The sequence below is a fragment of the Macaca fascicularis genome, chromosome 7 (genome assembly GCF_037993035.2).
Source record: "Macaca fascicularis isolate 582-1 chromosome 7, T2T-MFA8v1.1".
Taxonomy (NCBI): Eukaryota; Metazoa; Chordata; class Mammalia; order Primates; family Cercopithecidae; genus Macaca; species Macaca fascicularis.
The window spans coordinates 119,687,300-119,975,657 of NC_088381.1; the positions used below are offsets into that span (position 1 = coordinate 119,687,300).

Sequence of the window (288,358 nt, forward strand, 5' to 3'; positions counted from 1 at the left end):
GGTTTGATAAAGCAACCAGAGATAACGAGACAAGGATATTTAAATGGCAACATGCCAGCAATTATTGTTAGTTAATTGAAAGCTTTTATGATTTTGGCCTGGGGCCAATGCTTTTCCCCTCCGCTGGGCTATAATGTGGGTAAGGGAGAGGAAAAGCTTTGTTTTACTTTTAAAATAAAAGTATTAAGTAACTTTGACATTTTTATAAAATTAAAAGATAGTAAAAACAACTATTCTAACAGAACTAAAAACCTGTTATGCTTCAGTTGAAAGATTATTCAAGATAAGTCCATTTGAAATTGGGAGAAAATTTCTACTGCAAAGTTTGTCGGTGATAGCTATGCACTTCTGACAAAATACGAAATGGGGGGTATGGGCGTGTCATATCATCATGGTGCAGGTACGCGGACGTGTGCTTCCAAACGATGGTAACCTAACTCGCTGTGCTGGAACCATACAAAATACCCGAGACTACTCAAAAAGAAGGTGAAAATTGTATGCAAAAATATATTTGAAAAATATTGAGCTAATATAACATGAATGTGGAATTATAAGTGAGGTATTGTAACTCACCTACAGATGTGTTTTTTGTGATCAGTATTTAGGGACTCAGACTACACTGTAAAAGCTTACATAGAAATCATTTTATATAAACTTTCCAAGTATGAAAGCAACCTTATATGCATTTTATTCCATCTTTATGTGAATTTAAATCACATTTCTAAGTGCCTTACAGTAATCAAATCAAGGTTAATTTGTCATAAGGAAGATGCAAATTAAAACCACATTGTAATATCACTACACACCTACTAGTATAGTTAAAAAGAAAAAAAAAACAGAACATATCAAGTATTGGTGACAATGTGGTGTAAATAGAACTCTTTTTCAATAATGGTGGGTATGTAAAGTGGCACAAACACTTTGGAAACCTGTTTGGCATTATACTGTACTAAACCTGAACACATGCATTGTTTATGACCCAGGAATTCCACTCCTGGGAGCCAACAACAATGCATGTATGTGTTGTATATGTTCACCAAAAGACATTCACAAGAATGTTGATAGCAGCACTATTTGAAATCGCCCCCAAGTGGAAACTGCACAAATGTTTAACAGTAGGATGGATAAAGTATGGTATGTTTATGCAATATAATATTATACAGAAAGGAGAGTGAGGGATCTACAAACTAATATGCAACTGTACAAATGAATCTCACAAATATAATGTTGGGTGCCGGAAACCCAACATTACAACCCAACATCACAAATATAATGTTGGGTGCCAGAATTCAGTTGTACCTGCAAATGAATATGTGCTGTATGATTTCATTCTTTTAAATTAAAAAAATTAGTTACATGAAGTTTTGCTATTAGAAGAGGGTGATTTGGTTGGAAGCAGGGGTAGTAACAGGAAGGGAGTTCAAGGAGATTTCTCGTTGTTAGTTATGTTCAGTGTATCCATCTAGGTGCTAAACAGGTGCAATCAAAATTTTAGAATTCATCAATTTGCACGCTTATGACACATGCACTTTCCTGTATGTGTATTTCAATAAAATGTTTTGAAAAGTAAAATAACAAAAAGACACTACTAACAAAAATGACACTATTACATTAACTGTTATATTAAGGAAAACCTAAAAATGAGTTTTATAACAGGGGCTCTGCAGGTCATGCCGTCATGCTAAGAACCATATGTGCTCAAGATTCTCATGACCTTTTGGAAGGAGGTTGGGCTTGCTTGCTCTTTCTCTCTTTCTTTCTCTTTCTTTCTTTCTTTTTCTCTTTTCTTTCTTTCTTTTTCTTTTCTTTCTCTTTCTTTCTTCTTTTTCTTTTCTTTTTTCTCTCTTTTCTTTTCCTCTCTCTCTCTTTTCCTTCCTTCCTTCCTTCCTTCCTTCCTTCCTTCCTTCCTTCCTTCCTTCCTTCCTTCCTTCCTTCCTTCCTTCCTTCCTTCCTTCCTTTCTTCCTTTCTTTCTTTCTTTCTTTCTTTCTTTCTTTCTTTCTTTTCTTTTCTTTCACAGGGACTCACTGTCTCCCACACTGGACTGCAGTGGTGCAGTCATGGCTCACTGCAGCCTCAAACTTCTAGGCTCAAGTGATCCTCCTGCCTCAACCTCCCGAGTAGCTGGGACTACAGGGGTGCACCACCACTAGTGGCCTTGTTTTTCTTTTCTGACAGCTGGTGCTACTCTCCGATAGTACCAACCAATATATCATAGACATCTGCACTATTTGGATTTTATTCCAGGACACCTGAACTGAGGGTAGAGAAGGAAGGAAGAAAGAAAGAAGAAAAAAGAAAAGCATGACTACCACAATCTCCTGTGAAAGTTCTATCTAATGGATATATTGTTTATAAATCATGTAAATCAGCCTATAACCTAGAATGAAGCCACCAGTGCACCACAAATGCTCTTTTATGGGGTGGGGTTAATGTCTGCAGTTCTGGGCAGCATTGTAGTTTGAATACAGGATTTGGTGTGATAATATGTAACAGCAAATGTCAAATTAGGTAGGGGTGTATACACTCTATTTCTATATATATATATCAGTATGTATGAAAGAGCTGGAAACTTACCTATGTAACAAAATATTTTACAAACAGAGGAAGGACCCAGAGCAGATGGTTGAAAGCACCAACATAAGCTAATGCTCCATGAAACGTGCTCCATTGCTCACAGACACATTTCTCAACATCACTTATCCATTCAGAGATGAATAATTCTTTGTGGTAGGGACAGTTCTGTATATTCCTCTATCCACTAGATGCCAGGCATGCAACCCCCTGTTCAGGTTATTTTAGAGTATGTGTATGAAAGGACAGCTGTTAAGGAAGCAGGCCCAATTCCACAGCTTCAGAAAGTGGATGCCTAAACCTACAGAATGGGAAAAAATTTTTGCAATCTACCCATCTGACAAAGGGCTAATATCCAGAATCTACAAAGAACTCAAACAAATTTACAAGAAAAAAATCAAACAACCCCATCAAAAAGTGGGCAAAGGATATGAAAAGACACTTCTCAAGAGAAGACATTTATGCAGCCAACAGACACATGAAAAAATGCTCATCATCACTCGCCATCAGAGAAATGCAAATCAAAACCACAATGAGATACCATCTCACGCCAATTAGAATGGTGATCATTAAAAAGTCAGGAAACAACAAATGCTGGAGAGGATATGGAGAAATAGGAACACTTTTACACTGTTGGTGGGAGTGTAAATTGGTTCAACCATTGTGAAAGACAGTGTGGCGATTCCTCAAGAATCTAGAAACAGAATTACCATTTGACCCAGCCATCCCATTACTGGGTATATACCCAAAGGATTATAAATCATGCTGCTATAAAGACACATGCACATGTATGTTTATTGTGGCACTATTCACAATAGCAAAGACTTGAAACCAACCCAAATGTCCATCAATGATAGACCAGATTAAGAAAATGTGGCACATATACACCATGAAATACTATGCAGCCATAAAAAGGATGAGTTCATGTCCTTTGTAGGGACATGGATGAAGCTGGAAACCATCATTCTCACCAAACTATCACAAGGACAGAAAACAAAACACCACATGCTCTCACTCATAGGTGGGAATTGAACAATGAGATCACTTGGACACAGGGCAGGGAACATCACACACCAGGGCCAATCAGGGGGTGGGGGGTTGGGGGAGGGATAGCATTAGGAGACATACCTAATGTAAATGATGAGTTGATAGGTGCAGCAAACCAACATGGCACATGTATACCTATGTATAGCTCATCAAACCTGCACGTTGTGCACATGTACACTAGAACTTAAAGTATAATAATAATAATAATGAGAGTGGATGCCTATTAATCAAGAACTAACTACAATTTAGCAAATTTATTTCTAGGCTGGGGGAATGAAGCTGGAGAGTTGGACACAAGAGTCAGTACTCAGCTCTGAGAACATCTCAAAACTAACCCTCCTTCACCTCCAAAATACCTTCTAGCTTCTGTCCTCAAAAATATCCTCTATTTCTCGACTGTTGAGATAAGGGGAAAGAAGACAATAAAACGAACATCTTGACAACTTTGTGGGGCTTAGCCCAAACTCCCTAGAGAAACTCTCTTGACCAGAAGGTTGTAAATTGCTTTCCAAAATGGGTTTTTGATGACTACAGAGTGTACTGTCACATAGTAAATGTGGACATTATTTATGTCCCTGGACAGCAGCCATTTTGATTTTCCTTTGGGAAATTCATCCACACGTTTTGGTCACATATTTTGGTTAAATGACCTAGTCTTCAGCTCTAAGGGATTGCCTTAAGTCAGTCAGCACCTTCCATCTTCTCTGGCCACAGTGATTAGTTCAGAGATGAGTGTGTTGCCCAGTGCAAACCCATGAGACAGAGTAAATACTAGGAAATGTTGAGAAGATGAGGATTGGTCAGAATGTGGTAGCCACCTAGGTGTTGCTGAGTGAAATTCTGAGGTTAAGAACTGTGGCAGCCATGTTGCTGCCATGAAGGGAATGGGCCTGATGGAAAGAAAGTGCTAAGAGTTATGACCAAGACTTACCATTTGATTCCTGGATCAAACTGTACCTGGAGTCAGGGCTCAATCTGGACTACTCAGTTATATAAACCAATTCTTATAATGTTTTATTTTTAAAATTTAACCCAGGATATAAATTTTCTATCACTTGCAACATAAAGCGTCATAAGAAATACTGTATAGGCAGATTCTCTGGGAAAACCTCTCCTGGAGGATCTGACTTGGCAGGTCTGAAGAGAACCCAAGAACCTGGCGGTTTTGAAGTTCTCTAGCTGATTCCAATAACTAGCCAATTTAGTACATCTTTCTATGGCATGATTCTCAACCCTGGCTGCATGTTAGCATTGCTTGGGAAAGCAAAGATACTCGCAGAGCTTCCAAAAATAGATCCTGCCCCAGAAGAATTGCATAAGACTTCAAAGAGTAATGTCTTACCAAAGCTTTGCAGGTTAACATTTTAAAAATTGGATAATACCAACTGTTGGAGAAGTTGCATGAGAGCAACTGGAACTCTCCTACATAGCAGATAGAAATAGAAATTGATATAGACATTTTAGAAACCTTTGGCACTATTTACTGAAGCTAAACATATGCTTTCCTTATGGCCCAGCAGTTCCACTCCTAGAATTCAGTGGATATGATATGTGCAAGATTGTTCACAGCAACTTTATTCACAATAACCAAAAAATGGGAAAATCCAGATGTCCATCAATAGTAGAATGAACAAACTGTTGTTGTGTATGCATTCAGTAAAATACTACACAGTATTATATATGTTACATTTAATATAAAAGTACAAACGGCATCAATGACTCACACAGACATATTCAGCTAAGACACAGATGTATAGGAATATAGATTGTATGATCTTATCCATATGAAGTTCGAGTGTAAGCACAACCAGGCCATGGTGACTGAAGTCAGAACAGGGGTTACCTGCAAGGAGGGCTTCTGGGGAGCTAGAAATGTTCTATATCTTGGTCTGTTGGTGTATCCAAGTAGGTGTAAAAATTCCTCAAACTTTGATGTAAAAATTGTCAAAAATCCTTGTAAAAATTCGTCAAGCTTTACACATAAGACTAGTGCACTTTACCAGGTATGTCATATCTCAATAAAAAGTAAAAAGCAAATAGGAAAAAAATATGACATGAATGTGCAGCCAGAGTTGAAAAGCCTTGTTCTAGAACCTCCAGCCTCAAAAGGGCATTTAACAGTAGGTCACACTCTGCTTGGTTTCTAGAACGTACCTTGTCCCTCTTATTTCTCTGAAGTCCTTTTTGCAATGGGCCGCCATGAAGAGTGGCCTTCCTGTGTCATTCATGCCCCCTGGCCTGTGGGCAATGGGAAGGAGTGAATTAAATGCTCTAAATATTAAACTACTTGTAAACTTCCATTTTTACTTATAAGAATTTCTTATGCAATGATACCACTGGAAAATATAAATCCAAAATTTATCTGTGTATCTTCCTTTCCTGTGATATTTTCTAAACTGTAATATGGATGATATGTTGCTTTTTTTTCATATTGTACAATGAAGAAGTTTCTTGGCATCCTAGGCTGAAAGTGAAATTCATTTTAAAATATCTCTTCCTGCCTTCAAATGATGGTCACAGCTATCTGACTGGGAAGCCGATTACATTACAGCCCCTGCTCCAGTACATCTTAATAGAGTCCTTTACCTCAGCAGGCAACCAAAGTGCAGCTGCCACTCCTGGCCCAAGGCTGGCAGAGGCTTCTCAGCCCTGCCCAATGCCAGTACCTGAAACAAAAACGAGTAGTTAAATCTTCCCTTCAGATTGAAGATTCCCATCCAGTTCCTAGAATGAATTAAAATCCCATTCAAGATTGAGATTATACAATTCTTAAGGTTTCCACTATTTATGGTTGGAGGCTTCTTTTTCAAGTAGTGGGTTTATCTCTAACCCTAGAAAATACCCTTCTCTTTATTTTGACAATAATCATCACAAGCTACTCTGTGCAAAGCAAGATTTCAAAGCAAGTTAAGGTCCAGCTTTTATCCTAATGAGATTTATCAGGGACGCATGACATCTGCAAAAGGAAACATATTATGGTATAAACTATATCAAGAGTTTTTTTTTTTTTAAAGGGAGTTCAAACAAAGTGGCCTGAGGGTTCAGAGTGGTTGAGATCACTTCCGATTAGGAGGAAATAACCAGAACCCCCCTTGCCCAGTCTCTGCCCATATGCCATATTTACATAAAGAGCAGTGAGAGGGCAAGAATGATGGAAAAGCAATTGAAACCCTACTGGATCCTCTGGGAGAATGTCAAAGGAAATACAAGAGATTGGCTGCAGCAAATCCCATCCTCCTCCATTTCTCTCTATCTCCCACACACTCTGGATAGAGAGTGGGAGAGGCTGCGACGACCCTAGGCTAATTACTTTTGTCCTGTAACAGATGACTTAGATCAGCCTCTACTGTAAACCTTTGATGTTGTTCCTCCCCATTTCTCTCCATTCACCAAAACAATAAAAACTCTAAGATCTGGAGCTTAGAGTCTACTGATGATGTCATTAGTCTAAGTATTTTATCTTCATTTAATTTTCATCACCACCCTCTGAGTTGGATTTAACTCATGTACAAGTTACAGATGAAGGAACCAAAGCACAGAGGAGTCAAGTAGCTTGCCAGATTCTCACAGCTGGTATATGGTAGACCCAGAACCTTATGCTGGACTCCAAGCCCATTCTGAGATTGTTAAGTGTGAGCTCCATGGAACCTTTCTCCAGAAACAGAGCTCTGGACAACAAAAACAGCCCTCCAGACTGTAGCTGTCCAGGGCGCTGAGGCTGAAGAAAGATTTCCATGACCACAGGAGCTCACACTTACAATCCATACTCTCACTTAGCCTCAAAGTATTTGATGGTAGTATGTTGTCTTCTATTTTTATTTATATCTATTCGTGTCTATGTGCCTGCCATCCCCGCACCCCTATCATAAGAGTTATTGAGGACAGAGACTGTGACTTCCAGGACCCACTAGGAATCTGATACTGTCAGGCTGCCTTGACCAGAGTATGGGTTCAATAAACACCTGATTCCCTTTCCTATATTCCCTTTTGCACCCAGTGCCTAGCACAGTGCTATACACATACTTGGTACTCCAAAAATATTACATGAATCAAAGGCAGTAAGGACACAAATTTATTTCAGAATTTTAGGCCTAAGTTCTACATACCACTTTCATTTCTCTATATTTTGCATATTTTGTGCTGCAAAACAAATAATAAATAATGGCAGTGAGGCTTATTACAGAACTTTCAGATGAATTATGGCAGACTAATAGCAATCTTGCCCCAAAGCATCATCTGATCTAATGCATTAGTATGATTACTCTCAGCCTTTGAGTGAATTTAAATCATGCTTTTCTTTCTCTCAGTAAGAGCAATGATTAACCTGTTCATGAAACAAGACAAATGGAACTGGAAAAATAAGACTCACAAGCCACAGAATATGACTCATGATCAGAGGGGGAGAGACTAGCAATACCCGCAGAGGTCTGCCCTCAGCTCACAATTCATTCCCTTAGCTCATCCCCACTTGCCCTCACTACATGGTCTGTGTGCTTGAGGATCGGTGCTCTGTCACATGTAGCAGGAGTTGCTGGGTCTCCTGCCCAGACTCTGCTGCTGTAAATCATTGCTCCTCAGAGCTGAGTGTTGTATGCCAAGATTGGAATTGCCAGTATCCCAAATCCTGCAGACAAGCCTCTGCCGTAGACTTCTCCTTTGGATCTGAAAAGTGCCCTTGTAAAAAGGGTATTTCGGTATTGGGAGTCCAAGGCTTGATAAGATGAGGGTTGCAACATGACTAGGTAAATGGAACCTCAGATGACTGTGAGATTACCTTACAGGGCATGGGATGTGGGTTCCCACCTTACAGAAACAGGGGTTCTATAATAGGAGGAGCACTTCAGAAGCTGAAGAAGCACTTAGACACCCTCCCCTGAAATATTCCTCATTAATCAATTAAATCAAGGCATTTTGGTGCAACGGTGACTCCTTAGGGATTTTATATATTATTTCTCCTAGTTTCCCCTGCCCTGGAGCCTAAACCCTAGGCCTCACCTGACTTCTTTGTGTTTTGCACCAAACTAAGAGCTAGATCCACCAAATACTACTACTAGTTAACATTTATGAAGCACTTACTAAAGCCAGGCACTGTTCCAGCTCTTTGTATTAACTTATTTAATTCTCACAACAACTCTCTAAGGTAGGATTTATATTTCCCTCTAATTTATGGTTGAACAAATGGAAGCACAGAGAAGTCTGGTAACTTGCTCAAGCTCAAAGAGTAGGTAAGAGTTGAGATTCAAACCTAGATAAGGGTAGCCCTGGAGCCCACTCCTTAAACCCTGTAATATAGCTATGCTGAGAAAGAACAGTAGGTAGAGATGTGAGCAGAAGAGTCAAAGGCAGAGATATGTAGAGAGAGAGGGAGAAGATAGCCACAGCTTCCAGTTGCCACTCCTCGCTTCCGAAGATGGAGTCCATATGGGCTGGCTCCGTGACTTGCTTTGACCAATAGAATGTGGCAGAAGTGACACTGCATATGTCAGAGGCCTAAGCTTTAAGAAGTACAATAGCTTCTGCTTTTTCCCTTTTAGAAACCAAGGATAAGAATGTTTAGGTTATTCTGCTGGAGAGAGAGAGCATGCCGAGGAGCCCTGGAAAACGAGACAGCTCACAGAGCAAGAGGCCATGTGGAGAAGGCCTGGAGGTAAAAATGCCTCATGGAACAAGAGGCCACATGCAGAAAGCCTGGAGGATGAGCTGCCCTGTGAAGTGAGAGGCCACGTGGAGAAGGCCTAGAGGAGGAGAAGCCTTCTGGAGCAAGAGGCCAAATGGAGAAGCCCTGGAGGGTTGGACACCTTGTGGAGAAGGAGGCCACGTGTAGAAGTCGTGGAAGTGAGAGGCCTCGTGAAGCCAGATGCCTTGTGGAGTGAGAGGCCGTGTGGAAGAACCCTGGGACTCAGCGGCTGATAGCACAGAGATCCTGTTGTGTGAGAGAGGCCTTCATGAACTTCCTGTCCAGCCCAGCTAGAGCCAGATGGAGTCATATGTGTGACCAACAAAAGAATGACCCAGTGACCCTGAGAATTGTTAGAAATGCAAGGCACTAAGTTTTGGGGTAGTTTGTTACATAGCAATAGATAACTGATACAGATGGTTTGAATTACTTGACCTTAAAGTTTCTTCTTACCCCGAAAATTCATGGCTCAGTAAACTGAATTAAGCACATTTGACTGAAACAGAGAGATGGTGTAGGAAAAGACCAGAAGGTAAGGGTAGGGCAAAGTGAGGAGGGCTTTCCGTGCCACAATAAGGAATTTGAACTTTAACTGGTAGGTTCTGAAGCTGTCCGAGGAGGAAGTAACATGAGAAGATAGGTTTTTAGGAAGACCCACATAGGAGCAGCATGTAGATCAGACATGTGGGCACACAGAGCAGATGTGAGAGAGAAGGAGGCATGGAGACCTGATTGCTGAGCCAAAAGGATGCAGCTGAAAATTATGGAGCAAGCTACTGAATGCAGAATTAAACATTTAGTCTTCAAGATACAGATGTAAGCTGCTTTAACTACAGACTTCTCTGTATCAACTCTTCATTTTTTCCAACTATGATGTTTTTACTTTCAAAAATCCATGGGAGAATACACGGTCTGTGGTTAAGAGCCTGGGATTTGAAATAAGAAAGACTTAGCTTTAAACCCCTTCTCTCACCTTCTAGCTGTGTAACTCTGGACAAGTTACTGAACCTTGCTGTATCCCAGCTTCTTCATTTGTAAAATGGATATAGTGATACTTGCCTCGCAGGAGTAATGCAAAGATAAAAAGAGATTATGTCTAATGCATTTAGCATTGATAAATGGCTAAATGCTCAAGCAACATAAATACTCAATGATTATTTCTCTTTCGTGTAACAGTCCAGGTTGGGAGTGTCAGGTTGAGGGGGTGGCTCTTTTTCACATCTTCTTGAAAGAATTCATGGTAAAGGCTGTCTTCAGTTTATGCCTTCCATGGTTATTCTGGCCATCGCCATTCCAGAAAGAAGAGAAGAGAGCATAAAGGAGCCCGCCTAAAATGTTTTATGGGGTGGTCTCAGAAATGGCACACACTTCTACTTGCATTCCATTAGCAAGAACACATGGCTCACTGGCTGCCCACAGGGCTAGGGAACCCCAGCTAGAATCCTGTCCAATAGAAGACAGAGGGGAGAGAAGAGTGGGGTATTGGAGAGCGTCACAGAATTGCTAAACCAACCCGATTGCACATATCTACCACCAGACTGCACACCATTCCAGTTCAGTCATCATCCCTTGGGATGCAGCCTGGGCATTACAATTTTTTAAATCTCCTGAAGCGACTCTAATGTGCAGCAAAGTTTAAGAACCACTGGCTTAGGCCACCATTACTTGGTTTTTCTATTGCTTGCAGCTGAAATCATTTTTAACGTATAGGTTTTCAGGGGCGGTGCTTCTCAGCCTTGTCTGAACATTAGAATCATCTGGAAAGGTTTAAGAACATTTCAAGCCTGGGCAACAGGGTGAAACCACATCTCTACAAAAAATTTAAAAATTAGCCTGGTGTGGTGGTATGCCTGTAGTCCTAGCTACTTGGGAGGCTAAGGGGAGAGGATTGTTGAGACCAGGAGGTTGAGGCTGCAGTGAGCCGTGATCATGCTACTACAGTCCAGCCTGGGGGACAGAGCAAAGTTTTTTTGTTTTTTGTGTTGTTTTTTCTTGCCTCAAAACAAAAAGCACAAAACATTTTAGTGGCAGGCCACGCATAGTGAGCCAGTAATGTTGGTATTACTGCTATAATCCCAGCACTTTGGGAGGCTAAGGCGGGAGGATTGGTTGAGACCAAGAGTTCAAGACCAGCCTGGGGAACATAGTGAGACCCCCATCTCTTCAAAAAAATTTTTTTAATTAGCAGACATAATATTTGGGAGGCTGATACAGGAGAATCAGCCAGAAGGTTGAGGCTGCAGTAAGCCATGATCATACCATTGTACTCCAGCCTGGGCAACAGAGCAAGACCCAATCCCTAAACAAACAAACAAATGAACGAACAAATTTCAGTGCCCAGGCTGCACTCCATACCAATCATATCAGAGTTTCTAGGGGTGGGACTCAAGCATCTGTAGTTTTTAAAGCTTTTCAGGTGATTCTGATGTGCAGGCAAGTTTAGGAACCGCTGTGCTCAAAAAATGGTTAAATTGTTGAGACTTACTTCCTGTACACCTCTCTGTCTTATGGGTTAAGACTACACTTCTCAACCTGGCACAGTGGCTTATGCCTGTAATCCCAACACTTTGGGGGACCAAGGCAAGGGGATTCCTTGTGTTTCAGAATTCGAGACTGGCCTGGACAACATATTCAGACCTCATCTCTACTAAAAATTTTAAAAATTAGCCAGGTGTGTTGGCACACACCTATAGTCCCAGCTACTCAGGAGGCTCAGGCAGGAGGATTTCTTGAGCCTGGGAGATAGAGGCTGCAGTGAGTCATGACCTCATAACAGAGCAAGACCCTGTCAAAAAAAAAAAAAAAAAAAAAGACTTCACTTCTCAAACTGCAATGAGTACAGGAATTTTCTGGGGTCCTTGTTAAAATGCAGACTGTGATTCAGTAGGTCGAGGGTGGCACCTGACATTCTGCATTTCTAACAAGCTCCTGGGGAGGCTGGCCTACTAGTACACGCTCCACACTTTGAGTAGCAAGGGGTTAAGCAACCATAAGGAGTTATGTAACTCTAAGTTACAATTTAGCAGTTAGTTACATGAATAAAAATGTTTGAAAATCAGTGAGGAATATACTTTCTTGTTCCTTCCTTCAAGGGAACTATCATCCCATAAAAATGTAATAAATACTTGCATATTTCAAGCCGTCAAGAGGGCTGTTTCAAATTACCCCATGAGACATCTCAAAAAAGAAATAATCCTCTCTCAGTACCCAAGGGGAATTGGTTCCAGGACCTCCATGGATACCAAAATCCGCAGATGCTCAAGTCCTGGATATAAAATGGTGTAATATTTGCATATAATCTATACATATCGTCCTGTATACTTTAAATCATCTCTAGATTACTTAAAATACCTAATACAATGTAAGTGCTATATAAATGGTCGTTACGCTGTATTTTGTTTGTATTATTTTTTATTGTTGTATTAATATTTTTTATTAATTTTTCCCAAATATTTTTGATCTGCAGTTGATTGACTCTACAAATGTGAAACTGATGGAAACAGGGCCAGCTGTATTCGACAGATATACTGTCTTTGAGGAAAAATGGCTTGATCTTTTGTCCAAGGAAGTTAGAAAACTGTAGGCAGAGAAAGTCTGTGTCATCATTTTTTTAAATTTTAAACTAAATTTTTTTACTTTAACAAATTCATCTGTCGTTAAACTAATAGCAAAGCACTGACAATAACTTCCAGAAGAAAATGCAGGAATGCTTTCTTAAAGAGGACACAAAATGAGGACAAACCACAAAGGAAATGGATACACTTCACTATCCTGGAATTAAAACATCCGTGCATCTAAAGCTCGTCAAAACTGAAAACATAAACAATATCAATTTTCTCTTATCCCATTCTTTCTTGAATTTCCTCCAAGCTTGCGCTTACCAAGGTCTGATGACCTGCCCTTTGAGAAACCCAGTGTTCAATGCCAGGCCTCCGCTAACTTTACCTTATTCTCCAAAAGCTGTGTTCTCTTGATTTACAGAATACCTCTCACTTGCTCTTTTCTTATTACCTTTTTAAAAAGAAATACTATATGCACATACTTAAAATTGATTTGTATTTAGACTTATAAATGAAAAAAAACCAAAGCTCATTTTCCCCTCCTTACCTCTCCTGATGCCTGTTCCCCAATGACAACCGCTTTCCACTGTTTAACCTTTTCTTCCAATATTTAAGTGAATAATACCTTTTTATTTTTTGACTGGGGTGTGGTGGCTTATGCCAATAATTCCAGCACTTTGGGAGGCCATGGCAGGAGGATCACTTGAACCCAGGAGTTAGAGACCAGCCTGGACAACACGGGGAAACCTCACCTCTACAAAAGATACAAAAATTAGGCGTGTATGGTTGTGCATGCCTGTAGTTCCAGCTCCTTGGTAGGCTGAGGTGGGAGGATCGATTGAGCCCGGCAGGTTGAGGCTACAGTGAGCCTTGATCACACCACTGCACTCCAGCCTGGGTGACAGAGTGAGACCCTGTCTCAGAGTAAAAAAATATATATTTTTTTATTTATCACTTTTAGATATCTGGCAAAGATAGGATCTGCCACATCTCTTCCTTGTTATAGAAAAGCCTTTCTCTTTGCAATAAATAAATATTCTGCACAATAATATTATCTGGTCCCTCTGCAGCCTGTTACCTGGTAAGCAGTTTTATTGATGGCATTCATTGATCCCTTCTTGCCTTAATCAGTTATTACATTGGGGTTGCAAATGGTTATTTTTCTATCTAAGTTCACATTTCTTATCTGGCATGTTTTCGTTCTTTTCTTTTTTTATATTATGTCAATATGTTGGCATTAGTTATACTAATTGTTATTTTTGATGCTTTAATTGTTCCAAATTTGTCTAACGGGAGTCCTTCAAGTTGCTTCCTGTAACTTTTTGACATGATCCCATTAGTTCTTATTTCCTTAATTTCTGGAACAACAAGATGTCAAGGTTCACCTGTACTCTACCTGCAATAGACTTGAACCTAGCCATTTCCGCCAAAGAGCCTTAATACCTTTTAGTGGAGAATGCTTTTTTGGTTTTCTTATTATAAAAGTAATACAGGCCTATTGTAGAAAAAATAGAAAATAAAGGAAAATATAAAGAAGAAAATAAAAACCATATATTTCTCTAGCATCTAGAGTTAACCTCTCTTAATTTAATGTACTTCTGTCCAGGATTTTTTCTATTAAAAAAAATAGAAATTTCTCCTCTTCTACTTCTTCCTTGCTAGGTGAGCATGGGAATGTTATTTAACTGCTCATAACTTACTTTTCTCAATTATAAGATGAGATTAATAGCAGTTCTTCTATATAGCATTGTTTTGGCAATTAAATTAAGTAATAAGGTGTTTATTACAGAGTCTATCACACAGTAAGGGCTCAATTATACTATTAGAATTATCATTTCAGGCCAGAATGGTGAGTAGGATTTGAGCTAACATTAATGGGAGAGGAGGATTTAGGCTTATGGTGGTGAGATAGAGGGGCATTCTGAGAGAAAGAAAAAATCATAGCACAAGGTCTATTGAGCAAACCTGTTGAGGCAGAGTTATGAAGATTAAATAAAATTGCTGTCATGGCTGGGTAAGGTGACTCATGCCTATAATCCTAGGATTTTGGGAGGCTGAGGTGGGAGGATCACTTGAGCCCAGGAGGTCAAGGCTGCAGTGAGCCATGATCACGCCACTGCACTCTAGTCTGGGTGACAGAGCAAGACGTCTCAAAAAAAAAAAAAAAAAAATTGCTCTTGGCCAGGCATGGTGGCTTACACTTGAGGCAAGGAGTTCAATACCAGCCTAGCCAACATGGCAAAACTCCATTTCTACTAAAAATACAAAAATTAGCCAGGTGTGGATGGCACGCGCCTATAGTCTCAGCTACTTGGGAGGTTGAGGTGGGAGGATTGCATCTACCTGGTTTCAAACTCTCCCTACTCTGTGTCCTCTTTCAGATCTGATAAATTTAGTTTTTATTTTATGGATTGATTTATTCTCAGAGCCAGGGTCCACTGTGTCTCCCAGACTGGAGTGCAGTAGTGACATCATAGCTCACTGCAGCCTTGACCTCCCGGGCTCAAGTGATCTTCCTGCCTCAGCCTTCCAAGTAGCTGGGACTATGGGTGTGACCCACCATACCTGGCTAATTTTTTCTTTTTTGTAGAGATTGGGGTCTTGCTATGTTGCCAAGGCTGGTCTCAAACTCCTGAGCTTAAGTGATCCTCCCATCTCAGCCTCCAAAGTGCTGGGTTTACAGGCATAAACCACTGTGCCTGAACCAGATCTGATAAATTTCTTAAAGGTACCCTGGGCACACTAAGATGGTTATATAGTGTTAAGCATGTATATACGCCACTTCTAGCTGTGTGACGACAGAAAAATTACTTTACTTCCTTCATTATTTAGAATGAGATTTACGAATATATATATAGTATAAGGTCATTGTAAGAACAAACGCAATGTCATATATGTAGCACCTAACACCATGCCAGCCAGTCCTATATGTAGGACAAACAACAAACAATAATGTTTATTTATGATGATACAGTTGAGACTGAAAATCTTTCTAGTTTCAGCGTTCAGAACCCCCCACCACCCATCATTATGTTGTTTCTTATTAAATTTGTAAGCTAGAATCCCCATCAGATACATTGCCTTAAATGTGCAGATCATACATATTAAAAAAGACTCTCTTGTCTATTCCCACCACAGGTATCCACACAATTCATCCATTCATTCCTCAAGCATGTGTTGAGCGTTTGGCGATGCTTCATGGTGTTGGACTCTGGGCATTCACAGATGAACACATCTCACAAAAGGTGAAAATGTTTAAATCACGTGGGATAGAGAACATTCAGGGTTGAAAGTCAGAATACATGTTTGGTTATAATACTGCTTATTAAGCAAGTAGAAAATTAGAGTAAATATCAGAATTCAGCCCTTTAAGAAGACATACCTTCCAGAGAGCCTCAAAGGCAAGGTGGGCATTTGATGGCTTTATCTGGGTACATACACTGCAGGTTCACCGTGAGCAGGTGAGAGACACGGTTATACCTCTGAAATGCTGCAAGTTCATTTTTGAAGGATTTGTCATAGTGAAACAGGAAAAGTTCCCTTATCCCCCTTGTGGGGCGTGACGGGGGAGTGGCTCGCTTCTTCCCTTCCCTGCAGCCTAAACCCCTAGGGAGAGCATGCAGCCGGGCAGGTAGTGGGGAGCGTGGGCTCCACCCCTACCGCAGCGTCTCGGGTTGAGTGTTTACAGTTCCCGAAGTCCCGGTGAGCGGTGTGTTGCAGTGTGCTTTTTCAGCTTAGCCATCCGCAGGCGACTTGTGTTAATCAGCTCAATTAGACCCTCTGCCTTACGGCAAGGACAGAGGGCTTTTGGTATCCTGGGGTTCTTGCCTAGTGTACTGGAAAAATCTGATCATACATGGGCTTGGAGAATGAGTGCAAGGTTTTACTGAGTGGTGGAAGTAGCTCTCAGCAGATGGAGGGGGAGCCAGAAGAGGGATGGAGTGGGAAGGGGTCTTCTCCTGGAGTCAGGCCGCTCAGCGGCTGGGTTCTCCTCTGACTGCCCTCTGCCAAATTTCCCTCAGCGTCTGCGTAGTTCCACCGTCCATGGCCTGTCAGTGTTTTTCTGCCAGTGTGTTCCTCTTGACGCCCAGCTGCTTGCGCATGTGCCCCCTAGGGTCTCTCGGGTTTTTATGGGCACAGGATGGCGGGGGTGGGGGCTCAGGTGGCAGGCCAGGGTGGTCTTGGAAAATGCAACATTTGGGCATGAAAGCAGGAGAGCCTGTCCTCACTTAGGTCCGTGGCCACAGGCCTGAGGGTGGAGCTCTCGCCAGAGACCCCGTCCTTCTCTACCCGGCACCTTCCTGCCCCCTCCCATATCAACAGCAATGATGAAAGACTCAGGCAGCCATCTTTTCAGGAGCATGTGACAGCCTCCATGACTGGAGCCAATGGTGAGTGTTTAAATTCTGGGTCCCCAAGAAATATTTTGGGAAGGGTCCTCCTCTATCCCACAGCTTTTAAAAATGTGCTGTGCTTATGGTATTGGCTCAGGTTTTGAGGATGTGTTTCTGGGATAATTCATGACCTCAGACAGGCTACTCCAAGTCTCCCTGGACCACCTGCATGGTTCAACCATATTCAACAATGAGCACTAAGATAAGAAAAAGAGGACAATTTATTGGCTATAACTGGGGAGGGAGGACAGAAGAGATAGAAATGGTGCTTAGTCATCTCTAAGCCAATGGGTTAAGCCACTTTCTAAGCGCCCCGCCCCCCTCCCCGCCCCCCTTATCCATTCAACACATAGTTTTGAGTCCTTTTTACAGCTAAATAAACCTGCCACATCTCAAGGCATTCCCCTACTTGGGACAAAGTTATTCAGAGACACAGAAATAATGGCTCCTGCCAACCGCAGACCATGCACTGGGGTCTTCACCTTTATGGTCCCAGAAGGGACTGGGAGAGGGTTTGAGGGCATAGAGAGTATCAGCCTATGAAATACCAACTGCAGCAGCCCCAGTTCCTATTATGAAATAATCCACTGTTCTCTCTTCCTCAAGTCTTATCAGAAGCGAGAATATTATTTTTCATTGACTCATTTACCCTAAGATCCCACGAGAGGGAAGATAATCTGTGATTATTGGCTTGATTTCTGTACCCTACTTAGAAACACAAGTTTAATAAATCAGAGCATTCTTCTAGTTGGGTCAGATTGGCCAAGGTAAAATGAACAGTTACTTCAGGACATATTTTAGGCTAAACCATTCTCTGTGTCTTCATTTTCTGTAAATATACTTTCAGGGGTGAGTAACAAAAACTTCAACTCAAACTGGATTAAAAAATAAAGAATTTGGCGGGGTGTGGTGGCTCATGCTTGTAATCCCAGCACTTTGGGAGGCCAAGGTGGGAGGACTGCTTGAGCCTAGGAGTTGCTTGAGCCTAGGAGTTCGGGACCAACCTGGGCAACATAGGGAGACCACCATCCCTGCAAAAAAATTGAAAAATTATCTGTGTGTGGTGGTGCACACCTGTGATCCCAGCTACTTGGGAGAGTGAGGTGGGAGTTTCGGTGGAGCCCAAGAGGTTGACACTGCGGTGAGCTCTTATCATACTACTGCACTCCAGGCAGAGTAAGACCCTGTCTCAAAAATAAATAAAAATAAATTTACCTTGTTGCTGAACAGGACACGCAGGGGCTAGACAGGCATCAAGGCTGGCTGATTCCACAGAGTAAGAATGTCAACAAGGATCCAGCTTATTTTTACCTCTTCACCCCACCATGTCTTGTGCCAGCCTCATCCTCAGGGAAGTAGGATGCAACAGTTCCAGGTATCAAACCTGGACACAATATCCACAGGAAGGACAGAGAGACTCTTATTGTTGCTGTATCATGGGAACCTTGTCCCCGATGCCCATCAGGTTTCATCCTCCCTCCATGCTTCATTGATTCCTTAATTCAATACTGGCAAGGAAAATGAAATTAAATTACCCTTGGCCATCAATGCCACCCCCAACCTAGAGATGGGGTCAGTGTCACCTGAGGCACCTAGCTGAGTGAGGAAGGCATGGAGCGCTGAACAAACTGGGGTTCTCGTAGTGTGGAAGTCAGGAGAGTGGATGCTGGCTGGGTAGATTACATTTAGTTGCAGGAAACAGAAAACCTGACTTACAAGTGGCTTAAGCCAAAGAATTATTTCTCTCTCACAATATAAATTATTGCCTTAGCTGGCTGCTGGCACAGTTTCAGTGGCTTGATGATGTCATGGTCAGCAATCTGGTGAGGCTCTTGACCTTTCCCTCATGCTTGTGACCTTGTGGTTCCAAGGTGGGCTTCAAGTTTCATACATCATGTCTGGATTCAAAGCAGGAAAAAGGGGATAAGGGGTATGGGCTGTATAAAACACTATGTAAAATGTGCTGGAATCTGAGGGGCACATGCAAAAGTAGATTTAATTTCTCCTCCTTATAAGGGTCAACTATGTATATGGGAAGGAAAAACACACCGGGCAACTACAACCCGATGTCAGTACCAAGAATAGTATGCAAATGACTATTACGGGCGCTCAGAAGCTTCACAATGGAATGGAAGTTGCAGCTGCCTATACCCGCACCCACATCTGGTCTACCTGCCTGCTGTGTCACAGCCTGGCTGCATTACTGGGCTCACTTCAGCTCCAAGAAAGCTTCCAGAAATCATGGCAGGCACACCTGCAGTGAGCAGATCTGTGTCTACTTGTCCTTTATGTGGACACCACTTTTCTGTTGGGAGCACTGATCAATGTGTCAGACAGAGCTCGCGGATGACAATGTGGTCCTGGCAGCGATCCAGGGTGGCTGGGGATAGAGAGCATTAAATGAGTCTGGCGCAGAACAGTTGAGGTGTGACTGGATGTGACAGAGGATGGCACCTCTTTGACAATGACATTATGTGAGCTTGGGTGGGCTCTCGGCTCAGGTTTCAGGTGGCCAGGTATCTGTTGCTGGCCGCCCTTCTGCTGACATTTTACATTTTGTGACCATAGATTAACTTTGGAAGAAGTTGATAGAAAAGTAGGTCATTATTTGGGTGTTCCTGTATTTCTCATAACATTTTAAATTCAGTCAGGGCAGAAAATATATATGTCTTTCCTTTATACCATTACCCTAACCCCTGGCACATGGTGGGTTTCCTCTTGACTTTAGTGGAACATGCCTGGACCTTAACAATCCCAACACCCCACCATCCCTGCAACCCTGTCTTCTTCCCCATCTCTCCAACTGGCTTCCTGCCTTGCTTTCTCCTCACACAGATTTAATAGATGCTCTGAGCCCTGCAATGCGCTTCAGTTCTATTCTCTGAACTTGCCGTGGCACTTGGCACCATTAACTGCAGTTCTCTCTGCCTTGACTTCTGCACCCTACTCTCCCCTGTGTGGTTTTTTTTGGGGGGGTTTCTTATCAGGCACCTCTTCTTTAAATGCTTGTTTTCCTTTGAGCCCCGTCCAAAGCTCTAGGTTCCATTTTCCCTTTACATTCTACCTGGTCCTTCATTCAAATTCACAGCTCAAATCTCTGCTTTTGCCTCCAGCCTAGATCTCAATCTCTCTCTCTCTCTCTCTCAAACTCTACACAACTTGAGACATCTCCACTCACATATCCCACAGGTACACCGAACTCAACATGGTCAAAATGGGAGACAGTCTCTCACTCCAAAATGGAATTTCTCTCTTTTTAAAGGACACCAGCATTTGTAAGCCAGAAGCCAGTGAGTCATCCCAGAATCTGCCATGTATAGATTTCATGTATCAGTCATACAGCAATTATTCTTATTATTAATTATTATTATTAGTTTGAGACAGGATCTTGCTCTGTTGGCCAGGCTGGAATAATGCAGTGACAAAATCATTACAGCCACAAACTTCTAGCCTCTAGCAATCCTCCTGCCTTAGTTTCCCAAAGTGCTGGGGTTCCAGGCAGGAGCCACCGTGCCTGGTCTACACTTATTTTGAATCCTGCTTTTCTACTAAGAATATCATAATCTTTTTATATTGTTAAATATTTATTGTATTATTATGAAAAAATGTTTTTGTTCCTTCTTACAAAACAGATGGCTATGGATGGAAGATAATTTGATAAATACAGAAAGCATAAAGAATAAATAACAGCTATAATCCCACTCCTCAGAAGTACAGTTATTAATATTTTACAAGTTTATTATACTCTCTAAAATGCATTTTCCATAACTGAACTACATTTTATACTGCTGCAGATTCCTTCAGGCATTATGAAATTAGAAACACTTTCTCGTGCTATTTAAAATATTTCCCAAATAATTTTTACTAATGGAGTAACAGCCCATTTTACGGTTGTTCCATAGTCTATTCAACTGCTCCTCAAATGTTGGACTTTCAGGCTGTTTGCACTTTGTTATAAGTTGTAAATAACATCCTTACATATACTTGTCTGTGTTTCATAATGTAAATTTCTGGTAGTGGAATTAATCTGTCAAACTATGTGAATATTTAAAAGGCACTTGATGTATATTGTCAAAATGCCTTCCAGAAAGCTTTTATCAGTTTGTCCTCTCACCAAATAGGAGAAGGTATTTCTCACTGAACTCTCCCCCAACACTAGGAAAATTACTAGCTGACTTACAAATCTTTTAAAAAAAACACACACACACACATCTGACCATTGCTTTAATTTTTATTTTTCACTTAAAATGAAATTGAAGACTTCAGCATTTTTAAATTGTCATTTATAAATTGGCTTTATATAATAAATTGTTTATGCCCTTTGGGATATTACTTTTTATAGAAATGTTACCATTTTAATGATTTATATAAGTTCTCAATATCAGAACATTAACTTTTATTGATATTTTTCGTAAATATGTTTTCTTAGCTTAGTGTTTACTCTTTAATTTTCTTAATGACTATCTTTATATATAGGAGATTTTACTGTTTATGTAGTCAACCCAATATTTTCCTTTATGGTTTCTTCTATTGATTTTAACCTTAGAAAGTGCCTGTCTATCCATAAATCTCTTCTATTGATTTTAACCTTAGAAAAGGCCTCTCTATCCATAAATCAAATATTTAGCTACCTTTCCTTCTACTATTTTTATGTTTTGTTGTACTTTTACATTTAAAGCTTTTATCCACTTGAGTTTATTTTGGCATGTCATATGAAAAAAAGACCTAACTTAATTTTTTTTTTTTTTCCTGAGAGTTAAGCAGTCGGGTAAGCATCATTTTTATAACATTACAATATTTTGCATTGACTTGCATTTCAAGACAAGATTGCTAAAAGGAAGCCACAATAATGTTTCTGATGAAGTAAACCTTATAACGTAATTTAGAACATGAGTGAAAGCTATGACATCCCAGGAGGTGGGGAGAGGGTGGGCCAAGTATGAGTTAGGCCTTGGTGGCAGGAATGAGTCCTATTTCTGGAAATATGTTTGGCTGGTGCAGGTGCAAATAGAAAAAGCAGGAGTGTGGTTATGGAACCTCTCAGGCCCAGGAGCATTCACACGTACGAAAGATTGATTTAGCAATGCCTAGATATGATGTTGCCACTTACATTTCTTTGGAGGTCTATAAATACAATGAGATGGGAATAAGAGAGAGCAGATGGGGAAGATGTAATTTTAATTTGCATCATTTCATACCCAGACCTCAATCCTGACCCTATGTTAAACAATGACTCATTTCTCTGCAAATTGCTAAATGTTTTAAAGAATATAAAACTTCTATATAAACGGAATGCAAATGTGTCTGCAAAATTCTAGGCTGCCTTATTAATGTATGCAGTTCATACGTTTACTCAAAAGTCAGGGGTGACTTTTCAATAGGAGAGGAATCACTAATGAGGTCATTCCCTTCACCATGGGTGTGGACCAAGAGCGTCAGGACATGTGACGTTTGTCTGCCTTTGGTTAACAGATCTGGATTTTGTCTGGAAACTCAAGTGTAAGACCTAGCACCACCTGGCAAGGACCTCTGCTTTGCCTCGGTAGGCCAAGGTAAGCTACTGTATGCACGGTCCTGGGAAATTTACGTTGTTCTCTTTTTAGTTATAATATAATGACTTTATTTCTCATAATATCAGCATTGCCATGCAGAACTGAGGGCATACGAGAACAAAAGAAAAGAGACAGGGAGACGGAACATACTGCAGCTGCACACACACACACACACACACACACACTTGGCTCAGCTTTACTGATGAGATCTTGACTTAGAAATGAAACAATCTTGTAATTCATGCAATTTATGAAACAGACCAAAAAGCATCACTAAATAAGTAGTTGTCACAGAAACATAACAAATCCTTAAGTTACCCAGCCACAGCCTATGTGGCTATGTAGGCTATGTGGGCTACATAGCCTATACAAAAACCAAGATTTTTCTCCAAAAAAATGGTAGAATATTCAAGCTGGAAGCAACTCAAACCATATTGTAGTGCAACTCCTTTCTGTTACATTTTGAGGTTTTCAACTTGATTTTACAACATTTTCTTATCATTTACCAGTTGTTTCCTAATGACCATTTCTCAACTTGCTTTTCCAGCCAGGTTACAAATTCCTTGAGCACAGAGGCTGCGTCACCTCCTCACGCCCACAAGCCTGGCTCATTGCCTTGCACATGAGAGGTGCACATGCAGAGGATGGTACTGGTGCTGCACACACACCTTTCAGTACAATCCCTGACAAGAAAATACTGCCACCGCATTCATTCTGTGTGGTCTGATGGCCCTTAAGGATGAACGAGGCAAGCTTGAATTATAATCATATATGATGCTGGCAAAATTAACTGGCACCAGGCAAAACATGAGTTAGCTGCCTTGTTTTTCAAGAATGTTGTTCTGATTTATGGCTTGTCCAGGTCCCTGGCTTTTGTCACCTTGGAAAGAAGTGAGAACAGAGAAATGCAGACCTCTCAGTCTGGGTGTTAATGCCAGTTTCTTGTAGCAGTCTGGTCAAGCACAGGTTGACCGCTGGCATGAACTACTCAGAGCCTCTTCTCTCAGAGTGTTGTCTTTACCCATGTTTTTAAAATAGTGATTACAAATGGAAATTTCGTTCACTAGTAATTTAAAGAACTATGAGCTGTTAGCTTTTTAAAATAGTTTTTGTTGAGGTATAAATAAAATGATCCACCTTTAGAGCATTTCTGTCACCTCGAAATGTATCCTCATGCCTGTCTGTAGTAAATCCTGGCTCCTACCCCCAGCCCTAGGCAAACGCTGACCTGTTTCTGTCCCTACAAATTGCCTTTCCTGAACACTTCATGTAAGTGAAATCATACATATGATAGGCTGTTTTGTATATCCGGCCTCCTTCACGTAGCATAATGTTTTTGACATTCACCTCTGTTGTGGTCTGAATCTGTAGTTTTTTCATTTCAATTGTTGAATATTATTCTGCTGCATGGATTTACCACATTTTGTTGGTCAATTCTTCAGCTGATGGATATCTGGAAAGTTTCCAGTTTGGTCTATGCGGAATCATCCTCCCATGAACATTCACATCTGTGTCTTTCTATTGTACATGAGTTTTTTCTCTCTTGTAAAAATTCCTAGGAGTGGAATTGTCATACAATAAGTTTGTTTAACTTTTTAAGAAACCACCAGGCCAGGTGTGGTAGCTCACGCCTATAATCCCAGCACTTTGGGAGGCTGAGGCAGGCAGATCATGAGATCAGGAGTTCAAGACCAGCCTGGCCAATATGGCGAAACCCTGTCTCTACTAAAAATACAAAAATTAGCCAGGCATGGTGGTGTGCACCTGTAGTCCCAGCTGCTCAAGAGGCTGAGGCAGAAGAATCACTTGAACCCAGGAGGCAGAAGTTACAGTGAGCTGAGATCATGCCATTGCACTCCAGCCTGGGCGACAGAGCAAGACTCTGTCTCAAAAAAGAAAAAAAAAGAAAAAGAAAAAGAAAAAGAAAAAGAAAAAAACCCACCAAACTGTTTTTCAAAGAAGCTGTATCATTTTACATTCCTACCAGCAATGCACAAAGCGTCCAGTTCCTCCACCTCCTCACTAACATGTGATATTGTCTGTCTTTTTGATTATGGCCATTCTACTGGGTGTGGAATGGCATCTCATTGTGGCTTTTATTTGCTTTATCCTAATGGCTGATGATATTGAACATATTTTCATGCTCTTCCATTCCTATATCTTTTTTGATGAAATGTCTGTTTATAGCTTTTGCCCACTTAAAAAAAAGTTTTTTTAAATTATTGAGTTGTAAGAGTTTTTTTTATATATCCTGAATACAAGTTCTTTATCAGATTATGATTTGAAAATGTTTTCTCTCAGTCTATGGTTCATCTTTTCATTTTCTTGATGGTGTCCTTTGAAGCACAAGTCTTTTATCTTTGATAAGGTCCAATTTATTATTTCTTTTATGCATCATGCTTTTGATACTGTTTATGTAATGTCAAGATAAGAAATTTTATATAAATACCATACTTAATATATGTATAATATATAATTTTATATGAATATATTTTCTATTAAATATGCTATGAGGAAAATTAATACCAAAGCTTTCTCAATTATTCCTCCTGACCTACTTTGTATTTTGTTTTTGTTTTTTGAGACAGGGTCTGGCTCTGTTACCCAGCTTAGATTGCAGTGGTGCAATTTCAGTTCCTGTAACCTTCACCTCCTGGGCTCAACCCATCCTCTGGCATCAGCCTCCTGAGGAGCTGGGACTACAGGTGTGTGCCACCACACAGAGCAATTTTTCTTCTTTTTTTGTATTTTTGGTAGAGACGGGGTTTAATCATGTTGGCCAGGCTGGTCTCTAACTCCTGGGCTCAAGCGACCCACCCATCTCAGCCTCCCAAAGTGCTGGGATTATAGGCGTGAGCCACCGCACAGAGCCCTACTTTGTATTTTGAATAGAAGCAACAGTGGTGATGAGATTCATACTCCAAACCTCAGCATCACACAACATTCCCCTGCAGCAAATCTGCAAATGTATCCTCTATATCTAAAATAAAAGTTGAAATGTTTTTAAAAAGAAGCAATGGTAGCACTCTGTTTTAAACTAATGTTAACGTTTTCAAAGCCACAGTGAAAGAAATCCACTACACATCACCTAGAACTGGAGATCTAATCTGCCAGGTGGGCCACAGTACTAATAATGCAAGCATGATTCCTATACAAAATTTTATTAAACTGTGTTAGTTGCATAAACAAAACTATGCAGACACTCTTCTGTCTGTCTTGTTCCTTCTTGTACTCGGTTTCCTGTTTGTGTTTTTGTCATTTTCCTTTATGTGTGTATGTGTGATTTTCTTTCCTGCCTTTGCTAGAGTTGTCACCATGTGGATAGGAGACCCTCAAATCCTCAGACAACTGGTTTCTCAAAGGGTTGCTGGATTTGTTGCTTTTTCATTGTGCCAGCAAGAGCTAAGTGCCTGCCTTTGTTGAGTGGTAAATACGTGTTGGAAGCAAAAGCATCCTAATATAATGCTTTATGCTGCTAGGGCAGCTTTCTCATTAGTGCCCAGCATACTGAGCAAAGAAGCCGGGTTCCAGAAATAAATAGAAGCGTGCTGTTGACAGCATGAGCAGAGTCCCCTTTTTACATGGCAAGAAAGAGAGAAAGATCTTAATTCTGAATACCAAATTAAAAAGCCTTTAAAAGAGGCATCTGGAAGGATTTACTCCTCCTTCTGAATCAGCCATCAGTGGGCAGCAAGAGCTGAGAAATGATGCTGTCATGCATATGAGAGAGTGATAGGAAAAGGGGGAGAGTTAAAGTCTAGTGAGGCTGAGGGTTGCAGGAGAGCGTGCAGAGCCAGCAAGAGTGGATGGCTGAAGGTACCACGGCCCTTCCTATCTGCAGGTTCCCAGACAGGGATCAAAAATAGATATTAAATAAATAAATAACGACAACAATTTAAAAAATGCAAATTTTGAAAAGAAAATATAACAACTATTTACATAAGATTCACTTTGCATTAGGTATTATAAGTAATCTAGAGATTATTTAAAGTAATTGGAGGATGTGTATAGATTATATGCAAATTTTAAGTCAGTTTCCATGAGGGACTTGAGCATCTGCAGATTTTGGTGTTGGTGGTTGGGAGGCAGGGGTGGTCTCCAGAACCAATCCCCCACCTCGTGAATACTGAGGAACAACTGTACACATGCCATTAATCATGCTGAGTGCAGTGATGCGGGTGGCAGAATGGAGGCATTGACCTGAAACAGGGACACCTCATCCTCTGAGATGAAGGGATAAGAGGGAAGAAAGGGTGTGGCTACAGATAAGCTAGTTATTTGGATGGAGTAAAATATAGAAAGAAATCACACCTGATGGGACCAATTGTACTTGCTGAAGTAGGAGATGAGGTCACCTGAATTGTTCAAAAGGATGAATTAGAATGGTGAAGTTTTGGAATGATCAGTGAAGGAGAGACACGAGAAACCAAGGATAAGTTAAAAGACCCATAAATAAGCACAGCTGGGATTAGGCACAGAATGAGATGGCTCTGAGGTTTTCTCCAGCCATGCTTGATGGCTAGTACTTAGGAGCACTGAGAAGATGAGTTGACACAGATCCGAGGTTTCCTAGGGGAAGGAGTGAGGCTGACACAAGGATGCAGGTGGGAGGTGTAGTTCAGGTAATTCACCACACCCTCCAAGGTGGGCAGGAAAGGAAGGGAGGCTAGACGGTGATAGCAGCAGTTCCCAAACTTATCTGTATGTAGAATCATCTGGGGATCTTTAAAAAGTTCCACAGCCCAAGCCACATCCCAGGTGAATTAAATCACAATCCCTAGGAGTAGGGCACGGGCACAGATGTCAATACTCTTTAAAGCCCTCCAGGTAATTCTAACATGAAGACAAGTTTGAAAAATATTGGGCACATACACTAGAACAGTGCTTCTCGAAGTGTAGTCCCCAAACTAGCAGTATCAAAATCACCTGGGAACTTGTTAGAACTGCAAACACTTGAGCTCTACTCTAGACTTATCAAACCAGAAATTGTGGGAGCAGGGACTCAGCAATCTGCCTTAACAAGCCTTCCAGGTGATCCTGATACCTGCTAAAGTTGGACAATCACTGAATTAGCAGGAAAAGAAGGAATCATGGTCACGGTGATCCCTCTGAGAACAGATGTAGTGAGAAAGCTAGAACTGGTATTTTTTGATGTCATACAGTTCCAGACTATAACTAGCTCAGCTTTGAGCCTTGAGGTCAAAGAATTAAAGCGTTGATTAGTGTGTTGGATGTTCATCCATGCATGTGTTACATATCCCAGAATTACACACAATGGAAAAGCAGCGCCGTGGAGCTGGATGAATCCTGAGCCCAACCTGTGCCTCCGGTCTTGGGGCGTGCGGGGGAAACAGCAGCCTCCAATGGAGAGGGAAGCAAGAGATGGTGCACCTTCAGGGGAAGGTAGGCTTCAATGAATGGTGGTGGAAGGATACTGCAAAGAGGAAAACCTTGACGTGTTTATTCTCTGAGGGAATGGTGGAAAGGTTAAGAGCTTGGAGAGAGAGTCTGAGAGCGGGAGGACCCAGGAGGGAGTATAAAGCTGCGGAAGATGAGAGAATAACCCGGGATAGATGTTTGGGTTGTAGAAGGTCGGGGGAAGGCAAGCACCATATGCCTTGGGGGCAGTGGCCGTGCATTCTTGGGATGAGAGGGCTTGGTAGAACCGACTAGCTTCCTTGACGTGAGTTATTTGGTGCCACTATGGCCGATTGTGCCAGACAGTCCTGCCACCATCCCCAGGGGAGCTGAGTCACTGTGTGGTGAAAGCCACAGTCTCCGGCAAGGCTGCTTTGTCCTGGGCAGGGAAGCTGCAAGGACTGGGGAAGCCGCCTCAAGGTGAACAGGAGGTGGTGGAGCCTGGTCTGCGGTGAGTGCTTTCACACAGGCGGTTTTCCTACTTCCCTGAGCTCCGGATTGTTTCCCCCAGCAGGGAGCTGTGCCTGTCTGAAAATGGTTCCAGGGCATAATTGTTATCATAAAGGAAAGCAGGACCAGAAGAACCTTGACAGCTTTTTGATATTGCTTATCCTAGCTCTGACTGATAAGGAGGCAGGAGGAAAAAAGGAGGAAGGAAAAAATCAAGGAGATAATCACAAAACAACAAGGAGATAATCACAAAAGCAGAAGAAAACATGTTGTTTTCACTGGGCTGAATGGTTGGCTTATGATATCTGTCTGAACCATGGCCACACTGAGGATTCTGGAATGCATTCTACCAGTATGAATTAGGCATCCAAACAGCCACAAGATGTAGCTTAGTTTACAGACCCATGAAACTGCTTGGGTTGGTCTAAGGCCGGACTGTGAAGCTGGAGAAATTTGTTTCTGACTCTACTATTTTCAGGCCTCTTCTCCTCCCCAGGAACCCTTCTTCTTGGTTTTTCCTGCCCCTATAGCCCTGCCCTCACCCTTCAGGAACACCCCAGGGGCACAGGGCTGGGGACAGCAGAGGCTTACCCCCTCTATATCCCCGCTGCCTGGCAATTTGACGTGCAGACATTACAGGCCCTCTCTGTCTGAAGATATTAGCTCTCTTCTACCGTCACACTCCCCAAACACTCTTGTCACCATTCTTGGGAATGCCAAGGTCCACAGTGATGATGCTTTGGATTCCTTGTTGCTCAGGAATAATATACACAATATATAACAAGTGGGCAAAGGCACTGATCGGTAGAACAGACACCAGCTGTGAACACCTCAGTAAGGCAGCAAGGCACATGCTGGCCGAATAGCTGCATCCTCCTACCCACCTAGCCTTTCAGTCCTCCAATGACCTGGTCCTCCTGTGCCTCAGCTGTCCACTCCCAGGGGTATAGCCTAGTCTTGTTACCATCCATGGCAGCCCCTTCTCAGTCATCATCTGCTGCCTTTCCATCTTGTCTCCCCAACTCCAAAAGTTCTTTAAATCCAACAGTTCTTGGACATGCCTGCAAGTTATTGATCATACCACCTTTTCACTATCCCTTACAAGGCCCCCAAACCCTTATTCCCTCCTTACCTAGCTCAGATTCCAGAGCTCATCATCATTATGTCCTCATCTTACATGTCTTTCTTTCGCTCCAGGGTACTCATGTGTCAACCCCCATTCTGGCTAAACCCAACTCATCACCTACTATAGACCTGAATTTGCGTAACTGCTATTTCCTACCATCCTTATAAATAAAAAACCCTATCTTGATCCCATATTGCCCTCCACTGACCCGTTCCCCTGCTCTCTTTTAGAGTAAATCCCTTAAAAAGAAGTATCAACCTACACTGTCTCCAATTCCTTCCATCTCATTCTCCATTAAACTCATTCCTGTCAGGATTTCACCTCCACCACTCCAACTCTGCTCTCATCAAGACCACCAGACACATCCACTGCTAAACCTAATGGCCAGTTCTCAGTGTTTATCATATTTGACCTATGCTCCTAGTTGATCACTCCCTACTTCTTTTTTTTTTTTTGAGATGGACTCTTGCCCAGGCTGGAGTGCAGTGACACGATCTCAGCTCACTGCAACCTTTGCCTCCTGGATTCAAACAATTGATTCTTCTGCCTCAGCCTCCTGAGTAGCTGGGACTACAGGCGTGCACCACCACGCCTGGCTAATTTTTTTATTTTTAGTAAAGATGGGGTTTCACTCTATTGGCCAGGCTGATCTTGAACTCCTGACCTCATGATCCGCCCACCTCAGCTTCCCAAAGTGTTGGGATAACAGGCGTGAGCTACCGTTGCCCGGTCCACTCCCTACTTCTTGAAGCGCTTGGTTCTTTTGACTTCCAGGAGTCCCCACTCTCCTGGGTTTCCTTCTCTACAATTAGCTATTCCTTTGTAGAGTTTTTTCTGGTTCTTTTTCGTCTTACTGATTTCAAAATACTGGAGTGCTTCAGAACTTAGTCTTTGGACCTCTTCTCTATCTATACCCCCTTATTGAGTTCATCTCCTCTCATGGCTATTAATACCATCTTTGTCCTCATGACTCCAAAGATTATATTTTTAGCAAAGACCCTGCACCTGGACTCGTCTCAAATTTCAGTTGCCTATTGGGACATCTCCACTGGATGGTTCATATTTAACCTGTCCAAAGTGGAACTCCTGATCTTACCTTCAGTCTGTTCCTCCTGCATCTCTCCTGGCTCAGCAAATAACAACGCTACATATCCTTCCAATTACTCAAGCCAAAAAGCAGAGTCCATTCATGTCTTCTTTCCACTCGCAGACTCTACATCGAATCCATAGCAAACTTTGCTGGCTCAACTTTCAATATATATTCAGCCGCTAACCATTTCTCATCACTACTTCTACTGTGGTCCAAGCTGCCAATGTTTCTCACCTGAATTACCAAAATAGCTTCTTAATAAGCCTCCTTGCTTTCATCATTGTCCCGCCTCCAGTCAACTCTCATTATCACAGCAAAAGTGCACCTTTTCAAACATAAGATTATGTAGTTCCTCCTCTAAAATCCTCCAAAAGTTGTCCATTTCACTCAAAATTTCAGTTCAGAAGCTAAATAGTTAAAATGGCTGACAAGGCCAGACAGCACCAGCTGTTTCTCAGCCCTATTTGTCTCCACCCTTGTGTCCTGCCTCTCTCTCCTTTGCTCATGCCACAAGATGGCCTCCTTGCTAGCCCACAAATGCACCAGGCATGCTCTAGCCTCAAGTCCTTTGTATACTTGCCATGTTCTCTGCCTGAAATGCTCCTCCTCCAGATCTCTGCTTTGCTAGTTCCCCAACTCCAAAAATTATTTAACTCCAACAGTTTTAATGTCACATTCCCAGAGGCCCCTGCATTTAATATTCCTATAAACCTCCTCCTCCTTTGTGTTAGCACATTCTAGCCACCTCTTTAAAAACATTTTTTGCCAACACCTAATTATTATCTAACATACTGTATTTATTTGTTTATTACATGTCTCCCCAGTAGAATATAATCTGCAGGAGGATGGGACAGGAATTATTGCCTGTGTAGATCACTGCATAGTCCCCAGTACTAAGAACAATGTCTGGCACATGTCCCATGCTCAAAACATATTTTTCAAATAAAAGGATGATATAAACGAAAAGGACAGCAAGGAGGACAGCCTTGATCCATAAAAATCTGGACTATCAGTATCAGAAACCACAAGCAATAGGGAGAACTATGGTAATAAAAAGGGGTCATGAAAGCGCTATATGTTGTTTGAGCAACCAATTCTGAGAGAAGGAAGGGAAAAGCTCATTTCTTTGTAGTAGTTAGAAATTATCTGGCACTTTTTCCTTCTCATCTCATGGTCTGTAAGGAAGTGGACTTCAAAACAAAATTCACATTTGATATCACTAGAGAAGCCCTGCTATAATTGAATTACTTCATGACCAATGCCAGCATACTGTTATTTTCAAAAATAAATCACAGTCTAACATCTAAAAAGTAATCTAAAATCTTTGATGAAGTCTCATAAAGTGAAACCAAAGTGAAATACATTATACAATATGCAACATAATTCCTAAAGATTCTCTTCTCACTGTCAAAAGTATTGTTTGCAAAATCTAAAAAAGAGAATTCCTATACAAATACATAGTGAGCATGTGTCAAAGTTTTAACTCATTACAATGATGGGGAGGCTGGGCATGGCAGCTTATACCTGTAATCTCAGCACTTTGAGAGGCCAAGATGGGAGGATCGCTTGAGCCCAGGAGTTTGAGACCAGCTTGGACAACATGGCAAGACCCTGTCTGTACAAAAAATACAAAAATTAGTCAGGCATGGTGGCACACACCTGTGGTTTCAGCTACTTGGGGGGCTGTAGTGGGAGGATCACTTGAGCCCTCAAGTTCAAGGCTGCAGTAAGTCATGACTGTGCCACTGACACTCCAGCCTGGGCAACAGTGAGACTCCGTTTCAGGAAAAGAAACAAATAAAAAATTTAAAAAATGGTGAAGCTACTTCAAATGATGATAAGAGAATATAATGTGTATATATAGTCAATGAAAGCAAACATAAATGGAGAAATATGATTGTTAATTAGATGCAAAACTATTACAGGGCAATAAACAACTATCTTTGGGGTTATCTTTTCTACTTTAGAAATAATTTGCATCTCTATAGAGTAAAAATTATTCTCAGTGTCTTAGCTGGACTTTCATAACAAAATATTATAGACTGGGTTGCTTAAACAATAGAAATTTATTCTCTCACAGTTCTGAAGGTTGAGAGGTCCAAGGTCAAGGTGCCAACATGATCAGTTTCCATTGAGGGTTCTCTTTCTGGATTTCGGATGGCTGCCTTCTCCCTGTGTCCTCACAAGGCAGGCAGGGAAAGCAAGCTCTCTAGTGTCTCTTCTTATAAGGGCAGTAATTCCATTATAAGGGCCCCACCCTCACAACCTCACATAAATTTAATTACCTCTGAAAGATTCCATCTCCAGTTACCATCACATTGAAGATGAGGGCTTCAATATATAAAGTAAGGGGTTTTAGACACAGAGCATAGCAATAGGCAAAAATGGTCTAAAAAATACCTGTTAGTAAGTCAGACAATTTTACACACTTCTGAATTCAGATGACCCTTAGGCCTACTAGACAGCATCTTCGCATAACAAGGAAGGTACACAATCATCTATTTTGCCTTTCAGAGGTTGGAAAAATTTTCTCAACCTTACAACTTATTTCTCTATAGACTCAATCAAGATTAAAGCTTATGGGGCCTAAAGTTTATATAATTTGGGGGGTGGGGCACGGGTGCTCTGAAAATAAGAAAGATATATAATGAATATGTAAAGACATTATTCAGGCCTGAAGGACTTGGAGGGGGTCAGTACCAGTGAGAATTTCATGGAAAATCTACCTCTGGTACCTCTTCATAGCAATTTTCACACTACCCCCAAATCTCTCTTCTAAACATTCTACGAAAATCTTTACCTTTAATGGGCTCTTTCCTTTTTCAACTTTTTTCCAGTCCCTCTTTGTTCATGAATTTCTTCTAATGTAAATCACTTTGCCCTCTCTAGGTGTCTGCTAGTTCATCTAGTTCTTGGCAACTCATTATCTTTTCAGGAGGAGGCAAACAGTCCTCCTTAGAACCTGGAGTAGGGTAAGATTGTGAATACAAATATATAATAATAACATTTGCTCCATTACACTAACTCTTTAGGAGAAGTCCAAATGCCTCTTCAACAGGTGGAGATGCCAGATAAAGCTAAATGTGGACCATCCTAAGGAATTTTTAACAGTGCTCAAGAAGTCTTAAAGGGATGAAAGTTATAATTTGTGGAGTAACAGACAGATATAATAGAAGGATGTGATTGCTTGAGGGGCATAGAAATGGTAATACTGATTTTTAGAAAAGCTTCTGGGAACCCACATTCTACAGACTATCACTCACCTGTCACTATAACCAGTTCGTCACAGCAGTATTGCTATGTACCATCTGCTGTGATGATGAATGAAATTACTTTCACATAAGAACCACCAACTTTCCCTGCTACTTGCTTTCTCCTTTACAATGATGTGGCCATATCAGTGGTAGGGGTCATACAGTGTTTCCATAGCTTACAGTAGGTGTCTTGAGATCCATTCAACAATAGCATCAGACTGCCCTTGAGACAGCCTCATCATGCAATACCAACTGAGTTAGTAAACATGGCCCCTGCTCTCTCGACAATTTCTAGAAAAGACCAAAAAACAAAGGCAGACAAAATGATTGGTGGGATGTTGCCTTCATTCAGTAACTGCCTTTGAAATATATAACACATTGAAGCTTTTGGAGATGGGGGAAGACGGGCATTTTAAAGGCTGGCAGGAGAAGACGACCTGGAATTGTCTCAGAGGATTCCTGTCTATTAACTAGTGCGATGCAAATGCCTCCTTATCTATACATTAACGTTCCCCCAGAACACCCCAAGGCATTCAGCACTTGGCCCCCCGAGCTGTGGTGGCTGGATACCAGCACTGCAATGGCTTCCATCCCTGCACTTGCCTGGCTTCTGCCTGCCACAGACTCCCCTGCCGAGGTCAGAGCCACATGGAAATGAGGCCTTCCTTGGTGACTGAAAACAGAGCTTGTCGACCAGCTGGGAGACAAGTGTCAAGTGCTGGGTACAGGTGGCAGATGAAAGGCTGGCGAGGTGCTAATGTTATTCCCTCCAGAGGGTGACAATTCAGAAGACAGCTGCCTCTGTCTTATGCTCCTATGTTCCGTGGATCCCAATGCCACTGGGTCCTGGGTAAGGACAGGCACTCGCCCTCTCAATACTGAGGTTGCTAAAGCCATTTTTACTTTCCAGGAGGATCCTTTCCATGGGTAAGAGGGAAAGCACTGGAGATGTCACCTAAGTGAATTTGGGAAGACATCTAGTGCTATAATGTATGCAAAGTTGTTGAGTACCTGACCTGAAGTTAATAGAATGTAAATATTCTGGAAATAGATTTTCTTTTCCATTCCCTTCAGGGCATTTGATTTATTTGTGCTACGTCCTACTCTGAGTTAGAATACTTTATTATATACCTGGTTTAAAGATATCCTAAATGTCTACCCCGCCTCTATATAAATGTATAAGGACAAAACTCTGTGCTAAAAGAGTTGAGGGCTCTGAAGGTCGGCTCCTTTCATGTCCTCTCTGAGGAACTAGCAAAAGAGGAGACAAGAGAAAGCTTCTAGGTTAACCTGATGTTTATGAATGGCCCCCAGCTCAGTTGAGGTGAAAGTGAAACTGAGAGTCAATAATTACTGTAAGAAGCAAGAAGCAGCAGTGAACTAATCGAATCACAGAAGAGGCATAAAGGGCCAGAAAGTAGGAGATGAAGAGAAAGACTGGGCATCTAGGCTTTTGACTCTTTTAGCATCTAAACCTACGTTCTTACTCCATTTCTTTCATCTTGAGAAGGAGAAACATTACTATTTATATGCAGACCTCAGTTCTCCCAGCTGTCTTTAGCTATAATATTTCAGAGGTCCAAGGCTATACAGGTAAATAAGATAGTTGTTTTCAAACTGTCCTCCCCAGTTGCCTCTCCCCACCTCTCAACTTCAGCAAAAACCCACACCACCCCCTACCTTTGATTTGAGATATGCTGACCTAGCACGTCGAAGTCTAATCCACTCCTGAATCCCATGTTCTGTGTGCCTCTGCAAACAGTCAAACAGATGCATCTAGAAAACCATTTTAAGGTAAATTTACAGGATCATCCACTGCTCCCCTGACCTACAACTTCTCAATACAGAAAAGACCCAAATTTTTGAAGCTCCCAAAGTATCTTCCTTTTAGAATTGAGAATAAATGTAAACATTTAACAAAGTAGAAAACTTTAGCAAAAACTATATTTTTCTTTTTCTTCTCTATTGTAAATATTAGTCTCATTACTAATTTTCAGGTCTTTTGCTGGGAGGGACTTTAAGGAAGCTTTAAATGTCCAGTCTTAGAAGTTTCAGGATAAGGGCTTTACAGGGAAACTTATATTACAAATAGATTTGGTAGGTGTCTTAGTTCAGGATGCTATTCAGAACACTATAGACTGGGTGACTTAAGCAATAGAAATTTATTTCTCACAGTTTTGAAGGCTGAGATGTCTAATATCATGGCGCTGGCAGATCTAGTGTCTGGTCTGGGTTCTCTTCCTGGTTTGCGGAAGGCTGTCTTCTTACTGCACCTTCATTTGGCAGAGGAGAGATCATGATCATCTCTCTCCTGTCTCTTACAAGGGCATGAATCCCATTCAGGAAGGGTCCACCCTCATGACCTGATTATCTCGCAAAGACTTCACCTCCAAATGCCATCACACTGGGGGTTTAGGCTTCAACATATGAGTTAGTGGGGGAATGAAAACACCCAATGCATAGCAGTAGCTAGGGTGGTGGTCATGCAGTATCACAGGGCAAGCACTAGATTTGGAAGTGGTCCCTGTTCTATAAAAGTCGCTAATTCGTTGATTGACCTTGAGCTCTTTGCGCCAGTATTCTATATGCAACAGAAGAGTCTATTTTATGATGTTGCTTTGAGGGTTAAATAAGGTAAAGTATATGAAAATGCTTTTAAAAATATAAAAAGTCACACAAAGTTTTATTGCTAATTTTTAATATACCACCTGCCTCGTTAGTGTCCTCTCCCCTTGCCACAACTTTAGCAAGCACCAGTATGCCATTTACCACTGGCTTTGCATAACCTAACCAAAATCTATTAAATCTAATGTACTTCTTCCCCTACTCCATTCTCCTCTACACACCCTTAAACAAATGCGCCTGGAAAAAAAAAATCATAAAGCAAATTTATAGGATTCTCTATTCCTGCTCCTTACAACTTCCCAATTAAAAAAAAACCTTAATGCTAACCTATCATGAAAAGTTTGTTTTTATAAATGCAATAAAATATTTTCAATATTATGATTTTAAATGATCTCATCTTTTTTTTTTTTTCTGAGACAGTTTTCCTTTGTTGCCCAGGCTGGAGTGCAGGGGCACCATCTCGGCTCATTGCAACCTCTGCCTCCCAGGTTCAAGCGATTCTCCTGCCTCAGCCTCCCAAGTAGCTAGGATTACAGCAGCCTGCCACCACACCTGGCTAATTTTTGTAGTTTTTAGCGGAGATGGGGTTTCACCATGTTGGCCAGGCTGGTCTCGAACTCCAACCCCAGGTTAGTTGCCCACCTTGGTCTCCCAAAGTGCTGGGATTACAGGCATGAGCCACCATGCCTTGCCTGATCTCATCTTAATGTTGATGAAATAAAACAAAAATAAATTGAAAAATCAGTTGTGAAAGAAACATACCTCATTTAATATTATTTCCCATACCTAGATATAGGGAGAAAAAAGTTGGGATGAGAATAAAAGCTAAAATTTATCAAACACTTATTATGAGCAAAGCACTTTGTTAATTATTGCCAGATACAAAGTTAAAAGTATAACTCAGCCAGGGGTGGCTCATGCCTGTAATCCCAGCACTTTGGGAGGCTGAGGTGGGCGGATCACCTGAGGTCAGGAGTTGGAGATCAGTCTGGCCAACATGGTGAAACCCTGTCTCTATTAAAAATACAAAAAAAATTAGCCGGGTGTGGTGTCGCATGCCTGTAGTCTCAGCTACTTGGGAGGCTGAGGCACGAGAATCTCTTGAACCCAGGACGCAGAGGGTGCAGTGGGCTGAGATTGCGCCACTGCACGCCAGCCTGGGTGACCGGGCGAGACTCTGTTTCAAAAAAAAAAAAAAAAGTATGACTCATTCAAATATAAAGGGAGCACAAGTCAAAGGTTTTTTAACTTGTTAATGAAGGAACCAGCAGGCAGCTGAAATAGGAAAAACAAGTATTTATAGAGGCTGAAAAACAAAGAAGAATGTTTGAATAAGATTCATAATTTAGATAAAGATTGGTTCATGTCCAGAGGGCAAATAATAGTGTAACCTTGGAGTGATATTTCCAACCAAGATATTTTTATCCCTCTGCATTGCTCTTTGACGAGAATTATTTGCATTGCTAACGGTTTCCTATGAATTAACTTTTATACTTAGAGTTGTAAAATATCCTCATCAGTAGTAAATAGCAAGTCAAACAAAAGTACCCACCTGGAGAATTAGATAATCACCCACTCAGGTCTATACATAAGCCCCACTGACACTGAAAAGACTTGCTAATTTCCATGTCTTGGATAATTGTTAGCAGTACTTTATGCATATTATATGGGAGAATTTAATATTCATTATTTTATGAGAGCTACACAATTCTGAAAAGTGTTTATTAACACCTGTAATCCCAGCACTTTGGGAGGCTGAGGTGGGCAGATCACCTGAGGTCAGGAGTTCAAGACCAGCCTGGCCAACAAGGTGAAACCCCCAACTCTACTAAAAATACAAAAATTAGCCAGGCATGGTGGCGTGCACCTGCAATCACAGCTACTCAGGAGGCTGAGGCAGGAGAATCGCTTGAACCCAGGAGGAAAAGTTTGCAGTGAGCCGAGATTGTGCCACTGACTCCAGCCTGGGCAACAGAGCGAGACTCTGTCTCAAAAAAAAAAAAAAAAAAAGTGGTTATTAATCCCATTTACACAGATAAACTGAAAATCAAGGAGATCAAGAAATGTGTCCAAATCTGACATAACAAATGATTACCCAGATCTGTTTACTTAGGAACTCCTTGTTCCACTTGCTACAAATTATATATTGACAAAAAGAAAAGTGTTTTAAATTTTTTATTGAGATACAGCATTCATATGGTAAAGTGCAATACTCCCTAATAAACTCACGTTTATATATACATCTATCCTATTAGTTCTATCCCTCTAGAGAACCCTAGCTAATACAGACCCCATCTCTACAAAGAATATAAAAAAACTAGCCGGTTTGGTGGTACACACCTTTAGTCCCAGATACTCAGGAGGCTAAGGTGAGAGGATTGGTTGAGACTGGGAGATCGAGGCTGCAGTGAGCTGTCATTGTGTCACCACTGCACTGCAGCCTGGGCAACAGAGTAAGACCCTGACTCAAAAAAAAAAAAAAAGCAAGACACTCAGCAATAAGTGACCCACTGGCATGTACACCCCATGGATGAATCTCCATTACAGCGTGCCAAGTCAAATAACTCAAGTCCAAAAGGCCACCTATTGTAATGATTCCATATATTTGACATTCTGGAAAAAGCAAAACTATACAGATTGTGAACCCCAAGTATCCGAGACAGGTCTCAGTCAATTTAGGAAGTTTATTTTGCTTAAGAACACACCTGTGACACAGCCTGAGGAGGCCCTGATGACATGTGCCCAAGGTGGTTGGGGCATAGCTTGGTTTTATACATTTTAGGGAGACAGGAGACATCAATCAATATATATAAGATGAACATTGGTTCAGTCTGGAAAGGTGGGACAACTCGAAAGAGGGAGGGGGCTTCCAGGTCATAGGCAGCTAAGAGACAAACGGTTGCATTCTTTTGAGTTTCTGATTAGCCTTTCCGAAATGAGCAGAGGGGTGACTTTGAGTTCTGTCTGTCCTTTGTCCTCAAGGAAATTCCTTGTGAGGGAGGTATGTAGCTTTTTAATCTTAGTAGCTATCTTTTTAGGAATAGAATGTGAGGTAGCTTTGCCCTACACAGTTCCCAGCTTGACTTTTCCCTTTGGCTTAGTGACTTTGGTGTCCCAAGACTTATTTTCCTTTCACAAGATAAAAACATCAATGGTTGTCAGATGCCAGGGGTTGGAGGAGTTAACTACAAAGGAGTATGACAGAATTTTAGGGGTGATGCAGCTGTTCTATATCTTGATCGTGGCAGTGGTTACATGATTGTGTGTGTTTGTCAAACTCACATAACTACTTTAAAAAGGGTAAATCTTGCTATATGCAAATTATGCTTTAATTTTTTTAAATGGAAAAAGAGCAAGATGTACCATAACACTTTTAATTTTTTAAACAGATTTCCTTTTAGTCATTCAGTATAAATATGGAGTCCTGGAATATGTGCAGAACCATGTCTATCTTCATGTTATTACCGTTCTGGGGTAGGTCTCCAACAGTCTTGCAACTTCAACGAGTTGTAGGATGCTCCTGGGGAGTTGGTCTTTGATTAACTGTCTTGCAATAAGCATTAGAAATGTGTTGTAGTTTTGAATCAGTTACTTGCATCTGGCAACCAGGATACTGTGAAGGACTCCAGAAGGTATGAAAGTACCTGTAAGAATGGGCAGAGGTGAGTTTCTCATGCCTAGTGAAATCACTGCTCCACCTGGGCAGCTCCATCAATAGCTAGATGTCATTGTCGGAGCTGGGAATATGGAAGCCTGCACCTCGGTCTGGGAGCATGACACTTTATCTTCTCCTTTACTCCCAGAACTTTTTCTTTCTTTCTTTCTTTTTTTTTTTTTTTTTTTTTTTTTTTTTTTTTTTTTTTTTGAGACAGAGTCTCGCTGTGTCACCCAGGCTGGAGTGCAGTGGCGGAATCTCAGCTCACTGCAAGGTCCGCCTCCCGGGTTCACGCCATTCTCCTGCCTCAACCTCCTGAGTAGCTGGGACTACAGGTGCCTGCCACCGCGCCTAGCTAATTTTTTGTGTTTTTAGTAGAGACGGGGTTTCACCGTGTCAGCCAGGATGGTCTTGATCTCCAGACCTCGTGATCCGCCCGCCTCGGCCTCCCAAAGTGCTGGGATTACAGGCGTGAGCCACCGCGCCCAGCCAACCCAGAACTTTCTTTATCCCTTATTTTATGACTAAAAAACTTTATGTTCCTGTACAGTGTCTGTTGCATCTTTCCATCAATCATGTCCCCTGTGACATCTATAAAATGTTCCACACAAAATCTACTTCCCACAGAGAATCCAAAGTAGCTCCTTGAGCCCATTTGTCCTCCTCCCTCTTTACTGGGCACAGTCTTAGTTCTCCACCCTGGATGCAGTCCCCACAGTTGCCCAGTTCCCAGTTTACTGAGAGACTTCTCTCCTCTGTAAACACCTCACTTCTGTTCTCCCTCTTCCACTGGTGCCCCAATCTCAATCTCTCTGCACCTTAAATTTTGCTTCTCAGCCTTGTGCCTGGATTGTCACTCATTCTGTTGCCTCAGAATATTTCCTGAGGTAGAGCGTAAGGTGGTTTTGGACTCAGGGAATGGATAAAGAGAGAAATAATCTATTTCCATCAATCTGCCCATAGGTCAACCAACCAGGAGAGTAGCCTGACCTTTCAGAGCCCTGTAAGTGACTGCCTTTTAGCACATCTGCTATGATTATATGGCAGAAGACAATCCCCTCCTTTCTTTTATATCAGTTAGTTATGTTAGATAAGCAAATCCCTGAAGCTTCTCCTACCTTACAATATGCTGATCCCTAAAGCTAGGTTCAGTCCCTCATGTATAATGCTACAACAATGTACTATCTTTCACCACAGCAAATCTAGATGAATTGGAGCCTTCATGTATCTGGTAATTTTTTTCCAAGAGTAGAAGTCACAATCATACCATGAGGAGTGACCACAAATGCATAATATGAAACCCAAGATCAACAAAATACTATGGTTGGTCAGTTTAGCAAGTAAGAAAATGGGTAGTTATACAAAGGTCCATAACTAGCAGGCAAAGAAAACCCCAGACTTACAAATGGAGGAAAATGCAAGAAAATAGGAGGGAAAAACAAGGACAGCACCACAGGAGACCCCCACATTTTAAGTAATGGTTCCCAAATGTTACTCCATGAATCAGCTGCAACAGGCCCCTCTCCAGACTGACTGAGTCAGAATCTATGGCAGGGGACCCAGGAACGTAGACTTTAAAATTTCTCCCCAGGTGATTCTGATATTTGACCAGGTTTGGGAACCCTATGTTTAGAGTCTCCACCAAAAAAAAAAAAAAAAAAAAAAAGCCTGGCACTGTTTGTTCTATATGAAATTCATATAATCCTCACCATAATCCTCTAAGGTAGATACTATTTTTCTCTCCATTTTACAGACAAGAATCCCAGAGCATAGAAAAGTCACACAGCTAATTAAGTACTGGAGCCTGGATTTGAACCCAGGTAATCTGGTTTTGAAGTCCACAATAATATTTCAACAGAACCATTAAAAGGAAAGAAAACAAGCAAGCAAAACATTAAGGCACATGAAAAGGGAAGAGAAGGAAGAGATGAAAGGCAGATGAGAAAAATTACTTTGTAGGAAACAGGAAATTATTGTGAAATAGACAAGACTTCCAGCATATAGAGGTAGGTATAGATACAAGGAAATGCTTTTCTTTGGGGCCATACAATGACAACTGTGATCTTAATGACAGTTCCAGGCAATGCAGACTCCTTCAAGAAAGAAGAATAAATTGTGTCCAATAGACTATGCATGAAAATTATATTATTAATATATTTAAGAAAGATGTTTAATATAAGTTAACTGTTTACACACAGCTACCCAGAAAATCCCATCAAGGAAAACAGGCTGATCTCTGAACATTCTAATGAAGTTTCTAATTCACTGTATGTTATTTTCCTGTTGTCAAGAGGGCCTCCTTTTTAGCTCTCCTGGATGGTTACTATGATGTCATGCTTATTTGCCCTCTCCTGACCTAAACCATAATAAAATTGAGGTCCTTGAAAAATCCTCCTATTCAGAGCCAGCACACTAAAAGCTTATTCAGATATGAGACTATTGTCCTGATAATATCTGGTCTAGACATAGGGATTCATGCAAGAAGGTACAATTAGAATCTTTTAGTCTGGCGTTGGTGTCTTGAAATACATTTTCTAAAAATTTGATTTTAATACATGTTATTTTGTAGAGAGAACAAGGAATCATCTTCCCCAGGTCTATACCAGAACAGTTCATTTGTTTCTTCCTTCTGCATCCTCTAGAGCTGTCCAAGTTGTGCCCAGCAATAATGGAACCTATGACGGCAGGCAGAATTTCTTTTGCAGCAGCCACAGGGCTCCGCACGCACAAATGGAAGTGCTCAGAAGCTGGGACACCTACTGTCCCAGTTCCAGAGTAGCTTTTCCTGAGGTCCCACCCCAATGGTCACAGACCTACTCAGGGCCCAAAATTTATTTAACAAGATGGTTGGTTGGCCTATGTTACCACAAATGGCCTGTGTGTGAACCTTTTTCAGAGTACAGTTATTTGCCAGAATTTTTTTTTTTTTTTTTTTGAGACAGCATCTCACTCTGTTGCCCAGGCTGGAGTGTAGTGGCACAATCTCAGCTCATTGCAACCTCTGCCTCCTGGATTCAGGTGATTCTCATGCCTCAGCCTCCCCAGAAGCTGGGAGTACAGGCACACACCACCACACTCAGCTAATTTTTGTTTTTTTAGTAGAGATAGGGTTTTGCCATGTTGTCTAGGCTGGTCTCGAACTCCTGACCCCAAGTGATCTGCCTGCCTCAGTTTCCAGAGGTACTGGGATTACAGGCATGAGTCACCACACCTGGCCTATTTGCCAGACTTGAAGAAAAATCTTCTTCTCCCTCTGGAGAACTCTGCTGTTAATCTTGTTGCCACTAAGGTAGCAGGCTGAGATGTTGCAGCTAAAGACTGCAGAAGAGACTAACAACCCAATTAAGTTATAATTAGCTGAACTATTTCAGGTGTTTTTAATCAATGCCCTCCTCACCGTAAATCATAGGCAAGGTCTTCAGGGGAGAGGGAAGAAATGACGCTTCTATATTAATGCAAATGTATACTTGTTGAAGGGCTGGATGAAGGCACAGACATCTACTTGGTTGTCTCACTCTTGGAATTAATGCTGACCTCCTCTTTCTTGCTCTTCTCTCCCTCTTACCTCCTCACAGACATACCCAGACACCTGACTGCCAACTGCTATAGAAACCCCTCAAATAGAACAATGAGAACACACGGACACAGGGATGGGAACATCACACATTGGGGCCTGTCGGGGAGTCAGGGGCAAGGGGAGGGAGAGCATTAGGGCAAATACCTAATGCATGCAGGGCTTAAAACCTGGATGACAGGTTGACGGGTGCAGCAAACTACCATGGCATATGTATACCTATGTGACCTGCACGATCTGCACATGCATCCCAGAACTTAAAGTTAAAAAATAAAACCCTCAAATATTTTGAGTGTGTGTACTCTGCTCCTGCCTTCTTTCAATGCCTATCCCACACTGTCACGGGGCAGTCTTTCCAACATGCAAACCCGGTCACATCAGTCCCCTTGACTAACATTTTTAATGGTTCCTTATGTTTCCATTTTGATCGAATTGCCATGGAAGGTACTTCCTCAGTTAACCCCAGCCCACCTCTTCAGTCCACCATACCCACATACCCTGGCCTTTTGGTCCCACTATGCCAAGCTATTCATGGCTCACAGGATAAGCCATGCTCTGGCCCAACTCATGCTTCTGAGCAGCCAGTTGCCTCAGTCTGCAAGGCCCCCTTTCTCTTCCCCAGCCCTTGGCCGCCACCTTGGTTTCCACCGCTGCTCTCAAGACTTTCCTGGTGACTCAGGCAAAGGAAATGTGTCTCCTTTCTGTGCCTCTCCCAGCTGTGTGTTCTCTTCTCAGTTCACTCTGCTCCTTTCTGCTTTGTTCATGGGGCTTTCCCAGATACTCAACTAGTTTGATTGAAGACATTCAATTTGTTGAGGCAGAAACACGGAGCAGTTTTATCTTGCAAATGGCTGCTACCAGCTGTACGTTCCTGTTATTGACTGTCCTTTCCCTCTAGGGACCCAGTCCCCTTACCATTTGATTCTATGTCATAACTCATAAGTCATCACTTGTGTTTATTAAAACAATCTGGTCTGGTTTCCCATCTCATATTTGGTTCAAACTCTCTTTCCCCAGGGTAGGCTGGACTAGGCTGGGTAGGGGGCAGATCTTATGTCTGAGACTCTCCCCTTGTTACTCATGATGTCGCAGAGGAGAGGAAGAGGAGGAGGAGTTTCTCTAAGTCATTGTTTTCTTCGTTGGCTTCAGTGGTGCTGAAGCTGCTGGTGACTCTGCTGTTGTTGCCAGCTCTGTGTGTGTGTGTGTGTGTGTGGGTGGAGAGGAGTGTTGTATAAAGAGTTAGTATGCTCAGATGGAAGCCCCAAAACCTCCGCGGAAGAGGACTCAGTTCCAAGAAAGTCCCCTGAGCACTGGTGGTTCCTTCCCAGGAGAACCTACCATAGCTTCTGGCTGACCGCCCCTGGAGGCGCCACACCATGGCCCTCGGTATCTGTTCCTCTTCACCTCCTGCCACAATTTTTTTTCTTTTTTTGAGACGGAGTCTCGCACTATCGCCCAGGCTGTAGTACAAAGTGCAATGGCACAATCTTGGCTCACTGCAACCCCCGCCTCCCAGGTTCAAGCAATTCTTCTGCCTCAGCCTCCCGAGTAGCTGGGATTATAGGTGCAAGCCACCACGCTGGCTAATTTTTTGTATTGTTGGTAAGAATGGGGTTTCACCATGTTGGGCAGGCTGGTCTCAAACTCCTGACCTTGTGATCCTTCTGCCTTGGCCTCCCAAAGTGCTGCGATTACAGGCATGGGCCACTGTGCCCGGCCCTCCTGCCACAATTTTTATTGAAACAACTTGGTGCTCTTGCTTTGATTTAAAATAGATAAAAGACACCGAATTTATTGTGAATTCTTTTTTTTCTCTTGCCTCTCTTAAAAATCTGTTTCTCTATGGGCTAAATTAGTGTATCATATCAGCCAAATCACTTTTTAAAAATACGTAATTTTCAATCATTAATAACGGCTGGTGCAGTGGCTCATGCCAGCACTTTGGGAGATCGAGGCGGGTGGATTGCTTGAGCCCAGGAGTTTGAGACCAACCTGGGCAATATGGTGAAGCTCTATGTCTACAAAAAAAATACTAAAATTAGTCGGGTATGGTGGTGCGCATCTGTGTGGTCCCAGCTACTCAGGAGGCTGAGGTGGGAGGATTGACTGAGCCCAGGAGGTCGAGGCTGCAGTGAGCTGAGATCATGCCACTGCACTCCAACCTGGGTGACAGTGAGACCTGTCTCAATAAATACATAAGTATCCATGGATCTTTAAACTATACTTAGATCTTAGAGACAATCTTGCCCAGCATTTCTCAAAGGATGCTCTGAAGAACTACGATGATTCTGTGAAAGCAGTACTCAGTGGCCAAATACGTTTGGGAAACGCCACATTCTTATTCTGTAGAATTCCCTCTCAGAGAGTCATCCCAGATATCAGAATATCAAAAGCCCTGAGAAGTCCCATGGTTAATAAACCTGGTCTTTGTTCTTGAACCTAAGATTTTGAAAATGAGTTGAGCTCTGATTTCCCTATCTGTACTTTTTACCCTGTGTGCCACCTATTGATCCAGTTTGGGACATGCTGGTCTGAGTGACGAGGCAGTGGTACATGCTGGAAATAATATTAAAAAATGGTAGTTACAGGGCTGGATCCATCCTCTTTGTGCTCTGTAGTCCCCTAGGCACAGAGCTTTGTCTGTCGACGTCACTGCTCCAGCATTTATAAAACGTGGGACACTCTAGTTCATTGCAGCTTCCACCTTTGACAAGATAGGTATCACAAAATGACCTCGTGATTCAGCAGCCAAAAATTAACAGTAAAGCACCCGTAACTCTGTGTGAATCCTACCCAATTCAGTTTTTTAAATGTATAAACCATTTGTCAAAAGGTAGAAAGGTGGATATTGGAAAAGGAAAAACAGATTAATTTTAAACTACTTGACTCAGATATAATCATGAAAAATCAAGGAGATGTGTTATCAACCATTTTAGTTTTTGTATATATTTGGAGTAATATAGAATATTTTTTACATACAATTTTTTTCACACACGAGTGCTCTTCATATATATTACTAAAGATAGATATTACCCAGGCTATGAAAACTATAGAAACCTGGATTAACCAACTTTTGTTATGTGGTTTTATCAGGCTGTTACAAATCAATTTTAAAAAGACAGGAAACCATTTAAATTTGTTGTTAATTCTCTGAAGTTGTTGAATAGAAGTAAAAATTCAACTTCAACCCCATATTAAATTTGAGCGTTTGGAATCTTAATGCTAAAATTTAGAACTATAAAAAGAAGAACATTCTAAAAAAATGTCTGTGAGACCTGTTTTTTGCTTTGTTTTCTACCTAATTCTGCCACCCAGTTGAATATTTCAGGTTTCCTTGGTGGAACACAGGCTGAGTGCTGAAGGGCTCTAGCCACCTGAGAGTGGCATCTGCCTTCCCGTCACCATGCCAACACTCCTGGCTACAAAAAGAGGGATTTCCCCTTTTTCCAGTCTTCCCTCCCATGTGGGACAGGTGCATGCACCTCTACTCCAGGAAGGGCACCATTCGTAATTACAATTGCTTCCTTCCCTCCACTTTTGTGTGAGAGAAGAAAGCTTGAGATGCAATCCTTTGTCTTTTCAAATGTGATTTTTTTGGTTTTGTTTTTTGTTTTCTTGCTATTCTTACTGACGTCTTTGTGTGGTGCAGCGGCTGGGATCCCACTGCATCTACATGGCAACCAGGAAATCAGTCATTCAGAGTTGCCATGGTAACCAGAGGGGGGGAGGGGAGAAGTCCATTTTATCATGGTAGGCTGTGTCCCTTCCTGAAAGCCTACAGAATTTTTAGACAGAGGTCATTATGAAATCAACAACAACAAACGCCCGTTGGCATCAAGACAGGCCTGTGAACTGGCATCCCCGGGCAAGATGCAGACTGGGAGGGTGGGAGTGAGCATGCAGCCGACCCCACCATGAGGCACAGGGCGTCGCCTTCTCCCCTCAGCACAGATGAGAGGTGACGAATGCCACTTGGTCTCTGCAGCGTCTGTAGAGGGAAGTCTGTAAGCGGGAGTGCCAACCCCAATTGGCAGATTCTCTGACACTTCAAGTCTGCAAAGGAAAGCAGGTAACCAACGTTGTATAAGAAGTGAGCCTCTTGGTTTGGGTGGGGGCACAGCTCTACTTTTATGGTAAGAGGAGCCCTGACTGCGGAAGTGGGCTGAGGCGTGCTGTCCCAAGAAAAACGGAAGTATCTGTTAAGTCTTGTTTCCTGTCACATCCTGGAGCTGAAGGTAGTCACATTTCAAATTTAAAAAAAGAAAGTCATGGGAAGTTAACCAGTGAGATTATCTTTTACAGGCAGGATAATTAGAATCCTCAGTGGTGTAAAATCTTCCACCTGTAGGCGGGTTGAGTTTTATCACAGACAAGAGGGGCCCTGGGCCCTCAGAAGGCCTTAGCTCCTGGATTTATTTAGTCTGATCTTTGGAGAGCAAATTACCAAGAGTTGATCACACTTCCAAGTAAAACTGAGAATGTGCTCCTTGATTTTAAAAAGTCTTCTAATGGCGATATTCTAATAGGCCAGGACATAGTGATGTTACTCTATGAATACAGGTCCGTTTTTTTTTTTTTTGTTGTTGTTGTTGTTTGTAAAATGAAAAATGACTTCTCATCTTCCTTTTTAACAGTAGAAGGTTACGCTTTTCCTCTTTTGAAGTTAAGATGAACAAATTCTTGATTTCCTCCCCTCTTCCCTCCACACTGCCCCCTCCACTCTCTTGATTCCATCCTAGTAAATAGCTCCACCAGTCACCCTTCACTTTGGAGTCTTCCTCCCCCTTACTCTCCTTCCCTCACATCCAAGTCAGCAGCAAATTCTTATAGCCCTAGTTTCAAAATAGAGCCTGAATCCAGTCTCTCCCCATCGCCTTTACTATTCGTCATCCTAAGCCAAGCCAACATCATCTTTCTAAATTTCAAAAGGCCCTTCTCATTGTTCTGGTGTCCATTTTGGCTACCTTCGTTCTGGTCTCACAATGCAAGTCAGATCGTGCCATGCCCTCGTTCAGACCATTTCCCACCCCATGGCTGTACATCACACTCAGAATACAACCATGACCCACAAAACTCGATTAAGTGTAGCCCTCGACTACTGCCCCATCCTTATACCCTATGTGTGCATTCTGCTCTATCCATGCTGACCCCTCCTTGCTGCTTCTGAACACGCCCAACTTCCGCAGTCTCGGGAGGGTGTTGTGCACTTGTTGAAATAATCTTCCCTAGATGTTAGGAGGCCTCCTCTCACTTCCTTCAGGTCTCTGTCTAAATGTCTTCTCCTGCAGGAGGACGTTTGTATCAGCCTGGGTATTTTAGGAAATAGAAGGCGCACCATTTTTAGGAGAATGAAGGGAGTGTTTACCGAGGTATGTGTGGGGATCAGGAAACCAACAGCAAGATCTGATGCCACATCTAGGCTTGAAGGGGCTAGTGTTGTAGGAATGCAGAGAGTTGCAGTCCTGGACACCTGTGGGGCTGCCCAGAAGAAGCTGTGGTTCTTGAGGAAGGAAACCAGGACCAGAGAACAATGCTGAGGAATGGACACACTGACCTCACTTTCTACCCACTGGTCTAACACAGATGGAAATCAGAGACTAAGGGAGTTGGAGTAATGAAGTACTGGGTACTATACAAGTTATCTACTGTTGCATAACAAATGATCCCCAAAACACAGAGGTTTCATACAATATATACTTTTTTTCTCTTATAGTTTCTGTGGATCAGGAATTTGGGAGCAGCTTATCTTGGTATTTCTGGCCCTCAGTCTCACTTGAGGTTACAGTTAAAATGTCAGCTGTTTGAAGCCTTGTCTGGGGTGGAGGATCCATTTCCAAGGTGGCTTGCTTACATGGCTGGCAAGTTGGTGCTGGTTGTTGACAGGAGACCTAAGATCCTCCCCATGTGGGCCTCTCCACAGGGCAGCTTGAGTGACCTCACAACATGGCACCTGGTTTCCCCCAGAGCAAATGATCAAGGAGGCCAAGGTGGAAGCTACAGGGCCTGTTACAACCTAACCTTGAAAATCACACATTGTCATCTCAGTCACATTCTATTAGTCACACAGATTGGTTCTGAGTCAGTGTGGGAAGAGACTATACTAGAGTACGAACAGTAGAAGCCCAGAATAATTAAGGGCCATCTTGGAGAGCAAAGCAAAGAAAAATGGAGAATGAATAGAAAATGGTGAGGGAGGAGATGGCAATCAGAGAATAACCAGCACCCTTCCTTGATCATCCAATTTAAAATGTTGTGTGCATTCCTGCTGCTCTGTTCCCCTTCACTGCTTTATTTTTCCTCTCCAAATTTAATGCTACCTAACATATTTATCTATTAATGATTTTATTTTTGGATTCCCTCACTATCATATAAAATCCATGAGATCAGAAACACTGTTTTGTTTCCTTCTGGCACCTAGTAAACTTCCAGTAAATATTTGTATATTCAAATGTATGAATTATACCCAATTTTAGATACAAAGCAAATGGGTTATTTTTTGTTGTTGTTTGTTTGTTTTTGAGACAGGGTTTCACTGTGTTGCCCATGATGGAGTGCAGTGCCATGATCATTGCAACTCATTGCAGCCTCTATCTTTTGGGCTCAGGTGATCCTCCAACTTTAGCCTCCCAAGTAAGTTGGAACTATAGGCGGGTACCACCATTCCTGGCTAATAAAAAGTTAATACTTTTATATGGCCAATTCCAGTAATATCCCCATCCTTTTTAAACTAAAAAGTTGTTCCTCCCAACCCAACTCCATCCCTAAAAAGACTAATTACTAATCACGGAATTATAACTTTGTTTCTGCGAGTTTTGGAAGCAGCATAGTTGCCTCTTGGTCCTTTCTCTTTCTTTGGCTTCTGTTGTTTTCATTTGGCTGTTCCTTGGAGATTTTTATTTTTGTTTTTTGTACTTCCGCCCCTTAATTTTAGAAGTAAGTTTTCATATTTCTCCCTCTTAAAGTAAGTTGCCTCTCATGTGGCTGTTAAAATTGCCTGTTTATGTGGCTCCCATTTGAGTTCTCTTTGCAGCAATCTTATTTAAAAAATAGCTCTCATGAAAAGAATAAACCCCTCCCTCCTAATCTTCTCCCTTATTCTCTTTCTTCTGTTTATTCCTGAAATCTACCAAACGTACCAGTGAAAATTTCTTGTCTTCTGTGGCACATATGAGGCTAAAAAGATTGCTGACCTATGGTTACTGATGGTCGGAGGAAAAGAACAGATTACAAGCAGAAAAACCTTTCTTCTGGGCACTGGGGAACATGTAGAGTCCATTGTATTAGGCTGTTCTTGCATTGCTGTAAAGAAATATCTGAGACTGGATAATGTATAAAGAAAAGAGGTTTAATTGGCTCACCATTCTGCAGGCTGAACAGGAAGCATGGTGCTGACATCTCCTCAGCTTCTGGGGAGGCCTGAGGAAGCTTACATTCATGGCAGAAGGTGAAGAGGGTTCAGGCACATCACATGGCAAAAGCAGAAACAAGAGATAGAGAGTGGGAGCGGGGTGCCACCTATTTTTAAGTCATCAGATCTCCTGTGAACTCAGAGTGAGAGCTCACTTATCACCAAGGGAATGGCCCAAGCCATTCATGAGGGATCCACCCCCATGACCCAAATACCTCCCACCAGGCCCCACCTCCAACACTGGGAATTACAGTTCAACATGAGATTTGGGTGGGGACAAATATGCTAAGTATATCAACTGCATATGCAATGCCAACCCACCGTGGAGCTTATGTACACAATGTTATCCCAATCAATTGATTATAAGAAGAAGAAGGCAGCCTCAGGAACATTTGCACCCAAATCTAGAGAGGGTGGAAGGATGATTTTTGTCCTCCATTGGCCCTAGAAACCGATGATAAATTAACACCTTTCCAGATACCAAGTGGGAGAAACCAGCCCCTTAGGTTATAAAGCAGGTTCCCTTGGAGCAGGGGAGATAATCTGGTTGTCAAAATACATAACTTGGCTCCCCATATGCTTACTCATCATTGTACACAAAATCTACACAGGAGTCTTCATCATAAACCCTTTGATCATAAGATGCCCTTCATATCACCATCAGCTTTTGACCCAATGGTACTAGAGCAGCAGTTTTGACTCTCATACTAAGAGTATATACTAACCTTGTCATTTACTTATATCATAAATGGGAATAGTGAGTTTCCATTGTTCCTGTGGAGTTCATTTACTCATTTGACAAAGATTTAGTGAGCACTTACTGTGTATCAGGCACCATCAAGACCCTGCCTAATCAAGCACACAGTTGTTGTCTTCCTACAGACTTAAGGGTAGAAAGATGTTTTTATTTTCCCATCTGATGATTGTCATAGATGGTGAGTCTTTGAAGAGTTTCCTTAGACTGTTATTCCATAATAAAATGGGAGTCTGTCTCACTAATAAATAGATTAAGCAAATGTATCCATTCTGAACACTTTAATTTATTCCTTAAAATCTTATCTTTTTTCTGGTGGTGTCTTCTCAGCTGTGGGGCATGAACAACTTTTTTCTCTCTTGTCTATGTTATTTGTGGTTATTGCTGTCATGTCTTTCAGATATAAAAGCATTGATATATGTAATCCTTAAATAAGGGTGCCTGTAATGTCATTTTTCCACTTTTATATCAGCTCTGCACCAAGTGTGTTGACAGGATTTTGGCAGGATTTACTTAAGTCATATTATGCTGTTAATTTTCAGTTTATGCAAATCTACTTTCTAGATGTAAAAATTTAGCAGTGAGGGATGTACATAAATATTTTAATAGTAAATAAATGACTTGGCTGTGGTCTGGGTAAATTTCAATATTCTGAACTAGGAAGAAACCAATGACCATAACTGATCTTGAACATGTAACTCACTCTTTTCTTTGGAAAATAAAATCATAAACAATAAGGTATAATGAACAAACTTGCGATACTAACAGATACTATAGGACTTTGTTAATATTTTAAAAATAAAAACAGCCCTACAGAAAATTGACTTATCTCCCTCCTCCTAAAATGAATATCTGGACCTTACTTGTCATGCTCTTGCCTTTATTCATATATGCAAATAAGATTTATTGCACACCTACTGTGTCCTATGCACTGAGCACTGTACAAGGCACTAGAGATACAAGACTGAGTAAGACATTACCTGTGAGTTCTAGGATTTCACATGTGGTTGAAGATAGAGGTAAACATGTAATGATAATACAATGTGATAAGAGTTATAACCAAGTTATAACCAAGATAAAGAAGTGGTAATTTGTCGGGGCAAGGGAGGGGAGTTATAAAACTGCACAAAAATAGTAATTTGCTAAGGAATCTTAATTATAGATTATTTTTGCCAAGTCAATAATTTGAGACTTCCAATTTTACTCTATACTACATAATTCTTCTCTGTTGAAATTTCCCTGTGTAATCATACAAGTAATACTTAAAGAATGCTGAATAACTTCTTACTAAAGTAATGGAAATCATTTTAGCAACATTTCGTGAGCAGTGTTTTGCATTACTGCAAATGCACCTTCAGAGTTCACAGATTTGCCGGAAGAGCAATCAATTGACAACACTTTGCTTCATAAGAGTTTTCTACATATAGTGGGATTTACTATCATCTGAGTAAAGACAGATTTTTTTTTTTCCTGCTGGTTTAATGTTATTACTTGGTCGGTAACTTCACGGTCTTTCCTTTTTCAAAATCACTATCACATTTACCCCCTTGCTACTCTTCTCATTTTTTTGATTTCTGGGGACATTTTTGGTAATATTTTAAGCAGTCTTAGTAGTTATTCACTCATTCTCTTAGATTTTTAGCTGATTTTATAAAATGTTCTGGTATTTTCAAAATGGTCAGTAGTGGTCATAACTTTCTTCCACAGGATCTAATTGTTTATATTCAGTTAAAGTTAACAAACAAATACTGAGTGCATGCAATGTGCCAAGTGCTGTTCAAGGTGGGTGCTGAAGATGCAGAGATGTGAGACCCAGCCCTTGCCCTCAGGGAGTGGCAGGTCTAGTGATCCCACTCTAGTGGACTCTGATGGAAGGGATACATTCACAAGCCATAGTTCCCTCCACTGCTATGGTTCTGTTCGTGAAATTCTGTCATAGAAAATTCAAAATGAGAACCTGAAAACTTAGGTACAGAATAGAGGCAGGGGAGCCAAGGAAGGTCACAAGTAAATTTATGAAAACCCCTTCCAGTAGAGAAATCAACAAAGACACAAAGAAAAATACCTTTAAACAGCTCCTTTAATTCCCTATCCTCTCTTGCCAACCTATTTACTGACAAAATAGATCACGCTGTCTAGTCTACATTTTTGGCACAGAAAAACTAAGTCTTGCCTTTCTGCCTTGCCTATAAATTATTGGAGTTATTATTGTATAGCTTTTCTTTCAAGATACTTCAAAATGATTTACATGTGTGATATTAATCTTGCAGATTTGTATCCTTTAATTCTGACATTCCTTTTAAAGGGCTATTTTTCCAAGGCTTTGTGCGTGCACAGTGTTCTCTAACCTCTGTCACACTTCACTGCAGACTCCCTCTTCTTGATCTTCTTGCTTGTTTCCTGTTGTCCCTGAATTTCTTTTTCTTCTCTATTTATTTTTATTTTTTTTGGGGACAGAGTCTCACTCTGTTACCCAGGCTGGAGTGCAGTGGCACTATCTTGGCTTACTGCAACCTCTGCCTCCCAGGCTCAAGTGATTCTCCTGCCCCAGCCTCCCGAGTAGGCGTGCACCACCATGCCTGGCTAATTTTTGTATTTTGGGTAGAGATGGGGTTTCATCGTGTTGGCCAGGCTGGTCTCAAACTCCTGACCTCGGGTGATCCGCCTGCCTTGGCCTCCCAAAGTGCTGGGATTACAGACATGAGCCACCATGCCCGTCCTGTCCCTGAATATCTATATTGATCTTCAGGGACTTTTTGGAAGCAACAAGTTTTACTTCGCAGAATCACTGTTTCTGTTTTTATGGTAGTAACACATTTGGTTTAAATTATTTCACCTGACCCCAATCAATAGCCCAGCTCCAACTTTTGCTGGGGTTTGGAACAGTTTCTGCTTATGGGAAGACCAGAACTTCAGAAACATATAAGGCAGCCCTGGTTTGGGGAGTGTGGAGCCCTTGTTCCTAGTAGCCTGGTCAAACTTTCTCTGGGCACAACCGTTTGTATCCACAGCAAGGCCTCCATGACTCTTTTAAAAATTTCTTATTTGTTTGTATTTATTTTTTTTTTAGGTGGAGTCTTGCTTTGTTGCCCAGGTTGGAGTACAGTGGCGCTATTTCGGCTCACGGCAGGGTTGCAAGCGATTTTTCTGCCTGAGCCTCCCGAGTAGCTGGGATTACAGGCACCTGCCACCACGCCTGGCTAATTTTTGTACTTTTAGTAAAAAATGGGGTTTCGCCATGTTGGCCAGGCTGGTCTTGAACTCCTGAACTCAAGTGATCCTCCTGCCTCGGCCTCCCAAGGTGCTGGGATTACAGGCATGAGCCACCGCACCAGGCCGGCCATGGCTCTTTCTTACCTACTTCCAACTCTACTTCTGCCTCCCTCCTGTCTTTTGCCTTCTCCCTGCCTGTGTCCCTCTGCGCTACTGTCCTCTTCAGTAAGACCTCAGGCTTCATGGTTAGCCCTCCTCCAGCCCCCTTCTTCAACTTCCATCTACTCTTGGCCTCCTTACCCATCCCCTTCCTCTCCTCATCAACATTTGTGTTTGTTTTCTCATGAGGGATTAGGAAAGCAAGCATCTTTAACTCATTCATCACCGATAGCCTCCCCAGGAGTGTATGTATATATTCAACACACACATGTATTATGTGTGTGACATTTCAGGCAATATCAGAGAAGGATCTGGGGGGCTTCACACTACTGGCTGTGCCCAGAGCAAAAGGAGAGAACTCATGGTTCCAACACATTTCTCTCTGATGAAAGAGTTGGCTATTACTCTTCATGTCCCTTGTCCCACTAGCTTTCATGCTGGGCCGTGAGACAGAGACTGACATTTTTCATTAGTGAAGGCCAGCCACTCTCTCTCCAGAAAGATTAGTTCTGCCCACCCACCCCCTGACTCTCTTCAAGCCAAATATGATTCAGTCTTCTTGGCTCCCAACAGCTGGGCTTAGGCTCAGATGTCTGGGGGTAGGGAATGATCCTGTGACACACAGATCAGATCATGATTATATCTTTTTGAAGAACTCTTTAAAGAGGCTTCTGTTCCCTTTAGCTGATCCAAGAAATGCCTGGAATTCTAGCTTTTCTGTGATAAAATAACAGCTCAGTAATTTACTTATTATTGATTACTATTCAGCTGAACAATTAAGTAAGCCATTAAATGTACCATCAATGTAAAAGAGTGGACAAGATTTATGACTGCATGGATTTACCTTTTTGTTCCCATTTACTCTTCCTTCTTCCCTGCAGCCCACACATGCACTCAAGGGGTGGCTTTGCTGGCACAGCTGATGGCTCCTTTCTGATAGGCTCCTTTCTGATTGGAAACAGAGAGAGAGAGAGAGACCGACTGACCTACCTACCTACCAAAGCTGAGACAGGGAAGAAAAAATAGGGTGGGCTCTGCCAGAGAAGGCAAGACAATCAAAAAATAACTAGGCCGGGTGTGGTGGCTCATGCCTGTAATGCCAGCACTTTGGGAGGCTGAGGCAGGTGGATCACCTGATGTCAGGAGTTCGAGACCAGCCTGGGCAACATAGCAAAATGCCATCTCTACAAAAAATACAAAAATTAGCTGGGCATGGTGGCGCACGCCTATAATTCCAGCTACTCAGGAAGCTGAGGCAGGAGAATCCCTTAAACCTGGGAGGTGGAGGTTGCAGTGAGCTGAGATTGTGCCACTGCATTCCACCCTGGGTGACACAGCAAGACTGTCTCAAAAAAAATAAAAAAATAAAGAACTAGCTGGGCATAGCGGGGGAGGAGAGAGAAGGAGGTGTACAGCATTGCAGAGAGATTAGGGAGTTTGGGGATTTGGCATATGAGATGCTCTGGGACAGTTGGGATGTGGCAAAGATTTGAGAGTGCAGAAGGGGATGTGAGAAGTGTTTCTAGCTTATTCATCAGTCTCTTTAAAGTTCCTACAGAGATACAAATAAAGAATAGCTTTCTTTTTAATATTTATTTTCTTTATTGATGTTGTTGTTCAAGGTGGAGTCTTGCTCTGTTGCCCAGGTAGAGTGCAATGGCAAAATCTTGGCTTACTGCAACCTCTGCCTCCTGGGTTCAAGTGATTCTCCTGCCTCAGCCTCCTGAGTAGCTGGGACTACAGGTGTGCACCACCATGCCTGGCTAATTTTTGTATTTTTAGTAGAGATGGGTTTTCACCATGTTGGCCAGGCTGGTCTCGAACTCCTGACCTAGTGATCTGCCTGCCTCAGTCTCCCAAATTGCTGGGATTACAGGCATGAGCCACTGAGCCCAGACTTAATATTTATTTTCTAATTACTTTTTTGTTGCCAGATTATGCTTCTTTATAAGAAGTTCAATGCAGAAATGGAACTAGGAGTTGTCCTAGAATTTTTTAGGCTTGCCCATATAACAAATATTAAGAATTTGTTGTGCATGTGCCATGGATTGCTATAGAAAATTTGCAAAATATATATATAGAGAGAGAGAGGAATTATTGTTTCTTACCCCATGACCAACTTCTCGTTTTTGAGACTTCCTTTTTCTCCCCTCACTCAAAGGAATGGAATTTCTGCCAATGATGCCTTTTCATTATACAAACATCTGTTGACTACCTGCTGTGTGACAAGCAAATGTGGGCTTAACCTTAACGGACCCAAATGCTGAGGGGTGAGATGCACATCTAACAAAACATGAAAATAATGTCCTTAGTGCTGAAATGGAAGTAGAGGCAAGGCACCAGTCGCACTTACAGAAAAGGAAGCACCTGCTTAGTTTCCACGGTCAGGGAAGGCTTCTGAGAAAAGCTGAGTCCTAAAGGATAAGTAGGGGTTTACTAGTAGGCAAAATAGAGGAAGGGATAGGGCATTTCTGGCGACAGAAATAGCATGTGCCAAGATGCAAGGAGAAAACAGCACAGCCCCTTCAGGAACCTGCTGTGAAGGTTGTAGCATATAAGGCTACAACAGGCACTAAGGGAGAATGTGGACAGGTGACATCACAGAAGGCTTTGTATGCCATGCAGAGGAATTAAGGCATACATCCTGTGAGCAACCCAGAGGGGAGATACTGAAGTATTATAGTAGGAAAGTGATTTGATCAACTCTCCATCTCAGCAATGTACTTCTGGTGGGGATGGCTTTGAAGAGAGACTGGAGGTCGGAGGACAAAGTAGAAAGTATTATAATTGCACAGAAAAAAACAAAGCATTTGTGAAATAAGACAGTGGCAAGAGGAAGAGAGAGGAGGAGTTTGGGCAAGGAGATAGTTTGGTGGTGAGAATGAAAGGATGAAGAACTTTAAGTCAGATTGGGATAACAAAGATAAAAGATTTGGTGGTTATTCTTATATTCCTGATGTGGGCAAATGGTTTGTATTCCTCATTAAATGAAATGGAGAATATAGAAAGAGGAACAGGCTTTGGGTGAAGGTATAGTATATAATCTGGGGATTATTAAACATAAGAACTCCAAGGAACATCCAGCTAGAAAGCTCAATAACATAGGAGAGACATCAGGCCAAAATTATGTCCTCTTCATTACCCAACCTCCGCTGCCAGTAGATGTAAGAAATACAAAGTATTAATGCCTGCAAATACGGCCATGCATGAGTGTTAGAGCATTTTATAGACTTTTGTTTTACCCAGTGATAAAATGTACTGGGATAGGCTCATGGTTAGCAATTGATGCATAAACTATTAATGGTGAGATGTCATTTTCCTAAGAAATTAACACTTTGCAAACTTGGTATGCAAACTTGTGTTAAGAGCTCTAAACTGGATTAATCTATCCTGGCCAAGTTATACCCCCACACTTTACTTTTCTCTCCTGAAAAAGAGGCTATTAGGATCAGTTGAAAAGCAATGAGGTATTAATGAGAGAGAGATCTTAAAATCTAGTTTTTAGCTTTGTATAGAGTTTTGTTGGCACCTCCTAAGACTGGCAATTAACCTACTCTGAGTTTTATAAGGGCCAGAGATGGAAGAACTGATTAGAAGGCAGCAGGCAAAATTCCTAGAGATTTTATTGTTTGAAAGAGGTTTTACTATATAGGCTTAAATATAAATACCAGCCACTCTCTGATGGTTGAGAGAGAGAGAGAGTGAGTTAGAAACAAAAAGACACAAAAAATTACTGTACTTGAATCTAGAGTTAATGCCAGAACCTACTGGTCTAAAATTAACCATAGTCTTGTTTCCAACCATTAATAACATGCTTCTCATTTTTCTTAGGCTTTGCATCATGCATGTTTAAATTTACATTTAAAAGCTCCTGGTAACCTTTGGCACCAGGGTTCCTGGTGTGGAGGTAACTCACATGTTGGTGGAGTCATGCCCAATCCTCTCACTACTGCAATTCTATTTGCTGGTGGATCGAAGGTAGTTGCTCATTTTCAATCTTAAATCAATCCATTTTGTGGCTTTCAGGTTTGAGTGAGTTGACATCAGGGTCCTTTTTGATGGAAGATTTCCTTGAAAAAATAAGCAAACTCTGTTCATGGAACATCAAATCGAAACAAAGGGTGTTTTGGGACTGTCTCAGAACATTTCACAGAAATTAAATTCTGTACCTTCTAGGTTAATGTGCTGTGGTCCCCACGGTGTGTTTGGAAGGCTCACCTGGTGAGTTATTCTCCATCAGTCCTAGATTTCTAACATTTCCTGTTAGTTTACTTGCTGGAGGATTAAGGCAAGACTGGATTAAAAAGGAGGAGTTGGGGAATTAACTGTTGCCTGGCAAGATTAGCTTTCCAGGCACTGATTCCTGAGAAAAAGTGATTTTTTGTTGTTGTTTTTAGCTCCATAGTGTTGCCTGGACACTAGAACAGGATTCCCCTTCCCCCATCTCATGTTTAATCTGTAGCTTCCCCAAAGTACCTGGTGTTAGTACTGGGGGGAGAATGACTCACACGTTGAATAAATTGTTATTAAGGCATCCGGGTTCAGTTGCGAACATACTAATAGTGAGGAATCGGAAAACCAAGTACTGGTGAGGGTTTGGCTGCTGACTGCCGAAATCACTTACTGAATGTGAGGCCCAATGTCCTCTAAAAATAATAAGAGTTATTATGTGCCGAATACTCCCTATGTCCCCAGAACTATTAGCATTTTGTATACCATCTCATTTAATCCTCAGGTTTCCACTGTAGAGCATGGCTATCATCAACTACATTTTGCAGATGAGGAAACTGAGGCACATAGACGTTAAATAATTTGCCCAAGTTCATACAGTCAGTAATGGCAACTTGGATTGAAATTCTGGCAGACAAACAGCTTGCAGTCTCTACCCTTGTGTGTTCCACGATATTACCTCCTAAGATGAAGGGAAGGGACTGGAGGATCGCGAGGGTCCTTTCAGCCCTGCTAGTGTGTGGGGGATGGGGAGAGGGATATTCAGTTTCTCTGTTGGGAATGTGTAGCATTCAGCACCACCTCATTCCTTCCCATCTATGAGAATCTTTTGGAAATAGTCCTCACTGTTAGGCCTATAGGTAGCATCGCCAAACTTGGTTTAGTTCCCGTGCCCCATAAGAATACTTATCAGGCCATTCTTTTCTGAGCATGTGGGTTAAGTAAGATCTCAGTGGTAGTGGGACCTTGGAGAAATGAAGCATCTGAAATGTTGGCCACTGAGAAAAATGCTGCAGTGAGAAGCTGCAAGCTGCAAGCTGCAAGCTCCCAGCTAGCTGGCTTGATGGGGACCACAGTAAATCAGGAGGAACAGTGGAGGCTGGTGTGGGATCTTGGGGGCCAGAACCTGACCAGGGGATGTTGACCCAAAAAAGCAGCAGCAGCAGTAGCAACAACAACAGCAAGAACAACAATAGCTACAAGCCAAGTTCAGGCTAAAAAAGCAGGCAGTGTGCCAGGAAGGGGGCCGACTGAGCGGTGTGTGGAAGCTGTCGCGGAGGTGACGGTGGGGCCATGAGAAAAGGGGAAGGAAGGAACAGACAGCACCAGAGGGACTTGAACAAAGGGAGAAGGGGGATTAAAGTCAAATCACTGTCAGCAGCCCAGGAGCAGACAAAACCACCAGAGTAAGCCCTGAAATGGAAATGAGAGGGAAAAGAAGCAAGCCGCTAACAGCTACCAAGAAGAGGAGGAAGTGGGAGATGCGCTGCTTCCTGTAGAGAGAACGTTGATTGAAGACAAAGCTGGGTGGGGACTAGTCCCTGGGCTGCAGCCGCCGCTACACATACTCACAACGCTGCCGCCGCGCTCCGTGGGCAACTCCTACTACTGCTGGGCTGGGCTGGGCTGGGCTGCGCCGGAGCTCGCCTGCACAGATCAGCTCCGGAGACAGGGGAAAACCACACTCCTCTGACCAAGCCTCGGGAGCTAAGGTAAAGGAAACGTTTTCCATGTTGCTCGTTTTTAATTGAGAAAAATGACCGTCGCCTGTGATTTTAAGGTCCGATTTCTAAGGGATGATAAAGACATCGCTTCAGGACTAGGGGAAATGATTAGATTCTTTTGGAAGGGTCTTTGAGAACGACCACATTTATGACACATTTGATTAAAAAAAAACCTCATCATCAGTGCTTAGATTTGATGACTCGACAGGGCAACATGCTAAATACAAGAAGCTGTTTGTATAGTTCTCTCGGAAGAAAACCAGGGCTGAGTCGAAATCCATCTGGGGCTGTGAAGCCGTGGTCTGGTCATCGGAGCCTTGCAGTCCCCTTGTTTTAGGGGAGTAAGTGGTGTAAAATATTAATTGCATTCTCTTTCTTACACATTGCATTGGGATGTCTTCTGATCTGCAAAAATAATGGCTGTGATTTCGCTTTTGGGGGAGTTAAATTCTTTTGTACTTAGATTTTGCCAACAAAGGCTCGAATTGCGTATGTGAGGGGCAGTATTTACCATTAAAAAAACAGTGTCTTCCTCCCTTAGCTTGTGCAGCTGCTTTCAGGATAACCTCAGGCACAGCTATCATTTGCCAGTAGGTCTTATCCTAAAGTTGCATCCTTGTTCAAAGGAGTGTGGCGGGTTTAAGGCCAGTAACTTGTCCAGAATCAGATACTAGTATATGTATGGATTTTATGTTTATATGCGTTTTCTTCACCTCTAGGTCAAGGTGCATGCTAGCCTCGGTGAGGGACAAAATAAAAAAGTGCAGCTGGGTTCTTTCCTTACACGAATATGCTGTAGATAGACGGAAGTAGTAAAACCAGAACATGATTTTTATTCTTTGATTTTCTTGAGCCAAGAATGTTCTTAATGAGAGCTTGGGTCTATGGCTTGTTCATATTTATGAATGATATGTAAAAGTACACTAAATAGGTCTGGCAGATGAGAACTGAGATTGTGAGATTCCTCTGACAGGATATATAGGTGAGTTTAATACCCTGGTGTAGCACGATTTAAAGAATTAAGCTATTTTTTTAATCTTCAACAGAAAGTATAGTTAAGCAGTAAGTAGTTATTGATAAAAGGGTTTTTTTTTCTAGAGTTTCTATAATGAAAGGAGATAATTTTTCAAAAGAAAGAGGAAAAAACTGCTTATATTGGAGTAAAAATAACAAAAATGTCAATATTTTGACACTCACAAATTCTTGAAACATAGGTTCTTAAATACCAAATATGCTAGTTGAGAGGGCATGTATATATGTATCTCCTCGTTTATCATCATTCTCACTTGTGAAGAGCTATAGGGCTGTTTTTAATGCTATCTTTATGAAATCGATATGGCTTCTCAAAATCTGTGGAGTAGCAGCACATTTTGAGAGATGGGAAGCTTTCATAGCTACTAAAGAAAAAAAATGTCTATTTCTCAGAGGTTTTTTGCTCATTAAAGTAAACCTGCACCGTGCCTAAGAGACAAAGTACTGCTGGTATTGAAACCATGGAACTCCTTGAAGGATTTACTGAATTTAATCAAACTTGTGGGCAAAACAAGTCGTGACATGGATTTTGCAGTTCGGCTTCCTATTTGCATCCTAAAGGGAAATATGTAAAGATCATCTTCTTAGAGAGGAGACCTAGGGTAGATCTTAGATCCAGAATGACCCAGTGGAGTTCTAGAATCAAGCTGTACATCATGAAATGAAGTAAAAAGTTGGTAACCTGAGCTGCATGGATGAGGACAGGCTTACCCTTTGATACTTACTCCTCTGCAGGCTGTATTCACTAGATAATGCCAACACCCTGCTTTGTTTGGGGAGGCACAGACAATCTGCATTACTCTTCTGTGTGTGTTTCACACATGAGTAAGAAAATGAAACCTTGCCCAACGGGCATAGTAGAGTCAAGAGGGCCCTGCTATCTTTCTGAAAACAACTAAGAGGTGCCTATTTTCTGCACAGCACAAAACATTTCTTAATTGTTAAATTCCAGCTTGAAGCAGAACATTAGTGAGTAACAGCAGATCAGTAACTATGATGGTAGAATGTTTAGCAAAAAGATGAATATGCTTCTATGCTGTAAAATGAAACTATTTCCACTTATTCTGGCCATATGGAATATTGAAAGACATAATGATTTTTCTTGGGGTATTCACTGGCTGTTGAGGAGTAGACCAACACTGAAATTTTAATTGTACTATTTTTTTTTTTTCTGCCATATGGCCAATGGCTGAATGGAAACATGACTCCATTATTTCATGGCCAGCCTTGGGCCTCATATGGTGGGCATGTAGTGAATATGTTTGGTTGACTGACTTTGTTTAGCCTGCTTCAGAAAGCAAGCCCAACTTTTAAGTCTAAAAGCTGTATAGTCAAAGTAGAAAGCCTGTTCATAAAAGACTTCTGTGGGTAGGAGAAAACACTGTGGAGTGAAAAGAACACAGGCTTTGGAGGCAGATAGATCTGCCTTTGAAACCTATCACTGGTTCTTACTACTTAACTTGGTACATTAACTTAGGAACCTCAGTTTCCTCATTGTAAAGAAGGGCTAATAATACATAATCAAAGTTTTTCTTTTGTTTTGTTTTTGCTTTTGTGTGCGGATAAGTGAGTGCTTTCTACATAGAAGATACTCAAATGTTATTTTTTCTTCCTTGGTGACATAAGGAAAAGTTAGCATATTCTTGGCCTTTACCACTGCCTCACAGGTTTAGGGAGACTTTTTTTATAGTGATAAAATATACATAACATAACATTTCCCATTTTAACTATTTTTTTAAGTATGCAGTTCTGTGGTAGCGAGTATATTGATGTGCTCTCATCACCACCGTCCATCCACAGAACTGTTTTTATCTTGCAAAACTGAAATTCTATACCCCTTTATCAATACCTTCTCTTTCCCTCCTTAGCTCCTGGAAACCCCCATTTTACTTCTGTCTCTATGAATTTGACCAAGTATGCCATATAAGTAGAATCATACAATATTTGTCCTTTTGTGACTGGCTTAATACACTTAGCATAATGTCTTTGAGATTGATCCATGTTGTAGCATGTGCTAGAATTTTCTTCCTCTTTAAGGTTGAATAATATTCCATTGAATGTATAGACAATACTTTGTTTACTCTCTTTTGATGGCCCCAGGGCCACATTTTGGCTATTGTAAATAATACTGCTATGAACACGGGTGTACAAATATCTGTTAGAGTCCCTGCTTTTACTTCTTTTGGGAACCCAGAAGTGAAATTGACATAGTAATTATATATTTAATTTTTTGAGGAACTGCCATACTGTTTTCCATAGCAGCTGCACTATTTTACATTCCCACCAGCAATGAACAAGGATTCCATTTTCTCCACATTCTCATCAATATTTACTTTTTATTTATGTTTTTGATAATAGCCATTATCAAAGAGGTATGAAGTGGTATCTCTTTGTGGTTTTGATTAGCATTTCCCTAATCATTAGTGATGTTGAGCATCTTTTCTTGTGCTTATTGGCCATTTGTGCATCTTCTTAGAAAAATGTCTATTCATATTCCTTGCTGATGTTTTTCCCCAGAAATACTGTGTTGAGAATCTTTGCCAATTTTTAGTCAGATTTTCAAGGAGACATTTTCAAATGGTGGGATCTTTTAACTTAACGTGTCATTAGATCATAATCATAATCTTTGTATTTAACGTCCTTTATACAACAGTATTATCCCTGCCCAGATAAAATACTTCTCTCAAAAGTAACATTTGAAATCAAAAGGAGAGGGTAAGAAAATGTGCCTAGTTTCTGCTAGTTGGTGATGTCCAGAACCTGATAGTGAAATTCAAACCTTTATTGTAGACGGTCACACCAGTGATTCTGCTGGTCAAGTCTTAGACCAGGCTACCACTACGGAGGCACTGGAGAGCTGTTTCTTCAGTGCTTTTCTGGTCCCCTCTCATTCAGCAGAGAAAAATGCTCAATAGGTACATGGTCAGAAAGGGAGGGGAGAAATTAAAGTACTAAATTACTCTCAAATCCTTTATAATGGGGAGCATTAACTTGTGGGGAGGGGCTATGGTAGTTAAACAATACAATGGGTTTCTGAGACAACAAGTTTCTACTAATGAAATGTGATTCTAACCAAAATTTCACTTTTAAAAATAATGAATCCTCTGTTTCCTTTTCCATGACAGATTTTACTCCTTATCCTTAAACTGGTGAGGCAGGGTATGGTGAGGCTGAGGAGAGTTGGGCAGAACAATTAGCAGGGACCCTACTGAATAGCAGCAATATCTTAGCTTTATGGTGTGGGGGCAGATATTGACCTTACACGGTTTGAAGAGCTCCTGAATAATTAATGTTAACTTTCTGTAATGCACTTTGTCCATGTGCTGGGGGTCGGGGTGGGGGAAGTTTGCAAATAATGACCCCTAATTTTATTTAATGTGCACATCTATTCATTCTACAATTACTGGGAGAACCCAGGTGCCTGGCATTACTAGATCTGGGGGGGAGAGGAGAGTTGCAGAGCTGTGTTAAGATTTAGTCTCCACCCTCCCACCCTCACCCCCAAGATGATGACTATGTTAATTAGCCTGATTTGATCATCACAATGTATACGTGTCTCAAAACATCACATTGTACCCCATAAATATACACAATTATTATTTTTCAATTAAAAATATAATGCAAATTTTATGAAGGACTTAGTCCCTGGCCTAGGACATGCTAGAATGGTAGAGCTAAAAATGATCTGGGGCTGACCCAGCCTATATCGACCTCTTCATAAGGGATAATAAAATAGGCCTGGAATTTAGAGTTGCACAGTTCATTAATTCTTTACCTCCCAGTTAAAACTCCATTTCACTTACCTCCATATTAGAGCAAAGTCTTTATACATTATCACATTTAAAATTGTTTGTAAGACTAAAATATTTTGTTTAAAAAAAAAGAGTAGACTGTTTACATTTAGTACCCTATATAAATATGGAGTTTCTGTGTACACACTTGTTCAGGTGTAAAGGCTGCCACTGTGGAATAGAGATTTAAATTTTCAGGTAAGAGTATTAGAGATATCTGTAAATATATGGTTCTTGAAAATTCTTATGTTAAAGACAACAAGTTGTATTTAGTGGGAGTCAATGTTCAGACAGTCTCTAGAGGACTTCATTAAACACTGAAAATAAAAAAGGGAGCTCAATTCTCAAACTTTAGTGATAACACGTTTCTTAGAAGTAGTACCACTGTATACAGAGGCTCAAGATAAGACAAGATCAGCCCCTTTATCTCTTGGCAAATATGTGTAAACAGTCAAGCTGTTAATGAAAAGGCTTTGAAAAACCAGTCTCTTGACCACTTCTTCCCTGTTCCCTGGCCTTCCTTTGCTCCCTGGCCAGCCCGGGTGTGGGGTCAGGCATTCCCCTGATCCTTTTCCCAGAACCCAGCACTCAGAGGTAGAGGAGAGGGGCTGAAAACTGGGCTGACTGGTTCTACTTCAGATTCACTACATCTCCGAGGGCCATTGCTGTTCTTTCAAAATCCTTCCTTCTTCCTTTTGTAGTTCACTTTTCACTCTCTGCTGTGCATTTTCAATGGAAACCATTCAACCAAGTCCCTACTGCCTTTATTCATTAGAAGTGACCTCACCTTTTGTCTTTCTGAGAAGGCACATATTACAGACTTCCTCAACCTCATTCTTACCACCTCAAAATTTCCCCCGTGTTTTCCTTTATTTTAGTTCATTTGAATTGCTGTCACAAATTACCAAAGATAAGGTAACCCAGAAACAATAGAAATCTTTTTTTTTTTTTTTTTTTTTTTTAACACTTCTATGGGCTGGAAAGTCCAAGATCAAGGTGCTGGCAGATTTGATGTCTGGCAAAGGCCATGGACATCACTTTCTGTGTGTCCCCACGTGGCAAAAGGGGCCAGCTGGCTCCCTCCGGTCTCTCTTATAAGGGCACTAATCCCATGCATGGGACTCCATACTCATGACCTAATCACTTCCAAAGGTGGCCTCACGTCCTAATACCATTGCATTGGGGATCAGGTTCCAACATATGAATATGTAGGGGGACAGAAACATCTGCATCATTCACATCATTCATTCTCCTCTTCTTCCTAAGTCAAATTAACACCGTCTTTCCTTCAAGCCAAGAGTAAACCCTCTACTTGGACTCTCTATACCATTCCCTTTTACTTTCTAAGGGATCATGTTGTGACAATAATTCTGTCCTACATATTTAGTTTCTTCTCTTTCTTGGTCCTTTCCTCTTTGCCTGTAAGCATGCTCAGTTTTTCCATACTCACACAGAGTAATTAAGAAGTACATGAAACAAATTTCCTCCTACCTCTCTGAGGGCTCCAACTTCACTAACTTCAGTTCCTGTCCCCAAATATGAGTGTTCTCAAGATACGAGTCTTTGGCCATTTAATTTCTCCCTCTCCCTTAATCAAATTCTGTCCTGTGATTTCAGTCATTGTTTCTGTGTGGGTCAGTCCCAAATCTGATTAAGCATCCTGATCTCTCACCTCCTCTCTCAGCTTGCACAGCAAGCTGCCTGCAAATTCACCAGAACATCCAACCCACAGAAATTGAAACTCACATGTCCAAAACCGTGCTCACCATCACCTTTCCCACTCCTCAAAACCAGCTCCTCACCTGATTTTGTAACTGTTAATGACACCCCATTTCTCATTACCTCAGTTATGATAATTCAACTTCACTATTTTCCTCAGCAAGCACCCCTAGTTGCAGGAAGTTGTATAGCCCTTTGCAATTGTGATTGGGAAAATATCTTCATACTGATTCTTTTCCATGTTTATCGGCAGTGTCTTAGTTCAGGCCCTCCTAACCTCCAGCTGGGCTGACTTGTTTTTTGAGTTCTTTTCTCTCTGCCTGGGATAGGTTAGTTCCTGCTTCCCCTTCCATACTTCTTCCCCACAGTCTTACTTCTCTGAATAACCAAATTCCATCTGTCCTGTAAAGCTCAGTTCAAATGCTGCCTCTTTCATGAAGCCTCCCTTGGTTTCTTCCCTTTTTTCCCCAATAGAAAACAATGCCTCCTCTGAAATCTTTTGTTCTTTCATCACAGCATCTAGCTCATTCTAGTGTGTATAACAGCAATCTGCATTTTTTTTTTTTTTTGACCACACTCCAGTCTCTTTGAGGACAGCGGTCACATTTGGTTTCATCTTTGTCTTCCTTATACCACAAAATGCAGTTTGTTTATCATTCATTTATTTAGTGAACATTCTTGAGTGACTCAGTTTTTGATGCAGAGTGTGTTAGACATAGTACTTGTCCTCTAAGAGCTCACAGACTCATGGGGAAAACAGACAAATACAGAAATATAATTACAATACAATTAGTCAATCTGTTCTAAGTCTTAACGTCTGCAGTGTGCCACGTGCTCTTCAAGATGCCAGGGAGATTAGGATGAACAAAACTGTCCAGTTGTTTTCTTGAAACTTCCATTCGAGAATTGGGAGAGATTCAATAAACACAGAAACCAGTGGTTTTTAAATCTAACTGCATGTTAGAAATCACTGAGTGGGTACTTTGAAAAAAATATCTATGTCCCAACCTCACCACAGAGTAATTAAATCAGAATCAACCAGGATTGGAACCCATTGACAGAAATGACTTACAATAAAATAAAATATCAAGTAGCAGTGAGTGCTTTGATGGATTGAAGTAGAAACAGATTGAACGGTGGGGACTGTGCCTATGCTGGCGGGGGTAATTGGGAGATTACTTCATTGAGTAATCCCTGAAGGGTGTCTCTGAAAAGGTGACATTTGAGTTGAGAACAAAACGATGCTGAGGAGTCAGCCATGTAAAGATATTGGGGTGAAGGGGGCTTGTGGAGAAGGTTTTGAGCAGAAGGTGCAGGTGCCTTTCTGAAATAAGGATCAGTTGAAATTTCAGAGGACATGTGTCCTTCTTCACATGCATGTACTGTAATCTACAAAATATGTCTTTTCCCTACAGAAAGCAGCTTTTCAATAAACTTTGTGGACTCCAAATGCAGAACACTTGGCTGCTGTGTTGATTACTTGATCTGGGTTGGATTTTATTTAGTTCAAATTGATTTACACAGTCAGGAAGACTACTCTGTTTATTACATTTTTTTTGTTGTACACTGCAATCAGCACTACACTACTTGTCTGAATTAAATACTGTTCTTATTGTTTAAAATAACCTTAGGTACCTGATATTATCTTTATCTGAATAAAGAGGAGAAAGCAATCACTTCTGCCCTTAATTCTGTTTTGGGGAACCAGGGAAAACCTCCTAGAGGAGTCATTCAGACCACACAGAGTAAAGAAAGCATTAACTAGTTTGAATAAGTGAAGATGAACATACGTCAAGAATTAAGTTGAGAATGAGCATTTATTAAGCATTCAGTTTGTGCTGGATACTTTATATACATTACTGTTTTAGCTAGTTTTTAAAATAACCCTATGAAATAAGGTCACTATTTTTCTATCAGGATATTTCTGGCTGCTGGTAAAGGAATGCCCTACAAAAATGGTGTAAACAATAGGAAATTGATCCCAAGACCTCTGAAAGGAGGGTAGCTTCAGAGTTACTTATGTGGTAGCTGGATAATGTCTTTAGCAACCTGGATTCTTCCCTTCCTCCTACTGTGACACCTTCAGCAGGTTGATTTCCCGTCACTGTGTGGACATGGCTGCTACAATTTTGGAATTAAAGGCATATTTCATACGTAGAGGCATATCAAGGGGCGGCTGATTTGTTATGTGGCTCTTTTTGGTTTGTTGAGACAGGGTCTCGCTCTGTTGCCCGGGCTGGGGTGCAGTGGCATGATCATGACTCATTGCAGCCTCAGCCTGCAGTGGGAGGGCTGATCCTTTCACCTCAGCCTCCTGAGTAGCTGGGACCACAGGTGCGTGCCACCATGCCCAGCTAATTTTTGTATTTTAGTAGAGATGGGGTTTCACCGTGTTACCCTGACTGGTCTTGAACTCCTGAGCACAACAGATCCACCCACTTCGGCCTCCCAAAGTGCTGGGATTACAGGCCCGAGCTACCTTGCCCTGCCATGGCGCTTCTTAAAGTCACAGAAAATCTGTGTCCAGTGGAATTTCCCCTCACAACTCACATGCTCTATGTATGAGTAAGTAGGCAGACAGAACCACTGTGATTGGCTAATTTAAGAGTTTCCTCCTGAGGCCATGGAGCAGCCCAGCCTCTGAAAAACAAAGTCATCAAACCCCAGCAAAAGAGTCTGGTTCTGTTAGCAAGGAAGAGGGGGTTAGTGGGTAGACAGTCAATAGAGTTGGCCACTATTATTATTCCCATTTTATAAGTGGAGATATCAAGGCTAAAAAGCTTAAATAACTGAGCAATATCATACAACATTGAATTGAACAGAGTTTCCACGCATTTCCTTTTGAGAAAAACATGAACAAAAGCCTTGTTTTTGGCTATATAACAAACCTATACATGTACCCTTGAACCCAAAAGAAAATATATATATTTTTTAAAAACTTGTTTTTGTTTTTAGCAATGATCCAGGTAGGCCAGAGGAAGAATCCTGGCAAAAAACACAGACTGGAGGAAGCTAGGCAAAGTGAAGAATAACCTCCTAAACAAAATATTCCAGAAGGAAATATATCAGGTCCTATAAAGCAATAAGAATGCCATTTAATTTAGACAACCAGCCCTGCATTTCTGCATTATAAAATATATATATATATAATTAAATTGAATTTTCCTGACTGGTCATTTAAATCAATTTGGTCTACGTAAAAATCTACCCTGGGCCAAGTAATGAGCTAGAGACGCCAAGTGTTCTGTGTATAGTATCTGTCAAACTTAAATGAGAACCTTGTTTTCTCTAGAGAGGTAGGTATTTTGTTGACTACAGTACCTGTAAAGAAGAATGGATCATCTCTGGAATTTCTGATTATGAGTTATTTAGAAAATAGTTTCCACTTTCCAGCTCCGGAGGCAGCATATACAGTTCCATTATTGTTACAGTCTCTTTATGGTTGCTACCTCCTACTTTGGCATTATATTTCAGAGGCTATGCATGTGAAGCAGCAATAGTGAAAAAGGGAAATTTCAGTGGAACTGCTGTCATTACAGTGTTTTGACTACTTGTCTCTAAGGTGTATTTCTGTGCATGTTCATCATAACAGACTAAGCATTAATGGTAGGAGTACTTTTTTAAATAAATGATGGAGTGCTTCCTACTCTTAGATTTGCATTTTTAGACAGGAAAGTAAGTTAATTCTAGACTTTGCCAACAGAGCTCTGTTTAAGGAGAGTATTTATCTGATATATATATATCTTATATATTAGAACCATATAAGAAAAATTGTGAAAAAATTTAAACCGAAAAAAAACCCTCACTTTCATTTTCTTTCATTATAGAGGCTTTATTTAGGAAAACTAATTGATCCTTTGCCATTTTTTTAAACCTCATGAATGATGGTTGTGTTTAGGGAACATTGCTGTATATGGGCATTAAGACATTTCACTGACATTTTTATTTTTTCTTTCTTTTTTTTTTTTTTTTTTGAGACGGAGTCTCGCTCTGCCACCCAGGCTGGAGTGCAGTGGCCGGATCTCAGCTCACTGCAAGCTCCGCCTCCCGGGTTCACGCCATTCTCCTGCCTCAGCCTCCCGAGTAGCTGGGACTACAGGCGCCCGCCACCTCGCCCGGCTAGTTTTTTGTAGTTTTTAGTAGAGACGGGGTTTCACAGTGTCAGCCAGGATGGTCTCGATCTCCTGACCTCGTGATCCGCCCGTCTCGGCCTCCCAAAGTGCTGGGATTACAGGCTTGAGCCACCGCGCCCGGCCGACATTTTTATTTTTTTCTTTGGAAAAAAGTTGATATTAAATAGTTTTATGACTTTTAAAATTAAAATAAGAAAAATTTAAGTAGAGGTGAAAAGTCCTAGGCAAAAAAAAAAAAAAAATACATATATATATATGGTCCAACTAGTCTTATTCATCTTAAAATAATCATAAAATACTGAAGTGTGGAAAAGTAACATTCAAAGATAGCACGTAGGAGAGCATAGTAGTTAAAGGATATTGGTTTAGAGTCAGAATTACTTGGGCAAGTTTCCTAAGCTTCCTATGCCTCAGCTTCTTCATCTATAAAATGGGAAATAAGATGATATCTACTTCACAAAACTGTCAGGAGAAAATTACATAATAAATGTGAAATGTTTACTTAGCAAGGTGCCTGAATTGTAACGTCGTTATTCAAAATGAATCTATTATTAGTATAAGTTATTGTTACCACAAGTCTGCAGTAGACTATCTTTTATTCTATCCAAGGGATTTGCACCAAATTCTGCAGAAATGATTGCTATGGCCCAACATTAATCATAGGTGCTCAGACCTTGGAATAAAGCATCCCCGAAGGAAGCCTATTATCATCGGATGTCGTTTTGGCTTCATGAAGTGTTAGTCTGGGTTTGTGCTATTTGTTCAGGAATCCATGTGCTTGGCTATCAATATCTCCAGTTTTCCTTTCCAACTCAGGATAGGCTTCCACTTCCCAGTCTGCTTTGGTTAGGTGTGACCACATGCCTTGCCTTGGCAGGTGCAGTGAACAGAAGCGAGGTGTGTCACTTCCTGGAAGAAGCCATGAGAACCAGCATGTGAGTGCCATGGTTGAAGGATAGAAGTGGTCTCTGCACTCTTAAGCCTGGGTCGAACAGTCAAGACAACACAAAGATCATCTTTGCCAAACCGCAGTAGACATGGAGAGAAAGTGAGAAATAAGCTTTGCTCAAATAAGCCAGAGAGTTTTTGAGTTGTTGCCACAATATAACCTAGCCTATACGGATTCAAACAATCTGGTTTGCCCTTCAAACTCTAGAGAAAAAATATATTATTGGTTACAGTACAGTAGATATTTGAATATAGTAATTTTAAATGACTATTTTGTGTGTGTGTCTGTGTGTGTGGTGTGTGTGTGTGTGTAATGTATTATATGTTAGCATCAAGGGATTTAAGTGAAATAGATTTATATAAATTCCATTTAAATTTCTTTTAAAATAGGGTCTATTTCCACTTCACACAGAAGAAATCAACATATTAAAATTACTAGCATATATATGTTTTGTTTGTTTTGAGGGAGTCCACTGTGATGCCGATGTTAGGACTCTGAACTCCAGGCCTGGTATAATCATTAGGTAATGTTCCCTCTCACTGATAACCTTACCCAGAATGGTGCCTTGTGAAGCAAAGGAGCTCCCTAAGAGAAGATAATGCACTGAGCCATGCCCATGGCCTTTGCCTCCCGTGAGAACATAGTCTTCCCTAAGCCCTATTGTGATGTTCCAGTTATAAACAATGGTGCTTAGTACATAGAGGGTCTAAAATGATATTTATTGAATAGATGAGTGGAAGTAGTCCACAGTTCTCCAAATGTCTGGACTCTTTCATGTTTGCATTTTAAAAATAAATGCTGTTGTTTTATAGATTTGTTTGAAAACGTCTTGGTATTAAGACTGACATCTATTCTTTTATAACACTTTACATGTGGTCATGTACCCATAGATTTAGACTTTTATTTTGTATTTTTCACTAAGTTTATTTCACCTGATTATTTCATTTGGGTCTCTAAAACCACATTATGAAATACTGTAGATTTAGACTGTTTTATTTTATATTTTTCACTAAGTTTATTTCACCTGATTATTTCATTTGGGTCTCTAAAACCACATTATGAAATACCTTAATTATTTAAATTAGGAACAGATTAATTATCTCCAGTGTACAAACTCAAATTAATTTCATTATAAACCTGAGGTTTAAATTGATTAATCTTGGAGTGTTTAAAGAACAAAATGGGTTTTTTCATCCTTAAGGAGAAAGGCATATTTGATGAATCTCTCTTCATCACACCAGTTATGATAATAGGCACAAGATATGTGCAAGAAAACTTCAGATGGATTTTATAAACCAGCCAGAAACCTGTGTGTCTGGGGCTTCTTGGGGAACAATCTGTGAGTCATTTTAAAAAACAAACACACTCATAATCACGGTGCATGTTGTTACCATGGTAATTAGGCCTGTTGAGTTGGCTTGCTTATGTTCCTGCAAAGGCAAGAGGGGGAGAGAAACAGAATTCAGAGCTTTGACTATTAGCTTCAATTTGCCTACTGCAGGAGAGAGTGAAGGGGTTTCTCAAGAATGTACTGGCACAGTCATTCTGAGAGGGAAGTGAAGAAACCCTGGCATCCTGCCTTTGTTATTGAATATAGGTTAGTCATATTAGTGTTGGATATTGTGGTTCACAAGGGAGAAAAGGATCATTTGGCATTCTCTTGGGGAAAATAGTTTCTTTCTCTGATATATGACTTCATGTAAGTCTCTAAGGTCAACCTTGTGGAGTGTCTTGTGTGCCTCTGCACAAGGTTTTAATGATCCTCTAAAAGGCATCAAATGCTGCTGATGAACATTATTGCAAGTTTAAATGATCTCAGCATATTATTCTAATATGGTTAGAGGCTGGTTTTAATGAGGCCATTGTTTCAGATCTGATTCCCAAGTAGGCAAGATATCGTTTCTCTATTTTATGGACTAGGTATGACTCCTTTATCTTGGACAGTCATCTTATAATGCAGACCTGTGGGACACAAAGGAGACCAGGAAGGTTATGTGAGCTCTGCCAAATCTATTACTACTCCAAAGGAAAATAAAATCAAAGCATATACTTGGTTGATGGACAGTCAACCAAATTCATGGGCCAGTGGAATTACTGTAGGAGAAATCCAGTATGATTCCATGTGAAGAACCAACAGCACCCTTAAATTAAAGGTATGAGTGTACACACAAATCTGTTTTGAAGACTATTACTAAATTCACTTCAAGAAGTCTGGGGCCAGGCACTGTGGCTCACGCCTGAAATCCCAGCACTTTGGGAGGCCGAGGTGGGGCGGATCATGAGGTCAGGAGATCGAGACTATCCTGGCTAACACGGTGAAACCCCGTCTCTACTAAAAATACAAAAAATTAGCCTGACGTGGTGGCGAGCGCCTATAGTTCTAGCTACTTGGGAGGCTGAGGCACGAGAATGGCGTGAACCTGGGAGGAGGAGGTTGCAGTGAGCCGAGATTACACCACTGCACTCCAGCCTGGGTGACAGAGCGAAACTTCATCTAAAAAGAAAAAAGAAAAAAATAGTCTGGCTGGGTGTATTGGCTCATGCCTGTAATCTCAGCACTTTGGGAGGCTGAGGCAGGAGGATTGCTTGACTCCTGAGTTTGAGACCAGCTTGGGCAATGTAGAGACACCTGTCTCTATAGAAAATAAAAAAAAAATTAGCTGGACGTTGTGGTGTGCACCTGTGGTCCCAGCTACTACTTGGCAGGCTGATGCAGGAGGGTGGCTTGAGCCCAGGAAGTTGAGGCTTCAGTGAGCCACGTTCACACCACTGCATTCCAGCCTGGGTGACAGAGCAAGACCCTGTCTCAAAAAAAAAAAAAAAAAGTCTGGGTATCCTCTGTAATGAATAATTATAATGCATTGACTAAAGTTTTACTGCTTAGAGTATGCCTCAATCAGATTTTAAAGCAGAACTTTTTAAACTATAGATTTCGTTTTTCCTATCCTATGTGGAAAGAAGGCACATGTTGCCCAAACTTTATACTATGTTTAATTTTCTTAACATTAGTAAACAAAACTTAGTTTTTTTCGGATCAGCAAAGTAATTCATACTGATTATTGAAAAATGTGGAAATTATTGAAAATTTGAAAGAAAAAATAAAAATGGCCCCATCTATTAATTAAATTGTTAGTTGAACTACATGTAACAGAGGCCTGAGTTCACAGTGGCTAACATAAGTTAGAAGTTACTTCTTTTTAATGTGACAATCCAGATGTGGATGGCCCAGGACTGGCAAGGTAGCTATGCTCCACAAGATCATGCAGGAACCCAGCCTCCTTCTATCCTGTTGTTCTATCATTCCTATGAGGTTTCTCTCACTTTCGTCATCTAATGTGGCTTGCCATAAAGGCTCTGCTATAACGGGCAGGATGGAAGAAGTTAGAAGGGGAAGCTCTGACCCAGAAGTTACACATACCACTTTTGATGCTGTACCATTGAATTTTGTCACATGGCCACATACCTAGCAGCAAGGGAGGTTGGGGAAGGTAACTATTATTGATATGTAGGTGCTTAGCTTAGAATTCTATTAAAACCATGGAAGAAGACAAGAGCAGATGTTGGGATATATCTAGCAATTTCTGCCACTTTGGTTATTCTATTGAACAGAGGAAACATATTGTTTATATTTTGATGTATTTTCTTCTAGTCTTTATGTATTATAAAGATACTGTGTATAATTATACTAGAAAATGTGTTATATAATACAACATATGTATGTATGTATATAATATATATGTTAGTACGTATATATTAGAAAAATATATTGACATAGAAAATATATATTTAAAAATATTAATATATGTAAATATGTATATTAGAAAATCGTTGAGTTCACACTATATGTAATATTTTATATTTTTACTTTAAAATTTAAATGACAAAAATGCATTTTATATTCTTTTTACTTTATAATAAAGTAATCTTATTTTAAGTTACTTTCTAAAGTAACAGTATTTATTAATTTTAAAATAAAGTTAAGTAAAAAGAGAATATAAAATGCATTTTTTCATCATTTAAAGCTTTTTTTCTTTTTTGAGACAGCATCTCACTCTGTCACCCAGACTAGAGTACAGTAGCATGATTATGGCTCACTACAGCCTCACTCTCCTGGGCTCAAGCTATCCTCCCACCTCAGCCTTCCAAGTAGCTGGGACCACAGGTGTGCGTCAACATGCCTGGCTAACTTTTGACTTTTTTTGTAGAGAACATGTCTCACTATGTTGCCCAGGCTGGTCTCGAACTCCCAGACACAAGTGTTCGTCCCTCCTTGGCTTCCCAAAGTGCTGGGATTACAGATGTGAGCCACTGCACCTGGCCCATTTAAATTTCTTGTATTCGTTGTTTTAAAATTTTATCATGTGGAATTTTTGTTTTACTTAATAGGTTGAATTATTGATATTTAGGCTATTTCTAACACCTTGATAATTCTTCTTTGTCCACATTTTGGGTTTGTTTTGGTTAAAGTCATGGAGTGGCATCACTAAAACAATGACTGAGAGCATATTTGGGTCTCTTGATAAACAAGACCAGACGGCTTTCGAGAGAAGTTGTGCCAGCTTCCACTATCACCAATAACAAATGAGTGCCGGGTCCAGAACCCCCTTGAACGGGCTTATTTTGCGTGTCGCACCTAGTCTTTGTTACTCTAGGGTTCATTCTCTGAAAATAAGTTGTTTTTAGCCCTTGGCTTTTTTTTTTTTTTTTCTCCTTTTTGCTGTCATTAATCATGAGATAATGATTTTCTAATAACTTTAGCCTATTTAAAAATGTATGGCCCCTATGGTAGTCTGGGAATATAATTGGTTGGGTTGACATTGTAGCACACATGCCAGTCTCAAGTAATGTGAGGCCTCTGGAGATACTGATGTTCATTTGGTCCTAGAACCCCTTGTGAATCTGAGTTCCACCCTCATTCATAATATTCTAGATGTGAGATATCTCTTTGTTCTCAGACACAGCAAAATAGGAATGGGAAAGTGTTCCTTGAGGCTTTAGCAATTCCCTTTGAGCTGAGCGCTCTAGAGCTTTTCAGGAATAAAGAAGCTCATCTACGCAGGAACTTTCTTCCGTAGGAACCACACGCGGCACTGGACAAAAGTAGGCCACCTCTGCTCGATAGCCACAGAGGTCATCAGTGGCTAAGGGCATAGGTGTCTTCTACTTCCAAACAGCCTTTTGAAGCTTTGAGTGCCAAAGATACTCTTATAACCACCAACGTGTCCTCTCCACCCTCCTAAAGGGCCAGATACACACAAACTGTATGCACTCAAACTCTGTTCCTAATACCTGGAACAAGACTGTGTTGGTCTCTGCTGCTTTGGTCCTGCTCGGAGCAAATTAGGTTAGGTCAGAAGGAAAGATGGTTCTTATTCATTCCATTGGTATACAGCCTCTCCCACCAAGAACTCTGCTTCGTCTAGTTTCCTAAGTGGGCGCTTTGTGTTTTCGTGTTTTCTTGCACGCTAGGGGATTTCACAAAGAAAGGGACTCCAATTTCACAAATCTATTTCTTAAAAGGAAAAGAGTTAATAAAAGGTTCATTTCTAGGCTCTGAAACGTAAACCTGTGAGACCTCCTGCCCTTTTAACTATACTGTCATTACCACCCACCCCCGTGTCAGAAACTTCATTCCTTCTGCTCATCCAGCTCTTGTGTATCATGTTATTTTTCCTTTTAAAAAATTCATTTTTCTCTCTGCTTTCTCAACAGCCAGATCTGCCAGTGAGCCTCAGGCTTTAGGAGCTGAAGAGGTAAGAATTCTGACATATTTTCTTCTAGAATCTTGAATTTAACCAGAACTTAAAGAGGAAAAAAAATGTTAAGTGGTCTATAGATGAAAACATGTGATGTTTTATTGAAAGAAACAGTCATAGAGTCCTTATCAATAGTGACACGACTTCAGGATTTAAAGAAATAATATTTAAAATTGATTTTCATCCAGAATTTTTTCATTTTCTTCTAAAAACCTGAGTTGGAGAGCCTTTGAGGCTGCTGCCTTAACAGAATGTATCCCTATGGCACAAACATAATTAATAGGTGGCAGACATTGAGGGCATACCCTGTGCAAGATAAAACCTCAGATAAGGCAGATTAGGTCAGAGAAAAGTAAACCCTGTTCTTAACAGATGTTTGTAAACATTGTAAGGGCTTTTCCAGCAGCAGCAGCAGCAACAACAACAACAAAAGGTCAATCTAATGCTGTAGGGGTTTCATCTTGAAGAAGCTTACTTAGCTTTCGGAACTAGCTATAGCATTTGAATCTTGTTGTAGACTTGAAAGGTAACCATAATCCTAGACGGGTGATAATGTGTTTGCCTACTCCAAGATACACAGTTTCCTGTAGTCAATGACTTAGATTCCCCTCCACATTTTAAAATGTAACTTCATTATGAAAAATGCCAAGCATATACCAAAGTAGAGAGAATAATATAATGAACTCCTACATCTCCATCACCCAATTTCAACAGTTGTCAACTCGTGGCTGGAATTGTTTCATTTATACCTCTACCTACTTCTCTTCTTTCCCCATTGGATTATGGACACTTGTTGAATTGTTAGGCTTTTAATTGTTTATTTCCATAACTGTTTAGGGAATACAGCAAATGCTAATAAAAAATAAAACCTACTCATAACCTGATTTGCTTTACTGGAGCTAATCATCCATCCATTTATGCATTCAGCAGGTATTTATTTCATGTAGACTAGGTATCAGACCTTCCTTAGGATAAGAGGATCAATTTTCCTCAACTCATGTTTATAAGGTTTGCAAATTTGGACTTTGGATATCTCCAAATGAGGTGATCTGTCAGAGATGTACTGACAATGAAACAATGGCCTTCATCATACAACTCTGTCAAATGTAAACATTCAGAATATGCCATAATTTTTGAAACCTGTTTTTGACATTTCTTCACTTTTGAATATACTGGAAACATGCAAGCATAAAACAAAACAAAGCTCCCAATCCTCTGATGGACCTTCCTGTTTCACCACAAACACTCATCCAGCCATCTGCCTCCCTTTCAAGAATACAAGCTCTGCGAGAGCCAGAATAGCAAATAACTTCCTAACCATTTGCCTCCAGCATATAGCAAGGTGTCTGGCACTTGTTATATATTTAATAAAACTGTTGAATGAATGGACAAAAGAATGCATGCCAGATACTGGGAATATGAACATGAAAAATACACAGGCCTTGGCCCAGAGTTGTTCAGTCTCACAGAGGAGAAAAGTGTGTAAAGAAGGAGGTGCTTGTGTCCAGCTTAGTAAGGTGGGAGCAGGGTGTGGTGGATGCTGCTGGAGGAGAGAACCAAGATGGGGAGGGGAAGAAGCTTGAAGGGAAAGGGGTCTTTGAGCTATCCATGAGGTACCTTCAGTCAGAGAAGTAGGGAAGGGCATTCCAAGAATAAGAAATCACGTGTAAGTGTACACAGAGGCCCCAGAGGGCATGACTTATTCCAGGAAGCTTTAGAAATTTAGGGTGGCCAGGGTGTGGCCAGAAAGTAGCCAACTGAGGAGATGAGGCTAGAGAAGAAGGCTGGTGAAGCCTGGGAGGGACCCGAGGGGGCAGGCTCCAGAGTTTGAATTTTCTCTGCTGAGTGGGGAGGCAGAAAAGGGCACACAATCAGAATTTTTTTTTTACAGGATAATTCCTTAGGCAGCAGAGAAGTGGGGAGAGACTAATGGAAGGGAGACGAGTGGAGGTCTTGGGTCTGGAAATGTTGGGCTGGATTTGGGAGAACTGAGGGAATTGTTGATTAAAGGTGAGAAGTAAAGGAGAGGAAGACATCTAGAATAACTCCCAGATTTCTTTTTTTGGAACAATGAATGGGTGGTGATAACTGTACTACAAAACAGGAAGGGAAGAACTGATTCAAATCTGTGGAGCAGCCACATTCACGTGAGTATGTGCAGGAGGCTGCTCCCTACGGACAGAGCAGTGGTTCTCAGTCCTGGCCGCATGTTGGAGCCTCCAGGGGAGCATCTAGAAACCCTAATTCCAGGCCCTACCCAGACCAGCTGAATCAGAATCTCCATGGTTGGGGCCTGAACATCTATAGGTGTTCCTTAAAGCTCCCCAGGTGCAGCCAGGGTTGAGAATCTCTGGTCTAGAGCTGATTGGAAGAAAACCCTTTGTGCATGTGTGCTTTTAAGACCATGTATCGCTTTTGCTGCCCTATAGTCAAGTTCTTTTGGATTTAAGTACCTAATGTATTTTAGGTGAGGGCTGAGACATCCCGTATTCTATCAAATGCTACTAATAATGACTCTTTTATAAGTATCTGATGTTCTTTGAGTTGATTTCTGTCATGCTAATAAGTATGCTTAAATTTTTCAAATCAATCCAAGCAGAGTTTGTCAATGGAGTTTGCTGGCATGTCCAATGGGACAATTCTTCATTATCCTCTTTGGTATCCCTGTCCTTGGTTCACAAAAGGCTGTGGCATCTTCCAGTCATTGTGACATCCAGAGCACTCTAGGGAGACATTGTGAACCTGGTAAACTACCGTGTCTTTGCACACAACTTTAAAGAAGTTATTTGCCATTTTCCACTCAAAAAGCATTTTTCCTTCATACAAAATCAGTGGTTTCAGTTATGCTCAGTAGTTCCTGATGTAAGTAGTCTCTGTGCTAACAAAGGCAAGAAGCTAAACAAAGTAGACAAGTAAAAGGAAGTATCATTCTGTACTGTCAGGGGGATTTTGAGAATATTTGGTCTAGTGCTAAATTTAGTTTTCAAAGTATACACATGGAAGCAAATTAAACATGAGGTAATGGTCAAATATTGAGGTTAGAAGCAAAATACTACCCAGGCATTATTGAACAGCAACTGTGATAAAAGATGTATTAGTTTTCTATGACTGCTGCAACAAATTATTACAAACCTAGTGGCTTAGAACAACACAAATGTATTATCTTACCATTCTGTAGGTTAGATTCTATAGGGATTTCACCAGGCTAAAAGCAAAGTTTCAATAGGACTGTGTTTCTTTCTGAAGGCTCTCTGGGTTGGATTTATTTCCTTGCCTTTTACAGCTTCTAGAGCTTCCTCCATCTTCAAAGCCAGTAGCATTGCCTCTCTCTGTGTCTTTCTACCATAGTCACATCTTCTTAATTTTTAGCCAGGAAAGGTTCTCTGATTTTTTAAGGACGCTTGTGATAAGATTGAACATACCTGGATAAGCCAGGCTAATCTCCTCATCACCGGGGCCTCCATTTAATCACATCTTTGAAGTCCCTTTCTCTGTAAGGATATGTATTTACAGGTTCCTGGGATTAGGACTGAACATATTTGGGACCTATTATTCTGCCTACTACAAGGTCAAAGAGACTAATTCTTCAGCACGGTGGAAATGCTTCAGATAGCAGACCATCTAATGTCTAACTGTTATAGTATTAAAACGTTAACATTTCCAACTTGGATGAAGCCAATTCTCATCTTGACTCTACAGTTCTCACTTTGCAGGTCCAGGTACTGAAGTCTTTTGGTTTTCTTGAAGTATCTGGCATTGGATCAAGGGGACAGGTTGAAGTCCAATGGCTTCTTTCTTGGCCAGACTTTTGGGTACTACAGGTGTGACCCCTTGAGAGTATGCTGCTTTCATCATTTCTCTAACTCTGCAGGGTTTGCCTACGGTGTACAGGTTACAAGGTCTTGAATAGAACCAAAGAAATGTGAGGTTTTTATTTTATGCTGTTATGTCTGCCTGTCATTTTATGTATTATTTATTAGGCTTTCAAATGTGGAAATTGGAGGAAAAAATAACATAATAATACAGAACCTCACTGGAGTGGTATTTATTATAGCCAATTTCTAGGTATGGTATAATTTCCTCCATACATTATGTCATCCCCACAAAGTAAGAAACCATTTCTTGCCTGGTATATGACATCGATCACTGGGTTGTTTTTTTTTTTTTTTAATCATCTTTTGAGTAGAATATGGCTGGAAATTTATGGTGAAGATTTAAAATTTTTCAGCTTTTTTTTTTTTTTTTGTAGCAAGTCCTCTTAAAATCCACTTTTAGACACTTCAGCAATACAGACCTGAAGTCCAAACCTAGAGCTAGCAGCAGGGCAACAAACTGCCCTTACTTGCCAAGACAGGGCTTTCCTGGGACACAGGACTATCGGTGCTAAAACTGGGAGAATCTGGGGCAAATCAGGACAGTTGGTCATTCCAGATGCCTAACAAAATGACTCTAATAGAAAGTAGCTGTCACATTGATGCATTGTTAAAATATAAATTTTGAGTGAACCAAATAATGACCATATCCCATAATATCTGGGTTGAAAACGGGGGTTAATCTAACTCTTTTGGAAAATCTATATCTATATATGCATGTTTGTTCAGGCCAGCTTAAAAAGACCAAAAAAGCCCCTAAGACTCAGAACTGAGAAGCAGCAGCCACGTTTGTAGTCACAAGCCCTCGCTGCCCTTTCAGTTCTCCTGTGTTACCAGCAGGCTTCTGCACGTTGCCTCTGATGATGGAAGCTTTAAAAGCTTTGTTACTGAGGTGACCACAGGACCTCGCCGAATCTTTTTCAGCCTGTCAGCCTGCATGGAAGTTATAAAACCCAAGTTTGCCAATGCAGCACAGAGCTCTCTTAGCTTTAATCTTGCCTTTCATGGAGCAAAGTTGAACTTTTCCCCGCTAAGAGATAGCAGAGACTGTTCAAGAAGAGGTAAGTATTAGGAAGACTATCTTGAATGCCCAGGGGGAGGGGATTGGAGTGGATCATGTCTTGGAGTCTTATTTGATTCTAAGAACATGGCGCTTCCTGACCTCCCAGCAGTGGAGCGTGAGCCACTTACCCCCATGTAAAGTTGGCTGCATCTGGGTAAAGACGCTTGCTGGGCCTTTCCACACTGCTTCTGCGGTACTCTGCCCACATCATCCATAGCAAAGCCACACTGAGAAAGCAGGGAAGCTGAAGGTCCTGGGGCCTCATCCCTTACATTTCTGTGGCTTTTCTTTGGAGAATTTTGTTCTCTAAATCATTAGGACTAAGCAAAGAGAGCTGTAATCGTACTTGAAAGAACAATAAATTAGCTTCCCTAGAATAGGCATCTGAGTTTTAGGAGCTGGAAGACTTTTTTTTTTTTTTTTAATATATTTAATCGTTTCCTGTCTTCCAAAATTTCCTACTTGGTAGATCCAAAGCATATTTCAATTCTTCTTTTTTTTTTTTTTTTCCTTTCCAAAAAAGATTCAGCACTATCAGTCATTGAAGTAGAATCTGGCCTTCTGACAAGGATGGGGCCTGGACAGAATTGTGAATTATTTTGACTTTTTCCTCAATCTCTTTTTGGGTTTCTTCCTTTCAGGACTTTCAATCCTGGTTTCATTTTGCTAAGACTAGCCTCATTTCAGCTTCAAATCTTTACTGATTTTTGTGAATCAACAAGTTTCAGAAGAATTGAAAACACATCAAGTTCTTATGCTGTAATTTAAACTTAGGTTCTTTTATTATTTTTCAAGGAGAAATTAGAGAGTAAATGTAAATAAGGATCAAAATAGCTATTTATCTGGTACAGGGCTTCCTCCTAGGGTGATGGAATGTCTTGGAACTAGACAGCGGTGATAGCTGCACAACACCGTGAATGTACTAACTGCCATTGAATTGTACACTTTACAATGGCTAACAGTTAATTTTATATGTGAATTTTACCTCAATTCAAAACAAAATGCCGACTGAACGTCAAGAGGAAAAAAGAAAAAGACTGTTTCCTCCTACCTTCAAATTCTGGAAGAAGTGTGAATCCGTTTTAATACACTCATATTAAATTTCTATACCAAAGTTGTTCTATTCTGTTCCATTGCTGGGCGCAGATATTTGGATGTTATCGTGTCTGCAAGGTAGAACTAATTAGGAAACCCTTGAGAGGTAAAAGAGGAACATCTCTGAGAGTTAAGATACTAGTTGTTTATTCTTTAGATGTGTAGTTTTTGTTACTATGTTGTAGACTGGCCTATACTTTGCAGAGCTGGTCACAGTAAAAAATTGTTTTTAAGTTTAAAAATTTAAAATACTGGACTTTCTTCCACCTATCGTGGGATAGAATTTGCACCAGCTAGGCTGGAAAGTGTTTTAATAGCCTATAGTAGCAGACTGCAATTCGTAGTGATAAAAGGGAGAGTCCATTTGGGAGGTCGAGGCAGGTAGATCACAAGGTCAGGAGATCGAGACTATCCTGGCTAACACTGTACCAGGCACTATATCTGTACCCGTCTCTACTAAAAATACAAAAAAATTAGACAGACATGGTGGCGCGTGCCTGTAGTCCCAGCTACTCGGGAGGCTGAGGCAGGAGAATGGCGTGAACCCGGGAGGCGGAGCTTGCGGTGAGCCAAGATCGCACCGCTACACTCCAGCCTGGGCTACAGAGTGAGACTCCGTCTCAAAAAAAAAAAAAAAAAAAAAGGAGAGTCCAGATGTAATAACTTTAATGAAATGAGAGCAAGGCAACAAATTTCATATATATAAATGCTTTTGATTTAAAATCTCCTTAAGACATTCCCAAGCACCATTACCTGATGGGGATTTGTGTCAAGGCATGACTGCAGAGGGATGCGCAAGCAATCCTTAGCTTAATCATGAAACTTTAGGACTTTAAATTTCTTTTAGATTTAGAGACAACCATTTTAACCTTTCTACAGAGATGTAACTAGGCAACCAGTATAGCACTTAACCAGTGCATAGCATTCAAACTTCCTAGCCATTTACATCATTTTTTAAAAATACTATTTAAATCTCTCTGTTAGCTTTGGCATATGCTGCCATGTAACCTTTAATTTCTTAGAAATATCATGCAAACCCGCAGCTGTAAAATGGTATGGTTCCTAGAAGCCCAGCATCGTCCAATGTTAATAAGGAAGTCAGCTTATAAGAAGAGCAGTAACAGCGTTGAAAGGTAGCCACATGTACTGTGTTTATAATTGAGAATTTAAAAAGGAGGTTTCATGTTTGGTGTGTGAATTTATGAGTTTAAAATCATATCCGTGGCAGATGGTAATGAGCATTTCTTACAATATGATTCATGGAAAAATATACATTCATAGAAATAAAACTAGATTTTATTTTAGCTGATTAGGTGGTAACTAGGGATATCTAGATCAATAAGCACGAACTTATTGAAAGCTTTTTCTGTACCAGGCACTATATCATTTATATACTATAACTGCTATATACTGTATACTATAACGGGCATATACTATATACTGTATACTGTAACCGGTATATGATCCTTTTTTGTGGCAATTATGATTTTATTTTTAGTTAGGGGTTTTTTTTTATTATGAAAGGAATTCATGCAGGAAAAAAAAGAATATATGTGAAAGATTTTAAAAATTCAAGTAGTAGAGACAGGCATAAATGAAAAATAAAAGTGTTTCTTTCCACCAACTTTTAGCCTCAGTCCCTAGAGGTAACCACTGTTGAGAGTTTCTTGTGTCTCTTACAGAGATTTTTCATCTCCTGGTTAATCTGTATCAAAAAGGTGAGTATAAGTGCCATTGAACCATCTGTTCATAAGCTTTTCTTCTGAGCTAAATTTTACATTTTGAGGCACTATTATGCTTCTTTTTAAAATGTGCCTTTTAAAACTGAAAGAAAAAAAATGTCAGAACCAAAGTGATGCTAACAGAGAGGGCTGGTGGTAGTGAGAACTACAGCTGAAGGATGTTAATGTGTAGTTTTAGCCTCTGTTAACATTTACATGTGGAACTTAAGTAATAAACCTTAATGTAGTTCTTTTATGATTTTCAAAGTCATCTGGGGTATATTATCTCCCTTTATCCTTTAGATGACCCTGCAATGCAGGAACTGTTTATTTTACAAAGGAGGAAGCTGTGGTTCCCAGAGGTTAAGTAATGTGCTTAGGGTCACACAGCTGAAAAGTGACAGAATCAAGACAGAATCGAGTCTTTTCCAACTAGTCTTGACCCAGACCACATGGTAACTGTGAGGAAGAGAGAAGCGCAGTTACACCTCTGTGGCTCCTGCAGGAAAAGGCTGTGAAGTGAAGGAGATGGGTGCAGCCTGAAAATCTGGGCAGTTGTTTTGATTCAGCCCCTGGACAAGTTATTTAAGGCAGTAGAAACAAATTAAGGTGGCTGCCTCTCTCCTCCTAGTCTCCTCAGTGGCCGTTGTGTTCCGATTTTGTTAGGCTGTTTAGGTAACACTGACCACAGGGGAGGAGACTTGACCCATGCTGAGGAAGCCACAGTATTTCATCCCCAGACCACAGTGGTTAGTTCAGAGGGTGGGCCTGCCATCAGCAGGGGCCAGTAGGTTCTTCCTCTAGAATTTTCCAACTCAAGTTGAGAGGAGAGGTCCCATCCTTTCTGGTCCCAAGGCAGTAAGAATCACGTAAAGCTGTGTTTCAGTCTGTGGAGAGAATCAGATCCAGTGCACAGAGGGGAAGCAGAGAGAGTCAGAGAGAAAGAGAGAAAGGAAAGAAGGAGAGAGCTCAGTCATAATTGCAGTCCATGAATCCAGTCCACATGAGCCAATACATTCCCATGTTTTGCCCAAGCTAATTCAAGTTGTGATTAAAAGAGTTTTGACTTATACCTCTAGGCCTTAGTTTCCTCATCTGTAAAATGGAGGTTGTCACATTCACCCTGACTCTACCTGAAATACGTAAATATCAGTTGAGATAATGAATAGGAATACACTGTATAAATTGTAAAATATGACACACATATAAGATGGTATTATTCACTGATATGTCACACTGAGTTAGGAAAAATTGAAAGGGCGAAATTACCACTTATTTGGAAAATAAGTGAGTGCTTTCTAAGAGCCATCTGATGTTATGCAGAGTTAAACGAAAGCTGCCAGGGTCCTCCAGATCTTCTTTTTAGACCTTCTTTCAAGTACTCTTTTAAGTTCTAATCAATACCCATAACGAATACAAAGATAGAGCTTTTACCTTTCTGGCCTAGATTTATTCCATGGGTTTCTCTTTTCTATCCCCCGCCCTATTCTATAACATACACACACACACACACCCACACACACACACACACCCCAAACAAAAAATAAACAAAATGTCATTATTAATATTTCAACATTTTAGCCTTTTTACTTAAAAGACCTTTATAGATTCATGTTAAATGTTAATAACATTTTGGCTTCATTAAAGAAAAATCAAGGAAAATAAATCTTAAAGCAGCTATTTTAGATATACTTCATGGGAATGATATAGTTGAGGTGATTCTGGAGATAGGAAGGTATTTGTTTTGGGCTCAGATAGGATCAAGATCCATCTTTTCCTTAATGGACTTATGTCTTTGCTATAAGCTCTAAGTAATCAAAATCTACTTGAGATTATAACTTATTCATGACACAAAAAGCATCACTTCACTTTTATAGCATTTTTCACTATATATGATAATACCTCTCAATGAGGAAAAACAGATGGTACCTCTCTGAAATCTTAGATTTGCCATTTAGGCAGTTTTTATTGTAGCAAGTGTCTCTTTCTTTATATTTGATAATTACAACCAAAAAATGGCTTAAAGCTTCAATCGAAGTGGAATACCATATGCAAAAAAGGTTGATGTCACCATGGAAATATAATTTATAAGCGTGAAGAAGCATGACATATCAACCCGAAAATGTTTGGCTTTCCTCGCATTTTAAAATCTGTGAAATGTATCTACCACCTTCACTGTTCTCCTAAGTCTATGTGACTATGCTTTCACCTTACACAATTGCCAATGAGCATTGGTGTGAGGCTGAATTGATGCGGTCTGACCACTCTACACCTCATCTAGCCATTGTTTATCTTTGCCTGGGCTGGTTATTAACCCCATGAATGTCAGTGTTTTCATATAAACTGAGAACTTTGAATAAGTTCATATTCTGAATAGGGCATACTCAGCCCTCAGAAAATGTCAGCTGTATTGGAAACAGTTGACATCCTCAAACTGGTTAATTTCAAGAGCACTTAGTAAAAAGAGTATTTCCAAGGATGAGGGCAGAGTATAGGAAAACTGCAAGGGAGAATGCAGTTTCCCAGGGCTCCTGTATTATCCTTTGGCCTGAGGTATGAGGACAGTGAGGAGAGGACCTCCTTAGTGGAGCTGTGGCCTCCAGGAAAGGAATATAGCCAGATTATAATGATCCTGCAGGCAGAGACCCCAGGAAACAAGTAGCCTGAACTGATTCTTCCACTTATTCTGATTGCCTGCTCATGCTCCTCATTGGCCAAACCCAACTGGGAGGCAAAGAGCAAGGAAGCCTACTACTGGCTTCATGCAGTTTAGTTTCCTGGGGCATAAACCAGGTGGATGGAGAATGGGTTTGGAGGGGCAAATGAAAGATACACAACACAGTTAACCTTCATCGTGGAAGTCTTGCATGAAGGAAATGGCAGCATTTCCAAAAAGTGTAGATAACTTAGAAAAAAATTGTTTTAACCAGCTTTCATGTTTTTATTAATTTTACTTAGGCAAGGTCATAGCCCATATCCAAGTGGACCCAGCTACAGTGGTGGCATTTGGACTGAGTTCAGTTGCTTGTGTGGTGAAAGATGATCTGGAGGAGCTACACAGAGAGAAAACCACCCTATGCTTTCCCTATTCACAGATAGGATGGCAACCTCAACTTACAGTTTAAGTTTGCTACAAAAAGTAGCTGGACACCTCAGAGCACCTTTAGATAGCCACCTTCTTGGGCCTCCCAACATCAAAGGAAACGACTGTTATCCCAAAGAAATGCCATGCCTGGCTAGTGGATTGAGTGGTCAGTTTTTAGTGTTGTCCATCTTGCTTTGAATCTCAGATGAATTATTTTCATTTCTTTGAGCCAGGGACCAGGATTACTTGCCTTGATCTAATCTAGATTAACCACTCTGATCCACTGAAAATGAATAAATCCACTGAATCAGATAAATTTGTTGGGGAAGTATTTGTGGCAGCACAAAATGATGGACAAAACAAATGTGGAATGCCATCCTAAAGCACAAACCTCCTCTGTGGATGGGAAAATTCCCTGACTTGGGAAGTGCTGGGAAGGGTTGGGTCTATAATAGGAGCAGTGAGAGGCAGTGTGGTGTAGAGAAAAGAGCTGGGGCAGTGGAATTAAAACTAACTGAAGTTAGCATAGCACTGACTGTGACCACCTTGGCAAGTTACTGAACTTTCTCAACCTTAAGTATCCTAGTATGAAAAATGAGAATAACTTGACTTGCTGTAAAATTAATTGAAATTATATATGCAAAATTAAGGCAGTGTTTTCCACACAGTAGTCATGCAAATACCTCTTTAGGATGTATACACTTGTTGAAAACAACCATTTGGAAGTATAATTGAGATTTTTAAAAACTGCACATATTTGATATATGTAATTTGATGAATATGCCTATGCTCCTTTAAAAAATTATTTCTTAACAGCTTTATTTATGTATAGTTGATATACAATAAATAACACATATTCAAAGGGTATGATTTGATGAATTTTGATTGCCTACACCCATGAGACCATCATCACAAACAAGATGATGAACATATTCATTCAAAAGTTTCCTCATGCTCCATGATCATCTCTCCCTTCTATCTCCCTCTCAGTATAATTACACTGCGATACATCCATGCTGTATGCATCAACTATTTATTCTTTTTATTCTTGGGTAGTATTCTATTGTATTGGTATACCACAATGTTTATCTGCTTACCTATTAGTAGTGATTACTTAATTATGGTTTTGTTTGTTTTTGTTGTTTTGAGACAAGGACTCACTTTGTCACCCAGGCTGGAGTGCAGTGGCATGATCATAGCCTCGACCTCCTGGGCTCCAGCGAACCTGCCACCTCAGCCTCTCCAGTAGCTAGGACCACAGGTGCACACCACCACACCTGGCTAATTTTTAAATGTTTTTGAAGAGATGGGGTCTCGTTATGTTACCTGGACTGGTCTTGAGTTCCTGGGCTCAAGTAATCTTCCTACCTCAGCCTCATTTTTTTAAAATTCCATTTTCTTTCTTCTTTCCTCATTAATAGTATAAAAGAAATTTTTAGAATTCCATGTTACCACAGCTGACATCTCATTGACATCCTCCAGGAGTAGGGCAGTTTGCAAGAACTGGGTATAAATGCAGATATAATAGTAATTGTGTTTGTTAATCCCTGGTTTAGGTTGAGTACACAGCTGGAATCTGGTTCTTTCTGCTTCCTAGGCTTGCTTTTGTTTCTTATCATAAACAAGCAACCTGGAGGAAACACCACAAATGTGGTGTATCCATACAATGGATTATTCAGCCATAAAAAGGAACAAGGTACTGATACATGCTACAGTGTGGATGAACCCTGAAAACACTGTGCTAGGTGAAAGAAACCAGACACAACAGGCTACATATTATATGATCCCAGGCACTGAAATATCCAGAATAGACAAATCCATAGAGATAGGAGGTAGATTAGTGGTTTCAGGCTAGGGGAGAGGGAAGAGGGGAAGGGGAAGTGACTGCTAATGGGTATGGGTTTGCTCTTGTTTTGTTTGGTTTGGTTTGGTTTGGTTTGTTTGTTTGAGACGGAGTCTCGCCCTGTCGCCTAGGCTTGAGTGCATTGGCGCTCCAATGCAACCTCTCTGCTCACTGCAACCTCTGCCTCCCGAATTCAAGCAATTCTCCTGCCTCAGCCTCCCAAGTAGCTGGGACTACAGGTGTGTGCCACCACGCCAGGCTAATTTTTGTATTTTTAGTAGAGACGGGGCTTCACCATGTTGGCCAGGTTGATCTCGAACTCCTGACCTCAGTTGATCTGCCTGCCTTGGCCTCACAAGGTGAGCTACCACACCTAGTCGTTGGGTTTGCTTTTTTGGGGTGATGAAAATATTCTGATATTTGATCGTGGTGTTGGGTACAGAATTCACAGTCTAATCTGTGACTATACTAAAAACACTGAATTGTATACCTTCGAAGTGAACTTTATGGTATTTCATTGTATCTCAATAAAGCTGCTATTTTATAAAGCAGTCTGAAAAACTTTGGGAAAAATAAACATTCAAGGGAAGCCATTAATTTAATCCCCCCCCCCCTTTTTTTTTGTTTGCCAATGGGAAAACTTAAAGCTTTTTAACTCATTGGTTGTACTGCACCTATATTTCCAGGTGTTGAGCACAATGTAGAACTCTCTAGCATTAGAAAATAAAAATGTGACATCTGCAGATAAATTGTGCTTGCAGATACAAGGTAGTTCAGTGCCGTACTGTTTTGGTTTATTGGAGATAATAAAGGCCCTGTACCTACTTTGGCTTTTTTGTCTTTTCCTTTACTTTTTAAAAATAACATGCATTCAGATTGTCTAATCACTCTTTCCTCTAGCCTTACTTAGTTAACTAGATACAGGATATCCTGTCGGTAAAGCATCTTAGCTAAATCAGATTATTTATCAAACTCCTAACCACAGTAGATACAACTGAGTGAGTAAAATAGAAGTCCAAGTACTCAAAATAATCCTTGGAAAGGAAAAGAAGCCGGGAGATCAAAATGAGTAGTGATTTAGTCATGGGTACAACTTTGGTTTCAGGCAGCTGTGGAGGATGGGAATAAGGACAGACTTCCTCCCTTTCTAATTGTCTTCCTTCACCTGGTGAAACACTGCCTTATTTAGAATGCTTTTAGCTGCTCAACTGCTGTGAATCAGGACCAACATTGTAATATCTGGAAATAGAGCTCCACCTGGTCTATTCCCAACAAATCATTGTTTCCTGAGTACATGAGATTTGTGGTTGAGAAAAGGCATTTTTTTCACCTGCCCTCAAAAATCTTACTAGCCAAGGTTGGAGTTTTGGTGTCATTTAGTTTAGATCTTAAAGTGAAAGAAAGGTATTATTAACCCAGGGTAAAAGTAAAACCAATGTAACTCTACTCAGAAATGTTACCTTTGCTTTTTGCTATAACTTGGTAAATTATTTTCCCAAGGTGACTTGGAAACATTTATGTCACAGTGTGTGTTTAGCTTGGGTTTTCTGTTATATTCTTTCCAGCTCTGGCATACAACAAAAAATTCCATAACTTTCCATTTTACTCTGGCACTGGAAGAATATGGCTCCCAGCAATGTTCCTTTGAGTATTACTCTAGAAATATATTCATTCCGTTATGTATTAAGAATCTACAACACAAAGTACACCTGGAAGATGGTTAAGTGGCTTCTTCAATAAGAAGCCCATCTTCAATAAGATAAAATTCAGTAAAGTAAGTTTTTCTTCAATATTTATAGGTTCTTAGTTGGAATGACCCCCTGTAACAAAAGACAGATTAAAAAGCAAAAAACAAACAAGTTTATTAACATGTTTATTTCATATACACATAGTACACATGGGAGACACACAAAGATTGAGTAGTTCCTAAAGAGATGACTTTGAATTCCAGCTTATAGAGCATCTTCAGCAAAGAACAGTACATTCTTTAGAGAAGTGACAAGACGATGGAAAAGAACTTTGAGTCTCTAACTGGGCCAACTGTGGGGAAGGCAAATAAATGGCAGATAAAAGCAAGTTAGTAATCGTTGTTCATGTGGATTCCTCTCATACCATCTCCAGGCCAATAAGCGTCTAAAGTTGTCCCCAGTAATTAGCCTTCATTCTCCCCAGTACAGAAGGAGAGGAGTGCAGGGCGGGATACCTTTTGTCTTTAATAATCTGTGTCCTACTTTAAGGCAAATAGAAGGAGGTAAAGAACTTTCTTGCGTCTACTTCTTGGTAACCTCCAGATGAACATTCCTTCCCATTGGGGGTTGCATATGCTGGTCTTTCGTAGCTTCATAGGCGTGAAGCTATGAAAGTTAGACATAGACCTAAAGGCATTCTTTCTGTGTCTATATGTGTATGTATGTGTGTGTATGTAAAATACATCAAAAGAATGCATATGTGTATATACATATATATATTAAAGACTGTTAGTAAAACAAACCCACATACATTCCCCATCTTTTAAGTACCACCTTTAAAAACTCCTGTATGCTTCTCTCCAATTCCATCCTCCTTTTTCCTCCTTCCCAGAAAGCCATAATCTGGACATTTTATTTATCACTTCCCTGCATATATGGTTTAGTTTGCCTGTTTTAGAACTTTAAATAAATGACATCATGCTTCTTCTTTGGCTTGGATTTTTAACCAACATTATGTTTTAAGTTTCATCTAGGTGGACGTGCATAGCTATAGTTTACCCATTTTTTACTGCTATCTAGCATTAACTAGTGTACCATTCTTCCACTGTGTGAAATACCACACACTTTATTCATTCTACACACGTTGGGCGTTTGGGTTGTGTCCAGCTTTTTGCTCTGATGTGCGACGCTGCTGTGTGCATTCTGTTCGTGTATCCTGGTTCACATCCAGGAGTTTTTCTAGGACATATACGTTGGAGTTCAGTTGCTAAGGCATAGAACATTGCAAATGTTCACTTTATTAGGTTGACCATTAGTGATTATACCAATTTATTCTTCATTAGCAGTATGAGAGTTCTTTTTGCTCCACTTGTCAACAGTTAAGTGTTGGACAGAACAGTCATTCAGTTCTCTGAATTTTAATTTTTGCTAGTTGCAAATATATTCTGGAATTCTATTTTTTTAAATAACAAAGAGTTGTTGTTTAAACAACTCATTTTTAACCATCTTGGTGAAAGAGACAAGGACGTAAATTATTTGTTATTATGTTTGATAAAGTGAGCCATTACCATAGACAAATGTAGATGTGTTTTCAAGCAATATTGAACCTGAGAGTCTTTTTTCTTTCTTTTCCTTTTTTTTGAGATGGAGTCTCACTCTGTCCCCCAGGCTAGAGTGCTGTGGCATGATCTCGGCACACTATAACCTTCGCCTCCTGGGTTCAAGTGATTCTCCTGCCTCTGCTGGGACTGCAGGCATGTGCCACCATGACTGGCTAAGTTTTGTAATTTTTATAGAGACGGTTTCACCATGTTGGCCAGGCTGGTCTCAAACTCCTCACCTCAAGTGATCTTCCAACCTCAGCCTACTCCCAAAGTGTTGGGATTACAGGCATGAGCCAACGTGGCTGGCCTTCTTTATTTTCTTTATCAGATATTTTAAATTTACAAATGTAACATGCTCTTGGTTTTACAAGTAAAAAGCTATAGGAAGAAGCTCATTTCTCCTTTTTCCCTTACTTCCCTCCTCCCCCATGTAACCAATGTTAATGCTTTGGGGTATATCATTCCACATTTTTCTTCATGCTCATGAATGTGTAATAAATATATGTTGGGTTGCAATTTATGAGATTGTTATTTTATTAGGCCATAGTAGTTGAAATCAGCAATTGCATATAGTTCAATCACATGCATGCATATTAGGTAGTTGTATGGAAATTTTTCAAATGTAAGAGTTAATGTGCAACTATCTTTTATGTGACAAATGTCACATAATTCACCTAGCTTGTAGCTGTGGATCTAACAGATTCATGTTAATGATTACATCATCTTTACTCCCCTGTCGCCTGTGGAGCGATGTTAGTTTTGTCTTCTTGGTTGTGGTTGTGTTTCTTCTAACTAACCTGTCATACATCTGTGCTTCATTGTGGTGGAATCCCAAACAGCGGGATTGTTGAGTCAAAGCACTTAGATCTCTTAAATTTTAAAATATATTGCTAGATTTCTTTCTTAAAAGGTTGTAGCAATTTGGATGCCCATTAGTAAGTATGAGCCTGCCTATTTTCTGTCTCCTAGTCATCACTGGAAATTACCACTCTAATGGGTGAGGAATGGTATTCTATTTTAATTTGCATTCCCTTGAATTCTGGTGAAGTTGAGCATATTTTCATATGTTTTCATTGATCTTTTGCATTTTCTTTTCTGCAAATATCGTTTCAAATCCTTTGCCCATGTTTTTGTAAGGTTATTTGGCTCTTCACTCAATTTATACAGAACCCTTAGTTTATTAGTGATAGTAATACTTTATCACTTTACACGCTGAAGTTATTTCTTTCCCAGCCCATCATTTGTCTGTTTTGTGTATAGTATCCTTTGCCATAATTTTTCTTTCTTTTTTTTAAAGTATTCACATATGTCTATGTTTTCCTTTATGGTTTTTTGGCTTCTTGTCTTGCTTAGGCATATTTCCTCTATCTAAGGTAATATAAATATCCTCCTTATTCTTCTTCTAATATTTTAAAAAATATTTCTCCATGTTATATATTAAATCCATCTAGAATATATTTTGTATATGACATGAGCTATAAATATGTTCCTCCAAACAGCCAACTCCATGACACCATTTACTTTAAAAACCCTCTTTTATCTAATGAATTGAAACACGTCTTTAATCATATATTGTTTCCACATATACTTGGATCTGTTTCTGTACTTTGTATTATATTTCCTGAATTTATTTTCTATTCCAATATCAATGATACCATCTTCATTACAATAGTTTGATTTCAGGTTTAAGATCTAGAAAAGTAACTGGGTCTCATTTTATTCTTCTTTTTAAACATTTATTGCTATTATTTGACATTTTTTCCATATAAAATTTAAACTCATTTTGTTATATTGCCAAAAGGGGAAAACAACCATTGGAGATTCTAATTACAACTGCATTAAAATCATGTATTATTGGAAAGGACTTTTTTATATTTTGCTGTTTCCATCTGGAAAACATGCCTCTCAATTCAAATATATTGTAGCTTTATTTTAAAGTGCATTCATCAATATATAAAGGTTTTTGCTTCTTTTGGTGTTGGAAATTTGGTAAAATGGCTGGGTGTATGTTAAATATTAAAATAAATAGCTTTTCTTTTGTTAATGCTAAAACTTGTTCTCAGACTAACATACTGAGGAGTTCCAAATTCAGATCTCCAGGGACAGATGTCATAAGCTTGACTTAAGAAATGAAGAAATGTTAAAGCAGAGCCTCGCACCACTTGACTTAATTCCAACTTTGCTACAATGGATCGTATTATTATGGATTATTATTATAGAGGAAAACAGTACTTTGAGCTCTGTGTGGTTAAGCAGGATGTTTCTTCTTTTAGTTCTAGATCAGCTATGATGTTAAGAGTAAAATTCTAACAGAGGAAACGAATTACCTTCCAGTTTTTTTTAAAGTATAATTTTATCTGTTGGACAGAGGCTCATTTGAAGATAAAACCTCAAGATATAAGCTTATTGGTACATAAAAGTACATGGAGGAGTCTCACTTATTGGAAGAATTTTATCATTAGTTTAACAAAACCTACAGTACTTATGTACTTATTTCTAAAAAGTAGTACTTACAAGTAAAAAGTACTGTTGCTTCTGGGAAATTAATGGCCTAAGTAGCAGTATAGATAGCCTTCTTCATAGTAAACCCATTCAAATGCCAATGACAGTGTCTCAAACAAAAATCTTCAATAACATAACCTCAGTATCCAAAAAACAAAGGAGAACTTTTAAAATAATTCAACTAATTTTTAAAAGTTGTAATTCCAAATTGCAAAACTATAAAAGAATAGGAAAAAAAAAAAACCAATGAAGTTTAAAATTGCCTGATATAACTAAAGTCAGGAAATAAAAAGCCATTTAGTGAAAATTACAGTATTACATGCAATTAAGAATATTTCCAGAACTAGTAAAGAGAAGAGTTTACATGGAGAACTACTAAATAGTTAATTAGGGAAGCATATTTATTAACTACAGAATCAAATAAAAAATTAGATAGCTTAAATAAACATGTATAAATAATGCCAGACCAAAATGATCCACTTCTATAATGGAACACAGTGTTTTAACTTAAAAATAGTAAGTGAAAGTACTTGAACTGATAGACTAAATAAATGTTAATGAATCAACAATTTAAGGTAGACAATATTTCCAGAATTCATTAAGGACGTGGCCTACATATTAGGAAGTTAATCTGGAAATTAACATCCAGAGAAAGATGCCAAGATGTTTACTTATAACATTTTCAAACTTCAGTGAGGAAGAAATCTTAAACATCTGGAAAAAAGGCCAGATAATATTCCAAGTACTGATTTCAGATGTAACTGAAATTAAGACCGCGAACTCCCCAAGGAAATGAAACAACATCTGCAGCTCTTTTTGTGGAAAAAATTATCCAGGCAAGATGTCATTCATTTGGAAAAGCTAGAGAAAGATTTTCACATATCCCACTGATATGGTTTGGCTATGTGTCCCCACCCAAATCTCATCTTGTAACTCCCATAATTCACACATGTTGTGGGCGGGACCCAGTGGGAGATGATTGAATTATGGGGGGCGGGTCTTTCCTGTGCTGTTCTTGTGATAGTGAATGGGTCCCATGAGATCTGATGGTTTTAAAAATGGGAGTTGCCCTGCACACGCTCTCTTTGCCTGCCGCCATCCATGTAAGTAAGATGTGACTTACTCCTCCTTGTCTTCTGCCATGATTGTGAGGCTTCCCCAGCTATGTGGAACCGTAAATCCAATTAAACCTCTTTCTCTTGTAAATTGCCCAGTCTTAGGTATGTCTTGATCAGTAGTGTGAAAACAGACTAATATACCCACTAACCCTAAATAGTCACTGACCTACACTTTGGATTCAGAACAGGAATTTCTTCACACTGTGGCCATCTTATCAAGTCCTGCTCTCAAGATGGGATACCAAAAACATTAACTAGGAGGATCATACATACACATTAACTAGACCATAGACCCATTGCAAAATAAAATTGTGATCTAAAATGTAAAAGGAAGAGAGGAAGGGAACTAATATTTAGAGAACATCTACAATTATCAAGTTTTTTATAACACATTGTTTCATTTAGACTTCAAAAAACCCTGCTGGTATTGTCCTCTTGTTTCAGATGAGAAAATAGTCTCAAAGAGGTTCAGTAACTTGCTTTGTTAAGTTGTAGAGTCAGGATTTGAATATGTGTCTTTCTGACTCCCAAGAAAAGTATAACTTTCCGAATAACAATCTAAAAATTGAGAATGAGATAAGAGGAGGAAGGACTAAAACCAATAGCCTAAATGTTCTTTTTTACCCATAGAAAGAAGCCTAAGAGCTTTGGGTTTTACTATTGCTGTAACTAGAAATCACCAAAAAGTGACTTTGATAATTTTAGTGACTTGTGTGTGTATGTGTTTGTGTGCAGATTTGATTTACATAGAAATAATTTACTTGAAAGAAGGTAGCATATTTAAGGTGCTTAATTAATAACTACAGCATTTATAAAGTAAAAATAAGCAATAGCAAAAATAAGAAAAAAAGAGATAGATGGCCAAAATATAACAATCATTATAGCTATAAACTTTAAAATGCCACATAAAAGATATGCACTTTAAACAAAAAGTCATACCTTAGAATACAAGGCAGGATTATAATACATGAACTAAAATCATAAGGAAATAGAATAATGTGTCATTATTGAACATAACATAAAGCCAAAAAAGATGAATATGTGAATTATGTAATGATGACCACTATCACAAATAATAAAGTGACTAAAGGAGGAATAGTGTTGAAACAAAAGGAACAAGCAAATAATGCTACCATGCAGTAGAATGATATTAGAATAGATGCCAGTCTCTTTGGGTGGCGTCCTTTTTGCCACAATCCAGGAGTGAATGTTGACTTACCATGGGGTATATTCCAAGAGCCTTCAGGGCTAAAGAAGAACTTTGGCCTTTGGAAATTTAGGAATATATGTTGTATACTGCCTGCTTTGTTAGCACTAACTAGAGTTGGACAGTTTGGGTCAATCTGAGCTGAATACAGTAGAGTCAAGTCATTTACTTACAGTTAGGAAATGTATGAGTTTCCTTAGCTTGATCATCTAGGCAAGGAAGGAGACTTTGTAATGTCAGGCAGCTGTAGAAGTGATGGCCCCCCTAACTAAGGAGGCAGGTTGTCATCTTGTACAACTCTGGGGTGGTGGCATCATGGGAGTAAACCTGTGATGTAAAAAGGATAATGTTAAAATTAAGAGGTATCACTTGGTGGACCCACAGATGGAACCAAATTTCCAGTTGAACTAGTATTCTAGCAGTAACTTCAAAAAAGGAGAGATAAGTTGAGAAGTTTGATGAAAAAGTTATTAAATGGGTGAATCCATGATCAAATTTGCTTTCCGGGGACATAAGCCCATGTTTAATGTTGCCTTCATTTCCTAGTAGATTACCAAATAGTGTAGGGTCCCTTCTCACCTGGTTCTGGGAGGGCAAGGAACTTATGTGATGGGAGGCTAGATGGAACTGAACATGGCCAAGTAGACAGACTGTCCTTGGCTCTGCCATGTTGAAGCCAGGGTCCCACAGGGGCGTAACAGCTGTGTGCCCCACAATGTTTTGAAGGAATAATGTTTTAAAGCAAGTTAGTGGGAAATATCTGCATAGTACTAACATTCCTTTCAAGTTCTGCCTTAAAATGAGATGGCTGGGAGGCCTGCTAGTATGAAAGGGGCTCTATCAGCAGAGAAACCCTCTGGCTATGTATTTAACACTCCCTAACTGTTCTCTAGAGGGTTCATGCTCTCTGGGTATTGTTTCCCATTTATTTTACTTTCCATGTATGGCCTGGGCTTCTCAAGTGAATTGCCTGTGTCCTGTGGTTACATATGTTAGAGAACATGAATACTAGTTTACAGATCTCATTTTCTAAAAATTTTGGAGTGGCATTATTCCAACCATGTCCCCAAGTTGCCTTTGAGGCTAATATTATTGCTTAAAAATGATTATGAAGTATTCAAATTATACAGGAAAGGACAGAGAATTATTATTTTTTCCTTAGTGGTTCTTTTGAATGACTTGCAAGAACAATTTTAGGGGTAGAAGTAGCCCCTGCATTTAGATTTTGCTGGGTCTGACATATGAGTCTGATGAGCATTGGAATGGATGTAGGAAGGCACACCACAGACCTGGCCAGGAGAAAAGTTGGGATGGTTCTCTGAGCTCTTCCCTTGCTTCCTCATCCCTGTTTAATAAAAAGTGAAAGATACAAGCAAGTAACATGAAACAAAGCTAAAAAAGATCACTTATTAAAGAAAGAAAGAGGAAACTGTTAAATAACAGCTCCAGCAAAAGCCCAATGGAACAAACAACCAGCCACAAAGGACCAGGGAAAGCTCTTTGTCTGAATTAAAAATAACTAAAAATGGTACAATGTGCACTGAATGCAAATGTGCAATTCATTGCAGAGCCATCGAACTCTGTAACATTGCAACCTCTGAGATGAGGAATGTCTCTGCCACCCATAGGGAAGAGCTTCCCGGCCAACTGCTCCTGGGACCAAGGCACTGTCCCCTTTCTTTGACAGCCAGCTACAGCACTTGGGTATTGTCAGTTCTCCCTTCAGTGCTCCTACTGCAATACCATGAGGATTTGGTGGAAACCAAATGGTAAGGTAATCCAGAACACTCATTAATAAAGACCAGAAGATTCTGGTTTATTTCCCTTCAGCAGCAATGAGGAAAGATGGTAAAAGTGGAAAGAAAGAGCAGCTGTGGGAAGATTTCTGTATCTAATGGTGCCTTATTGAGCTTTCTGGGACCCCCATCTCTACTCTGGAATTGACCTGATCTTCAAGGACCTATGTCCCGATGTATGATACTCTCCCTTTTAACACTACCCTGTCTCTACAGCATATTTCTTGTCCTGACCCCTTTCTGACAAATAGTTTGCTCTAAGGCTTGTTAGAGGAACTTGATCCTTTCCCCTCTCCCTGCCTATTTCAGCCCCCAACCCTACCCCCATCAGCTCTTAACTGGCTTTGCCTCCACCAGGTTCCAGCCATTCTCTAACTGATGCCACAGTCTCTGAGCCAGCCCTACTCCCTTGGGGGTTAGGCCATCCCTAGCTCAGGCATTAGTTGGAACTGAAGTATGAATGGTTCTGACATTAAACAGAATTAGGGCTTATGTTCAAAATTGAGGATAGAAAAAGGAAAATAAACTTTTAAAAGTATGGTAAAATACCCATAGCATAAAAGTTACCATCATAACCATTTTTAAGAGCACAGTTCAGTGGCATTAAATGCATTCACATTGTTGTTCAACCATAATCACCATCCATCTACAGAGCTCTTCATCTGGCAACGCTGAAAATCCAACATAGTGAGACCCCTCATCTCTATAAAAAATTTTTTAAAAATTTAAAAACTGAAACTCTGTTTTAAATAAACAATAATTCCCTATTCTGCCCTCCCGCCAGTCCCTGGCAATCAGCATTCGGCTTTCTGTCTCTGTGAATTTGACTACTCTACATACATATAAGTGGAATCACACAGTATTTGTACTTTTATGACTGGCTTATTTCACTTAGCATAACGTCTTTAAAGTTCATCCACATGGTAGCATGTGTCAGAATTTCCATTCTTTTCACGGCGGAATCATATTCCACTGGAAGTGTTCGTCATGCTTTGTTTCCCCAGTCACCCATCAATGGACACTCGGGTTGCTTCCACCTTTTACCTACGGTAAATAATGCTGCTATGAACGTGAGTGTACAAATATATCTTCAAGGCCCTGATTTTCTTTCTTTCAGATATACACTCAGAAATGAAATTGCTGGATCATATGATAGTTCTATTTTTAATTTTTTAAGGAAGCATCATACTGTTTTCCATGGCAGCTAAACCATTTTACATTCCCCCCAACAGTACCCAAGGACTCCAATTTCTCCATATCCTCACCAGTACTTGTTATTTTCTGTTTTTTAAATTCTAATTCTGAAAGGTATGAGGTGATATCTCATTGCCATTTTTATTTGCATTTCCCTAATGATTAGTGACTTTGAGCATTTTCATATACTTATTGAAAAAGTTAAGAACATGAACTCTCATACAAATATGTAACAAGCACATGTAAAAGATCTGATTAACTCATTGAAGGAAACACTGAGTGAAAAAACCTGGTTTCAAGAATACAAGAGACTGAATTATATACAATCAATGAAAGAAAAAATGCTGAAATGAGATTGCCAAGTTATATTCAAAACTGGTTAATGTCCCACAGGGCAATAAAACCATAAGCTTTGGGGTTATTTTTTCATTCAAATAAGTGTCCTTCTACAGTGTCAGATGAATGTAGGATCTAGTATGACATTGAAGGGGACACAACAATCTTTCTACCTTCTTTCTGAGCTTTGGAACCTTTTCCTTAACAGACTCAATACTTTTACTCCCAGAAACCAGTTCTGTTTCTTCTTTCCATGTTCTCTGCAAGAGGGTAGAAATGGGCCTGGGACAGAGCAGAGAGAAACTTTTGCTTTCCTAAAGTTCTTTCCAACTGGCCTTAGTGGGATTTTGGATCTATTGGTAGTCCAATTGCCAGAAAGAGTAGCTCAACAGTTAGGATTGAATAAAAGCGATGGTGCAAATGTATTCATCCTTTATATCCTTTCATCAGTTGACTTTGGGTTTTGTTTATTTAGGTTAGATATTCAGTCTGTGCATGCAAAGCTCAAATGTGGAGCATTTAAGGATGATACCAGCGTGTTCCCACATCCTGCCATATTGACCATCTAAAATATTTGAGAATGCTTAGGATTTGCTATCTAAGTAAGTGTTAAGTCTGCCAAAATTATGTTTCTGAATTATCATTTTATATAAAGCATTTGTTGTTGTGTGATATCCAGAGTTGGCATGCACCATTAGAGCTATATTGGGTGTTAACATACTGAAATGTTTTCATACCAGTTGGTAAAGATAAAGTATCTTTTTTTTGTTTGTTTTCTTTTTTTTGGAGACAAAAAAGTTGCCTAGGCTGGAGTGCAGTGTGATTACGGTTTACTGGAGCCTCAACCTCCCAGGCTCAAGCAATCCTCCCAGCTCGGCCTCCCAAGTAGCTGGGACCACAGGTGTGCGCCACCATGCCCACCTAATTTTGTTTTTCTATTTTTTTGTAGTGAAGCAGTCTCACTTTGTTGTCCAGACTGATCTCAAACTCCTGTACTCAAGCAATCAGCCTGCCTAGGCCTCCCAAAGTGCTGAGATTACAGATGTGAGCCACCACACCCAGCTGAGAAAGTGTCTCTTTATTGAGATTATAAGGCATCTAATCATGCCACCCATCAGTGGCCATGGCAGGGTAGTGGACCTGGGAGGACGGCCAGCATAGATACTGACAGCCCCAATAGCCACTGAGTGGTCAGTGGAGGTGTGCACAGTGCCCTCCCTCGGCCCTAGAGTTGTCAGGGATGACAAAGCAGGCAGTGGAGCAGGTGGCATTGGTGGCAGTGTTTTGGAAGTGGGGGTTGGGGAGAATGGGGGTGCAGGGGTAGAGTCAGTTGGAGCATAGACCCTCTGGGAGGCACTAGCATCCAGGTATATAATAACCCAGGAGTGCAGAGCCTGTGGTGTGCCCAGGAGCAGACTGTCAGTATGACAGCTACATCAACTAAGATCACAATAACAATCTGTAAAAAAAAAAAAAAAAAAAAAAGACCAATGATGTGGAAATTTCTAGAATATTTTGGTGAATTATTTTCTCCATAATATAGCATGTATATTTTATGATATAGTTAATTCAGCAAACAAAAGAAATTTTAAATAGATTTTGATTAAATCTTTTTGATTTTTTTATATCACATACTGATATTTTATCTTTCTAATAAACATTTTCATTTTGAGTATGACTGTTATTTCTGGCTATATAAAAATTAAAGTTATTTAACCAAACCATCAAAACTAAGAAAAGAGGAAATTGGGAAGATACTGGCAATAAAATAGGTACATATTTGTTTTCCAAAATTACATAAAGTGCTTATTCAAGCTAAAAAGATGGCACAAGACTCCTATAAGCAGACAGTTGAATTTTAATAGACAGTTTGTATAAAAGTAAAGACAGGTGGAGGAGAGGTTCCCCAAAGGCAAGGACAGCGTCTGACACAGGCCTGGTGTCCTGGTCTGCGTAGTAGGAGCTTGATAAATGTTAATTAATTGAATGAATAACTGAGTCAATGTATGAACAACTCTTCAACCTCACCAGTAATTAAGTAAATGCAAATGAAAACAAAAATGAGATATAATGTCATATCTATTAATTTATTAAAATTAAAGAAATAGGCTGGGCATGGTGGTTCATGCCTGTAATCCTAGCACTTTGGGAGGCCAAGATGGGAGGATTGCTTGAATCCAAGAGCTTGAGACCATTCTGGGCAACATAGAAAGACACTGTACAAAAAAAAGTTTAAAAATTAGCCGGGCAGTGCACACCCGTAGTCTCAGCTACTCTGGAGGCTGAGGTGGGAGGATCATTTGAGCCTGGCAGGTCGAGGCTGCAGTGAGCAATGATTGCACTACTGTACTCCAACCTGGGTAACAGAGGGAGACTTCATCTCAAAAAGAAAGAAAATAAATTAAAATCCAACGCAAGAGAAAAATTCAATGCAGGAGAACCATTGTGGAAACAGGAAAGCTTGTCATCACTTTCTGAAAGGACCTATTTAGTTTATTATGAGCAATCAGGGATACTTTCTTCAACCTGTTTGGGGTATTTATCCTCAGGAAATGATGGTAAAGAAAATGAAAACTTTCTTTAAAATTGTTTACAATAGAGCTAAAAGCAAAAACTATAAGCAATTTACATACCCAATAGTTCAGTGAAATATAATGCTTTATATTTGAAATAATATATTTCAAATATAATCAAGTGATTATATTCACCTCCAGTTTAATGTTAATGAATCAACAATAGATATTAAATGTCTTTTAAACAAAAACACACAGAAAACAAGGTTATATGTTGATTGGTTGACCAAAATGTATAACAGAGGCTCCCAGCAACCTAACTCCATATTTTTGTTAGATGCAATGTTCTGTGTTTTTGGCAATTTATAGAACATAACTACCATGAATAATAAAAATTGATTAATATGTGGTTTGAGCAAGGGCGTGGACTTACGTGCTTACAGCTGCTCAAATATTGTTGATGATATTCAAAATCTTGGGTAAGGCAGAAATCTGTTTTTAGGTTATTGTATTTTTTAAAAAAAATATGTTTTCCCTATGGCAGTTCTGGCAGAACATACACAGTTCCAGACCTCTATGATTTTCAGTCTTTTCTGGAATTTTTCAACTCTCTTATTCTTTTTTTCCCCTAAGGTCAAGAAGAATATCATTATTTGAGTAGCATAGACCTGTACAATAAATCCTTACAAGATGGCAGGGACTTTCACAGATGTACTCAATATTTTCCCTTGTGTCCCTGCAAGGTCAGAAAATGAAAACCACCACCAATTCTATGGTTTGGGAAGAACTCAGATAGTGGCAGGGTAGCTGTGACCCAAACCCTAATCAAATAACTTTGCTACAAATAACAAGGACTCCAACCTCAGAGAATTTTGTTCTGTTCCCAAGCTGTATCCACCACGGGCATTCTTAGTTAAAAGCAGTAGTCAGCAGCTTTGGTGAACTTTACCATAGAAGGAATTTCTCAAAAGCCATGCAATGCTCAGAGAATCTTGGGAGAGCTAGAGAATCTTCAGACATGCAGGATGGGTAGACAGAGTAACACTCAAATCACACCACAGACCTGATCCTAACAAGGTGCCCCACCTACCTCTATTGAATGCAAACACCACAGCTCACACAGCCAACACCTGACCCTGGGTGCTCAACAACTGCCACTGGGATTGCTGCCACAGCTGTCCCTGAAAGTCCAAAGTGGCTGCCATCACCCCCACATCTACCATCACTGATTCTCCACATTACCAGCTTCCAGTTAAGGGTCTGGCAGGAGCCTGAGTGTGTACCTGTACCTTAGCTGCAAGGGAGCCTGGGAAATGAATTTTAGCCTCTGCTTCAAAACCTAGGAAGAGAGGGAAAGGAGGGGAAAAGAAGAGTAAAAGTGCCTTACCACCTTGCACAGGCTGTGTTAGAATTCTTTACAGAGAGGGATTCATTTGTGGTTACTCAGAGCACCATAGGGAGAGGTTGTTGGGATGAACTGCCCTGGCCCACCCACTCCAAACTAAGGCAGTTGGAGCATGATTCGTGCAGGGGCCTGGGCTTCCCAGACTGATGTAACTGCTCTGTATATATCCCCCTTTCACTCTAGTGTTGAGAAAGAGAGAAACTAGATACAGTGATTAAAAAATTTTTAATACCAAACTTCAAGCTTTTTGACTCACTCATGCTCCAAAAACAAGCGCAACATCAAGACTCTAAAGATGTTTGTATCCACGCCCATTGTGAGATTCAAGTCGAGTTTTCGGTGTCATATTTGTGGCTTAGCAAGTTGTTGATCAGCTTCATTTCTTTAAAAAATTATTCTTCTGAAGGCACTTTGTGCTCATTGATATATGAGACCTCTTCAAACAGTTGCTACGTCTGCCTGATTGCCCAGCCAACTGGGGACACACAGAACACTATGGTTTGGATATGTAGGTTTTGACAGATCTTGACAGATAAATGTAGATGGAAATATAGCTACACTTAAACATATTTTTTCCTTGGGCTGTAACTTGAGGAGGGGAGAGGAAGGGCAGTATGTGTCCAAAGAATGAGATCAGGAATAGAGGAGTTGTGGAGTAGAGGGAACGGGGAAATAATAGGAAAAATGGGAAATGACCCAGGGTTAAGAGAACTTGATCACTGAAACAATTTTCATCTTTTGTTTCTGTAGTTTTCTATGGTTCTTGTACTTATTGGGGACTACAATTAGCAAGATAGACGCATTATCTTGAGCAGGATTCTGTCTTGTGTATATCTTTATATCCCTCACAGTGTCTAGTGTAGTGCTGGGCACATGGTTCTTAATAAAAGTCTGAATGAATGACCCCCAAAAATTTTTTTCTTTTGCCATTGTATTTAATATTTTTCAGTGTCAACTTCCTGTTATGTGAGTGTGAGGGGTTGTGGGAGGTAGAGGAGTTTGTATTCTCTTCAACTTCTGACTCGGTTGGCTCGCTGCATCCATGCTGCTGAATCACCCCATCACCCAGGGACTGGAAATGGTTGGTCCCAAGTAACTATTTACCTTTCACTGTGACCCCAATATGGAGAAAAGTCTATTCTTGTTTCCTAGACACTTAAGATTCAATAACATTTGAAAGAATTATTTACAGAAGTATATTTGTTTTACATTTTTATTGTGAGATAGCTGTGGTTTTCAATCTTTGAGGCGGTTTATATTTTCTGTTTACCATATAAATGAAAACTACAGTAGATAAGTACCTTGAAAATAAAAATGATTAGGACCTGTGTTAAAACTGCAATACAATTTTCATCCTAAATACCTCACTACATAGTTTGGCTGAACTTTTTCTGACCATACCTTTAGATTAACAGTGAAAAAATAAAAATAAATGTAGGGACATTAGATCCACCTTGGTTACCTTTACTCTTTAGTCTGAATGACAAGACAAGTTTCAAAGGAGTGGAAACTGAATGTGCCATAGACGTCAACCATGGCAACAGAGGGGATATTCTTTGGCAGGGCAATATGGTTTGGTTGTGTCCCCACCCAAATCTCATCTTGAATTGTAGTTCCCATAATCCCTGTGTGTTGTGGGAGGGACCAGGTGGAAATAATTGAATCGTTGGGATGGTTTCCCCCATCCTGTTCTCATGAAAGCTAGTGAGTTCTCACAAGATCTGATGGTTTTATAAGGGGCTTTCCCCACTTTTGCTCGGCACTTTTCCTTGCTACTGCCATGTGAAGAAGGATATGTTTGCTTCCCCTTATGCCAAGATTGTAAGTTTCCTGAGGCCCCCCCAGCCACGCAGAACTGTGAGTCATATTCTTTATAAATTACCCAGTCTTGGGAATGTCTTTATTAGCAGCGTGAGAACAGACTAATACATTGGGTACCATTCGGTTCAACAGAGAACTAAAACAGATAGCATTTTCCTTCTTTACCCTTCTCAGCCAGTAAACTCAGAGGAGACTCTTGCTATCACTTTAATTCACAGAAGTTGCTAGAATCTGGGCTCTCCACATGAGGCAAAAGTTTTTACTCTCTGCCTTTCCTACCACCTGAGCCTCAGGGGCCCTGCCCCTTTCCTCCTGCTTCTTTGTTTTACTATTTCATATTAAGCTTTGCTTTTTTAAAAACCTACTAGGAATGAAGACATTGTGATACATTTTATGTACCATACTTACTGATACATAATGAACCTATTCTCTTTTTTTGTTTAAAATTAGTATTCTATAAATGTAAATTTATGCCAGAAGCATAATTTGGTTTAATCAATTTACTGAGTTTTTACTTTTACAGAGTGGTAAAACTGGATTAGAATGCCATTATATCTTAGTGAAGAACAAGAATTTTTTAACCTCGCAGTGTCATCTCTAGAACAATAATTCCCCGCACTTTGAATTGGAAAAGATTTCTTTTTAAATAACATTTTATAAATCTCAATATATTATAGGATAGGAGATGTACTTTTAATATCCACTGGTTGAGAAAGCTATTAATCGTAAAGTATTTTTAAAGGAATTTGCATTTGATCTATCACACTGCCATCTCCCTATAATCGTGAAAATAGAACATATGTGTGTAGAATATATTTTGCATGCAGCCTGCTGGAGAATCTTTTACAGGGACTCCGTGACTTTATCATTAAGCCATGCTGGAGGCATAGGCATGACAGCTCCTGGATTTTATTCAGGCTGACAGCCACTGCCAAGTCTCCTTGGACCAAGCTAGCAATGAATTGATGGTGCTATGGGAGAAATTGGTTCCTTCCAGACATGCTGGCCATGCTCCTCTGACCTGTCATTGATTTTTGAAGTGCTGATTCATTCAGACGTTTTTTTAATTATATAAAAATACATGTACGAACCATTTTAAACAGAAAATAAATCATCCTACAACTATTTGAACACATATTTATGGCTAGATTCAAAAGCGTTGAAATTAAGGGTCTTGAGTAGAAATATAGTAACAATAATAGCAGAAGAATTTCTGCAGTGAGAATTCATTTCCCTCTCTGCATTTGGTGCTCAGCAAAACTAAACCTTTATTGGAAAGGAGTCCATTCCTCTTTCATCAGAGATTGCATTTAGCAAGGAAACAATGGACAGCTTTACCCAGTGTTCTGTCCTTTTCTCATTGTCAGGGTGTTCTTCTGTGACATTTAATTTGAACCACTGCCTGACTCAATACGTAACAATTTGATTGGGTCAGATAGAAAAGGTAGAAGTCTTTTTTAAAGCAAAGGATTTTCATTTGAAGGTTTGATAACCAAATTGATTCCTGGCTCCTGTGATCCTGGTGATGTCCCCTGGATTCAGTCCCCCTCTCCTCATCATTAGTGGTATCCTCCTGAGGAGAGAACAGAATACCCTACACTAACTTTAGTTGCTGGTCTTTACCAGTTTGAGGTTGGTATAAAGACAGAACCAATGTGAGACTAGGCTTAGAGTATAAAGTTGGTATGTGCAGGTTGGGAAATAGGCACTAAAAATTATAGAGTTGACTGGGTCATGTATTAGTTATCTACAGCTACATAACACATTAACCCAAATTTAGTGTCTTAAAACAATAAACATCTATCGTCTAATAGTTTTGTGGGTCTGGAATCCAGGGTGGTTCCGGCTCAGGCGCCCTCACGAAGATAGAGTTAAGGTGTTAGCCGGGGTGGCTGTCATCTGAGGCTTAAGTGGGTCTGGAGGATCTGGTTTTAAGCTCATTCATATGGCTGTAGGCAGGAGGCCTCAGTTTCTCTTGGCCGGGGCCTCTCCATAGACTGCTCATGACCTGGCTTTTCCCAGAGCAAGCGATCCAAGAAAGAGGGCCCAAGACGGAAGCCACGGTCTTTTGTAATGTAATTTTAGAAGTAACATATCATCATTTCTACAATATTCTGTTGGTCACACAGGATGTGAATACCAGGGCAGGGCTTACTGCAGGTCATCTTGGAGCCTGGCTACCACAGGCCCAAATGCCTAGTTTTTCTAGAAATCATGGAGAGCTGCATTCTTTTAAGTCTGGTGCTATGTCTAAGGACAGACTCTTGGTCAAGTTAATAAAAATGATCTGTCATATTTTATTTATTTATTTATTTATTTATTTATTTATTTATTTATTTAAGACAGAGTCTCTGTCGCCCAGGCTGGAGTGCAGTGGTGCGATCTCAGCTCACTGCAAGCTCCGCCTCCCGGGTTCACGCCATTCTCCTGCCTCAGCCTCCCAAGTAGCTTGGACTACAGGTGCCCTCCACCACGCCTGGCTAATGTTTTTGTAGTTTTAGTAGAGATGGGGTTTCACCGTGTTAGCCAGGATGGTCTCGATCTCCTGACCTCATGATCCGCCTGCCTTGGCCTCCCAAAGTGCTGGGATTACAGGCATGAGCTACCGTGCCCGGCCCATATTTTAAAGTTATATATATATATATATATATATATATATATATATATATATTTAAAAAAAAAAGATACACGGGGTGGGGGGGAGAGAGAGAGTGAGAGAGTGAGTCTTGCTCTGTCACCCAGGCTAGAATGCAATGACGCGATCTCGGCTCACTGCAGCCTCCACCTCCTGGGTTCAAGCAGTTCTCCTGCCTCAGTTTCCTAAGTGGCTAGGATTACAGGCATGTGCCACCACGCCCAGCTATTTTTTTTTTATTTTTTTTTATTTTTAGTAGAGATGGGGTTTCACCATGTTGGCCAGGCTGGCCTCAAACTCCTGACCCAGTGATCCACCCACCTCAGCCTCCCAAAGTGCTGGGATTACAGGCATGAGCCACCACACCCATCTAAAGAAAATTTTTATACCTTTGCTTTTATAATGTAAATTTGATTGTTATATTTAAGTAAAATACACTTATAAAGTGTAAATAATACTAGGGTACAATATAGAAATCAAAATTTTCATGTAAACTTCTTATATAACCATAGTTATTAATAGATATTTACATATCACTATAGAATAAAGAACTGCACTATTCTGAATCTTTTTTTTTCACTTAACAGTATATTATGTATATCTTTCAAGGTCAGTATATAAAATTCATTCTGTTTTTTGACTACATAATATTCCATTGAATGACTCTGGCAAATAGAATAACGTTACCAGAATTATCTAACCAGTCTCTACTGTTGGACAATTGAGCTTTTTCCTTCAGCTGTTAATAAAATATGAATCGTGTTTGTACATAAATCTTTTTGATCTTTTTGTGCTGTGCGAGAATTCTTCAGGGCAAATCTTCAGAAGGTGAATTTTCAAGTGAAAGGGTATAGACATTAAAAATTCAACAGATATTGCTGAAGTATCTGCTAAAAATGTTGTACCTAATTACACTCTTTACAATGGTGACAAAACTGGCAATAACATCTTCCTTCTAAAATGAGCCTCACTCGACTTCGATATACCTTACGATGATTTTGAGGAAGGCATGGTGTCGTACTTGGCAGAGGAGTTTAAGGCCAAAAAGGAAAATAAAGGGCCTGCTGTAAGATCATAGCAACCATCAGGGATTGCATAAAGGACCCAGTGAGTGGCTGATTCGTAGGCAGAAGCAGCCCTTCAGAGCTGCATGTAGCTCCAGGGCCCAAATTTGACTTCTCCCCCTTGAGTAGGAACACTGAGGATGTTTACATACCTCATTTGTTAATGAGCTAAACTCTGACATCTTCTGGCATCTGTCTGCACATTGATGAAGGCACTAATAGCCAGAAATGAAGAGAAATGGATTATGGAAAGCTGGCTTCTTGCAGTTCTTCCCAACAGCCTACAACCATTTCTTTTTGAAAATCCCACTGTTGCTTTGGTTGATACCTCAGACTCAAGATCCTTTAAGCAGCATACAAATAGAGAAAAGAAATGCATTGAGAGACCAGGACTCTGAAAGAATAGAATTGATCCATTCATTCATGGATTCATTCAACAATGAATAAATATAGTTCCCAGCATGGTGAGGAAGCTAAAATAAGCCATATGTATGTAATTGTGAAATAAGACAGGCACCAGCATGGAGGTTCCTGTCTAGTGGGGAAGATGTACAATAATCACAAATATATATTTTGAAACTGTATTTATGTCTAGAAATTAGTATTCCAGGAAGCCAGGAAAATGGAGATCTACAGGATGAATTTGAGGTCACTAAGAGAGCTGCTGGTAGAGTCATGACAGGCAGAAAACAAACGAACAAATGGTTTGTGTGCAAAGGCCCTGAGGCAGGAAAGAGGGGGGTTAGCTAAGGAACTGAAAAAGGCCAATGTGGTCAGAGGGAATCACAGCAAGAAATGAGGCTGAAGAAGGAGCTGGGAGCCAAATCATAAAGGACCGATACATTTTCCTGGAAGCATTTTGAGAAAAAGAATTCAGGATATGGAAGTGTTCAAAAGCCCAGGGATAGAAGGAAGGGGGAAAGTGACAGCCACTGGGCAGGAAGCGAGAGATCTCAGCTGGGGCAGGAGATCTCAAGGCTCTATTAGCCATGTACCTTTTACCCCTCATTGTCTACCTGGGCGTCATGGGCAAACACTGCTGTGCCCCATCTTTGCACATGGCACACACTTCGGAAGCTGAACAGCCTTGCCTGAGCCTACTTTTACCATCATGGACTTAAAAGTCTGTGCCCCACTTTGCCTTTCATCCACCTGGGAGGATTTCAACAAAAGTCCATGCCTTGTTCTATTAATTGAATTACAGAGGAAAGGCCCTGGTGCATTCAGCAAACCTTAATCCATCTCCCCATTACCCTAAAATGTTCAATGTTGTAAAAAGCCCATGGCAGCATGCCTCTAGAACAGCACTTAATTGACATAATATGGGTCACCTGTCTACATGGAATTAGCTGGCAGAGCTTCCAGAACAACCTACTTTCCTCCCTTCTGTCTTTAGTTTTTGAACTTCTGAAATGCATCACTGCTACTCACGTCAGTTTTGAGCCATTATTTAACAAAGAGGTGTACAGTTGGGAACTGTGCTTCTAGCTCAGAATTTGTCTAGTGGTGCAATTGGGGGGTGAGAAGGGAATGTGGTCAGGGCCCTGGAAGCTGGGGCAGGGGCTTCTCAGTACCATTGGTCAGCTTCGGCATGTGCAGCAACGAAAACAGAAAGTGTAATGTGGCTTGGTGTCATGCTTTAATGGAATAAGCCTTATAAAAATCCTATGTACATGTGGATGTATGTGTGTGCTTGGGATGGGAAAATATGAATAAATTCTGTTATGGAGTAGGGAAGGGAATGGTTATCAAGGCCTATGAGAATGAAGTAGTCCCTAACCAGTAACTTGGTGGTTCTTGTGTCCTGACTTGGGAAGTCACAGAGCTGAATGGCCAAAGATGTGACCTTAGAGACCTATTGCCCGAGTTCAAATTGTGGCCCCACCACTTACTGACTGGGAAATCTTGGAAATTTAGTGAACTTGATCTGAACTTAATTTTCTTCATCTGTGGAATGAGAGTAATGATAGCTTTTTTTTTTTTTTTTTTTTTAAAGAGACAAGGTCTTGCTCTATTGCCCAGGCTGGGTTACAGTGGTGCTATCATAGCTCACTATAACCTCTAACTCCTGGGCTCATGTAATCCTCCCACCTCAGCATCCTGGGTTGCTAGGACTACAAGTGTATGCCACCAAGCCTGGCTAATTAAAACAAAACAAAACAGAACAAAAAACATTTATAGAGACAGGGTCTCACTGTATTTCCCAGACTGGTCTCAAAACTCCTGGCCTCCAATGATCCGCCTACTTCAGCCTCCCAAAGCACCGGGATTACAGGCGTGAGCCACCATGCCCGTCCTGATAGCCTTTTCTTATGTTTTTTTGTTGTTGTTGTTGGTAGATTAAAGGAGTTGAAGCATGAAAAGGGCTTTATATAAAGTAAATGCTTAGTAAATGAAAAAATATAGCTAACAGTATCAGGCACTGTTCTAGGCAATTTACATATATTAACTTATTTAATCTTCCCAAGCTCCCAGGAAATATGCGGTAGTGTTACCATCCCCACTTTCAAGATGAGGAAATGGAGGCACACAGGTTAAGTAACTTGCCCAACATCACATATTGAGTAAATGGCAGAACTGAGACTCAGACTTGGGCGGTGTGGCCCAGAGCCCAAGCTCTTGACCACTTTCCTGCACTGCCTCTCAGTCATACATAAATGTTAGCTTTCATTATTCTTGGGAGATGGGGAAGAAAGAATGGGGGATATAGTAGGAATGGCCAGAAAAGGAAGAGAGCACTAAGATTCCCTTGTACTTTAGGCAGGACTGTGAGCTGCTCCCATCTTCCACCCCCACACCCTAATCCCCAAAATCCCTTAATTCCAGTGGCTCAGCCTAAATACTGAGTGTATGCTGATAATGTTACCCCCTCCCTGACTCCAGTTACGTGAGGGAAAGACCGTTGCTTCCTGCTGTTGCTAAGGCTGCCCTGGTTGGTGAAGGTTGAGCAGAGGTCTTTCCAGAGATGCCTGACCCCTTTTCCAGGACAAAACTCCCCTTGTGGGTGGAATCCTGTCGACTTTCATTACTGCTGGGCTTCTTCAGACAAACCAGTGCCCAGGGGTAAAATTCCCAAAACAATTGCATAATTGACCAAGTCTGACATTCTCAGAGAGCTATTCCCTACAGGGTTACCAGCCTGGATGCTTTCTTCTAAGATGTCAATGATTCTAATAGGAGGCCAAAGGCACCACACAGGTGAACAACATCGTGTGGGCAGTCCTTACAAAAACGTTACATCAGATATTATGCTGCAACCTGTATTTCAGCTACTGGCTTGGTTTTGGGGGTGGGGATGTGTGTGTATGTGTGTGTTTTGTTTCTTTGAGGTGGAAGATAGCCCAAGAAAAATGAAAACAAATGTTTAAGTAAAACTGCTGAAGCTCACTAAATCTGCTAGAAATTAATTAATTGAACCCGTAAGCTTATGTTTCTGCTTTCAAAGGGATGATACTGTGAAGTGTTCGGGAATGAAGTCTCAAGAAATTGTTTACCTAGTTTCAAATGGTAGGAGAAACAGAGGGACAGGGGAAGCAAAAGTGACCATTGTTAACTCTAGGTGGTTGGTATGTGGGTGTTCCTTGTTTTATTCTTTCCCCTGTAATGTATGTTTATATTTTTAAAAAGTTAATAAGTTGGAGGATGATAGAAGCATTAAAAAGTAGGCCAGGTGTGGTAGCTCATGCCTGTAATACCAACACTTTGGGAAACTGAGGCAGTAAGATCTCTTGAGGCCAAGAGTTTGAGACCAGCATGGGCAACATGGCAAGACCTCGTTTCTCAAAAATGTTTAAACAAGAAAATTAGCCAGTGTGTGGCTTGTGCCTGTAGTCCCAACTGCTTGGGAGGATGAGGCAGGAAGATTGATTGAGCCTGGGAGACAGAGGTTACAGTGAGTTAAGGTTGCATCACTGCACTCCAGTCTGGGTGACAGAGTGAGACCCTGTCTCTAAAAATAAACAAATAAGTTTATGGGGGAGAGCAGAAAGAACAGGTGCTATGGGATCGGTAGGATGAGAGGACAGTACAGGATGAATGGTCCTTTCCCCCATGTCATCATCTTTGGGATCAGGGAAGAAGGAGAGACGTAGGGAGGAGGTCTAGAGGTTGTATGGAGCAGCAACAGATCAAAAAGCAGTGCTCTTGATAAAGGAATAAGCACAGAGCTCTTAGTACTGCTGTAAAACTAGAAGTTACTGTGGGAGTGGAGGTGACTTCCTTTAAGGTACATTTATAAGTTCTATTATTAGGATCAAAGTACTCTATATTCTCCCTTAAAACTGACCACCAACAATGAAAATGTTGCATGTATATAATTTATGCATATGTTGCATATATAATATATGCATATATGTTACATATATCCAAATATTTTTATACATATGTTTCATTTCATATATATGAAAAACAATGGGAAGAATATCACTAAAATTTTATCTGTAGGTAAGAATTTCCTTGTGTGCTTAAAACTGGGAGTCACTCTATCCAATACAAGGTTAAAGGTCTTTTGTTTGCATGCTTGCCTTTTTATCTACTTTTGCAGAAGATATTGAAATTGCAATCAGCTTGTTTTCGGGGGAATGGAGTCATTCCATATTGGCTCTTGAGTATGTCTGCCACCACTCTGATTCTAGCTGGAGGCTGCCAGAAATGACTGTGCCATTGAATGGAGTTATTAGACAACATAAAACAGATGAGTCAGACCAAGGTAGAATGGAAAAGGACTGCCGTCTTAGGCCATTTCGCTATGTCTGAAAGAAAAACTGATGAAGAAACACAGGCCACAGTAACCATAGCTCCTGCTTTAATCCTTTCTCCCTGAATCTTCTTGAAGGATCCTTGTGCTAAGGGTTCCCAAGGTGTGGGAGGGATTAGAATAAATGCTGTTTTGGCAAGAGGTTTGGTAAATCATCTCGGGTGTTAAGTCCCGTGTAAAATTATCTAATAGTAATGAGGTGTCAGCAGTTTTTTTTATCTATTTAAAGCTTTAACTAGACCACATGAGTAATGTGCTTTCAGGTGCTTATCTCTAATTAATTAATTCATTTGTAAGTGAAATACCTAATTAAAGCAGTCTAAGGGAGCTCCTTTGCGGCCTGGATCTGCTAGATCCAGTAACAAAGAGAGGTCTTTGCTGATGCAACTTGTTGAACTGATCCTCATGGGCTTTTAGCTTTAGCAGATTTCATTTGAAGAGTTCTTCATGGTTTTTGTGTTTTCAAGTGTAATACAGACCAAATACTGGTCTTTGATACTGACCAAAGTCACTCATTTATGCGTAACTGTGGAAGAAACCTGAAGATGGTATGATTAGGGTCTTAATAAAATGGGGGAAATGGACAAAGACAATACATGCCCTGCCATCATGCCTTTCTGTCATGTACACTGTGATCAGGCAAGGCCAAAGAGCCTGTCACTCCATGACTGCTTGCTTGAGTTTAAAAGTTCAGAGTCCTTTCTTTCTACTTAGGAGTATGCTTTGCCTTTACTTTGTCAGAAAACTATGTAACCCAAAGTATTTACCATTTCACTTCGGCTACTAAGAGATATTGGCCATGTTTAGAGCTTAAGTGTATGAATCAATTCAGTTTTCTCTTCCCTGTACTACCACTCACCTTCTTTGTTCTTTTCTTAGAATAAAGGCATCATCCTTAAAGAAAAAGAGCCAATGCCTTCTGTGAAGGGCAGTTCACTGGCTCACAGATAAGCATGGCAGCTTTGGATTGAGAAAATTCTGTTTTGTCATATTACACCTCTGCTCCATTATGAGGGAGAGGATGCATTTGAGTGTAATAATTATGACTAACTTACAATGTGTTTTGCTTCTTGTAAACTGTTACTGCCCTAAATATGACAAATGGAGCAAAGAGCTTAAATGAATTCACAAAAGACACCTAAGCTGCTCTGAGGATATGGGAGGGGCTTAAAGAGGCAACAAGAAAAAAAATTGAATTTGGGGTAAATGGAAAATTAGGGAGGGGAAATGGGTAAATATGATACATTAGAAACCATCTGTTCTCTTTTATAAAGTGACCTTTTTAAAAAAAAAAAAAAAAAAGAAAGAAAGAAACAAAAGTCTTCCTCTGAAATTTTAGCCCAGCCCTTAAACGATTTCTCCTCAACAGAAAGTTGATATTTTTCTAAAATGTTTTGTGACTAAATGCTATTTGGGGGAAAAAAAAGAAGTGGTATTTGCCTAAATCAGTGCTTTGAAAGGAACACATACTTAGCCTGAATCACTTTTGCCTACATATGTGAATTACGGGTCCTGTGTTTAGAACTTAGGAAACAGCTACTGTCCTGTGTTCCCAGACAAAGACACACCGCAGAACGCTACATCCAGGTTTTTGGGTTCTCCTGAGACTGTGGTAGTAGGTTACAGGTAACAATATTTGTTGTGAGTTAAACCTGTCCTAACTGTCATTTTCAGGGCAGGAGGCATTACAGTTATATAGTAAAACTATAAAAAAAAATTAAAAAGTCAACCTCAAAGATAAACTTCTTGAGAACAGGGGCCTATTCCTGTTTGTTTCTTTATCCCTTACTGTACAACATACTACATATAGTAGGCACCAAAAGAATAAAGAATTATTGATTGAGTAAATGACATCACGCATCATTCTACCTATGTAATCATTTTATTTCTGTGTAAAATTTTCTGTGTTGAGTGGTAGCTGATAGTGTCTAACCAGAGGCTAATTTTAGACAGAGAGCCATATTTTACATCTATTATTATTTCAGCTAGACGCAAACACCGAAATTGAGTGGGTGCTGGAACACATCCATTATTTGCCCCCTAGAGATAAATGGAGTAGTTGAGAATAGTGCACCGTTGGCAGAGATGGTGGGAAAATGTGCACATTGGCTTCCCACGAGGACCTATTTTGTGCTAAGTTATTTCATATTTCGGTCTCTAGGATGCCAGTATTATAACATCTCAAAATGCTAAAAATTTTCCACTAAAATAATCCCGGAAAAAAAAAAGAGACGGAAATTAATCCAATTAAACTTCTCTCCTGGGAGAGCGGATTTGTAGCTGGCGCAGCTTCAACAGTAGCCATTGCGGGGGAGGAAGCCAGGAGTAGACGACCCAGGTGCTGGGAGGCCTACCTGCCTGCGGTGTGGTGGAGCAGTGCCAGGCTGCTGTGGACCACACCCAGGTTGGTGTAGGTATCCCAAGGGTGCAGTGTGATGGACAGGGTATGTCAGGTAGTAGATAGTGTCAGGGTTCCAGGGCCATCTGCCTGCTTTGAAGTGGCCTCCCATGTAATAGCATTTATTAAAATTCAGGGAAGAAGGTCTGGCCACTGGAGACTGAGGCCTGGCAGAAGACCCAGCCAAAACAGTGGGATGAAGGGAGCATTATCTGGGTGACCAGGTGTTTCTTAGGTCCCTGGCTATGAGGCTTAAGGAAGCAAAATCTGTTTCAGACCTCACCCATTGATGGAGATCTGATTTTTATCTACACTGCCAGGCATGTTCAGGGCTGGCTTGGGCATTGGTGGGCAGAGCCCAGTGAAAGCAAGGCTGTGGCTAGAGGGGAGGATGTAGGAGTTAGGAAAAACATGATCTGATGGACTTTCCCAAACCTTTGGTAGCCCTTAGGCATGTAAGTACATCCTAAGCTAATCCTTACTCTTTCAAAATGATATCTCATTTCTGAAATTTCTTCCATCATAGTGAAAAGTCCCCAAATGCTCTGGAGCCAAAATATCCACCAGTCAGCACGCTTCCCAGTGAATCCCAGCCGCTGCTGCGAAGAAGGATAAGGAAGAAACAATTTTTCTGTAGCTGTACTTACTGGGCCCCAGGTGTAAAGCACAAGAAAATTGCATCCCATTTGTCAGACAGCAACAACATGGCTGGTTGCCTTCATACTGCAATCGCCTCTGTAATCTTCCTGTGAGACATAACATCCTCCAGGGAGAGAGTTGGAACCTTAGCCTAGTGCAGAGTTTATTAAAACCATGTCTTTTTTTAAATCACTTCACTTCCAGCAAACAGTATAAATCTTGCACACACTGAATTACCTCTGATTAAAGGTATTTAGGATTAATCAAGGGAGATTTCTTGTTCCCTGAAAGTAAAAATCAGACTTTTTTTAAAAATCATACCTTTGAGATATTTGGTCATGATTATTTTAATCACAAAGGAAAATCTGAACTTTGGATTATTTTCTTATTAAGCATCAGAAACACCATATTAAAAACTGATAAATGGCCGGGTGTGGTGGCTCACACCTGTAATCCCAGAACCTTGGCAAGCCGAGGTGGGCGGATCACCTGAGGGGTTTGAGACAAGCCTGGCCAACACGTTGAAGCCTTGCCTCTACTAAAAATACAAAAATTAGCTGGGCATGGTGGCAGGCGCCTGTAGTCCCAGCTACTTGGGAGGCTGAGGCAGGAGAATTGCTTGAACTTGGGAGGTGGAGGTTGCAGTGAGCCGAGATCGTGTCACTGCACTCTAGTCTGGGCAACAGAGAGAGACTCCATCTCAAAAAACAAACAAACAAACAAACAAAAACTGATAAACCAAGCCTCACTACATCCCTCAAAAGTGAATACAAAAGCTACAGGATAATAAACCAGAAACGATAGGGGCAAAACAGTGGGCTGAAAGCCATCCCAAAAGCATTTTTATTAGACAGTGTCAAAACCACCTGCTGACGTGGTGACCTAACAAGCTTTGGCCATGTCGCCAAGCTGTCTTCATGCTCGTGGTAAAGAGATGCACCATCTCCACTCTGCAAAGAGCTGCTTTTGGCCAATTTTGCTTCTTAGTTGTCCTTATGTAGACATGAGTCCCAGCTGAGAGCATTTTTCCAAAAAATAAAGTCAACTTTTACCTCCTTCATTAAAAACAAAAAGCAGATTTTGCAGTTGTGTCTTGATAAAATGAGGCAAAGGGTTGAATCCACATTTTAAAATTATCTATCCCAACGTACACGAAGATATTTTCTAAAAATAAAAGAACAGTTGTTCATCTGTGGTGTGACCTCCATGAGAGAATACTTGCCTTGTATTTGCAGGCTCTCTTTCCAATAATTTATGCTTGTGAAAATAAGTAAAAAATAAATACATTAATTTATATAACACAAAAATAAGACAATTTATACTTGGAGATCAGCTACAGAATAGAAACTAAAGCAGATTTGTTACTTAGGCACAAAATAAACTACGAACTTGCGTCTGTTTTCTTATTGCCTTCATTGTAAAAGGGTTTATAAAAACAAGTTTTTAGAGAAATTTTTGGAGAAATTCTTGTGTATCATTATCAAGGAAACAGAATTTAGAACATTTTGTTTTGTTCTGGTTTTAGTTTTGGTTTTGGTTTTGGTTTTTGAGACCGAGTTTTGCTCTTGTTGCCCAGGCTGGAGTGTGGGTGGCATGATCTCGGCTCACCATAACCTCCGCCTCCTGGGTTCAAGCGATTCTCCTGCCTCAGCCTTCCTGAGTAGCTGGGATTACAGGCATGCACCACCAGGCCCAGCTAAGTTTGTATTTTTAGTGGAGATGGGGTTTCTCCATGTTGGTCAGGCTGGTCTCAAACTCCTGACCTCAGATAATCCACCCACCTTGGCCTCCCAAAGTGATGGGATTACAGGTGTGAGCCACCACGCCCGGCCTAGAAAACTTTTAATGATTTTACTCTAAATTTTATAATTTTACTCTAAATTTTATAACTTAAGAGTCTTCATTAATTTAAATTCTATTGATTCACAATTTGCTTTATTTCAGAAGTGATTGGAGTGGTGTTTAATATTACTCAAAAAATCTTTTCTTTGTAGATAAAAATGGAAGTGTTTAATGCAATAATGTGAAAACAAGATTGTAAGAATAATGCTTAAAATGTTAAAAGAATAATTTGTTTTTGAATATCTTTAAAGTCTTTAAAGATAGCTCTTTACATATAAATTTGCACATGCCAAACAAAAATTGTTTTATCTAGCCTTTCAAGCAGGTCCCCAGAAGAAGTATTTTATAGCGAATCCAGCTCACATACTATGAGTTAGCCTCAGAACTTAAAAGTAATACATGTATCCCCAATTTGGATGTTTTAGACTGGTCTTTTTCCTTAGTTTGATGACTGAGGTTTGACAACATAACCAGTCCCAGCTAGTGGGTTCCTGGACCCTGAATGAAAGGTAGATTTGTAAGGCAGCTGAGCTTTGGCTGACTGAGACTCGTTTGTTTGAACACGTTCCGCCCTAGTCATGGATACGGTCCAGTAACTGGATAAAGGTAATAAGCACTGAACAGCAGATGTTTATCAGACAAAACAGAGATCATCTTTTAACACTCTGTTGCTGAGGCTTTGGTATAAGTTTATTTAACAAATTTTAACCAAACACCTGTTTATGTACCAGATTCTAGGTATTTATAGTCAAATAAAAATAGATATGCCCCCTGTCATGGAGTGTACAGTCTATCTGGGGAGAGGAAATAAACACACACACAATTAGATATAAACCGTTCTCACTTTGTATCTGTTGGGGATTGATTCCAGGAACCCCCTTGGAGACCAAAATCCACAGATACTCAAGTCTCTTGTATAAAATGATATTGTAGAGTTGGCCCTTTGTATCTGGGGGTTCTGCATCTGAGAATTCAACCAACCTTGGATCAAAAATATGGTATTTGTGGGATGTAGAACCTGCAGATACTAAGGACCATGTTTGCAACTAACGCAGGACTGACTGCAAGACTTGAGCATCCTCAGATTTTGGTATCCACAGGGGTCCTGAAACCAGTCCCCTGAAGATATCAAGGGACAACTGTATTTGCATGTAACTTATACAAACCCTCCCCTATACTTTAAATCATCTGTAGATTACTCATAATATCTAATACAATATAATAATTATAATACTTATAATACCTAATACAATATAAGTAAATAGTTGTTATACTATAGTTTTAGAAAATAATTACAAGAAAAAACAGTCTGTACATATTCAGTACAGATATAACCACCCATTTTTTCCAAATATTTTCAATCTATGGTTGGTTGACTTTATAGATACAGAAGGCAGAATATAATTACAAATTATGATACAGAAGTACTCTGAACAATAGGAACAGAAAGCCATGAAACATGAGATACAATTGGAAAGACTGACTTTGGAGAGAATTTATAAATGGAAAGGTCCAGGTAAGCATCAGAGATTTTGAGCTCTTAGAATAATGTTCCTTGAATGGTTCTTATTCCCTCTTTCTGTTTCATACTATGTAGGCAGTGGAAGATGCCTTCACCATGAATTTTACCTGTGTTACTGCCAGTATAGGTGTCAATCTTTCTCAACCAAGACATCGTAAATTTCCATAGCCCCGATAAATTGCAACTGTTGGGGCCATGGAAACATAGGAGCTGGGCTGCTTAGGAGAACCTGAGTTCTTTGGGTGGGGTGAAGGGTGTGGTATCTATACATTTCATTAGGATTAGAGAGATATTGGTTCTGCTGCAAACATTGCCAAGAAGTCACCATATTCCTCTGAATAAGTCACTTAACTTCATTGAATCTCATTCTTTCTCCTATAAAATTAGAGAATTCAGATGAGGTCATCTCTGAGGTCCTTTTATATTCAGTGTCCTAAAAGGCTGTATCGTATAGTGAAAAAATGTACAGACTCAGGAACCAGATTGTGAGGGGTGAAATCCCAGCTCTGTCATCTGCCAGCGATGTAACTAAGTACATTTCTTAACTTCCCTGTGCATCCTGTTCCAAAACTGTAAGATGGGAGATAAAATAGTTTGCACCTCATAGTGTTGCGAGAATTCAGTGAATTAATCTAGTAAAGTACTTAGTGCCTGCCTCATAGTATGTAAGAAGTGTTAACTGCTATTACTATTCCCTGAAAGAAGGTCACTTCTTCTAAGGACTGGACTCCTGTAGAGGCAGAATACTCAAGACCCTGCAGTGAACATATAAACAAAATATTGTATGGGAACCAATAACTGACATTTCCACAATTCTTACCAAACCTCACTTTGTGTTAGGCATGTTTTAAAGCACAACTTTTTATTGTTGGAAGAAGGCTCAAACCACAGAATGCTTTATTTCATGCCCACTTCTTCCTTAGCACACAGGCAGGTAATTAAGCCCCTGAGGATGGGGTGCACACAGGATACTGAACTAGTGGTTTCTTCATAATGCTTTCACACCTGTGGCCAGGACAACAAAGCAGGAGAAATCGATGCCATTATTTCAGAGGCCGAGAGGTAGATTCTCTTATGCCAATGGGTTTTTGCTCTGCTTAAGCAACATGAGACCTCATAAATTAAACTTGAAAAGGATTTTTCAAATTATGAAAAAATTCATTAAAAATGTATAAGCATTAACTTCAGTTGACTTACTGTATCATAGAGATTCTGTTTTAATTAAACCCATACAGATTTGCAATAAACAGCATCATTTTCTCTTCATTTCTTAACACACCCAATCTCTGAAACTCTATCATTTTGTTCCTTCACACCATTTTCTTTAGCATTTTCTTCATAAATGATACTGCCTGGACTCAGTTATATTATGATAAATGGTTATTAAATGTTTAATGAAGAATGAATTAGTAAGACTTTTACATTTCTTCCATGTTCTGTGTGTATATACATGTTTGTGTAATCCTCTGACAGCTAAAACTCTGACAATTCAGACCACTGTGATTTGGGGATGGTTGAAATAATGGAGATTACACTTTCTTATAAAAGAGAAGAAACTACTTTTTCTGTGAGAAACTAGGATACTATCATGAGAAAGAAATTGCTTGTGGATCTTATAAAACAGAAAATGTACCTTTTTAGATAAAAGGAAAAGGAGAAGAGAAAGACAAGAAATTAAGTTTCCTTAGCAAAAATCTAGTTTCCTGAAACTTTTCTGGAGACCAGAGCACTAGAGTCTCTCAGTGTTTTTCGCTATGGATGACTCCCTCTTTTGGGGATGGTGGTAGTTGGCGAGGGGGAAGACTCCAAGGGATAGCAGCAGCCAGCTCTTCTCTCAGCCCTGACAACCACACCCTGGCCTCTACGCCTATCAGCGGCCATCCAACACTGTCGCTTTTGCCTTAGAAAAGTAGAGTTCAACCTTTCTGACAATTTCCACTGCCCCTCCTTTGTCCTTAGCCTCCTGTCTTCCTCCCTTGAGCCATCTCCCTGTCTTGGGTTTCTCCTCCCTCTCCAAAGACTTTTCAGAAGGAGCTCAGTTTTTCCTAAAGAGTAAGAAACAAAAGAGTCTTTCTGTGGGAGTCTGTTTAAGACATAACGGACTCCTAGTTATAAAAGGCCCTTTCATTCTGTTTGCTGGTATGTGTTTCCTGAGCAGCCGGGGGTGGAAAGTCTCAATAGAGTCCAGTCAAAGATTGCAACTGCAAATTTCCAAGGCTGCAGGGTGGGGGCAGAGAAGAAGGGAAAGCCTTGTGTATAATGCCATGCAGACACTTTCAGCAAGACTTACTCAAGGCAGCCCCAGGAGCTCTGTCTTTAAACATGCCAACATATGTTTTGTTAGCAAGGCAGTTCTTTCTGGCAAATAACTTTCTTTATGGTTTCCCATGTACAGGGTGGTTTTGTTTTTCATAAAATACCCTTATTTAAAAATGACAACTGAGCAGAGAAAATAATAGGCATTAAGCAGGAAATGCTTGGAGCCTGTCTAAAGCTTTTTTCTCTTGTGGGCTGGCGAATTGCTGCCATGGGAAGCTGATGTGTTGATGTGTTGCCGTTTCGTTGGAACCTTCAAGATGGTGCCCAGAGTGAGAGGGAGCATTTCAAAGAGGATTCCTTTTTGCTCTTAGGTCTTAAGTTAGAATTACGTAGGGGTAAGCAAATTCAAATCAGAAAGTTTGAGATTTGGATTTGAACTGTGGAGGTTAAGAGAGGGTTGGTGTAGAGATTCACGTTCTTTGAAACTGTGAAATTGGACGGTTAGTGTTCACTTTTCCCCATACATACACAAATATATGTATACATGTTTACATTTTTATATTCTGTATTGGTAAATATGTGTGTGTATATATATATATACACACGCATATGTTCTTGATTTTGATTTAAGTAAATAAATATTTGTTTGGCAGACCTTAAATGGATTTCATACTATCTTAGCACTTTCTTAAATAGAGAAATTGCCACCATGTGCCAAGATAATTATGGTAAAAGTTTCACTTTATTTAAAAAATATGTATATAGACATGGAATGGAATATAAAATGTATATGAATTTAAGATAAAATGGAATGCAACCCTTGCTTGGACAGGAAAGGATCCCAGATTCTCTGGGTTAGGGGTGGACTCTTCTCTCAGCTTCAACAGGCTCTGGGACGCCTCTGCCTAGGGCTGATCATGCCCTAGGAACGGGCAACAAAAATCAGAAAGATTCTCTGCTCAGAGATACTGGAATTCCTACTTCCCACCCAGCCTTCATTCTGTAGTTATAAAATTATGATCCTTTCCAGGTCTCTTTTTAAATGTGCATATTTCTTCATAGGCTTAAGCTATTGGTCATTCATACCTTATGAATTACTTTAAGCAACTAACATCATATTGAGATTGGCTTCATAGACCACAGAAGCACCTTTGGGTCCCTAACTGAGGTCCCTAGGTCCCTTAACAGTTTCGTAGACTAGAGCAAGCCAGTTAATTCACTTGAGCCCCAGTTTCTTAATCTGAAAATAGGAATGATGACACCCACCTAGATATCACATAATAGCTATGAAGTCAAAATGGCAAACTATACATGGAAGACCCCTATTAAATTATGAAGTACTATTTATATATCAGTCATCACTACCAATCATTTTACTTGAAATTAGTAGTACATCATCAGGCTTATTCATTTGAGTTGAGGTTAGTTAATAGAGAAGAATGGGATGGGAGAGGTAATTTTGAAATATAAAACATTTAGGAAGATTGGGCCTATATGTGAGAGTCTTTGGGCCAAAGTGAGAGTCTTTGCTGTCTGAAGGTATAATACTGCAGGTCAGAGGCAAACAGGAAGAGGAAGAGAGTCAATGCCACAACAAACTTCTGCTCTGTGATTCAGCAGAGGAACTTTGAGGAAGAAACAGCCCCTGACAACCTAAGTTGCTCTAAGGAGAAAAGTCCATGATGAGATTCATCTTAAATTGTTAGGCAAGCCGCAATACATAGACTGAGATGCAGTACTACTATACTACGGTTCTGCGCATGGCATTTTCCAAAGCCAGGATCTACCGAAAGTGTGAATAATTGGAGGTAAACACCGGTCTCACTTAGCATCTAGAAAATATCCTGTTCTCGAGCACGTCTGACAATGCTGCCTGTCATTTCTGCTCTTGTGTTCATCATCCTAATAACACACAGCAGTTGTTAAGCTTGCATTGTGTACAGGTCACTATTCTAAGCACTGGACATGAACCATCTTCTTTTATCCCCACAGTAACCCTAAGAAGTATATTCTTTAACTCTCATTTTATAAAGGATTCAAAATCACAGCTAGATAGGAGAGATAAGTTCAAGTGTTCCATAGCACTGTAGGGTAACTAAAGTTCACAATGATTGATTTTGTATTTTCAAATAGGTACAAGAGAGGATTTTTGAATGTTCACAATGCAAATAAGTGATAAATGTTTGAGCTGATGAATATGCTCATTACCCTGATTTGATCATTGAATGTTGTATACATGTATGAAAATATCACTGTGTACCCCATGAATTATTATATCCAATTATATTATGTAATTAATATAATACAATACAATTAACATATACAATATAACATATAATGCAATATAACATATAATACATGTCAGTTAAAAATTTTTCAAAAATGCTCCCATTTTACAGTTGAAAACCTGAGACTGGATGTTTAAGTAACTTGACCAGTTAGTATATGGCAGAGGATCCAGGTGACAATAGACCTGAATAGATTCTGGGCCTCTTTGAGGCTAACCTCTTCCCAACTTATGGTATAGCCATTGTAGGTAAAGATAATTAAAATGTGTACAAGATAGGAAGCGCTCAGAATCTGCTCCTCTGAAAATCAGAGGACGATGCCTTCTTGGGGGCCTGCTGCTCAAATTCTCTTATGCAAGACTTGACATTGAAGTCCTTCATTTTATTTTATTTTTTGAGACAGGGTCTCACTCCATCACCCAGGCTGGAATGCAGTGGCATGATCTCAGCTTACTGCAACCTCCACCTCCCAAGTTCAAGTGACTCTTGTGCCTCAGCCTCCTGAGCAACTGGGATTATAGGCATGCACCACTATGCCCGGCTAATTTTTGTAATTTTTTTTTTAGTAGAGATGGGGTTTCTGGTCTCAAACTCCTGGCCTCAAGTGATTCATCCACCTCTGCCTCTCTAAGTGCTGGGATTACAAGTTTGAGCCGCCACACCTGGCCTGAAGTCTTAAATATACTTGGAGAAGTGAGGATGAAGTAGGGCCAAAGAGAAAAAGGCTCCAAGGAAGTGATCAGTTGTTTTTGTGTTTAATTTTTTTTTTTTAAGCTGAATAGATGACTGAGAAAACAGAGGTCTAGGGACATTGAGAAGGCAAAGTGTCCATTTTTTTTTAAAAGAGTCCACTTTTTTTTAAAGAAACATTATTTAATGAGTTCTCAATCTGATGATGTCATTTTTCTGTCTTCTGAAGTCTCCTGAAATCATCAGTTTGACTTTATGTTTGCTTCTAACACCAAGCTTCACCAAGGAACATTTAAGCTTATTTAGGGGAAAAAAAAGTCATGAAGAACAAAGCAAAAAGCAGATTTTAGATCTTAACTTTCACAAATATTCCATCTCTTCCCTTCTAAACAAGTCATAGAAACTATGGACAAAAGTAGACTCCTGTGTAATTAAAAAAAAAAAAAAAAAAAAAAAAGCGAGAGTTTATATCTGACTGTGGAATGAGTTTTGGACTAATTTTTTTCAGGAGTCAGAGTAGGATGGCCAGGAACAGAAGCCACCTGTTTGGTGCTCAGCACGCCGTGAGAAACCCAAAATGACCTTGATACTTGCCCTTGCCTTCTCAGGTTGAGACAGCCAAGCGTAAAGACGTTCCCCTAGAAACCCCGACCAGCCTGCGCACTGGGCCGCTTGCACGCTGGGGTGGAGCCTCAGGAAGTTGGCGCCATTTTGCTGGGGGGAGGAACCTGGTCTGTCCTGTTGTGGGTGGAACCTGGGATTTGGTCTCTGAGCGTGAAAGCCTCCTAGCAGGACTATGGCTTTGCTAAGAGTCTCTCTTTCCCTTTTTTTTCTTTTCACCCAACACACCCTGTCTTTCTCACCCTTCAAAGTATCCGCAAGCCTAATTTTTCATGGTTGTGTGACAAGGACCCTGTTTTTAGTTGAACTAAGGAGAAAGCCCTACAACAATGTTTTGTCTTTCCCCGCCGTTAGCAGTTCCATTTGGTCAGATAATTTCATTTAAGTGGACAGTCAGTCCAGCAACATGATAAATAATTTTGTCTAGGATCAAATTTCTATTACTTATCCGAAGCTGATGTCATTTTGAATTACAGTCATCACACTTCTTTACTCTGATCCCATTCTCTCATTTAGTAGTATTAAAATTCTTCCAATTCACGTTTTATTTTGTAAGTCAGGGTCTCATGTTATTTACTCAAAAGTCAGGTCTTTTGAAGTCTCATGTTATTTACTGTTATTCACTCAGTGGGTCTACTTCAATTAAGATCCATTGGGTGAATAACAGTAAAAACGTGAGACCTCAAAAGTCAGACAGGTCTGATTCTTGATTTCATTGCTTCAAATTCTGATTCCAGTTTATCTCCATCAGATAGCCAAGGATCCAAAATGAATTTATATCACTTCCTTGCTAACTGAGGGAGTGCACTGAGCTCTGTATTTATTAGCTAGAGAAAAATTCTTATTCAATATAACAGATTGCTGTATTTCACATAAGTACTATCAACTAAAATTTTCTTTCGGTCTGGAAAAAAAAATGCCTCTTCTAGGTGTTTCCACCATACCCTGGGGCCTGCCTTAGTACAAATCACACCATGTTGAAATTCTGTATTTATGGGTCTGTCTTTACTTTTAGAGTGTAAGCTTCCTAAAAATAGGGACTGTGCCTGGTTCCCTGTTTTATCCCCAGCTCCAAGCACTGCCTGGTACATTAAATAGGCAAGCCTGAAATCTCTTGATGACACTGAGATTTGAAAGGAAAGTAGGCCCAGAGGGCTGGCAGGGTTTCTGTTCAATTGCCCAGTTAGATTAAATAAGGCCACCTAGATGTTTAGAAAGTGATCTGTTATGTAAAGGAAGGCTGAAAGTTTTTAAAATAAAGTCTTCTGGTGGTTTGTTGTTTTGTTTTTTTTTGCAAACGAGAAGAAAACATGAGCTGATCCCCTTGTGTAATTAGAATCCTGAGGTTTTCATCATGACTCCAAAACATTTCCTAGAAATACCAAGTCTCCTCTGAAGTCTCTGTTGGGTGTTTGCCTTTCTCTCTCTCTCTCTCTCTTTTTTTTTTTTTTTTTTTTTGGAGATGGAGTCTCGCTCCATCCTCCAGGCTTGACTGCAGTGGCCAGATCATGGCTCACTGCAACCTCTGCCTCCTGGGTTCAAGCAATTCTCCTGCCTCAGCCTCCCAATAGCTGGGATTACAGGCGCACACTACCACGCCAGCTAATTTTTTTGTGTATTTTTAGTAGAGACGGGGTTTCTCCATGCTGGCCAGGCTGGTCTTGAACTCCTGAACACACCACCATGCCAGCTAATTTTTTTTTTTGTATTTTTAGTAGAGACGGGGTTTCTCCATGCTGGCCAGGCTGGTCTTGAACTCCTGATCTTGTGATCTGCCTGCCTGGACTCCCAAAGTGCTGGAAATTACAGGCACAGTGGCTCACACCTGTAATTTCTAGAAATAGATGTTTTTATTACCAGTGAACTTAAAATTAAGGTGATATATTTTTTTCTGGCTGACAAGAACAGATAATATCATCCTAGCAAATAGTTTTCTAGAGGCACTGAGTCTCCTATAAACATTTTCATTTATCTGTCTAACTGGCATCAGAGCAGCCCGCGCCACAACTGTTGCCAGCCTCTTCTCTCGACGCCAGCCTCATATCGTCCTTGTGTGTTCCACCCTACCAAGGGTAGAGGGATCAAGGAAGCTCCTGTGGCAAACGGATTCCGTTTTATCTCATCCTAAAAAAATACTGTAATGTCATGAAAAATCAAGCCAAAACTGAGGAGGAAGGAGAGATAGACATGACTTTTAGTTTTACCACTTGTCTATTCATTAACCTCACCCACATCCAATCACTTTTGGCTTCAGGTACATACGGCTTATATTTATGACTAATGCCTGGTATTCTTTCTTTACCTTGGGCCTTGCTTGGAGGAGCAAATACTGCTGGAGCTGCTAGAGGGTTCTGTGATTTACAGGCATGAGCCACCGCGCCTGGCTGGGTGTTTGCCTTTTTCTAGCCTCCATACCATCACAATAACTAGTGAGAACTAAGCCATAGTCTATAATAAATGATGTGCTTTCTTTGTTCTCACTGAACTCTAACATTAGGCATTTTTAAAGACTTTTATTAAAGATTCTGTTCTGTTGTTTATCTATGTGTGAAGCTCAGGAATAAGAAGTATTTCCCAAGCAACTGAGATTACTGACCTTAGGATTTGTAGGACCAATCCTGGGAATTTGAAGTGACTCTGTAATGGTAAAGTATTAGACCTCTGTAAAATGAATCAGACTTGTTTACTTAATCAGGAGTTACCTCAGTTAAAGGGCCAGCCAGCAAGTAACCTGGCTTAGATACAGGGCTGCTTGTTGTTTCCTTTCCAGCTATTTTAAATAGCTGCTGAAATGGGGCCACGGACCATTTCTGTTCCTCCCATTCCTATCTACCCCCAGTGGTGGATGCAGTTCATATCTGCGTGACTCATCTAACATTTGCTGCAGAAGTGAAAAGAATGGGAGGATGCTGAGAATCAAGAAGCACTAAGCAACCTTTCAGGACACACAGGGTTTCTGAAATGGATATCCATAAATCACAGAACCCTCTAGCAGCTCCAGCAGTATTTGCTCCTCCAAGCAAGGCCCAAGGTAAAGAAAGAATACCAGGCATTAGTCATAAATATAAGCCGTATGTACCTGAAGCCAAAAGTGATTGGACGTGGGTGGGGTTAATGAATAGACAAGTGGTAAAACTAAAAGTCATGTCTATCTCTCCTTCCTCCTCAGTTTTGGCTTGATTTTTCATGATATTACAGTATTTTTTTAGGATGAGATAAAACGGAATCCGTTTGCCACAGGAGCTTCCTTGATCCCTCTACCCTTGGTAGGGTGGAACACACAAGGACGATATGAGGCTGGCGTCGAGAGAAGAGGCTGGCAACAGTTGTGGTGCAGGCTGCTCTGATGCCAGTTAGACAGATAAATGAAAATGTTTATAGGAGACTCAGTGCCTCTAGAAAACTATTTGCTAGGATGATAGTATCTGTTCTCGTCAGCCAGAAGAAAATATATCACCTGAATTTTAAGTTCACTGGTAATAAAAACATCTCTCTCTAGAAATTCCATAGTGTTTCCATGCAGAGTACCAATCACCACTCCCTCTCTGTAAGGTGGCCTGTTCATGTTAGCCTCAAGCCATGTGACACTGAATAACTCTCAGCCAAGCAAATGATGCCCTAACCAGGCATGAGCTGGTCTTCCGATTCCTTTGTGTGTGCTGCTTTTGGCATATTTGGTTAATACACTGTACAAATATAGTCAGAACATGCTAATTTCTCCTACCAGCGTCAGCTTTGCTTTATTCCAGTGACAAAAAAGCCTTGTCCGGCCCATCCACATTTCTTAGTGAGGAGGACACAGTAACCAGCAGCCTGACCAATCCATACCCACTATCAAAGCAAAATGATTTCAGATGAGAGCTCTCTCCTTGGCCCTACTTTATAGAGGAAACTAGTCATTTTCACAGGAAATAATTAGTGTGAAAAAGGACTTTGTTTCCTAGGGTTTCTTAGCGCAAGCTCTTGTTCTCAGAGACACAAAACTCGGCTTCTGGTCACCATCCTTGACCTTGGTCATGTCACCTGATCTCTCTGTTGTCTCTTCATCTGCAAAATCGGTTTCTGGTTGGCCTCAGAAGTGTTTCCCCAAAACAGGAAGATACAATATAAGTCCTTGAAGGCTACCTTTCACTATCAAATGTATCACTTGTGTTAGTCCATTCTTGCCTTGCTATAAAGAAGTACATGAGTGGGGGTAATTTATACAGAAAAGAGGTTTAATTGGCTCATGCTTCTGCAGGCGGTAAGGAAGCATGGTGCCAGTATCTGCTTCTTGTGAGGGGCTCAGGAAGCTTCAAATCATGGTGGAAGGTGAAGGGGGAGCAGGCACATCAGAGAGAAAGGGAGAGAGAGAAAGAGAGTGAGGGAGAGGGAGGAAGAGGGAGGGGGTGAAGAGAGAGAGAGAGAGACCCACCCACACTCTTTTACACAACCAGATCTCACCTGAATTCAGAGTGAGAACTTATTACTGTGAGGATGGCACCAACACATGGTGGTGGCATGCACCTATAGTCCCAGCTGCTGGGGAGGCTGAGGTGGGAGGATTGCTTGAGCCCAGGAGCCCAGGAGACTTCAGTGAGCCGAGATCATGCCATTGCACTCCAACCTGGGTGACAGAGCAAGACTCTGTCTCAAAAACAAAACAAAACAAAAAAAAAGGAAAGAAAGAGAAAAGAAATACAGAAATACAGGTAGCCAGGCTAGTGTGATAGCAGTAGAACAAGGATAAGGGGTTGGATTCTGATTATATTTTGAAGAAAGAGTCCAGGGGTTTGCTGGTAGGTTGGAGGTGAGATGTGAAGCAAAAGGAAGCAGTAAGAAGACTCAAAGTATTTAATCTGAGCAACCAGAAAAAATTGAGCTGCTGTTGACTGCTGTATGGGAAAGACTATGGAGGAGCAGGTTTGGAAAAGAAGAGTTTGGTTTGGGACATGTCAAGTGAAAGGGGCTTATTCACATACAGAGGGTGAGTAGGCAGTGGATATATGGGCCTAGAGGTGAGAGCCAAGATTTGTAACTAAGATACAAAATCGGGAGATGTAAGCAAAGAGAAAGTGTTTACAGCCACGAGAGTGAATGAGATCACTGAGGGGAGTAAGTGTCAACATACACGAATAAAGTACAAACACTCTGAGACCTGGGGATCAAGGAGATGAATCAAACCAAGAAGGGATACTGAGAAAGAAGTGACAGGAAAGCAATACAAGAATCCAAAAAGAAAAAAAAAAAAGAAAGAAAAAGAAAAAAGTGTTGGTGAGGATGCAGATAAATTGGAACTGCTGGTGAGAACGTAAAATGGTTCAACTGCTTTGGAAAACAGTACAGAGTTTTAAAATAAAGTTAAAAATAGAACTAACATATGATTCGGCAATGCCTCTTCTGGGTATATATCAAAAGAATTGAAAGCAGGATCTCAAAGAGATAGTTGCACAGCCATGTTCATGGCACCACTATTCACAATAGCCAGGAGGTGGAAGCAACCCAGATGGCCATCAGTGGATGAATAAAGAAAATGTGGTATATATACACAATGGATTATTAGCCCTCAAAAGAAGGAAATCCTCTTACATGCTACAGCATGGGTGAACCTTGAAGACATTATGCTAAGTGAAATAAGCCAGTCAGAAAAAGATAAATACTGTATGATTCCACTTTTATGAGGTATCTAAAATAGTCAAACAACTCATAGAAACAGGAAATAGAATTGTGGCTGGGCTGGGTATAGTGGCTTTCACCTGTGGTCCCAGCTACTTGGGAGACGGGAGGATCACTTGAGCCCAGTAGGTCAAGGCTACAGTTAGCCATAATCGCACCACTGCACTCCAGCCTGGGGGACAGAGGGAGACTCTGTCTCTAAAATAAATTAATAAAATAAAAATAATTGTGATTGGTAAAAGAATCAAGAAAGTACAGATCACTGAAGTCAAGTGAAAAAATTGTTTAAGAAAAAGGAAACCATCGACTGTGTTAAATCCTGCTGGGAGGTTGTAGTAGCCTGAATAAATGGTCTCTAAAGTATCGGGTCCTAATCCTTAGAATCCATGAATGTTAACTATAAGGAAAAAGGATGTTTGCAGATGTGATTAAGTTAAAGCTCTGGACATGGAACAGTTATTCTAGATTATCCTGGGGCAGGGGAGATGGTGGGGGGCACCTAAATCCAGTCCTAAGTATCCTTATAAGAGAGGACAGAGATGACAAACAGACAAGGAAAAGGTCACGTGACCACCAAAGCAGCGATTGGAGCAAATTGGCCACAAGTCAAAGAATGTCAGTAGCCATCAGAAGCTGGAAAAGGCAAGAGATGGACTCTTCCCCAGAGCCTCTGGCAGGAGCATGGCTCTGCTGGCACCTTGATTTTGGCTCAGTGAAGCTGATTTCAAACTCTAGCTTCTCTGTTGTAGAATAAACTTACATTGTTTGAAGCCATCAGCTTGTGGGAATTTGTTACAGCAGCCACAGCCAACCAAGACAGGGGTCAAATAGGATTAGGACTGAGAAGTGATCATTGGATTTGGCCAACTGGAAGTTGGATTTGCTGGTGACTTGAACAAATGTCATTTCAGGAAAGGCACTGGGGGAAACTATTTATAGTGGATATAAGAAATAATTGAAGAAGAGGAAGTGGACACAGTAAGGATAGCAACTCTTTCAAGTTGTCTATAAAGGAAAGCAGAAAAATAGGATACTGGCTGGGACGGGAAAGCAGAATCAAGGGACAGGTTTTATTTGTGTTGTTGCTTTTATTTTTTTAAGATGGGAGATATTTTAGATGTTTACATGCCAATGGCATTGCTTCAATAAGGTGGAGAGGAAAATTAATGATGCCAGAAAGGACCAGGAAAAAACTACAAGAATCAAGTCCTTTAGTGAGCAAAAGAAAATGAGAGCCACTGCTTGAGTGAAGGGGCTGCCCTGAGACAGGGGCAGGAGTGTTCATTCACCACAAAAGAAGAAAAGGCAGAGCTTATGCAGACAGAAGTGCAGATGCAGGTAAGTTGGTCATGGGAGAATATGGGCGTTCTCTTCTTGTTGCTGCCATTTTCTTAGTGAAAGAAGCAGCGAGTTCACCAGCTGAGAATGAGGATGAGGAGAGAGGAGGTATCAAAGGTCTGAGGAGAGAAGGGAAGGTGTGAAAATCATGAGGTGACTCAGGAAATGTGAAAGGAAAGCTGGATAGCACTGAGGATCCACTTGAAGTTAATATCTGTGAATTTTAAATGAGACCAGCTCTCATGATGTGTGTTTATTTTGCACTCTAGTTGCTCTGGAATAGGTTTAGAGTTGAATCCAACCAGGACTGGGGATTTTATCAGCCAGTATGATGGAAAAAGAAAGAGGCAGGATTGCTGAGTAAAAAGGAAGTGGTTCCATGACAGGCCCCGGACTCGAGGCCTGGTAAAGCAGCATGTGAGGGCATGAGGGTTTTGAGGGCCGGAGGAAAGGCATTAGGCTCAGTGGATGGAAGTCCTGCTAGAGTCAAAGAATCACTAGTGTCAGGGCACAGTGGGAGTGATCCTGAAAGCCAGGAAATGGACACCCAAGAATGAAAAGCTTAAAATCCCCTTTCCAACCAACTGGGATCCTATAGGTCTTCGGGCTTTTCTGCATATTCATCCACTTTCCTTGTACATTCCATTTTGGAGTATGGACTGAAACTTCACTATACTGAGAGAGTCCCAGAGCTGTCTGACTCACTGATGCAGTGATAGGAATAAAACTACAATCGACCTCTTGAACTGGCGCAAAGAACTAGAAAGGAATCAAGCAGTTGTTTACCTCAGCACTCTCACTTTACAGAGGGGGAAACTGAGGCCCGGGGGGGAATCACTCATCCATGATCACTCAGCAAAGTTGAAAGTCAAAGCCAGACCCTCAGCCTCAGCATTCAGTACCCTCCATGTCACCCACACTGGCTCCCACATCCTCTGTGAACATCGGTTCAGACCTCGGGGTGCCAGGACTGTCAGCTCATTAAGCATCTTCATGTCTCTGCTACTTCCATGACCCTCTGTCTTTCCCTTCACATTTTCATCACAAGATACCACATTTATAAAAAAGAGCTGTCCTCTAAAAGCTCCCTGGAGATCCACACAATTATCTGTTTCTCCCTTTGTACAACATTAAACCTATTTTATTAAAGTGCAGAGACCTGCTTAGCAAATACTATTCACACACTAATCAGGGAGCCTTTGTAGTCAAATTTGCAGGCTTTTTAGTCTTTGTAAAACAGTGTACAAAAATAACAACTAAGGTGGAAATTCCAGCCCAGTTTCTTTAAGCCTAATACATCAGAATGCCTCACTATTGAGTAGTGATCACCATAGGGAAGGGAGGGGTCAACAGGGACAGTAGGATATTATTTTTATTTCACACACTCCCACTCATCCATTCTCCTAACAGGGTTTCTCCAGTAGTGACCCTACATTTGGAAGAGAAGAAAGGCAACTTAGCGAGAAACCTAAACCTGAATGATGCTCCCAATTTGGGGGGATGGCAAAATGTTAGAAACATTCAAGACAGTAAAAAGTGTATCTAACCAGGTGTCTTAAACCTGGATTTAAGTCCTTTCTTCTGACACTGTGTTATGGCTATGTTTTCTTTCTCTTTTCTTTTCTTTTTCTTTCCTTTCTTTGAGGTTTAATTGACTCACAGGCCATGTAGGAAGCCTGGCGCCGGCATCTGCTTGGCTTCTGGGGAAGCTGCAGGGAGCTTTTACTCATAGCAGAAGGTGAGGTGGGAGCAGGCAAGTCACATGGCCGGAGAGAGAGCAGGAGAGAGATAGCTGTGTTTTCTGAGGCAATTCATATAATCACTCGGTCCCTTAAGTTTTTTATTTGCAAAATCAGAGTCGAGGTTCAGTGGGTTTTTAAATGCCTCATATTTAATCTCTCTTTAAGGCTTCGTGGCATAAATTTGCAGAGGAGCCATTTTTCTAGCTTGCTAATTCCTAGAAAAATCCTCAAGCCCCATCCTGGAGAGTCTTTCCTCTCATGAGTCTCCAGGGGCTGCCAGAACTGGACCAAACTTGTTAAATAAAACACAGTGCCACTCCGGGCTCCATGCTTTGGGAGGAATTTTCTAAACCTGTATCACAAGTGATTAAAGTGTATTAAAGGGACTTCTGTTTTGGATAGATGGTTCTGCAAGATACGTCTGGGTCCTGCTAAACACTTAGATTTAAGAACTCTGTACTCCATGGTATATGTTAAGTAAGGTCAGTCAAGTTCACAGCCTTTGCTTTCTTGGAAGTGCTCTTGGTACCTGGGGACTGGTCTCAAAAATGTTCATTCTATGAGGGTAGGCTAGAAAAGGAAGAAGGTGAGCAGCAGAGGTGGCTAAATAGCTTCTTAAAATAGCTTCTGCAATCATGGTAGCTTAGGAACTATATATACACAATTGTCGACCCCTTCCATTGGCACACTAACTTTTTTTTTTACTCCACTGATTTTTTTTACTTCGTATTCTTTTAGAGATAGTGTCTTACTCTGTGGCCCAGGTTGGAGCACAGTGACATGATCATAGCTCATTGCAGCCTCAAACTTCTGGCTCCAGCAATCCTTCTGTCTCAGCCTCTGGAGTAGCTGGGGCTATAGGGTGCATGCCACCATGCCTGGCTAATTTTTTTTTGTAGAGACAGGTTGGTCTTTTGGCCCAGGCTGGTCTTGAACACCTGGCTACAAGGGATCCTCTCACCTCAGCCTCCCAAAGTGCTGGGATTATAGATGTGAGTCACCACACCCAGCTATGAATTTTAATGTATATAAATTATATCTTGATAAAACTGACTTTAAAAAATAATATCTGTAAGATAAATGCTGGTCATCAAGTCAACTTTTCAAACAAGCTCCTTTCACCCTTTGGAGATGGCAAATAAACAGTCATTCTGTAAAAAGGGCCCTTTTCTTGGTTCTCCTCCCCACAACCCAGGGTATTTCTCTACCGGCATGGGCAATAGCTGTCTATGCCCTTGGTGAGCAAGTAAAAGGAAAGGTTGCTTGTCCCTTCATCTTTAATTTCTTACATTTTCCCTCTACTCCTTATTAGCAAAGGGATATTGGCATAGCAGTTTATTTTAGGTAGCTAGGGAAGTCATTTTAAAAACAGTATTGATTGAAAGACTAAAAAGTGGCTCTGTACTATACATTATCAGAGATGTATAATAACCTTAAAAGATGGAAAATAAAGTTTGACACTTGAGTAATGGGGAAAAATTAAAATAACTTCATTCTCTAAAGGAAATGGAGCAGGGTGGTAAATCCTGCAGTGTAGATAATGAGAAATCTTCCCAAAAGGTCAACATTTATGCAGGCCCCACAAATGACTATGTATATTAGTTAATATTTCCTTCCCTGCATGATATTAGACACAAAAATGTAAACACTCCAAGGTGGGGAAAAGCACTTGAAAAATTACTGCAAAGATTAAATTGGTTGTCTATAGGTGCTAGGGTTGTAGAAGATTTTTACTTTCTGAATCTCTAAGCTTTTCAGTTTTCCAAAAATGGCTATGTATTTATTTATAAAAAGAAGTACATAATTTTAAAAAGTGAGTTGGGAAATAGTATTTTTAAAAGCGAATTGGGAAACAAGTGTGTTACCAGCCCTCCCTGTACTAAGCTGATAAAAGGAGACAGGTGCCCTGGTGAGCCTTTGTATAAAAGATATAGGCCTGAAGGGGAGAAGGGAGCAGTCAATTATGGAAGCCTCAGGTGCTAGGCTTGCAGGTTTATTCTGTGGCCACAGGAAACCTTAACAAACAATGAAAGTGTCTTCCAGAATTAGTGAGGTAACCCACAGGCTCTCACGTTCATTCAGTGGCTGGTTTCTTTAGAAACATAGCATAATGTGTGCATGTGCTTCTGGGTCACACACGTTAAGCACGCAGTAAATCCTTGTAAATGAGTTTTAAACCGCAACTTAAAATAGTCACCATCTCTTTAATAGGTTGTTCATGAAAATTAGAAATTTCAAAAAAGGATTTACCAACCCTCCCTCAAAAAATTTACCCCCCTTAGGATTTCTCATTAAGTTTTTGCTTAATAGAGTCATAGTTGGTTGTATCCAGAGATTTTTCCCTTTGCCATTCTTATTTCATGAGTCTTTCTTCATGTTCTTTGTTATGAGGAATGGAGATTATGCATGTAATGTTTGAGGTCACAGTGCTTAATAGTTGCTCAATAAACAGTGGTGGTCATTGTTTTCTGTTCATTCCCACTCCTTGTATAGCACTCCTTAATTTACAACGTGCTGTCACAAACATTAGGCATGCATGTACAATCCAGGAGTTGTTATCCCCACTTTATGGCTGAGCAACTGAGGCCCAAAAAGATTAAATCATTTTCTCTAAAATGGCTGGGAGTTTCAGAGTGGACTAGAATCCAGCTCTTCTGTCTCCTGGCACATGTTTTCTCACTATTATACCTAGTGTCAGTTGTACCACTAGAAATATCCCCAGATAACACAGTGATGGCAAACAAAGTGAATTTTACACAAGGGAGTGGAAGAGGTCCAGTTCCTATTTGGGGAGCTCAGCATCCTTTGTTCACCAAAGGATTTCTCATGTTATGATTTTGGAAGCCTAAGAGACCATCTGAGCAATGGCAAGGAAGCTCCACCAGGGTAGTCTCCCTGAACTACAGGGGTTGCCTGAGGTTCGAGAGACACTGAGGATTTAGGATGGAAGAAGTGTGAGTGTTTTTTTAAAATAAAGAAATTAATTAACCAATAGATAATTTCCTGCAAGGAGGCAGAAGGCTGCTGCCTGTCAGATCCCCCTTGCCTGCTGTTGCAGAGTATTAGGCATCCATAGGTTAACAGAGCCATTTTTATGGAAACTAGTTCCTTATTTCTCTTTTGTTGGAACCCTACTGGTTCATGGTCTGGGCTTCCATATTAAAAAAAAAAAAAATCCAACATACACAGTTCAAAGTACTAATCTTTTTTCCTTGGAGTGAACAAAGCCCACCTAGCGTCTAAGAATGCCAGCTCCCATTTATAGATACAAGCCATTTCCTTATCCAAATCTCAGATGAAAACTAAAAGCTTACATGTCATTTTAAAGTTGCAACATGGCCTATTCATTTCATTTTACAAAATTCGTGAAATCCATGACTTTGAAATCATTTTTCAAGGACTCTGTTTTTTGTCAAGGTTGTTAGAAACAGCTAACCAATGACCCTCTTTCCAAGAGGAAGGCTGCATCTTGTAAGGTTAATGTTTTCAAAACCAGCCGTTTACTGGAAAGCAGAGAGCTGTCATTTCAAATGATGGCTTCTGGCACCTGCGTGAGACAGGGAAGCCGTGTTGTGTCTTACTCTCCACCCACACAGCAAAGATGGCTCCCATGCTGATTTGAGGGAAGAAATACATGGTTTTGTCTCTCTCCCACTTGGTAAGTGGCAACTTCCCAGCGAAACCTCATGGAAATAGTCCAGAGTGAATTTTAGGTTGCTCTGTCGATATTTTGCTCCCTTGAGTCATTTTCTTCCTTCTTGACCCCCACAGCAGGTTTGGTTTGATGGGGTTTCCACACTGGTCCTCATTTGCATTTGCTCTCCCCGTGGCCATACAGGCCATAAAATTGCTGTTACGGATGTGAAAATGGCCAAATATACCATAGACCCCAGATTAGGATCAGTCTGGTGCCTCTGAAAATGTGAGTTGAGAAGAACTGAAAGAAAATCTTTCCCTGGGGAGACTGCTTCCGAAACACCCTTCTGACGAATGTGCTGACCTAATCTAAGCCTCAATTTCCTTCAACAAGGGATGCAGCGCTCACTTCCCTTGAGTTGTGAGAATGAAACAAGATAATGCGGAAAGCCCTTGGCCCAGTTCCTGGCAAGTGGCGAGCTCTTGGTCCATAAGCAAATCTTCGTATTAGTGTGAGTTCCTGGTCCTCCATGAAAGAACAAAGCTTTCGGCCTGTAAAATCAAATCTCCGGAAATAAGAAGCACTAAAAAGATGAGGAGTGGGGACAGAGGGAGTGGGGAGGCACTTGGAAGGCTCCTGTTTTGTTTCGTTTTGTTTTGTTTACAAATCCATTCTTCATCTTAGCCAGCACCATGGAGTGAGTCCAGCTCTCTGCATCTGGCCCCGCTGTGAACCCCCTGAGGCTATCCACAGTTGGATATCTTCCTGTTCTTTCCCTGCCCTTCCCTCTTCAAATGCAAACTTGGGGGGGCTCAAGATTATTCCATACCCTTTATCTCCAAGCTAGTCCATGCCTGTTGATATAGACATCTACCCTACACACACCTGCCCCCACCCTCTCTATTCTCATCTCCTTTTTTGTTCATCTCAAACCTCCACACTGCTGCTCAAAAATGAACAAAGGTGAGTGAGGAAACCAGGACATCATGACACCTAAAAGATCTTTGTGACTTCCCGATTGTTGAAAGACATGATTGGGAAAGAGTGACTGAGTGTTCAAGGTGGATTCCAACCCAGATCCTCTGGGGCTTGTAAGAGTTGAGAGAAAAGCAGTAAGTGTCCCAATAAATCTTTATTGATTTAAAATCTCCTTAGTGACTGAGAAACCAAAAGAAATTAGTGTTTGCTGATTAGTAGAGATTGAAATGTGCTCTTTTAGTATTTTTAGGTCAAAGTGATGAACTGGCAGTAGAAAAAGGTGACTGACAAACAATGACCCTAAAACCTGGCAAGCCGATATTTTGCAATTATTACTTGTTCACAATTCACATTGCAGCCACTATTGATAAGTTCACTAGAGTTCTGTTTGTGAAAACCGTTTGGAGGAATGGATATTAACAGTATTCTAGTATATATCTAATAGTAGTATATATACCAATCTAATTAGTGTATATAAATATGATCAATTTTATGTTGTGTGTATATATACATCATTTAGTAGCATATAATATAGCATATGTTAGTATATATAATATCAATTTGATGATGGTTTACTTACTTGCTGCAGAATAAATTAGAGTAGGGATCAAAAAAAGTGAGCGGCAAAAATGACCAAACTAAACATGGGTTATGGTATGAGCAATTAACAAAGACATTTATTCAGATGACTAATTGCAGAATCTCTGACAAATTCTAAATTGGAACATCTTGAAATTAGTCTACTAATTCAAAAGCAACTTACAATCACCAAAGATGTGGCTGACTGACACACAAGAATAATAAAACTATTATCAAGTGCCTAAGAGACTATAAACCCCCAATTTGTATTCTAGACACAAAAATCGTTTTTTTTTGTTTTGTTTTGTTTTTTTGCCTATGTAATCCTAACTTGTAAATACACAAAACAAAATATCTCAGCACCTACTGCAAATACCAAAACACAGTCTTGAGAAACACACAGATGTAATTGAAATTACAGGCCCTAGGGAAGTCTGTCTGGATGCCACCATTGAAAAACATCATTAAAGTATGAAAAGGATGGAATCCTCCGCAATTAACCTACGCTCTCTCCACCCATTAACAAAACATTTATTTATCTTCGTGCCACAGAAATAAGGGGTTGTGTGTTTATTAGTAAGCCTAAGTGACAAGAAAATGTGTGGTTTCTTAACAGAAAAGTTCCTTCTGAAAGAAGTTAAAGTGCTACATGTATTTTTAGAAAATGAAATCTGCTCTAATGGTTATTCTATAACAGGCCTATTTTTCATGTTTCTTGTTGGATGGGTGGGATGGGGACTATACTCGTCTCATCAGTTGAAAAGAATAAAATTCCTTCTGTATTATTCTTCAGTATGGAATTCAGGTGGGATAATTAGGGCATTCCTGCAGAATTCTATCAATCTCTTATACACATTTCCTATAATTGTTCCAGAGATTTTTGCTATTTGTATCTTTTTTGCTTACTGGCAAATATAACCCGGAATAATCTCATTCTGTAAGTACATTGCATAAGAGACTCTGTTCTGTTTTAGATGAGCAGGGACGAGATCTCCACAAAGCACAATGTTACTGAGAATTAGGAATACTTAACACTTATTCATCATCACTGAGAAAATAATAGGGATTATAAGACATAAGATTATAAAAATCTAGTGAGTTGAAAGTTTGCACATGGAGTGCTTTCTTTGAGTAGATTTTTCATGCATAGTTTTATGGCTATTTTTTCAGTATCCTTTCATATTTCTCATTGAGGGTATTATGGGCCTTTGAGCAGCACAATTCATTGTTGACTGGCATACTACAAGGCATCAGAGTCTCCACTTTTGCACACTAAATGCCAGTAGCACCCCCAGTTATTGTCATAGCCCTAACCAACCCTACGCATTTCCAAATGCCTCGTAAGAGGCAGTACCTTCCTGGTTGGTTACCACTGCCAGTAAGTCTAGTATGGGACCTTGAGAAAGGATTGAGTCCCATTAGAATTTCCGGATAGTAGATTATTAGAATTTTATTTATTTTTTCTTTTTCGATTTTTTTTTTTTTTTTTTTTTTTTTTTTTTTAGAGACAGGGACTCACTGTGTTGCCCAAGCTGGATTCAAACTTCTGGACTCAAGCAATCCTCCCTTCTCAGCACCCCCAAGTAGCTGGGATACAGGCATGTGCCACCAGACCTGGTTAGATTATTAGAAATTTTAAAAGACATTTTGGCTGTAGAATTCTTAAAGGATCAACCTGTGGTGTGAAGCTTTTCTCATTCAAATTTAAAGAAGTGTAACCACATGTATTCCATGCTATACCATGGTTGCCATATGATCCAGTACTTGGCAGGTGCTGGCAACTACTGGGCTCACAACAGCTTGTTGGACCAAAGAATGTCACTCTAGCATTATCCAACCTTTGGTCATCACCCCAGCTGATTTCCAGAAATGTTCTGAGATCCCAGAAGTGATTTCAGGAACTCAGATTTTCCCCAAGAGAACCTACCCTGACTCCATTTACCACTGCCCCATCAACTCCTAGAAAAGGTGAAGTCCACTGCTGGGCATGCCTCTGGGGTGGTCCTCTGGTGGCCCCAAAGCCAGGGTGGGCCCTACAAAGGGAAATTCCAGGGCATCACAAGTCGCAGGGCATCACCAAAGACTAGGCTGATGGGGTGAGGGGGACGAGTCTGTAGAAATGAATCACCCTCTTTTTTAACTAAAACGTTTTGTTTTTTTGTCATTTATCTTTAAGAGGTATATATGTTTTGAAGCTTTGTCTACATGATCTTCTCAGCACATTTATTTTAAAGCCATTTCAGGGGTTAATGTATTCAAACCTTTATTGTCTCTTTAAAAAAAACTTCTGCACAGTTTGGATTACACGTAAAATGAAAAAGGGACACTTGCAAAGCATATATGATGTGTGTCTGTGCTTCCCTGTTGAAACTGCCTAAGCCTCTAATGGGACTCTGTCAACCCTTTTTATTGACCCCACTATATTCACAAGGTGCAACACCCTTTCCTCAAGAAGACTTCTTATTATATGCAATTACTTTAAAACTCATGTGAAGGTAGAAGACAAAAGCGTTCTTCTCCATTAAGAATCAGTGAATGTATGCACTTACTCCAAAATTGACCCCATAGTTGGAAGTAATGCACCCCTCAGCAAATGTAAAAGAACAGAAATTATAACAAACTGTCTCTCAGACCACAGTGCAATCAAACTAGAACTCAGGACTCAGAAACTCAATCAAAACTGCTCAACTACATGGAAACTGAACAACCTGCTCCTGAGTGACTACTGGGTACATAATAAAATGAAGGCAGAAATAAAGATGTTCTTTGAAACCAATGAGAACAAAGACATAACATACCAGAATCTCTGGGACACATTTAAAGCAGTGTGTAGAGGGAAATTTATAGCACTAAATGCCCACAAGAGAAAGCAGGGAAGATCTAAAACTGACACCCTAACATGACAATTAAAAGAACTGGAGAAGCAAGAGCAAACACATTCAAAAGCTAGCAGAAGGCAAGAAATGACTAAGATCAGAGCAGAACTGAAGGAGATAGAGACACAAAAAACCCTTCAAAAAATCAATGAATCCAGGAGCTGGTTTTTTGTAAAGATCAACAAAATTGATAGACTACTAGCAAGGCTAATAAAGAAGAAAAGAGAGAAGAATCAAATGGACGCAATAAAAAATGATAAAGGGGATATCACCACCGACCTCACAGAAATACAAACTACCATCAGAGAATACTATAAACACCTCTACGCAAATAAACTAGAAAATCTAGGAGAAATGGTTAAATTCCTGGACACATACACTCTCCCAAGACTAAACCAGGAAGAAGTTGAATCCCTGAATAGACCAATAACAGGTTCTGAAATTGAGACAATAATTAATAGCCTACCAACAAAAAAAAGTCCAGGACCAGACGAATTCACAGTCGAATTCTACCAGAGGTATAAGGAGGAACTGGTACCATTCCTTCTGAAACTATTCCAATCAATAGAAAAAGAGGGAATCCTCCCTAACTCATTTTATGAGGCCAACATCACCTGATACCAAGGCCTGGCAGAGACCCAACAAAAAAAGAGAATATTAGACCAACATCCCTGATGAACATCGATGCAGAAATCCTCAATAAAATACTGGCAAACTGAATCCAGCAGCACATCAAAAAGTTTATCCACCATAATCAAGTGGGCTTCATCCCTGGGATGCAAGGCTGGTTCAACCTACGCAAATCAATAAACTTAATCCAGCATATAAACAGAACCAAAGACAAAAACCACATGATTATCTCAATAGATGCAGAAAAGGCCTTTGACAAAATTCAATAGCCGTTCATGCTAAAAACTCAATAAATTCGGTATTGACGGAACGTATCTCAAAATAATAAGAGCTATTTATGACAAACCCACAGCCAATATCATACTGAATGGGCAAAAACTGGAAGTATTCCCTTTGAAAACTGGCACAAGACAGGGATGCCCTCTCTCACCACTCCTATTCAACATAGTGTTGGAAGTTCTGGCCAGGGCAATCAGGCAAGAGAAAGAAATAAAGGGTATTCAATTAGGAAAAGAAGAAGTCAAATTGTCCCTGTTTGCAGATGACATGATAGTATATTTAGAAAACCCCATTGTCTCAGCCCAAAATCTCCTTAAGCTGATAAGCAACTTCAACAAAGTCTCAGGATACAAAATCAATGTGCAAAAATCACAAGCATTTTTATACACCAATAACAGACAAACAGAGAGCCAAATCATGAATGAACTTCCATTCACAATGGCTTCAAAGAGAATAAAATACCTAGGAATCCAACTTACAAGGGATGTGAAGGACCTCTTCAAGGAGAAGTACAAACCACTGCTCAATGAAATAAAAGAGGACACAAACAAATGGAAGAACATTCCATGCTCATGGATAGGAAGAATCAATATCATGAAAATGGCCATACTGCCCAAGGTAATTTATAGATTCAATGCCATCCCCATTAAGCTACCAATGACTTTTTTCACAGAATTGGAAAAAACTCCTTTAAAGTTCATATGGAACCAAAAAAGAGCCCACATTGCCAAGACAATCCTAAGCCAAAAGAACAAAGCTGGAGGCATCATGCTACCTGACTTCAAACTATACTACAAGGCTACAGTAACCAAAACAGCATGGTACTGGTACCAAAACAGAGATACAGACCAATGGAACAGAACAGAGCCCTCAGAAATAATACCACACATCTACAACCATCTGATCTTTGACAAACCTGACAAAAACAAGAAATGGGGAAAGGATTCCCTATTTAATAAATGGTGCTGGGAAAACTAGCTAGCCATAAGTAGAAAGCTGAAACTGGATCCCTTCCTTACTCCTTATACAAAAATTAATTCCAGATGGATTAGAGACTTAAATGTTAGACCTAAAACCATAAAAAACCTAGAAGAAAACCTAGGTAATACCATTCAGGACATAGGCATGGGCAAGGAATTCATGTCCAAAACACCAAAAGCAGTGGCAACCAAAGCCAAAATTGACAAATGGGATCTAATTAAACTAAAGAGCTTCTGCACAGCAAAAGAAACTACCATCAGAGTGAACAGGCAACCTACAGAATGGGAGAAAATTTTTGCAATCTACTCATCTGACAAAGGATTACAAATTTCCAGACCCTACAAAGAACTCAAACAAATTTACAAGAAAAAAACAATCCCATCAAAAAGTGGGCAAAGGATATGAACAGACACTTCTCAAAAGAAGACATTTATGTAACCAACAGACACATGAAAAAATGCTCATCATCACTCGCCATCAGAGAAATGCAAATCAAAACCACAATGAGATACCATCTCACACCAGTCTCACAACCACAATGAGATACCATCTCACACCAGTTTCTGGAGTGAGATGTGGAGAAATAGAAACACTTTAACACTGTTGTTGGGACTGTAAACTAGTTCAACCATTGTGGAAAACAGTGTGGCGATTCCTCAAGGATCTCGAACTAGAAATACCATTTGACCCACCCATCCCATTACTGGGTATATAGCCAAAGGATTATAAATCATGCTGCTATAAAAACATATGCACATGTATGTTTATTGCGGCACTATTCACGATAGCAAAGACTTGGAATCAACCCAAATGTCCATCAATGACAGACTGGATTAAGAAAATGTGGCACATATACACCATGCAATACTATGCAGCCATAAAAAAGGATGAGTTCATGTCCTTTGTAGGGACATGGATGCAGCTGGAAACCATCATTCTCAGCAAACTATAGCAAGAACAGAAAACCAAACACTGCATGTTCTCACTCATAGGTAGGAATTGAACAACGAGATCACTTGGACACAGGAAGGGGAACATCACACACTGGGGCCTATTGTGGGGTGGGGCGTTGAGGAAGGATAGCATTAGGATATATACCTAATGTGAATGACGAGTTAATGGGTGCAGCACACCAACATGGCACATGTATACATATGTAACAAACCTGCACGTTGTGCACATGTACCCTAGAACATAAAGTATAATAATAAAAAGAATCAGTGAATGTAGTATCTTTATTCACTAACAATAAGTAATGTGAAAAGGAAATTTAGAAACAAATTCCGTTTACAGTAGCACCAAAAAGAATAAAATACTTAAGAATTAACTTAACCAGGAAGGTAAAAGACTTATTCAACAAACATTTTTTTAAAAATTACTGAAAGAACACATAAATAAATGGAAAAAGACATCCCATGTTCATGGATTAGCAGACAATACTGTTAAAATGTCAATACTTAGCCAAAGCAGTGTACAAATTCACTGTAATCCATTTCAAAATCCCAATATTTTTTGTAGGAATAGAAAAATCTGTCTTAAAATTCATATAGATTCTCAAAGAATCCCAAATAGCCAAAGCAATCTTGAAAAAGAACAAGTTGGAAGACTCAACACTTTCTGATTTCACAATTTATTACAAAACTGGTAGTCAAAACTGTGTGGCACTGGCATAAAGACAGACAACTCATATATATACACCAATGGAATAGCATAGGGAGCACAGAAATAAACCCTTACATATATGGTCAAATGATTTTTGAGACGGATGCCAAGACCATTTGTCTGACTCAATTTGGGCTGCTATCAAAAAAAAAAAAAAAAAATGTGATTGACAAGGTGGTTAAAGAATAAGCATTTATCTCTCACAGTTCTAAAGGCGAAACGTGCAAGATCAAGATGTCAGAATGATAAGGTTCTGGTGAGGGTTCTCTTCCTAATTTGGAGATGGCTATTTTTTCCCTGTTTACTCACATGGCTGAGAGAGAGGGAGAAATCATTTCTCTTTTTATAAGAGTACTAATCTCATTTATGCGAATTCTACCTTCATGACCTAATTACCTCCCAAGGGTTCCACCTCCAAATACCATTATATTGAGGATTAAGCTTTCACATGTGATTGAGGGAGAGAACACAAACATCCAGGCCATAATTCAATGGAGAAAGGCCAACCTTTTCAACAAATCATGATGGAAAAACTGGATATCCACAGGCAAAAGAATGAAGTTGGCCCTAACACTGTGAACAAAAATGAACTTAAAATGGATCAAACACCTAAACGTAAGAGCTAAAAGCTATAAAACTCTTAAAAGGAAACATAGGGCAAAAGCTTCATGACATTGGATTTGTATATAACACCAGGGCTGGCGGAGACACAATGGCATCCAGTGTTGGTGAGTGGAAGAGAGGAAGATGACCACAACTGGAAACACTGGGGTGGAGCTGGAGTAGTGTGAGAAGACTGTGAATTAAGCCATTTACACCCTTCTCTGAAACTGTGCACATTTTGATGCTTCATTCCTTTCCACTCAATGGTTTTTTATTCTTTGTGATCAGTCTCTTCCTTTTTCTTTCTCTTTTAAACTGACCACAATGTAGAATGTACATCTAAATATTCATTGGAATTTGCTGAATGACCTCCTGTGTTCTTAAGATATTCTCTTTCTTCCACTTTCCCCATACATCAGACAATATCTAAATACTAGTTGTTAGTTGCTTTTGATTTGCCCACATCTATTTTTCAGTCCATGAGCGTGGTCCACAATAGACAATCTTCCCCACCTCTACTGTGAATCACAAAATTCCAACTTTGAATACTATGTTGCTGGATCTTTTAAAAACAGATCATAATTTTCTGAAGCTCATTTCCTTGTAGACTTTTTGCTCATGTTGTGACTTCTGCACAATTTGAGGGTCAAGCAAATGAAACATTACACCCCAAAACATTAAACGCATGCTGTCCGAGAAGCAAGTATTGACTTTGTATATGATAAAAAAGACAACATACATGCATCCGTGCTTTCTAGCTATTTCCTGAAATGCCAAGTGATGTACCTCTATTCCTGGTTTATTTGAATTTGTTCAAACCTTATAAAGCCAACTATTGCAAACAAAACAAAGAAGAAAACGCATTCCAATTTTTAAGTGTGTAAGTAAGAAAAAGTTTGTCTTCTAAGCTTGAGGTATTTGGACCCTGCATCTCTCTCTCTCTGTCTCACACACACACATACACACACACACACAGACATACACATACATGCACGCACCCCTCCATCTATGCTAAAAGAAGACCTCTACACTGATTCGTTTTTCTTTTTTAAAAAACTGTGATAAAATGCACAATATAAAATTTACTATCTTAACCATTTTTAAGCATATAGTTCAGTGGTATTAAATACATGTATACGGTTGTGCAATTATCACCACTATCCATCTCCAGAACTCTTTCTATCGTGCAAAACTGAAACTCTATACCCATCAAAGAGCACAGCAACATGGCACAAGTATACATATGTAACAAACCTGCACGTTATGCACATGTACCCTACAACTTAAAGTATAATAATAATAAATAAATTTAAAAAAACAAAACAAAACAAAACAAAACAAAAAAAACAATAACTTCCAATTCCCTTCTCCCCTCAACCCCTGGCAGCCACCATTCTACTTTCTGTCTCTATAAATTTGACTACTTTAGGTATCTCATAGAAGTGGAATCATATAGTATTCATCTTTTTGTGACTGGCTTATTTCACTTAGCATAATGTCTCTAAGGTTCGTCCACACTTGAGCCTGTCAGAATGTCCTTTCTTTTTAAGACTGAATAATATCCCATTGTATGTATATACCACATTTTCTTTATCCATTCACCTCTTGATGAACACTTTGGTTGGTTCCATGTTTTAGCTACTATGACTACTGTGAATAAGGGGGTCCAAACATCTTTTCAAGACCCTGCTTCCAATTTTGGGGGGTTATACCCATAAGTGAAATTGCTGGATCATATGGTAACACTTGTTTTTGTTATTTTTTTTTTCATAGTAGCCATCTTAATGGGTGTGAGATAGTATCTCACTTTGGTTTTTATTTGCATTTGCCTAATGATTAATGAATTGAGCATCTTTTCATGTGTTTATTGGCCACTCATATTTCTTTGCAGAGATATCTATTCAAGTCTGTTGCCCATTTTTGAATTGGTTTTTGTTGTTGAGTTTTAAGTGTCTCATATTTACGATATTAATTCTGTATCATTTAAGTGGTTTACAAATATTTACTCTTATTCTATGGGCTGTCTTTTCACTCTGTTGAACTGTCCTTTGAAGCACAGAAGTTTTACATTTTATGGAGTCCAATTTGTCTATTTTTGCTTTTGTTACCCAGCCCTACTCCTTCACCAGTTGATTCTACTCTCTGGTGTCCTTCTGTTGCTCCTATTTTAGCTTCTGGCCTGTGGAGATCCCCCACTACGTGACTCTAAACCCAAACTGGATCCAGTATCCATTTTACATGAATCTCACCCTTAGCCCAAATGCACTGTCACCTCTTAGGAAAATAAACACTTCTTTGGAACACTGGCCTAGTACTTTACAATTCTTTCAGTCTTCAGGAGGGGATTTTTTCATTGCTTTTATGGGAAATAAGCTGGATGTGAAAAAAAGGGAAAAATGCACTAATTGATTCTAAAAGTGGTGCTTGACTCTGCCTGGTTCATACAGTAAAGGAAGAATATTCAGGGTGTAGCTGCCTAAAACTAGGAACACAAACTAAAGCCTAGGTTTACTTTTTCTCTTAAGTCCATTGAGGTTTCAAATGTGTTTTCCCTCCTGCATTTCTAGACTACTACCCCATCCCTCTTGTTTCTCCATCTCAACATCCCGCCTCCCTACTTCCCTTCCCTGCCTATACAGAGGACTTCTTCCATGATAGGCAGAATAACAGCCCCCACAAAGATGTTCATGGCCCAATTCCCAGAACCTAGAAATACATTACATTACATGGCAAAGAAGTTGCAGATGGAATTAAGGTTGTTAATCAGCCGACCTAAAAGTATATTATCCTGGATTATCTGGGTGGGCACAATGTAGTTATAAGGGTGCTTAAAAGTGGAAGAGGTGGGCAGAAGTCAGAGTCAGAGGAAGATGTGACTTCAGAGGAGGTCAGACTGATGTGACATGAGAAAGGCTCCGCTCACCTTTGCCAGCTTTAAAGATGGAGGAAAGGGCCAAGAGCCAAGAAATGTTGGCAGCCTCCAGAAGCTAGAAAATAAAAGAAAGTGGACTCTCAGAGCCTCAAAAAGGAACATAGCCCTACTTGTACCTTGATTTTAGCCCAGTGAGACCCATTTGAGACTAATGCTCTCCAGAATTATAAGATCGTAAATTTCTATTGTTTAAGCCCTTAAACTTGTAGTAATATGTTACAGCAGCAATAGAACCAATATGTTCTCTATCTCAGCCTCCTCAAGCCACTCCATCAGGAGATGGAGCTTTTCCCAGGGAGCATGAAAGGCATTGAGACACAGACTTTCCTTATGCTTGAATGACAATAATGGGTCATTTACTCAGTTAATAGCAGGTCTGTTGGCTAATGACAGAGCACTCCTCAATAATGGTGGCATCAATAAGATAGGCATTTATTTCTCTCTCACATCAAAGGTAGCCATCTCACAGTTGGCATGATGGCTCCACAAAGTCAGTAAGGACCCAGATCCTTCCTGTTCACCCTAGTGTAGCAGTCATTCTAGAGGTTTAAGATGGATTTCTGTGATCAATGCAGATGCCTCCCAGGCCAGTAGCAGGAGGAAGGAGAGACAAGGCATATACCTCTTCCCTTCAAGAACATTTCTGCTTATATCTCATTGGCCAAAACTTAGTAATGTAACTCTACCTAGCCTCAAGGGAGGCTTGCAATGTATCTTTCAGCAAAATACACCTAGCTAAAATTCAGAGTTCTTGTGGTCTCCGCTAAGAAGAAAAAAAGTCCCGTTACTAATGAAGAAGAAAGGAAGAGGGATTAGAAGGCAAGTTGTGATCTCTGCCACAGGTCACCCTGTAATCTGATGTAGATTCAGGGCAAAAGAGTCACTGGCCAGAATCTTAAATCTCCCAATAAGAACTTGGTAATTCTGTGATAGTCTGCATTCCAGCGTGATGAATGAATTCCAGTTTGGCAGAAACATTAGCTTCACAGAACAGCATCCAGGGGCTTGTAGATTGTGGCTGCACCCAGCGTTGGATGAATAGAAGAGGCTACTCTTCTGAATAAGTCAATGCTCTATCTTGGCCCTGTGAAGTCTTCCTAGGCTGTTAGATGTTTGTTTAATTGTGGGGCATGTAATTTCCCTGTGAGGCTGCGATGATTGGGTCCCTAACCATGCTGATGAAATAATACTTGTTAAAGTCTCCTTTTATTATTTTGTTTTTCCATGCAATTCTCCTTCCTTTGATCTCCAAATGTACAAAAGTAGAGTACAGAGATCTCTGATTTCAAAAATTCCTTCAATCTTCCCTCCCATTTTGTTGTCTCCAAACTCTTTGAAAATAAATTGAGGGATGGCCAGGCACGGTGGCTCACATCTGTAATCCCAGCACTTTGGGAGGCTGAGGTGGGCGGATCACGAGGTCAGGAGATGGAGACCATCCTGGCTAACACGGTGAAACCCCATCTCTACTAAAAATACAAAAAATTAGCTGGGCGTGGGGTGGGCGCCTGTCGTCACAGCTGCTTGGGAGGCTGAGGCAGGAGAATGGTGTGAACCAGGGAGGCGGAGGTTGCAGTGAACTGAGATTGTGCCCCTGCACTCCAGCCTGGGCGACAGAGCAAGACTCTGTCTCAAAAAAAAAAAAAAAAAAGGAAAAGAAAAGAAATTGAGGAAACAATTAATTATCCTCCAATTTATTCTGTAAATGTTGTTGGGTGGCTTATTTTCTAGTGTTCTTTAACATAATATTCTCCATGAAGGGACTTGTATGTTACAGAGAGTTATACATAATTTCTTCTTTTGTCTTGAAAAATAGGATATCAAGAAATAAGTACCAAAAGAGATAATTCATAGATTTTTGCTTTTTGGTCATTAAGAAAAGAATAATTTGTTGATTTTAGTTGGTATGTTAAAAAAAATCTATGTACAGAATTTGTTATGGGTTATTCTTCCTTTTCCAGCTTTTCTGTGTGTTCTCTCTTTTTCTTTTTAAAATAAGTAACCTGATCTTGCTTCATCCTTTGGTAAAAAGATTGCCCAAAGCTAGCAGAAGTCATTATTTTTATATAGTATCTTCAGAACAAGATTCCATTAGTGTCGACGGGGCAGTGTTTAATGTTTCTGTTTCACGGGTCATGCACTCTAGTCAAATCAAAGCACTTAGGTTTTGCTTTATCCAATAGGGTATCAGTGATCTCAAGGAGCACATTTACACAGATGGTCCTAAAATTGCAGGTGACACCTTGACACAAAGTAAGATTGATTCAGAATGTGGGGGAAATGGGTATTGAGAATAAAATAAGATATTTTCCAAGATGAACAACAATAATAAAGTGAGATGGTATATCAAGAAAGGATTAGAAGAGAAATGAATGTGGGATATTCATGAATATGAAAGGATTGGAAGAGAAATGAATGTGGGATAGGATTTGAAGGAGAGCACACATGGAGAAAGAGGTACAGTAGAGACAAAGAAACCATCTCACAGTCTGCGTAGGAACAGAACTCTACTCTCAAACTCCTGGCCTTAAGGGATCCTCCCACCTTGACCTTTCAGAGTACTGGGATTACAGGCGTGGGCAACCATGCCCAGCCAAGAACTCTACTCTCAAAATGTTAATGTTCCAGATTTATAAAAGAAATAAGTTAATAAGTTTGTTGTACTTCATTTAGAATAACACTGGTGAACTAATTGACATATTTAACCATTAGGCATGGCAATCCCTCCCACTTGGCATGATAGACATGTCCCTGAGGAATTATGAGTAAAGTAGATCGTTGTGACTCAAACTTAATTTCAAATAGAGTGGGGAGGAATGGTTATTTACAACAATGCTGGAGTAAGTGACACTGAAAAGCCAAGCCTCCCACTATAGTGTCTCTGTAGTATAATACGCTGAAGTGGTCACAGTTAACCAGAAGGATAGGGTTTGAGCCCACTGGGAGAACATTTGGTAATATTCTTTGTGTGTGTGTGTGTGTGTGTGTGTGTGTGTGTGTTTTCCCTCTGAAGAAGGGATGGGGAAGTAGGGAGAGTTGGAAAATCAAACCTCATCCCCTGGTCTGCCTGCCAATCTGAGGTAATACTGACCGTGGATGGAGAGGGCTGGAGAAGCCGGGCCTGCCTACAGCCACTGCTTTGAGATCCCCTAGTTGCGATGAACTTGCACATTTGCTGGCTCGTGAATTCTCTGATACAATCTTCGTTTTGTTTTCTTTTCTAGTGTTTCTGAAAGATCTATCCAACACTCCGATGGCCAGCAACAACACCGCCAGCATAGCACAAGCCAGGAAGCTGGTAGAGCAGCTTAAGATGGAAGCCAACATCGACAGGATAAAGGTGAGGATGGCCTAACCCCACACTTCATCTAGCCTGAGTCTAAGGCACATGATTTGCTGTCATCTGTCACGTGACCACTCTTTCCTAGAGAGGGATAAAACCAGTAATGACAGGAGAGCATCTTAAAGATTAGGCAGAAGTTCATTTCTAATGTATCTTTCCCTCCTCCAGCATAAAATAATAGAATAAATTAGATCCTCTTTCCCGTGTAGAATTAAAAACAAATAATGCAACATAATAAAAAAGCAAAACAGGCTCATGGTTAAATTCCAGTGACAGAAATTAGAGAACATATGAAATATATCAGTGCACTAGTTCCCCTCCCTGTTCTCATGGAAACCTTTTTCTCATTTGGTTTTTAATTTTTTCTGTCCTGGTTCAGGTTCTAAAGCTAAATGTCTATCCTTTGTGTCTAACCCTTCTAGTTATCCTTGCACATTATAAGTTTTTTCTTCTTTATTGAATTTTTTGTCCTGCAAAACACAAAAGTCACACCTTGCCTCCCTCAGAAGTCTATGTGTTTCTTTTTTTCCTCTCCCTCCCCAGACCTAACCTGACAACTTTGCCGTAAATTGGGGCTAATGCACCTAGAACCAAGACTTCAAATTCAGACCCTTTGTTGGTAGTTTTCAGATGAAAAGTTGGCTAATATGCTGTCATTATTAATAGATGGCTATGGCATGGTGGCAAAGTGAATTTTTGTTAACCATCAAAACTTTACTGCCCCAGAAGTAAAATGCCTTACCCAAGAATTCTATGAAATGCAACTCGGAAACATATCTCATTGTACTAAGATAAAGCTACAACCTTCTTCTAAATGCCCTTTTAAAACTAGAATATTTTTCCTATTTTCTCTATACTTAATTCAGCACCTGGGCAATCCAGCTGTCCTTTGGAGTCTGATAGGGTCAATAAACTGTAGCTCATGGGCCAAATCCAACCCACTGCCTATGTTTATAAATAAAGTTTTATTGGAACACACTCATTTACATATTGTCTATGACTGCTTTCACTCTAAAACAGCAGAGTAGAGTGGTTGTAACAGAGACCATATTGCCCACAAAGCTAAAATAGTTACTCTCTGGTGCTTTATAGAAAGCTCACTGACCCCTGGGCTACAGCAGCCATTCTCAGCTCATCTGCGGGTTCCCAACACCCAGAGAGCTCTATAAAAGGACCAATTACCGAACCACAGCCAAACCAATTAAATTAGAATCTATTGGGGTATGATTCAGGCATCAGTATTTTTTAAAAAGAATATTTCAGTTCATTCCGATGTATGGCCAAGGTTGAGAACCACTGTCCTATGGGAAGGAGTTTGCTTCTGCTAAGTTTCATCAGGTATGTGCTAGAGAGTGAAGAGAGAGCTATTCTTGCTCTACAAGTAAGATGAGAAAATACCCATGGACGTCTTCCCATTTATCCTGAATCTCCTTTGTAAAATTTGATGCCTAGTAATGGACCACAGGATTTAATCAGCTCCTGCTCTTCTTTCAACAGCCTTAATTCTTTACTCATGACTGAGATCAATAAAGGGACCTTACCTGGCTCCTTTGCCATCTTCCTCTTCTCTTTTCTTGCTTCTTCTTTTTCACTGTCTTGCTGAAAAAGCACAAGGCGACAGGTGGGCACAATAACTGCTGAGAGAAGTAAGGTGGCCCATGGATTGTCAAATCAGAAAGGGCCATTCAGTTATTTTTGAGGGAGAGGAGGTTCTGCCCATGGGCCTTCTGGAAAATACCACTTTGATTTTTGAGGTGGTCCAACTGTGATAAAAGTTTGCGAAGCTTTACTGTGGTTGATGTTTTCTGTTAATATTCAGCATCCCCAGTTACTGTTCCTGAAGGAGGATGTGATGTGCTTATGGGTGATGAAAACGGAGAGCAGAAGAACGATAATAGAAATAGAGCTTTTCAGAAATAGTCTAGATTTTATCATCCCTCTCCTGAATTACTGAATGCAAGGGGCTCCTATTTGCTGTCTGCAATTCCATCTCAACACATCTCCATCCCCACCATCAATTACCTTCCATATTCCTGCCAAATATAATGTTCTAAAAGAAAATCTAATTATACTCCTCTTCACTGAAAATCAGCTCATGATTCCCCATTACCAGTAAAATAAAATTCAGACCCTTTAGCAGTGTATACAAAGTTTCTCTGACCCCTGTCATCTCTTCAGCTTTATTCCTGCTCTCTTTTCTGCATGCCATGTAGAACCACTTTTAATTCTTTTGATGGAAATTTCAAATACCTAGAACATCCAATCTCCTTTGCCCCTCTACCTTGCTGCTTTACTTACCTGACTTTACTTAACACTTCACTGCATTGAATCATTAAAGATTCAGATCAAATTATTAGATCCTTTAAAAAGTTTTCCTGGATCCTCATCATAAGGTTGGATTTTTGCTGTTTGTTCAGTTGTTCATTCATTTACTTATATAAAGCTCTCTTACTGAGAACTTTCTAAATTGCAAGGGCTTGTTAGGTTCTAAAGAGATGGAGATAGACAAAAACATGATTCTTGCTCTCAGAGAGCCCTGACCTAGTTGGGGGCTACAAAAACATTGAACAAGGCCTGTTATTGATGCAAACAAGATATCCAAGAAGCATAGTTACCAAATGTCATCAGAAAGAAGCCAACCCCACACTCTGATTGCCCTTTGAAGAGACACAAATCACTACTAAAAAAGAAGCAAAGCATGAACCTGAAAAACTGGGTGTGAGTAGTTGCCTTCCTAGGTGATCTTCACATTCAAATCTCTGAATCCCACTTGACGCCACTGGACCTTACATTGAGAAATATAGCAACAGCCTGCATTTCAGCATTTGCTGTGTACCTCAGAGCCAGGCAGGCTTGCTGTGGTGGAGTGACAGATTATTTTTAGTTGAGCAGTTGGATAAAACGCTGACTGTGTTGACACGGTTGTCAGCTAGCTGGTTTAGGGCTTGGTTATCTGCCTTTACAAGTCTTTTCAAGGCTTTTGAGCATTCAGGCTTCTCTACCTACTTTCCATACATGATCCTGTCAGCAGAAAGGGGCTTCTCTCTGAAGATCCCAGGCTTGTGATTTTCCAGTGAGAGTAGTGACCTCTTCAAGCTATAAAGGATAGAAATGGCTTTATATATGTCTGGCAGAACCTACTGCAACTGAGGTGGCAAAGAATAGGACTCTTAAGAAGAGGATTTGGGGACACAGCTGGAATTGGAGTTGTTGAGGGTCTCTTAACCAGGCGGTGGCCTTATCCCTCATGTGACCCCCGGAATAAATTACACTGCATAGAGTAGCCCTACTCTGTGAATAACATAGTCACATGAATAACATGTTTGTTTTTTAAGCCTTCTTGTTTTCTATTCCTTTATATCACAGACCCTGGAGATTTGGGCTAAGTGAACCCATTATCTGTTCATAAGCCTCAGGCATGTATAAATTATACTCCCAGCCTCTTTGTATTTCTTTGTTAGGATTTCATTCAAGGACAGAGGGTAAAGAGAAATAAAACGAAACTGGGAAGAGAGTTAGGGGAAGGGGGAGAGAGGGGCTGTGGGCTGTGACACCTGGATGAATGAAACAGCAGTAGACTCACACTAACACTAACCAAAGACAAAATGAAATAAACCTTGTCCTTAGAGCACAAGAGGAGGGAACATGCACAAAAGTAAAGGACAGCAGGGCTTTGGTAAATCTCTTTATTCATCATTGTATTAGGACTCTTTGAGTTTCTGATAATAGGAATCTAAACCAAGCTAGCTTAAGCAGAAAGAGGTACTGATTATAAAAGATACAGGATGTCTCAATCCAAGAGTGGAAATGTGGCTGGATGGGCAGTGGAAGCGAGAACTGCAAGGCCATTGAGAACTGCGAGTGCTCCATCACCTGTCTCTGCTTCTTTCTCTGTGTCTGCCTCTTCCTTTTCCTGAGAAGAAGGGATTTTTTAGCTGCCAGGTCCATATAGTAGGCACAAGATGACTGCCCATGGTTCCCAGGATCACAACTCATAGTTCCAGCTCCATGAAAAAAGAGATGGCTTGATTCAATACTTTTCAGTCTCCATAGCACATGGTCCTAGAGTGCCATCTCTGTTCCAGCAAGAATGAGCTATCTCCAGCTTCAATCAACTGACATTCGAATTGAACTCCATTATACAGACATAGACCCTAGGAATTAACCTGCCCATTTGGAGGAATGGGAATGGGAATGGGAATCATTGTAAGCTGGAAAGATGCTCTTTGGCAGGAGTTGCTATTAGTACTATGAAAAATAATGTAGATTTAAGAGCAAAAGATATAAGATGCAAGGCCAGGAGCATGGGTAAAATTATTGCTTCTTAATTAATTGGCTGTTCCATAAATTGACCCCACCGGAAAAAATGTCTCATTTCTCCCATATACTCACCACAGACCTTTCCAAGTGATTCCCTTTATTGTTCTAAAAGTGTGCTATGCAAAGTGTCACCTCCCTGGTTATTCTGGGTTTCTCACTGAGAATACCCTTCCCCCTTATTTCTTTGCCAATCTTATTCCTCCTTTAGGGGTCAGCTCAAGTTCCTACTTGTTCATGAATCTCTTTCTATTCTGATCATATTTACTAATCAATTTACTAATTAGTTTCATCTTCATCAAATAAATTTTTCCACCTAAACTACATAGTCCTTTTCAAAGACCATGTTGTCCACTTGTTTGCATCTTTCATGGTACTGGGGTGCACAAGCATTTTGTAAAAACTTTTTTTAGTAGACAGCTTTAAATTTGTATATTAAGAGTGTCATACAACAAAACATTACTATATTCCCCATGATATTCCCAATTACATTTATGGACTTGGAGATTCCAAGCATGAATGTAACTGGACAAATAAAACTGTGGTAATGGGGAATTCAAATTAAATTTTTTTAAAAGGATGGAATTAGTCATTTTAAAGAAAGATAAATTGTTTCATATCATTGTATGATCATACGTATCTAGCGTTTATAGTGTGCCTTCTGTTTAAAACACTTTAACATATAAAAAGAACAGACTGACTTTCTCGACGAGGACAAATATGTATAAATTAGTGAGCTGAATATGGACATTTCTAATGATTAAGTCATCTTTATGATGATTATGATAATAGATTGAAATTGAACTTCATGGAACCCTGTAGTGAGAAATGGTCCAGTTAGACACCATACTTGGAACTAGAGAGAGGACATGTATTCCAGGTTTAGGACATTTTGAGTATTTTTCCAGCATTTGAGCTGAGAGTATCCCTTCCCTAAAATGCTTGTGTTCAATTTTATTAGGAAAAATGGAATACAATCCTCCTTCTAGGTCAACTGACAGTATTATCAGGGATGATAAAATCAGTAAAGTGTATCAAAGGACTAAATACAGGAAAGGGCTGTGTTCAAAGATAGCCAATGCTAATTCATTTAATTTGCTGAAAATGAAGCAAACACATTTAAAGTTGAAGTAAGGCATACATTAATAATGAAGCATAAAACTTCATTTTTATGATGGTTGATTAATTTTTAAAAGTTCAATAGATATTAATTACCAAGTACATATTTAGCCTTGTGCATCACATCTAACAGCAATAGAAGTAGTACTATATAACTTTGGTAATTTGAAACCTCTGGGAAGTGAATTTTTCTGAATAGCCTAGTTTTTATACCAGATAAACTCTCCCTTCTTAAAAATGTAACTATTTTAATGCTAGTAGTGAATGTCTTTCTTCTTTCATTAAATAAATACATATAATATACTTTGCTTAATGACTGTTTTGCAAATTATTTACTTCCTTTAAAAAGAATCCTATCAATAAGTACATTCAGTTTAATATCACCTTGAAGGAGCAGGAAGAAGAAGACAACTTAGAAGAGTCACACATGATTTTATAAATACAAAAATAGTGGACACTTGTTCATACAATTATACTTTCTCTAGTGTCACAATCAAAATTTGATTGTGGGCATTCTTCACAATCATAGTGGAAAAATCCTTTAGGCTCACCTTTGGCCACTGGCAGTGATACTGGCATCACAGTGATTCAGGCCATCATGGTGATCTGTAGGGCATCAAGGTATTGCAGACATGGTGATGCAGACATCCTGGTGATGCAGGCTATCATGGTAATGTGGGGCATCAAGGTGTTGCAGTCATCATGCTGATACAGATGTCATGGTGATGCAGTCATCATGGTGATGCTGTCATGGTGATATAGTCATCATGGCAACACAGACATTATAGTGATGCAGTCATTATAGTGATGCAGGCCATCATAGTAATGTAGGGCATCAAAGTGATACATCATGGTGATGCAGGCTATCATGATGATGTATGGCATCAGGGTGTTGCAGTCATCATGCTGTTACAGACGTCATGGTGATGCAGTCGTCATAGTGATGCAGGCCATCATGGCGATGTAGGGCATCAAAGTGATACAGACATCCTGGTGATGCAGTCATCATGGTGACACAGACCTCATAGTGCTGCCATCATCATAGTGGTGCAGTCATCATGATCATACAGGCATCATGGTGATGCAGGCATCATGATAACTTCTGCTTTTCATTCCCTACATTAGTGATCTTGCTCTCCATAGCACGTTTCATATTTTTAGTATAATTTCAAGACACATGAGAGAGTGCTGAATTTTCTGGCATTTACACTGTTTGACATAGATTTTAATTTTCCTGACTTGAAAAATAAAGCCTTTCTTTAAAGTAGCCAATTAGCCAGGTGGGGTGGCTCATGCCTGTAATCCCAGCAATTTAGGAGGCAGAGGCAGGCAGATCACCTGAGATCAGGAGTTCGAGAGCAGCCTGGCCAACATGGCGAACCCATCTCTATTAAAAATAAAAAAATAAATAAAGTAGCCAACAGCTTTTGACCTGGTAAAAGAACTTTCTAAATAAATATCAGACCAACCTCTCCTTGTTTGAAAATTCTGTGATCTCCTCCCAGTGATTAGGCAGTTTCTTTTGTCTTTGCCCACATTGCCAGACCTGTGTATACTCTGTTACAATAACATGCTGTGAAGTAGTAAGAGATATATATGTATTGGTCTCTGCCCCCAGTTCCTGACACAGAGCTCCTAAAACCTTTGTAAATAAGGGGGCTAAGACAATCTTCGTTCTCGTATTTGGTCTTTGACCCTGATTTCTAAGAGCTATGTCATTTCCTGGATAATAAGAGCATATTTTGTTTCAGTGAGGCGACTCTTGGTGGGCTTCTAGATGAGCTAATAATCTATCATGCCTACATGACAAACCCTCTATAAAAATTCCAAAAGAACAGTGTTCAGAGCCACACACACTGGCTCATACCTATAATCCCAGAACTTTGGGAGGCTGAGGCAGGATGATAGCTTGAAGCCAGAAGTTTGAGACCAGCCTGAGCAACAAACTGAGACCCCATGTCTCCAAATATTTAAAAATTAGCTGGGCCTGGTGATGTGCACCTGTAATCTTAGCTAATTGGGAGATTGAGGCAGAAGGATCACTTGATCCCAAGAGGTTGAGGCTGCAGTGAGCTATGATCATGGTACTGCACTCCAGCCTGGGCAATAGAGGGAGATTGTGTGTCTTAAAAATAAACAACAACAACAACAAATGGAGATATGAGATTTTTGGGGTTGGTGAACACATCCACCTGCTGGGAAAGTGGAATACCCCAACTCCAAGGGGATACAAGCTCCTACCCTCATGACCCTTCCAAACCTCACCCTATATATCTCTTTCTCCAACTCTTCATTTATAGCTTTTAAAATACCCTTTGCAATAAGTTGGAGATAGCAAGTGAACTGTTTTCTTGGGTTCTGTGAGCTGCTCTAGCAAATTATCCAACCTGAATAGGTAGCCATGGGAACCTCTGATTTGTTCCCATGTCGGACAGAAGTTGTGAGTAACCTGGGGGCCTATTACTTGCTATTGGCATTTGAAATGGGGCGGGGACAGTCTTGTGAGACTAAGCTTTTAACCTGTGGGATCTATTTTTATCTCCACATAGATAGTATCAGAATTAAATTAAATTGTAGGACACCCAGGTGGGCCAGAGAATTGCTTGGTGTGGGAAAACCCACACATCTGGTATCAGAAAAGAAGTATGTAGAGTGGTATGAGTACAGAGTAGGAGGAAACAGTTGGATTGTTTTTCTGTATACACTTCCCATCTCAAGCCTCCAGCCAGTATAATCTTTGAAATCCTTTTAAAAAACAAATTAAAGTTAAGTCAACCTTAGATGGCTCCATTAATGCAGGCAACCCAACTGAAGCCATGATTTTATGACTGATACCCTTAATGCAGAGGCAATTTCCCATGTGTATAGGCAATGACAGCTTGTCCAGGCTTATTTTTTTGCCTGATGGCTTGCAAGCATTTTGCAACATCAATTTTAAGATGTGTCTCAATTTCAGATGTAATGAAGATGGATTATATCTCTACCTTCTGTTTAAACTTGGGGGTCTGGTTTTTATCCTTACTGACAACTGCTTCCTCTTGGCATTGTCAAGCAGTCTTCCTAGGTAATTCTCCTGTTTTTTTGGAGCCTAGAATCACAGTCCGGTAGCCTTCATTGAAGCTGTCTAGAGTACCCCCCTGCCACCCCCACAACTCCTTACTTCTTGGTTCGCAGTCCCAGTCTGGTTTGGTGAGGATGCTGGATAGCAGGATTTTAGCAATTGCTAATCTGGGGAGATCCTTGGTGTGATCAAAAGTGAACTCCTTCACTTGTGCAGTAGATCCCATCTCTCTAACCAAGAAACCTCCTCCAGCAATTTATTCTTCCACCTCCTGCCTATCCTGCATCATCAGTTTTTGATTCTCTACATCATTTCCATTATCATACAAACATGGTGTTATTTCTTCATCTTAAATAAAATTTGATTTTTTTCTTGATCCCTCCACTTCCCCTTCCAGCAACTGCCTCATTTGTTTACATTTTTTTTGCAGTATGACTTTGAAAAAATCATCTATATCCACCATCTCTAATTTCTCTTTTCCTTTTCTTTTGCAAAGTCATTTTTATTCTGGAAATAATCTCAAAGTCACAGAAGAGTTGCATGTATGTTGCAAAGAATTTTGTTTTCTCCTGAACCAGCTGAGAGTAAGTTGTCAAAAGATGTCCTGTCACCTCTGAGTACTGTAATGTGTATTTTCTACAAGTAAGGACATTGTTCTACATACTCATAATACAATCATCAGAATCAGGAAATTAACATTGACCCATTACTACCTTCTAATCCTGAGATCCCATCGAAGTACGCAAATCATCCCCGTAATGTCCCTTTTGGCGAGAGGACCGAGTTCAGAATCATTTGTTGCATTTAGTTGTCCTGTCTGGCACAGTTTTTAGACTTCCATGACCTTCATGACCTTGACACTTTTGGAGATTATAGACCATTTTTTAGAATGTCACTCAGTTTGGGTTTGCCAGATAATTATAATTAAATTCAGGTAACAAAACTTTGGCATTAATATCATAGAACTAATGAGTATTCATTTCATTCTATTCTATCAGTGAGACATTATCTCAAATTGTCACTGACTGGTAATGTTAAGTTTCATCACCTGACTAATGTGTTTTCCAGATTTCTCCACACAAACCTATTTGTTTTCTTTTTGAAGTTAAAAAGTATTTGGAATTTGGGAAGGAATTTGCTCTTTTATTCAGTGGTTTACAGTCTGCTACTATCATCATGCATTGTTGCTAGGACTCTACTTAATGTCTCGTGTGCTAGGAAGCCTTTCTACTCTGTCCCTATGTGATCTCCAGGATTGTTTTACTTTCTCCTTCCTGATATTCTTTGCATAGCCTGAAGTGGTTTTCTCCTATGCATGTGCCAATCAGTTTTTAACTAAAGACTCAAGATGAATCCTCCAGAGGCCTTAAGAGCTTTCTCTCCCCCAGTGTAATTCTTCTCTGCTATTCTCTCCTCAACTCAGGGAGATTGCTGAACTCTGTCTGGGTACTCCCTCCCTGTGCAGTGGCAGGCAGTAAGCTGGGGAAACTATAGAATTTATCTTATCTCCCTTCTCTCAGGTATCACTCCTCTGTGCTGACTATTGTCTAACAGTTAAAAATTATTTCTTCATATATTCTGCCCAGTTTTTAATTTGAGGCAGGACAGTTTAGTTGGCCCTTATTACTCCATCATAGTCAAAATCGGAAGTATAGAATGCTATACAAGCTCTACAGGGACAAGCATCTTTGTACATTTTGTTCCCTGGTTATTGCAAGTATCCAGACTACACCTGGCATATTAGATGCTCAGTAAATGTTTGTTGCATGAAATATCTGTTGAAGAAGATTATGTTTGAGAACTCCTTCAGCAGTTACTATGAGTGTTGAATATGTGTCAGGCACTGATTATGTGGTGGTAAATAACACAGGTGTGGTCCCTGCCTTTGTGGAGCCCAGAGCCTAAAGGGAAAGGCAAATATTAAATGGCAAATAAACAGACGATGTCCATAATTATAAATTGTGATAGCAATTTATAACTTTCTGTGAAAGAAAAGAATGTGAGAAAGTACTCTGAGAGAATAATGAGGAAAGTCACTGTGGATGAGGCGATCAGTGAAGGTTCTGCAAGGAGGTGGTATTTCTGCTGACTTCTGAAGGAAGATAAGAAGCCAACCCATTGAGGAGATGATGAGAAGAATGTTATAGGATACTGAATATGTGACACTCTGAGGCAAACAAAGAACTTGGAGCTTTCGAAAAGTAAAGGCGATATGTGAGAGGGAAGAATGCTACAACATGAACTTGGAGAGAGGGGCAGGCCCAGAACATGGCAATACCCACAGGCTGTTTTACAAAGTTTTGGTTTTCTACAAATTACAATGAAAAGTTATTGAAGGCTTTAAATAGGGGAATGATAGGAATCCACTTATATTTTAAAAATATCTTTCCAGCTACAGTATGGAGAATACTACTCCTGCACAGTTATGAACATAGGAAGTCATTTAAAACTGAGATAATTAAACATTTTTGTGCTCTCGACTCAATTGCCTGTCTGCTGAAGCCTATGGTCTCCTTCTCAGAATTATGTTTTTAAATACAAAAGAAACTGATGATATTGACATGAGGGTCATTAGAATATTTTTATAAAACATTTTAAATAATATTCTTTAAAATATTTAAAATATCAATTTTTAAAAATATATATGATGTAGTTATACAAACGTACTCCTTTGTTAACTGATTATGTAAGATCTATAGGCCTACAGTCATAAGGTGGATGAACATAAATGCAATGTTGAGGTGTCTGCAATGAATATAATATGATTGAAAGTATCTGGTTTCTATCAGTGGCCGAGTCACATGTACTGCTAAGGCTACTACAGTGTGTTGTCTATATTTATAATGAGAGTAAATGCTAAATTTCCATTTGAGGTTAGTGAAAAATAAAAATGGAAATTTTTTGTATTATTTGAAGTTCACATACCACCCCCCGAATTCTATCTGTGGACCCCTGGGGTAATCTAAACTAATTGCTTTTTATTTACAAAGTTATTTTAGTAATCACAAAGAGAGAAGACTGCAGTATGAACTGGGGTAGCTGCAATAGAGATAACAGGAAGGGAGCCAAATTAGAGATATCTCTGGAGGAAGAATCAACAGGTCAGAAAAGGGAGAGATTTTCTGGAGTTAGTGGGGAAATCTTTGTAGAAGTAAGCATAGGAATGTAAAAGAAGCTGTGTGCAAAATGTTAGCAGGGATTGTCAGAAAGCAGAAAGATCCGCTAAGCAGACTATTGCTGTGACTCATTATAAGGCAAAGGACAAGGAAGACAGCCACAGGTTAGAAAGGAGGAATGTTCATGAAGATTAAGTCAGGGACACTGAGACTCACAACTCAGTAGCTCAGGAGCTGTGGGACCTGGGGCAAACACTTAATGAAGCCTCCACTTCACATATTTAAGATGAGAATGATAATAGCTTGTGACCCATAATGTTGTTGTAAGGATTAAATAAGATACCGTATGTAAAGTGGTTAGCACAGTTCTGACACATAGCAAGGGCTGATAAATATTAGCAATTATTCTGATTACTGCTGGGATTCTGACACTGTTGGAGCATTGCCCACAGGAGATTGCAATCTCATTGAGGAAACAAGATAAAACACATAATATATTTTAAGAAGGAAACCATTCAGAATCAAATGTTCAAATATAAAGATGTGAGCAACTCTAAGTTATTAAATTTTCCTAGTATAGCACTTCCTGTATCATAAAAAGATTTTGAATATTCATGCCACATAGTTGTATGTGAGTGTTGCAAATGAGTAGGGATGGACGGTGCTGCTTCTCTTCGTAACAAATGAGTTTTAGAAATCACTGATTTACAGCCTCTGCTGCGTAACAGCTAAGCTCCTGTTGGGTGTAACAATGACTATTGCTCAAACTAGAAGAAAGAAGGAAGAAAAAAAGTGATCTCACTTCACACTGAAAGTCTGTCCTTTGTTTTCATGTAGGGGAGCTAAGACATAAAGAGGCTGTTTCCTTTCATTTTGTCATAGAGGCATTTCATAAAGAATTTCAATTTCAACCTTTGGAGCAAAGCCCATAGTTGAGTAGTTTATATGCAGATGGCTGTGACTTAATGGCAACACATTCGAGTTCAAGTTCTTTTTCTGCTGTGTGCTTTGCTGTATGATATTGAACAACTTACATAATCTGCTGAGCCTCAATTTTTCATCTATATAAAGAGGATAATAATTCTTACCTCAGGATTACTGTGAAGATCAAAAGAGGAAATTTAACTCAATGTCTGGAACAAAATAATTACACAATAAAAATATTTTTATAAGTACTGTAATGTCTATTAAAGAGTGAGACTGATTTTTACGTACATATCACGTATTGGGTTGACTAGGGTCCCCTAAAATTTATGCCTACCTGGAATCTTAGAATGTGACCTTACTTGGAAATAAGGTATTTGTAGATGTAATCAAATTAAGAGGAATCATACTGGATTACGGTAACTCTAACTGGTGAGATGAGAAATTTGGACACACAGGGAGGAGAATTCCACAGAAAGACACAGACACTCAGGAGAGAATTCCATGTGAAAATCGAGATTGCAGTGATATGTCTATAAGCCAAGGGACACGAAAGATTGCCAGCAACCACCAGACACTAGGAGAGAAGCATGGAACAGATTCTCACTCAGAGCCTCCAGAAGGGACCAACCATGCTGAAGCCTTGATTTCAAACTGCCAGCCTCTAACAGAATAAATTTCTGTTGTTTTAAGTTACCCAGTTTGTGATGACTTGTTCAAGACAGCCAGAGGAAACAAATACACGAACCAATACCTGTACCACTTTGTGTCAGTTAGTGTTGGCTAGATGTTGTGGTAGTAACAGAAGGTGCCCTACCCTTCATTCTTAGGGGGTTTGCCACAGCACAGGCACACTTCTCACTCCTACCACATGTCAATCATAAATCAGCTGCCACTCCACACCGTGTCACCTTCATCAGGAACACTGGCAGACAGAGCAGCCTCTGTCTGGAATGTTGCCTCTATCTGTTCTGTGGCAAAGGGAACAGAGAGTCAAAAAGCTGAAGGGTTTATGGGATGAGAAGAGGAAACTGATTTCCCTACCCAACCAGTAAATCATAAAGTTGAAGTAGCCTTAAGTAACAAAGGCTGGGTGCAGTGGCTTATATCTGTAATCCCAGGACTCCAGAAGGTGAGGCAGGAGAATGGCTTTAGGTCAGGCGTTCAAGACCAGCCTGGGCAACATAGCAAGAAAATGTTTGAAAAAACAGCCAGGCATGGTGGCATCCACCTGTAGTCTCAGCTACTCGGGAGGCTGAGGTAGGAGTGACAAAGGTTTAATCAACTCAGCCCTGGGACAAGAAACAAATCAAGGGTATGGCCACTATGCCATTTGTTAAAATCTCTGCATCAGTTAGGAGGGTTCCTCATAAATTATTTCAGTTGGATAAAGTGGCATAGAGGAAGGGACATGGCAAACTGTGCATTGGCTCCGAAAGCTTCTGCCTATAAGTTATCCATATAAATTCTGCTCACGTCTCTCTGGCCAGAGCAAGCTTATGTCACTGGGCAAGTCTGGTGTCGTCCTGTGGGCATGTATGTCCCACTTGTAGGGAGGGGCAGTGACTATCTTTAGTAATAATATAATTCACCCCAATCTTACATTAGATTATCCTTTCAGTAGTTGCCTTGATATCCTTTCAGTAGTTGCTTGAAAGGCTTTCATAGTAGTACAGTGGTGTTGCTTTCATGTGGAAATCTGTTTTTTTATATCATAAATTTGACCCCAAATGGGATTCCTCAGGTTGATCATTTACCTAGTCCCCAGATGTAGCTATAGATGGCTTTTAGTTTATTTCCTGAAACTAAATCCACCCTCTCATGTAGTAAAAATTTCCTCTGGTGAAGATGGTCAAAGGAAGGTACTACAGGGAACTCCTAACAAGCAGCTACAAATGTGTTCTAAGAAATGACAGCATCGCCAGAATCAGTGACAGCCTCCCAGTGAAACATCACTAAAGGGCACAATGCTTGGTTAAAGTCACAGATATAACACTTTAATGTATATGATACATAAAAATATGTATTATATAGTGTGTGTATACATAGATATACCTCCTGATGTCTGCTTAAAAAGGGAAACTGACAAGGCTTTAAGCATCCCTAGCACAACTCCTGAAGCCGAGGCATGGCTACAAAATGATAATAATGGCTAGCCTGTGTGGAAAGCTTGCTATGTGCCAGACACTAAATGATTTACATGGATTATTTCATTTAACCCTTGTTACCAGGGCTGGGACTAGGGTGGGGCAATGAGATATCGGAGCACAAAAGTGAAGGAGGACCGGGCACAGGGGCTCAAGTCTGTAATCCCAGCACTTTCAGAAGCTGAGACAGATGGATCACTTGGGGCCAGTAGTTCAAGACCAGCCTGGCTAATATGGTGAAACCCTGTCTCCACCAAAAGTACAAAAGATTAGCTAGGCACCATGGCACACACCTGTAGTCCCAGCTACTAGGGTGACTGAGGCAAGATAATTGCTTGAACCCAGGAGTGAGCCGAGATCGAGCCACTGCACTCCAGCCTGGGCAACCGAGTGAGACTATCTCAAAAAAAAAAAAAAAAAAAAAATGAAGGAGACAGCCACCCGCGGGGCTGTGTAAGTGCAGGGTTGATACCTGCATGCCCCTGCTAGCGAGTGCCTCCTTTGGTTTTGCACCCTAAGTGCCTCACTCACCTTAACCCAGTCCCAGACTTGCTGGCAAGAATCCTGTGAGGTCAGTGTCATCAACTTTCTTCTTTGCAGATGAAGAAGCAGAGGCTTTTAGAGGCTGAATATCTTGCTTCACTTTCACACAACGATGGAGCAAGGATTTGACGCCAGGACATTGGGCTCCAAAGCCTTGGGCCTTGACTGACTGTACCAGATTCCAGTGTTGGTTGTTTTTGTCTCCTTTTCCAGGTGTCCAAGGCAGCTGCAGATTTGATGGCCTACTGTGAAGCGCATGCCAAGGAAGATCCACTCCTGACCCCTGTTCCGGCTTCAGAAAACCCGTTTAGGGAGAAGAAGTTTTTCTGTGCCATCCTTTAAGTCTTCAAGAGGGGCCTGAAGAGCCTCCGGGCTCCTGGGACATTGACGTAGAGTTTTTAGCAAAGTGGGCACCTTTCTAGTCCACGGCATTTGAAGAGCGCGAGGAGAACCATCCTGGAAACTCCAGGCTATGCATGTTTAAAGATCTGGTCCCCTTTATGAGAATGCAAGCTGATCCACATCCTGAGTTAAGAGATCTGATTCTGCCGAACTGCCTGGAGGAGGGGAATATATAAAAATAAAATTGGTGTCACTTCTTTTCTGCTATCCCCCAGTCCCCCCCAAAATCCTCATGTTTCTGCTTCATATTTTAAAGAATAACAATTAAAACAGACAGCTGTACTGAGGTAAGATATGTATGACCTTCTTGGAATGAATATTGTCTTTAGAATACCCTTTGATAAGCTGCGCTGTCCGTGTAAGCCGAAATTCTGTTTAATGGCATTGATGTATAGTCATTATGCCTTTCTTTTTCTTTTTTCCTTCTCCTCTACCCCTCCTTCCACCCCTTCCCATTAGAGTAGTGTGGAGATAAGGCTGGACTTGTCTATCAGATTGAAATCCAAGAATGATCACATGAAATGTTTAGGGAGATGTTCCCCATGGTGTATCCTCATGGTAACAATGACAAAAAATGCCGGTTGTCTGTGTTCTCTTTTCACTATTCCTAACATGTGTACATGATAGCTTTGATTCTGCAAGTAAAAGTAAATCATGTGTTGTGACTGGTGCTTTCATATATTTGTGACAATTTTTGAGTAATATTGCATGAAAATGTCCCTACGTTACATCCATTCAGAAGTTTTGTTGTTTTACTCTAAAGCCAGGAAAGGAAATGAGAGGGGAAAGACCCTGGGGAGGAAAGGAAATCTCAGTATTTTGAAAATTGAGATTACTTCAGAGCCTTAGCCATGCCTAAAATACCTCTGAGTTAATAGTGGTATAAATGCCTCTTCAATACGTTTTCCAGAATCCAAAGCATTTTGGTTTATCCGGGACCCAGGGCAGCACAGCTGTCACCAAGCAGGAGAGTTAAGGATTCACCATGAGTTGGGAAGTGCTTTTGCCATGAGTATGAGCAAGTTCCCTCCTTCCCTGAATCATGGACATTCTAGATTAAAAGAACATTTTTTCTGCTCTTAAGAAGAAAACCATGGCCCTCCTTTGTTCAAGTATTGGAAGAAATAAACCCACAGCTCCAGAGAAGGTGACCATTCTCAGAACTCGGGCTCTTCAGAAGGACCTCGAATCGCCACTCTTTGGGCAGCAGGTGCGGCCCCCACAGCCGGCTCTACCAGGAAGAGTTCTGGCTCTTCTGTCCACTGAGATGGTCTTGGTTTTTCACTTAACACATTTTTTAATGGAATCTTTGTTTTTGTTCTCCATCTTGTTTGTTAGAGTCTCTTGGTCTTTATTTACAAATTCCTGGCAACTAGAGTGCTCCTTTCCCAAGATATGGTAGTGAGAGTAATTTTTCATTGTAGCTGTAGTCTCCATCAGTAACAGCAGGCCCTGGAAGGCTTGATCACCTTTTTCTGTGTCATTTTCAGTCAAAGAGTCCCTCTCTTACATCTTGTTTGCTTTCAAATCCCCAAATACCATCTCCATCTCCCAATTAATTTTATTCTCCCCTCTTTCCTCTCTATTCTCTTTCTCCTGTTTTTTTTTTTTTTTCTTTTTCTTTTTTTTTTTTTTAGGGCATGAAAAAGGAAGAGAAAAAGATTTGCTATGCCAAGGACAGATTTTGAAACAGACTTGGTAAATGTTTTCCTTAGCTCCTTCTTGGGCATGTGGGTGAAAGAATAAATACATCCAATTAAAGCTCATGCTGGGGTCGGGGAGAAGAAGATACTGAAACATTTGTGAAATGTATCAATGCACTTCTGTAACCAGATGCTTCTCTTCAAATTGTGGGGTTTTTGTTACAGTCAGGACACCCATGAAGATTTAGGGGTGAAAGAAACAGCAGAGTATTTATTAAACTACAGCATTGTACAATTAGCTTAGTAACACTGTGGCATAAGCTAAAACATATCACGGTTTTTAAATGGGCAAAGCATGAATTGAATATGTGGTCACATGAAAACAAGCATGAATGAATAAAGCACTCTTTGGTAGTGATTAAGGCATCATTAGAAGGCCCAGACGATTTCCACTATTCACAGCATTTCCTTTTCTCAGAAGGACTCTTTATATTTCCATGTAAATCTAGATCTTTGGAGCAGTTAAGATGGAATTACAATTTCTAGGGAGCATTTTAAGGAAAATGTTTTGGCTTTTTCATAATTTTATGTCTTACAGTATGGAATTATAATACGAAAATCTTTATATGAGTTTTGGCTTATTGGTATTTGTACTTATTCAGGGGAAACAGTCTTTCGATTACTTATGCCTCTAAAGAGTTTAATTTCTTGAGAAATTCAACAGTCCCATCACCAGCATAATTTTATCTTCAGGAATAACTAACAGGAAAAGTCAACTTAAATATTTAAGACCCTAGTTTCTACGTATAATATATTCAATAGTAATGAAAATCTGCCATGGAATTAACTAATAAGTAGTAACAATAAACTTCATATTTAGAATACAAAGTCTATAAAGAACAATTTTACATGATCTTCAATATCAACTCCAGTTTAAAAGGTGTTATTTTTAAAACATTTGAAACCAAGTACTGCTTAATTTCAGTCAGAAGATGCAAATAAATACTTTGATCTATGTCTGATTTTGCTAATAATATTTGAAGGAGATTGCCTACCAAGGACAAATTAAACAATACATTTAAAAATCAAACAACAAACGATTTCTCCATACACTCATAGTCACATATGGAATTTTGAGAAAATAAAGCATGCTGTCTCTAGGAATTTTTATACTTCTTTTTCTTCCTAAATATTTGCTTCTAGCTGCTCTTGGCAATGATGAATTGTTACGTATGCATTAATGTTTTGCAGCCCAAAAGTTGTTCACATTTTTCCTATATAAGATCTGTGGAGTGTGTGTTTCAAAGAGAGAACTACAGAAATGTTAAAGCAGGAAAACCTGAATGTGATGTGCACATTTTCATCCCACATGGACAATGTATGTGTTTTAATAAATGGAATTTTCAGATTCATTTCATATGCAGTCAATTTCATTGTGGAGGCCTGTGGACCACCTCACCCACTGATTCTGTCGCTAATTGGAGAAGGACCTGATGGTACGAATGGATGGGGAAATAGGAATCCATTGATTTTCTTTAGGATTTTGTTAATAGAGATGTCCTGAAGAAGAAAAACCTCACTTGACAGTCTAAAAGCATTTCTTACTGGGTCTGTACATCTAGGGTAGAGCCTTTGGAGACCGAGAAAGGTGGGAGCTGTGAGGAGAGTCCAGGGCTCTGTGACAGGGTGGACTATGCAGACAGAGGAGCTGTATTGACACTCTCACTTGCTGCAGGTATGCCACAGTGGGCTTTTTCCCTCAGGAAAAATAAAAACTGAACAACAGAAGTGCTATTCTCTGTAGCTATCCGTGATTTAAAAGGAGTACAGGAGAAGCTAAGTCCTTAGAACTCTAGATGCAGCTGCTCCTCAGAGATCTTCTCAGTCAAGAAAAGACTTTCGAATGTCCCTCAGATTATGCCAGTAACAGACCCTGTTAGTAAAGAAGGAAACACTGGATCTCCTGGGACTTGTGCCAGCAACAGCAGCATCTTTAAACCATGGATGAACGGGACCACTTGGAGTTTGCACACTAGTGTTCCACTGACATCAGTGTTTCTGAGACTGTGGTCCATGGACCACTTGCTTCAGAAGTGTTAATACCTGGAATGCCTCTTTACATGGCAGATCCTGAGCTACCCATGAACTCAGAATCCCTGGCAGTGACTCAGGAACATGCATTCTGTTACATGCTATAGTCTGAGGACCACTACAGTATTTATGACAGCTAGCTTTTCACACTGCCAAAGGAAAGGCACAAACACTCGTAAATATTCTCGCTCTTCTTCCCACAGCCTCCAGAAGTGACTGCCTAGGCATGAACATGTAACTGAAGGGTGAGAATCTAGCCAGCAACTAGACATGCCACACTGAGGAAGACGCTGCTGGGCTTTGACTCTGCTCCTGTTTTGTTGTGCCCCTGCGGGAGGACTGCCTCCAGTTCTCATTCTTTAATAAGCTGGTCACATTGTAGACGGCGCTTACAATGACAGAGGGAATTGGAGCTGGGTCAGCTCCAATCCACAAATTGCAAATAATTTGCCAAGGGAAATCCCTTTCCCTTCGGTTCTGTCCCACATCTACATTTTCTTCTATTTAGAACCAGGAGACTCAGGCAGAATTTATTTTAATGAAGAAGGCCATGGGCTCCTGGGCATTTCCTCAGCAAGAACTACTGCTGTTTCTCCCTGGAAGTCATAAGAACAGGCGGGAGCAGGGTATTGCATCTCTACTATGAAGCAACAGAAAGACAGTGCCTGGGGAGTTCAATCCACCTGTGCTCAAGCATTAGCATGCACTAGAGAACCAGAACTAGACCCCAGCGCTCCCATACGACCTTGGGCAAGTCCTTTGACTTCTCCCACTATAAAGTGGGGACAAGAATACCTGACTCATTTATCTCACAAAATGGTCAAAAACAAATGAAAGAGGCTGGGCACAGTGCTCACGCCTGTAATCCCAGTGCTTTGGAAGGCTGAGGCAGGCGGATCACTTGAGGTTAGAAGTTCAGCCTGGCCAACATGGTGAAACCCCACCTCTACTAAAAATACAAAAATTAGCCAAGTGTAGTGGTGGGCACCTGTAATCCCAGCTACTCGGGAGGCTGAGGCATGAGAATTGCTTGAACTGGGGAGGCAGAGGTTGTAGTGAGCCAAGATCATGCCACTGCACTCCAGCCTGGGTGACAGAGCGAGATTCCATCTCAAAAAAAGAAAAGAAAAATGAAAGAGGTAAAGGGGCGTCATGAAGGCAGAGGTGGTAAAGAACCATTAGACTCTACTTGACAGCAACCTTCGAAGAAAGGAAACCGCTAGATAGCTCCTGCTCACCTCTTAACTCGCCTCCTTTCTCCTTAGTCCCCAAACGCCCTGGTTGAGACCCTCAGTGTCTCATGTCTGAATTCCCATCACACCAGCTGGTATGGCCATTCTGACGCTCATCTTCTCCCACTTTCACCCAATTGACCCTGAGTATTCATTAATTAGGACTTCTTTGATTGCAAGTGACAGAAACCTAATGCCCCAAAATAGGTCCCACTTCAAGCCCAGCTGGATCCAGGTGCTTAGAGGATGTCATGGGATGTCCCTGTCACCCCTTGGCTATGCTCTTCTCTATGCTGGTTTAATTCTCAGACTCTTGCCTTGCAGCGTCAAGATGGTGTCAGCAGGCCCAGGTTTACATCTCAACAGTTTAGCGATCAAGGAAGAAAGATAACAACAGCTCTAGTAGAAGCCTCTACCTATATCCCTGGAACCCTTCCTAAGACACTATTGGCTAGATCTGGTTCCTGTGTTCGCCCACCCCTGGACCCAGGGATAGAGGTAGAGTCATTGGGCCATGTGGGCAGAACAGTGGTTCTAAGGAAATTGAAGTGCTTTTGCTATAGGAGGCAGGATTGAAAGTTAAAGGCAAAAAGCAACTGATGCCAACCACATCTTAACAGATTTATTGATGTTACCTCATCTTTCACCACATTCAGAAACCCAAGGTTCTCTGGTTCATAGTGCTCTTGTCAACAACATCACGTCCAATTTCAACTTGAGAGTCAGGCCGCACTTGGCTAATCCCATCTTGCCTTCCAAACCCTCTTTTCCAGTTCATCCTGTCTCCTTCACTGTGCTGTGAGTTCATCCCACTTCCCTGTCTTTGCTGCTTTTTACATTTTTTTTTTTAGACAGAGTCTCACTCCATTGCCCGGGTTGGAGAGCAGTGGCGTGATCTCAGCTCACTGCAATATCTACTTCTCGGGTTCAAGTGATTCTCCTGCATCAGCCTCCCAAGTAGCTGGGATTACAGGCACCCACCACCATGCCTGGCTATTCCCCACTTTGCTTCTGATGTTACTCCCTCTGAAATGTCATTACACAACTCCTTGAGTAACTAAACTTGCTTTTCTGTCAAGGTCCAGCTTGAATTCCATAAGGTCTGTGAATGACTTCAGGAAATAGGAGCCTTTTTCCTCTCTCCACTCCTGTTGCCCTTGTTGTCAGTATTGTTGAGTATTTGACTGTGTTTGAGGTGTTGTGCTAGGGTAGATGGCATGGCACCTGCCTTCATGGAGCTTGTGGTTTAATGGAGAAAGTAGACAAGTGAATAGTCAGTTAGCAAAGTGGTCAATTCTAGGACACAGAAGCTAAAGGGAGGATAGAAGTGATGACCAGCCTGAGGAGGTGATGCTGGAGCTAATCGTACTTAAATGAAAATCTTTGAGGCAGAGTTTCACTCTTGTTGCCTAGGCCAGAGTGCAGTGGCACAATCTCGGCTCACTGCAACCTCTGCTTCCTGGGTTCAAAGGATTCTCCTGCCTCAGTCTCCTGAGTAGCTGGGATTACAGGCACCCACCATCACACCCAGCTAATTTTTGTACTTTTAGTAGAGAAGGGGTTTCGCCATGTTGGCCAGGCTGGTCTTGAACTCCTGACCTCAGGTGATCCATCCGCCTCTGCCTCCCACAGTGCTGGGATTACAGGCATAAGCCACCGTGTCCATCCAAGAATCTTGTCTCTAGGGTAATGTAACCTTTAGGAAATAAAGAACACTGGGTGGGTGGGCTTCTCTTTAATCTTTCCCTCATTTTAGGGCAGCTGAGAATGAAGCTCTCCCCTGCAAAGGGGTTCGCAATTGGCTCTGCACACAAAACAATGGGCCAAAGCTGAGTGGAGGTTGTCACCTCTCCCCCTCCAACCTCTACTGGCTCCATGTCTTCACAACATCATGGGGACATTCTCTTCAGCCAGCAGCCCTTTGGTCTGGGTGATACCACCATGCACCAACCTGGAAGTCAGGTCTCGTGGGCTTCAGGCCCAGGGGCTGGAGGAAATACATTGCTGGCTGCATCACCTTAATTTCAGCTCCCAGGAAAGAGGCCCTTCCACTATCTACTTCGAACAGTATCTGTAATTGCCCTTCCCTGTGTGTGCATTTGGCTATTTGCATTTGGATATAAATTAACTAGAACTTTCAATAAAATTAAAAATTCAGTTCCTCAGCTGAACTAGCCATGTTTTAAGTGCCCAATAGCCACATGCAGCTAGTGGCTATTGTCTTGGACAGCACAGATATAGAACAGTTCCATCACTGTGGAAGGTTCTATTGGACAGTGCTGCTCTAGGATAATAGCAACCTTTTTTCCATTACAAACAACTAACAGAATATGTCTTCTCCTTGAGCCCAAATTTTGACAAAACATCAAAAAGAGGGTGAGAAAGTAAAAGTAGTGTAACGACCCCTAATAATCACAACGATTGGCCACTGGTCATGGTAAATCATTGGTCATGGTAAATCATACAGGCTGTGGCATAGAAGAGATAAACTGAGGACTATATGTCATTCTTGGAACCCTCTAAGTCATATATTCACCTGTCAGTCTCACTCATGAACATACAATGATAATAATCATAATGATCACAACAGCAGCCGCAACAATCAAATGAACGCTTACTTAGTACTTACCTTTGAGCAAGGCACAATGCTAGACATTTTATAGACAGCACTTCATCTAATTTTCACAATAGCTCTAGGACACGGGTATTATTTATCTCCTGTAGCAGATAGCTTTGTGCCTCATGGCACATCCATGATCCACTGCTGATTTCAGCCACAGCTGCAGTGGAGAGTTCTCTGCAAGCTCATTCTTCCCAGTGAAAATTGGCGCCCCTGGGGCAATCCCCAGCCAATGAGAGATGAGTCTGGAGAAATGCCTCAGGCTCCCACCCTTTCAGAGGGGCATCTCTGGATGCATTTTATATGATTTCTCTGAGCATCCATAAGACAATGCTCAATCCTCAATCAGCCACAACAGTAACCAGCCCAATAATAGGCCATATTGCTTTTTCTCACTTAAATCTGCCTCATTTTCTCTCTTCCTACATTTCTTCTTTGTGGGATCACCCTCAACACTACCTTTCATAAACTACCTGCATCCAGGTCCTTGACTCAGGCTCTGCTTTGGGAGGATCTCAAAATAACTTCACCCCTACTTTACAGATGAGGAATTTAGCGTTTAGAATGGTTGACATTTCTCTAAATTCCCATTACTGTGAAGTGGCAGACCAAAGATATAAACCTAGGTTTGTCCTGATTCCAAAGATTTAACTCTTAACGATGATCTTATAGTGTAAACTGGAATGTAAGTACATAAGAGGGAGGTGATAATAAAAGCTCTGAGTCAGTTCTTATTTATAGAATAAGTGGATTATTTATAAACTTCAAACCTCTGAGTTACTTCTCTAAAATGAAGAAGTCAGTGAGCTCATGTCAATATTTACCTTTTCTTCACAGTGGTCATTTGGTACCTAGAAAGTATCGGCAGTAGCTTCCAGGTTCATCTTGCACTGAAAATATTTCCTGGTATCAAGGAGCCTGTGCAAGGAAGAACAAGAAGAGTGATTCTAACAAGGAAGGCACATAGAGTGTTTATGTTTTTCTTCAGGACTTTCAGGAAGGAAAACTCTCTTCCTTTACAGACTGCTCTTCCAATACCTGCTTCTGTGTCATCTCAGAGCCCAGTGACCCTCCAAGGGTCAGAAGCAGGATCATCTGAGTAAGAGTGAAAGCTTCCAGAGGCTTCACTCTCCAAGCCATGATTTGAGTAAAGGATCAAGAAAGAATTTTAGGACAAAGGCCATTGCAAATGCAGTTTCAAGGACTCACTCAGAGCTTCTTTGGGAAAAAAGAATGGAGCTTATCTCCTTCCCCCACCATCGCTCCATTTCCTGTCCCTACTCCAGAGACATGTTATGTCCCACTCAAGCTTGTAACACAGAATCCCAGCACAGATCAACAGATGCTGCTACACATGCACACACTTGCATATGTGCATGCACAAGGAAAGGCTGTTCCAGAATGCTTGGGAAAGCCAACTGTCACTCTCAGAAGGGACCAGCATGATATGCTGGCATGCCCATCATCAAAAAATCACTACTCCCACCGCTAGGTAATCTGGGTTTACTTTATAACAGCAGTTCTCAAAGAGCATTCCAATAACTCTTGAGGGGCCTTGAGCCCTTTTCAGGGAATCTACAAGGTCAAAACTATTTTCATAATTTTATTATGATGTTATTTGCCTTTTTTACTTGCCTTCTTTCATGAACATAATTGGATATTTTAGAGGCTACATATTGACGTCACAACAGATTGAATGCAAACGCACATACAAGAGTCTGTCTTCTATTAAGCCAGACAATAAAGAAATTTACAGAAATGTAAAACAATGCCACTGTTCCCACTGTATATTTTCTTGTTTTGAAAAATATAGTTATTCGTCACAAGAATATGTTATTTATATTACCATGTAATGGGCTTGTTATTGTTATTTTCAATGAATTAATAAATACTTTTTTTTTTTTTGAGACGGAGTCTTGCTCTGTTGGCCAGGCTGGAGTGCAGTGGCACGATCTCAGCTCACTGCAACCTCTGCCTCCCAGGTTCAAGCAATTCTGCCTCAGCCTCCTGAGTAACTGGGATTACAGGCGCGGGCTACCATGCCCAGCTTATTTTGTATTTTTTTAGTAGAGACAGGGTTTCACCATATTGGCCAACTTGGTCTCAAACTTCCGACCTTGTGATCCACCCACTCCAGCCTCCCAAAGTGCTGGGATTATAGGCGTGAGCCACCACGCCCAGCCTCATAAATACATATTTTTAAAAATTTTCTCACTTTTAATTTCTAATATGGCAAATAACAAGAGCTATAACCCACATAAGCCAAAGCCCTAATAATTTTAGGAGGTCCTCAATAATTTTCAAAACTGTAGAAGTTCCTAGACCATAAAGTTTGAGAACTGCTGTCTTGTAGAATGCCTTTTAGTTCCACTCCCTATTTTGCAGATGGGAAAGTTGAAGTGCCATTCAAAATTATATGAAATGTAGTGGTAGAGTCATGAGCAGAACATAAATGGAAAGAGGAGATGATTCAAAAGGGCAACATAGAAGTGTTTTAGGTCATTCCCTAGGACCGTGTTGGAATGTTTTCTAGGAAAACATTCCTGAATTCAATTTCATAATTAAACAACATATTGAAAGACAATTTTCCACAAAAGCAAAAGTCAAATCATGACTCTCACATAGGTGTTAAATGAACACATGTCAAAGATTTTACCTAACTCATTATTAATAAGGAAACAAGGCAGATGTTACAATTGGCCAAAGCAAAACTAAATAAAAGAGATTTAAAGATCAGGAATACTGAAATGAATTTGCAAATGGGTGCAAAATTGGCCTCTTTCACCAAGGAGCAGACAAGTCAGGCCTCCACTAGACATGATTCAGTTGGGTGTGTAAAACAAGGATTCTTTTGCATTGCTATCGGTTATCTACAATTTACAGTTACAAAATAGCTCAAAGGCAAGGAAAGGCACTGAGCTCCCACAGAATCAGAATTAGATAACTTCGAGCCAAGTGCTGAGGCTCATGCCTGTAGTCCCAACTACTCAGGAGGCTGAGGCAGGAAGATCAGGCTGAGGCGGGAGGATCGGGAGGATGATTTGAGTCCAGTCCAGCCCAGGAAACATAGCAAGACCCTGTTTTTAAAAACGAAAAACAGAGAAAGAAAAAAAAGAATTAGATAACTTGGAAGAGTAATACTGTAAACAATGCATTGTTTTCTAGTGAAGTACAGGTTTTTCCTTACAATTGAGACCCCTTCAGGTGCCAGACACTGAGTTAAGCTAAGTAACTCAGAAAAAAGAAGAATTTAGTTTGGATCCTGTTCTCTAAGATCTTACAATCCATTCCTATTACGTCCCATCACTAACACTGAAGAGCACCTCTTTTCTCACAGAAAGATGTGGCATTTCTTAGGGTTTGTCTCTATCTGTCGGGTAATAAAAGCTAACATCAATTTAGTGCCTCCTGTGTTTTGGCTCTTAACACCCTCCCAAAAGCCCTATCAGATAATGATATCCTCTCATATTACAGAAGAAGAAACAGAAGCTAGAGAGTTAAGTCACATGTCCAAAATCTCAACCGGTAAGGTTCTTTTGGGGACCCAAACCTCAGTAGATCCAGTTCCACCTTCACGCTCTCCCTTAATCTGGTGCCAGTTCAACAAAGAGACTCCTCCTTGGCAAGAAATGCATGATGCAGTTAGTATTCACATTTCACACCAGAAAGAGCAGTCGTTTTGACCCTTGAGAATCATGTGTTTTTATTAACCCCCTTAACTCAGTCAGAATTTTTAACAGCACTTTGCTTAGTAATAGACATGGTAGAACCTGAAGGATGTTTTGGTTCCTTCATCTTTCTTGGTGGACAACTATTTCTAGATGGTCTAGGAAGAAGAATTTGTAAAGATATTCTCTCTGAGAGACATGGGCATTACAGACGGAGTTGAGAAGTTGGGCTGAGGGTTGGCTCAGAGCAGGAACTGGCAAACCACAGCCTATGGGCCAAATCTGGCTGGTTTTTAGATGGCCTATGAGCTAACAATGGTTTTACTGTTTTAATCATGGAAGAATGTTCTAAAATAATTTGTGACATGAAAATTATATGAAATTCAAATTTCAGTGTCTATAAATTTTCATTAGAATACAGTCACAGCCATTAATTTCATGTTTTCTGTGCCTGCTTTTAAGCTACAAGGTTCATGCCCTAAGATAGCTTTCTCGGCCGGGCGCGGTGGCTCAAGCCTGTAATCCCAGCACTTTGGGAGGCCGAGACGGGCGGATCACGAGGTCAGGAGATCGAGACCATCCTGGCTAACACGGTGAAACCCTGTCTCTACTAAAAAATACAAAAAACTAGCTGGGTGAGGTGGCGGGCGCCTGTAGTCCAAGCTACTCGGGAGGCTGAGGCAGGAGAATGGCGTAAACCCGGGAGGTGGAGCTTGCAGTGAGCTGAGATCCGGCCACTGCACTCCAGCCTGGGCGACAGAGCGAGACTCCGTCTCAAAAAAAAAAAAAAAAATAGCTTTCTAAAACAGATTTGGAAACCAGGGTGATGTTACAATTGGTCAAAGCAAAAATTTAAAAAGAGACATTTAAAGATCAGGAATACTGAAATGAATTTGCAAATGGATGCAAAATTGGTTTCTTTACCAAAGGGCAGACAAGTCAGTTGAGCTTCCACTAGACAGAAGTCAGTTGCATGTCTAAAACAAGAATTCTGTTGCATTGCTATCAGTTATCTACAATTTACAGTTACAAAATAGCTCAAAGGCAAGGAAAGTCACTGAGCTCCCACAGAATCAGAACATGATAACTCTGAACCAAGTGCAATGGCACATGCCTGTAGTTCCAGCTACTCAGCCAAATAGTTCTTCTATTTGCAAGATTGTCATAGATACCGTATGGCCTACAAAAGTGAAAATATCTATTATCTGGCCCTCTACAGAAAAAGTTTGCCAATTCTGGCTTAGAGTGACCTTCTGTGTCAAAATAATTTCTCAGAAACCCCAGAGTGAGTAGTTCAGAAGGACTTCAAGATGGCGTGTCCTAAATGCCAAAGGGCTCAGAATTACTGGGGGAATTTCTGTTATTTCAGGAGACTTGGTAAAAAGGCCAAACCCCACCAGAGGCTTGAAATCCTAGCCTGAATACCACTTTGGGAAGGTTCTCCACTGGGTTTCCCGCAGTTGGCACCGCTATCACTCCATGGCTGTTCTGGTTCATGTCCTGTGGAAGTCCACTTGCCTTTACCATTCATTACAATAATTACAGCTAAGTGGTGCCTCCTGTGTGGGAATTTGCCATCCCTGACAGGAGCAATCTTGCACATCGTTCTTCTTTCTCAAGAGCGCCCTCTGCTGGTCAGTTCTCAGAAGGCGCCACATCATCGCGTCTTTCGTCTGCAGATGCTCTTGGCAGGCAGAAGCCGAAGGTTATTTTGATCTAGAGACGAAAGCATTTTGGCTATTGTCTCCATGGCTGTTCGAGTTTTCGAGTACATAGGCATTACTACCTCAAGGTGTAGAACTTCTTCACTGTAGAAGACGCTGATAGAACAAAACTCCCTTTGAATGCAAACCTTTGAATGCAAAGTAATAATTCCCTAGGTAAGCTGGAAAGGCCTAGGTAAGCAATGCCCTGTTGCATGCTGGCTCCCCAAATTACTTGATAATAAGGCAAAGCTGAGTGCATAGTTGCCACCATAGGGAAGTCTCAATACACGAAGAACAAGGTCTTATTTATGAAGACTGACGTCTGGTTTAAGGGAGATCTTGTAATATTGGAGAGGGAGGCCTGATTAGAATTGGGTAAGGATTGTGACATAATAGTTTAGGATTGGTGGACACAGCAAGGGAATGTGAATCTAGGAATGTAAACTGTCTGTTGATGACTTGAGACTTTCCAGAAACTTCTCCCATGAAGCATAAAGATTTGCAACTTGGATCTTCCAGGGCAAGAGTCTCTGGGCTAGTAAAGTTATGGTCCTGAAGGTGATGAAATTGTAAATAGCTGGTTAGGGTTCTCAGCCTCATAAGAAAGTGAATACCATCTAGGAGGCCCAGTGTGAATACCATGTGAATGTAGCCATTGCCCTGGTGACTTAGTACAAAATGTTGGGCCCACTGTGGGCTTCCAGCTTTGTTAGGGGTGACTGGAAGTGTGTTTCTACCTCTTTCAGTGTGTTTGGACATGGCAACTCTGCAGCTATAAGGTAGCCCACTAGGAAAAGAGATGATCTTTCCAGGCTGCTACGTTACTGGTTTGACATGAGCATCTGTGTTAGGCTGGAAGGTGCCAAGGTTAATGAGAGACAGACTCTTGGGATCCTGCCCCTACTGGGGAGGAGCTCTGCAGAGGCCCACATTAAAAAGCTACAGAAGGTGCACAGTGGACAGTGCCTAGGCTTGGTTGGATGTGGGGAAAAGTCAGGGAAACCTGCACATGGTTGATGTCAAAACTGAGTTTTGAAGGGTGATGGGAACTCACTAGGCTGGGAAAGGATCAAGGGAAATGCAAACTGTCTGTTGATGACTTGAGACTTTCCAGAAATTTCTCCCATGAAGCATAAAGATTTGCAACTTGGATCTTCCAGGGCAAGAGTCTCTGGACCAGTAAAGTTATGGTCCTGAAGGTGATGAAATGGTAAATAGCTGGTTAGGGTTCTCAGCCTCATAAGAAACTGAATGTCATCTAGGAGGCCCAGTGTGAATACAATGTGAGCGTAGCCATTGCCCTGGTGAGTTAGTACAAAATGTTGGGCCCACTCTTGGCTTCCAGCTTTGTTGTTGTGGAGGGTGAAATATTGAGTTTTAATTGGGGAGCTTCTCTGAGAGGTGGAGATTGAACAAGTGGGTGTACGCTTATGTTTAGGCAGACAGAAAGAGGAAGGCATGGAAAATCCCTGGAAAAGCTAAAATCACCAAAGGAAAGAGCATAAATCAAGAGTAGAGATAGACACCCCCTGGGGAAAACTATGATACTTATGCTGCAGCATCAGTGGTTGGTGAAAGCTGGCCAGCTTCAGTGTTCCTATGCTTCTCCCTCCAGGGCCAGAGGTTGTCAGAGGAGCCAGAAATCTATCTAGGGACATGAGCCTGCCCCAACATCTCGGGGCCACCTGCCCAGTGGAGAGGGCCACAGACAACACAGAGGAATGTGCTTGGGAAAGGAAGGAAAAGAACTCCCCCACCTCACAGGGTAGGACCGAGGAGGACAGAGAAGGTAATTAGTTTTTGTGGAACAGAGGATTTGGCCTATTTCTTACTCCAAATTTAGTTAACTCAATGCCTGAAAGGTTGGGAAACAGGAGTGGGAAAGAAGTTGTTCCAAATGAAGGCTGCCGCTCGGGGGATCCTGCTGTGCAGGCTGCAGGAGAAGCACGGGTGTGCCTGGGCTGCTGCTAAGGTCTCAGGGGTTGAGCAGAAACAAATGAACAGTCCTGAAGGGAGGCAAGGCAGAGCAGTGGCCCAGGAACGGGCCCAAGTTAGAAATTCATGTGTAGAAGAAGTCAGCAAAAGGAAACCCACAACGTTCTCTGTGACAGCTGTTCTTATCTTGAGCACATCAGAGTTACCTGTAGGGCTTGTTAAAACACAGATTGCTGGCCCAACCCTAGGGTTTCAGATTCAGTAAGCCTGGGCTAGGGCTGGAGAATGTGCGGTTCTAACAAGTTCCCAGGTGATGCTGTTGCTGCCAATCCGGGGACCAGCATTGAGAACCATTGGTCTATGAGATCCCCCAAAAGGAGCTGCTATGGTTTGAACATCCTCCAGAAGTTCATGCGTTGAAAACATGGTCTCCAATGCTGCAGTGCACGGAGGTGTGTCCATGTTTGCCATCTTTCAGGTAAGCAGATGAGGCTGAGCTGCCTAGCTTCACAGGCCACACTGTGGCAGAGGATCAGTGTCCCCCGGGCTCCTGAGGCCATGGAGCTCTTGTCACTTGGATGGTATGGGAGCAGTGGGACTTTCCTGTATGACTAAGAGCAGCACAGCCCTGACACAGAGCACCTGTAAACCTGTGCACCAAGAACCAAAGAGTGGATAGAGATGAGAATGGTCCAGGGGACACCAGTATGGGTCTACAAGGACATGGAAGTGATCTGCTAACTACCACTCATTCCTTGGCATGTCAGAAGTACCCCCAAATTTAGGTGCAACCCCTGAAAAAGGAGATCATAATGGATTCATCACAAATTGACAGTGATTTAACTTCTAAATTGCATGGAAAAGAAGTCCAAAGCAGAAATGAGGTTCACATGTGTCGTCTGTTTTGCATCACTTCCTTTAGCAACGCCTGGAATGAATGAACAGCCTAGGACAGACTTGACTTCCCAGGGCGCTATCAAAGACTGCCCATCTCCAGGAGATCCATACTTTTTAAAAAATAAACAAATTCCAACTATTTACCAACTGTGAGGAAAGGGTGTGAAAATGGCAGCAGCTTTAGAAACATACTCCACTGAGCTCTAAAGTCTAAGGCTGCCAGAAAGTTGGGCTCATTGGGGAAATAGCTCAAACCCTCATTAACAATCTAAATTATTTATTCCTACCTAGTCATTAGTGGGACCAATGAGGTCAGGTCTCAGGTTCCACCAATGCCACTAGGGAAACTCTACATGATTACAGCTGGAAAGGGAAGGATGACAGAGATTTCTTTTCCCTAGCATTTGCTAACACCCACACCCAGCACTGAATATTAGATACTGAGCACTAAATTCCCACGAGGCTGCTGCTCTTACTCACCAATGCTAAAGTAGGAACGACCCAGCAAACATGAGAAATAAAGAGAAACAAAGGGTTCAATTAGAAACGAGTATAAAGAGCAAACATTTTCTCTTTATTATCAAACCTCAATATAGTAGCATATTTACAATATTTTCCAGGGAGCTTTTTAAAAGAAAAGACGTATAAAGAAACTATTATGCTTTTTCTGAGCCTAGGACAGGAATTGAGACCAGAATCTCACTGGAAAATTGAAAAATCTCTTTGAATTAGAAGAGTCACAGTGGTGGAGCTGGGAAGTATATGTCTTGTCTGCTAGCAGCTATATTCCTCCCTTTCTTTCTCATGCTCTCTTTCTCTCAGGCTTAGAATTTATTTTTCTATAATTGAAAAATGATCCAAGTGGCTGTTCAGCTCTTCCAGCAATGCTGAGTTGTAAAGGGGAGGTATGAAGGTGAATAGTTCATACGGGTGAGTCTCAATCACCCACGTTAATGGCTGAAAAGAAAGTAAAGTGTAATTTGCAACAGATAATCCCACCATCCATTATGCTACACCAGACAATGCAGCAGCTTCTGACATTCACCGTTCCCACTCACTTCACCACTGCAAGGGCTTCCTAAACTGGTCTCCCAGCTTCTCACTCTCCACCAGCTCCCATTCTATTCTCCACATAGTAGCCAAAAGGATCCTACAACCCAAGCCACAGCTTGTCACTCCTGCTTAAAACCTTCAGTGGCTTTCTGGTGCACGTGAAATAACGTCCATACTCCACACCATGGCCTCCCTCCTCACTTAACACCAGTACACCCAACCCCTGGCTCACCGCCCTCCTACTGCCCTGATCTTCATTCAGTTTCACAGAAGCAAACCATTCCCCACAAGGGGACTTTTTGTTCATGCTTTTGTTCATGCTCTGCCGTTTCCCCCATTGGGAAATCCAGTAATAGTTCATATTTGATAGCTGGCTTAGATGTCACCTCCTCGATGAGACTTCCTCTGACCACCCTATCTAATGTAGGTCCCTTTCTGTTGACCTTCATCTCCTTTGTCTTGCTGTTTCCTGCCTCCCTTTTGGGCTGTAACCTCCATGAAGGGGAGGATCATGTCTGTCTTCATCATTATATTACAAGTGTCCATCATGCTGAAAGAATGAATGAATGTTCTCCACCCTCGCTCTTTACCCAGCTCTGACATCCTCCTTAACTGACTCATTGTGAGCTACCTAGGCCTTTAGATGTTGATATAGTTTGGGTGTTGTCACTGCCCAAGTTTCACATTGAATTGTAATCCTCAATGTTGGAGGTGGGGTCTGACGGGAGGCCACTGAATCATGGGGGCAAATTTATCATGGGTGGTTTAGCACCATCCCCTTGGTACCGTCCTCATGATAGTGGAGTGAGTTCTCATGAGATCGGGTCATTTAAAAGTGTGTGGCACCTCCCCGCTCTCTCTCTCTCTCTCTCTCTCTCTCTCTCTCCCTTCTATACTGGCCATATGACATGCCTGCTCCCACTTCCCCTTCTGCCATGATTATAAGTTTCCTGAGGCCTTTCCAATAGCCTAGCAGATGCCAGCATCATAATTCCTGTACCTGCAGAACCATGAGCTAATTAAACCTTCTTTCTTCATAAATTACCCAATCTCAACTATTTTTTATAGCTATGTGAGAGTGGCCTAATACATATGTCATGAACACACAATAGTTGTGTCAGACTTTGAAGTAGAAGGTAGAATATCTTGTATTCTCCATCAAAAGAGACTTTTACTTAAAATGTTCACAGGTGTGAGAGCTATGGCAGGATCAGGGCAAATCTGTAGGAGTTCTTCAGCTGGCAGGCTGAACTCAGCGCTGTGGTTTTGGAACCCTGGCAAGTCTGAACCTAAAGTAAAGCTTACTGTTTGGCACTCAGCTGTCAAGACAATGCCTTCTACAAGTTGGTCAAAGGATTTTTGAGGAACGAGATTTCCCAGCCCTCTAAGGTCCCTGCAACAGCAGCCCCTGTCTAATTCCTAGTATCTTGGAGAAAGACCAGTTCTCAAGAATTCGAAACAAAGGGAAAGGTCAGGCCTTTGAGGACATCTCAGCAACTATGCCTGGCGAGAGGTTGGGGGGGTGGTAGGGGGTAACTGAGGTACTAGGGAAAGGGAAGAGAGAACAGGAATATGCATGGGAGATCTGTAAAGCAGATTATCTAAATTTGACTGTATGCTGGTCAATATCATATGATACCATAACCTTTGCCTTATTCATTACCTGCTTTCAAGCATTCAGAGGTGGCTTTTCTGTAACTTTTGGGGGAAGAATCCACATAATCCTATCACCCAAATGTTGATCCCTGTTACTCTGCCCCCAACCCTGCCTCTTTAAACCCCTTCCTCTCCACGTTTTAGGACACTGCATATTCCTTGTTCTCTTAGTCCTTCCAACCACTTTTCCTATATTCCAAGACTCTTCCTCCTACTCCTTCTTGAATATGAATACTAGGTTTTCCTAGGATGAAGTCTTCCGTCCTCTTTTCTTTCCCTGTCTTCTCATGAAGTTCACTGTAACAGTTTCCAACTACAACTTTATGCTGACGACTCCTCAATGGACATCTCATCCACTCACTCACATCCATTCCTGACATTTCAGCAGTGATTATGGGCTATATCTACAGGACTTCGAATTCAACAGGTGCAAAACTTAATTCTTCAGCTTCCCCAGACTGGTTCCCTTCTACCGGTGCTCCTGTTTCTGTGCAAGAATTCACTGCTCATCACATCTCTGATACGTGACCTTCCAGAAATCTCCTTTAAGCCATCCACCTCCTTCTCATCCTATGTTAAGTCCCATCAAGTCCTTGGATCTTTCATTCTTTTCTCTCTGGGATCTGTCCTTATGTTAGAATATTCAGTTGTAAGTTACAAAACCCCAACCAAATCTGGCTCAAGTATAAAATAGAATTTATTGGATCACATCTCAGAAAAGTTGCATCTAGCTCCCTACCAGACATTTTCGGGAATGGCCTGTCTGTGCTTCTTGGCTGTATTTTCCTCTATGTTGTTTTCACTGTTCAGCAAGCGTTTCCTCTGCAGTATTAGATGTGGAAGGTGAATGCTTTATGCTGTTTGTATGACTACATAAATTCCTATTCATTCCTATTCCTTTTCTACCAATAAAATTGAGTTCTACTGCCCTGCCATTTTGCTTTTAATGCTAAATCATGAAATTCCAGAGCCTGACCTTAAAAAGAAGCAAGTTTTCATATTTACCATAAAGAGTCTTAGAAAGAGATGAAGGAGATGTTCTCTCATCGGGAGGCTCCCCCAGGGAGAGAGCCCTTTCTGCATTATACAACTTGTTTCAAAAATTCTGATTTCATGGGGTGTTCAACTGATAACATTCATTAGAATATAAAACCTGTTTTTCTGTGCACTGTAGAGACTTTTGTGGCTATTCCTGATTATTACCAACTTGTTCTGTTCACTGTTTTTGGAAGACCAATTTGAACAAAGGCTTCTAGTAAAACTGCTAAGACTTTAAAAGATGTTACAAGTTGTGAAACTGTCCTTCAAAGAGCAACTTGTACCTCTGACTGGTTGCCTTTCTTGATAATGTGTTGCCCTGGCAATACCATTGAAATGGCCACCTCTATATTTCTGAAACCATATATTTCCTTGCAAATATTTTAGGTTTTCTGAGTCATGTGGTCTATGTTGCATTTATTCAACTCTGCCCTGTAGCACCAAAGCAGTCAGTTAGCAAATGGGCATAGCTGTGTTCCAATACAACTTTATTTATGGACACTGAAATTTGAATTTTATATAGCTTTCACATGTCATAAAATGTTATTCTTCTTTTGATGTTTCAACCATTTAAAAATATAAAAACCATTCTTATCTTGCTTTTTTTTTTTGAGTACTCTATCTAGAAATCTCTTTCCCCATATATTTGTGTGGCTAATTTCCTTACCTCCTTTTAGCACTTCCTTACACTTTGCTGTCTCAATGAGGCCCAACCTGACCATCTTGTCTAAAACTGCAACACCTATTATATCCTACTTTCTCCACTATCCCTACCCCTATTTCTTACCCCCCTTACCTTGTTGTAATTTTCCTACAGTACTTTGAACCTTCTGAATAGTAAATAATGTATTTATTTATTATTGTACTGTTTGTCTTCCCTTGCCCAATGATAAGCTCCCTGAGGTCAGGGATTGGTGTGTTTAAGTTCTCAGATGCCTCCAAAATGCCTACAAGATTGCCTGGCATATAACTGACACTCTAAACACTTTATTGAACAATTCAACAGATGAATTAATGGCCTGTCAAACCTATGATCAACCATTAGATTGGAGTTCAGGTCATTTGATAATAAAAGTTGGTTTCCAAATCCTTCTACCAAAAAGACACGTGCATTCTCATGTTCATCGAGACATGGAGTCAACCTAGATGCCCATAAAAGGCTGACTGGATAAAGAAAATATGGTACCTATACCCCATGGAATACTATGCAGCCATAAAAAGAACAAATATTATGTCCAAATTTGCAGCAATATGGATGCAGCTGGAGGCCATTATCCTAAGCAAATTAACACAGGAACAGACTACCAAATACCACAAGTTCTCACTTATAAGTAGGAGCTAAACACTGGGTACTCATGAAAACACACACACACAAAAGTTGCTTTCCTTTTCTTGAAGTATACAGAGGGCTTGGTCTTCAGAAATGGAATTATGTAAGATTCACTTACTGTTGGACACTCCATTCAGCATAGGCCAAAGAACTCCTTCAAATTCAGGGGGAAAAAAAGATAACTGGGTTTTAACATAAAAAATGGATTAATATTTGTAATATGTTATACTTCTTTTCCAAAATTTGCTTTATTCCCTGTTCAAGTCTGATGGGTCCCTTTGGCATTCTGCATTGTCAGAATCTTCCTCTGACCTCCCCATTCCTCGTGGTGGCCAGGGCTGATGACCAGGGACAGTCTTAAGTTGCTGACAATGGGGACCCTGAAGTAGAAAGACTAGGCCAGGAGTAAACAACTTCATTTTTTGCATTGAAAGGTCAATTTCAGAAAACAAATGGTAAGAGACTTTTTCCTTATTTTTTTTTAAAGAAATTCATTGTCTGCAATTGTGTTTCTCCCCCTTTTTAATTTATTATTTGTATGTAAGTACTTACTATTTTCCCTTCCTTGATTGGTTCATTTTTTTGATTTTTTGGTTAGTATTTCATTAATTATACAATTAGCATGCACCACAATATGAGACCTGCATCGTTGATCAAATTTTGTTGGAACTGAGACACCCTTGAACTGGTTTTCTTGATTCACTCTATAAGCATCTTAATTGAAAAATATAGATTATCTTACAGTGCCCCCTTAAAACTAAAGCTGTATTCTGGCCTCTGTACTTCTTTTTATTACTATTATTTTTGAGATGGGGTCTTGCATGTTGCCCAGGTTGGCATGATCATGGCTCACTGCTGCCTCAACCTTGCAGGCTCAAGTGATCCTCCCACCTCAGCCTCCCGAGTAGCCGGGTCCACAGCATGCACTAGCATGCCCAGCTAATTTTTCCTTTTTTATTTATTTATTTCTTTTTTTTTTTTAAGTTTTAGTTTTAGTAGAGACAAAGTCTCACTATGTTGCCTAGGCTGGTCTCAAACTCCTGGGCTTGAACTATCCTCCCACCTCAGCCTCCCAAAGTGCTGGGACTACAGGCATGAGCCTCTGCACCCGGCCTGCACTTCTTTGTAGTACATTTTATACTTCTTGTAATTCACTTACCCTTTCTAACTCTAGATTATAAGTATTTATTTACACATCTATGTTTGTCATTATACTTAAATTTCCTGAAAAGAGAGACTGTAGTTTACTCATTTGTATACTCCACAGATCCTAAGTGTTTAATTAAAATCTGTTGAAATGAAATGAAACATACATAGTTGGCTTACCCTCAAGAATTTCAATAGCTTCCCTTAGCTTGCCATGAGAGGCTTGTCCTAATCAGACCCCTGCCTTTGTCTATAGTCTTATCAGCTGTCATTCCCTCTCACCCTCAGCCGCTACAAGCTCTAGTCCCTCTGGGCCATGCTGTTGCTCATTTCCTGCTTTATACAGCCTCTTCCCTCAAACTAGGTTACCCTTTTGACTGCACGGTGAATGCCTCACCATCCTCAAGCCTTAGTTTATACTTATCTATTTATTGTTTCCCTCATTAGCCTTTTAAACTCCATGAAAGTAGGGGCCTGGTCTGTCTTGTTCACTGCTCTCTCCACTGTCTGAAAAGCAAGTAGAGACTGCATCAGGAAAGATCTTAAATACAATATAGAGTTTTGATTATTTCTAGGAGGTAACCAGGAATCACTGAAACATAAGCAGAGAAAGTTATGGCCAGTTTTTTGCTTTAGAAAAATCTCTCTCATTGCTGTGTGGGGGAATGGTGTGGAGAAAGCAGGACTGGCCCTAAGAAATCAGTCAGATAATTAGAGTAAGCAAAAGTGATGAGGGTCTGATTTGTGGCTGTATCAGTGGGGTCCAGAAGGAGGTGAGGGATTTGAGAGTTAGGAGAGAATGGCAGGAATTGGTGACCTACTGGATGCTGTGACCGAGGGTGAAGGGGAGTGAGGGACGGGAGTGAGGGACGGGAGTGAGGGACGATCTCGGCTTCAGATTTCACTCTGGCTGAGGATATCTGGAACGATCGCATCGTATTAACAGTTGTATGTGTACCTGTGGATCACTCCCAACTAGTCTGAAAGCATCTTACTACAGGGACTTTGCTTTGTCGTCTTTGTATTAGAAGAGCACCTATTATGTAGGAGGAGTAATAAATGAACGAATAAATGAATGAATGCACTCAAAACACTAAACAGTAATTCTGTAATCCAACGGGAGGTACAGCGAATACTAAAAGCCTACATATACTATTCTCTGCATGTCATAGCAAGAAAGAAAGGAAAGTAGCTTCCCAGTGGTTTTCTGCCTAGTGTACAACCAGGAAGCTGACAATAAAGTTTATTTGAGCGACGTCGTGCGCCGACGTGGCCCCGCCTCCCCAGTCGGAGCCTCGATTGGTGGGCATTTGCCGGCGGCCACCGCTTAAGCTACGATTGGCGGAGGCCGCCGTCATTTCGGAGCGTCCAAGCGCCAACCCGCCCTCTCGCCGCGTCGCCGGTGCCTGCGCCGCCCGCTCCACCTCGCTTCTCTCCCGGCCGAGGCCCGGGGGACCAGAGCGAGAAGCGGGGACCATGTTCCGACGCAAGTTGACGGCTCTCGACTACCACAACCCCGCCGGCTTCAACTGCAAAGGTGAGGCGACGGCCTTGGGCCGGCCGGGTGTCCCTGACCTGGGCGGCGGTCCCAGCCTCAGTGCCCCCACCCCACCTCCCCGTCCGGACCCTCGGCGGCCTGGTTTCCGCCGCCGGCCTTCGGGCCCCTCTCCTCTGGGTCGCCACGCACCTCGGCTCTTCGCCGCCCCTTCCCGGCTTCAAAGTCCTCTCACCTACTCCTGTCTCAGCATGTTACTTTCTGCACTTGCTTAACTCCAAACACCATGTAACTAGCTTCTCAGCACATAAAAGGAAGAGCATTCGTCTTTCTCACTCACTATTCAACTCCACGGTTCCCTGGGTAATTAGGCGATACCTTGAGCACCTGCTAATTATGGGCCAGCGCGGTGCTGGATGCTGAGGAAGGTGCTAACTTGAAGACTAGCTCACTGCCTGCCAGGAGCTAAAGGGTCGAGGGGTGCGAGGGGTGGAAGCAGTCAGAACTCACTGAGCGGTTTGAGACAGTACACAATGAAGTCAGGACCGATCACAGTGGGAGGGTAAGCGCGTGTAGTAACGGGCTAGTTGTGTTGTGTGGTCTTGCAAAAAAAAGTTAATAGCAGATGAATGGGAAGGTTGAATTGTAAATACAAAGGTATTTGGGATTTTACAGCATTAGAATTTTAAAAAGTAATAACGTTGCTACTCACTGTAACAAAACTACTGCCCACTACTACTCATTTCCTTTGTATAGTTCTGGCCTGTGATAGACTGGTAAGTTTGAAAGTGATCAAGTATAACTTGTGATACTCAGACCATTGTATAATTCTCAAGACCTTATAATGGAAGCTTGAATTTGACTCACAAATTGAAAATAATATCTAAGCAGGATGTCAGTGTTTTGTTGATCTCTTGTAGAAGCATATCAAATTATAATCTGTTGTTTTTCTGCTTTAACAAAGTAACGATGAAAATAGAGCCTTGTTCTGAATTGGAATCTTTGAGTCTCAGTGTTCTTTTCTGTAAAACGGGATATTACCTACCTCAAAAGAGGTATGGGGAGGATTAAACAAAACAATGTATGCATTTAATGTGCAGTTAACATTACATGACAACAGTAGTCACAGTTTTTTGTCATTTAATTTCTTTTACTTTTGTTATTTATTTTACTTTATTACTTTGCTATAAATTTAACCTTGCCCTGTCTCCCCTTTCTGTCTGCAAAGGAACTGGAATATTAATATTTAACACTTAAATAGCAAAACTATGTGCCAGGCACTGTTTTTATCCGTATTTATTTTATTTAAGAAACTTCTTAAATAAAACAACTTCTTTTAATCTTCATAATTCTATAGGTAAGTTCTGTTAGCAGCCTCATTTTGTAGCTGAAGAATCTGAGGCACAGAAAATGTGGGTGATTATCCCAAGTTCACACAACCAGTAAGTATCTGGACCCAGAATTTGAATTCAGGCCAGGATTTGAACAGATCATTGTTAATCTGTACTTTCAACTCCAGAGTCTGTACTTTCAACTCCCTCTTTTGGTTTAATTAATTTAGTATTTTGAAGTTAAGAAAATTCCACAAGAACATATATCTGAACATATACCTGAGAAGGAGGTATTTTATATAGTGCTTCTAGTTATTTTATGTGATGTTTTTTATTGCAGATGAAACAGAATTTAGAAACTTCATTGTTTGGCTTGAAGACCAGAAAATCAGACACTACAAGATTGAAGACAGAGGTAATTTAAGAAACATTCACAGCAGTGACTGGCCCAAGTTCTTTGAAAAGGTAATGAATTAGGAAGTAAAGTAAAAGTACAGAGACCTTGTCTGAAAATCATGTGAAGATGAGTGTAAAATTACTTTCTTCTTTTAAGATAAAAGTGATAATGATCAGTGTTAGGAAAGCTGGATGTCAGGGATTTCGCTTTTTTGTTAGATGCATCTTTTGCTTTTAGAGCAAATCATTTTATGTCTTGCTACCAGGCTTTCATTATTAGATAGAAATAGTTTTCTCTAGAAACATGAAGTTTCTTAAATAAATAATGATGTAAATATTTCACTTTCCCTTTATGGCCCAAATCAGAATTTTTGTCAAACTGAAAACGTAGCAATAATACAGTGCTATTTCTTATATTAAAAGAAGACATTGGCCAGGTGTGGTGGCTAACACCTATAATTCCAGCACTTTGGGAGGCTGAGGTGGCAGATCATTGGAGCCCAGACACCAGCCTGGGCAACCTGACGAAACCCTGTCTCTACAGGAAAATAGAAAGTTAACTGGGTGTGCTGGCACACATTTTGTAATGTTAGATAATCGGGAGGCCGAGGCGCTCCACCACTGTGCTCCAGCCTGGGTGACAGAGTGACACCTTGTCTCAAAAAAAGATATCATTGACATGCTTGAAAACTAAGACTGTCATGTTTATGCTTATATTTAATGTAAACAGATATCCCTTGTTGTATACTAGAGAAATAGTCCTTAAAAGATCTCTGGTATATCATATTTTTGTTCCTAAATCATTTTCCCATTGATTTCGTTTTAGTAACACTTTTGCATAAAAAAGAATTCTCAGAATAAAAATCCGTTTACAGTGTCATTACTTACATTAAACATTTTTATCAGTTATATTTGATGAGTGAGATATTTTTCTTGAAAAAGGCTGTTTTTCATTTGTTAGAGCAGTGTGATTAGGTACTTTGTTCGTGGAATCAGTGATTTTATAAATTAGGGATTGTATAAATTACATCAGTGTTGTTAACCTTTCCGTGTCTCAATTTTCTCACCAATAAGTGAGGGTAACAATGGTACCTCCCTCACAAATGTGGCTTTGTTTTTAATGAGTAACTGTTCACAGAAGTCCCTGGCGCATAGCAAGTGTCATAAGCTTATTACTACCAAGCCTCTATACTGCTACTATTAATACTACTGTATTCCTTTGCTCTTAGGAAATATTTTTAAAATTTTCAGTAAACTTCTTAAAACTTCGAAATATATTTTTAGGATTTTATGTTTGTTTATATTACATTTTATGGTCTATTCATGTGTACAAGACAATACAGAATTCTACATGTAGAAAGGTATTTAGAGAATATAAAAAATTTTCCAGGCTGGGCATGGTGGCTCATGTCTATAATCCCAGCAGTTTGGGAAGCCAAGACGGGTGGATCACCTGAGGTCAGAAGTTCGAGACCAGCCTGGCCAACATGGCGAAACCCCATCTCTACTAAAAACACAAAATTACCCAGGCGTGGTGGCGCATGTGTGTAATCCCAGCTGCTCAGGAGGCTGAGCCAGGAGAATCATTTGAACCCGCAAGGCAGAGGTTGCAGTGAGCCAAGATTGTGCCATTGCAATGTTGTATTACATATAATTAATGTTGCCTATAATACTATTATATGCAACATTTATTTGAATATACAGCTTCTGACATTTATTTAAATTACTTGGTTACACCCTACATGTATATTACATGGCTACTCTTTTGAGTGGCATTTTCATAATATGAAAGTTAAGATTTAGATAATGATTTATTGCATATCCTTTTTAAAGTTATCTTTTTTAGTTAATTGCTGTATGTATATTGAGACTAGGAATCAGAAAGCTTTGATTCTAGTCCCGGGTGTAAGTTCTGTAACCCTTGGCAAGTGTCAATCTCTAGGCCTCAGCTTTCTCATCTATAAAATGAGGAAGTTCTCGTATTCTATTTTTTTTCTTTTTAAGATGGTACACTTAAATGTTCCCTTCTGTTGGGTTATATAATTGCATCAAAATGTAGTAATATAAATGTTATTTAAAAATTGTTAGGGATCCAAACTAAAGGTCTCTTTCAACTCTCCCATTCTTTTTTCTATGACTTTATGGTAATAATGAAACTGGTGATTTTTTTTTTTCTTCTCCCTCACAGTATCTCAGAGATGTTAACTGTCCTTTCAAGATTCAAGATCGACAAGAAGCTATTGACTGGCTTCTTGGTTTAGCTGTTAGACTTGAATATGGAGATAATGGTATGTTTTGTGGGGAATGTGTCTTTTAAAGAGAGAGGAAGGATGGGAAAGGGAGTGTGAAAATGTAGGGAACTTAGCAGTTTGTTTTGTCTAATACTATTTTACCTTTGGATCATTCTTGTCACAAGTTAAAAGCACTTTTATTGTCTTTCATTGGTGTTTATATATTTCTTTTAGAATCTGGAAATTGTGCCCTCTGGAGAAGGCTAATTGTCTTCTCACAGAGTAACACTACTTTGATAATATGGTCTGCACCTTAGCCTTTCAAATTAAATTGTTGTTAGTGTCCCAGAATTGATGGGACTCTGAAGCATTGTTGCAGCAGGTAATTTCTCAAAAGTCTGAAACATGTCTAATGCCAATATACGTTAATACTCTATAGGCCAGAATATGTTACTTATGTTTACTGTCTTATCATAGATACTTCTATGGTTGGAAGCTTCTGAATATTAGTACCTGTAGTAAAAACAATTTTTCTTTACACTTGCCTTTTCTCTTATTAGACCATTTCATTTTGAAAGGCCTGCCAGCATCTGAATGCAAGATTTGATTATCTTATCTGCATCCTCTGCATTTTGTGTTTTTTGGTTAGTTATAGTCCTCTTAATTATTTACTTTGGAAGCCTTTTTATATCTTGGCTTATCCCTTTCCTTTCATCCCGCCTACACTGACCTTTTCTTATGTTTGTTGTATCTTCATTTCCATTGGCATAATCCTAATTCTGGCTCTTGTCACTTTCTGCCAGGAGTATTGTAATATCTCCCATTAGTGTCACCTTCTGTTCTTAACTGCATAGCCAACCAAGCTAACTTTCTGAAACGTAAATCTATTTTAGGATGCCACTTGCTCCTTGTTTCCAAAGAACAGTTCTAGTTACTTATTCATATTAATAAACATCATACATATTCATAAACACTAATTTCCCATTTTCTATAAAAAGAATTTTAAGCTCCTTAGCCTGGTAGTTATTGATGACTGATATCCAGCCAGTATTCACATCTTGATATCCCAGCTAAAGTAGAATACTGTTTCCTGTTTATATCCCTTTTCCCCTTCCGTTTCTTTGTTCAAACTTATCACTTGGCTAATATACCGTTTCATTCTCTCTCTACACATCTAAATCCTACCCATCTTTTTAAGATCCCTCTCATATGCTGTCGTATGTCTTAGCAGCAGTATAATTTCCCTCTGAACTTCCATAGCTTTTAACTCTATACCTTTTAAGTCATTAACCACTTTCCATTTTGCTTCTATGTCTTATTCGTCCCAGTAATTTGTAAGCTGATATTCAGCTTTGATTCCTGCATGGTACCTCTGTTAGCTTCCAATTGATGCTGTAGCAAATTACTACAAATTCAGTGACTAAAAACACAATTTATTTTAGAATGAGAAGGCTAACATTAGTCCCACTTGGTTCATGTCAAGTTGTCAGCAAGGTGGGTTCCTTTTGGAGGCTCTTGGGGGAATCTGTTTCTTTGCCTTTTTACCTTCTAGAGGCTGCCCGAATTCCTTGACTCTGGCCTCTTCTTCCATCTTCAAGTCTAGCAGCATAGCATTTTCCAGTCTCTATCTGACTCTGCTTCCATTTTCATAACTTTGTCTCTGACTCTGATCCTCCTGAGCCTACCTGGATAATCCAGGATGATCCCCCATCTCAGGATTCTTAATTTTATCATATTTGCAAATCTTGCCATGTAAGGTAACACATACACAGGTTCTGGATAGGGACATGGACATCTTGGGGGGTACAGGTCAATATTGTGTCTGTCACAGTACCTGACATAGTTTCTTGCACACAACAAGTGCTTATCAATTTCAGTAATTATGTGGCAAATGCAATATATATGAGTGTTTACATACACTGATTTGGAGCGTCAGCCAGTTTTTTGCTGGTGCCTCATACTTAAATTTCAGAAGCCTTATGGCAAAAATCTTAAGGAAAGCTCAATTTGAGACTTCATTTACTTTTCCATTTAGTAACAAGTTTTCCATTAAAAAAAACTTGTTTTTCTTATTTTGGAAAATACATGTATTCATAAGCCTTGTGGCTTTAGTGTAGTATACATTTTAGGGCGTTTAACAAGGTCTTTTTATCTACCCTGCTCTGGATTGGTAGGAACTGTATATGAGCCAATTTGTAGCTTATCAAAAGTGTTTTTCAGTTATTCCCAAGTTCTTACATCTGAGATTATGTTTTATTCTATTTGTTCCATTTTTATAACCTGTTAACCTTCAATGGTAGATGCATATGGTCATGTATACCTACAGTTGACTTAAGTACATGTATTTCTCAGTAATAGCATGTTCTTTTAGTGAATAAAAGAAGCTTGTGTGTGAAATGTAAATTTTTCAATATTGAAAAAGTCAACATATAGTTGAAGGTGAATGGTATCAAAAGTGTATTAAAAGTCTAAGCTAGAAAACAAGTTTCATTTATTAAAATTCAGAATTGCAAAAACAGACATGAAAATTGGTCATATAATACTTGTCTCCAATCAGTAGGAGGCACTGATGTTCTTTTGTGGTTTTACATTGATATGTTGCCTCCTTGACTTTCAAGTTACTTATTTTAAAATTTGCTGAAACCATTGTGAGTTTTTATTGTTTGTGCTCTACTACTTTTTGAAGCCTTCTGGTAGCTTGTCAACATGATTAATAACTGAAATTTTTTAAATATATAATTTCAGATGTGTAGAAAAATTACAAAATAGTACAAAGATTTTCATATACCTCAAGTCCACAAATGTAACATTTTACCTCATTTGCTTCATCCTTCTGTCTACACAGATACACACACATCATTTTTTTCTAAACGATTTGATAGTAAGTTGTAGATGATTCCTTTTTACTCTTAAACACTTTAAAACACATTTCCTAAAAACAACTTTGTCTTATATAACCACAGTACAGTGATCAAAATCAGGAAGCTATACTACTATTATTTATTCACGTTTTATCAAACCCCCAATTCTCTCAACAGAAAAAAACAACCCAGAACAATCCTGGATTATGCACTGCATTTAGTTTTTACATCTCTCTTAGTATATTAAAATCTGGAACAGTTCCTGTCTTTATTTGTGCTTCATGACCCTGACATTTATTTTGTAGAGTGTCCCTCATTTGGATTTATATGATGTTTCCTCATTAGATCTGGGGTTTATACTTTTGTTAGGAATAATACAGAAGTGATGTGTTCTTTTTAGTGCATCATATTAGGAGATATGTGGTAGTGATATGTGCCTTTACTAGTTATGTTGCTTTGATCTCTGGGTTACGGTTTCTCCAGTGTAAAGTTACTGTTTTCCTCTTTGTAATAAATACATCTTGTGGGGAGGTACTTTGAGACTATATCAATTATGTTTTTGCTCCTCAAATTTCCCCCACTAGTTTTAGCAACCATATGATGATTCTTGCCTGCATCATTTATTATGTTGATCATCGACAAAGAGGTGTTTTTCTAATTTCATCATTTTTTTCTACATTTATTTGTTGGCTTTCTCTTGTAAGTTTTCCCATCTCTAATTTACTTGTTTGTTTAAATCAGTGTAGATACATAGATTCTTATTTTACTCAATGGATTATAATCCTTTCTGTCATCATGTACTTTGCTGTTTATATACTGCTCCAGATTTGGCCAGTGGAAGCCTTTTTAACTCTCACTTAAATTTTATGCTTTTATTTTTTCCTCATTTCATTAACAGATCATGTAAGCACTCTATAGCCTAAGATGCCATTTTGAACATTAAGTTTAGTGAATTATTAATAAGTGTTATTTTTGAATTCCTTTTAAGTATTTTTTCAAATGAAAATAATAAAATCTACCTTTGGAATTCTGAATATCAAGTTTCCATGAAATAAGTTGGAGGTTTGTATATGATGGTGTATTTGATGTATTTGTTTTTGGAAAGCAAGGTTTTTGGATTTTATATACAGCATTCAAAAGAAGATGGGGGGAAGCATACTTTTTAATGAGTTTGTATTTAATCTTACATAACCTATACTTAACCCTTCTCCCATTCTTCTACCCCAGATTTCAGAGGAAGCTGTAAAAGCAGATTTTTACCTTCCTAAAATTTACATGTTTGAAATGATTGCCTTTAGGAATGTTAATGAAAAGATATTTGTGTCACATAGTCCAGTAATTGCTTTAGCTTAATCACAAAGATAGTTACATTGTCTTTTTACATTTTCTATAGCAAAAATTAAGTTTGATTGAATGAGTTGTTTTATACTTATACAGGTTAAGCATCCCTAATCCGAAAATCTGAAATCCTAAATGCTCCAAAATCTAAAACTTTTTGAGCACCGACATGAGGACACAAGTAGAAATTTCCACACATAAGCACTTAACACAAACTTTGTTTCATGCACAAAATTATTAAAAATATTGTATGAAATTACCTTCAGGCTATGTGTATAGGTTGCACATTGAACATAAAAATGAATTTTGTGTTTAGACTTTGGTCCTATCCCCAGGATAACCCACTTTATGTATGCAGATAATCCAAAGTCTGAAAAAATTAAAAATTGGAAATTATTGGCATTTCCAATAAGGGATACTCAACCTGTAATCAGTTTGGCTCAGTTAAATTTGGTAAATAGCAGTAGTCATTTTACCTTGAGTTGCAGTTCTACAAGTTATATTTTTGCCTATTTTTATAGCTGAAAAATACAAGGATTTAGTACCTGATAATTCAAAAACTGCTGACAATGCAACTAAAAATGCAGAACCATTGATCAATTTGGATGGTGAGTATATAAATGCATAACATTGAACATCAACATTTTTGGTTTCTTAAATGTCTTTTACTTTGAAGAATGAAGTCCACGTTTACCTGGTTTTAGTAAATTAAGAAGGATCCATGCAGACAGCATTTATGTTGACATTTTATTCTCTATAATGTTTTTATAATGTGCTTTCTCCTTCCCCTTGCATTTGAATATCTGAATGTTAATTTGATTTGCTTCTAGTAATTTGGAGTTTTGATTTGTATAATCATGGGGGTCATTGTTTGCCTTTTTGAATGTATAAATTTCTTTTAATCCAATGACTATGAGACAAGTGGTAAAATTTTCCATTGTTTTAAGTCCCGGATGTCTTAGTAATTTCCCTTTTTAAAAGTATGAAGAATCTAATTACCTAAATTAGGATATGTAAAATATTCGTTCACTGCCTTATTCATTGTGACCTATAATTTAAGAGGTAACCCTTTTGAATGAGTGAGCCTCTTGGACACTCCAGAGCCGCTGCTTAGAGAGAAGGTTTTGGGAAAACTATCCATTGAGGGGATCTATGTACTAAAATTAATGGCCTTGGGAATAAATGTTAATTAAAAATGCTGCATAATTTAGCCTTGCAGAAAAAGTTACAGGACAAATATAATGTGAGTTAAATTACTCATTTATTGGATTATTCAGTTTGGCTGATGAAATACAGATACTTCTTGACTTAGGATGAGATCATGTTGTAAAGTCGAAAATACCGTAAGTCAAAAATGCATTTAATACCCCAAAAGACCCATTGTAAAGTTGAAAAATTGTAGCTGGAACCACTGTAAGTTCAGATTTTCCTCATCTTGCACTAGGGTTACATCCCACTGAACTCATTGTAAGGTCAAAAAATTACAAGTCTAACCATCCTAAGTTGGGGACCGTCTCATATGGTAATAGGAAAACCGTTTTATCCTACCAATTTAATTGTTGATAGTCTACACGGCTTTGTTTTTTCTCTTGTGAGTAGCAGTTTTAAAAACTAAGAGATTTGTTGTTACCAAAAAGTTAAAACTGTTTTTGTATGTTCACAAATACATCTTAATTATACGTTTGCAGAGTTGTAAGTTTTTGTTTGTTTTTAATCTTTTATAGTAAATAATCCTGATTTTAAGGCTGGTGTGATGGCTTTGGCTAACCTGCTTCAGATTCAGCGTCATGATGATTACCTGGTAATGCTTAAGGTCAGCTTCATGTTCTTGATTCTTGACAGAAACTGTGCACATAGAAAAATGTGTTTTCTAAATATTAATTCTTGTTATTAAAATTATGGTTGAATGACTAAAATACACAGAAGAATATGAGACATAAAGCAGATTTCATGGTTTTATCTGATTTGGATTGTCTGTTTTCTGCCTGCACTGTGCTAAATCCTTTGCAAAGATGTTCTCATTCAATCCTGCCAGCAATCCTAGAGACAGCTGCTAATATCTTTTTTAAAATGTATATCATATGAAGAAACTGAGACTCAATGTCTAAGATGACACAAAAAATGACAGAGCCAGGATTTTAAGCACTGTAACCCTGTGTTCCATTGTTTTTCCCACAGTATCCTACTTCTGTTTAGTCTTTTTAATGATTCATGGTCCACATTTGTTAAGATGGTAGAAAATGCCAAATGAGTAATGGTGAATTTGGTCAAAAATATATAACCCCAAAATCTCTTTGAGAAATGAATCTTTCTGTCCCCAGTGCTAGATAGGCCACTCAGTTCATAACTATACTTCAGGGATCCCAGTAATCTGAAAGAGGTCTCTTGTTTCTGAGAGAAATCATAAACTTCAGAAGATTTATTCCTAGTAATCGTGAAAGTACAGTGGTGTGGATCAAGGGAGTGGTACTTAAGATACTAGACTTGGAAATTATTTTAGAAATTATTACTGATTTTACAAGAGATTAAAAGCTTTTAACTAGACCTTGTGCATGTAAACTACTTTGTGATAAGTTGAATAATTACATTTCACTCTACCCAAGAGATTAAGCCATAACTTACCATGCTTTTTAGATTTTTAGGTATTAAATGTCAGTTTTAACAAGACTATTGTATTCCTAAGTTATTACAATTTTCTATACTGAATCTGAATGTTAACTTGGATTTTCTCAATCCAGATTGCATGCCAAAAGACAAAAATGTTTTTAGTGAAATTTAGCTATTTCAAAGGCTTGTTCTTTATTCTGACAATTATGTAAATTGCCTTGGAACTGTTCTATAGTGATCATGTCAGTTTTAATCGTAAAGTGAGAGGAGAGTCAGACAATGCATAGCTTATTTGGGGTGCTTTTGTTAGACTTCAAAACCCAAGGGGATAAAGTATAAATCAACTACAATAAAGTGCTATAAAATTCTAGTCCTAGCTGCACATTTGTCCCTTTTGAGTTATTTTAAGAGGCACTGAAACAGTAACATAATATAGAAAACATCTTAGTACATTTGCCAAGTACAAGAATCAGTATATTAACTGGCCTCAAACTATTTAATAACGTCTGCAATCACTGTTAAACATTGTTTGAATTCTCTTTTTCAAAGATAACATTTGGTTTTTTATTTAAAAATTATAGTTTAAGTTTTCACACTGATTTTTGAGTTGTAATTGTCATCTCCCTAATTAAAATTCCATTTTTTTTAAATTTGATTTTTAAGTGTGTATGGATGCTTGCATGCATGCCTACCATAATGAAGTGCCTTGGTGATGAAAACCACCAATGGTGTCCTTTGAAAGGTATGAAAATATTTTACTAGAGTGAAGTGATGAAAGCAAAGTGTAAGACAGTATGTATGATTTGCTACCCTTTGTGCCAAAAATGTGTATTCGTGCTAAGCATGCTTGTCATTTCACACTTTTAGTGAGGGTAAGGAATCTGTAGGGGATCGCAAGGCTCAGGGGTAGGAAGGAGACCTACTTTTTACCATGTTTCTTGCTGTATTTAAAGTTGTTTTTTACCAGGCACGTGAATTACCTATTCAAAAAATGGTTTTAATTGTTGCAGGCACCACTCGACATTATTAAAATACTAGAAGCGTGAAAGGTTACATTATATTAGTGGTTTTTTTTTTTATTTTTTAATTTATTGGAGAGTTTATTAATAAACTTAGGTAATTCTAACTTCATGAAACTTAGCATCCTTATTCTCTGGGCTCATAGAAGTAAAGGATGACAGGCACACAGCCTATAAAAAGTAAAAATATTTTTGGGTTTCTTAGGCAATTCGAATTTTGGTTCAGGAGCGCCTGACACAGGATGCAGTTGCTAAGGCAAATCAAACAAAAGAGGTATGTTTCTATAAATCCTAAATAAGTTGTTAATGAACATTTCTTCTGGTATTGTCATGATTTAAACTTTGCATGTATCTGTTTAAGATATCCATTCTACATTGGAACAACTTAAAGGATAGCTTACTTCAGTGCTTCCTAAAGCAAATTGAATGTATTCAGTGCCTAGGGAGTCCTTTTTGAGTGAAAAATCAAACTTCACTGAAGTTCCTCTCACTTTGTAACTTAAAAAAGCTACAAGTAGCTCTTTCACAGTCCACAAATTATGTCTGTGGCCTGTTGAAGTTTAATTAAAAGGATTTACCCTTACGAAACTTACTGGATTATTTTGACTCATGCTGGAGAAGAAGGAACACACCTCACTACAAATTACTTTTCTTTTTCCATATAAATTCTATCCTTGCTTTTATTTCTTCAGAGTAAATTGTTTTATTCAATTTCCTGGCATAAAACATGAGAAAGTAATTTGGCTAAGGTCACCTAGTTGGTAAGTGATTGAGCTCAGGCAGTCCGATGTGAGAGCCTGTGCTCTTATGATAGGTGGGGAGAAGGGTCCATGTGTGGATGTCTGCATGAGCTTGTCAATCTGCCCAAGTGAAGGGACAGGGGGTTCTGTTGGAGTGTAAGGTTCAAGGTACAAGAGACTGAAATGGTATCTTTCAGTCCTACCTTGTAGGCTGAGAAAGCTATATCCCATGACTACCTTCCCGTTCAAGAGAAAATATGGAATATTTTTATATTATATCAGAAATCCCTATATGCCTAAAGTTTCATTGGCTGTGCAGCGGTAGAGAGACTGTCCTCAGGTCAGCAGCAGCATCTGATAACACCTCCCTCCTGCAGCAATGACTGTAGTTGTAGTGAATGCCTTGGGCACAACTATGTTGTTTGTCCTCCCTGCACCCCTCCCCCATCTCCCAATGTCTTTTGTCCTCCAGCCCCTTTAGGCAGGCCCAGCAGTGTTAAAAGGTTACTAATGCCAGGGCAGCATCTCTGAAAGACACAATTTTCTTTTAAAAGTTCTTATTAGCTCGTTATATGTGAATCGGGCCACTGGAAGTTGGATTAAAGATCAGCTTATTTCACCACATTATAGAACACACAGTAAATTGTTCTGGCGTAATAAAGTCATTCATTCATTCATTCAACAAAACTATGTCTGATTTGGAAAGCAGCGTAAGGCTTAGCCAAATCTCTTTGCTCTTGTTTGTAAAGTAAAATTTAGTTTTATTTTTAATGCTCCACATTTTAATTTTGGTGTCATCTCAAAAGATACCAACCTATAACAATTTAGTGGAGTTCTTATAGTTTAGTGTACTTGTAACCATTTATAACTAGTATTTGAGGCATCTGGTAGTTTTCAGGGGTAGCTTGGTGGCCTGTTGGCAGACAAAGGAAAAAAAAATGGAGCCTCTGGTACTAGATGAACATATAAAGCCACTCAGTATAATTCTGCTGTTTAATTTTGTTCACTTGTGCTTTCATACCCATTGGTTTCTTCACAGTTAATCTGTTAGCTGTTTTAAAGCAGATAGAGCCTAGGTAGATTTACATTACTAGATAAGGCAAGAATTGAGCAGCAGCTAAAGCATTTGAGTAGTAACAGGTTGTAACATTGAAAGAATAGGTAGTGTGTGTTTTTCTTGGCAATGATATTATATAATCAGCAGGAAGTACAGACTGCCTGTCCTCATTTTAGAGATTTGTTTCTGTGAAGTTTGGCACCACAGAATGGCATCATCATAGTCACCATATTTAGTATGTCCACAGGTGCTGAGTGGTTTAGTTTTTCATTTTCCTAGACTGTTTCAAAGTAACTTTCAAGTCAATTCTTGAAAGTTAAATTATACCTAAATCTTGGTAAACACCATGCTGGCTGAAAAAATACATATTTTAGATAGGTTTGTACAATTCGTAAAGGCAAATTAATGTGCTCAGAAATGGAATATAAGGTACTATTTTTGCCCTTTATACTGTTGCTTACAGTTACCAAAATAAGACAGTAACAGCCCCGCTCAACTCGCCTTCCACAGCAGTAATGACAAGGCACTGCTGCAATAAGGATATATTGTTTTGTATGCCTGGTCTAAAGGATTGGATGAGCTGTAGAGCTTCCTGGTACATTTAAAGCTAACTTTTATCCCCTAACCGGTTGAAATAGGGAAAACTCGCTAATCACGAGGCAAATATAAACAAAATTCTTAGTTCCCTTATCCATGCAGCTAAGAGAGTTAAGACACCAGAATAGCTAGGTGGTTTTCAGTTTCAGATGAGAAAAGGATGCTGTTCTTAACCATAAATACTCTCATTTTGTCTTTTTTTTTTTTTTAAAGGGCTTGCCTGTTGCTTTAGACAAACATATTCTTGGTTTTGATACAGGAGGTAAGTGATTTTAAATTCAAACTATATTTTAGAGACTGAATACTTGGGGGGGGGAAGTAAATGGCCTTAAATATAAAAATTATGTATTGAAGCAGTGTTCTTTTCTCATAAAACAGATGCAGTTCTTAATGAAGCTGCTCAAATTCTGCGATTGCTGCACATAGAAGAGCTCAGAGAGCTACAGACAAAAATCAATGAAGCCATAGTAGCTGTTCAGGCAATTATTGCTGATCCAAAGACAGACCACAGACTGGGAAAAGTTGGAAGATGAACACTTTAGGACTTTAGCTTCTCACCTGCTTAGTACAATTGGGAACCATACACTTCCGGCATGTTTGGAAATCAAAATGTCACATTCTCGGGGGAGGAAGCCCAGAAAATTGGGTATGTTCTAGAGATTTACCACCATTGCTTTTTTCTTTAATAAAGTTTAGGAAAGTAGAATTTTTATTATGTGCTGTATGTTTGCATAAATCACCTTTCTCCTTTGTGGTTAAGGGCATATATGCCAACCCCCAGCTTTGTCCTAGAGACAATATAGATCCTTAAGTCATAGGAAAACTTAAAACACTTTATTGGAGTAATCTAGAAAATTTTAAAACTGTTACATCTTTGGTATTTATAAATGTGATACTTTCTGTGGGTACTTCTATAGAGGCACTACAGGATCAGAAAATGCAAACTGAATCATTTTAGCACCTTTTGATATAAATAGAAATGCACTGATGCAGAGGTAAAAAATTTTAGAACTTTTGTTGGGAAACTATAAATAATTGGTCCTTTCCCATCAGTTCTGCATTGGCTTCTCCAACTGTCAAGGTTTAGGATTGTATTTTTATATTGATCACATGTGCTTTAATTTCTTGGCCAGAAGGAATCCATAGCAAAAATCACATTTAGAGTCTTAAACTCTTAGTTGAATGAATTTGACCTTTTAAATATTAATGATAAGTGTTTACAAGAAGTTGCTTTAAAGCAACAGTTAAAATTCTATTACCTTTTTAAACTTGCAATAACCTTCATTTTTAAAAATACAGTAGTAAAGATTGAGGTATCAACTTTTCACAAAAGTCTTTTTGCACTAAATAATGTTCATCTTGTATGTTCAGGAACGTCTAATGGCCAATTCCTTTTTTACTTTGCCTTTGCAGTCACTGTTCTTCAGGGTCCAGGTTCTGATTGTAAACTCCAAGTCTTCCTTTACATTACTGTATTTACTTTCTTCCTGTGAGAGAAGAGCAGGGGTGGGAGAGGGTGGTGGGTGAGTATATTGTAGCCAAGTTGCAACAGCAAGTCTTTGCATTTTGTGTATAAACTAGGTAGATTTAAGGTAGTAAAGACTGGCCCTCAGGGCAGGAAGAAAGCAATGGTGGCAGTGTCACAGGCAGCAGGGGTAATCAAATACCATATATATCTCCCCCCTTCTCTACCCTGCTAATTTAAAGGAGCATCCTAAAGCATATTTTTTACCTGTTGGGCAGTAGGGGTAGACTGCAGTTATCCCGTAGAGGTGAGATCGTTGTTCTGGGAGATACTCATCAGTAAACTGGCCACTATGTTTATTTACTGATACAACACCATCTCTGGTGACAGAAAGGAAGAGTGAATTCAGGGAGAGTCATTTACAAGATTAAGAAGTTAGCTACAAAAAGTGAGTTGCAATAGAGGAAAATTTCTGGCAGCTTTCTCTGTCCAAGGGCTGATGCTAAAGCCACACTAAAGTTTGAGGGACCATTGCTCTAAATCTGTTGGTCATCTCTAGCTGCATGTTACAATCACATGATGAGCTATCAAATCAGATTTGTAGGGCATGGGGTAAAGGGCCTAGACTTTAATGTTCCACAGTTCCTCATTTGAGAGCTCGTCTAAATAGTATTTTTCGCTCTCTCAGACAATATGTCCACAGTGTTAGTCAAAAACCAACTTAAGCTCTATATTCAATATAGTTCATGGTATCAAGGGTAGTCTTACTCTCTAAAGAACATATTTAGATTAATATGCTTCCTTTTGAGATAGTTCATTATCAAATAGCTTTGCTACTTTTTAAGCTATATGTGATCAATACCATTCAATTTCTGGGTGAAGTAAAAGGATGATTTCAAAAACATGAAAGGATGAAAAGAAACATCCTTGAAGGATCTTATCTGCCAATGAGGAGGTGACAAAACAAAAGCCTCAGAGGTCTTACTGAGTAAAGTCACGTACTGACTTTTCGTAAAACAAGTGGCGTGTCCTCTGGAACAGTTGGCCTTTTCAGGCTTGTCCAGAATGTGTGGGGCTCACCTCCTCCAGTCTGTGTGGTAGAAGTGATCTGCATAGCTTACGATGCTGAAGGGGTACTTGAGGTTGTTGTGAATGACACGCCGTCCAGTTCCATCAGGTAGTGTGCACTCCAGTTTTTTGGTTCCTTTTAAAACAAAGGGGGAAAATGAGGTCCTTTTACACCACGGAGTAATAAGTTGCTTTGCCAAAAATGAATGACAGATTCCTTCTCCAAGAAAACAATGGAAGAACGGGGAAATAAGGTATTTTACTTCCATTGCAGTCATAGATTAACAACTGTAATATTACCTGTCCTATTACTCATCTCCAGTTTGTTGGATAGCATTCCAGTTTTTAGTAGAGATTCAAACTTTCAATCCTTTTTTGGAAGACAGGATTGCATTTACTGAAATCTGGTAAGTTTCTGCCTAAGTAGGGCATTAGACGTAATTATTTTTGTAATTTGTGTGATTTCAAGCCTTAGCTTATAAATTATAACATCTGGGTAAATACTTGCCCTTTGTAAGCTATGTGTATAATTACGGAGGCAGCCTTTTAACCAAAATCCTTAGTATTTTAAAAATATTTTCTAGGTAGGAGGGAAAAAGTGACTAAAATGGTAACATATTTCAGTGTAAAGGAATCAGTCTTAAAAATTTTTATAATAACTAAACCAAGAATTTCCAAGTTTCACATTTCTCATGGAGCCCTGATTTAAATTTCAAATACTTTTAAGAAATGTAACTTGTTTTAAGCAACTGGGTTATAAAAGTGACCTATGTGCATTATAGGCCCTTTTATTAGATTACAAATTCAAGAACAGTCTTTTTCATATTCTTTAGTATAGAGCTAGACACACAGCATTTTTTCAATTGTGCTGATGAAAGCAAACAAATTTGGGTTGCTAATACCCATGCTATTACTGAAGGAAGCCACCCTGCTACAACACTTTTCAAAGAATGTCTTTAGCATTATAACAGATGTTTATAGATAAGTTATAGTGACCCACTCTCCCCGCACCAGAAGAATAACTTCAGTTCAGTTTGTCAGTTCAACAGTGGCTAATATTTCTTTTAACCATTAAAAATATGCCAAGCACTCATGGTCAGGCAAGCAGTACAAATTAGCTTGATATAGCCTTCCCTCCACCCAAACCCCAGAAAGTTCATTTTAAGACTCATTTAATAGTATTTAAAAGTTTACAGAACAAAGAAAGGAGATTATGTGCTGTACTGTTAGAAATGTGTTTAAACCAAAAGATCTAAGTGATGGGATTTGATTTTGTAGTACAGTCTATTAGTGCTCACACTCACTATAATGAGGGGTTATCTGCATTCCATCAGTAGTATTACCTGCATCTGCCCAGCAGAGCAGTTTAGAGAAAGGGTCAAAGGTTAAACCATTGGGCAATCCAATGTCTGTATTGATCAGAATTCTTCTGTTTTCTCCATCTAATGATGATGTTTCAATTTTAGGAGCTTCTCTATTCCAGTCTGTCCAGTACAAGTTGCTGTAAGTTAAAAATCAAGATTGTAAAAGAATAGCTATGTAGCCTGTGGTAGTCAGCATCTAAGCAGCCCGCAGTGATCTCCATCTCCTCATGTATTAATAGTCTTAAGCAATCCCTTTGAGTCTGGGCTGCATTATTTAGTATCTTGCTGCTTCTAGTGAGTAGAGTATAGCAGAAGTGATAGGCCAATATTAGGTCTCAAAAACTGGTTTCTGCCTTAGGTGCTCTCTCTCGCTCCCTTTGAGGGAAGTTGGATGCCATGTTGCAACCTACCCTATAAAGAGGAACATGTGCCAAGGAACTGGTGTTCTTGAGGGCTGTTGGCCAGAGACATTAGTCCTGCCTACAACCCATGTGAGCATGCTTGGACTGTGTCTTCCCCAAGCTGAGCCTTGAGATCACTGCAGTTTGGCCATTACCTGATTGCAGCCTTGTGAGAGACTCCATCCCTGAGGAGCTCAGTGAAGACTCCTGACTCACAGAAACTGTGAGACTAAATGTTGTCTTAAACTGCTGAGGGTTTGGGCAATTTGTTACACAGCTCTAGAGGTAACACAGCCATATTCCACTTTTACCTGTGTCACACGGTTTTCTGATTATTGTAACTATGCGGAAGAAGTCATTACTAAACTACTATCAGAATCCCTGCCTCCAAGATACCCCCCTTGACTCAACTGCCCCAAAACCCTCTGTTTGTTGAAATCTTGAATTGAATCTTGGGTTTAGAATAGAAGCAAAGACAGCTGTTAGGAATGGCTTCAATATAAACTGTGGAACTTGAAGAGACGTGGACCAGGGATTTTTAGAGGGAAACTGTTCTTTTTCTGCCAAAAATACAATTTGGTACTTGAAGGGGAATCTCGGTTATCCTGTACCTGGCACCCAGGGAGGGAAGCCTTTTAAGTTAAGCACTTTACCTTTTAAATGCCACGTTAAAAATGAAAGATATTCATAACAGATACTAACTAGGAAATAATATGGTCCTATTAAGTGGAAATAGATTATTATAAGGAAACAGGTTTATAGAGCAGAAATAATGTTGAAAGCACTTTTTATAAAATACTGTTTTATAAAAGCTATAGAAGCTTTGAATAAAGCAGTTGAGCTATAGAGAACCTCAGAGAGAGAAGAAACCATAGGTTACACCCCTGTTGTGAATTTCATCCCTTATGCCCAATAGATGAAGCAGAGAGAAGCTGAGAGCAAAAGCCAGAAAGCAGTTTCCACTTTGTGCTAAGGTAGAAGTGGCCAGAAGGTAAAGCATGCATTATCATTCCTTCATCCCTTCTGATCAGTCTCCTCCCCAAAATGATTTAATATCAAAAACGTCTGAAATAAGCTCACACAGGTATTTGGTATAAATTATTTGGGGGATTGCCAGAGGAAGAAAGTTGTCAAGGTGAAATCTATAGAAAGCAAATGAGAAATATGCAGGAAGGCTTGACAACCATTCTGTTAAGCAGTTCAGGGAGATGTAATACATGTGTTTTATTGAAACCTGGTTCAAGGTGGGTTTTCTTTTCATTAAAAATTAAGTCCTTTAGCATTTCTATTTGCTGTCTGGATAAGAAAATTCTACTTTCATCTTGGCTGTGTTGTGGATTTCAGCTTAAAAGTATGCTTTTTACCCAGACTCCAGAGACATGGCCAAGGTATCATTGCTTACAAGATGGCAGCTCTCCCCAGTTTTCAGGTCAAGTACCAAGAAGGAATGAGGGGCCAGACACAGTGTCTCATGCCTGTAATCCCAGCCACTTTGGGAACCCAAGGCGGGTGGATCACCCAGGGTCAGGAGTTGGAGACCAAAATGGCAAAACCCTGTCTTGACTAAAAATACAAAAATTAGCTGGACATGGTGGCACATGCCTGTAATCCCAGTTACTCAGGAGGCAGAGTTTGCAGTTAGCCGAGATTGTGCCACTGCACTCCAGCCTCGGCGACAAAGCAAGACCTTGTTTAAAAAAAAAAAAAAAAACCTTCCAAATGTCAGAAAGGCAAGCCTATGGAAAGAGTTTTTAAGAGGGCTATTAATTCATGTTGTTAAGTCAAGTGGAATAGAGATACACCTTTTCCTTTGTGTAGAACCCAAAGTTTGAAACCACCTTTGAGGCTCTGCACTAAGTATTTCATAGTCAAAAAGCACTTACCTGAAAATTAAAGCTGAAGGTTTTCTTTACTGATTTGAAGGGCATCAGGGAATTTCATTTCACAGAAACTCCACTTAAACATGGCAAGAGTTTCTCAAGATATAAAAATTCACCCTGGTTCTAACAAGTACTGAGACACTGAACAAATCCTGTATGTCACATTTGATGACCTTAGCAATTATCACAGACAGGGAAAATGTTTATCTTGATTTCTGCTACAGCAACACTGAGGCCAGAGGTGCTGCCTGAGCTTTGGTTAATGTCACTTGATGTAGGTCAGCCCTACCGTGGGCTTCAACCCTGGTTTCTAAATGTGCTGCTGGAGGAGTCCCACTTCACTTCCAGTTTAAGTGTCATCTGAGACCTTGCCTGATCATTTGATTCAGAGTAGCCCTAATTCTCACAACACGATCTGAATTTTCTACATATCACATCACAGACTAATATTGTTTATACAGTCTTGTTTCCTACTAATAGAATATAAGGCCACGAAAGAACAGACCTTGTCTTTTCCTAGAGCAAGTCCTGATGCCTAGTAGATCCTCAGTAAATCTTTGTTACAGGAATGCATTTGAGCTTTCACACACTCTTGTTCTGACCTTCCTCACACTATTTAAAACCCAAGGGCTTCACATCAGGATCTACAGGTAAGAGGAGAATTAGGGAAGCCCAGCTGACCCTCGGATTGGATCCACAGCGATGGCGCGGGGATTCACCAGATCTGTGTGGAAGAGGACCTTGCGCTCAGAGCCATCCAGCAGGGCGCTCTCTATCTTATCCATGACACTGTCCGTCCAGTACATTGTTCTGCGGATGTGGTCGATGGCAAGTCCTTCAGGGCTTATCAGACCTGGAAATAAAGCAAAGTCAGGACTGGAAATGGAGGGCAAACCTGAAGCCCTCCAGGAGTGGGGTGGGGCAGGGGGTCAGCAGGGGAAAACAAAGCCCAAGTGGCTCTAAGTCCCCAAGAACCAGGTTAATAGAGAAACGAGTACTTTTGTTACATATTCTACTACCTCTAGCTTCTAGACCAGACCTACCAGTTTGATGACAGCCGGCATCCACAGTGCCAGAGCCAGACTGAATAAGGCCTCATCCCGAATTCTTACCATGAGTTCTTTTCTTTTGAGAATCGCTCACAGTAGGAATCACCTATTTCATTCCTTATGTATGAAGGTGTTTGCTTACAGAGGGGCTAGTCTTATACAGCTCAATAAAATGACTTGCCTAAAACTTAACCTCCCCTAGGAGAGAAAAATCAACGGGAGACTTCAGCATATAGTAGACAAGTGACTGTAGAATCAAATGAAATGCAGACTCTGCTGAGTGAAGCTGCTGACCTGAATTCACGATCGTCTCAGGCTCTGCTCCCAGTTCCAGACTGGCACGGCTGATTGTCCGTCCAGCGACATCTGTCCAGTACACCATCCTCTCCCGGCAGTCGTAATCAATCCCCACGATTATGGAGCCCTTTGTGCACCAAATCATAGAAGAATTAGGTTAAATTTCCCCTTTGTTCACACTCAGCTGCCTTGCTCATGCACAGCTGCACTGAGCAACACTGCACTGTGATCCTGCAGGCAGCAGAGCAGAGTAGCTGGACATGTGGGCACTCTGGGGTGATATCCAGGCTCAGCCACTTACTAGCCATGCAGCTTTGGGCATTTAACCTCTCTATGCCTTTGTCTCATTTGCAAAATGAGGCCAATAGTATACCTGCTTCATATGGTTTCTATAAAAATACTGTAAATGCTTGTAAAGTCTCCTAATTAGTAATTGTTATACAGTAAGCCCTTCAATAAGTGCTATTATGACTGATTTAAAAAAAGAAAACCAGCTCCTTCAGTAATTAGAGGACATGGCCTTAAGCGAAATAAGTTTTTAATATTTTACTGGGTAAAAACTGAATCCCGATGTCATCAGCATTTTTCCAAGAGCCTTAATAAAATTTGCCACTATATGCCAACAAAATCTACTCTCCCCTCCTCTGTGAATATGAGATCTTTCCTCTACCTGAAGTGCAATCACCTATACTCTTGCCCCAGACTCTTAGAAGGAGACAAGACATTGGTTATATCCTGTATTGAAGTATAGCCAGGCACAGTGACACGCCTGTAATTCCTGTCCGTTGGGAGGCCAAAGCAGGAGGATTGCTTGAGCCCAGGAGTTTGAGACAGCAACATAGTGAGACCCCGTCTAAAAAAAAAAAAATTGACTGGGCATGGTGGCACGCACCTGTAGTCCCAGCTACTCAGGAGGCTGAGGTGGGAGGATCGCTTGAGCCCAGGAGGGTCAAGGCTGCAGCAAGCTGAGATGGTGCCACTGAACTCCAGCCTGGGCAACAGAGCTACATCCTGTCTCAAAAGAAGGAAAAAGTCTATAATTTGTTGGGTTAAGGAACTAGGGAGTAGTGGTCATCCAACCTCTGGCTAGTGAGGTCTCTCCTCATTGCTAAATAAATGAGTCTTTAAAAAATGCTGAGTCTGACATTTTTCTACAACTCCATGCAGAACTTGCTTTGTTCATTGTTCAATCCAGGCTCCTGCTCTGAGAAGCCAACACTCAGGGATTATCTGGCTGTCCCTGAGGTCATACAAGTTCCTGCCTTGCCTAACAGCCTCCTGGGGCTTGGCTTCACTTACGCCCCCTGGGAGCATAGTCAGCACAAGAAAGATTGTACAAAACGGGATTTGGCTCCAGTGGGGGGGTGGGAGGGGAGGGCTAAGGTCAACTACACTTTTATTTGAAAATTAAAAGGTCATTTGTCCCAGGCAAGAGTACACGTTGAAATGAGCTTCCATTAACCCAGGGAATCATGGGATTCATAAACCCATGTCATAACCTCAGGTTAGAGAAAACGTCCCAGTTTTTTCCTTTAATTTCCCTAAAATGTGCAAATAACCCATGTCCCGTTTCTTTCAGTTCCACTACCACTACCATCACCACCCTGTCCCGGTCAGGGGCATGTTCAGAAAGGCAATCAAGCTCTATGACTTGACTAGAATAAAAGAAGGTTAGCTTAAAGTGATGTCAACTTCTTAGTCTCTGCCTCTTCCAGAGAAAGTTTTACAAAACAATGTGAGAGTTTTCTTGGGGGAGGGGATAGGACCCAAAAACTCGAATCTTAAAAAGAACACATCTCTTCCTAAAACACTGGCTGTTTCTAAGCTTTTCTGGAACCAAATAAGTCGTTCATTTACAGAAGTAAATGTAAACATGAATGCCATACTATTCTTTCTTATGGATGAGCAAGTGCCTGGAGTGTGAAGTTCAACAATGGAATTAGATTATTTTCCACTGTGTCGATGCTGTTTTAGAGAGCTACCCTTGTTTTTCCCCCATTTTAGAGAAAACCCTCTCCCCAGAATGGGGTGCCTTGCATTAGGGAGGCTGCTGGCTCAGGAAGCATCAAGCATCCCCTGGGGAAGGCGCCATCCACTCCTCTCCCAGCGTCACACACACACCTCAAGTTTTCATCTAGAGTCAGGGAAGCTTAGGAAAGAAGTGGGTCAAAGGGACAGAACCAAAGTGAAAGGGAAGGGGCTGCAGCGGTGAGACAGTCATTGACTGACTTCCAACTTGGGAGTCCTCAACAAATCGCAGACACCACACCTTGTGGCTAGTCCTCCTGTCACTGATTTCCAGGATTTCTATGGAGATGTTATGACATACAGAGAACCCTGAGGACTTAGGGTAAGAGTCTGTCCATTTTCCCTTGGATCACCATACAGCCTCCATATGCTGACAAGTCTACAGTTCCCTTTCCATATATCTGAAACCCCATGAACAAACCAGAGCACAGCCTTAGTCAGTGACAGGTGACCCCCAGCAACGGAGAGCCCTGGTTCTGTGGTGGTGGCATCGGGCCCATGCCAATGGGCTGCAGCTCAGAAACCCTCCAGGACTTCCCTGCCCCAGTCCACTGCACCGCAACAGGGCCTGTGAGGTGGCTCCCACTGGGAAAGCCACGCAGCCCCCGCCCCCCACAGCAGAAATCCACTTTACATGCAGAGACAGCAGGGTCTTGGCTGCATCCTTCTGAAGCCTGGTGCCATTGAGGGGCAAGTAGCCAATCTGCTGGCCCTGGGTATAGAGCAGGAAGGTGCCCACAGATGGAGGGGTCACATCTGGCCGGGGCGTGGGCCGGACCATGGGTGGAGCGACGGTGGGTATACCTGTGGGAGAGAGGGTGGGAGAGGAGGAAGGGGAACAAGGGCAGGCAGGGAGATGGGAAGAAAAGTTACTTTACCACATACCAGAGCCTCCAAAAATATCAAAAGTTCTTTGCCCAATGCAGATGTGCTCCAGATGTTCTTCAAAAGAAATTTTAATTTCTAGGGTTTTTTTAAGGATCAATTATGTAAATCTGCCATTTACTAGGGAAGAAGGCAGCAAAACACTTCCCTCAGAACAAAGCAGAACAGGTTTTTTGTCTTTCAAGAAAGAAAGAAAAAAAACATAGAGCCAGCACTGTGTCAGCTTCCTTTTAGGACTCCAGAGTGACACGTGTCCCCTGTCGCCCTGGGCTTGGGAGGGGGAGTAACTGCCTGCTGAACCGAGTTGCAGATGTTCCAATTATGGAAACTGTTAATGACAAAAACCAGACACCAAACACAAATTGGGATCTTGCGTGGACCAGATTATAAATCAACATAGCACGTAGTGACTTCTTTCATTAGACCTGGTGACCCCAACACGTCCCCCTACTTCACCACAGCAGATAGCATCCCTAGCAAAGGCCTTAAGTTCAGCTGAGGGGAGCGGGGGCGGCCCGGTGCTTACACGCAGGGGTGGTGCCTGGCTGGGAGCGGGTGCCCTGCACCTCTCTGCCATCTTTGTCCACACACCAGCAGAAGTCGCTCTTTCCATGGCACTGCAGGGGCGTGAAGTGGCCCAGGTCATCGCACTGGGGCACGTACTGGTCATCCCGGGGGGTGCCGCCGTAGTGCTCCAGCAGGTTTTCCCTCCAGCGCTCACAGATGGTCGGGGGCCTCTGGGTGGGCTCTGAGCAGATGGGGAAGAGGGAAGAAGAAAAGCCTTTGATTGTGAGCCAAGGACAGAATGCAAAATGTAGCTCGAGACCCCATGCCTGGCCTCCTGGCCTTCCTTCTCCTACTGTCCAGGTCTCAGCCAAGCCCGTGGACACCAAACTTGGGAAGCAAATGTGTTCTAAGTACTCTACCATGGGAATCAGAAAGAGATTGTCTGATGCTGCTTTCTTGCCAGGAGGGTCTGTCATCAAGGCCCAGCCACATCAAGAAAGAATAAGAGGAGGTAAGGTCAGCAGTGCAGCTCACTCAGCCTGGGAAGGGGCATGATCTCCCTCTGGCCAGGAGAGGCCCACAAGGCCCATCCTGCCTGCACCTCAGGCACCTCTGCTGACGGAGCATTTGTGCAGGTGATCCTTGGGGACTCAGTGGCCGAGGTGATGCTTAAAGCCAATTTGTATTCATTTCCCACTTGCTTCAAGCTTCAAGCTCCAGGACCTGCTGAGGAGAGGGCCATCTTGCGCCTGGCCAGTGTGCGTCTTAGAAAGTATTACCAAAAGCCCAACTATGCCACGGCGCCCTCTGTCTACCCACTGGAAAACTACATGGAATAAAGGTAAAACTGAGTGGAATTAGTAGTGAAGTATCGCAGAGGTGGTGGCAAACAGCTTAAAAATGGTTCTTACAGAGCCCAGTTTCCAGAAGTGCTTTACCCACCCTGCGCCTGGGATTATCTCAAAGCTGAATCTTTTCCTGCAGGCTCTAGCTTCCTGCCATGTTGCCCTTTTCCCCCCTTTCTCCAGCATCCTCCTCTCATCCCCTCCCTCACAGCTCTCTCTGTGGTTAAAGTCCTTCTGGCTTCGGTTGCGAAGCAGTTTCCTCCCAGGCTGCTTCCACAGTGCCATTGAGGCTTCGTTCAAAATACAGGTGGTTCTGAGCAGACTCTGCTGCAGCAGGTTATTGAGATAACTTATTCATTTATGTTAGGACTACCCAAAGGAACTTAAACAAGAGGAGGTACTTCTCCTTCCTTTTTAATTCCTGCAACTTAAAGCGTACGGTCTGCAGAATCACATAGCCAATAATCCTACTTGCTACCACCATTTAGATGTATAATAGAAATCAGAAACTGATAGAAACTGAGCCCCCTGCCTTCACCATCAAACCAGATGCTCCCCTAGTCTTTCCCATAGGAGTAAATGGCACCTCCATTTTTCCACTGCTCAGACCTGATTATCCTTGACCCTCCTTTCTTCCACCATCCACATCTGATTCGTCAAAAACTCTTTTTAGCGGTACCTTCAGAATCCACTTAGAATATCTTTACTTCTCGCTACTGTACCCCCTTCACCCTGGTCCAAAAGCCTCATCCTCTCCCTGGGATTTCTGCAGCAGCCTTCCCACTGGTTTTCCTGCTTCCACCCTTCTATGCCCTCACTCTCTGCAAAACCAGTGTAAACTCAATTAGCAGCAGCCAGAATGGTCCATTTAAAATATAAAGGCATTTCATGGCACTCTGCTCAAAACCCTCCAATGACTCCAAAGAACAAAGTTGGGAACATTATGATCAGGCTCCAGCACCTACAGTTCCTCTTGGAACACAAAAGACTGTGAATGAACTTGTCAGAGCTCAAACCCAACTAGCTCGACTGCACGACTCACCAGAGTTGGGGGAAGCGAATGCCATTTAGTTGTCACTGTAGCTTATGACCCATGGGAGGCAAAGCTCTTTTTGAGACCCCGTGGAGAAGGTTAAGACTCTGACTTCTTCACCCAAATGTGTCTCAATGGAACACAGAGAGGGAAATGCTACTTCCTCAAACACTGCAGGATTCCCTGGAGAAGTTCCCAACTCCACCCCTGCTCCACATTCAGACCTCCAAGGATCCTTTTTTGCTTTAAGGGACCACCCTGTGCTGTGTGTTTGCCTTCCAAAGAGATGCACCTAACTCCTGGGAAATGGGTGTCTCAAATCACTCATACATAGGCATCCCTTTCATTCATTACTATTTGCAACTTTTCAACCCAACCATGAATGTCTTTCTCTTGTGCTTCTGGTTGGCAGGAGTTTAAGTATTTTGAAATCGGGGGCACAGAGCATCCTTACCCTCCCTGAAGCTGACCCCATCAAAGATGAGACCAGTCAGAGATAGCAGCCGGGTCCAAACCAGTGCCAAGAGAGTGTGTAGGCAGGAGAAAGTCCGCACAAGGGAACACGGCCCTATTTTCGTCATTCACTTCTCAGTCTCTTGGTTCCCCCTTTAAAATCATTGTCCTGAACATATGCTTGTCTTAATAAATTTAATCGAATTCTGAACCATTCCCCAAAGGCACCTCCCAACCATCTGATTTCTTCAAATCCCAGATGGAGTTAGAACATTTTCAAAGAGAAGGCATGAGGGAAATAGAATTTCTCTGTACCTTTTTTGGACCTTTAAAATCTTTTCCTAAAAATAGAAACAAAGAGGGACTATGGATGAAGCCATTACCAATTTTTACCTATATGAATCTGGGAACCACCAAGACCTGGCTTTTTAAATTTTTTTTTATTTTTAAACAGTCTTACTCTGTTACCAGGCTGGAGTGCAGTGGACGATCTCAGCCTACCGCAACCTCCCGCCTCCTGGGTTCAAGTGATTCTCCTGCCTCAGCCTCTCGAGTAGCTGGGACTATACAGGTGCATGTCACGACGCCCAGCTAATTTTTGTATTTTTAGTAGAGACAGGGTTTCACCATGTTGGCCAGGATGGTCTCAATCTCTTGACCTCGTGATCCATCCGCCTCAGCCTCCCAAAGTGCTGGGATTACAGGCATGATCCACCGTACCCGGGCAACCATTAACACCATTAAAAGGGGAAAAAACTATTGGGGTAATGCTCCAGTTCTTTTTACTTTCACACATTAAAAGCCAAGACTAGTATTTATGGAACCCTTCTCGACAGTAAAAATGGATCTTTGGATAGCAAGCTGTATAGGAATCATTTTGGCTAAAACGGTATCAAGCCAATCCTATGCTCTTCATTAAATAAAGTTTTTCTGTAATGATTAAGGAAAAAAGTTTTACCCATCCCTGAATAATTCAGTGAGGAACAGAAAGTTGCCTTATCTGCCTGCTGTTGGAATCGACTGTGAAACTTGATCACCGTGCCCCACACAGATGCAGAATGCTCAGATGGTAGCAGGCATGTTCTCAGATTGTATATGGGCTAACCGAAACCAGATGCCTGTGCCTCCTCTGAGATGTTGGGCTACGTTACAGAGGGCTGGGATTGTCAGTTTAGAGAAAACTAGCTGGATCCACCAGCAGGTGTCATTTTTCTTATTTTTCCTATTGATATTAACACAGCCTTCATACTGTTTCCTGTCATTCAGAAGGCAGAGGTAAGCGAGATAGTTACATAGGAAGGCAGTTTTCCTTCTTATCAAAATGCCAGTCTGGCCCGATCTTCTATAACTGTCAGATCTCTCTAAGATGCTGTAACAGGTCTAAGGTAGTGGGTCTCAGTCTGACCTACATACACAATCTCAACGTCCAGTTTGTACTGGACAAGGGTCTAAGAGGCCAATGTGTAACAGATCATGTGTCATGTATTGTATATCTCTATGTCCTTATGACACAAACACGAATATATGTACGCACTATTATTCAAGTCTTCTCAGGAGGAAAGAGGCTATGAAGGATGGTGACTGGCCCTGTGCCTGCATGGTCTGGGCAGGAATTATGATCTACCTGCCACCAGTGCCATTCTGCTTCTTTAGCCCCAGGCCTAAGCTCACCTGGTGGTGGTCCACAGTGAGGCGGTGTGGAGCCAGGTGGAGTCTGGGTACCAGGAACTTCATGACCATCAGGGTCTACGCACCAGCAGAAGCCAGTGCTGCCGTGACACTGCAGGGGCAGGAAGTTGCCCTGATCGTCGCATTGGGGGATGTGGAACCGGGCCCCAGGGTGGGCATACTGGGCCTGGGCATGGCGCTGCTGTTCTTCACAAGGTGTCAGGCTTGAGGTGGAGTCTTCCAGGATCAAGGCAGAGGAAGACACAGAAGACAAATAGAAGGCATTGCAACCCATCCACTTCACCAGCCCACAGCATGGCATGGAAAGGCACTAGGATTTTGGAGCCCTAGATTCTTACGTTATAATACCTTGCCACTATTTTTCTCGTCTCTCCCCGGTTCTTCCAGTTCATCCCATAGGTCCCTAGCTGGCTCTAAGTGTAAAGCAGTCCAGCCCCTCCCTATTATCATCTGGGGAAAATGAGGGGCAGCCGTGGCATCTGCCCAACATCCCAAGAGACTCTGGAGAAAACAAGCCAAAGCTCATTCATCCCAAGGCCCAGAGGTTAAGTCTGAGAAGCTGCAGGCCAACGGCAGTCACTAGACTGCACCAAGCTGGCCAAGCTCCTCTAACACGGTCGCCACAGGCTTAACCCTGGCTAGCGGCACATATGGCTCCTGTTTAATAAGCTTGATCTCAACACTTCATCCAAATTGCATTCGTCAAGGTCAAGCGGACCACTAGGGCAGTTAACCAGAGCTGCTATGAGATGGGACAATGGATGGGTCATCTCCTGCAGGCCTCCAGGAATGTCACGAATCAGTGAACTATCAGTAAACTAGGCAGCAGGAGGTAACCGAGGAAAAAGAATCCACAGCCTGGAAAATCCAGCAAGGCTTCAGATCAGGCTAAATCAAGAGCGGGCTGTCATAGAAAAATACCCTTGAAGGAGCTAAGAGATTCATGTGCCTAATCTGGCCCTCTAAAACTTACCAGGTATGCACTGAAATCCATCCCCATAATATCCGGGTTGACAACGGCAGGAGAAGGAACCAGGAGTATTGTAGCAGGTAGCTGCGGGGTGACATCTGTTTTCTGAGCATTCGTCTATATCTGCAGAGGTCAGAAACAGAAGAGAGAAGCAAAGAACACTATGACTTCACTCACACAATCTGTGCGACTGCATAGGCTTTGGACATGTGGATCATCATCCAGTGAGGTATCAGCTTCAGAAGACCTTTGAGCATGAGCAGAAAAATGCTGACACCTAAAGGTAGGCTTAATAGAAAGGAAAAAAAAAAAATCAAGGAACATATGAGTTAACACATCAGACTAAACATGTTCAGTGTAGAAATCAAATGGGTAGTCACTCAAAGGAAAAAAAAAAATACATCCTACAGCATATGTTTCATTGACAGTGAATTCAAGGAAGTTAATTACCTTTGAACTAACCTTTAGACTACAAGTCATTAACTTCCTTTCAGCAATGCTGCAACAAAGACAAATATATCCAACAATGTTTTTTTTTTCTTTGGTTGTTGGCACCATCTCCATGTAACTAACATTCGTCTCTAGATGCAAAGGAGCCAGATGAGGCCCCAAATATTTTTCAGCTAAGAAGCACATTCCATCTTGCCTAATCAGAATCTTACTATCTAGAACCACACCCCCATTAGCCAGGTATTTTCTTTACTTTCCACTTTTAGAAGAAATAAGAAAAGAATATTATCTAGGGTTTTAAAATAATACTTAGAAAATGGAAATCTAATTTTGCTGGGCATATCAGTACAAACAATTCAGGCCCCTACACTCTCCACATGGCACCACGAGGATTAATTTTCACCATCATATTTCTCAAAACTACAAAATCCTGACACTTCAAACAAAAGCCAACTTACATTCCTGTTATTTAATGAAATCCGCATATGCCAACAATGTCGATGTGACAAAGTCACCCCCCCACCCCCCATCCCCAGCAGAAAAAAAGCAGCTCTGAGAATTGAATGGTTAAAGGGATGAGATAAGCTATCTTAAGAGACAGGAAGTCTTTCAGAGTAAAAGGAGGATAAACAAAGGGTGTAGGTCCAATTAAGGCTTGGCTGAAAATAAAACAAAGCAGTGGTTCCATCCATCGTAATAACCAAAAGTTTCTTTAAAATGTGTGAATAGAAAAAAAAAATGTGGGATGGTGTGATCAGGGTAAAACCTAGAAAATGAGCGTGTGTTGCATCAGTATGGTGCAGCCCACGGTAGAGACACATCAGCCTGGGAAGACAGAGATTTGAAGCCCTAGATTTGATGTGAGTGGGTTGGGAACAGGGCTAGCTCCTCACCCAGCCTCCCATGACCCACATGGAACTTCTTCTAGGGTTACCTGCACCACCCTTTGTCCAGACCACGCTGTCACTGGCTTATCCTCTAGTAACTCATGTTCTTTCTCGAGTACCACTAAGTACACACACTGGGCATTAAGCATAAGGTATTCTGTTCACTGGAGAGGAATCTTTTAAGTTATAATTAGAAAGTAAGCATTCTGCCTATCTTCTGTCTCTGGGGAGTTTAGTCAGCATATATCAGTTCCTTGGAGTCCTCCCCCAAAAAGTTCTGAATACTCAATGCAACCCACAGAGTCTTTACCCAGGTGAGTGGTTGGCCTCCCTGGATACCATCATTTCACCTACAAAGGCAAGAAAGCAGATATTAATTCATCTGCAAGGGTAGAAACAAACCAAGTGTTCTGGTTGGCTCCTCAGTTGCCCAAAAATCAACCAATGTTGTCATAATTATCCTTGAGCTTGGCTCTGTCTCTTCAACAGGGCAACTCAAATGCCTAGCTGGGCAAAACCGATGACCTGACCATCCAACACCTTGGACCTGGAAGAGGCTGTAAAACTAAAGCTGTAAAAATTAACATCCAGCCAAATGCAGGAAATTAAAGCTATTCACAATACACATGCTAAAAGGACTTCTAATGGTAACAGGAACCCCAAGAAATGACAGGAAGCAGGAATTCCTGAGACACAGGGCCTATTTCTGGAGCCCATGGAGCAGTTTCTTATTGTTATTTTTGAACTAAAGAGAGAGGGGATTCCCCAGAGCTACCAAATAAATCACTGATGTGCTTAGAACCTTCAGCCTAAGAATTCTGACTAAATCTGAAAAACCAGCCTTCCTCCCCAAAGATACTGTTGGCATCATCAAAGATACTAAAGTTTTAGGTAGATAGAAGCTATTAGAAATGACCAACAAGGAGGAGAAAGTCCCCAAAGAGACTGAAGATATCACAAGTGAGAAATTCCTGCCCCAAAGATCTAGACTCCCTGAATTGCAGTCCTGACTCCTCCTTGGAGGGCCTCTCACACCATGATAGAGACGAGAGTCCAGCTAGTCCCTCCAGGCCCTGAGCATGCATGCACACGACTTCAGATATCAACAGAGAAAACATGGAAAGACTTTCAGCCCCCTGGCAAGGGAGGAACTTTATTGCACCATTGGAGAAGGAGGCCACTGCTTATGCTTAGTCATTACTATCAGAGGTCTGTAGGGACCGCTATAAAGACAAAAATATTCAAGAAGTAGTAGAGCCCCTTTCTCACTCACGTAATGAAAGGTAGCTTAATCTCAATGCAATCCTCCACTCTATCATCTATTAAGCTGGTAAAGAAACTGTTTGGAAGATGTGTTAAAAATCCTTTGAGTTCATGCTTTTGTGCTTCAACATCCTTCTCACTGCCCCAATACTGAGCAAAACCACTAGGAACTGCTTGATGATAAACCTAACCACTGGCCTCGAGTTCCCCCAGGCTCCCGCCCCTTCACCACCGCCCACTTGCCTTTGAGCCCAGTGAAATTTCCTGGCATCAATTAACCTCAAACCCACCCCAGATCCCAATAAAGGCTTCAGCCCACAGGTCCCACTCTCTTTCTACTCCATAATCTGTTCAGTTGGGCACCCTGCTGATTGCACCCCTGCGTGGCATGTGGTGAACCCACTGCAGACCTGTGAGTGTAATAAACTACTTCCTTTCAAGTTTCATCCTTGCCTCCTCCTATAACCACACTGATTTTACCATACCATACCCAACATCTACCTACATTGTTGGAACAGGAAACCTGGCCAGGCACATAATGGAGATAACGCTTTTGTTATCAAAAAAGAGAGAAGCTAGGCCGGGTGTGGTGGCTCACGCCTGCAATCCCAGCACTTTGGGAGGCTGAGGGGAGTAGATCGATTGAGCTCAGGAGTTTGAGACCAGCCTGGGCAACATGATGAAATCCCCTCTCTACAAGAGATACCAAAATTAGCTGGGCATGGTGGTATGCACCTGTAGTCCCAGCTACTTGGAGGGCTGAGGTGAGAGGATCACTTGAGCCTGGAAGGCTGAGGCTGCAGTAAGCTGTAATCACACCATTGCCCTCCAGCCTGGGTGATAAAGTAAGACCCTGCCTCAAAAAAGAAAGAGAGAAAGAGAGAAAGAGAGAGAGAAAGAGAGAAAGAGAGAGAAAGAGAGAAAGAGAGAAAGAGAGAAAGAGAGAAAGAGAGAAAGAGAGAAAGAGAGAAAGAGAGAAAGAGAGAAAGAGAGAAAGAGAGAAAGAGAAAGAGAGAAAGAAAGAGAGAAAGAGAGAAAGAGAAGAAAAGAAAAGAAAAGAAAAGAAAAGAAAAGAGAAAGAAAAGAAAAGAAAAAACACCAGGAAACCCGAGAAAGAATAATGTCAGTATCTACCCTTAGGCCCCTCCTGAGTAATGATGACTCTGGGTAATGGGCCATCTGTAACCCAGCTTCCTCCACTCACACTTGCTCCTCCTGGGAAGGTCCCAACTCAAGACAATTTGCTTTTGCACCTGGCCAAGTCACAACAATCCAAAAGGACAAACATGTCTGAGAAATATCCAGCTCACACCAACACAAGTTTGAAATCACTCCAGATTGAGGGAAGCTGCAGAAGATTTAACTCTACTTGGATAAAAGCCTCCTGGCCAGTGACTCAGACCAGACTTGAGAACCCAAATCCAAGTGCAGCCTCTCCAGGGAGCCGGGTTTTTAACAAACTGTGGCTGGAGAAAAACTCCCACACCCCCTTATTGTTAGTTTGATGGAGTAAAAGAGCACATGTGCTTTAACAATGCATAGCTCCCACAAAATACAGCCTCTATTCTTTGTCACTGAGACACATGTGTACTATGGAATGCCTTTAAATATGCACACATACACCTATATTTCTATATTTATTCTTCAAGTTCCTTTCATGATTAGCCTAGCCTGATTTATGCACGGGTCTTTAGGAAAATGACCATTCATTCTCTACTACTCCACAATCTGGAAGTTTAGAAGGCAGCCACATGGTAAGTGGCTGTGGTAGGCAGCCTCTAAGATGGCCCCCAGCAATCCCTACCTAGTGGGATTCATGGTCTTGTGTAATCCCTGCCCTTTTAGTAACTTGCTTTTAATCAATAAAGCAACATTGAAGGGATGTCATTTTTGTGATTATGACTTCCATCTTGCTAGCAGACTTTCTCTGGCATTAATAAAGTAAGCTGTCATGTTAGAGAGGCCCAAGTGACAAAAAACTGAAGGCAACCAACAACCAGTAAGGAACCAAGGCTTTCAATCCAATGGTCCTTAAAGAACCGAATCCTGCCCATTACCATGAGTGGATCTTTCCCCAGTTAAGCCTGCAGATGAGACCACAGACCCACCAGACACTTTGACTGTGGCCTTGTGAGAGATCCTAAAGCACAGGACCCAGCTGGGCCATTCCCAGGTCCCTGGACAACTGATACTAAATGTCTATTGTTTGAAGCTGCTACACTTTAGGGTAATTTATTACACAGCAATAGATAACCTAAAGCAGAGAGCCTAAATAAAATCCTAAAAGCAGAGAGCCAGAAATAAAATAGGGACAATTGAAAATGGCAAAAATAGAGAGGGCAAATAAAAGACAATACTTAAATTCCCAATATGAAAAAGTAGCCAATTTCAGCGCCCTAACATGACCCCAGAAGGTAACCAAAGTCTTGCAGGACAAATAAAGGAAAAAAGGAGGGAGAGAAGAATCATTTTAGAAGTGATCAAAGCATGCAGCATCTAAATTAATATTCTGATTAACACTCATCATATCTAGGCTGAAATTAATTTCAACTTCTTTGCTTTAAACCAGAACACTAAGGAATTAAATATTTTAAAAGCACCATCTCTGCTGATCTGAGCAGCCAGATGTTTAAATAAGAAATTCTACAGACAAGATTTTTCTCAAATGGATTCACATTTCTTAGAGCTGGTACTAGGGTTAAACCAAACCAAATGATGTGTTCCACAAGAAGGAAAAGCATCATTCCCACTGTCAGGCTTTGGCATCTCACCCTGAACTCCATACCTGTAGAGGGTATCTGTAAAGAGTATATCTATTACAGATATACTCAGTGTTTTCTCACCAGTATATCTATGACAGATGGAGCTCCTGGCTGGTTAAGTGGGACAAACATCTGTGAATTACAAATCTACCTCATTCTAATTGGGAAATACTCTTTATCTAGAGCTAGGGGTGTTTATTCAAGAGGTCCATAGTCTTCTTACATGACTGGGCCTAATACCAAGACACACAGGAATCCCAACTGAGGGTTACCATCTGCATTAGTCAATTTCCTGTTGTTTATAACAGAATATCTGAAACTGAGTAATTGCTAAAGGAAAGGAATTTATTTCTTATAGTTCTAGAGGCTGAGAAGTCTAAGGTCAAGGGGCGAAATCTGGTGGCAGCCTTCCTGCTGGTGGGGACTCTCAGCAGAGGCCTGAGGTGGTGCAGGACATCACATAGTGAGGGGGCTGAGTGTGCTAACATGTTATTTTAGGCAGGTCTCTCTTCTTATCAAGCCTCTAGTTCCCTTCCCATGATAACTCATTAATCCACTGATAGGGGCAGAGCTCTCATGATCCAACCACCTCTGAAAGGCCCTACCTCTCAATACTGCCACATTGGAATGTAAGTTGCAACATGAGTTTTGGAGAGGCAAATATTCAAGCCATAGCCTCAACTTTCAATACTACCACCAAAAATATCTATTTAGGAAAAAAAAAAAAAAAGGGCAGGGGGCTGAACTGAGTCACGGCTTTGGGTTAATTCAGCATAAATTGCTCAAGAAAACCATGCAGCAGAGCTTCTGTACAGCACAAGTAGAAAGAGTAAGGATGAGGCTCAGAAACCACCATGTGCACCTGCCCCATCCAGGGAGAAGTGGAGAGCTGAGCTGCTGTCACAGTGACCTTTGTTCTGTCAGTGACGCATGCCCTCAGCCTGCTGTCCACTCAGCCCATCCTGCTGAAACCAAAAGGGAAAATGGAATGGCAGAAGGATGAGAATCAAACATCTGGTGAGGAGGAAGGAGGCCCATGCTATTTGGATCTGGTATAAAGCTCCCAGGAATTGCAAAGCTGTTCTTAGCACATCAGCTCAGTGGGCCTGGGTGGATGGCAGCAGATGCAGACAGCAACACCAGGAGCAGGGGAAAGCCTGCCTTTTAAGGTTCATGTTCCCCAGCAGGCCCGTTCCCATTCCAAACACTTCTCCCACCATTCTCTCATCCCCAGTGTGTTGTTTTACACCCTGTGTGTGTGACTCACATGAAACCGAGTTTCAATCTCATCACATAGCACAGGGTATGTTTGGAAAACCTTTTGTGATTTAAGTAGATTTATTGAATGATTTCTATTTTAAAGTACTCCTAATCCTAGTTTCATGGACATTTTATACTCAGAGAGTTATGTCTAACCTTTAAATAACAACCTCACACGTTCTTTCCAAGTTAAATTGCAATGGCTAGCCTTGCAAATGATTTGGTGCTTTTATAAAATACTGCATTAAGTCTTAAAGATAGATTTCTGGGAGAAAAGTTTCGATATGTGTGTCTTTTTATATGTGTGGAGTTCTCTCTTTTGCAAGAGAAAAATTAGAAATCATATATGTGTTTAGAGATAGATTAAAATATCACTTAAAGCAGGAGAATGGCACAATCATAAGTGTTGAATTAAGCCATTAACCAAAGAGATTGAAAGGTGGAGAGTGCCTAACAGGAAGGTATGCAATTTTCCCTAAATTCCTCCAGTCTGCACTGGCTCCAAGGAACCAATGTTAGAAGCTCCTGAGTGCTACAGGAATGTCTCCGCCAAGGAAGCCATATATGCTCGTCCATCTAGTCCACAGGAAATCACCCTTGGCTCCCCTTTCTAATTCAAAGGATGCTTTTTTCCTCGCTATTTTGGCAGCCACAAGGCTGTTAGAATCAAAGGAAGTCCTTTGTCTTTTCTGGGAGATCTCCATCTATGTGGGGATGTGCATCCAAGGCGACTTTCCACTCACTGAAGCTGACCCGCAGTTACTCACCAGTGCACTGGTGCCCGTCGCCAGCATAACCAGGCAGGCAGGCACAGCTGAACGCGCTGCCTCCGTGGTGAACACACCGGGCCTGTCCAGCAGGAGCACAGGTATGACTGCCATCCTCACAGGGGTTGGGAGGTGGGGTGATCACTGAAAAGAGAAGAAGGCAAGGGCGCCCAAGAGTTTAGGCCTGCAAAGGGTGAGCCTTGCTCCTCATGGCATGATCCACAGACCAACAGCAACAGACCAGGGAATGCAGGTTCTCAGACCCTACTCCAGGGGCAGTGATTCAGAATCTGGGATTTTAACAAGATTCCTAGATGGTTCGTATGCTATTAAAGTTCAAGTACTGGTATGAATTTGTGGTTAAAATATTAAGCACAAAAACCCATCACCTAAGCAGTCCTCAATTAAAGTTTATAACACTCCAGAGCAATTGCTACACACACACACACACACACACACACACACACACACACGGTTTCTCTTATCATTTCTACCCCTCCTTATCCCAGTGAATTAAAGTGCATTTTCTTTTCTTTTTCTTTTTTTTTTTTGAGATGGAGTCTCACTGTGTCACCCAGACTGGAGTACAGTGGTGCGATCTCGGCTCACTGCAACCTCCAGCTGCAGGGTTCAAGTGATTCTCCTGCCCCAGCCTCGTGAGTAGCTGGGATTACAGGCGCAAGCCACCACGCCCAGCTAATTTTTCTATTTTTAATAGAGATAGGGTTTCACCATGTTGGTCAGGCTGGTCTCGAACTCCTGACCTCATGATCCACCCACCTCGGCCTCCCAAAGTGCTGGGATTACAGGCGTGAGCCACCATGCCTGGCTAAAGAGTGCATTTTCTTTACTCTCATCCAGCTTTATCAATGGGATGAATTAGGATAGTTCTTTTGATCCATTCTTAGGTCTGTAGTATTTTTTGGAAATATAGAAGGGGTAATTTGGTTACAGAAGGAGCTCTTTAGCCAGTCAAGTAGGACATGCATCAGTGAATGATGAATCCATCTCTTCTAATTTGAAAAATCCTTTAGGCTCTATCTAAAGAGCTGGAGGTGTTTACTAGAGAGGTTCATCATCTTATTACATGATTGGGCCAGAAATCCCAACTGAGGTGGGCATCCTTCAATAACTTAACACCAAAAATATCAATTTAGGGAAAAACAGTGAAAACAAACAGGGCTGAAACTGAGCGATAGCTTCGAGAGATTTTGTTTTGTTTGTTTGTTTGAGACAGTCTCACTCTATTACCTAGGGTGGAGTGTACTGGCATGCTCTCAGTTCACTACAACCTCTGCCTCCTGCGCTCAAGCAATCCTCCTGTCTCAGCCTCCTGAGTAGCTGGGACTACAGGCTTGTGCCACCACACCTGGCTAATGTTCTGTATTGTTTGTAGAGATGGGGTTCTGCCATGCTGCCCAGGGTGGTCTTGAACTTCTGAACTCAAGCGATCCACCTGCCTCAGCCTTCCAAAGTGCTGGTATTACAGGCGTGAGCCACTACGTCCAGCCAGCTTTGGGTTATTTTAATGTAAACTGTCTTCTAAAGAAAACCATATAGCAGAGCCTCTGAATAGCAGAAGTCAAAACATTGATAAAAGGCAAGATTAAAGAGCACCATTGTGGCCACACAAGAAAATGATTTTGGAACTCACAGATGCAAGTATGCCGGTCATCTGCAAACTCATACCCACTCCGGCACTCACACCTGTAGGTTCCAGGCAAGTTGATACACACGGAGTTGGGGCCACAGCGATGAAAGCCAGTTGCACATTCATTTTCATCTAAGAAGAAATGAGAACAGAAAAATTCTGCTTAATTCAAGGGTCCCGGAAGTGGAGGGTCTAAAAACTCAATGTTTTCTGACCAGTATGATGCTTCAATGGGACAAATGGTTGGCAGATGTAGAATTCTTAAAAATCAGATATGAATGCATGTTGCAGATAACCAGAAATAGTAAAAATTTCATGCCATTCAAGTAAACACCACAGGAAGATACATTTTTAAGTGAATATTCTAAGACTTCTTTAACTGTTTTAAAAATAATGGATACTTGGAAGAAAACCAACAATTTTTTTTTTAATATCAAAAAATTTCTACCGTTGCCTTTTGGGGATATAAGAAACACAATGTCTGTCTAAAATTTAAAGAAAACCAGAAAATGAGATTTTTAGTAAGTCTAAGAACTACTTATTACAGGCTCAAAATTACAAAACTTAACTCAAAACATCCAGGAATTGCAACAGATGTTTTCTTTTCACAGCCCCAGTGCAAAATCCACTCCACTCCAAGCCATCTTTTCAAACCTAAACAGCTATGCTTTAATTTTTAAATAACTATATTCAGATTAACAGCTGCTAAAATCATTGGCAATGGAGGTTGTAAAGGTGACAGATACTTGTCTTCTACAGATATAATGCTGGGAGGGCAGAGGAAGAACAAGGGCTACAAGAAGGAGACACGAGAACATAGCTCTTACCCACACAGTTCCGTCCATCTCCCTGGTACCCAGAGGCGCACTCACAGGTGTAATCTACACCTGTCCCCGGATGGCACCGTGCTGTTGTGTCACACATGTGGCTCCCATCATAGCAAGGATTCACCGGAGTGGGGTCTGAATCCTCTGCTTGAGTAGAGGGGACATAAAAGTACAATCTGGCGATTGGTAAGAGAATGTCACAGATAGAGATAGAAGAGTCCTCGGAACTGACTGCATGTCTGTTTTGTGACACACCTGGAGACCTTACTCAATTATCCATATCCGAAGCTAGGGATTTTCTGCACTTCAGTTTTAAACTCCAGCATGGCTTCCTATTGCCTACCCTACAGACAACTAGTACCTTTACTTGCTTTCAGTAGGTTTGCATCCAGGGAATAAAAACGCCCAACACATCTGTTTTAAAAGTGCTTTTGCTCTATTATTTCCTGTGATTCTTGGGATAATTCTGTGTGGTGAGCTGTTATCCCCATTATGGGTCATTTTCACAGATAAGGAAATTGAGACATGGGAAAATTGCCCAAGCTCACAAAGTCAGGAAGTGGCACAGCAAGGACTCAGACTCCAACTTCCTGGTTCTAAATCTCTCGATCTCTTACTAAAATTCCCAATTTTTATGGGCAAATCCAATTAATTAAAAACATCTTGCTGTTTAAAGATTCCTAAGACTAAACGGGAATGACTTACCCAGTATTTACTCTTCAGGAGTAGCCTGACCGAGGATCCATCTACTCACTAGGTAGCGATTACTTAACAACTGAAACCTTCCCTAGAGAAGTCTATTTTGGCTGAGCATGGTGGCTCATGCCTGTAATCCCAGGACTTTGGGAGGCTGAGGTAGGAGGATCATTTGAGGCCGGGAGTTCAAGACCAGCCTGGGCAATATGCCAAGACCTTATCTCTACTAAAAAAAAGAAAGAAAGAAAATTAGCCGAGCATGGTGGCCCATGCTTGCAGTCTCAGCTACTCCAGAGGGTGAGGCAGGAGGATGACTTGAGCCCAGGAGCTTAAGCTTGCAGTGAGCCACGATTGTGCCACTGCACTCCAGCCTAGGTCACAGAACAAGACCACGTCTTAAAAAGATGTATTTATTTCTACATAATAGTCAATGCTCATTGAGCATTTACGTGTGAGGCACTGTTCTAAACAGACAGAAGAATGCCTGATTACATCCTCTTAACTACATGGTGAGGAAAATATTATCTCCACTTCTGCATCACAGAGAGGCCAAATAACCTGCCCAGAGTAACACCGTCAGAAGAGGTGGATGGAGCTGGAATAAAAGCCTAGCAATCTGGCTCCGTAGCCCATGCTTTCCACCGCTTTGCTGCAACCCTTGCCGAAGGAACTTCATGAAGTTATCTCGTCTACCAATGGCATAGAGGTATTGGAAGGAGTGTCAGATGCTCAGGTAGAATGAATCTATCAACTCGAGCACTTCTGTGTACTCCCAATTCTGCCATGTCAAATGGAAATAAGAATATGTACATTTGCCAATCCTGCTAAAGAAAATTAACAAAACCCAACAGAATATATTTGAAAGGCAGTTCCCCGTTGGCAGGTCTACCCAGTCTCTACTGACTGCATTCCTTCTGCCTTCTCAGTGGGGCCACTGTTCATCATTATTTGAGGTTCTAGCTCAATCTCAGTCCCTAGAATTAACTCTAATCTTAGACTCAAAAAATTTCCAGAGCCCCGGCTAAGCCTGTCAGGTTCTACATTGAGCCATCTCTGCTACGAAGGGGGCTCCATCTAAGTTGTAATAACTCAGGCTTCTGCCTCATACTTCTGTGCCTGAGGCCCTGGTCTTGATAGCCAGCTTAGCATCCTCTGAGTCCCGTGCTGCTTGCCAGTTCTCACTACCCCCAGACACCAGCATCATGGCATCTGTAGGCAGACTCTGGCAGTACTACCCGTTTTACCACCTCCTCCTGGATTCTCTATCATTTCACTCTGACCCATGTCCCCCACCCTGCTTTGTACAGAATCTTCTATTAAAATGGAGAAACAACAACAGGAGAGAATCAGGTTCTTGTCTTATACTGAGCCTTCAGTGAGGACATGACCCTGATGTTCTCCGTTGTAACAGATGCTGACTCAGGAACCTGGTCTATGCTCTCAACTCGGCAACCACAACCCTACTGCTATCGGGGGAGACTTGCCCAAAGTGACTCCTAGTCTAGATCCCAAGTGCTGACTGCTGCAGCCAACCTCTTAGACTGGACTCACTCCCAGTCCTTCAGAGTGTCTGGCATTCTTCCCAGTGCCTGCCCTACTGCCCATGCTATGGCTCTTCCAAGTGCCCTCTCATAGCCTGCTGTGAGCTGCGATGCCTTGGCTGAGACAACCTTGTTTTCTGGCAAACCCTTTCCAACCCACTTTATAAGAAACACCACAGTGCATTCTTGGAGTGGAATATTCCCATATTATTGATTCCCGTATTATTGGCTGAAAATAAGGAGGGCTATGGGGTTTATCCTCAGTTCACCATAATGTTGTTGGCCGGAGTAACAGAATCTTTGCCAAAACAAAGGACCAACAAAAAATTCTAGCACTTTTTAAACCTGATGAACTATGTAAGCATAAGCCTAGCTCCCTGAAGCATGCAGACATCCTTGGAAGTCTGTTCCTCTGGATCTCTTGGCTGACAGGAAGGAGGCACTACGCTGGGGTTGTGGTTGCCAAGTTAACTTGAGCCTAGACCAGGTTCCTGAGTCAGTCCCTCAACAGGTTATAACTGAGGACAAGGTCATGTCCTCATCCATGAGGACCCAATGTAAGACAAGAATATGATTCTCCCCCATTATTGTTTTTCCATTTTAGGCAGATTCTGTACAAAATGCCTGGCATACCCCACCAAAGCAGGAAGTAATCGTCAACATGTTTTAATTTATAGATACTAATGCTTAGCCTTCTTAGTCAGTACTTTCCAGCATCAAAATTTCACCATGGCACATTCCAGCAAAGATTAGTGAGTTCACATGGACATCAAGAGCCTACCACCCTGTTAGGCATTACAAGAAAAAAACAAAAACAAAAACTCAGCTCAAAAGTTGACTTGCAAACTTGGATGGGCTATATTATCCTATCTAAAATTGAGAAGAAAGTATCCCTAATTACTCAATACTGATTTAAAACGTATGTCACTTACAGGATTAGTTCCATAATTTGCAATCCCTAGTGCAGAATGAAAATGTGGAGCCCATGGTTCAAAGTAAAGCATTAAACCAAGCATGGCGCTCTTCTGAGCACTGGGCCCCATTCGCTGAACTTGGCTTCCCAAAACATTTTAAAAATACATTTCTAAAACCATTTCACGACTCCTTCTCTATGACTTGTAAGCTTTTCTCCTATTATAGTAAGTAAAGAACAGCAGTATCCTTCTTAAGACATTTTCTATTTCACCCTCTTAAACTGCTCAACTCTCCAGCAGAGGATCTGGAACTAATTTACTCATTTAATCAAGGGGAAGAGCGGTTTTCCTTAAAGGAACAGTCCGTTCAGCTTCACTGCACGGCCCTCTGCCCAGAGCCTCCTCAACTTGCCAAAACGACCATTGAAGTGGAAGGACAGGAAGGATTTTTGGATCCTGTTTTATGACCCCCACAAAACGACGAGAAAAAAAAAAAAAACGGCTAGCTCACACTTAAAGCTCAAACAATTGGTGGGGGGTGGCACTGCTGGTTGGGAAGTCAACGAGGGACAGAGGCTTCGATTACTCACTGGGAAAGACACCCCAGTTCTGCAGCCTTGCCCTGGGAAATTGTGCCACAGCCACATCAGGTGTGGACAGCTGTGCTGTTTCCCATGAATTCCAACCAGATGATAGCTCCCTCCGGAAAAAGTGAGCAGTTCTTAGGAAGATACTGCTATGCACCAACAGGGGAAAGAAAAAACTTGTCTGTTGGTGTTTCTTTTTTGTTGTCTTTTTTTTCCTCCTATTCAGGTAGAACGAACAGTACTGCTGTGGGTGGATGAAGTAGGGTTCAAACACAAAGGGTTTAAAAGACACACATTGCCTCTTTTAAAGTTTGGTCTAAATTATGAGGCAGTCATGAGGCCAGTGTGGAATATCAGAGCCATGAGGGGTAAGGGTGTGCATACTGGAGCCAGTGCCCTTGAGTCCCAGCTCACCACTTACTATGACCAGGCAAATTACTTCATTTCTATACCTCAGTCTCATTATCTGTAAAATGGGATAACAACCCCACCCCTACCCCACCATTGGGTAGAGGTCGCTGTGGGGATTAAATGAGTTAATTCATGTAAGGTGCTTAGAACAGTACTTGGCACCAAGTAAATCATCCTTTGACATTACTTGACTGGGGTGATAGGGAAAATCATAAAATTCTAAAGAAAACAAGCAACTTGGTACCTGCCAGTTTGCTTTCTCTGATCCTTTCTTACTCTCATTTGGTATGTCTTCTAGGAAAAATATACCCAGAGATACATCTTTTTCCTAAATGGTTCCAGAATCTGAATGGGACTCCGTAGCCTAGGAGATTATTTCACGAACGGTTGCTTTTACAGATCAGATGCCTACACCCAACACAGGGCTGACCCGGACATTTAAAGGTAAAGACCATTCTCCCCAGTAGTTTTAAATCTCTCATTGAGAAATCTAGTACAGCAATCTTTCCCTTTCTAACTTACATGTTCCCCTAAAATCAACTCACATTTTCATGTGTTCATTTGCTACCTTACAATCCCATCTCTGGGCACCCAGTGCCTACATTCCCAACCAAGTTTCTTAAAACCAATCAACCAAACCACCTTGGGATTCTCATTACAAGTCACTTCCACATCCTAGAAAAGAGTCCCGTCTTGATACCTTAATCTTGTCCTATTGCTGAAGCAACACTTCTTTATTGAGCCTGCTGAGGCTTAAGGAGCCCTCAGCTCCAGTAACAAAGCACAGAACTGTGTATTACTTACAGATTCACCTCGCTGAGGAGCTAACTCTGGGCTCAACAGTTTCAATACAGTGGCTGTGAATGAAGATGGTTTTTTTCTCCTTGTGTGGCTCTCACATTCCAGGGGAAAACATGACCTGGTTTTCAGAACTAAATGTCCCCTTGATCTGACAAAGCCACTCCCCATCTGTAGAGTTCCCTGACTTCACAAGCTCATCCTCTGGCTTTCTTGAAACATTTTTTAATAATTAAGACCTTGGTTTTTAGGATGGTTTTACATTTAGAGAAAAATGGAGCAGGAAGTACAGAGCTCCCATATCCCCCCCGCCCACAATGTGCAGTTTCCCCTATTAACATTGTGCATTAGTGTGGTGCATTTGTTATCCCCGATCAATATTGATACATTATTAACTAATGCCCATAGTCTGCAGTAGGGCTCTCTTGGTGTTGGACAGTTCTATAGACTGACAAACACATAATGGCCTATTACAGTATCGTACAGAATAATTTCACTGCCCTAAAAATCCCGTGTTCCACCCATGCATCCTTCTCCTCCTTCCTCCCGAACCACTGGCAAGCACTGATCTTTTTACTGTCTCTAGAGTGTAACCTTTTCCAGAATGTCACAGTTAGAATGATTCTGTATGTAGCCTTTATCAGACTAGCTGTTTTCACAGAGCAACATGCTTTTAAGTTTCCTGCATGTCTTTCTGTGGTACGATATGCTTAGAACATTTTAAAATCAGTCTTCACAGGTGAGGCTAATGGTCATTGAAATTTGAGAACCACTGCTTATTTTGAGACAGGTCTTGTTATGTGGCCAACACTGGTCTCAAACTCCTGGGCTCAGGTGATCCTCCCATCTCAGCCTCCAGAGTATCTGAGATTACAGGTACAAGCCACTGTGCCCGATGAGAATGGTTTTAGAGTTTTGTTTCTAATACTGTTTGCTTCTATTTTTATTTTTTGAAGCAGAGTCTCTCTCTCTCACACAGGCTGGAATGCAGTGGCACAATCCCGGCTCACTGCAACCTCCGCCTCCTGGGTTCAAGCAATTCTCCTGTTCCAGCCTCCTGAGTAGCTGGGACTACAGGCACAAGCCACCACACCTGGCTAATTTTTGTGTGTGTATATATTTATATATTTTTTATTTTCTTTTGTAGAGACAGGGTTTCGCCATGTTGGCCAGGCTGGTCTTGAATGCCTGACCTCAGGTGATCCACCCACCTCAGTCTCCCAAAGTGCTGGGATTACAGGCATAAGCCACCATGCCCAGTCTTCAATTGAGATGTAATTCATATACCATACAATTCATCCATTTAAAGTACATAATTAAACAATTTAGTATATTCAGTGTTATACAACCATCACCACAATCAATTTCAAAACATTTTCATCACCCCCAAAATTAACCCTGTACCCTGTAGCTATTAACTCCCTATTCCCTCATTATTTCTTAGCCCTGGGCAACCACAATATGCTTTCTATGTATATGGATTTGCCTATTTTGGATATTTTATATAAATGTAACCATTTAGTGTGCTGTCCTTTGTCACTGGCTACCTTCACTTAAAGTTTTCAGAGTTCATCCATGTTGTTGCACATATCCGTACTTCATTCCTTTTTATGGTTGAATAATATTCCAGTATATGAATATATTTTTTGGTGTCCATTCATCAACTGATGGACACGTGTGTTGCTTCTACCTTTTGGCTATTATGAATAATGCCACTATGAATATACACAAATCAGTTTTTATAGGGACCTACGTTATTTCTTTTGGGTATATAGGGAGGAGTAGAATTGCTCCATTAAATGGCAACATCGTGTTTCACTTTGAGAAACTGCTATTTTCTGTTTTTCACAGTAGCCACGTCATTTTATAATCACATCAGCAACGTATGAGGGTTCCGAGTTTTCCACGTTCTAGCCAACACTTATTACCCGTTTTTTGATTATACTCAACCACATGAGGTAAAGTAGTATCTCATTGTGGTTTTGATTTGCATTTCCCTGATGACTAATGATGCTGAGCATCTTCACACATGCCCATTGGGTGGGTATCTGTATATCTTTCTGGAGAAAGGTCATTGCAGATCCTTTGCCCATCTTTTAGTTAGCTTGTTTCTGAGTTGTAAGAATGCTTCATATACTCTAGAACAAGTCTTATTAAATACATGATTTACAATACTGTCTTCCCATTCTATGGGTTGTGTTTTCACTTTCTTAATAATGTCCTTTGAAGCACAATTTTTTTTTTTTTTTTTGAGACAGAGTCTCGCTCTGTCTCCCAGGCTAGAGTGCAGTGGTGCGATCTCCACTCACTGCAAGCTCCGCCTCCCAGGTTCACGCCATTCTGCTGCCTCAGCCTCCAGAGTAGCTGGGACTACAGACACCCACCACCATGCCCAGCTAATTTTTTGTATTTTTAGTAGAGACGAGGTTTCACTGTGTTAGCCGGGATGGTCCCCATCTCCTGACCTTGTGATCCGCCCACCTCGGCCTCCCAAAGTGCTGGGATTACAGGCGTGAGCCACCAAACCTGGCCTGAAGCATAAACTTTTAAAATGTTGATGACACCCAGTTTATTTTGCTGTTGCTTGTGCTTTTAGTGTCGTACCTAACAAACCATTACCAAATTCAAAGTCACAAAAATTTACCCCCAATGTTTTTTCTAAAAGTTTTAGCTCTTACACTTAGGTCTGTTGGTCCATTTTGAGTTGATTTTTGGATATGCTGTGAGGTATAGGGTTCAACTTCATTCTTTTGTATGTGGTCACTCAGTGGTCCCAGCACCATAGTTAACAGTTTAAAAGACTATTCTTTCTCCATTGAATTGTTATGGCACTGTTGTTGAAAAAGCAATTGACTTTTAATGTGAGTGTCTATTTCTGGGTTCCCACTTCTATTCCCTTGATCTGTACGTGTATTCTTATACCAGGACCACATTGTCTTGATTACTCTACACTTCGAGTTTGAGAAATATGAGTCTGACTTTATGCTTCTTTTCCAAGATTGTTTTGGCTATTCTGGGTTCTTTGAATTTCCATATAAATTCTAGAATCAGCTTGCCAATTTCTGCAAAGAGCCAGCTGAGATTCTCATAGGGTTTATGTTGAATTAATAAATCAATTCAGGAAGTATTCACATCTTAACCATATTAAGTCTTCCAATCCATGAATATGGAACGGTCTTCCCATTTATCTGGGTCTTAACTTTTTTCCAAAAAATGTTTTGTGGGATGCAATGTACAAGTACTGCACTTCTTTTTAAAAATTTCTCTCTTTTTGAAACAATTTCTTAATCTTCGGTTTGCTTATTGCTACTATAAATGCAATTAATTTGGTACTGATCTTGCATATCCTGTAACATTGCTGAACTTGTTCTTTAGTTCTAATAGTTTTTTAGTGAATTCCTGAGATTTTCTACATAAAATGTCATCTGAAACTAATTTTACTTTGTCCTTTCCAATTTAGATGGCTTTTATTTCGTGTTCTTGCCTAATCACCCTGGCTAGCACTTCAAGTACTGAATTGAATAAAAATGGCAAGAGCAGACATCCCTCTCTTGTTCCTGAGCTTCAGGGAAAAGCATCCAGTCTTTCACCAGTAACTCTAATGTTCTGGGGATCGTGGAGGGGGAGGTTAGACATCAAGTTCCATGATGTTTTGTTTTTCCAGGTACTAGCTCTTTGCCCCACCTTGGTTTTGGATGAAATTCTCCTCATCTGTTTTAGCTAAAATGTCACTTTCGTGGTGATATCTCTCCTCAATCTTCAAACTAGACTCATAGTTCCCTGCACTTATCACACTTGTAACAAATACTTGTCAGCATTGCTCTCCCTAATTCCAGTCCACCTTGTTCACAGGTATATTCCCGATTGGCACACACAGTTGGGTATCGCTCTAAACCAGCCTCACATACCATGCTCTATTTCCTGACTTTGGCAGGGACACTGTTCCCTGCCCTAAAACTCTTTTCTGCCTGTTTCCAACTCAAGGGCAAGGATCTGTTCTATTCATCCTTATACCTAGCACCTAACACAGCCTGGCACTAGGTAACCCTTAGTAACCTCTGTGAATCATTTTAACTCTACTTAAAAGGATGTCATTTTTACCCAACAACAAAAAAAGGAAACCTTACCTTCAACCGGGCCAATCTGATTGGTCACAGCAAATCTAAGCACTCTTTCTTCATCATTATACAAGGCAAAGACCCGGTCCACACTCAGCTGCTGGGTGGTAGGGAAGGCTGGGCGTCTGGGGGCGTGCCTGCACACCTGGTAAGTGATGTTCTGGTGGATGCGGTAGGACCATGTTTGGTTGATTGCACCAAAAGTCAGAGAGTAGTCTCTGGAACTTGTAGAGGTCACAGCTGCAATAAACACATTGGTAGTTTTTTAAAAAATATTAAATAAAGACATTTTCATGTGGGGTGGATTTTTCTGCAGAGGTTTTCATCTAATTCTTGGAGTGTGTTCCCTTGGGAACTTCCTGAGTTTATATGAAAAAATTTGCAAGGAAATCCCAAAAACCTGAGTGGATGCAAAGCCACAGTGCTGAGGGGGAGAAGGCACTACAGTTGTCCGTGTTATTATATGCAAATAAGTGTTACTGAGTGCCAGTCATGCCAAGGGTGCTCTATACATACTGCCTCGTTTCCTCCTCACAACAGCCTGGTGAGATGGGCACTGAATTGTGTGATCAGAGGCTCACAGAGGTTAAGTAGCCTAAGATGCAACGCTGCTTCATGGTAGAACTGAAAATGAAACTCACACTGGTTTAACTCTACACCCTAAATTTTAAACCAATCCATCCTCTACATTGCACAGAAGTGACGACTTCCAACACCTCGCACTTCAGTAAATCTGAAGGATTCCAGAGAAAGGAAAGGGTTGTCTCTCACAATCTGAGTCTAGGAGTCAAGCCCAGGTCAGTGATCTGGACACTGACCATTTTGTTCACAGCCCAGGTCGCTGCTTCCCATTGTCTTCCCTACATCTCCTGCCAGGCTGCCAGCTCTCGGCATAGGAGCAGCAGGGGTTAGAGGAAAGGCATAACTCAGTCCAGATTGCTGTACTGCACAACAGCAACTGTGATAGAGGCCGCATCCTGTATGCAGGTAGTATTTTCACAGAACACATCACGCTTCACACACATTATTGACCATGTAACATAGAAAAAACATTTTTAGTTCCATGCTAAAGATGAGAAAATACATTCTCAGATATTAAGAGGCCTTTCCCTACAGATATTAAATGGCAAATCCAGGATATGTTATCTTTTGACTCCAAATCTAGCATTAGTTTTATAATAAAATACAGCATCTCTGTGTTTTTGGTTTTGTTTTTGAGATGGAGTCTCGCTCTGTCACCCAGACTGGAGTACAGTGGTATAAGCTCGGCTTATTGCAACCTCAACTTCCTGGGTTCAGGCAATTCTCCTGACCCAGCCTCCCAAGTAGCTGGGATCACAGGAGCATGCCACCACACCCGGCTAATTTTGTATTTTTAGTAGAGACAGGTTTCGCCATGTTGGCCAGGCTGGTCTCAAACTCCTGACCTCAGGTGATCAACCTGCCTCAGCCTCCCAAAGTGCTGGGATTACAGGCGTGAGCCACTGCACCGGGCCTCTGATTTTTAAAGCAACCTGAACTCATCAGCTGAAACAAGCTGAGACAAATTCCAATAATCAATATTTTTCCATGTTGCAGAAAGTAGGATGGTTAAAAACTGTATATAATTATACCATCCCTACCCACCCCATGGACAATGTTGCTATTGATTTTATTATTTGAAAGTACTAGGTAGGGATATAGATATTGTGTATAGCAGCCAGCATTCTGCTCACTTACACATTTTCTTATAACAATAAGAGTAATAACATAGAGCTCATTTTATGTTCCATGCACTGTTCTAGGAACATGGCATATAAGTCATTTAAGCCTTGTATCTATCTTGTAAGATGGGCATAATCCCCATTTTACAGATGTGAAGACTGGGTTATACATACTGGAGTCTGAGTAGTGGTACAGCTCCTTGTAGGGAGAGATGTGGGCTGTGAAATTTGCTGGGATGTAAGGCACCTGGCCTTGAATGTTGGTCTTAATGCTCAGATAGTTCTCTGGGTCAAGTCCCTCAGCAGTTTGAGTGATATGAACCCTCTCCTCTCCTGGGTAGAATGTAACTTCCATGTCATGGGTAAAGGCAGCACCTGGAGATGAAAAACATTCAGCATAGGGCTGAAAAGAGGTTGTGCTTAAACAGTTACCAATACATACCGCCCCCTCCCAATTTCTACTGCTGTTGGAGATCGTGCCTAAGGAGATTATCTGATACTGAGAGTAAACACTGTCAGCTGTTGATTCCATAAGTTCCCAAACTTTTCCATTGAAGAATATGGTTTCATCCTGCCTTACCTCACCCAACTTCTCTTTAAACAAGCTTGTATTCTGTGAGAAATACTCTTGGGAACGCCCTTGACTTTTCTCTAAGGTTGCTAGACTTAGCAAAAAACATATAAGCCTAACAACAACAACAACAACAAAAAAAACCACCCAAGACATTCAGGGTTTTTTGTTTGAATTTCAGATAAGTATGTCTCATGCAATTATACTAGAAAATTGTTTATCTGAAATAGAAATTTAACAAGGTGTGCCCTATTTTATCTACTTTTGACACAAGGGCTTTATTCAAATTTTGATTAAAGGCAAGAACCTATGAACAGCCACTGAGCTCTGCAGTTAAAGATGGGGGAAGAACTTCTCACAAAACTATTTTTCATGCAATAAAGATAAAACCACTAGGAAACAAGTTTTCAAGTGGGAAGGTGAGAATCCAAAAAATATCTTCTAAAATCCTTGTTGTCAATGGGTGGCCTTTCCAGCAGCACTGGTACCTCCTAGGAGCTTGGTAGAAAAGCAAAATCACAGACCCCTTACCCCAGGCCTGCTGAACCATAATTCACATTTTGACAAGACCTCCAGGTGATGTGTGCAGGTGCAAGTCTGGGGCGCACCCCCCTATACTATTATAGGTTGCAGAGCTGGGAGAAGGGCACCCCTTCACCATGAAGTAAAATCATCCCCAGGTGCCCCAAGTACCATTTGACAGATCTGTGCATAATTTTAAAAGCCTGACAAATATGCTTCAATGAATTGGAGTAAGAGGACACAAATGTTCTGAATGGAATCATCCTGTTTCTCAGAACAGCTGGGAGAACATTTAGAAGAAATCACTGCCTTTCAAAAATCAGTGATGTGAGGTCAAACCATTCCCAGCAACCTCTGGCCAGAGAACTACACACATGTGGCTCTAGAACGTTAAACAAGTGATTCCTCTTTCACTGTGTAAAGGCCTAAAGACATTGCCCCAAGGAGCACCACTGCCAAAGCAACACTGACTACCGACTTTCTCAGAGACCCTACTCACCTGCGAGGCTGAAGCCGTTCTCAGAGCCAGGTTTTTCTAAAGCAAAGAGCCAGCCAAACAGGCCTCCAATTGGTGTGAGCGGGAGGAGGGCCTGGGCTGCTGGCTGTGGGATGTGGCTGATGGCTGTGTAGGCTCTGCCGTCATTGCCCACGACATACGCATGCAGGTCCACGTCAGTGAAGTGCACAGGTGTATGGCCCACGCGGAGGTGGCCACTCACTTTCCCATTCACTCGGTGAGGTGCCCCTAAAAGACAGCAAATCCAGTTAAGCTTGGGCATCATCCTGGCTAGAGATAAGTGTACACAGGTATAATTATTCCATTGACAACTTCCAAAACTCACTCTTTAGCAAGTCGCTTTAATGATTTCCTAACCAACCAATTATCCATATATGAAACAGTCCTGCCTCCAGTCTGTTTTCTCCCCTCCTCCTTCTCTCCACTACAACTTTGGCTCTAAGGAGCTGGTAGAAGGAAGCATTTCTGGATAATCCTCAAATTGAGAATCAGCCCAAACCAGTTCATTCCTCTAACATTTATTAAGCACCTCCAAGTTGATAGCACTCTGATTTAAGTAGTGGAGATGTTTGGTCCATAAAGCAGAGCTCACAGTGGTAGCTGGAAACAGGTAAGCAGCAGGAATAGACACACAGGAGTTCCCAGTCCCAGTAATTACCTTCGGGCAGACAGTGCTTCCCATTTCCATAAAACTTGGATTGGCAGTGGCAGCAGAAGCCAGTGGCATAGTCCGTGCAGAAGGCATGCCGGGAGCATTGTCTGTGGTTGTGTTCACAGGTTTCCTTGTTGGCAGCATTATATGTGAAGACTGAAAAATAAAACAAACTTGCCTTAAAAGGACTAAATGATTCCAATGTCATTGCTGCATCAGGGACACAGCATCCACTCCACAGAAGCAGTTTACATCATAACAAACAGTTTTTGATGTTTAAGAGACTGGGGTAACATTCAACCCAAGGGAATTAACCTGCTTTGTCTGCTGGCAAGAAGAATTGCTTACTGCTCCCAGCTGGGTCTCATTGCCGAGTTGGTGAACGAAGATGAGGCTGCACCCGTGGGTTTGAGCGCAGTAAATGAAAGCGAACCAGTAAGTACGCGTTAGGTTAAACTTCATGAAACCACTATTTTTGTGGGTCAAAAAGGGCTAAATATCAGCACTTTTATATGGTTCAACCTAAAGACATCCTGAGAGGAGGACATAATAGAGAAGCTAACAAATGTCTTATGTCTAACCATCCTTCTTTCAGGTAACACTGAACTTAATAGCTGGTCTCACTACCAAGATTGTTTTGAGGGAAGGGTCTTAAAAAACACATGCACCTACCTCAAAGAAAGGGCATGAGGAGAAGGGGACGGAGGAGGGCAAAGCAACAGGGATTCAAGCTATTAAAATGCCCTATGCCCTCGGCAGGGTTTAACTATGATAGGTATGGTACAAGCATGATTTCCATGCAATAGCAGACAGCTTGGGCCCCACTCGCAGATCTTCCAGAAATTACGGAGGACCAAGATAAGCTCAGTGCTCCAGCAGCTGTTGCTTCCATCTCCTACTTATTCTACCCATTAAAAGAAGAGGGCCATCTGTGCTGCAAAGAAATGGGGAAACTGGAACAAACGCCATGGTTCATAAAGGAAATGGCCAAGAGGGTAGGGTGTGGCGGGGGTTGTGGATGGACAGGGGGGTGCTTTCTCGAGGACACTGGGGAATATGCCAATCCCAAGCATAGCCACCAGGAGGCCTAGTGGCTGCACACACCTCTGCCTCCGCATCTCCAGGAGGTGGAGTTGGCTGGAGACTCCAGGAGCATGCTGTTTAAGCAGGGATGGCATGGAATTCTAGCTTGAGACACTGATGCTAGTGTGAAGGAGGACACCCTACTCTTAGGGAAAACCAAGTGGTAGTTGTGTTTCAGGTCTATCTGGAAAGGAGACAGAAGTGGAAGGAAGAAATCCAAAGATCAATCTTTACCCAGTATTCCCAGGGAGAACAGAAAGCAAAGGAACTAAGGAGATATAGCATCATATAGGTAACAATGTCACCAGGATCAAGCCTTCCATCAGCAAATTAAAATGTAACAAAGTTAACACTTAAATAGCGCTTAACATATACAGGCTTTACGTTTATTAACTCTTAATTTACACAACAACCCTAGGTAGCAGGGACTCTGTTGTTGTTGAGACAGGGTTTTGCTCTGTCAGCCAGGCTGGAGAGCAGTGGTGCAATCTCGGCTCACTGCAACCTCGACTTCCCAGGCTCAAGCGATCATCCTACCTCAGCTTTTTGAGTAGCTGCAGCCACAAGCGTGCACCACACCTGCCTACTTTGTTTTTCAGTAGGTGTGGGTTGGTTGGGGGGAGGGGTCTCCCTGCATTGCCCAGGCTGGTCTCCGTCTCGAACTCCTGGGCTCAAGTGATCTTCCCACCTAGGCCTCCCAAAGTGTTGGGATTACAGGTGTGAGCCACCACTCTGGTCAGGGACAATTTTTAACCTGTTTGCAGTTAAAGCTGAGGCACAGTGGACTAAAGTGCCTGAAGTCACAAAGGCAGTGCGTAGCAAAGGTGGGATCTGAACCTAGGACATCTAGCTCGAGAATCTTAACTGCTGCTCTCCACCACCCCTTCACTGGGAGCCAAGTACGGAGATCATGAGCACTAGGTTAGGGATGCCCACTAGATTAGGGATGACCACGTGTCTGGGGTTCATCAGCACAGACTTCAAGTATAATTCGAGTCATACTTTATAAACCGGGTTTAATGATAGAAGCAAGCAGGGAAGATTATCTAGATGAATATTACAGCATGCTGAAAAACAGCACAGGTAAGAAATGAGAGTAGCAGCAGCGGCATTAACTTTTGGACAGTACTGGAGAGCTGCCTGCAGATCCTTGGGAAAGCAGCAAGCTGAGGGTTGGCAGGACAGACAGTGTCGGTTCAAGTGGAAAATCTGATTGGAACATAGTAGGAATGAAGTTATGACTCAAGATTTAGTATAGGGCCTTGATGACTTGGCTAAGAAATTCCAGTTTGATAAAAATAGGAAATTAGGCATGACTCAACTTTATTTAAACAAGAAAATGACAAGCTTAACTTAAATAGAAAATGATATAAAACTCAAGGCAGAACAACAACAAAAAAAACCCAGGATGGATTATGGTAAAATAGATGGCTGTGAAGAAAACTATCACTATTAAGGGAAAAAAAAAATTTGGAGTGAAAAGAAATGAATGTAACTTGGATGTGTCAAAACCTCAGGTTTCTACAGCTCAGAAATTCACAACTAAGTGTAAGGAAGCAGCTCCTGGAGGGACTCGCACACTCACACTCACCAGTGTGCTCATGGCTTAAAGGCCATCAGGACTTTCTCCCAGAGCGCAAGGAATGGGGACTGCAGAAAGCGCCCAGCTCTAGGACTCAACCTCAGCCCTCCCTCAGGGGCTCTGTGGAGACTGCAAACTGTCTTTCAGCTTCCTCATCTCTAAAATAAGTAGAACACCTTTTCCTCACACCTGCATTGCCAGAAGTCGCATTTCTTCTTAATGCACTTCTGAACGCCAAGTAAAAAGGCAATCTGCTACAGGTCTAAAGAGCAGCCATTTGGTCGGGCGCGGTGGCTCACGCCTGTAATCCCAGCACTTTGGGAGGCCGAGGGGGGCTGAAATCAGGACCATCCTGCCTAACACGGTGAAACCCCGTCTCTACTAAAAATACAAAAAATTAGCCGGGCGTGGTGGCAGGCGCCTGTACTCAGGAGGCTGAGGCAGGAGAATGGCGTGAACCCGGGCGGCGGAGCTTGCAGGGAGCCAAGATCACGCCACTCACTGCACTCCAGCCTGGGCGAGAGTGCGAGACTCCGTCTCAAAAAAAAAAAAAAAAAAAAAAGTGCAACCATTTTCAGAAAATTCAGATAGAAATCAATCCAAACTCTACACTCTGTTCCACCCACAAATTAAGGAAACAACAGGCACGGATTGTATCCTATTTCAGTTATTCTGTGAAGCCTTATTCTGCAACCCAATTCTCATTCTAAGGCTGAATTATGAAACAGGGAGAGTGAAGATGGAGGACAGACAGTATAGATATGGAGAGTTAAACTAGGTGGAGTCATAGCTTTTATCTAAGTAAAAAGAGACAGCGCGATGCAGCCAGCAACCTACAAGTGCAACTGTGCAAAGGTTTATAAATAGATTGGAAGCTGGACTACATTTTTCTATCATAGAAAAAGAAATTATAACAATGAGTAGGCTCCCATGACAGGCTATTATGAGACTTAAACTGTAATTACAATGGGTTAACTAGTTCCTGGTAAGCTAACCTGGGAGTCTTTTTAAACAGTTTTTTGTGGGATATTGTATTTTTAGGATGATACTTACTGAGCCAAGAACACACACTCTCTCTTTCAGCTTCATAACAGCCACAGGAAGGAAAGACGAAGGATCAGCCCCTAATCTGGGGGGCAGGCAAGGCTCCATTTATAATCCCTCTGCCACGCCTGCCTTCATGCCCACGTGCACACACAGGTTTGCACACTTAGCATTTACAATGGCAGCTTGTTAGGTGAAAGGTAAATGCTTCTCACAATTTTTGTTCATTCATTCACTAATTCAACAAATATTTACTGAGTATTCACTATAGACCTGGCCTTAGTCTAGAAACTGGGGACATGGCAGGCAGCAAAAGAGACAAAAATTCACATCCCAGCAGTAGTCAATAAACAGGTAAATTACTTAGTGGGGTGGATGTGTAAGAGCTGTGCAAAGAAACACAGCAGAGAAAGACAAGAGGGTGGGAGGGGGCAGGTGTACATGGCTCTTTTAAATAGCACGGTCAGGGAAGACCCCGGGAGAAGGTGACTGAGCAGAGGCCAGGAGGTGTGGGAGTGAACCCCACAGATGAGGGGAGGCGGGGTGCTGTGTCAGGCAGGAGGGGTGTGTGGGCATGTGGGAGGGATGGTGAGAGGAGAGGTGGCCTGGGTCATTCAAGCAGGGTCTCAGAGGTCACAGGAAGGGTCTGGGCTTTCATCTGAGTGAGATGGGAAGCACTAGATGTTCTGAAGGTGGAACCAAGAAGGTTTGCTGGTGGATTGGATGTGGGATGATAGTCCTGATATGGGAAACCAAAAGGGTGGGGCTGCCAGTTACTGAGATAGGGAGACTGAGGAGGAGCAGGTTTGTGGGGTTCAGTTCTGACAACAGCATGAGGCATCAAGGAAATTCACCAAGGGGTGAATAACAACTTACACCCTCAGCACAGCACCATGCAGTCCTTCACATGGAGAGCTGCATTTCTCCCGGTGGATTCCAGGGACCATGGCATCAGGATCACCTGAGGTTTCTGTTAAAAATGCAAATTCTGAGGGCCCACCTTAGACCTACCAATTCCACTCTCTGGGTGCATCCTAGCAATCTACACTTTAGCCACCCCACAAGTGATTCTCACACCAATTGATGTTGATAGAAGGCTTGGGATACTCACAAGCCTTGGATTTCTGAGCTAGGTGTTGCTCATTAATGTCGTTAACAAATTTAATCTGAGCAATTAGCAGCGCCTGGGGTGGGTAGAATGTTAGGAAATGCTCTTGTGCTCATTCCTGGCCATCTGAGAAGCAGAGCTCGGCCCACTTGGGCATCCATCCACAAGAATACCACGTGAAGATTCTTTAGTGAAGGTAACAGATGCACAGCAGCCAGATAGCCCTTCCCTGAAGAAGGGGGAGACCTGGAGCTAGAACAGTGCTTGAGCCCATGTGCAGCTATTTATCCAGGGCAAGAAAAGCCAGACCTCCAGCCGACGTGACTGCTCAAATTTCTAGGGGAATTGCAGTGAAACTCAAAGAGGCTGAACTTCTTGAAGGCTGGGAATCAAGATCTGGATCCCAGCTAGATGAGATGTGCAATGAACACATCCAAGGAAAAGTGGCACTTTTTCTTTTCGGTGGTCATTTGTATGTCCCTTCCTATCGTGGCTTTGAGTGTATTTTCATGCACTTCTTCCTATTCTAGTAAGATATTATCTCCATTTTATCGATGAGAAAATTGAGGCCCACAGAGATTAATCTTCTGGCTCTAAATCCCATCAGATTGAGGGGGCATCAGAAACACTGAAGTGCAGAGGAATATGGCAGGGTCGGACAAGAGGGTGAGAGAGGGCAGGTGCACTTGGCTCTTTTAAATAGTATGATCAGGGAAGACCTTGGGAGAAGGAGACATTTGGGCAGAGGCCTGGAGGAGTCGAAGGGAGTGAGCTGACTTAAAAATGCAGATTCTGGTTCAGAAGGTAGAGGAGGGGCTTGGAAATCAGTGTTTTTAACTATGTTCCCAGCTGAGTGAGAGGAGGGTAGATGAGACCCCACACTTTGAGAAATACAGTTTCTAGTCCATGGCCTCCTCTGGGACCCACACTCTTCTAGGAAGCTCCTGCCATGGAGAGTCAGACCATAAAGAGGTCTGCTGGCACCTCAGGGCACAGCGGGAAGGTGGAGGCCGGCCAGGTTTGAATGAGCTCATTTTGTCACGCATTTGTTAACTGAGGTTTGATAGTTGCTAAAGGATTCTTAACGTGAAGACTTTTTAAATCTCACTTTTTTTTTCCATTTAATGCTTTTTTTTTTTTTTTTTTTTAACTTTTCTCATGTCCTTAATAGAAAGAAAAATGGGGTGGGGATACATCAGAGGAAAGAAAGAAATGCCCTGCCAAAGGACTTGAGACTTGTCCTAACTGGGAGTTTGTAACAAAATTCTCCTCTGCACTTGTTCTGAGCCACCTTTCAATCTTCATTTTCCCAGAAACACTTAAGCACTTGTCTGCAGCCCTTGGCCAGCCTGCCCTTCTTCACGGAGGGCCCTGGCCCAGCCACAGGGGAGGTTCCATGGTGTGGACCGGGTTCACTGGGCCAACACAGAGGGACACGGGAGGCTTCGTGCACAGGGCTGCCTCAGGACAGCTGGAGCGACTATGAACAATTTTTACTGCTACCTCAAACAAAAAGAATGGGCATTTTCACTGCAGGACAAATTCTTCTAAGTTTTTCCATCTCCCAGAATGACAGACTAGTTAGGAAAACCATATCCAACTTTATAATGAAAAAACAGTGGAAAGCTTTTTCATCCAGTTTTCATGTTTGTTTAATTTTGATGTATGTGTGTGGCATGTAACGATGCTGTTGGCAAACAGTGATCAGGTCCCTGGGGGTGGCCTTTTACAACTGCTGGCATGACACTAACAGGCTCTCTTCACTTCTGGTGAAGGGAGAGGGGCCCTACCAGGGAATCTCCTCATACAGGTGTCTTCACAGGTATTGGGGGCGGTGGGGACTCCTGGTCGCAGACCCTCTGCAACCTGGAGGTGCACCCAGCGGATGGTCTTTGGCACCTGGAGGGTTGCACCGGCAGCAGAACCTGCTTGAATTCTTCTCAGGGTGGAAGTCGAGCTTGCAACATGCTCCTGTAGCCTTTCCCAAGGCCAAAAGTGGAGTGGGACTACAAGAGGTTTCTGAAAGCCAGGTGTCCCTCCTCCTAACTCATCATGCAGACTGAGATTAAATTAAGCTGCATATAGCACCACCTCAGCAGGCTTAAGAATAACTAAGACCCCTATTGGTAAACCTCATTCCTTTCTACTCACAACACAGGCAGTCCCATGGTCCCAGGCAACTGAAGCCCTCACTGCCAACTCTCTCACCTCACTGCCTTCATCAACCTTTGTCTCTGTCTCTCTCACTCCCTTCCTCCCTCCTCATTCCCACCTCTGCACCTCCGCTCTTGTCACTTCTCTGTTCATGTTCTCACAAATTCTTCCTTTCATACTCCGACCCCAGGCCTGGCTCAAGCCCCTCCTTCCTCACAATGACTTCCCCAACAGCAGTGACGCTCCTGGACAGTGCCTTTGACTCTGTGTCACCCTACAGCTTTCTCTAATTTCTTCATGGCTTTGTTGCAGTCTTTGCCCTTGCTAGAAAAGTCGCTAAGTATTCCCAAGCTCAGTTTCCATCTCTGTAAAATGGGAAGGATGATAGTGCCTATCTTACAGGACAATTTTTTTTTCAGACAGTATCTCTCTCTGTTGCCCAGGCTATGCAGTGGCACAATCATGGCTCACTGTAGCCTGGAACCCTTGGGCTCAAGTGATCCTCCCACTTCAGCCTCCTGAGTAGCTAGGACCACAGGTGAGCACCACCACACCTGGCTAATTTTTTAAATTTTTTATAGAGACGAGATCTCCCTATGTTGTCCAGGCTGGTCTCAAACTCCCCACAGGACAATTCTGAGGACTAACCGTAATAATGCAATCTAATGCCAAGTTCCCACTTTAGAGCAGCAGGCTGCACTCAGCAAATGCCAGCCAAAACTTCCACTAGCACCGAGTCAGAGACAGGTACATGGCAGGTGCTTGGGTAACTTTTTGACTTCACAACAAAACTACCAGAGCTCCCTGGAAACAAGACTCCTCAGACAAAGCATGCTTGCACATCCACCTATTCTGTGGCCTAGGAAGACAGAGCTCGAGTGTGGCCGGGACATTCCTGCCTGGTGTAGACATGATCTAAAAATCTAAATTTCTGAACAAAAAGAAAGGTCTGTAAAATGAGTCCCTAAGGGAAAAAAAAAATGTAAAAAGGAGTGATATTTTCTGGGCCTTTAACTAAATCTTGATTTCTTGGTTTAGCAAGATGACTACCCTGAAGCTTCAAGGGGAAACTAAAATGTATTGGGCAGGTGCTTCCCAGGCTCAGTTTCAATTCTCGCAAGTACATGACGAGGTCTTCATTAACTCTGTTTTAGGGCTGAGGAGAGCCAAGGGTCCAACAGACTCTATGTCTTGCCCCAAACCGCATAGCAGAGCTGGGAGTCAAGGTCAAGTCCACCCAGCACCAAAACGATGTGCTTTCTATTCCATCAGTAGAAAAAGCCAGATGTACGCCACATGGCTGGGTCCTTACTACCGTGCAATGTTCTATGTCCCTGCCACTGCCACCCCACAGCTTCCCAGAGGAAGTCCACACTTACCAGATAGACCTCTGAGCCTCCAATGTTTTATGTGAAAAAAATGGTCACTGCATCCCCTCAAAAGTATTTAACAATTGCGTGCTTCTATACTTCACACATCCCCCTAAATTCCTTTAAAAAAAAAAAAACTGGATTTTTTTGTCTAAGTTTCAACTTCTAGTTAGATTTCTTCCCCCAAAATGTGTATTAACCAGCTTTTTCACAGGCATTTTTTGCCATTACCAAGATGTCTATAGTGGACTGCATCCAGCAGGTGATAAAATATCATAGTTCATGCCCCACAGCAGTTATAGCTGTGCCTCTGTTCTACCCTATGGCTGGTTCCTGAAGCCTCCTGCCCTTTACTCCAGTGATCTCGAGCTCTCAGAGCCCGAACCAGGGTGTGCAGTCCCTTCTTAACCCTTTAATACATGACTCCATAGATCTGCTTTTTAATATTCCCACGCTCTTCCCGGGGAAGGAAATCACAACCCACAAATGATAAGGCCATTCAGGAATGCATCTTTACCTCAAATCCCTTTGTGAAAATCTTGGATACTTGGCTTTAAAATGTACTTACAGGAAACTCATACTTTAAATTCTGGAGATTCTCAGAAGGATCTGAAGGTTCTAAAGACTTCCAATAAAATTTACATCTTCAACTTCATGGAAATGTGGCCCCTTAGGCACAAATTAACACGAAACTCTTTAATACGCACATTCTTCATTCTCTACCCATCCTCCACCCCATTCCCACTGTTTTAAATCTTCTAAAATTAGTAACAGCAGCCACTATTTATTAAGAACCAGTGAGTGCAGACATGAAGCCAAGAACTTCACATACCCTGTCTCACTGAATCCTCCCAAGAAAGTCATGAGAAATCAGAGGCTTATGGGTTACATAAGTTACTTCATCACCCAGCCAGCTTGGTAGCCCGGATTCAAACCCGAGGCTGACACCAATGTACTCCCTCGAATCCTTATACAACGCCACATTAGTCAGAAACTATTTTCTTCCCTGCTGAAGTTAGTACTTCTCCGTGCAATATCCTGCAGATAATACCAGAGCAGAACCCAAAAGGCGCTCTCTGCTAGGTCAGCCATGTTTTAGCCACAACAGTGACAGGAAACAGAAAAGGTGGAAAAACATGGAGATTCAGAACAAAGCAGTCACCTCTGACCTCTTTCTTCCTATCAGGAGGTCAGATGAGCAGTCCCTGGAACAAATGGGAGTGAATCTGGGTCAGTTTCCCATTCACATCTTTCCATGCCTGATGGGGAAGAAACAGCCGGCATGACAAGTCTCGACGAGGACTAGAAGACTGACATAGGCCCCGTGTCCATGATAATTAACCACCGCCTGCTCTCGGCATCTCCCTCCTCGCCTCTCAGTCCGATCAGTGAGTCATGAAATGAGGACAGGGCTCCAGGGAGGTGCATGCCACAGCTGCACAGCCATGAACCAGAAATGACAACAGACACAGGTGTTTAGTCATTTTCTTTCCCTGCAGGCTCTCCTCTCCCACACATCACAAGCATATCTCCCCAACCAAGGGAAGTGCTAGGCTTGTCCCACAACAGAGTATGAATCTGGCCTGTTCATCTGAGCCAGCACAACTCACCACTTTAAAAAGCACAAACCCATCCCTCACTGGAATGTGTATGAAGCCGCAAAATGTTTTACCTTTGCTGAACTTTCAAACTGAAATAGTTCTTTACACTTGAGAGCGTAGCTGGCATAACAAACCCAGTTTTCCCCCACTCACTTCATGAGGCCCATATTTTTAAAAAAACATTATTAATGATCAAGAGATTCCAAACAGAATCTGCCTGCCAAGATTTATTTGGCAAAGGAAATTTACTCTATCTCTTGAAACGCAGGGATTAAAAATTAGATCCAATCTTCTTTTTGCTAAACTTTTCACCTACCCACTTAAGAGAAAAATCACAACTCTATGCAAAACCAGCAAGGTTAAGATGAAACCTCAGCACCCAGTTTTCTAATGCACTCACCCTCAGTGTTGGAACCTATGTTGTCTTCCAGTCCCACCTCATACGTCCCTCGACTTAGGGGTGTAGTGTGACCTGAAGCGGGGTAATTTCGAAGAACAATTTCTTCTTCGGGATGAGCTGGGGGAACATCCATTTCTGAAGGCACTGGCCCTCCATCTGGGTAGGGCTGGATGCTTCTGTTTTCAGGGTACGGTGGTGGAGTTTCCCAGGAAGGAGCCAGTGAATCTCTGTCTACCTCGGGTGGAGCTGGGCTTCTGGTGCCTCTCTCGTCCCAGGACTCAACTTGGCCTTTTAAATCTGGGCCCTCTACCTCTCCCAGAGATGTTCCTTCTTTGGTGTGAGGGTCCAAGGTAGCAGATTCTGTTTCAGGATAGAATGGCCAATAAGTAGGTGTTGGATGCAAGGGGGAGGACAGATCAGAATCTGGAGGGGAGATCCTACCCTCTAAAGGCTTTGTATCTACTTTGGACTGGAAGGAAACATCAATGCTGCTGTGGCCATTCAATGCCTCCTCTGGTTCACCCGGAAGGTATTCAGCTTCCTCCTCATTCACATCATAGTAATCCAAATTGTCCTCATTATAGTCACTTTCCAGGGCTGTAGCATGACTGAAGGAACGTCCCAGGGGAACAGAAGAGCGGGCAGTGGAAAGGTCTCCTCCAACTGCGGCTGGCCTGACGTTGTCCAACAGGGAAGTGCTGCCGATATGGAAAGCCCACACTCCAGGGATCCCCAGGTTGCTTAGTCTAAATAAAAAGGAAACAGTCGTTGTAACAAATGTAACAAAAGTGTCCATTCACCCACCTTCCTAGAAGGTGAACAACCAACTGAAAGACAGCTGGGCATGGTGGCTCACACTTATAATCCCAGCACTTTGCAAGGCCAAAGTAGGAGGATGACTTAAGCCCAGGCGTTTGAGACCAGTCTAGGCAACAGAGTGAGACCCTGCCTCTACAAAACACTTCTCTAAAAAAAATTAGCCAGGTATGTGCCACACGCCTGTGCTTCCAGCTACTCAGGAGGCTGAGGTGGGAGGGGCACTTGAGCCCAGCAGTTGCAGGTTACAGTGGGCTTTGGCTGCAACCACCGCACCCCAGCCTGTGTGGCAGAGTGAGACCCTGTCTCAAAAAAACAAAAACCAAACAACCTGAAAGGCTATTAAGATCAGGTTCAGTTTTCACTGGTATATAAAACCAAATAAAAGCAGACTTACATGGTAACTAAAAGGATCATACTGGACTTTTGATGTGAACTACCTTTTATTTAACATTATGTTTCAAAGCTGTACGCCACAGAATGCCAGACCATCAAATTAGCAATCTGCTCTACAATCCAAATGGTTTATCTAAAATCTGGCTATCTGAAAATAAACAAGGAATGTAGGAATGTTTCATCCTTCCTCCACTTGTCTGGAAACTTATAACACATTTTTAAAATGTATGCTTAAAACTCTACCAAATACTGACACTCGAATGACTACTACATACTTTCAAGAGTTGGTGATGCCCCTTCCCTGTGCCAAGTGTTTCACATTCTTCAATACAGTCTGCAAGTTACAGGTGATCATGTTCAACTTTATAGAGGAGAAAATAGGTTTTAAAGGGCTAACTGATCTTCTGAAAGTCACGTAACAAACAACTGGCTCCGAATTCAGTTAACACCAAAGCCCACGCTCTACACATCTACGTTATATTATGACAGAAAACCATACCACACACTGCAGTCAATAAGCATCTGAATTATCATTACTCTACAGAATATTAAAGACATTTCATTGTTTATTCACTTGAACTGACCAATTCGCTAATCCACAAAGAACGGTGAGTCAACGTAAAAAAATTCAAAGAAATACAAATGCCAAAACCTAAAAAAAAATTTTTTGCATGGAAAAAGTTAAGGAGCAAATAAAAAGTAGCTTAGAGGTCTTTTAAAGCTTCTGGAAACAGCTCTCTCATTTCCTCCATGAGAAAAGAACATGGACTCCATTCAGTTTCCAAATATCCCAATATTTAGTTATTTTAGTCAATGATATACCCTAAAGAGAACAACTACATAGGAGTTCTGAAAATATGGGAAAACTTGAGTGAACAAGGGTCTGGCTATGTTGAAAATGCCAGTTTGTATACTCCTCTGATATTTATACAAAACACTAGGCTCAAATTCTCCCAAGCAATGGAATTACCTCAAAAGTCAGTCAATGAGGAATGAGAGTCAACGGCTAATAAGATAATAAAAAATTCACTGAATTGTATAAGAACAAAATATCTTTCTTCATTTGGGTGGGTATTCATCATGTTCATGTGGATTTCTATAGTAACAATATTTTTCAGTATAATTTGAAAATGTCTTTCTCTTGTGTGTATGTGTGTGTGTACGTGTGTATGTATACGTATATGTTGTGGTCACTGTTGTGATAAATTTAGGGAAAGAGAAGCATAGAAAGAAAAACTGATTTTGTGTGCAATATGCTATACATATTTGTTAAGTTCATAAGAATTAATGTTGGTGTTTATTGGTAAGCAAATAAGGAAAACTAAAGACAGTAAGAGAAAATTCTGAAGTGCTGAGGATATTGAGTTTATTATCACATTAGAGGTGTTGCAACTATGAAATTTCCTCTTGAAGTTAGAAACAAACTATAAAATCTTCAATAAGTGGAAAAATACAGATTATGGCCAATAAAAGCTAAATTTAAAAAAACCTTCTAATTATATATAAATCACTATCCTGGGTTTTGTCACTATGCATAATGGAAAAGTAACCAATTTGAGTTTCTTTTAAAAACCCAAGGTCATCTGGAAACTTAGTAATAGGAAGAGTTTTATTTATTAATTTATTTCTAGATTTCTTAATTTATTTCTAGAAAGGAAAATTGGGTTACAAAATGGGATGACAATGCCTTCCTTCCTGCGTTGTTAGGAGAAGTAAGTGAGAAAACCACATTAAAATGCCTAGCACTGACCAGGCGTGGTGGTTCACGCCTGTAATCCTAGCACTTTGGGAAGTCAAAGTGGGTGGATCACCTGAGGTTAGGAGTTCAAGACCAGCCTGGCCAACATGGTGAAACATCTCTACTAGAAATACAAAAAAATTAGCCATGTGTGATGTTGTGCGCCTGTAATCCCAGCTACTTGGGAGGCTAAGGCTGCAGAAAAGCTTGAACCCAGGAGGCAGAGGTTGCAGTGAGCCAAGGTCATGCCACTGCACTCCAGCCTGGATGACAGAACAAGACTCCATCTCAAAAAAGTAAATAAATAAAATGCCTATCACTGGCCCTACACATCATAAATACTTATTAACGACTGTCTTGTCTTCCAGAATATAGAAAAGTATGATTTCAAAATATACACGTGTGAATTCATATTTAAATTTGCAGAGGAAGAGTATGACAAACATTATGAACTATATAATTTATGACCTTTGAGCTCACAGTTGTGAGACAAATTCGAGGAAGAAAATAATTGACTAGGAAAATAACTTTACTCTTAATTACTTGTTTATTTAGAGGTAGGGTCTCACTCTGTCACCCAGGCTGGAGCATAGTGGTATGATCATGGCTCACTGTAGCCTCAACCGCCTGGGCTCAAGTGGTCCTCCCACTTCAGCCTCCCAAGTAGCTGGGTCTACAGGTGGACACAACCACACCCAGCTAATTTTGTTAATTTTTAGTAGAGATTAGGTCTCGCTACGCCGCCCAGGCTGGCCTTAAATGCCTGAGCTCAAGCAATCCTCCCACCTTGGCCTCCCAAAGCACTGGGATTAAAACCACCTTGCCCAGCCTAACTTTACTCTTGAGAGATGCATACTAAGGCATGTAGCAATGAACTGGCATGATGTTTGTGACTTACTTTAAAACACTTAAACAAGCCGGGTGCGGTGGCTCACACCTGTAATCCTGCACTTTGGGAGGCTGAGGCAGGTGGATCACCTGAGGTCAGGAGTTTGAGACCAGCCTGGCCAACACGATGAAATACTGTCTCTACTAAAAATACAAAAATTAACCGGGTGTGGTGGTGGGTGCCTGTAATCCCAGCTACTGGGAGGCTGAGTCAGAAGAATCGCTTGAACCCAGGAGGCGGAGGTTGCAGTGAGCACAAGATCACGCCACTGCACTCCAGCCTGGGTAACAAGAGCAAAACTCTTCTCAAAAAAAAAAAAAAAAAAAAGAAAAGAAAAGAAAAAAAATTAAACAAACAAAGAAATGAATATGGCAAAATGTTTACAATGTGTAAATCTAGGTGATGGGCATTTGGGTGTTCATTTAGTTATTCTCTCCACTTTTCTGTATATTTTTGAAAATTTAAATAATGAAAAGTAGAATAGAAGATTATATTGAAGGACATTTCTAAAATTTTGATGTACAGAAGTTCCTCCTAAGAATAACTCCAAGATCCAAAATCAGAAAGGAAAAGAGACTGGTAACTTTGACAATCTGAAATGTACGACTTCTAAATCATATACCCTTTCTCAGCAATTCCACTTTTAAGAATTTATTTTAGGGAGAAATGAGAATGTGAGCAATGTTTACTATGCTGTTTACTGCAATGATATTTATAACATGAAAAATCAGAAATATGTGAAATGTTCATTAATAAGCTGTCTTTATACATATATGACACAATGTTTTATAACCTTAAAATGGTAATACAGACAGACATCTGACTGAAAGACCCCTACGAGAAGATATTCATGTGAGAACACCACTTACATAGCAAAAGAATCATTTTGGTTTTAAAAGTTTTGTATATACCTGGCCGGGCACGGTGGCTCAAGCCTGTAATCCCAGCACTTTGGGAGGCCGAGACGGGCGGATCACGAGGTCAGGAGATCGAGGCCATCCTGGCTAACACAGTGAAACCCCGTCTCTACTAAAAAATACAAAAAACTAGCCGGGCGAGGTGGCGGGCGCCTGTAGTCCCAGCTACTCGGGAGGCTGAGGCAGGAGAATGGCGTAAACCCGGGAGGCGGAGCTTGCAGTGAGCCGAGATCACGCCACTGCACTCCAGCCTGGGTGACAGAGCCAGACTCCGTCTCAAAAAAAAAAAAAGAAAAAAAAAAAAAAAAGTTTTGTATATACCTGAATGCTATAGAAGGACCGTTAATACTCGTTATCACTTGAAGCAGTGATTATGGGTAACTTTTTCTTTTATTTCACATTATTCTGCATTGCTTGTGCTTTACTGTTTGTATTAAGCATGGATTACACTAAAGAAAAATATATGAGTCATTTGGCCCCATATCTTACTCTGCTTTCGCCAAGCAATTCAGAGATTTCTGGGAAGTATCAAAGATAAAAATGAAGGAAGGCATGAAAGGGGTTAGATGGAAATGCTGTCTGTGTGTTTGTGTGTCACACATGATTGTGAGTGTTAGTTCCAAGAGACCTTTACGGCTCTGCTTAGGGAACACAACTGCTTTTTCCCACAGGTCTTTTGGCCCCACTGTCTCCTGTCTCCTGTGTAGATGCCAGCACTTACCCAGGGCTCTGTAATTGTTGATCTATTTGTCTATCAACCCTAATAGGGTACAAGCTGCTGGTGTGCAGGACCAGTGTTTTAGAAATCTTTGTATTCCATGTGACATGGCCATTGTCACCTCTCTATAATGCCTGAGGAATAATAAATCTATGAGCTCCCAAGTAGAAAAGGAGGGTGGAACCAGAGGAGGAAAAGTAAGGAACTGAATTTGCTCCAGAATCCAGACTAAGTGGCAGCCTAGATGGAGCCCTAAAGATGCCCAATGTGGGTCATAAGGATGGGACAGGAAACAAGGACTCAGCATAAGAGAAAATAAGTAGTTCAGCACTCCAGACTTGAGCTTGGATTTTGGCTTCATCACTTAACCTTGAGATCATAGGCAATTTACTTAACTTCCCTAAGTTCCTCTGTAAAATTGGGAAAATAGTAGTACTAACCTACAATTCTTGTGAGTTTTAATTAAGATAACATCTGGAAAGTATTTAGCACGATGCTTGGCAAATAGTAAGTTTTCAATAAATGTCAGCTCTGAGTAACCAAATCTGGCTATAGTGGTCTCTTTCTGGTAGCCGAGCAGAGCAAATGGCATGCAAAAGTATAAGGTGTTTCTATACCTACCCAGAACTGATTAAATGAAGCCGAGAAGCAGTTAATGGAGGCCAGGAAGTAACCAATGTATTCTGTCTGGCTTCTGTATTCAAGAAATGAATAAAAGCAAGGGCACCCCTATCCCCCTCATACGCCCCCCCCAAAAAACCTGAAGTCAATAAATATCCTACTGGCACTATCTGTACTGGCAAAATGCAGAAGAGCTTATTATGACACTAGCTAAGTAAGCCCTCTGGATCATTCATTCATTCATCCATCTATTTGTTAAATGCCCATTGTGGGCAGACACTGATGAATCTAAGGAATGGGTTCAATTCACTTTAGGTAATGAAGCCAGAGAGACATCCTCAGACTTCCGGAAACCTATAAATCTTAGTTATTTCTTTTGCAAATTACATTACTCAATTTAATGTTTAACAGTATCTGTCCAAAAGACTAAATCACAGTGTTTCCTCCTGTGAAATGATTAATCTGGAAAACCTCAAACAGGGCAGTTTATGACTGGGTATTTTTATGTGGTTCCAAGAGCAATGTTTTTCATATCAAGCCTCAGTGGCTCTACAAATATACACACATACTGTTCTGTTTCCAGTATCTATACCCAATAGAGCAGGAAAAATAAAGGACCTTTTATGTTTTGGTGAACTTGATCCTTCCAGGGTTTAATCTAGTTTCTCGGTTTTGACTTGATGCCTTGCTTAGAAGCCACCAAGATATTATTTAATGGTCTTATGGTCACTTGTGTTCAGGTACCTCCTAAAAGTCCTTCTATTCAAATAGGAAAGGGCTTCAGCTCAATGTTACTTACTGATAGAGATTTTTCACAGACTGTTCAGTGCTAGTCAAGCTGAAATATGGTCCTTCTGACTTCAGATCATCAGCCTCCCCTCGGCAGAAGCCCACCCGAGCTGGAAGCTGAAGCTGGACATTGTAAGACTCTTTGGGGCGGGTTCCAAGGAACTGCAGGCCGTTGGCAGGATAAAGAAAGAGGGCGTAGCTATCAGACCCATCAGATGCCAACACTGCCTGGAAAGTGTTCAGCTGTAAGAAAAAAAAAGAGAGAGAGAGAAACGTCCTGTAAAAAAACAAATAAACGAAGAAAGAAACAGAATGCAAGCAAAGCACCATAAAGTGCAAAGAATTTTCCCCTTTCTCAGGATTCCTCCAAACTGTTTTTAAATGTCATCTTCTTTAAAATTTCCTCAAGTTACTAATATAATTTCATAAGTGATATTATTTATTATTGCAAATACCATTTGTCAATTTAGATTAATACTTGAAATATGCATAGGTAAAACATAGGTTAAAAATATATACACTTTTAAGTTTTCAAACTTCTCTCACCCAAACCTCTTTCAGCGCTAAGAGCAATCAGCAAAATTAACTTGTCCATCCTGCAGTCACTGCCCTAGTTTATAACCCTAGGCGCTCGGCATCTCTCATTGGTGTCATTCATTCATTCATTCATTCATTCATTTATCCATTCATCCATTTATGCCCACTATGGGCAGGCACTGTGTTAGGCCTAGTTGGTCAAAAGGCCTCCTTACTGTCTCACAGCCTCACTTTCTCTCCTGTTCCATCTACACTTTCATACGAGCATCAGGGTTATCCTCATTTCACAGATGAGAAAAAGACACAGGGGCTAACAGGTCTTCCTCAGGTCAGGTGGCAAGTATGTGGTGGTGGGCCAGCCAGCTCTACAGCCCGCACCCTAGGACACCCTAACACCTCCTCAACGTGTCATTCAAGGTGAGTTGTAACCTGGCTGCATACGTCCCTCCCAGGCTCAGTTCCACTGCATCTTTGTCAGACTATTTAATAGTCCCCATTTGCACCATGTCCTTGGATGCTTCTACACTTTGCTCATGGTTCCCTGTGCCTAGAAACCCTCCTAACCTTCAAATGCTGCCACTCGGAGGTGTTTGTGATTATAGAATAATTTCTGTTCTCTGAACCTCTGTAACGCCTTTATGAGCATCTCCAGTGAGCATTCACCTCATTATGCTTGGTTAGTTGTTTATATGTTTGTAAACACTATTAATTTATTCATTTGTACACTAATTCAAACAGCCAAGTTTACTTACGCACCAGACATTATGCTGATGCTGAGGATGCGAAGGAGCAAAGGACAGACTTTGCCCAGGAGAGTCTCATGGTGTAGGACAGGGAAACAGTCATGGTTGAAATTGTAGGAGAGTCACTGGAGAAGGTGGTAGAGGCCACAGAAGGGGGTGTGTGTGTCCAGGACCTCAGGATGGGGGTTGGGAGGTGTCACAGAGGCAGCCGGTGAATGTTATAAACACTGCAGGAGCCAACACAGACCAGAGAGAGACCAGGAGCCTGAATCCGCTGCCAATTCAACACCCAGGTCCTTATAGGATCACTCCTTAACATTCCGTCTACCCTCATGTTTTCAACAAGATGAGATTTTTGCCTTTACCTTCATTCAGCGACCACTCCTCCTAAAGATCTGTTAACAGTGCTTGATTCTCTAAAAAGGTGTTATGTTTAGGCCTCTGAAACTCTCTCTCTCACTAAATCACACTACTTTTACAATTTAGTAAGGAACTGGAAAGGTATTTTTAAAACACAACTTACTTCATAAATAATGTGACTCTTAGAAATATTATTTACTGGTAAGTATCATTACCTCACCATTCTGCTAGACAGACAAACTCGGGCACAGAGAAGAACATCACATTTCACTGAAGGAAACAGCAAGGAAGGAATGGGCTCTTCCCTTTGTTCTAAGCCTACTCCCACAGTTGTGCTAGCTCTTTTCTAATGTTAATTTTTCCTTTCAATGTTTAATTTCAAGGTAGGGTTTTGAGGTTTTGCTAATAGGACAAAGAAACATAGATGTAAAACACTCTTCAAGAGCAAATAAAATACAATCAGCCATTCTTTTAGTTCTCTAACCCAGAAAAAACAACATCTTGCTTTGCTTCTTTCATTCATTCAATTCACAAAGTAACAGGGTGCCTAGTATATTTGTTATTGTTCCAGTTGTTCATTGTTCATCAGCAAAGCTTGACTTTTCCAGAAACAAAAAGCAAGAACTGTTTTTAGAGCTTCTCAGTGCTAGGAAGCCACAACTACTGCCAAATATAAACAAAGGCTGTTCTGCCTCATGTCTATCCGTAAGATAGTCTACATCATCAACTAATGTGGACTCAATAACTTCAGAGTTGTACATTAGTCAGAATAAAGAAAAATCTACTAGGGAAAGAAAAGTACTCGAAAAAGGAGAAAAAAAAAAAAACCCATTGTAAAAAGCTAAGTTTTCAAAGCTCCTGGCACCGATCTCCCATAATAAATGTGAAACAGGAGAGAATCCTGTTCTAAATTTAGAGAAATTCTGTAAGATAAGGAGGTTGTAGAGACTGTGAAGAATTGAAGGGGATGGGGAAGAGGGGACGAGAGAAGTAAACAGAGCTGTGAAGAGGAGAGTCTGGCTTTTTGCTGTGCACTGTGGGCATTTAGCACTTTATTTTATTCATTCATTCAGCCAACCAGCCAACAAATTCATTTCAATTAAAATTTACTCAACATCTTCTATATACTATCCTTGAGATGAGCACTCATTATGGGTGGCAAGTATTTAATTGCTTTGTCTCCACCAAAATAGGCAAATATCAGAGGAAGGAAGTAACTTTCTTTTAAGTAGAATTTATAATCCCAAAGTACATGCCAAAGGAGTTTGGCTGTTTAAAAGCCACCCACACACTAAATGATCACTTGTAAAGTTCTCAGTTGGTTCTACAAAATTCTACATCTAATTGCTAAAGAGCCCACTTCATGAAGTCTTGAAGGGCTCCCCCTCTCAAAAAACTCATTGACTGGCTTCCAAACAGGAAAGGTCCTCGCATTCCTAGACACAAGCCTCTGCAAGAGCCGCACAGGCTCTGTCTGCAAAGAGAAGCCCTCAGATGGGCTGCCAAACCCCACATACGAGTCACTGGTTCCCAGCTCCCCCAGGATCCCAGAGAGGAGAGAGGGGCCTCCATGGGGAGAGGAGCAGCACAGAGAGGATCAGGGTGAGTGGCTGCAGGCCCTGTTATCAGAAAGAGAGAAAAGCCAGAGCCCTCTGCAGAAACCAGAGCCTGACTCTTCCTCCCAGGTACAGGACATCCCAATCAATGTTGAAGTGACACTCATCAGAGTCAGGCTGATCCATACAGCACACACCCCTCTAAGAATTTCTAAATTTTGCAATTCATTTAATTAACTGCAGCTATCTGGCCAAAAATCAGAATAGTGACATCCTTTTCTTCAAGGGGCTTGCCTATAGAGGCTTATCAAAATGAAAATGAAAATGAAGCATTAGAGTGACTATTATAGGGGTCACAAAGTTCTCTTTGTCATCTTCCTCAGGAACACATGTCCTCTAGAGCTGTAGGATCATTGGGTCTGGCCTCCAGTGTTTGCTGTGAACACTAACCTCCATTCCTTAGCATAGTTCTTCATCTCCCACTGCCTGTAGGACACTGTCACATGCAGGACTGTCTCTCATTTATTTTACTGCACTAAATCCTATAGATCCTGCCAAAAATTCAAAGACAAATGCTGAGTACTATCACATCCCTAATACTATTTCCTTCCTGATACTCTTCAGCAAAATGTCAGCATTTCTAATTTCCATATATGGTTCAGCATTAACCAATTTCCATATATGTCTCTATTCTCTTCATCTTCACAGTGATATCTCAGACTCAGGCTGAACTCTCTTGCATAGGCTGTAGACCTCCCCTCTTCTAAACCTTGTCTCCGGAAGTCAAAAAGCTACAAAAAGTCCTGCTTTTACCTCTCATTTTCTCTGTGAAATCCAACAACCTCCATCAATGACTATCAACCTTTGAACCAAGTCAACATGTCTCAGTCCCCAACCACGTGGAGGCCTCCATTGGGCAATGTCTTAATTTGTGTTCTGTTGCTTACAACAAAATATTTGAAATTGGGTAATCTACAAAGAAAAGGAATTTATTTCTTACAGTTATGGAGGCTGAGAAGTCCAAAGTTGAGAGGTCACATCTGGTGAGGGCCTTCTGGTCAGTGGTGACTGCAGAGTGCCAGGCACTTAGGGCATCACATGGCGACAAAGCTGAGTGTGCTAATATGCTAGCTCAGGTCTCAATTCCTCTTCTTATAAAGCAACCAGTCCCACTCCATGATAATCCAGTAATCCATGAATGAATAAATTAATCCATTCATGAGGGCAAAGCCCTTATGACCCAGTCACCTTTCAAAGGCTCTACCTCTCAATACTGCCACATTGAGGATTAAGTTTCAACACGGTTTTCAGAGGGGACAGATATTCAACCATAGCAGGCAACCTTCCACTCATCTGTCTTCTGTTATGGCCTGTGACTCCTTCATCCACTTCTCTGGGCCCAGCTCTCTCAATCTTCTCCCAGGTCATGTTCTAGCTCAGAACAATCTCTCTTGCTACCTCATTCTCAATATCCATTCTTTTTATCCCTTTCAACCCAACTGAAATTCCAGATAAACAAAACATTCCCCACACCACAGAGATCTATACAACTCAGTTGTCTCTAAACCCATCCCTAAAATGACAAAAACAAAACACTCCTCTTTCCCCCAAAAAAGCACAGCTAAAGTAAACACTAGTCCTCCACGTCTTCCATTGGTAAGTATTTCAAAGGTCTACACCATAACATTTTTGCTCTGTGAACTACCTATGACAGTTTAAGAAATCTCAGATTTACTGAGTTGACAAACACTATTTGTTCACATTTTTTTTCAGATACAATTACACCTTGATATTCCTGCAATATCAGGTGCAACATCTGGTCACACCTGACAGGAATATCCACGGAGAAAACGGGCACCAACTGCGATTGTTTTTAATGGCAAAGATGCCATTGCTTTGAATCTTCCAGTTTCCAGTAACTTTGCAATATAAGGTTAGTAAGCCAGAATTTAAGAAGGCCAAGTAGAACTCAGTCCTTCAAGCAAATTACATCATTGTTTGCCAAAATCTATCTCCAAAGAACTATTAAAACAAGAACTCAAGTTCCAGAGCTCTTTAAAATACCAGACAAACCTTCAACACGCGTAACTGAAAGAACATCCCCTATCCAAACAGAATCCTCCTTTCTTCATGAAACATTCTGAAGCCAACTAGCACATGGCAATGTCTGCAAGTGGATTTTAATTAGAAAAGTAAAAGAGAGTTGGAATTTACAAATCTTTTCTACCCTAAACCTCCCCCACCCCCAAAAAAGGACCAGACAAAAGTTTTAATTCCAAAAACCTTGCATTTAAAGAGTCCTTATGCAACAAAGAGAGTAAGCAGATGGTTACCAGAGGCTGGGAAGGGTAGTAGGGGTCAGCGGAAGGTGGGGACAGTTAACGGGCACCAAAAAAAAAAAAAAAAAAATAGAGAATGAATGAGACCTACCATTTGATAGCACAACAGGATGACTATAACCTGTGATAACAGGTTATTATAGTCAATAATAACTTAATTGTACATTTTTAAATAACTAAGAGTGTAATTAGATTGTGTGTAATACAAAGGATAAATGTTTGGGGGGATGGATACCCCATTCTCCAAAATGTGATTATTACATATTGCATGCCTGTACCAAAACATTCCATGTACCCCATAAATATATACACCTACTATGTACCCTCAAAAATTAAAAAAAAAAAGGAGTCCTCATACAAAAGATATATATCACAGCATCCTTACAAGATAGAGATCAGTGACATGGGCACGTAACCTCACCTCTTACAGTGGGCATGTACCATCCTTCTGTAGTGAAGAAACATTTCCGTAAGTTAAAATTGAGATGAATCATATGGTTTCAGCCCTTGGAGTATGGCATTTTAGATTCAGGTCTAATTTCATAGAAGCAAGCCCTTACTTTCTTCAGGAATGAGGCAGTTCACCATTTACCAAGCCGCCCTGGCCCCACTCATATCCATTTGGAGGACTTCAAATGTTGATGACAAGACTAAAGACCGGGAGCCTGGGATTTTTTACTTTCCGCAGCTAGAGACTGTAAAGCACATTGAGGGCAGACTCCTATAAACTAAGGAACATGTGAACTGGTACCTGGAAGGCAATTAGGCAGAAGTTATCAAGAACTTTACCAAAAGTGCATCCTCTCTGACTTACCAATTGCACTTCCTGGAATGTCAACTAAGAACATGTGCAAAGATTTAGCTTTTTAAAAAGTAATTCATGCTATTATTTATAACAATGAAAAATCAGAAAAAGCCTTAATGGCCCCTGGGAACACTGGTTGAGTAAACTGTGGTAAATCTTCTGTATTATACAGGATAATAGCAGGATACAGTAGTATGCATCATCATAAATGATGTTGTACAAATACATTTATTGACATTGAAACATATTCACAATACACTATTCTGTGAAAAAAGCAAGTTATAAAACAATACGTGTAGTGTAAACTCATCATTGTTAATGGACAGCAATAAAGATATACAGAAGAAAAAACTCTGAAAATGTACACAGAAAAATGTTTATCAGTGGTAGGAAAATGAGTGGTTGTTTTCTTTTTAAAAATTCTCTGTATTTTCTGATTTTTTCCCTTCAATGAACATATAATTAGACATACTTGTTGTATACTTAGAGATGGTTCTAAAAATAAGCAACCAAACAGTAAATTGCCTTATGTTCAAAGGGGCTCCCACATCTGCACTCCCGCTCTCACATCCGCTAAGCAATTTTTTTCGCAATGGAGTGACCACCTGCCAGGGTCTCAGAAGATGCTTAGAGACAGCATCTTTCCTCACTTCCAAGCCACTCCAGCCCTGCTACCTCCAACGTCAGGTTCAGTGCAAGAGTAGGCTCAGAAACAACTCCGAGCCAGTCCCTGGGTTGCAGCCCCAGAATTCAAGCCCATCCTTCAATTTCCTCAGCAGTCAAATATCCCTGGTCACTTACCTCTCCCGAGGGCAACGCTCCGCGCTTCACCTCCTCGTAAGCGCCCACCTGCTCCCAGGTGGCCAGGAAGGCGTGGGTGGGGGTAAAGTGCGCAGAGCGCGGGAAGCCAGCGCGCACATAGCGGGCGGCCAGGCCCAGCACTGCCGGGGAGGTGTCCTCTCGGTACAGGACTCGGCCCCTGCCGTGGCTCGTGTCGATGTCGGCCAGGAAAGGGGCGATGGCCGGGAAGTCGGTGGGGAAATCATAGTCCACATACTGCGTTTCCCTGGGGAAGTCCTGAGTGGAGATGATGCCATTGGTGCCCACCTGGGAGAGGACAGGGACAAAAAGGTGACGGTCGCTCAAGCCCAAGGACGCTACCCTGTCGCGCAGGGAGGGAAGGGAACTGACTTAGGCAAAAAGCCTCCCCTTCCCCACCGGCTGGGGGGAGTCTGGATTCAGAGAAACAAGCGCAACTTTTGCAACTGTCCCAGCTCCCCTTACCCCAACCGCGGTGCAGTAGGTCCAGGCGCCCTACAACTCGTTTACCTATCTGCTCACTCCTCTCAAAACCCCGGAGCCCCATGTCCCCGGAGAGGAAGCCTCCAGGTCTGAGGAGGGAACACCCCAGCTCCGCAGACGGGCACAGCCTTCTCGCGGTCCTAACTGCAAAGCCCGCTGGCCGCCCTTAGCAACGCCACCTTTTCTGCCTGGGGCGCGTACGTGGCTGCGAACAATTCTTGCTCTCCCCTGCAGGTCATTCTTGTTCCCCTTCAGCAGCGGGGCAGGCAGCGGCATCGCTCTGGCCGGGTCCCACCGCAAGGGTGCTGGGGGGCTCCGGGCGTGGGGGATGTTTCCTCCCCTCTGGAGGCAGGGTTTCCGTGAGAGCGACCCCTGGGAAGAAGCTGCGGGAAAAGTGCCAGGAGGGGGCTGAACTTACGTAGAGATTGCTGAATCGGGCTTCGTAGAAGTGCAGGGGGTTCGCCAGCTTCACCACGGCTGAGCTTTCGTCGTCGCCTTCCTGCAGAAGCTGGTCTCCCCACGACTCCCCGTATGGGAAGAGCTCGTCTGGGTGCAGCGCCGCGGCCCGCGACAGCAGCAACGGCAGCAGCAGCAGCACTGGTAACGGCGACAGCACCGGCCGCCCGGCCACCCGGTCTCCCTCCATGCTCGCTCGGCCGTGCGCTTCCCCGCTACACAGCGCGTCCCGCCCCGGCCTCCAGCCCACTCTCCGCGCCGCGCCAGCCTCGAACCTGGATCTACGCGGGCGACTGGGCGGGGCGGGACTCCAGGCCCACCCAGCACGCTAATTGGCTGAGGCCCTCGGCTGGGGACCAATCACCGGCTCTGAGAAAGTTCGGCAGTGGCCACCACATCTGGTTCTCGTTAAGTTTTCTAAGGCAGCGGCAGCCGCAGCAGCGCGGCTGGCGGGGTAAAAGCTCCTGGCCAGGATTGCCCGGAGCTGCTCCTTCCACTCCTCCCCTAGGGAGCTCCCGGGTCATCCTCTCATCCGGGCTGCCCCGCGGCCCCGACGAGCCCCATCCCCGGGACCAAATGGCCCGCAAGGTCTGGGGCAGCGGCGTTGCAGGAGATGAGCTCAGCGCAAAGGGGACCCCGCGGGGGCGAGCGCGGCTGCTGGCCTGCGAGGTCTGGCCCCAACAGGCTGGCAGGGCGCGGGCGGGTGGCGGGGTTGCGGTATGAACTTTGCGCCCTGCCCTGGGGTCCCGGGTGCCCCTGGCCCTGGAGGCCCGGTCATCGGTCCGAGAAGCAAAGGGACATTGTCGTGGTCCCCTCGGCCGCTTCGCTCCACCCAGATATGCCCTGAGGAGAAGCGAGTCTTTGTACGAAGTCAGAGGGCTGACTCCTAAGTTCTGTCCCCTTGCCGAAGGCCGGCCGCTGGAAATACCTGCCCCCGGGAAAACCGCAGCAGGAAAGACCATGAAACGCGACTGTGTGTGATCCGCTCCGTTTGGGGAGTAGGATGAGGCATCCCGTTTGGGCACCAGGCAGAAACGGGCGAGGCGCGGGGATGGGAAGACCCTGATCTCTTGCCCATTGCTGCGGCCGTCGGAGCTGCCCTCCCCCGCCGTGGCCACGGAGGCGGTAACCTGAGCTGCTCCGCAGGACTGGAAACCGCACAACCTCGTAACCAGCTGCGCAGGAGAAGGGGAACCCCATCCACCATAAACATCCCCTCTGCGAAGCCTCAGGAGCCGGAGGAGATTTTATTACCATTTTTATTATCAAGAGCTTGAAATTTCCCAGATAGTCTGTTTTCTCTCCCAGGCCCCCCATGGGGTCCTTAAAAGCAAAAATATTTAAAAAGGAGGAAAGAAAGAAACCAAAAAGCAAATCCTTGGAAATGCCTTAAAGGACTTTCCAAAGACACACTACTCTTCGTAGGTGTTTATTCCTATGGGCCCACTGGACCAAACGCTAAAAACTGTGAAGACATCAGACTGTGAGACTCATAGAGCAGACACAAAATGGAAAACTGGCCCAAAGCAGTTTGCTTCCTCAGAGTGGAGAATTGTATATTTGATGTTCCAAAAATATATTTATGCTTGCACATATATTTTCTCATTCTTTCTGGGGTCAGAAATTAAAAAACAATTTTTATTTTACTGAGGATGAAATGAAGGTTCAAAGACATTACATGACTTGACTTGCCCAACATCATCTGAAGTTACTCCCTGATATAAAACTACTGACCCTCTGTAGTTTTACTTTATCTCTCAATTCAGCATAATAATAATAACTAACATTTATTTAGTGGTACTACGCTATAAGCTTTGGAACAAGCAGACTCTGAGATGGTCTCCAATGATCCCCATTTCCTAGTGTTCATTCCCCTGTATAAATCCTGCCCCGGGAGTGTGGACTGGCCTTGTGACTTCTAACAAACATAGTGTGGCAACAGTGATGAGAAGAAAGCTAAATAAGATTGTGGCTTCTGCCTTGTTAGCTGACTTTCTCTCTCTCTCTCATTGATTTTGATGAAGCAAGCTGTTATGTCAGGGAGGACCACATAGCAAGGAACTGAGGAGGGCAGCCTCTGGCCAACAGTCAGCAAGGAACTGAATTCTGCCAACAACCATGTCAGTGAGCTTGGAAATGGATCCTTCCCCAGTTGGGTCTTGAGATGATACCTCAGCGCTGGCTGACATTTGATTGTAGCCTTACCAGAGACCCTGAAGCAGAAGACCCAGCTAAGCCAGGTGCAGATTCCAGGCCCACCAAAACTGAGAATTATAGTTTTGGTTAGATTATAATTATAGTTTTGGTGGGATTCCAAACCCACCAAAACTGAGAATTAAAGCTTCAGCTTCAGAAGCTGAAGAAGCTGTGTGTTGCTTTAAGCTATTATGTTTTGGGATAATTTGTTATGCAGCAATAGACAACTGATAACAGGTAGTCATTGTGTTAAGGAAACTAAAGCTTAGATGGGATTTTAAAAAATCGGTTATTATCACATGGCTGGTAAGTACCAGAGCTGAGATATGAACCCAGTTCTGTCTGATCTCTAAACCTGCACTCCTAACCACTAAATTATATTGTAGCAAGACCCTTTGGAAAGTAGCTCTAGTCTATGTCTCTAAATTTATCTCCCATCACAGCCAATCTGAAGTCTCACCTGAAGCTGAGACTTTAATTCTCAAATACAACATCCTTACAGGTAAGTCCTTTTACCTACAGTGAGATTTCTTGGTCAATTTCAAGCCAACACCTTCTCAACTCTAAGACTTGAATCAAAACCCTCCTCCTTCAGGAATCTGGGAAAAGAAAAGAACTCCCCACATCTTTTGCAAAAATCTCATTAATAATCCACCCCTATTTAGCATATAATCAATAAATAACCATAAGTATAATCAGTCAAGCAGCCCATGCCACTGCTCTGCCTATGGAGGAGCCATTCTTTTGTTTCTTTACTTATCTAATACAGTCACTTTCACTTTACTTTGTAGACTCACCCCAAATTCTTTCTTGCAACAGATCCAAGAACCCTCTCTTAGGGTCTGGATCAGGAACCCTTTCCAGTAACTCTACTGCCCCCTTTTGAGCTATACATTCATCCTTGAAACTGCTTGCTATTGCCACATACATTAACCTAATAATGTCACACTGGACACTATAACTCATAGCCTATAGCTTAACAGTGCATAGCCAATCAGTGAGCAATGTTATTTCTGTAAACCAATGTGAATTCCTGTCAAACAATTTTGTATCAGCCTACTCCCTGTCCCCCTTTTCTGCCTGTAAAAAACCTGCTTGTAATAAAGGCAGCGTGAAGCTCATATCCAAGGTTACTTGGGTCTAAGTCTTCCAGGCAACTGTCCTCACTTTGACTCAAGTAAACGTTTTGTTATATTTTGTGCCTCTGTCTTTTCCTTTCAGGTGGACGAGGCTTTCCTGGAATCCACAGTCTGATTTAGAAGCCCTTTCTCCTGGCTTCCATGTGCCCTGTGCTTGCCGTGATCATACCCCCTATCACACATGTCTCCCATAATCCTGATCTCCACATGCTTCCCTCACCACCACCACCACCACACCTGGAGGGCAGGGATTCTGTCTTCTTCAGTGTCTGCCGCAATGCCTGCCTGGCTCATCAGAAGTGTAAGAAATGTTTGTTGAATTAGTGAAAACAAGCAAGCCAGCCTGGGAGGAGGACCCATGTCTGCTGGCTCAAAACGCAACATTCTTTCCCCTACACCACCTTTCCTGCTAATCTGACCTGACTCTTGTAATCCTCTTTACCAGGCTGCCTAGCAACTCACCTACCACTGCTCTCCCATTTTTGTCATTCTTTCATTCATTCATCCATTCAACAAAAATTTCCTGAAAGTTTAGCATGACAAACACAACTCTGCAAGAAATAAAGGAGTACAAAATGTGGCCCCTGACCTTAGAGAGCTCATGATCTGGTTGGGGAAACAGAGCATAAGAGGATGTCACTAGTTTTGAATCTGATGCGATCTGAGTACAGAGAAATAGTTCCAATAGAGAAGATGCTAAAACGAACAGTCTTGTTTTCCTGTCTGCATAAAGTGGCTGAATTCTCCCTGAAATAGGAGGCTTTGGACAGCTGTGCTTAAGAGGACATGCCTTTGAGCTTTTATTCTGATATTATTTTTAAAAGATGCTATGGCACCAAGGGTGGTTTCTCCTTTAAAATGTCATTTTGTGTCTTGGGGGAAAAGAAAAAAATCTGCCGTGGCTCTTTCACCAGTCAAAGTAAATACTGGAGAAATACTTTGCTTGTATCCACAGCTCTCTTTGCAAGAGTAGAATTTCCATGACTTGCCAGACTGGCTGAAGAGGCAGAGGCCCCTTTCAGACTGGAGGTTATAGAGGACTTCTGTAGCCTTCTTGGATTGGATCCTCAGGGTACATCAGAGCATTGCTTGAGAAATAAGATTATTTAGATGCAGAGCTTTTCATCAAGCCAAGGATGCTACCAGATGCCTTGCCAATAGACTTCAGCAAGAGTCTCCACAGTTATATATTTTTTGTGGTTATATTTTTGTTATAAATACCAAGACTTCAAGAATGATGATACTTCCTGTTATTTTAATCATTAGAATGGAAACACATTTGCTCCACAGTGTGGCAAATGGATCTTGGTATTTAAGAGCAAGTTCTATGTATAGCACCGATGGTTGTGTGTACATGTTTGTATTGGAGGTGGGCTTGGCAGAAAATGTCCCAGTTCTTGTTGCACACAATGTTTCTTTGCATAATTTTACTATCCATTAAATTCCAGGGTGTGTGTGCTAGCCTGTAGAGAAAATGGACTTGAACAAATTAGTATGTCTTCACAGACTCAGGTTTAATTGAAAGTAGGTTAGGCATAAGGAGAACCATGAAGTGAGAAAGTATTTAAATTAAAATGTGCAATATGAAAAGACCCTGTTCAAGCTTTTGATATGAATCACTGCAGATGCAGTTCTGCTGTAACATTTTTAAGCAGAGAGAGGGTTGGTGTGGCAGACGCTATTGGAAGCTCTCCCAACAGCTGTCCCCTCTTTTTTTTTTTTTTTTTTTTTTTTTGGTTTTAGAAACCCCATATTGTTCAGGTAAAGAGTGCAATAAGCCCGGGAATGATGGGTTGCTTCCTCAGCCCTGGCAGATGCCCTAAGATTGGTGGAAGCCAATCATGATAATGCCTTTCACCTTTATAGTGATACAGTCTCCTGTAACTTCAACCCTTCCCTCCCTGTTGGCCTTTTCCCCTCTGCCTCTAAATCCCCTCTGCCCAGTCTTACCCATAAAAATAAAAAACAAATTTCCCTACTTATTGGTTGCCTTAGTTTTATTTCTCTTACTTTCAAAAACTCTACTGGAAATGAATTTATACTTCCTGCCTCCTTCTTTCCATGGCAAAAATAATCTTCCCAACCCCATCACTGAACTGCTCAGGCAAAGACCAACAGTGAAATCATATTACCAAATGCTATAGGTAGTTTTTAGTTTTTATCTTACTGGGTCTTTTTGTTTCTGATCCTACTGACCACTCATTTCTAGAAATTCTCTACTTCCTTGACTTTTCCGGCCATTTTGTGGTAATATCGCCTGTGAGTTTCTCATTCTCTGCTTCCAATGTCTAAATATATGGCATGACCATGGCCTACTGCTCTTCTCATGTCATGCTATCCTTGAGTGTCTTGACTCCTCTGATGGCCCAGCTTCCCACCTATGCTCTAATGACTCTCAAATATATCCCCAGGCCTGAGCCTTCACTTAAGTTTAGAACTAACATCCAACTCCCTGCTGAACATCTCCCTGGAACAATACCTAAGCCTTCATCTAGCATAACTAGATTCAATACTCAGTATTTCTGAGTTTTCCATTTCAGTCCATGGCAACAATATTCACCCTTTCTCGATTACCATTGTCCTGTCTCAGGTCCTCACCAACGCTCACCTGCTAGCTTTTGTGGCAGAAATGATAGGTTCACTTCTTCAACCCTTACTTCCAACCTCCTTCTCCCTGGCCCCATCACTGTAGAAGCAAGATTATGACTTTCTCAGCCTTTCTTGCAGCCAAAGGTGGCTGTTTGTTATAGTCCTGATCTAACTTCCAGACATCCCTTGAAAGTCTGGGAATTTCTGGAAAGGTTTTGTGTTGGTGATTAAAGGAAATAGTTGTATCTTTCCCCATTCTTGCTACCTTAAACACAGAGGTGATGTTTTGAGCTTGGCCAGCCATTTTCTGACTGTGAGGTACAACGGTGAGAACAAAAGCATGGCCAAGCAAAAACACAGAGGGGAGCTGAGTATCTGAGTCAGTCAGTATCTGCCGTCACCAGACTCCTTGGCATGTGAGCAAACAGACCCCTATATGCTGAGTCCACTGATGCATGCAGTAGCGCCCACTCCTCACGATCGAGTCTTTCCCCCAATTCTTTCTCTACATATGTATGTCTAAAACCACATCTGACCACCACATGTTCCTTTCATAGATCTCCCTTACCTTTGGGGAAAGCTAAAGCTGTGCAGCAGGGAAAGCCCTTTGTGGCTTGGCTTCTGTCTGTCACCTTCCGCCCTTGCCTGCCTGACATCTTAGCAATGATGAGCTACTTCTAGGTCACCACCCACACGAGCGGCTGGACCCTGGTCGTCCTCTGCATAGGCTGTTCCTTGCCTGGAACACCCTTCCCATCTTCTGATGATCTCTCATTCCCTTCAGTACTCAGTTCAGACATCACATCACATTGGCAGCCTCTCTCAGTTCCAGCTTCCACAGAGAACCTCTCCCCCAGCGCGTGCACAACACCCGGGCACACCCCTGTCCGAGCTCCTCACTTATGTGGCTAAAATGGTCTATTTATGTCTGTCCCCTCCACTCTCTTCAAGGGTAGTTTTCATGGAATGATACATTATTTACTGCTTTTTTCCTTATGCCCTCTTACCTCCTCAGTTTCTTGATTTCAGACTGTTTTTACCATGAGCACAGGAAAAGAAAAGGGCCTTAGAAATGTCCTGAGACCCGACAGTCCCACATAGTCACTGGAATATGAGCCAGCCCTTGAGGATAGGACTGTATCTTCCTCATTCTCCATCTCATGGGTCTAGCACAGTGCCTATCTGTTACAGAAGGGCTGTTCAGTAAACTCTTGGTGATTTGAACTAGGAAAAACGTCCTCTAAAAAAATCTTTCATAACTCCTGTACTTATTTCCTGAATAATCCACTCCCTGATTCTTCACATATTTGTTACATTTTGCATTGTTGCTGAAAAGTGGAGATTAAATGGTTTGGCTTTTATGTTAGCAAAGAGATACCTTCCCTGATAATTATGTTTGAAAATGTTACTGCTAATGGCATCATTATCCTCCAGAAAGAATAGTGCAGAAAGGCCAGTATTGCTGTCTCCCCTCTTGTAACTCCTACTGAAAGAACAGGCTGAACCACACAATTTAGCACTTAATAATATAACATGAATATCCATCTTCTTCATGAAGACTTCTCTTCCCACCCAGACTGTAGTTCCTCAAAGGTACTGCTTTTCACTTCCTTCAAGACTCTAATAGCTACCTTAGACAATGTTGAATAAATAAGGGCTGGTCAACTTCTAGTGAGTTGGGTGACTGCCCAAGAGTGACGCCAGTATGTGCTGTCTCCATTTGGTAGTGACCACCGCTGAGTTTCCAGAGGCTGTTGTCCTTGGCTTCTTCTGTGCTTCTTTCCTAGACATGCTTTGCTTCTTATGAAATGGTGACACCTCACTTCTATTGCATGTGACCTGCTGGCCACGGTCACCTCCTCTGGAAATTGATGCATGAGTCAGAACAATGTGAATGAAGCCAATAATAATAATAGCAAGCCTTAATTGAAATTTTATAATGTAGTATGCTCTGGTTAAGCACTGTGCATGCAATATGTGCAATATTTCATTCATCCAAGGAACATGCCCAGTTTGCAGATAAGGAAACTAAGCTGAGAGGGATTAAGTAACTTGATCAAGAACCCAGCCAGTGAGAATGGAAGGCAGAATTCAAACCCAGGAGGTCAGCCAAGCATGGTGGCTCACTCCTATAAACCCAGCACTTGGGGAGGCCAATGCAGGAGGATTGCTTGAGCCTAGGAGTTCAAGGCTAGCTTGGGCAACACAGTGAGACCCCATCTCTATTCCATACACAAAAAAGCAAACCCACAAGATTTGATTCTAGAACTCAGGCTCTTAACCACTTAAAACTATAGAGCTGAGGTTCTGATTGACCAATTACCTTACTTAGTAACATGGTCCTAGACTATACGTCTAAATCTGCCAATCTGATGAAAGAATTCTATCTAGTATTCTCTATCATTTATAAAGCTGGAATTGTATTATCTGTATTGAATATCATCTCGTAAATGCCTAGAAAATTATAAATATCTAAAATTTGTATAGGAAACATGACCTCATACCCTTAAGAGCTTGCAATCTAGATTTGGAGATAATAATAGCTATAATTTATTGAGTATTTACTATGCAGTAGACACTATAACATATTATTTGCCATCCTTACAACAACCTACAGGATAAGGAAAATGAGATTCTGAGAATTTGAGTGGCTTGCTCAGGCTGTAACAACTAGTACTAGCTGAAGTAAGATATCAATGGCCCCAACGGGTCACACACACATAAACATAGTTATGCTTCAGTAATCTGGTACAGAAACCTGGTTCATTAGCCATTCAGAATGATTGTGATCCCCAAAATGAATCAGAAATACTCCATGTATGAACATTAGAAATTACAACGATAACAAATAAATGAAGAGAAATGTGAAGACTACAAAATCACCCCAGTCTTTGATTCCACTGATGTAGGTAGACCCCCAAAAAGTAGAATGTTCATATCAGACACAAAGACTAATAGACAAAGATACCCCCGGAGTTGCATAGGGTTCATTTCCGCTGCCAAAGTAAGGTGGATAAAGAGCCCTTTTCTCTGTGTCTCTGTGCTGATGCCGTGGTTTTACTACCAAGAAGCCTGAGCGGACCTCAGAAACAGCTGGAGTTCTCAACCATAGCTGCAGATCAGAATCACCTGGGGAAGTTTTTAAACTCTCAAAGCCCAGACAATACCACAGACCAATTAATTCAGAATTCCAGGGGTGAGACTCAGGCATCAGTAGATTGTAAAATTCCCCAGGTGATTCGAAGTGTAGGGATAGCCAAGGGTGGGATCAACTGTTCTCTAGACGCCTTAAAAATGGGTTTTTCTTTGGTACTGATTGGTTGAACCTACTTTCAATATTTTTTCAAGATAAAATGATCTGTATAGTTTATGTGGCAAAGCAGTGACATTTAAACAAGTTCCTTAAGAGTCAGAATGATTCAGTACTTTTGTAGGGGGAAAAATATGATCTCACCATCTCTGTGGCCCACATCTGTGAGGAAGCACAATGATCCCTGGCTTGGCCCTACTTCTAGGGAAGTCGAAGGAAAAAGCAAGGCTCCTAAGTTTTCCCAATAACATGTCGACTCTGTTATTGCACATCTGTGGCCTACGGTGCTTCCTGTGAACCACACTAAATATTGCTATATCAGGCACCAGCCAGAGAATTTGGCCAGGAATTAATCACAACCCAGCCCTTAACAATGGTTTCCTGGACACACCTGATAGTTGAGACACAACCTAAGGGACATACCATTTCTCTACATTCCTGTATTAAGTGAAATCACGAGAAAATAATTTACTTGGATTGTGTTATTTTACCACTCCCAAAAATACCTTGACCGAGTTAGAATTTTATAGTTTCAACTTTTTCTTTTAGGAGATGGGGTCTCGCTATGTTGTCCAGCCTGTTCTGAACTCCTGGACTCAAGTAAATCTCCTACCTCAACCTCCTGAGTAGTGCTTTCAACTTTTATAGAAGGTCTTTATGAGAAAAATCAACTTGATATACATTTCAGTACATTTTTGTAAAGCTATATTCAAAGACATTGTCTACTATTTAAATAAATTTTCTCATGTAAGATTTGCAAGAAAAATGCCTTCTAAAATATGGGACCAGGACTAAGTGGATTTGCAGTCAAACTAGGTGCTGCTTTAATTAGACTTTGAGTCACTGTATAACACCATGTAGGTCACTTAGTGCCAGCCACAAAACCTGAGTTTAATCCAGCACTCATTTCACTTTAGAAAAGTATTTTGAGATTAGTTCTTCAACTTTATTGTGCTGAACAGCAAATGTGTCAGTCTTCCCACAAACCCAGTCTTCCTCCTGCCTTCCAGTGCAGCCCAATGCACCACTATTTCCCCTGACAGCCAAGCTGGAATTAGCCATTTGACTTCCCACTTCCCCTCTCACTGACATCCAGTTACTTGACATCCACAGATCATAAATTCACAGAGATCAAGATTTTGTCTGTTTTACCCCCCCCCCACCCCAATATATTTCCAGCCCCTAGCACAATACCTGACTCCCGGTAAATGTTCAATAAACATTTGTGGAAGAAATGAAGTTCATAGATTTACTTCCTGCAAAGTGTCTTGCCTGCTTCTCACTCTCACTGCCAAAATACAGGCAGAGGTCTCACCACCTTTGCTCTCATGATATGACACTCCCTCACCACTGCATTTGAATCCATCTCTGCTTAGTCCACACACTCTAGTCTCTCTGAGGTCAGCTGCTGCTCATTAAGCCTTCTAAAATTCCTGAATATGCCCCTTCCTTGCTCAAAGGCACCCTTTGACCTAGAATTCAAGATAAGTGTTTGATATTATTCTTATGTCTGTTTCCAATAATCACTACTTGGAAAGAAAAATGGGAGCAGAGGCCAGATCATGGCAGCTATGAAGGAAGAACTGGGAGAGGATCAGGATGGGGACAAATCCCCTCTGTACCTTTCAGGTCATGGGAATGAAAGGAGGTCATGTACATGAAAGCAAGTTAAAACAGCAGAGCACGATGAATAGGGACGTTCTATTTGTTAGTAATCGATGTCCATGAAGATAACCCCCAGTCATTCCAAAAAAAAAAAAAAATGCGAAGTATTTCAGCCTGTCAGACAAACAGCAGTCTCATTTTAGAAAGACTGCTGTTATTGGTTTTGGTTCGTAATCTTCCTAGATTAGAACAATCTTTACATTTGTAGAGGAGTTCACGGTTTACAATGCAGGACTCACAGGCATTATCTCATGTAACTCATTCCACCGCCCTTAAGAGATAGGCATTAATATCTTTGTGGGGCAGTACCTGATATAATTTTCATGATGGAATTTTGATTGTGAACACATTCTTTACTTCTGTGTTATCTTTACCTAAAACCTTGGACTTTGGATGTGAAGTTAGGTGCTTTGGTCTCTCCACCACAACTGTCTCTTCTCTTCAGCACCATCCATTGCTGTAAATACTTCTGGAGTAATCATTCACTGTGCACTATAAGTAGTAGTATTAGTAGTAATAGTAGTAGTAGTGGTGGTGGTAACATATAACTTTTATCAAATGTTTCATGGCCCAGGCATGCATCCATTATTTCATTTAATCCTCCTAGCAACTTCTTGGGGAGAATAGTAATATCCCACTTTATATGTATGAGCTCAGAGAAAGAAACTGGGCTGGATCACACAGCTACTAAGTAGTGAGACTGAGATTTGAACCTGAGTAGGCTGACCCAAAACCTGAGTACTTAACATCATTATGCCATATGCTCTAGAACCTTAGGAACATCTCCACCTTTCTAAATTGTCCTTTAAAGGTGTCATTTGCAAAAAATTAGCTGAGCATGGTGGTACGTGTCTGTAGTCCCAGCTACTTGGGAGGTGGAGAAGGGAGGATTGCTTGAGCCCAGGAGTTTTAGGCTACAGTTAGCTTTGATTGCACCACTGCATTCCAGCCCGGGCCACAGAGGGAGACCTTGTCTCAATAAAAGAAAAAAAAAAAGTGTTATTTGTCTCCCCTAGCCATTTCTTTAATTTTTATTCTGTATATTGAATAAACAGGTACATTTATCAGTTGACTCAGAAAGAATCCTGAGCATTAGGTATCCTTGGGCATCATTATGGATTCGGTCTACATGTGTTTCTTACATTTCCTCTCTTATTTCACAGACTCATAGCTTTGTAGTACTGGAAGGAGCCTGAGAAATCCTGTAATCTAATCTCCACATTTTTGTGTGACAAAACTCTGACTCAGTGACATTCAGTCACTCGTTCAAGCGTCACAGCACCAATAGGAAGAAAACCAGGTATCTGGTGTCACAGGCTAGTGGCCAGTGAGCCAGAGTTCCAGCCCTTTCTGCTGCACTTCCAGCCAGGAATGAACAGAGGAGAGGAAAGAAGAACACCTACTGTCAGATCCGCGCAAAGCACTTGTGATGCACTCTTTCGGAGCTCTCTGGCTATTATCTCCTCAAACATAAAGTATACAGGAAGGGCTTAATAGACCCTTGTTCCATTGACTTAGATGTGGGAGCATTAACTTGATAGCTGGGATTGGAAATACCTTCTTTTAGCTCCTACTTGAAGCATCTGGTGGCCACAGTAAACAGAATAACAGGTAGATTCATAAAAGCAGAAAGCCCGCTTCTCACTGTTCTCTTCTGGCAGGAGGGAAAAGGTGGTCTATTCCAAGAAGGAGAATAAAACAATAAAAAGGCACTTGGGGGAGGGCCCTCCCATCAGCTTAGACTCTCAGGGTGCTGATCTGTGAAGTGGTCACTTCATTAAAAACATCTGGTGTACCACAGCCGTTACTTACGGTGCGATTTTAAAGACTTATTTACACAGGACAGTCTGATTCAGCCTCTCCTATTTACAAACCCAGATTTGTCAGACCTAGATCATTAATAAGCCACATAAATAGAGTCAGTCTCTTTTTTAGGCTCAGCTGGAAAATGGACTCAACAAAGCAAAGCTCAGCTTTCCAGCCCCGGGCTTGGGAGATTCTGTTGTGTTGTTGTGTGTGTGTGTGTGTGTGTGTGTGTTTTTTTTCTTTCTCCTCCTCTTTTGTTTTGTTTTGTTTTTACTGCTACAAGGTAAAATGTAATTGGGAACAGTGCTGCTATTTTGCTAAATCCGATGCTAACTGCTAAAGAGGCGATTCTCATGCTGTCCATGAGCGTTGCAGTTTACCTTGTGGAGCCTAAGCATTAGGGACGCTAAACTGGAAGAGGAGTGAGCCCCTGGTTCTGCCCTTCAAGTGCCTTTTTAATTCATAGTTTCGATAGAAGGAAGAGGAACTTGAGGAATTTAAGAGAAACATGATCAATCCATCCTTTGGGTAGGGAAAGATAGCCCTCATGTGTGAAGGGGGAGCCGTCTGGTGTTCGAGCCTTGATGGACACTACCCACAACCCCTGTCATGCATGGTGAGTAACTGAGCCTGCCCTCCACTCCACACAGTTTGCATTTATATAGAGAGCTTCCAACCTATGGTTCCGAACTCCCAGTCTTTCTTCAAATAGCAAGAATATCAGAGTTAATTTACACTTGGCAACCACCCCTGTCAATTTAAAAGCAGTTTCTCCCAACTCTATCCAGAAAATTTACAGGATGAATCAAGACTTGTGGAGACATTTAAAAAAAAATAAAACATTAATTAAATTTTTCTTCCAATGGCATGTTTTTTAAAGTTGTTTTTAGATTTATATACAGTACAATTCAATTTTTTGGTGTACAATTCTATGAGTCTTTACAAATACTTAGAGATGCATAACCAACCCCCACAATCAAGATATAGAATGGCTCTTTGACCCCAAAACATTCACCAGTTCTTCCACTTTCCTCACTCCACCCTAATCCCTGGCTGCCACTAACCTATGTGGTCTCCAACCCTATAGTGGTGCATTTTTCAGAATGTCAAATACATAGAATCAAAAAGCTTTTTAAATTCCTTTTTTTTTTTTTTTTTGTTCTTCACTCTGACACCCACACTGGAGTGTGGTGGAGTGATCATGAGCTCAAGTGATCCTCCTGCCTCAGCCTCCCATACAGCTGGGACCACAGGCGTGTGCCACCACGCCCAGCTAGTTTTTATATTTTTTGTAGAGACAGGGCCTCCCTGTGTTGCCCAGATTGGTCTCGAACTCCTGGGCTCACGCTAGTCTCCTGCCTCAGCCTCCCCAAATGTTGGGATTACAGGAGTGAGCCATGGTGCCTGGACACTTGTTCCTTTTTAGTGTTGAGCAGTATTCCATTTTACGGGTGTACCACAGTTTGTTTATCCATTCACTGGTTGAAGGACATTGAACCGTTTGCCAG

At 41.1% G+C, this 288,358-nt stretch overlaps 3 protein-coding genes across 15 annotated transcripts; 2 read left to right on the plus strand and 1 right to left on the minus strand.

The window, feature by feature from the left end:
• The first annotated feature begins 47,793 nt into the window (after positions 1-47,793).
• Positions 47,794-175,358, plus strand: GNG2 (G protein subunit gamma 2). Of its 8 annotated transcripts, none has more exons than XM_045396416.3 (6): positions 61,295-61,470; positions 73,035-73,205; positions 78,819-78,859; positions 86,575-86,610; positions 156,556-156,671; positions 172,115-175,358. In XM_045396416.3, exons 5-6 carry the CDS (start codon positions 156,585-156,587, stop codon positions 172,241-172,243), a joined length of 216 nt encoding a protein of 71 aa, XP_045252351.1. In that variant the 5' UTR covers positions 61,295-61,470; positions 73,035-73,205; positions 78,819-78,859; positions 86,575-86,610; positions 156,556-156,584; the 3' UTR covers positions 172,244-175,358. The 8 variants fall into 8 exon arrangements, with proteins under 8 accessions (XP_065404880.1, XP_045252351.1, XP_045252350.1 ...); XM_045396415.3 differs by having other exon boundaries at positions 73,035-73,092; XM_045396412.3 differs by lacking the exon at positions 86,575-86,610.
• A 20,342-nt stretch (positions 175,359-195,700) lies between these two features.
• RTRAF (RNA transcription, translation and transport factor) lies at positions 195,701-210,696 on the plus strand. 2 transcript variants are annotated; one of them, XM_005561255.4, is made up of 8 exons: positions 195,701-195,855; positions 197,485-197,609; positions 199,729-199,828; positions 204,492-204,578; positions 205,695-205,783; positions 207,802-207,870; positions 210,204-210,252; positions 210,369-210,696. In XM_005561255.4, the coding sequence occupies exons 1-8, from the start codon at positions 195,795-195,797 to the stop codon at positions 210,521-210,523; spliced, it is 735 nt and encodes a 244-aa protein (XP_005561312.1). In that variant the 5' UTR covers positions 195,701-195,794; the 3' UTR covers positions 210,524-210,696. The 2 variants fall into 2 exon arrangements, with proteins under 2 accessions (XP_005561312.1, XP_045252354.1); XM_045396419.2 differs by lacking the exon at positions 204,492-204,578.
• Positions 210,697-210,802: 106 nt separating this feature from the next.
• Positions 210,803-274,400, minus strand: NID2 (nidogen 2). 5 transcript variants are annotated; one of them, XM_005561257.4, is made up of 22 exons: positions 274,108-274,400; positions 273,189-273,494; positions 266,058-266,290; positions 259,605-259,909; positions 259,164-259,523; positions 248,828-248,977; positions 248,152-248,397; positions 246,734-246,934; positions 244,866-245,096; positions 235,792-235,935; positions 234,968-235,096; positions 233,314-233,457; positions 225,928-226,047; positions 224,937-225,170; positions 220,954-221,175; positions 220,177-220,346; positions 217,512-217,641; positions 216,850-217,021; positions 213,867-214,024; positions 212,536-212,659; positions 211,723-211,835; positions 210,803-211,477 (listed from the first exon to the last, which is right to left on the minus strand). In XM_005561257.4, exons 1-22 carry the CDS (start codon positions 274,333-274,335, stop codon positions 211,467-211,469), a joined length of 4,131 nt encoding a protein of 1,376 aa, XP_005561314.3. In that variant the 5' UTR covers positions 274,336-274,400; the 3' UTR covers positions 210,803-211,466. The 5 variants fall into 5 exon arrangements, with proteins under 5 accessions (XP_005561314.3, XP_065404881.1, XP_005561313.3 ...); XM_065548809.1 differs by having other exon boundaries at positions 235,792-235,938; XM_005561256.4 differs by having other exon boundaries at positions 259,164-259,909.
• Positions 274,401-288,358: the final 13,958 nt, after the last annotated feature.

Excerpts from the sequence above, each read along its gene's own strand:
- RTRAF (XM_005561255.4), top strand. The coding sequence starts at position 195,795 with ATGTTCCGACGCAAGTTGACGGCTCTCGACTACCACAACCCCGCCGGC. Across the intron at positions 195,856-197,484 it reads CGCCGGCTTCAACTGCAAAG|ATGAAACAGAATTTAGAAAC; the intron begins GTGAGGCGACGG and ends TTTTTATTGCAG. Across the intron at positions 199,829-204,491 it reads ACTTGAATATGGAGATAATG|CTGAAAAATACAAGGATTTA; the intron begins GTATGTTTTGTG and ends CTATTTTTATAG.
- NID2 (XM_015453786.3), bottom strand. The coding sequence starts at position 274,335 with ATGGAGGGAGACCGGGTGGCCGGGCGGCCGGTGCTGTCGCCGTTACCA. Across the intron at positions 235,097-235,791 it reads AGATGGACGGAACTGTGTGG|ATGAAAATGAATGTGCAACT; the intron begins GTAAGAGCTATG and ends ATTTCTTCTTAG. Across the intron at positions 220,347-220,953 it reads GCCAGGCACCACCCCTGCGT|GTATACCCACCGTCGCTCCA; the intron begins GTAAGCACCGGG and ends TCTCTCCCACAG.
- GNG2 (XM_065548808.2), top strand. The coding sequence starts at position 156,585 with ATGGCCAGCAACAACACCGCCAGCATAGCACAAGCCAGGAAGCTGGTA. Across the intron at positions 156,672-172,114 it reads CCAACATCGACAGGATAAAG|GTGTCCAAGGCAGCTGCAGA; the intron begins GTGAGGATGGCC and ends CTCCTTTTCCAG.